General features: G+C 39.0%; 2 protein-coding genes, 2 long non-coding RNA genes, 1 other non-coding gene and 1 pseudogene across 8 annotated transcripts; 4 read left to right on the forward strand and 2 right to left on the reverse strand.

Annotated features, from left to right (window-relative positions):
- The first annotated feature begins 2,554 nt into the window (after positions 1-2,554).
- Positions 2,555-31,834, forward strand: LOC129049936 (uncharacterized). The gene is made up of 5 exons (XR_008513349.2): positions 2,555-2,731; positions 3,681-3,751; positions 10,333-10,400; positions 20,325-20,472; positions 31,531-31,834. It is a non-coding gene; the product is annotated as an uncharacterized LOC129049936 (long non-coding RNA).
- On the reverse strand, positions 20,688-93,336 carry AGL (amylo-alpha-1, 6-glucosidase, 4-alpha-glucanotransferase). 2 transcript variants are annotated; one of them, XM_024233359.3, is made up of 34 exons: positions 93,019-93,336; positions 92,310-92,459; positions 83,234-83,444; positions 82,526-82,692; positions 80,192-80,395; positions 74,187-74,368; positions 73,887-73,998; positions 69,914-70,037; positions 69,468-69,570; positions 69,269-69,366; positions 68,123-68,262; positions 66,893-67,080; positions 64,667-64,790; positions 63,918-64,081; positions 63,536-63,637; positions 63,266-63,421; positions 63,022-63,172; positions 60,471-60,595; positions 60,266-60,378; positions 60,014-60,148; positions 56,608-56,738; positions 53,355-53,491; positions 52,976-53,109; positions 52,104-52,279; positions 48,328-48,430; positions 43,874-44,099; positions 41,955-42,066; positions 33,932-34,067; positions 32,231-32,343; positions 31,006-31,217; positions 29,262-29,359; positions 28,246-28,333; positions 28,004-28,137; positions 20,688-23,192 (listed from the first exon to the last, which is right to left on the reverse strand). In XM_024233359.3, exons 2-34 carry the CDS (start codon positions 92,389-92,391, stop codon positions 23,075-23,077), a joined length of 4,599 nt encoding a protein of 1,532 aa, XP_024089127.2. In that variant the 5' UTR covers positions 92,392-92,459; positions 93,019-93,336; the 3' UTR covers positions 20,688-23,074. The 2 variants fall into 2 exon arrangements, with proteins under 2 accessions (XP_024089127.2, XP_054386701.1); XM_054530726.2 differs by lacking the exons at positions 20,688-23,192; positions 28,004-28,137; positions 28,246-28,333 and adding an exon at positions 28,770-29,171 and having other exon boundaries at positions 93,019-93,330.
- Positions 93,337-93,361: 25 nt separating this feature from the next.
- On the forward strand, positions 93,362-117,199 carry LOC129049938 (uncharacterized). 2 transcript variants are annotated; one of them, XR_010138069.1, is made up of 4 exons: positions 93,362-93,618; positions 107,232-107,290; positions 107,824-107,905; positions 115,013-117,199. It is a non-coding gene; the product is annotated as an uncharacterized LOC129049938 (long non-coding RNA). The 2 variants fall into 2 exon arrangements; XR_008513353.2 differs by lacking the exon at positions 115,013-117,199 and adding an exon at positions 108,219-108,754.
- Positions 100,944-101,129, reverse strand: LOC112129384 (large ribosomal subunit protein eL39-like; annotated as a pseudogene).
- A 44,676-nt stretch (positions 117,200-161,875) lies between the features above and the next one.
- On the forward strand, positions 161,876-162,021 carry LOC112130888 (U4 spliceosomal RNA). Its single transcript, XR_008517881.1, has one exon. It is a non-coding gene; the product is annotated as a U4 spliceosomal RNA (small nuclear RNA).
- Positions 162,022-179,929: 17,908 nt separating this feature from the next.
- Positions 179,930-240,672, forward strand: FRRS1 (ferric chelate reductase 1). Of its 2 annotated transcripts, XM_024256736.3 has the most exons (17): positions 179,936-180,098; positions 197,893-197,997; positions 198,131-198,326; positions 199,446-199,582; positions 204,604-204,698; positions 205,950-206,097; positions 209,580-209,759; positions 217,766-217,864; positions 218,876-219,023; positions 227,839-227,952; positions 229,974-230,089; positions 231,834-231,920; positions 235,549-235,646; positions 235,902-235,960; positions 237,114-237,257; positions 238,813-238,874; positions 238,956-240,672. In XM_024256736.3, the coding sequence occupies exons 3-17, from the start codon at positions 198,131-198,133 to the stop codon at positions 239,046-239,048; spliced, it is 1,776 nt and encodes a 591-aa protein (XP_024112504.2). In that variant the 5' UTR covers positions 179,936-180,098; positions 197,893-197,997; the 3' UTR covers positions 239,049-240,672. The 2 variants fall into 2 exon arrangements, with proteins under 2 accessions (XP_063584376.1, XP_024112504.2); XM_063728306.1 differs by lacking the exon at positions 197,893-197,997 and having other exon boundaries at positions 179,930-180,098.
- The last annotated feature ends 7,702 nt before the right edge of the window (positions 240,673-248,374 follow it).

Genomic DNA, 248,374 nt, shown 5'->3' on the forward strand with positions numbered 1-248,374 from the left:
CCAATATAAAGTCCTAAATGATATCTTTTGCACCTAAAACCAGTTTTCCAGAAGGACTCTGAAAAATCACAAGGAATTTGTTTTTCATCTTATAAAAAGGGAGGCGCTAGAAATAATTAGGTTTATTTAATTTGTTACTATTGATGAGTTCCTTGAGAAAAGTTGTCAAATCAGAAGAGGTGATAAATTTGTATGAGTAAAATGCTATTAATATAAATACTTCAGAAATTGTGTGCTATATAAGAAGTTCATAGAGATTTGCCAATGTCCTCACCATCCATGTTATATTTCCATTTATCAGAGTCTTGGTGCTGTTTTGCCCAGATGTTAGACAAAAAGGTACAACAACACTGGTCATATTTTGAGTTATTTTTTAAAATGTTGTTAGTTGCAACTTTAATTTGAATCTAGCATCCTCTTGTCCAGAGGTTTTCAACTGGGGATTCATATCATTAACCTACAAAGATTTATCAAATTCAGATGTTTAGGATCTACTCGAGATTTTCTGAGTCTCTTTCCTTGATAAACTTGATATATTCTCGGTGTAGTCTATATGTTTAGTATATCCATGGTGTATTGTGTCTCAGGATTATTATATGTTATATTTGAATATTTTCTCCTCTGTGAAGATTACATTCACTTATTTTCAAAATGTAGATGTATTATCTACTCTTCTTTGAAAATAGGATTAATCATTATGTTTATAGATATTTTATCTAAAACTTTTTTGGGTTGACATTTCATTTTGCATGCCATGGAAACATTTTTTGCCAGTTGCATTATTCTTGTAATAAACTCTCATCAGATCTTTTACTTTGGAAAGTTATTAGTAATAACTATTACTAGCCATTTAAAGCCTTTTGTCATCAGCCGGGCCCAGTGGCTCACGCATGTAATCCCAGCACTTTTGGAGGCCAAGGTGGGTGGATCGCTTGAGCCCAGGAGTTCAAGACCAGCCTGGGAAATATGGTGAGACCTCATCTCTACAAAAAACAGAAAAAATTAGGTGGGCCTGGTGGCGTGCACCAGTAGTCCCAGCTACGCAGGAGGCTGAGTTAGGAGGATGACTTGAGCCTAGGAGGTGGAGGTTGCAGTGAGCTGAGACTGTGCCACTGCACTCTGGCCTGGGTGACAGAATGAGACCCTGTTGAAGAAAGGAAAGGAAAGGGGAGGGGAGGGGAGGGGTAGAGGAAAGGCCTTTTGTCATCTATAGACAGTTTTTTGTTTTACTCTGATGCTTCTGTGAAGCACTTGCAATAGCTGTGGCCAGAGTGAATCAACAAAGATGGACTCTTTCAGAGCCCTGTGAAAAAGGAGCCCTGTGTCCAGGTACTCTTGGGCACAGGCTCTTCTGATGGCATTACATAAACAATTCTGAATTTATACCAGTGGACTGAGTCAGAATTTCCAGAACTGTGGTTCAGAAGCAGATAGATTTCTGAGACTGCTAACTCAAGACTGAGTGGAACAAGAATTACTTACATAGGACTGGATAAGCTGATGGATAATTGTGGCTTTCATTTGGAATATTGTTGATGTTTAATGTTATATTTTCTGAACATAAGGAACTCATTTCTCTCTCCTCTTAAGCTGTCACTCATAATTGATTAAATTACGCTTTTGTAAATGGCAATGAAATATTTATATTTTTCTCTTTGCCTGATTTCTCCAGAATTGGAAACTGTCAGTGATTATTATTATTATTATTATTATTATTATTATTATTTTCTCTTTTGGAGACAGGGTCTCACTCTCTCACCCAGGCTAGAGTGTGGTGGCACCATCTCAGTTCACTGCAACCTTCACCTCCCAGGTTCAAGTGATTCTCGTGCCTCAACCTCCTGAGTAGCTGGGATTACAGGTATGCACCACCATGCCTGGCTAATTTTTTATTTTTAGTAGAGATGGGGCTTCGCCATGTTGGCCAGGCTGGTCTTGAACTCCTGGTCTCAAGTGATCTGCCCACCTTGGCCTCCCAAAGTGCTGGGATTACAGGTGTGAGCCACCACATCTGGCCTTACTATTTTTATTTTCATTGCAATATAGTTATTTTTACAATTTCAATGAGTCCGTCTTCCTTGTTAACAGGATTTAATTGCAAACATTGGTTATACAACAAATGTCTTCCTTGAAATGTTACATTTGAGAATGATTACTTAATCAGATATGATCTGACACTTTTAAGGAACTATGGTTAACTTTATGGAGGTAAAGCTTACAAAGCATACCTAGGAAAACTGGACTCTTATCTGGTTTACAGAATGAGTAAAGATTGTCATTTCCTGGCAGGACTGTGAATATTACGCTATTTTATGGACTTTGAGAAGTGAGGAATTCACCCAAATTTTTAGGTATTATAGGTGAAATTTGATGGTGAGTTCTTGGCTTGGCTTCCTAGCTCAAAAAGTTTTTAAAAGTTTAATGTGACATTTCTTACTAAATTTTCAGCAAAGCACATTTAAGAAGGACTCTGGTACATTACAATTTTTGTAGCACCTATGTAAATAATCAGGTCAAATCTAATGAGACCATCTTTATTTTGTGTTCAAGGATAATCTTCAAGATCATCTTTGATTAAAAGGGGAGTGACTGGAGAGATATTTTCTGTTTCAATGGAAAACTATAGCACTATACCCCCTCTTTCCGACTATAGTCCTGAGTTGCAACAGTGTTACCAGACTCTAGCCCTGTTCATTGCCTTTGAGTTAGTTGCACTCCTTGTAAATTGCAGGTAATTGATGGATATGCAAACTCTGTTTTCTCTGGTACAGATTTAAGTTACTTTCTTCCCCCATACTTTATATACTTTTTGTGGAAAAAACCAGTTTGGGTACATGCCTGTAATTTGGACTGGATCCTGTTACCTTGCACAAATTATCAACAATTACCCAATGCTCAATTCTTCCAGTGTTCTTCAATATCTGGCTACAACCCTCTAAACAAAATTTTCCAAATTTTCTCCCTTCTGTGTGACTCAGCATCACCAAGAACTAAAACTTGACCAGTTAAATCCTTCTCAGGTGCTGCGCTGGGTCTTTTTCTTTGGAATTTTAAGAAGTTCTGTGAGCTAAAGACCAATGACTTCCTATAAATCTTGAAGAACTCCAGGACTCATCACCATAGCAGACCATGTACAGATTTCTTTTCTTTTCTTTTTTTTTTGAGAAGGAGTTTCTCTCTTGTTGCCTAGGCTGGAGTGCAATGGCACGATCTCGGCTCACCGCAACCTCCGCCTCCCAGGTTCAAGTGATTCTCCTGCCTCAGCCTCCCGAGTAGTTGGGATTACAGGCATGCGCCTAATTTTGTATTTTTTAGTAGAGATGGGGTTGGTCAGGCTGGTCTTGAACTCCCGACCTCAGGTGATCCACTCACCTCTGCCTCCCAAAGTGCTGGGATTACAGGTGTGAGCCACTGCACCTGGCCAGTATGAATTTCTTTCTGGACAAGTGACTGTCAAGGCCAGTAAAGAAGTTTGACAAAACACTGGTTATGCATGCCTTTACATGAAAGGTAGCTAAGACTGTGGACACCACCAAGAGCATCAACATTTTAGCCTCAAGAAACTCAATGAGTTTTACCAACTTCTTGGAATCCACTGGATTGGTTACCCTCAGATTTAACTTCTGAAGCTATTACTTTAATACAGCTTTTCATATTAATATTTCTCTTTTTCATTTTAGGCATCCTTTTTAAGATGCTTGATGTCCAGGACTTTGAAACAGCTGATTTTTTTTTAACCACGTCTCAATAGGTAATTCAATTGATTTTTACAGGAACAGCGCCAGCGAGGGTTCTCAAGAGACTGTTTCTTAGCCCTTGCTTGGTCCCACCCAGGTTTATTCTCACCTGAGTTGTTCAGTGTTGAACAAAAGGCTGACCGTGTTAAACTTTACCTGAGTCGTGTGCTCTTGGAGAACAGCAAGTTAAGAAATCCCTCCAACCTTTGCGTTCCAGGAAAGGACTTTCTGCAAATAACCACCTTTCTTCACATGACTTAGATAGGACTCACTTTCCACTCTTTCTCATGACCCCCATAACAGTTGAGGATAACTCCACCATTTACCTGTGTCAGGGACAAACAGAGAACTTTCCCCTCTTGCATGAATTTGCTGACAAGGCCAAACACAGAATCTCAACTTCTTGTTCCTTGGCTCATGATTACTGAAATTAGAATCGTTTGTCCCCTGGAAAAACTAGCTAATACAGAGAAAAACACTTTCTGTTCAGCCAACCAACTGATACTACCCCTGCTTGCAAAAACACTCTACTGTAAATCACTTCACCTGAAATTTGATTACCATTCTCTCTGAAACTCTAAGGCAAAATCACCTGCTGAGATACTCTGATCTTTGGATTGGGGATGCTCTACCATTGCAATAGCCTGAGTAAAGTTAAAATTAATATCCTTACTTGTCCAATTTTTGTTTTTCACAATAGCAAAAGGGATTTTGCAGATCTGTTTAAGGTCCTTTTTGGTTGACTTTAAGATAGTGAAGAGAAATCAGTAACACTGATTCCATCTTTTATATCCAGGCATGGTGGTGTACACCTGTCATCCCAGCTACTTGGGAGGCTGAGGCCTTTTGAGCCCTTGGAATGTGAGATCCATTCCAAGGATCCCTTGAGCCCAGGAATGTGAGAACAGCCTGGGCAATATAGCATTACCTTGTCTCAAAAAACAATGAACAAACAAACAAACAAACAAACCCAACAAAATAATAGGAAAATGTCCTTGCTGGGCCTAATCTAATCAGGTGAGTCCTTTAAAAGCAGAGACTTTTCCCTGGCTAGTCAAAGAGGAGATAAGAGAGACGTGCTCTGGGTGGCCTGAAAGAAAGCAAACATCCATGTTGTAAATTGTGTATGGCAGATCATATAGCAAGAAACCGCAGAAGGCCTAGGAGCTGAGAGAGGCCCTTGCTTGATTGCCAGCCAGGGACTGGGGGCCTTAGCCCTTTAGCTGCTAGGAATTGAATTTTGCTAACAATCTGAATGGGTTTGGAAAATTTCCTCAAGTCCTATTTGAGAACTATAGCCTGACCAACACCCTGCTTTCATCCTGTGAGACTATGAGTGCATTTGTGGATGCGGAGGCTTAAAACAACACCCTTCATTAACTCATGCATTGTGCGTTCTCACTGCTCTGTACTTTATCTCCTTTCTCAGTGGTTATTACCTCTTTATGGTATGATCTGTTACGGAGCAAATGGGCTCACTGCTTGATGCTCACAGAAGCTGATAACTATGGCACCAGCTGTTGAGAAAAGAAAGGCTTTATTATAGAACTGGCAGCAAAAAGGCAGGCTCAAATCTGTCCCCCACTTTGGAGTCTGGGGCAAGTTTTATGAGATCAGAGGGCAAGAGACAGGATTTGGGAATGTTGGCTTGGCAGGATTCGACTGGGGAGCTTCAGATTTGACCATTTACAGTAAAGCATGTTGAGGCAGATTTTAGCCCTAGGTCTTCCAGGTCAGGAGACCCCTCACTTCTGAAAATCCTTCGGATTGCAGGCATGTTTTGAGGGGAGGAATAGTTGGTTCCAGGTGTTGTTAGAGGTCAAAGCTTTTTCTGTTGTGTATGCCTGTTGGGGTGATCAGACCCAACACTAGGTCGTGGGGGTGATGAAGTCTGGCGGAGTCAAAGGAATGAGAAAAAGACAGTTTGAGAGAGGAAGTGGGTCCAGGGGATCATCGCGAGTGTGGAGGCTGCGAAGGCCCCTAGCTCTGGAAGCCTAGACTATTTATTGGTGATCAAACAAAGAAACAGGTGGTGAGAATGTGGGAGTCAAAAGGGAGTGTTGCATTAAAGCACATGATTTACAGCTGTGACGGTTTAGCATCTGCTCTGCTACTTGAGATAATAGAGAGCAGGTTCTTTTAAATCAAGATACAATTGATCCTGGGAGAGCAAGGAGCAAGGAGCCAGCAAGTCTAGACACATTCCAGAGTCACAAGCCCGGGGTTCTATCCAAGCCAAAAGGGGTTTTATGCCCTGGGCTTAGATTATGGTGCATCAGGGTAGCCTTCCACCCTTTAGCACAGAGCTTGTTGTTGCAAAGGCCACAAGGGGTTTTAGATCCTGGACCCTGGACATATTCCAAGACTCTTTTACATTATGTCAGACATGCAAGCCCTGCCTCAGCTTCTGCCAACACTCAGCTTTTCTCCCAACATATGCCTGGGCTGCATGACTTGCAATTTTTGGTTTTGTTATACCTAAAAGGCAACTTGACATTTGTTATCAGTTTGGCTGGTCCTGTGGTTATTATGCTACACCCTTCTACATCCTCATCCACAGGAATCTTACTCCATTGGTTGTTCATATTATTTATTCTTCCTCCTACCTCAGCCTCCCAAAGTGTTGGGATTACAGTGTGAGCCACTGAGCCTGGCCTGAGCTTATGTTTTCTATAGTAAATATTTAAAATTATAAAAATCATAAATTGAATCTAAGCACAAAAAGTACAAATAAAAATGTAGTACCTATTACTTCATGTATATCAAACATAGCATTAAAACAAAACCCCTTGTATTAACTTTTAGGTTTTTGCTTTTTTTTTTTTTTTTTTGAGACAGGGTTTCCCTCTGTCACCCATGCTGGAGTGCAGTGGTTCAATCTTGGCTTGCTGCAGGAGGAAAAGGCTGGGATTACAGGCATGCACCACCATGCCCGGCTAATTTTTGTATTTTTAGTAGAGATGGGGTTTCACCATGTTGGCCAGGCTTGTCTCTAACTCCTGACCTTGGGTGATCCGCCCCCCGGGCCTCACAAAGTGCTGGGATTAGAGGCGTGAGCCACCTCGCCCAGCCATTATCAAAGTAATTTTCTACGTTTCATGTTGTCTTTATCAAATCGTTGATTACTTAAGGAAACTGAGCATTCTCTATTAGGAGAGGTAAGGTTTTTCCTACAGCTACAGTTTTCTGTATTTTGCCTTTGAAGTCTTTCAGTTGCTACTTTGATTAAATGATAACTAAGTATTTTTTCACAGTGACCTGTGATTCTATTTTAAACAAGTCTTTAACCTTTTTGACATTTTTTACAACTTCCCAAAATCAAAATCTAAATTTTGACCTCAAACTAATTAATAACTGGGATTTTCAGGGCCCCGGGAAAATCTCAGAAAAATTTGTTCTTTTTTAAAAAAATCTTTTTTTCTTTATTATTATTATTTTTAAAATTTTCTGCAGAGACAAGGTCTCACTATGTGATAAGTCTGTCTATTTTTCCCATGTTTTGAATTTTGAATCATAATGACCTGAGATCCCCAATTAAGGAGAAATGGGAAACAAATATCTAGATGATAATCTATAACTGTTTTCTTTTATATACAAATCTCAATGTCATGAATATAAAAGTAATGCTTGATTTGGAGTTTCTTTACATTTATTATTCAAAAACACCCACATGGCTGGGCACAGTAGCTCATGCCTATCATCCCAGTGATTTGGGAAGCTGAAACAAGAGAAACGCTTGAGTCTAGGAGTTTGAGACCAGCCTGAGCAACAAAGCAAGACCCAATTTCTACAAAAAATTAAAAAATTAAAAAAAAATTAGCTGGAAATGATGGCATGTGCCTGTAGTCCTAGCTACTCAGGAGGCTGAGGCAGGAGGATTGCTTGAGCCCAGGAGTTTGAGGCTACACTGAGCTATGATTGCACCACTGTACTCCAGCCTGGGCAACAGAGCAAGACCCTGTCTCAAAAAAAAAAAAAGAAAAAAAAAAGAAATATGGTCAATATTGGTCCAAAAGGAAAGAAAAGTTTCATTTCTGAGAAAAAAAATATGTATGTATATATTTTTGAGATGGAGTTTCGCTCTTGTTGCCCAGGCTGGAGTGCAATGATGCGATCTTAGCTCACCACAACCTCTGCCTCCAGGGTAGGAAGGCAGTTATGACAACCAGCTGGTAAATGCATTTTCAAGTTAAATGTCAATAAAACGTAGCACCTATGAACAATTTTTGGAACTTTAAACATGTTAGATCAGGAAGCAGTCTTTAACACACAGCATGTAGCCTTTCCACCATCCTACTTACTTTTGTCAAGACAATAGATTATGTAGTAGTCTTGGGTTTGATGCTGTGGCTCTCACAGGCCTGTTGAGTGGTTTGATGGATTTGGCAGGAGTTTGACCTCCAGTGTTCCATGTAAAGTGTACTCCATTTCTAAGTGATGCAGGATTTTTCTCAGTCACTTTGCTGACTGAGGACATCCACAGCTGGCGCTGCCCCCCAACTGCCTGGGCCTTGCTTGGCCCTAGGCCTGCTGCTGGAGGCACCCTGCCCACTCGGCCTGCTTGTGTTATGACTCATACCCGCATTAGGCAGTTCCTGAGCTCTTCTCCTGCATCCAAGAAGAATAAGGATACACTGACAATTTGAAGGGTGAAGAGGGTGGAGAAGAATTTTATTGAGCGATGGAAAAGCTTTCAGTGGGGAGGAGACATGGGGGTGGTCCCCCACCCTTGCAGTCAGGTGGTTTCTCTCCCAGTGTGGCTGAGTCCAGGGCTTTTATGGACTCAAAATAAGGGAGTGCATGCTGATTGGTTTGTGAGTATGCAAAGAAAGGCACCACTCAAAGGTGGGCATGGCAGTGTAGAAAACCAATTAGGAAAGGGTAGGTATATGTAAAATAGGTGAAGCTTGGGGATCAGAGAAAAGCATGTCAAATGGGAAGACAGGTTCTCAATCTGGTCCATGGATTTGACTTGTAGCTTGGTTTTCAGGCTTTAAACTGTCTTCTGCTTGGAGGTAGGGTTTCACTGAGGACCTGTCCCTATCTGCTTAGGCATTTGTCTGCCTCCTGCCTCTATCATAAGGGCATTCTGAGTCATTTATGTCATGTCATTAGGTGGTGGATGAATGAGAGTGAGTACCTTAGTAATGCATCCAAGAATAGGATGAGTCTTAGGGCCCCATGTAAAGAAAAATATATTAGGTTTAGTAAATTCTAACCAGGAAACTTCTCAAAAAGAGTAGTGGCCCTTTTGATGCTTTAAACCAAGCTTAAACTCTCGCTGCTGCTTCAAAGCTATGTCTTTTGCTTTCAATATAACAAATTATTCAGCCAATTATTAATATGGTGAATATTCATTTTACTGATAGAGGTAATTTTGGAGATGATAAAGGTAATATTGAGATATAAAAGTCACTTATTTTGTGTTTTAAATATTAATGTATTCTAGTACAGGGTTTCTCAACCTCAATACTATTGGCATTTTGGGCTGCAATAATTTTTTATTGTGAGGGCCTGTCCTATGCTGTATAGGATGTTTAGCAACACACTAGAGGCAAGTAGCACTCTTCTGTTGTGACAATTAAAATTGTCTCCAGATATTGGTAAATCTCTCCAGAGAGGCAATTTATTAATTTTGTTTTATTAATAGAGATAGGGTCTTGCTCTGTCACCCAGGTTGGAGTACAGTGGTGTGATCATAGCTTACTGTAACCTTTAACTGCTGGGCTGAAGCAATCCTCTAGCCTCAGGCTTCTGAGTAGCTAGAACTACAGGCAAATGTCACCACACCTAGCTAATTAAAAAATTTTTTTTGAGACAGGGTCTAGTGATGTTGCTCAAGCTGGTCTTGAACTCCTAGCCTCAAGGGATTCTCAGCTTGGCCTCCCAAAGTCCTGGAATTACAGACATGAGCCACCACACCTGGCTGAGAATCACTGTTCTAATGGAATAATCATCTTATATGAATGCTATTTTTAAATTGGTATTTTTAGACAGATTGTTTCACTTAATTCTTAGATTCCTGTGACTATTCCTTTCCTGAGATATGACAGTATTCATTCTCATATCTCAAGATTCCTAAGGTATGATATTCATTTTATCTGTAAGTCATTTAATTCTTGTGAACCTCAGTTTTCATGTACATGAACACAGAGCTAGAAGTGTTACACCTGGAACTTTTCCCTTAGAACAAATTAATTCTCATATGATATGTAATGAAATAATTGTATACCTGTTGAAAATGAATATCTGGGTATGAAATGTATCTGTATATGATCACAGGTTTGTAAACGTTTTGTATAAAAGGCAAAAAAGGCAAGATGACAGAAAATATTTGATTTATCTTGGTAGTCAAATTTGTTGGCTTCAGAATTCTGATTTCCATTGATGCAGTGGTCTCAACCCTAACTGTTAATTAGACTCACCTAGGGGGCTTGAAAGTTATTAATGCTGGATTCCTATCTCTAAGGATTTGGATTTGAGGAAAGAAAAAGCAGAAAGGAAAACTGCTTAGTTAAAAAGGAGAATGTCTCACCAGGCACCAGTACACTGCCATTCATTGCCTTTTCTTTCTCTCATTCTCTTCTAAAATGAGGTAAAGAAGATAAAATTTGGAAGCTTAAAACTTGGCAAAGAAGGAAATCCTTTTGGCAATATCATAAAGTGAGTAACTGTTTTTCTACCTTGCAGAGGGGAACCTAAAACTCAGATTTTATCTCCTTTGTGGGTTCCTCTTCTTCACCTGCTCATGAAATGGAAGTTTCCTGAACTATGAACATCATTTCAGAAATGAGGACATTAGTAATTTTCTGTTACTGGATCTTTTTATTAAAAGCACCCTCGATGTACATAATTTAATACAAATATACATCTCTTTGGCTTCTTAAAAACAATCACCAGAGCCAGATGTCTTGAAGGCAGAAATGTCCCTGTATTTCCCTAATACGGACCAGTGTTTCTTTTTTCTTCTCTAGGTTCAATTTTTAATTTCATATAATTTTATTTTAAATTTTTATTTATTTATTTATTTGGAGGCAGAGTCTCGTTCTGTTGCCCAGGCTGAAGTGCGGTGGCATGATCTTGGCTCACTGCAAACTCTGCCTCCCGGGTTCAAGCGATTTTTGTGTTTCAGCCTCTCAAGTAGCTGGGATCACAAGCCTGTGCCACCAAGCCTGGCTAATTTTTGTATTTTTAGTAGAGATGGGGTTTCACCATGTTGCCTAGGCTGGTCTCAAACTCCTGACCTCAAGCAATCCACCTGCCTTTTGCCTCCCACAGTGTTGGGATTACAGGCGTGAGCCACTGCACCTGGCCTATTTTTTTAATTTTCATCAAAGCTTCCTTGCCCATAGTATTAAGAGATCTGTAAGTTTTGTTCCCCAAACACCAGTTCACCCAGTCAGCCCCATCTTCTACTGATCTTTCATGTTCTTCCAACCATTTCATATCTGAACTGATTGTTTTGGGTATTACCTGCATGTTGCTACGTAACATGTTTATATTGCTATTTCTTGTTTTTTGTTTGTTTGTTTGTTTTTCAATTTTAGGCATTACTTATTGACTTTTATGGAAGATGTCCATTTAATTATCTTTCATACACACCTTCCCATTCCTCCTAGCCTCTACCACAAACACATTTTCCATCCCCAGTCCAGTCAGTATAACTTCATCATAACTTTGCTATAATAAAAATTCACCATTTATGGTACTAATAACTCTTTTAAGTTTTATTAACAGCTGAGCCATATGGTATACTTTAATTACCTTTCCTTTTCTGCAAAACGTTGTTTTCTCTATTGTTAAATATCTATTTTTGTTATTGCTTGCTTAGTTTTCTAAGTACTTAGGAACAATCTAGCCTACATCTTTACCTAAGAATCCTCTTAAAAGTTCAAATGCACTAGGTATCCTATCAATTTTAATGACTTAGAGAACCCTCTTCCCTGGACAGCTCCAATCTGCACTGGTTGATCTGTAGGTCCACTCTACACCTGTCACCTTGAGATCTCCCTTCAACATCATCCTGGCTCCCCTGGGAAAGTTCTTGAACTTTATTGTATAATTCTTTGTTTCTGCTGGAGTTTTCAATATCTAAGAGCTCTTTTTATGTCCCCAGGTGTTCCTTTTTTAACAATAGCATCCTGTTCTTGTTTCCTGAATGCATTATCTCCTCCTATACCTTAGAGGATATTAATCAGTTTTTCTGAAATTTTCTTCTCTCTGCATCTAACTTTTAAAAAAAGCTTTATTGGGCCGGGAGCAGTGGCTCACCCCTGTAATCCCAGCACTTTGGGAGGCCAAGGTGGTGGATCACGAGGTCAGGAGATCAAGACCATCCTGGCTAACACGGTGAAACCCCATCTCTACTAAAAACACAAAAAATTAGCCGGGCATGGTGGCAGGTGCCTGTAGTCCCAGCTACTTGGGAGGCTGAGGCAGGAGAATGGCGTGAACCCGGGAGGTGGAGCTTGCAGTGAGCCAAGATCACAGCCTGGGCGACAGAGCCAGACTCCATCTCAAAAAAAAAAAAAGTGGCTGGGCGCGGTGGCTCACGCCCGTAATCCCAGGACTTTGGGAGGCCGAGGCGGGTGGATCACGAGGTCAGGAGATCGAGACCATCCTGGCTAACACAGTGAAACCCCATCTCTACTAAAAATACAAAAAATTAGCCGGGTGTGGTGGTGGGCGCCTGTAGTCCCAGCTGCTCGGGAGGCTGAGGCAGGAGAATGGCATGAACCTGGGTGGTGGAGGTTGCAGTGAGCCGAGATCGCACCACTGCACTCCAGCCTGGGCTACAGAGTGAGACACCATCTCAAAAAAAAAAAAAGTTTTATTGAAATATAATTTCCTTACCAAAAAGTTCACCCATTTAAAGTATATACATGAATGATTTTTAGTAAATTTTCAAAGTTATGTAACAAACACCAAAATCTAATGGTAGAATATTTCAATCATCCCCACAAAAAAGCTTATGTCCAACTGCAGTCACTCCCTCTTCCCTTCCCATTCTAATCCCCAGGCAACCATTAATCTGCTTTTTGTGTCTATGTATTTGCCTTTCTCAATGTTTCATATAAATCCAAAATGAAGAATATTCTTTTGGTAAGAGGTGGGGTAACTTTTTTTCTTCAAAAATGTCATAAATGACAAAGAAATATTGTGGAAATATTCCTGATTAAAGGGAACTAAGATGACAATTGCATGCCACACCTGATCTTAACTGGACCCTGTACTCGACGGAAAATAAGCTACGGAGGACATTATTCAGTGAACTGACAACCCTGAAATTAGGAGTTGTATTTGATGAAAGTTTCATCAATGTTAAATTTACTGGAGTTAACTGTACTGTGCATGTGTGTGAAGAGGAATAAAGAAAATAAGACAGATGGAGTAAAATGTGAGCAATAAATAGTTTTCAAAAACTCTCAGTCATTGTTATCATTTTCCTTGATTCTGAGACTTCAGTTACAAGTGTGTGAGACTGTTTGACACTGTCCCATGTGTCTCACAAACGGTGCTTGGTTCTTTCCATTATTTTTCTCTCTTTGCTTTAGTTTCGATATTTTTAATTGATTGGCCTTTGATTTCATTACTTGTAGCACTCAGTCTGCTGTTAAAACTACTCTATAAGTTCTCAATTTCAGATTAATATTTTTCAGTTCTAGAATGTCCGTTTGATACTTTTATATAGATTCCAATTCTCTTTTGGAATTCTCTGTGTTTTCCTTTATTTACTAATTTAGAGACAGGGTCTCCCTATGTTGCTCAGGCTGGTCTTGAACTCCTGGCTTCAAGCAATCCTTCTGCTTTTGCCTCCCAAAGTGTTGGGATTACAGGTGTAAGCCACCATTTCCTTCTCTTATTTTTTAACATGTCTATAATCTTATTTGAAAAGGCCTATCAGCTAACCTCTGCAAGTGCATCATTTTGATCTGCTTCTCTTGTCTGTTTTTTCTTTTGATTATTTATCACAGTTGCTTTTCTCTTCAAATGTTTCTTTATTTTGGGTAATATGCCACATATTGTGAACAAAAGAACTGTACAGCCTAAAGCTGGCCAGGCATGGTGGCTCATGTCTGTTATCCCAGCACTTTGGGAGGCCAAGGTTGAGGGGGAGGGGATCCCTTGAGGCCAGGAGTTCAAGACCAGCCTGGGTGACATAGTGAAACCCATCTCTATTAAGAAAAAAAAGGATGTTGGAAAATTTATTTTTAAATTAAAGAAAAGAGACTAAAGTTGGTGTTATTTTCTTATAAAGAATAATTTGAATGGATGTATAAATTGTGGTTTATTCAAACAATGGAATCGACTATGGCAGAGAAGAAAAATGAGCCACAAGCTGCACTCATCAATGGGAATAAATCTCAAGAACATAATATGTTACAAAAATTAAGTTAAAAAAGATTAGAAATAATAGAATTCCAAATATATAACAGTTAAAACGGCAAAACTAAATCGTATATTAAGATATACATCTATAACACTATAGAGATAATTAGGAAAATGACTAACATAAAATCAGGAGGGAGAATCCACCAGTGGCAGAGAGGAATCTAATTTGGAGGGGCAGGCAGTGCACTTTAGTGATACTGGTAAGGTTATCTTCTAAAGCTCTGTAAAAATCTCCCATAAAATACCTCCAGAAAAATCTGTTGGTCACATCTTACATATTGCTGCAAGGAAAAAATACCGTCTTAACAAAATCTTAATATTTTCTCAGAAGGGGTAAGTTAGGGAAAGGTATTTACAGAGTTTTGGAACATGGCCGGGTGATTTTTAAGGCAGGTATTGCAAGGTGGAGCTGGTTGGGATTAGGCAGAGTTTAAAAATAATAGCTTTGTACTGGTGGACAAAATGAGGCAAGTGTTTTAAAATAAATCTTGATGAGCAAGATAATTATCAGAAAAATACTGGTGAGCTAGCTGTTTTAGTTGGTTTACAGCCTCATCTTCCTAGACAGGAATTCCTGAAATAAACAGCTACTATCTTTGCTTGGCTGTAGTATTGTCTAAAATAGGGGCAGGATATTTGTTTTCGTTTTTAACTCTGTGGTGGGTTCACGCTGTTCACTTAATTGTTGTTCCTTAAAAATGCATATATTATGTTTCAAAACACAATTTCTTTTTCTCTAGGAAAGCAATTAAACATTCCATAAGAAATTTATATTCCATTCACTGAAAGAAAACAAACAAAACAACAAAAGAAATTTATAGGCTGAAAACTGATTAACTATCCCCTTAAGTCCAACATAACAATTTCCCCTTTCATTATAAGTAGTTTGTTCTCCCTTAGATTGGGCACAAGATACAGTAATTGATGTCTGTGTTGGGGGCAGCTTCCCAACCCATGTAGGACTCTATGATGAATGGGTTACAGGAGTGATGAAACAGTTTTCCCTAGCTCTTTAGGCAACGCGTTTCTGGCTGTTTGTCACCAGCCAGAAGTATCCACCTCTCTTTTACCACAGCATGCTAATTATCTTTTTGTTGTTGTTTTGAGACAGAGTCTCACTGTCACCCAGGCTGGAGTGCAATGGCAGGATCTCAACTCACTGTAAACTCCACCTCCTGGGTTCAAGCAATTCTCCTGCCTCAGCCTCCCAAGTATCTGGGACTACAGGTGTGCACCACCATGCCTAGCTAGTTTTTGTATTTTCAGTAGAGACAAGGTTTCACCACGTTGGCCAGGCTGGTCTCAAACTCGTGACCTTAAGTGATCCATCAGTCTCAGCCTCCCAAAGTACTAGGATTACAGGTGTGAGCCACTAAGCCCAGTCTTTTTCTTGTGTGTTTTTTTGAGACAGGGTCTCGCTCTGTCAGCCAGGCTGTAAGGTAGTGGCATGATCATAGCTCACTGCAGCCTTGACCTCCTGGACTCAAGTGATCCTCCCACCTCAGCCTCCTTAATAGCTGGGACCACAGGTGTGTGCCACCACACCAAACAAATTTTTAAATTTTTTAGTAGAGATGGGGTTTTATTGCCCAGGGTGGTTTTGAACTCCTGGGCTCAAGTGATCCTCCTGTCTCACTGTCTCAGCCTCCCAAGCTATATATATATATATATATATATATATATTTTTTTTTTTTTTTTTGAGATGGAGTCTTGCTCTGTCGCCCAGGCTGGAGTGCAGTGGTGGGATCTCGGCTCACTGCAAGCTCCGCCTCCCAGGTTCACGCCATTCTCCTGCCTCAGCCTCCCGAGTAGCAGGGACTACAGGCGCCCGCCACCGCGCCCAGCTAATTTTTTGTATTTTTAGTAGAGACGGGGTTTCACCGTGTTAGCCAGGATGGTCTCGATCTGCTGACCTCATGATCCGCCCGCCTCGGCCTCCCAAAGTCCTGGGATTACAGGCGTGAGCCACCTCGCCCGGCCTTTTTTTTTTTTTTTTTTTTAAAGACAGGGTCTGGCACTGTCTCCCAGGCTGGTGCAATCACAGCTCACTGAAGCCTTGACCTCCTGGGCTCCAGTGATCCTCCTGCCTTAGCCTCCCAAGTAGCTGGGACCACAGGTGTACACAACCATGCCTGCCTAATTTTCAAATTTTTCTGTAGAGATGGGGGTATCACTATATTGCACGGGCTGGTCTCAAACTCCTGGGCCCAAACAATCCTCCCACCTCAGCCTCCCAGAGTGCTGGGATTACAGGCGTGAGCCACCACACTCAGTCCAAGCTTATCTTTTTACATGTGTTCTATAACATGTAAAGGGTTGGAAGCACTGGTTTTAGGGAACTGTGTCTTACGGAAATGGCATATTTTTAAACACTAGACTCACAATTGGCTCAGTGGAACAATGACATTACGGGAAACACACAGAAATGAAGACCCCCGAGGCAAGCATATATTTGCTTATTTCTGAGTATGCAGAGCTGAATTCCAGTAAGTGAATCTCTAATAGAAATAGATCTCTACCTAGATGTGGGTTGCGTGCCTGTAATCCCAGCTACTCTGAAGGCTGAGGGAGACTGAGGCAGGAGGATTGCTTGAGCTCAGGCATTCAAGACCAGCCTAGGAAAAACAGTGAGACTCTAGCTCAAAAAAAAAAAAAAAAAAAAGGAAACAGATCTCTAGGTCTAAGAGTTAGTGCTTTGAAGTTGCTTAAAGAAAAAAATTAAAAAGCTTATCTTTTGTAGACATTCAGAAAGAACGGAAGTCTATCAAACAGTCACACTCTATTTATTGCAAGCTCGTTCATTTATTTGTCTGAAATACATTTCCCCACATTGTCCAATGATGAGACAGACCAAAGTAGAATTAAAATCAACCAAACCAAAACGAACAAAAATTCCTATAAAATTCTATCTTGCTTTATTAGTAAAGACTTCAGTAATAGCTCTTCTGCTTCTTTAAAGTATAAAATTACAGATTTTTTTTAGGTGAGAAAATTTGTTATTTTAGCCAAGCCTTAAAATTTGCCATCAGTTTAGATGATGTAAACTTTGAGTTGTTTCCCCTATTGTTAAAATAAATAGGCTGGGTGCAGCGGCTCATGCCTGTAATCCCAACACTTTGGGAGGCTGAGGCTAGAGGGTCGCTTGAGTTCAGGAGTTTGAGGCCAGGCTGGGCAACACAGTAAGGCCTTATATCTACAAAATATTAAAAATTAGCCAGGCTTGGTGGCACATGGTTGTAGTGCCAGCTCTCTGAGAGGCTGAGGCAGGAGGATCACTTGGGCCCAGGAGTTGGAGGCTGTAGTAAACTATGATCATACCACTGCATTCCAGTCTGGGTGACAGAGTGAGACTCTGACGCTAAAAACATTACAAAAAGTAAACAGATTATTGTCTACTCCTGCTTATAACATCTAAGAGACAATAAGCTCATATTAAAAGAAATATTTGAGAAGTTCTTGAATATTCTATGTCATTAAATGCTAGCTTTGGTTCTTGATGACAATGGAACCATCATATCAGCTCTGGGGTGCACACCCTCAACATCTATCTTATGTAGACCATTGTTATTTAGGTTCTATTATAGGCAGTGAAACTTAAATATACTGTGGGTTGCCCTCGTGAATTCTTACTACCCAGAGATGTTAGTCACTGTTTTTACAACTGAAGAAACAAAGGTTCAGGGAGGCAAGTAATCAGCTTTGGAAAGAGCAAGCAGACACTATGACAATAGGACTGGAAAGAGACTGAGGCCAAATCATAGCGAATCCTCAATGTCCTCTGACCAGTGATGGACAGCATCAGTGTTCAAGAAAGGTTTTCCTCATAGTTCCATGAGGGATAAATTGTGATCAATTTAAAGATTATCATGTTAATCTATGCACAAGATAAGAGTATGAGTAGAAATCTGCAGTCAGGTAAAAGTGAAAAGACTGTGATCCATTGAATGTGATGTGGGAGCCAAGATAAATCATTTTTGGAGTACTGCTCCTTTATGTGATAAAAAAAGATATCTAATAAGACTTAGTGCTCAGTTTTGTACTTTGAAAATATATCCATTACAATAAATATATTAACATTGAGCACTTGCAGAATTACGTGCCATATTTTTTAGTAAATTTCCATAGATTGTTTCCTTTGGTATTAAAAATGTATGGGCATGGGACCCGCTTTTTGGCCGAAATTCCTTTGGACCAACTTTAACCAGTTGGCCTTCTCTTAATTATTAACACTTCCTGTTGTCTCTGACTTTTCTGTTTCACCTTCCTTGATAAGATACTTACATTTGCAAATTTGTCCTACTTGTATAACCTAGCCCATGCTTGGCACCGAGTCTACACACTTAGCCAGGAACATATGGGTTATCTTATTAGTGCAGATGGCTGCAAATACAGAATTTTGGCCAGGTAATAATAAGGAAGTATACCTAGGCCCAAGGAGAACAGACCTAAATGCTTTCCATGGCAAACTGATAATAGCAACAGTGGGTCCTGTGGGTTGATGGTTGGAGGAAGCAGGAGGGCAAGCACAGAAGACAGCAATCTTGAGGGTTTGTGTAAGAGGATTTGTGGTAGGAAAATCAGAGTTTGAGTCTTGGGTCCAAGAATTTATGGTAAGATTATCAATGTTCTGATTTATAAAAGGGATATAATACCTCCAATGTAAAATTGCTTATATAGTAGGGGCTCCATAAATGTTTCTTGAATCTGAATTTTCGATTCTGACCAATTGACCACCAAATTGAACCAAAATGGACCACAGCAATCATAAACATAAAAATGAGGAAGAATTCCAACAAGCTAAAAATTTTTAAATAAATAGCTTATGTTTTAAGATTAAATAATGTCAACATGTCTGTTGTTATCAAATTAATAGTATGAGGGCATGTTTAGTAAAAATGCTGAGAATAGTTTTTGGATTTGGAAAAATACATACAAAGAAAAAATAGGTGGGAATAAATAAGATTCTGAAAAAGAAGACGAGGGAACTGATGAGAGAAAAAGGTGGTGACAAAATGCTCTAACAAATATTAAAACAAAAACTATAACAGTGAAATAGGTGAATGGGCACAGAAAACAGTATATTCTAGAAGTAGACCCTACTAGTAAAGAATAATTCAAGATTAAAAAAGGACTTCCCGTAAATCATATGCAACTTATAAGTTTGGGATTTAACAATTTGGAAAAAAAGGGTAAGTAGTGTCTCACCTCATACCACATGCACTTATACAAAAAAAAAAAAACTGGAAGGAAATAGAAACAATGGTTATTATTGAGACTGACGTAAATTTTGAAGAGACAGTAGAGATTACAAAGGTGGAGGCAAGTGCTGAAAGATCTGATTAAAGAAAAAAGCTGGCCAGAAATGGTCACGCCTATAATAGCACTTTGGGAGGCTGAGGTGGGATGAGGTGGGAGGATTGCTTGAGCCAGGAGGTTGAGATCAGCCTAGACAACACAATGTGGACCCACATCTCTACAAAAAAAGAAATGCAAAAGTTAGGTGGGTGCAGTAGTTGCATGCCTGTCATCCTAGCTACTTGGGATGCTGAGGTGGGAGGGTAGTTTGAGCCCAGGAGGTTGAGGCTGTAACGAGCTGTCTGTCATCAGGCTTGGGCAGCAAAGCAAGACTCTTTAGAAAAACAAAAACAAAAACAAAAACAAAACCCCTGCTCTAACCAAAATAACTACAGCCAGAATGACAAAGTATTAGCACTACTCTATAATTCAAGGCTCATACAAATTGGGGGGGTTGGGGGAGGGAACCAACAACTACTAAGCAAATTCCATGAGTTTATTATATTGGCACATTGAGGTTCTATGTAAGTAACTTTGGCAAGTTTGCTGTGGTAGTTACAGGTTTGGATTTTTAGGTTAATATCTTTTATCTGAAGATGAAGATATACATATCTGCAGCAAAAAGAAACCAACAGAAACTAAGGCAAAGACCAGATTCATCAACTTTGGTCATTAGATGCTTTTCTATAAATATGTATATTATTCAGTAATATGATGAAAAGTAAAAAAATTTTGGCTACTTTAGGAGGCCCGTATATATGTCTTCTGGCCTGTAGTGTTTACTGTAAGTTGATCAAAGGTAAATAAAAAATTCACACTTGAGTAAAAGGTTTCAAGAAGTACCAGGAAAGTGCGCAGCTTATTTTTATTTATTAAAAAAAATTATTTTTATTTTTCCAGGAGGCCCATTGTCACCAGAAAAGAAGTGTATAGTTTCTAACAGATTTATACATTGGAAGTTGATTTTGCTCCTAATTTCAACATGCCTAATGAAATAAATAATCAAAACAGTCTAAAATTCTTCCTCCTCTCTGCCTTCTGCAAAAAGGTAAGCACCTAAAGTAGGCAAGCACTGAATAAATGGCTCTGGTCAGCACTGACAAATTAATTGCCTCTAGGAGGCTGAGGCAGGAGGATCACTTGAGGCCAGGAGGCTGAGACCAACCTAGGGAACATAGTGTAGAATCCTGTCTCTACAAAATAAAAAGTAAGTAAAAAATAAAAAATTAGCTGGGCGCAATGACTACGAATGAAAGCAAAATATAGACCTTTAGAAAATATTTTTATTTTCTTAACACACAGAGGTAACAATGACATTTGCCCACTAGACAGAGTAGTTCAAGACATATCAGAAATGGATCACAATTCACATATGTTACAATATTCATAAATATGACCAGTCTGTTTTCCCAATTATCTTTGAAAACTTATTAAAATACAACAGCATACCAAACTGGTAAATTCATTTATCATGTTAAAGAGTAATTTTGATTGTGATTAGTGAAAAACCAAGGCATAGTCCATTGTTGAAATATAATATAATACTACCCTATCCAGCATCACCCAAGTATGAAGCATTCTACCTAAACATTCTTTAGTCAAATGACACCTGTTAAAAATCTAATCCTGTATTTTAACTACCATAGAGAAAATAATGTTTAACATGCCTTCTTAAACTTTAAAATATACCATGCAGAATATAACAATGTTCTTTCATTAATCTTCCTCATTAGAAATGTGAACCACTTAGTTTTCTAGTGCAACACAATATCCTAAAAATTTACCAACGTGGGTATCTGCCTTACTAGAGATAACCCCAAATGGCTACATTAAAAAAATTGTGAACTTTTAATTTTTTTGGTCACATTTAACTGTCAGCGATTACTTCTTGCTTTGATTAAATATGCTGGTTTTCTGTTACCTTTCTTACCTCCCTTAATATCAAAGTTAGGGTACAGCAACAAAACTACATAAACCTTTGATAAACTAATGGTTCTCTCAAGGACAGTCATTCCTTTTACCTGCACAGTTTAGAGAGGTTATATATTGAACAAGGAAGGAACTGAAGAAGAAAGGGAGATTTGGAAACCAATGTCCAATGTGTTTATAGATAGTGGTCAGATTACTGTCACAACTGTCCTTAAATTTGTAGGATTTAATCTGTTTTAGTTTTGGAAACCAGAAAACTAAGCTAGTTAAAACTATTTCTAAAGCAAGGTCAGCTTTGAAGAAGAGCAGGCAGATAATCTTAAAGTAAATTACACGAGCTTTCAAGCATGGGTATTTGACATCTGAAGCATTTATATATTTTTGCTGCCCAGAAGTTTTAGTTTGCTGGTTTTCTTCTTTAATTTCTTAGTCATAGTTAAGGTTTTGAGTATGTAACCTGTAAACTAACTAAAAAAATGCTACTTTAAAAGTAGCATTATTTTAAAATACCATTATTTTATTAGGTATAAATGAGCCACTGAATATTATATAGCAATGAAAGAATTCTTGCCACTACTTTCTTCCAACTGAATGCATAATGATTTAACTGTTTTCTTAAGAAAACAGTAAAAAACAGTAAAAAATTCTGTCTAGGTAATAAGTTCTATGAAAAAATGTTAACTCATATAAATGTTAAAAACCTTTTTCCTTTTGTGACTTTAAGATTTTTAAGGTATCTTAAAATAAGTTATCATGAAAAACTTCCAGTGATTTTATTGAATTTCAGATATCTACTGAATTCATATCCATATTTTTATTAAGATTCTTCTCAATGTTAAACCTGTCAATGTAGATTTTGAGTTAATAGAAAACCAGTGTCTACTATGATCTAGCAATAGATTTTTGAACATGACTAAAGATAGTTGAGTTTTAGAAAACTAATATAACACTCTTTTTTCTTTAAAGTTCTAGAAATATGACCAACAATTTCCATTTTGAAAATGTAAGCTATCTTATAATAGTAAACTAGAACTCAATACTAATTTTACAAAACTGTTTTTAGGAAATAAATTTCCTAATGCTTTGCATGTTTCCTCACATAAGTAAATCATATAAAATATACTGTTGGCATTCATTACACAAAAATTAATGTATCAGTGAAAAAATGAAAGCATAGTTTGAACATCTGTGCTCCATTTAGGAACATATATTGTAGATGGAAACTTCTATCATTCACCATTTATTAAATATTTATTAAATGCAGTGAGCATTGTATTAAGAATACTATAGTAAGTGGTGATAATATTAATGAACCACAGCGTATTCAGTATGTATTGTTACTGAAGATTATATATACCACAATTAAAAGCTATCTTTTCATTTCTTTCATTATTATATTTTCATATTTTATTTTCGTTTCTGTACAAATAGAAGATGACATGATTTTTCTTTTCCAAACTCTGGATTTCTAGGCATTTGAATAATTCTTACTGAACTCAAACACATTTCATTGGTAATGATATTTCTTTCTGATTCAAATTGAAATCTACCTCTGTACATTAAGAAAAAATCAATGCTTTTACAATCATACCTAATTAAGCATCAATATTATAATAAATGAGATTTTTAAAACAACTTGAGCCTGTGCATATAAGGCATTTACATATGATGACCTTGCATTCTATAATAGAAGTAATTGCATACTTAATATCTGTAATCAACTATAAATCATAAAGTGTCTCAAGAATAGTAGCAACTGACCAGGCTTGTGTTTCACAGCTGAAAGGACAGTACTGGGCATTCTCATTGGTCAGTTCTGGAAGTCCTTTCCAAGGGGATCTGAATGAAAGAAAAGACATTTTACAAAGACGTAATTTAATACATATTAACAAAATAGGCAAGACCTGGTGATTTTTGCCTTCTAGTGTACAAAATAATCACATGTAGTCATTTGCTACAAAATAAAACAATATCCTAAAGACATACAAATGAATTTAGACTGAAATTATTCTTTGACATTCCATCTTTGGAACTGGAGACTTTTAAATACAAGGAATCCCTTTATGTATTAAAAACATAGAAGAAACTACCATTACAAGCTACATATAAATATAGAGATAAATATTCTCTCAGGCATAATTTTGTTTATGAGACTCAAATTGTAATTATGCAGATGTGTTATGTATGATCTTGATAAACTGTAAAACTAAAAGTAATGAAGAAACACTAAGAACTATGATTGGGGGGAAAAATGGCATTCCAGAGTACTTTCTACTTAAAGAAAAAAATGCCACTTAATTTCTCTTGCTACTGAATAATAAACTTAGTATTTATTATGCATTTATGTTCTAATACTAACTGCTTTTATGTATATTATCTGATTTAATGTTCCTTATAGTTCCCTATAAGGAAGGTACCATAAGTATTCCTATCTACAGAGAGGTAAGAGAGATTTATAGAGGTTAAATAACTTGTTCCAGCCCTCATCAGAACACAGTGATGTTAGCACATCACATTTATTGTTAATTTCAATGTAATCTCTTAAAAATGAAACACAAATTTAAAAAAGTACAGATATCTGTAATGTTTCATTTTTAAGTTGGGTTGTGGGAACATATTTGTTTCATTACTATGGTTTGTAACTCAGGGCTATATTACATACACGCTTCAGTGGGCATCAAATATTTCATAGTAAAAATGGTAAAAAATAATCCCATTAGGTAAAACAGGGTATTTTGGATAATAACTAATATCAGCTAGGTACCATATTTAAAAAACTGTCATAGAAACATGGAAAATATAGAAAATGTATGTTTCCAAGTATTCAAGCTACATCAGAGTAAAATGCCAAATGACTGAATTTGGATACCTGGGCATCTGTAATATGTTGAATTATATCTCCACAGAATTTGTATGTTGAAGTCCTAGCCCCTAGTACCTCAGAATGTGAACCTGTTTGGAAATTGGGTCACTGCAGATGTAATTAGTTAAGATAATGCCACATGAAGATTGGAGTTTGCTGCCACAAGCCACAGGATTATCAGCAGCTAGGAGAGAGGGCTGGAAGAGAACTTTCCCTAATGCCTTCAGAGGGAGCATGGCTCTGCCCATGTCTTGATTTTTCAGATTTCTGGCCTCCAGAACTGTGAGACAATATTCTGCTGTTTAACAACTTCTATTATTTAAGTCACTCAGTTTGTAGTGCTCTGTTATTGCAGCTCTAGCAAACTAACAGATACCAAAATTAAAAAACAAAATGAGGTTACAAAACCATGAATATGCTGCCCATAATTAGACTTGGACACTAGGACATGGAATGTATCCATACAAATATAAGGAAGTCCCCTTTCCCTTGCTTTCCTGAAAAATTCATCCTGAAGTCATTAGGTGGGACAGAGCAAGGTAGGTGACCAGAAATGGAGGGGAAACGGTAATAGGTAGTATGGAGCAGGATGTTAGAGTCCAAGAGGTATGAAGAGGGAGTCCACCAAGGGCGAGAGTGGTCCAGAGTGGGTAGTTAGAACCGAAGTGGTGCCAGGAGGGCTCCACACATAGAGGTTGCTTAGTGTGGGGTATCAGGCCCAAGCTGGGTGAGCAGACTCTATGTGGTGGTGATAGCCCAATGTGGGAAGTAGGTTATTCATTGTTGGAAAAGGGAATTACAAATATAGAAAGGGAGAAAAATAGAATTAAACACTGAGCAATAGATTGAACTGGTATAAACTCAGGTTTTCAATACACATAGACAGGATACATTGAGATGAAGATAAGTGTGTATGTATTTACCTATGTTTATGTATTATTATATATTCCCTAGCCCTATCTGCTGGGGGTCATAGTAATAATCAATACACCATGTGCTCAGATCTGGCTTCTAAATAACATTTTTCACTATAAAGAACAAGGGCTGCTTAGAGAATTGCCCAATTCCAGGCTGGGGTAGTGAAAGCAAAAGATGAGTGTTGAAAACCTTGCTGGGCCAGAAAGCAAGGAAGGACTTCCATATGTGACAAACAGGAAGTAGTATGGACGGAATTTCCCTCCTGTCTGATACAACTAAAGAACTGGACATTAAGACATTAGACATTAGGCAACAAATAGTGATCCTTGAGGAATGAGAAACAAATGAAGCAAACCCTATGATTACCATACCTTACTGCCTTGAGAGTTTCCAGGATTTGGCACAGAGAGGGGGAACACAGGTGGAGCCTGGCAGACTTCCTTGAGTTGAACTGAGAATCCAGGAACACTACAAAGCAGCTACAATTTGCAGAATAGAGTACTACAGAGGAAGGAGCTGTACAAAGAGAGAACTCTGAAGATATGTAGAGGGTCCCACTCAAGTATCTGTAGTGTACCAACCAGCAAATTCACAAGAGGAAGCTACCAAAAGAACAAGGAAAGAACCATCCAAAAGGATGAGAAGCAGCAGTACGTGGCACACATACAGCGTCGGGAACACTTGCTTGTTCCCACCAGCCAGATTTGAAAACGTCATAATTTTTGAAATCAGGGTAGAGAACACAGATGGGTCTTGATTCACTAATGGAGAATAATTATTCCTAGACCAAATGCTATTCTGGTCAGGTCTAACAAGCTTAAAATCAAGACCAGAAAGGATCAAACTGTTTCCAAGTAATTTCACTGCATTCCAAAACAAAGGTCAAAAACATTTACAGAAACACCAAAAATCTAGCACCCAACAAGGTAAAATTCACATCTGGTATCTAATAAAAAATAACCAGGCAAATGGCTGGGTGTGGTGGCTCATGCCTGTAATCTCAGCACTTCAGGAGGCCGAGGTGGGAGGACTGCTTGAGCCTAGGAGTTCAAGACCAGCCTGGGCAAGATAGCAAGACCCCTGTCACTCCAAAAATCAAAAAACAAAAACTACCAAGCAAAGAAGCAGGGTGATATGACCCATAATAAAGAGAAAAATCACAAGCAAAAGCAACCCAGAAATGAATTAGCAGACAAGGATATTAAAAGAGTCACTGTAATCATATTCCACATGTTCAAAACATTAAGCGGAGACATGGAAGATATAAAAAGACCCAGATAAAACTTTGAGAAATGAAAACTACAATGTTGAAATGAAAAATACCAGCATGGATGTGATGGTAGGTTAGACATAAAAATGATAGCAGATTTCTTATCAAAACAATGTAACCACCTTAAAGTATGAAAGAGAAAAAAGCTTAACTTTGAATTCTATACATAGTGAAAATATCTTTAAAATAAAGGCAAAACACAGATGTTTTACACTTATAAGAATTGAAAAAATTCATCATGAGGAGGCAAACACTACAAGACATGATGGAGAAAGTCCTTTGGGTAGAAGGAAAATGATACAAGATGGAGATACAGAACATCACAAACATATGAAGAGCACTGAAAAAGGCAACTATAAGAGTAATTAGACTTTTTAATATATTATTTAAAGATCATTAAAACATAACTGACTGCCTAAACAAATGTAGTAACCATGTAGTGTCGGGGGTTATAACATAGGTAAAAGCAAAATGGATGATGATAATAGCACACAGGCCGGGAGGGGAAAAATAAAACTATACTATTTTAAGGTTCTTTATACCTTACTTGAAGTGGTATATCACTGGAAGGTAAACTATAAAGACATATACTATAAACCTAAAGCAACCATTTTAAATAAACAAGAATTACATCTAATTAGCCAACAAAGGAGATTAAAATTAAATAATAAATATTCAATGCAAAAGAAGCACAAAAAGAGGAAAAAGCTAACAAAGAACAGACAGGATAAACAGACAACAAACATTTAAATTTCACAATTTCAGTAATCACCCTAAGTGTAAATGGTCTAAATATTCCAAAAGCAGAAACTGTCGTGCTACACAAGAGCAAGGCCTGATTACATGCTACTATGTACAAGAAATCCACTTTAAATACAAAGACATAAATAGGTTAAAAGGATGGTAAAATCTGTACCATGGTGACAACCAAACAAAACAAACCAGGAGTGGCTCTATTAATATGAAACACGCAGAAGTCCCTTATGTGCTTGTAAGAAAGGAGATAAAATTTGTGCTGTTTATTCATAATCTGAGGAATAGAATATAGATATACTTAGGTATAATCTAAAATTTGAGAAATTAAGATACCCTCTGAATTTATACTCTTATAAAGATATGTAACTCTGACACTGTCTATTTGCTAATAATTAGGACAAGGAAGTGAAAAGTGTTTTTTGAAATAACAGGCAAAAGACCAACTCTGGTATTTTAACTATAATGAAAGCATTTCTGAAAACTACTTCTTGATACATCTTTAAATCAATTAACTCAAAAGGCCCAGGCTGAGTACCTTCAGTTTTTATATTTATCCTGTGCTAACCATATCCAAAAACATCAGGGAAATTTTAAAAATCAAAGACTATTCCACATGTATAAATCACACAATATCAAGACCTCAACTTAAAATAAGTAACAACCCAAAATAAGAGAAAGTGAAAATTATATAACAGAATTTGTCATGTTAAAGAATAAAGGCTTCACTTTTCATTGGGATACCTAGGGCATACAGAAATCAATTCTAAGAAACTGTAATTTACCTAATAGCTAATAAACTGACTAAACACTAGTTATGGAAATTACATGCTCCTGATGACTTACCTCTCAAGATGAACATAATGTCGGGAAAGAACATTTTTAACCAAAACTATAGTCTTTGCAGTAGTCTCCGGGCCCATCAATCTGGAAAAATATAATTTTGCACGAAGAAAATACCCAATAGGCCACAGCCACTCCTAAAAAAGATTATTTAAAAGTAAAGACAAAAAAAAAACCCATAAATATCTAAAAATTACTTGAAAAATAATTTAAACTGAAACTCAGAAGATAAATGAAATTCTTACAGGTCCTTGGTGATAATTGAAACCTTTAGCAAGATTGTAGTTGTCATTGTCTAATGCATTGTCATAAATTCCACAGTAAACCATATCACTGCAAAATGATTGAAACTTAAGTTAAATAAAAGATGATCAGATATTATGTAAAAAGCATTAGAAAAATTTCAATAACAAAGGTAAGAGAAATAATCAATTATTTTGTCTTCTAATCTACAGAATAAGCTTGGCATTAGTACATCATCCATCTAACCTTAAATTAGTACATACTGAGTTCACAGGACTTTAATTATGTGTTAAAAATGATTAACAAATACTGGTTAATATAAAAAATGTAAAATATTCTGGTATCTTGCCTTAAAGAAGTTAGCCTGGCACTAAATATGGTTTGGTTTAAAGTCAACTATTTCCTAGGCCTCTAATATATTGAAGCCTATCTAATAATTGAAATATACATAGAATAATTTGAATTAATAAAAATTAAAGACATGGTTTTATTAATTATAGATTGGAAAGTTGATTTTTAAGCTTCTCCAATTTTAAAATTAAAATTGGCCTATTATCAGATTATAAATAGCAACTGAATATACATATTGCTTTATTATAATACATGGAACTTATAACACAGTTATCTATACTCCATTTGTTACTTTTCTTTTTTTGGAGAGCTGGTCACAAGAGTAAGCTTTAATTGTGGGTTTTGGGGTGTGTGTGCGTGTGTGTGTGTGTGTGTTTTAATACAGTGTCTCATTCTGTCAAGCAGCCTGGAGTGCAGTGGTGCCATCATAGCTCACTACAGCCTTGATCTCCTGGGCTCAAGTGATACTCCTGCCTTAGCCTCCTGAGTAGCTAGGACTACAGGTGTACACAATGTCTCCCAGCTAATTTTTTTTTTAACTTTTATTTTTGTAGAGATGGCATTTCCTTTTGTTGCCCTGGCAAAAAAAAAAAAAAATTATGGTTGATGTCAATGTATTTGGATTAAATATAATAACAACATTCTTAATACTTATATTCCAACTTACTCTGGATCTAAAGTTTTCATGCCAAGGGGACCAAGCAATTTTTTTTCTGCAATCTCCAAAGCTTTCCATGCTTTTTCTGTAGTAAAGAGCTCAGGGGCCTAGTGAATGCCAAAAACAAATATACAAATTTTTAAGATCACAGAATTAGTTCCTACCCACAGAAACTATTCATAAACTTGAAAAAAATTACTTAAAATACCATGAGGGTCAGAATTTGAGCGTAGATGCCTAAACAGATCTAATCCTATGACGCTGACTTAGAAGGACTGTTTTTGGCCGTAGAAGTTAGGAAAGCCTTTAAAGGTGATTATTTCTCTGTGTCACCTCAAGAAAGTTACTCAGCTCCAAAAGGAAGTTGCCACAGCTACACTGAAGGCAGAACATACTTTTATTTTAACCCCTTTGGAGACAGGGTCTCGCTCAGTCACCAGGCTGGGGTGCAGTGGCGAGATCAGAGCTCAGTGCAGCCTCAATCTCCTGGGCTCAAGCGATCATCCTGCCTTAGCCTCTTGAGCAGCTGGGACTACAGGTGTGTACCACCACAGATGGCTAATATTTTTGTAAAATTTTTGTGGAGATGAAGTCTCACTATGTTGCCCAGGCTGATCTTGAACTCCTGAGCTCAAACAATCCTCCAACCTCAGCCTCCCAAAGTGTTGGAATTACAGGTGTGAGCCACTGAACCCAGACAGCACACACTTAAATTTATGTAATTCATTCTTCAGCAGATTTATAATAGCTTTCTTTAAGTACATCTGATATCCATTTTTTGCTTCTGGGGCCATAAATAAATACAGAACTTTTACTCCAATAGCATGAGTTAATTTATCTGAGATACAGAGAAAGAAGAGAAAAGCATTGTTGACGAAGAATATGCATTAATTTTAATGGTCCACACTGAACCAAAGCTACCTTTGTGTACTTTTACACTTTTCATTCTACTATAATTTATAGTAGTAGGTTTGGTACTCTTTTTGACAATGTGAAAACAGCTAGCCAGGCATAGAAGAACACATACCTTCTCTATTTTACTTCCTTGTAGTTTATTTTTAGACTAAAGTATAGATTTAAAAAAGCAGAGTCTAAAATTCTTTGCTGGACAAAACTAATTGCAGCAATGCAACAATGAAAACAGAATGTTAATTGAAGCTATCCACTTTAGTTCACTAGTTCAGGGCTTTCCAACTAGTGTGCTGAGGCACTGGTTATAGCACAGGTGTGTAGGATACAGAGACCCTCAGCTTTCAGGGTAGCTGGGTGGGGCCTGGGGCTAACTGAAGTAGTTGGATATAGCACAAGCAGCCTACTCCATGTAACCTATTGTGCTATACAAATATCATTTTCTTTTCTTTTTTTTAAAATATGGAGGTGGGTCTTCATTATGATATCCAGGCTGGTCTCAAACTTCTGGGCTGAAGTGATCCTCCTGCCTCAGTCCGCAAAGTGTGTGAGCCACTGCATCTGGCCACAAATAACATCTTCTATGTGTGCTCTGAATGTGAAAAACTCTAGGAAGCACTTCATTAGTCATCATCTATTATTTTCTGTTTTTGGATACTGAATGTTACAGGTTAAAAGTGATATGCATAATACTTGATTAATTAGGAAAGACTATTTAAAACTAGCTAGTAAGCAATATACTACTTTTTAGCAATGAAGTGAATTTGAAAACAAATGGGAATAAGGAACTAAGCAAACTCTAGCACATCATTTTTTGAAATGTTTTTACAAACGAATCACCTACCACAACCATTGCTATGGTAAAATTAGGCCTGAGCTGATAGTCACACCAAGGACTTGAAGCTCCATAACTATCTTTGTATATGCCACGTTTGTGAACCAGATTTGGATGCTTTTCATTTAAATCTGAAGGGTCTTCTGAAACATGAAACAGCTTTTCAAAGTTATCTTGTATTTTTCTGCTCCACTCATCATATGAGACCTTTATAGCCTTTCCTGAAAAATGACATAAGACACGGTAGTTTTAATCATTCAAAACAATTCACACATCTAGTTACAGACAAATAGTAATATTTAGTTTATTTTTATCTACTACAAGGCAATAAATTATCCACTTTTGGAAAATGTGGCCAGTCTGAATTGAGATGTGTTATAAATGTAAAATATAAGCTGTATTATGAAGATGTAGCTCCACCCAAAAAGAATGTAAAATAGCTCATGAATAATTTTACATTGATTACATGTTGAAACAATATCTTATATACATACACTGAGTTAAATAAAATGTCTTTTTTAATTTTTTTTTAAGACAGCATCTGGTATTGTCCACCCAAGCTGGAGTGCAGTAGTATGAACTTGGCTCACTGCAACCTCCGCTTCCTGGGCTCAAGCCATCCTCCCACCTCAGCCTCTCAAGTAGCTGGGACTACAGGCTCACATAACCATACCCTACTAATTTTTGTATTTCTTGTAGACATGAGGTTTCATGTTGCCCAGGATGGTCTCAAACTCCTGAGCTCAAGTGATCTGCCTGCCTTGGCCCCCCCAAAGTGTGGAGATTACAGGCATGAGCCACTGCACCTGGCTGATTTAATAAAATATCTTGTAATCAATTTCACCTGTTTCTTTTTACTTTTTAAAATGTGGGTACTATAAAATTTAAAATTATGTATGTGGTTCACATTATTTTGGACAGCACTATTCTAGAAAAAGACACGTAAAGATTGCAAAATTGCTCACAGAAATGCAACTTGCTCAGTCACACTGAGGAAAAAGACAAGCACAATAAAGGCAATAGCTATGCTGCTTTCTTATCTCAGTTCAAAGTTGCTAAAAATATGGTTCAACTAGAATTGTTACAATTTTCACACTAGTAAATTAATGAATTTTCTTTCTTCTTAATTTTAAGGGTTTTCTGATATTAGCTGATAGAATCAAATGATTACATACGTTGAGAATATATACATAGTACATTTGAAGGTTCTTTGTAAACAAAATAACCAGCTTACCATGTCTTTTTACTGTGACTTCATGATAAGGGAAAATATTTTTTTTGGATAATTCCAGCAACCAGCGAACAGCAGATTTACTCAGGCCCACAATTTCCACAGCAGACCCATCTCTAAAATTAAAAAACGTATTTTTATTCTCTAAGTTGGAGTCCTTTAAGTACTATTTAAAGGGCATTCAGTAAATAATTCATATTATAATTCATATAATATGAATCATATAACATATTATGAAAATTATTTAAAAATCCTTACTCTATAGGAATGTGTACTATATCATGTAAAGATTTTTTCCTCTCATGGTTTTGCCATTGTCTATCATCTTCACATATTTTTTAAAAATTCTATGATGTAGAATGGGAATTGTGAAATAAAAGAAGATGGCAGTTGGAAAAGGTAGGAGTAAGGAATCCGAATATTGGGATAAGGTACTAGAGAAAAGATAGCAAACATGAAAAACAGGGCTGGAGAAAGTGAGGGAAGGCAGACACATTAATTTGAAAGCTCATTTTTAAGAAAAATAAAAGGGAAGTACAAGGATCTAATGTACCAAATAGATTTTTAAAAATTGGTAAAGCATGTAAAGATGGCAACTTATTTATTAATTATTTTTTGTAGAGATGGGGCTTCACTATGTTGCCCAAGCTGGTTTCGAACTCCTGGGTTCAAGCTATCCTCCCACCTCAACCTCCAAACCTCCCAACCTCCCAAAGTGTTGAGATTACGGGCGTTAGCTACCACACTCAGTACACAACTATTAAATTTTTTGGACAATTCTTACTGAAGATAAAATTTAGAATAAGAGGCCGAGTGCGGTGGCTCATTTCTGTAATCCCAGCACTTTGGGAGGCTGAGGCAGGTGGATCATTTAAGGCCAAAAGTTTGAGATCAGCCTGGTCAACATGGTGAAACCTCGTCTCCACTAAAAATACAAAAATTAGCCTGTGTGGTAGTGTGCGCCTGTAGTCCCAGGTACTTGGGAGGCTGAGACAGGAGAATTGCTTGAACCTGGGAGACAGAGGCTGCAGTGAGCCATGATTGTGCTACTGCACTACAGCCTGGGCAACAGAGTGATGCTCTCTCAAAAAAAAAAAAAAAAATTAGAATAAGAAAATAACTTCTCAGCTTAATACAGTATCAGAAGCTATTTTAATAGACATTACTTAATGGGTACAAAGTACGTTATTTGAGTGATAGTAATATTAAAAGCGATTTTAATAGCTTATGATAATGTATTTAGCATTTGAAATGATAAAAACTTAAATGACAAACACTAGGAAAAAAGATTTAAAAAATTAGGAGGAAAAAAGGTTCAGAAAGTGAAAGAATTTCATAAAAGACAGAACAATTGGTTGTTTTCTATGTTTGCAAAAGATGGGCATAATGAAATGTTTACATCAATAAGCAGTTCAGGTTACGAAAATGTCTTAACCACTGGGATAATGAATCATAAATGTTTCCTTTGAGGTGTTTGTAGAGAATCAACCCACGAGCACTTACAGAAAAGAACAGATAGTGTTACTTGATAACTTATATCAACAGGACTGTGTGCATGTATAATGGGGAGATGAAGGGAGGAAGGCAGGGAAATTTTGATTGACTTAATGTAAAGAGTTCATAGTTAACAGAATAAAAGATTCCACAAGTATGTGCTTTTTAAAAGAAGGGTATAATTACACAGCACTATAAAATTTACACTACCTTGGTGTGGCTGGGATTCCTCTGTTTCTAGCTCTGTCACTTTCTCCCATTTTATCCATCCATGTGCCACAATTGAAACGATTTCCTCCATAAACAAATCCTGTTTCTTCATCAACTCCTGCAGTTATATTAAAACCTAAAAAACAAAATATGTATAAAATAAAATTTTATAAGTATTATATATAGTATATACAAATATTTTAAAACATTTACAAAATTTTAAATATAATAAACTAGGACAACCACTCTGAAGCTCAGTTTGGTGGTATCTTATTATTTTGTATCCAGAATATACAAGCACAAAGTTGGAGATGTGTATATTCTACCACATAGGAATTTCATCTCTATATATATTCCAGAGAAACCCTTACTCATGTGCACATGGAGACGTGTACGAGGATATTCACTGCCAAATTGCTTGAATTCACAACAAATAACTGCTCAATAGAGGAATGGATAAACACTGTAGTTTATTCATACAATGGGAAACCCTCTATACCATTTGAAATTAATGAACTGGATCTACATGTATCAAAATGGAGCTAAATAATGTATGCACATGGACAGAGTGTGGAATAATAGATACCAGACTCAGAAGGGTGAGATGAGAGGGACAGATGAGAAATTACTTAATGGGTACAATGTACATTATTTTGGTGATGGTTACACTAAAAGCCCAGACTTCACCCTTACCCAATATATCCATGCAACAAAACTGCCCTTGTACCCCTTAAATTTATATAAAAAAGATAAATCTCCAAAACAAAATGATTGAATAAAACAAGTTGCAAAAGGACATATATAGTAAGGTAACTTTTTTGCAAAAGTTTAATCATAGATAATACTGGTATATCTAATATCTATGTATAATCTCAAAACATAAATTATTGATTATAGTATATATTATAGTACACTGAATATACGCTATGTAATATATAGCATAAGTAATTTACACATACTCAAACACACATAAGTACAGAAAGTTCAAAAACTTCTGGTATGAAAAAGGGGAGAAGACTCATTTTTCCCTGATCTTCCTCTCAAGTACAATGAAAATCCCTGAGCGTAATACAGTGGACTATCATAGGAGGACTCTAAAAGTGTAAAGAGGAAGGCAGATTGGCTAGGAACCTCAAGACTTGAAGAATGTCATAGTGGTGAGTTCCCTGGTTTTTTTTTTCTTTTTTTTTTAAGTCTCCATATATACCAGTCTGGGTGAGATGTAAACTTGGAAAAGCAACCTGCAATCTCCAACAGGTAATGACAAAGAGTTCCAAGAAAAACCAATTGACTCTAGCCAAAGGAAAAGGAAAGAGGGACCCTAACCAGACAGAAACTTTTATGACAACATCCGCCCTATGCCAGCAAACACCATGGATGTCCTTTCTCCCTGGAATGTCAGTGGAGACTGAGTGGAAGCCTGGACTCCTATCCCCTACCTGGGGGTAGCAGATAGCTTAAGGCAGTGCTCCCCTTCCTCAGCAGCTTGGTACCCGCGGACACCACGAGGGGAATCTGGGGAGTCTGAACTTCCATGCCCAACCTGGCAGTAGTAGGTGGCCTTGGGGCGGCAGCAGGCAGCCCAGGGTGTTTCCCACCGCTGCTGCATGATGTTAGCACAAACTGGGTGGGGAGTATGGACTTCCACCCCCAGTGGAAGCAGGTCGTTAGGGACAGTGCTACCCTCTCCTGACAGCATGCTGTCAGCAGAGACTGAGTGGAGAGTCCGGATTTCCATGCCTTGCCCAGCAGTGATGGGGTGCCCCTCACACTCCCAACTAGAGATTTCAGGGAAGATCTGAAGAGGAGGAAGCTGCAAAAACGATGCTTTAAAGCTGTATAGGAAGTCCTGGGCAGGCTCTGACCAATCTACATGTGAAACAGATGAGCATTAACACACCCAAAGGTTTGAGAAGTAAATTACACAGTGTGGAATTCCACTCAGGTTTCCTGAGTGGCCTCCTGATAGCCCGTGAATGAAGTAGACCAGAATAACCTTGCTAAATATTAAATTGTTACTGAAACCACAGCCCACAAGACTAGGCCAGAAGTTGCATACTAAACTTAAATAACGGCTACTTGGTAAAATGAAAGATTTCATAGGATCCAGTGTCCTATAACATCCAAAGGTCTAGGAAAACACGAAAAACTACTTGTCAGGCCAAGAACCAGGAAAATCGCAACCTGAATGAGAAAAGGCAATTAACAGGTGACAACACTGAGGTGACTCAGATGTTGGAAATATCTGACAGAAAAGCTTAAGGGAGGTATCATAAAAATGCTCCAAAGAGAATGATGTTTTGTAGAAATAGAAAACTCCATCTTAAAATAAATATGGAATCTCCAGGGACCTTGAATAGCCAAAACAATCTAGAAAAAGAACAAAGTTAGAAGACTCATGCTTCCTCATTTCAAGACTTACTACAAAGCTACACTAACCAAAACAGTGTGGTTCTGTCATAAAGACAGACACAGAGGCCTATGAACAGAGAACCCAGAAATAAACCCTGTATATATAGTCAAATGTTTTTTTGACAAGGGTGCCAAGACCATTCATTGGGGAAGGGACAGTTTATTATTTTTTGGCAAATGGAGCTGAGTAAACTGGATATTCACATGCAAAAAAAATGGACTTGGACTTAATATCATATGCAAAAATTAACTCAATATGGATCAAAGACCTAAAACTATAAAATTCTTAGACAAAAATGTATGGCAAAAGCTTCATGACACTGAATTTGATGAGGCTTTTTTGCATAGGATACAATAGGCACAGGTACAAAAGTAGATAAACTGGACTTAATCAAAATCAGAAACTTTTGTTTATCAAAGGATACTTTTAAGATAGTGAATAGACAACCCACAATATGGGAGAAAATATTTGCAAATCATATCTAGTAAGTGTTTCGTATCCAGAATATATAAAGCACCCTGCACCTCAATAAGAAAAGAACTCAATTCATTCCCTAAATTCAAAGGATGTGAATAGACATTTCTCCAAAGAAGATATATGTATGCCTACAAGCACATGAAGAGATGCTCAACATCACTAAGAAATCATTAAGGAAATGCAAATCAAAACCATGAGATACCACCTCATAGCCATTAGGATGGCTACTAGCAAAAAAAACCACACACACAAAAAAACAAAAACAAACAAACAAAAAAACAAAAACAAAAACCAAAAAAACAAAAACAGAAAAAAACAAGTACTGGTGAGGATATAGATGAATGGAAGCCTGTTTACTATTAGTAAGAGTGTAAAATGGCACAGCCACTGTGGAAGACAGTATGGTAGTTCCTCGAAAAGGTCAACAAACAATTATCATATGATCCAGCAAGTTCTCTTCCAGGTAGATACCCAAAAGAATTGAAAGCAGGGACTCAAACTGATATTTGTACACCAATGTTCACAGCAGCATTATTCCCAATAGCCAAAAGGTGGGAATAACCCAAATGTCCATTGACAAATGAATGGAAACACAAAATGTGGTATATACATACAATGGAATATTATTCAGCCTTAAAAAGAAATGAAATTCTCATATGTATGATAAGGGGTTAATATCCAGAATATATAAGAAACTTCTACAAGTCAATAACCAAAAAACCAAAAACCAATTAAAAAATGGGCAAAGGGCTTCAATAGACAATTCTCCAAAGAAGACCCATAATTGGCAAACAAACATATAAAAAGATGGTGAACACTTCTAATCATTAGGGAAATGCAAATCAAAACCAGAATGAGATATCACCTCACACCCATTAGGATGGTAACTATCAAAAGAACAGAAAATACCAGGTGTTAGCAAGGATGCAGAGAAATTCGAATAGTTGTGGGAATGTAAATGTTGCAGCCATTATGGAGAATATTATAGAAGTTTCTCAAAAAATTAGAAATAGAATTAAAATACAATCTAGCATTTGACTTTGGGTATATATACATAAAAATGAAAGCAGGATCCTGAAGAGATATTTGCATACACATGTTAACTGCAGCATTATGCACAAGAGCCAAGAGATGGAAGCAATAAAATGCCCACTGGCAATGAATGAATAAAGAAAATGTATGCATACAATGGAATATTATGCAGCCTTGAAAAAGAAGGGAATCCTGTCACATGCTATGAGATGGATGAACCTTGGCATTATGATAAGTGGAAAAAATCAGTCACAAAAGAACAAATACTGCATGATTTCACTCATATGAAGTATGTAAAGTAGTCAAAATCACAGGGACAGAAAGTAGAAAGGTGGTTACTAAGGCCTGGGAAGAGTGGGGACAGAGGAGGAAGAACTAGTGTTTCACGAGTATAGAGTTTGTTTTGCAAGGTAAAAAAGTTCTAGAGATCTGTTCCACAACAATGTTAATATACTTAACACTACTGAACTGTACACTTGAAAATGGCTGAGGTAAATTTAATGTTACGTGCTTTTTATCACAAAAAAAAAACAAAAAAAGGAATAAAATTATGACACCTGCTACAACATGGCTGAACTTCAAAAGAATTATGCTAAGTATGTACAACTCTTATGTATTGATAAAAAATAATTATGCTAAGTGAAATAAGCCAGGTACAAAAGGGCAAAGACTGTATGATTCCGCTTATATGAGGTCCCTAGGATAACTGAATTTATAGACAGAAAGTAGGATAGTGGTTCCAGGGGCTGGGGAAGGAGATAATGAGGAGTTACTGCTTCAATTAAGAATGATGACAAAGTTCTGGAGATGGACAGTGATGATGGTTGCACAACAATGTGACTGTACTTAAAGCCACTGAATTGTACACTTAAAATGGCTAAAATTGTAACTTTTATGGTAAAATGGTAAATATACATTATGTCTATTTTACCACAATAAAAAAAAACCAATACTAAAAACAAAACAAAACAAAAAACAGCACTTCAATTATACAATTATAAAATGGACAAAAGAGATTGGGCTCAGTGGCTCATCCCTGTAATCCTGGCACTTTAGGAAGCCGAGGCTGGAGGACTGCTTGAGGTCAGGAATTCAAGACAAGCCTGGGGAACATAGGGAGACTCCCATCTCTACAAAAAAATTAAAAAAAGAAATTAGCCTGGTCCAGTGGTGCACACGTGTAGTTTCAGCTACTTGACAGTCTGAGGCAGGAGGACTGCTTAAACCCAGGAATTAGAGGTTGAGTGAGCTATGATGCACCACTGCCATCCAGTCTCGGTGACAAGAGTGGGACCCTGTCTCTAAAAAATAATAAAGAAAGAGACAATGTGCAAAATACATGAACTGACATTTCAGCAAAGAGGGAAGATGGATGGCAAATGAGCACATGAAAAGATATTCCACACCATTAGCCATTAAATGCAATTTAATGCAAATTAAAACCACAATGTCCAGCCTGGCCAAAACATGGTGAAGCCTCATCTCTACTAAAACAACAACAACAACAACAACAACAAAAATTACAAAAAATTAGCCAGGTGTGGTGGCATGCGCCTGTAGTCCAGCTACTTGGGAGGCTGAGGTACAAGAATCGTTTGAACCCAGGAGGCGGAGATTGCAGTGAGCTGAGATTGCGCCACTGCACTCCAGCTGGGGGGACAGAGCGAGACTCCATCTCAGACCCACCCCCGACCACACACAGTTTGTAGTGGTCTATGAAGCTATCTGAACAGCTTAAAAGAAAGGGGTACCACCAAATGCTGGCAAGATGTAGCAAAACTGGATCTCTCCAGTTTGCTGGCGGGAATTTATTAAAATGGTAAAACACTGTGGTAAATAGTTTGGCAGTTTCTTCTAAAACAAAACATATACTTACTATATGAACCAATCCCATTCTTGGACATTTATCCCAGAAAAAATGAAAACTTACGTGTCACGCAAAAACTTGTACATGAATGTTCATAGTAGCTTTATTCGTATTAGCCAAAACATGAAAACAACCCAAATGTCCTTCAATGGATGAATGGTTTGGATGAATGGTTAAATAAATACTGGTATATGCATAAAAGGGAATACTACTCAGCAATAAAAAGGAATAAACTATTGATAAATGCAACAACTTGGATGGATCTTAAGGGCGTTATGCACAGTGAAAAAATCAATCTCAAAAGGTTATATAGTATATGGTTTCATTCATAAAACATTCTCAAAATGACAAAACTATAGAGTTGCAGAACAGATTAGTAGCTGCCAGAGACCAAGGCTGGGGGTGGAGTGTTAGGTGTAACCCTAAAAGGGTACACAAAGATCTTTATGGTGATGGACCAGTTCTGTATCTTGATTATGGCAGTGGCTACATGAAGCTATACATGGGGTCAAATTGCACGGATCTACACATACACATACACACACACGTGAATGTAAAAACTGGTAAAAGTTGAAAACATACTAATGTTAATCTCCTGATTCTGATGCTGTACTGGGTGAAGAGTTCATGGCATACTATGTATCATTTTTTCAACTTCTTGTGAGTCTAATCTTTCAAAATTACAAAGTTTAAAAAACGCACATGGACATAAAACAATGCATGTTTTACAAAATAAATATACAATAAACACATTGGAATGACTAAGGGGAATGGGGAATAAAATGAAATAAATTACTACTAGCCTTGCATTGGCGGCAATGATAGTGTGCCATGAGATAAGGAATATGATGAACTCAAGAGAAGTTAGAAAAGCACATTTATTTTAATACCATATACAAATAAACCTTTCTACAAAAAGTATTTTGTAAGTGCCTAGGCTCTCGAGATAGATCATGAGTAAAGTCTACCTCTACCACTTAGTAGCTATGTGACTCTGGGCAAGCTACTCTGCTTCAGTTATCCAGAATCTACAAAAAACTCAAGCAAGTTTACAAGAAAAAAACAAACAACCCCATCAAAAAGTGGGCAAAGACATTTATGCAGCCAACAGACACATGAAAAAATGTTCATCATCACTGGCCATCAGAGAAATGCAAATCAAAACCACAATGAGATACCATCTCACACCAGTTAGAATGGCGATCATTAAAAAGTCAGGAAACAACAGGTGCTGGAGAGGATGTGGAGAAATAGGAACACTTTTACACTGTTGGTGGGACTGTAAGCTAGTTCAACCATTGTGGAAGACAGTGTGGCGATTCCTCAAGGATCTAGAACTAGAAATACCATTTGACCCAGCCATCCCATTACTGGGTATATACCCAAAGGATTATAAATCATGCTGCTATAAAGACACATGTACACGTATGTTCATTGCGGCAGTATTCACAATAGCAAAGACTTGGAACCAACCCAAATGTCCATCAATGATAGACTGGATTAAAAAAATGTGGCACATATACACCATGGAATACTATGCAGCCATAAAAAAAGGATGAGTTCATGTCCTTTGTAGTGACATGGATGAAGCTGGAAACCATCATTCTCAGCAAACTATCGCAGGGACAAAAAACCAGACACCACATGTTCTCACTCATAGATGGGAACTGAACAATGAGAACACTCAGGACACAGGAAGGGGAACATCACATACTGGGGCCTGTTGTGGAGTGGGGGGACGGGGGAGGGATAGCATTAGGAGATATACCTAATGTAAATGATGAGTTAACGGGTGCAGCACACCAACATGGCACACGTATACATATGTAACACACCTGCACATAGTGCACATGTACCCTAGAACTTAAAGTATAGTAATAAAAAAAATGGACACAATATCACTCATTCCCAATGTTTTGGGGAGTGTTAAATGGTAATAACATAGGTAAAGTGTTACCACAATGCCTAGCACATAGTAAGCATGCAGTTCATGGCGATTATTACAGTTATAAATGAAACCACCAAAATTATCTTTCAAACTGGCTGACAAAAGATAAAAAATTTTATTTTTCTGCTAGAAACTAAAAACTTGGTGAGATCAGGAACTATGTTAATCTTTTTCATCATTATATCGTGAGGTTTGGCACACAAATATTTACTAAGTAAGTGAACAATTGCAAGGTTTAATTTCATCACCTCGATGAATTTGTACTATTGCAGTTAAAGTTCTGTACCTTCGTCCTTCATGTTTCGATCTATCTGGGGACCAGCATTCCTTTCTCGGAACTGTATGCCCTGCATGTGTTTTTGCATTGCTTCCTGTATGACTTCAAACAATGGCTGATCCTGTTTGAGACATAATGGGTGTCACCTCTGTTAGAAATTACATTTTTCTTATTTTCCCCCAAATCCGACAACTGAAGTAATGTGAAAATATATACTTTCCTTTGGAGTGAGAAATAGGAATTGGGGTGAGGCCAGGGAAGAAGCAGCTCCTATATACCAAATAATACAGATGAGCATACAAATATTTAACATCAGTAGTTTTGACTATTCATGTCTGTGACATAAAATAATCTGCTGATACACAAAAATGAATCTAGTGAGCTTCTACAGTTTCTATTAGAGTGATCTCTTCAGCTAATAAACGAACCTAGCTTGTTATCCAGCATCTGAATTTTAAATTGGCATTGCTATTCTTACTCATCTGCATACACAGGTAATGGGGGCAAATTATGAGCTAAAGGGAAACTCTCAAATTTGAGGATCCATAATGACTTTAGAAAATACCCCAGTGAATGTAAAGAATTCATAAGTCATTTTCTTTACCCATATAAATAATAAATGTGATGCTCAGGATGACATTTGGGGAAATATATAATTATATTTTTAAAAATAAGGTGAAGAATGTTAAATAGAAGCAAAATGTTTAGAGTCCTTACATGTTTATTATATTTCATTTTAAAGACTCTGAATAAAACCAAAACTCTATAATATAAAAATTCTACTAGTAATTATTAAAATTATAATGCTGTGAATAAATATTTTTGGATAAACTGTGAGAAAACAAATAGTTATGTGTAAAATAATTACCTGCCTGATAGCATGAACCTATATTCATTGTAACAGAAATGTCAGTTGATAACAGAGGACAAATAAAAAAATTTTGGACAAATGTTGAGTACTTCATGATATAAATAAATATCATGAGGACACAAACATATGCTAGCCTTGAAGTAGCTTACACAGCTACTATCCCCTCCCCGTCCCCCCAGTCATATATACCAAACTATTAACATAAAGGCAGATCAGAAGTGGCAAAAGTATAGTATTATTGTCCATTCTTGATTAGGGGAAAAAAACACTCAAAAATGTCTATCCATTCTTCACTGTTCGTAAGATAACCTTTAAGCTCCCTGGAATGGTAGTCAAGGCTCTCCATAACCTGGCTCACCCTTTCCATAATCTCTTACTACTCTGCAGGTATCCTACACAAAAAGCCAAACCATATTGACTTTTTCACAAAACGTATTTTATAAGAGCCTAGGCTCTTACAAAAACACTATTAAGTACTATGTCCCCTAAACTGTGCTTCAATCTACTATGCAACCCTATTATTCCTTTCCTCTTTTTTTTTTTTTTTTAATAAAGAGACTGAGTTTTGCTATGTTACCTAGGCTGGACTCATACTCCTCGCCTCAAGTGATCCTTCTGTCTCAGTCCCCTGAGAAGCTGAGATTACAGGTGTGTGCCATACACCTGGATTCTTTTCAACTCTAATGTCTCCCAACAACTTTCTCCACCTCTCCTAAAGTCCTACTCACCTTTTATGGCTCATTTAGGTGAAACTTTAGCTACTTTCTAAAGTTCTCCCTGAGACCTACCTACTGGACCTTCTCTCTCTTTAAGAGACTACACAACACTTCCTCTACACTCTATTGCAATGGCCATATTTATGTACACATCATCATCTCTTCTACCACGTTGCAAAGTACTTCAGGCAAAGACCAATCACTTATAGTACCAGCAGGTGCCAAATCAATACTGATATTTGAATAATTCGTAAGATTTGGATTCTTAATTACCCTTATTTTTACATTAGAAACTAAAAGTCATTTTTCAGAAAAAAAAATATTTTAAGAAATATCTTTACCAGTGCGCCAGCAGGCAAAGGAGCAGAATCATCTGTAGGATACATTCTGGAAACTGGGCACTTGAGAATGTCTAGACCATTTGGAACCACTTTACAGTAATCCTGGATACACTGCAGCCACCACCACACAGCGTCCCGACAATTGTATCTGGCATAAGTTCCTTCACCCAGTAGATTAGGAATGAGACCATGCCTCAGGGTACCAGCAAATGCTAAAATAATATTCCTAAAACAACAGAATTAAGTGGGTCAGAAATGAAAACAAACACTTAAAAATTGAAGACAAAAACCAGTCACTTTTGGTGACTATATTTTGAATGCGTTTTCTCTCTTGCCCTATTTCTTTATATTTTCATGTAGAAAGTAGTCATAGTACGATACAGTAAGTACTGAATTAAAGTCAGGAACCTTGATTCTAGACTAGAATTTTATGCTAACAATCTGTGTGACTCCCTCTTTGATACAGTTTTTTCATTTGAGATTGGACTGGGTGATTTTTAAGGTCCCTCACAGCTCCAGATTCTACTTTTGAAGTCTACGGTATTTCAAAATCAAAGTAACTATTAAACCTGAACTTTATTATTTTAAATAGCAGAAACCAAGAGTAAAACATACATATAAGAAAACAAACTGGCCGGGCATGGTGGCTCACACCTGTAATCTCAGCACTTTGGGAGGCCGAGGCAGGCGGAACACCTGAGGTCAGGAGTTTGAGACCAGCCTGGTCAACATGGTGAAACCCTGTCTCTACTAAAAATACAAAAATTAGCCGGGAATGGTGGTGCGTGCCTGTAGTCCCAGCTACTGAGAAGGCGGAGGCAAGAGAATTGCCTGAACCCAGGAGGCAGAGGTTGCAGTGAGCTGAGAATGTGCCAGTGTACTCCAGTCTGGACAACAGAGCAAGACTCTATCAAAAAAAAAAAAAAAAAAAGAAGAAAGAAAAGAAAGAAGGCCGGGCGTGGTGGCTCACGACTGTAATCCTAGCACTTTGAGAGGCTGAGTCGGGTGGATCACGAGGTCAGGAGATCAAGACCATCCTGACTAACACAGTGAAACCCCGTCTCTACTAAAAATACAAAAAATTAGCCGGGCGTAGTGGCGGGCGCCTGTAATCCCAGCTACTCGGGAGGCTGAGGCAGGAGAACGGCGTGAACCAGGGAGGCGGAGCTTGCAGTGAGCAGAGATTGCGCCACAGCACTCCAGCCTGGATGACAGAGCGAGACTCCATCTCAAAAAAAAGAAAGAAAAGAAAGAAAGAAGGAAAGAAAGAAAGGAAGGAAGGAAGGAAGGAGAGAGGGAAGGAGAGAGGGAAGGAGAGAGGGAAGGAGAGAGGGAAGGAGAGATGGAGGGAGGGAGGGAAGGAGGGAAGGAGAGAGAGAAAGAGAGAGAGAGAGAGAAAGAAAACAAACTGGTGGAAGCTGACCTTGAAAAACATAATTCAACCAGTTTAAAAACTGGTAGAAGACAGTTTATTTTTTAAAGCGTTATTTTACTATTATATACCAAACGAAAATTTTGTTTGTAAGACAGCAATGGCACTCTAGAAACAGCATGAAATTAAGAAATAAGAAGGCTGAAGTCTAAATCCTAGCTTTGCCATCTGTGTGGCCTTGGAAATGTTATTTAAAATGTCTAGGCCTTACTGCTTTTTGGCTAAAACCACTCAAATTTTTATTAATTCTATGTCTAAGTTTAATGCCCATCTTTTCAACAGTAATGCAATGGGAAACTTTTTATTTATAAAGTATAAAAATGTTAGTATAGACAGTGACACTTTCAATTAAGAAAAGGTCAGAATACTAGCTCTCTCTCTATACATATATATTTGTTTTTTTAAGAGACCCTGTTGCCCAGGCTGGTCTTGAACTTGTGGCCTCAAGCAATCTGCCCGCCTCAGCCTCCCAAAGTGCTGATTACAGTTGTGAGCCACCACGCCTGGCCATAGTGCTAGCAATCTTAACCATCTGGAACAATCTTGTACATTTTAATAAAACGACCTCTGATTCATGATTACGTCTATAGAGGGAGGAAATAGAACCATCTGTGGTAGAGGTATGTGTCCACTAAAATGAATTTCCTACAATTCGCAACCAATCTTACAGTTGGTTGTGGCCAGAACTGACGCATGTTAAGTGTACGGAGAATAGGTGTGTTCCCCCAGCTCTCTTTCCCTCTCTGCTTGCCTCCTGGAGAGGCCCCAGAAGCCATGGAAACTGATAGATTCTCAAGCTGGAAGAAACCTGCTTCCCTGAATCAGTATGTGGAAGGCTGCTTACTGAGCATGCATCTACGACTACAAGCAAGAAATAAATTTTATTTGTGAAAAGCCATTAAGATTTTAAGTGTTTATAATATATGGTAGCTAGCACTACCCTAACAAATACCCTCTGGGATAATATATTATTCTCTGGGAATCACCTCTAGATCAGGGGTAGGCAAACCTTTTCTATAAAGGGCCATATAGTAATTATTTTAGGCTTTGTGGGACATATATGAATTCTATTGTACATGCTTTCTTCTTTTAAATGACCCTTTAAAAAGAAAAAGATAAAAGCTATTCTGGTCGGGCGCGGTGGCTCACGCCTGTAATCCCAGCACTTTGGGAGGATGAGGCAGACGGATCACAAGGTGAGGAGATCGAGACCATCCTGGCTAACATGGTGAAACTCGGTCTCTACTAAAAATACAAAAAATTAGCCGGGCGTGGTGGCGGGCACCTGTAGTCCCAGCTACTTGAGAGGCTGAGGCAGAAGAATGGCGTGAACCCAGGAGGTGGAGCTTGCAGTGAGCGGAGATCGCGCACTGCACTCCAGCCTGAGTGACAGAGCAAGACTCTGTCTCAAAAAAAAAAAAAAAAAAAAAAGGTAAAAGCTATTCTTTGCTCATAGGCCATACAAAACAGATGACAGGCCATAGTTTGCTAACCAATAATCTAGACAGTTCTATGTAAAATTAAGCAGCACAAATTTGTGATATTGCATAGAGGTGATAATTGGGAGCCTAAACATTAATAATGATAAAAACTAACATTTATGAACTGTTTAGCATGTGGCAGATATTACTCTAGACACCTTAACTGTATGTGTTCATTTGATCCTCCCAAGTACCCAGTAAGGTAATTTGTCAGTTGGTAGTTTGGAACCAGGATTAGAAGCTGGCAGTCTGATGTAATTTCCTTCTTCTAAATCAGTAATTCAGGGGCATTTAGGGAAGAAGCAAACAGCTTCCTAAATTTCTATAGCTCCATAATGATAACATGAAAAGGTCTTACTATATATCAAATTAGCAAAAATGCAATTCATTTCAGATGCCCACCTAAAAACTTCCATTTTAAAAGTATCAAAAATAAAATTCTGGCATGTAAAGATGCAAACTTCAGTTATTTTCCTGATGGCATCAAAACAAGGTATCGTATAAATGCCCTTTTGTTAAAAGTCTTAACTTTTAGAGCAGTGCTTTCAAACTTCAGCCTTAGATTGTTGATAATCATCCAGAGACCTTGTGAAAACACAGATTTCTGCCCACCAACCCTACTCTCTCTATGTCCAGGTTTGGATTTGGGAGGTTTGGCATAGGGTCCAAGAATCTGCATTTCTAACAAGCTCTCAGGTGAGGGTGACACTACTGATGTGTGGAATGCATTTTGAGTGGCACTGCTGTAGTGCTTTCCTTTCGACCTCCAATAAGTTCATTCATATTATTGTGACATTAAAAAAATACCATTTTACGGCTGGGCACGGTGGCTCACGCCTGTAATCCCAGCACTTCGGGAGGCCGAGGCAGGCGAATCACGAGGTCGGGAGTTCAAGACCAGCCTGACCAACAACGGTGAAACCCCGTCTCTACTAGAAATACAAAAATTAGCTGGGCGTGGTGGCGGGTGCCTGTAATCTCAGCTACTCAGGAGGCTGAGGCAGCAGAATGGCTTCAACCCGGGTGGTGGAGTCGGAGGTTGCAGTGAGCCGAGATTGTGCCGCTGCACTCCAGCCCAGACGACAGTGCGAGACTCTGTCTCAAAAACAAAAAACAAAAAACAAAAACAAAAAAACCATTTTAAGTCTAGAAAACATAAAACTGGAGGTTACAAGGCTTGACAACAAATACAGGAAAACACCAAGACTTCTACAAGACTCAGACAAAGAACTAGCAATGCCTTCACTATGGAAGGCATAAAAAGGTTATAACATTTTTAGTTTTGTTGAAATAAATTAGCTAATGCTAAAGATAACCTGACTTGTAATATGAAGGACTAGAACTTAGTGACTTCAAAGATTTTCACCCCTTTGAAATTTTATGATCCTATTAAGTGAACATACAAAAATAAAATAAAAACTACCTAAAGAAAATACAGCTCCCAAATGTTAAGAAAAGATGGACAAGAAGGAAAGTTTGAAGAGCATGTAAAAGACATTCAGACATAAACTCGCAGTACAACACTTTAGAAGATCTCCTACCTGGCTTCTACATAGCGTCCAGTAATCAGCAGCATACCTCTAAGTGCAATAAAAGTATCCCTTCCCCAGCAGCGGAAAATACCAGAAGAAAAATGAGGTAAGCCTAACAAAAAAACACAACAAAGTAATATGTTAATCATAATAATACACACAAACCTATGAACTCCATTACTATAGAACAGTTACTCTAAACCTGGGGTACAAGGCAGGCACCTGCAAATCCTCTAAAACCCTCTAAAATTATTTGCAAAATGTATGTCTATACTTATGTTAACTTTTGTCAAATGAGATTCCATCGTCTTGTCAGATTCCTAAAGGAACCTATGACCTAAAGAAGATTAAGAACCAGAGCTATAGAGGGATACTTATCTAAATTGAGGTATGAATACACAGATAAACTTTTCTTCTTTCTGAGAGAGGGTCTGGCTCTGTTGTCCAGGCTGGAGTGCAGTGGTGCAGTCTTGGGTCACTGTAACCTCCACCTCCCAGGCTCAAGCCATCCTCCCACCTCAGCCTCCCAAGTAGCTGAGACTACAGGTAGACACCACCTTGCCTGGCTAGTTTTTGTATTTTTTGTAGAGAATGAGGTTTTGCCAGGTTGCCTAGGCTGGTCTTGAACTCCTGAGCTCAAGTGATCTGCCCAACTTGCTTTCCCGAAGTGCTAGGATTACAGGCAGGAGCCACTGTACCTGGCCAAACTTTCTTTTATAAATTAAATTTAAAGAGTAAAATCAGAGATCAAATATTTAACACATAAACACTAAATATTAATTATATATTTAAAAAGACTCTACCTTGAACTTAAGGACAATAAATAAATCTAAACATGAAATTATTACCTTAATGATACCTAATTAAGTATATTTATTGATCTAGCACTTGAGTCAACATTATCAAATTTCCCACTAATTTAAAACAACTTAAAAGTGTTATATTCTGTACACAATATGTACAATTTTACTTGTCACTTCAAGTTATTTGGCACATTAAATCCTTCATTCTAGGTAACTGGAGGTTTTACATACAAGATAAAATAGTATGATTAATGGTGCAATCTAAAATTTTACTTAAAGATTGAGTTTGGTTTCTTATAAAACACTAAGGTCAGGAGTTCGAGACCATCCTGGCCAACATGGTGAAACCCCATCTCTACTAAAAATACAAAAAATTAGCCAGGCGTGGCAGTGGGTGCCTGTAGTCCCAGCTGCTTGGGTGGCTGAGGCAGGAGAATTGCTTGAACCCGGGAGGCGGAGGTTGCAGTGAGCAGAGATCACGCTATTGTACTCCAGCCTGGGCAAAAAGAGCGAAACTCTGTCTCAAAAGAAAAAAAAATTATGCTAAAGCATAAATATAACACATATTTTGGTTAGGGGAAACTGAGGACAAATAAAATATACACAGCATTCACTTATAACTATCTTAAAAGCACTTAACGCTATCTGAAAATTATCTTGTTTGCTATCTGTTGAATGAATATATCTTCCCAGTAGGAAATAAGAGCTATGAGTAGAAACCTCATCTACCTTGTTCACCAACAAGTATGTATTCATTGAAAATTATAACTGTATATAATATATCCCTATAAATATTTGACGACTGAATTAAAAAACAAATATTAAAATGTACATCGAAAAGTGAAAGAATTTGACTAAGATAAGAGAAAGTTTTGGCAATTCCTGAGTGTACTTCACAATTTAAGTTTCTGTTTATTGGGAATTAGATGTTAGTTTCTTCCATTAAGAAAGGTAAGAATTAGACCTTTTTCCTACCTATGTTGTCTCCAAAATGATGGTACAAAATTTCCCCAAATACACTGTGTATTATTTATTTATGATTAATATGGTTTATATATGGTTGATATATACATGATATTAATTTTGATGATAGCAATGACAGCAGCTAACATATATATAGCACTCTGTGCCATACACACTTCCTAGTACTCTGACCCATTTAATTCCTTGTATGAAACATGAATATAGGTAGATTCAAAGGTGAGTCTGAATCGGTATATCCAAAAATATATGCGGTCTGTCTTTGTGAAAAAGTCAAAACTATAAAATCTCTAGCACTATGTATGGAAATGTTTGTATTAACTTTTTGACCTCTGAGAGTACACAATTAATAGATTCCATATCTTCTAAGTGATTTCTAATTTGTCAATTATTAGAACAGGCTACAAATTTTTTTTTTTTTGAGACAGGGTCTCCTCTGTCACCCAGGCTGCAGTGCAGTGGTGTGATCATAGCTCACTGCAGCCTCAAACTCCTTGGCTCAAGGGATCCTCCTGCCCCAGCCTCCTGGAGCAGCTAGGACTACAGGTACATACCACCATGCCTGGCTAATTTTTAATTTTTTTTTTTGGTAAAGATGGGGTCTTGCTATGTTGTTCAGGCTGGTCTTGAACTCCCTGCCCCAAACGATCCTCCTGCCTTAGCCTTCCAAAGTGTTGGGATTATAGGTATGAGCCATTGTTTTTAATTGCTGTTGTTGCAATACTATAACCAAAGGAAGACATCCTCAATCAGTTTAAAATGAACCCCAAAAAACCTATCTGCAAATCTGAATACAGTCCTATTTTTTGCAAGTATGGAATAGGCAAAACACTCCTTTGGGATGCTAGGAGCAAATATCACACTTCTATTTGTACTTGTTTATCAACTTAATTTTTTAGTTTTTATTTGTTTTATATTGTACCTGAGAAGTATGTCAGATGTAACAGTTTATATCAGTATATCATTTAAAGTGTATATTTTGAAGATGTTTAACAACAGCAGTACACAATCAAAAAGGTTGAAATTATTGTTTTTTGTAATAGGCTTCTAAAAAGTAGGCTTTAAAACCAAGTTATTTACATCAATGTTTCCTTTGCCCCTATGGCTAAGGTCAGTTTCATGAGCATCTGCATGGATTCATGAGGGAACAACGGGTACCAGGAGGTCAAACAGTCTAGTGAAAATCTAAAAACACAATTATAGAACTTAAACATCGTTTTATGAATGTTTTATGAACATTTTTAATGGAAAGGTAATTTTCCTTTCAGTTGTTGGGTATCACTAAGTCTTTTTATCTGGTCTAAGTAGCTGCAAATTTAAGGGTAAAAGAGGGAATTACACAGATAATACTATTTCTTTCTTCCTGTAACTTGATATTTTTCAGTTTAGTTTGGAAAGTTCTAAACTTCAGTCGCCTCAAATACTAAGTACTTTCTACAAATATGCTTGAAATGTATTAAAAAGAAAACAAAAGCCTGTCCTTTAGCCTATTTTGCTTACTTGAATTTGTTACTTGATTCAGGTTTTAAATCTACTTGGAATAAAGAATATTTATTCAAATGTTGAAAGCATTTGATTGCAATTAGACACACGATAAAAATTAACATCTGTTTTGTTTTATAATTTATAGGGACCTTTACATGATCTCTTGATAATTACAAGGTTGGGTTTATTTTTTAAAATTGGGGGGAAATATAGAAAAGAGGATAGTAAAATAAATGATTTTAAAAAACACAGAATATCAAGAGTTGGAAAAAATAGAAACATGAAGAAAAGAATCAGCTAGCCATAAAAAACACACATAAATGCCTGGTGCACAGTTATAATTAAACAGTAAGCATGGTTATTATTTTTATAAGTGAATATCTATGAAATGTATTAAGTGGTAAAATAAAATCTTGAGTAACATTACAAGCTTTTAAAAAATAATCATTTTCCTATAACTTTTCTTCTGCGAATACTATTGATTTACATATTTTAACCTTGTACATAATTCCTTACCTGCAGCTAGAGAAACACAACATTGCTCCTTTTCTTTTGTGATCTCATTTAACCTATAAGGTACATCCATTAGGGCAGGTGAAAGAATTGGCAGGGAAGGGAATTTTCCTACTCCACACAGTTGAACTGAACCCAATGAAAGGTGTTTCACAAAGGTTGAACCATTCTGAACAAAGCTGTAACAAAAGTGATTGAATTTATTACTTGTAGAAATACAACAATTTTTAGCAGTTTTATTTTACTTGGTTTCCTTCCTTCAAATGATTTTTCTATACAAATCTGTAAAAATAGTAATATTACTTAAAATTTTTAAAAATTTGGTTAGATTTCAAAACTGCTTTCATTTCACCCATTATTTTAACTGACTTACAGTCCACAGATGGTTGTAAAACAAATGGTAGAAATGAAAGTTTGTTCTTCTGAAATTATGTCCTAATCAATTTGGTGGCTCTCACGAGCACACTTAAATTTGTGGTTTCATTTTAGGGAAATTCATCATTAAAGGCAAATTTCATTCATAACAATAGTGGAATTTTTTTCTCTTAATTGATGAAAAATTAGAAAAATTGTACATGTAGATTTCAGAAACTTTATCAATTAACTCAATAAGTCAGTGAATACATAGAAACAATATAAAACAATATTCTTATCAATATGTTTTATTAGCTTTTAGAACAGATTTTATAATATTCAAGTTTGTTTTTGTATGCTACACAGACTAAAGGATGCTAATAAATTTACTATCCACCTACAAGCCTTTTCAGCTCTATGACAATTCTTCATGGTTTGGTTTTTTAAGAACATGTATGAAGTGACTCTGTATATAGTTTCTACACAGATATGCCCATTTATTTAAGCTTTGTTGGATATACCTTGACATCTGCTTCCATGCTGTATCCAGAAGAGTGGTATATGCACCAATTAATATAGCATCAAAGTAACATGGGATAAGGTAACGTGGGATCTGCTTCAGGTAGAAGAACATAGCCTGCAACCATTTACCAACCTGTAATAAAAATAAATTTGAAAGTTAATTTGGTATGTGTACAGACTAGGTGTGTTTTTAGAGGTAAATCTAAATGTGCAACTTTAGTAATCTATAAACCCGATTTCCATTTATTACAACTGAAAGATGATGAAGAAAGGAGGAAAATGGTTCAGGTTAGAAAACAATGTAAATATTATATATAACATGGTAATATTTATTATTATGTCCTTGATTTTTTGGGACGATAACATAGCTCTACTTACTTCAGCAATAGTTCCTGATCGTGAAATAAGCCGGTTACTGACATAGTCAATCATCCAATCTCCAGATCTCAAATTATTACAAAAAGGATGCCCCAAGTCATTCTTTGGTCTTATTTCTGCCAATACAGACATTAAACCTGAAAATTCAGAGACATGTCATGCTGTATTATTGGTAGCATCAATTTGTTCCTATAACCTCTAGTCCCTATTCTGCTAGTCTCTATTCTAGTGATTTGGGGTGAATACGTATTAGAGGCACACACAAGGGCTGCCCAGTCCACAACAGCACTTAATACAGTTGGAGATAAGTGTGACAATACTGGCTTGAGCCAAGTTACAAAGGCATACTGAAGGGGACTACTGTCATAAGAGATATAAAGAGCTTTTCAGGATTCATAACTTCTGGGACTGGTCTTATTCTTTTGGATTTTAATGTTATAATATTCAAGGGTAACTGGCATGGCTTCCCTGCCCAAAAGCATCTCAAGAAAGAAAAGCAATAAGCCTGTATTTTTTCATGTTGAAAAGCAGTGGGTTCATCAATATTCAGGCTAGATTTAAGGAAATCATAGAACTGGTTTCAGAAAGAGCAAGAACACCTATGGAGATAATAAGAATAAAGCATGCTTTGGAAGGAATCGTTGAAATTTAACAGGAGGTACTTAGAACTAAGTGAAGTAACAAAATGAGGTATATATATATATTTTTTTTCTTAATCCTTCTAGTCTTCAATTAGAAGCATTAGAATTTCCCAGATTTTATTATTTCAATGATGCTACCTTAAAAATTATATTGGCATCACTGACTTCATTTAGACTAAATTTATCTATCTATTTAGAACTGCATGAATTTTACTAGGTATGTAGCATGTTTTGAGAAACTAAAAACTATATAAATTTAAGATAAAGTTCTTTCCCTCAAGGGGCTCACAATCTTCCTTGGGGAAGAAAGCTTAAAACATAAAGATGTTGGGAAACAAGACTATAATATAATATTCTACATATTCCCTAGCATTTTCATGGACAGCAGATAATGCTCGGTAATGCTGGTCTCACTGTTGAATAACGGAAGGACATAAGGAAAACAGTGTTTTAGAAACAGATCTGATGATGACCAATGGAATGGAATGATTTGTAGATGAGGTAACAAGATTTGGAAAATTGGTTAGTTGGTTTTGTATATAGGACTTAGTCCTAGAATAGAGTGAAAACTGTGGCAATAAAAAGGATATGGTGTACACAACAGAATATGGAAAAGAATCCACAAATCATAATGACTGATTGGATACTGAGGATGAAAGGAGCAGATCCAAAATGGACTCCTGGATTCCAACATGACTAGATATACCATATTATAAGGAGGGAAATACATTTTGTTTAGGGGAAAGACAGGTCAACAAAGTAGTTAAATCTGATTTAATCTGAGGCTCCTATTAGCAGCCTGCTGGATATATGTGGGCTGCTGAAAATATTAAACAATCAGAGGGAAAAGGGATTGGTATAAAGCAGCAAAAAATAAACAGGTAAAGGCAATTCTATTTAGAAAAGATAAGAAGAATCATTTCATTAGAAAGATAAGGAGAATTAGCAAAGAAGCAAACTTTAACTATAAGAAAGACAAAGGCTAGAAAAAGAGCACACACAAGTTTGGTCTTTGTAGTGAACTAGAAGTAGTTTAACAACTCAGAGTGGAAATGAAGTAGATAATTACTTAAATCTGATAACATATATACATCTTTTTAAAATTAATTAAATAAATAAATTTATTTATTTTTTGAGACACAGTCTCACTCTGTCACCCAGGCTGGAGGGCAGTGGCATGATCATAGTTCACTGCAGCCTCAAACCTCTCTTGGGCTCAAGTGATCCTCCTGCTCTGGCCTCCTAAAGCATGAGATTACAGGCGGAAGCCACCATGTCTGGCTCACATACACTTCTTTCTTACTCATAGCACAAAACATTTTGTGTTAAAAATGAGAATATTTTAGAAAAAAATATCATAAGTCCAAAAAGTCTCAAAAAAGTTTATTGAGAACTGCTTACGTGCTTGGTTTTGCAAAAGTATAAAAGCTAAAAAACAAGAAGCATAAAAAAGATAAAACTTAATTCTTCTTTCTGAAAGTGTGCAGCCTACTTAGTGTGGTTTTAAGGCTAACAATTTCCAATTACTTAGTATGAATTAGGTGTCGTCTAATGAGCTGTTCACATGTATTAATTCATTAATCCTAACCATAATCCTGTGGTAGGTACCATTTTGCAGATGAGAAAAGTAAGCCATAGAGCATTTACTTCAGGTTATAAAACTAGTCAATGTAACCCAGGAAATCTGGTTTTAAAGCCTGTTTCTTAATCACAATGATAAAGATTCACAAAAATCATTATACTAATTACCAAAATAAGGCAATATATTTCAAGGGCCAAGTAAGAGGTACAGAAAATAAATGCAATGGGTGTCTGGAGGACAAAGAAATTACTGTAAAAAGCAATAGTTAAAGAAGGTTTTATGAAAGATGCAAGAATTAAATTAGTCCTTAAAGACAGGTTAGATGGAGAAAGAAATAAAGAGTTGAACAAAAGGCATAAGTGGAAAACTATATGAACCAGGAATACAGGTGTGATAAAGCAAATTTCTTAGATAAACATCTAAGGAAATATTACCAACTAGATGAATAAAACTGATAAATATTTAATTCCTTTAACTCATCTTACAACTACTCTATGTTCTACTGTAAGTTCTCTTTACAGGATAAAACAAATATGCAATAAAATATATTTCCAATTAGATTTTAAAAAAGGTGAATGGATTATATTTACAACCTAATCCCACTTGGGGCCCAAACAAGAATATTCTGTTTATTATATAATAAACCAGGTCAAGAAACATTAATCAAGGTCCAAGTATACATAAAGAGCTATACAGACCTTAAGGAAAGAGATAGAACTAGTATTTCTAGGTAAGATTTACTGGGTAATTACTTTGTGTTACATCCTGTTTTCAATGTTTTATGTGAATGATCTCATTAATCCTCACAAAAACCTTCTAAATTAGATAATATTATTCCAATTTTATAGAGGCAGAAATTGGCACACAAAGAGGTTATATTACTTGCCAAAGGTCAATCAATGAGCAGAAGCAGAGCCATAATTGCAACCCAAGCAGGCATACTCTGAGCCTATATTCTATGTCTGTAAAGAAGACACCAGATGACCCTAAAAGAAAAACACAAAGCTCAGCTATCCTTCTATTTGCTTACCTTGAAGACCTGCATATTTAAGGGCTGACCAGTTTGGTATGTCATAGCACCCTCCACCATCTTCCTTTTCTTCTGATTCACATCGGTAAAGGATCTGATTTAGCTCAGCCAAAGTTAATTTGGAGGCAATACTAAGAATTGGAAAATAAAGATAACCATACATTGAAGTTTCGCTTGTCGTCAATAGAAACAAAAGAAGAAAATCTGAATTACAATCATAAAATGTCTTAGCAGTGTATGTTTTAGGAACTCAGCATTCAAATAAACATTATACTCACACATTATAAGTAATTATTAAAGGACAAATTATGCGAAAAAATTCTATTAGAAGCAACATTACTCCCAAACCAAGGAAATAATCAAGTACCAAATTGTATTGATTAGTATGCTGGGAAAATATTTTGACTTCTATATCCTTTATCTTATAAATCTGTTTTTTTAACCTTTCTAGTTTGGACTTAAGTGTTTTCCTTCCTTCCTTCATTTATTTATGTGTTCTCATCTGATTTCCCTCCTTTATATTCCCCTAAGTGAGACATCAAGAACTTTTTATGCTAGTTATTGTATATTAAAAATACTTATCAGAGGATCACTAAAGGAATAATAAAAAGTCAAAGTTAACTGCCTAGGAAATCACATGCTCTCTGCCTTCATACTTCTCTCCAAGTCCCTTCCTTTCTCTTCTCTAAGGTTGCACTGCCCCTCAGCTTGTTTATTCAAGAAACCAGGATTTTTCTCAGATTAAGATGCCTCCTGATAACTGTCAGAGGGAAGACTATCATGGCCTTGATTTCTCTTTGTTTGGTTAGCAGTAAGACTGTATAACTGACCACACCTGAATACAGCTGAAACTTTATTTTCTTGTGCTTCTATAATAGATGCTCAGGTAATTTCATTTGACATGACTGCCATTTTATGTGAACACACATCCTCTTGAATGTATATCTTTCTTTCTCATTTAGTTCTGGCTCAATTTAGAAAATCATTGTCATCTGTGCTTTGTTCTCTCCATATCAGCCTCCCTCCCCAGAGCTAGTTTGTGAGTCAAGCCTGAGTCAAATCACTCAGAAGCCTCAGTATCAACTCCATCCTAGGGCAATATTTTTCAATAGCCAGTGGACTCCTTGCCTAAAAATTACCTGGGGATCTTATAAAACTGCAAATTTCTTGGCCTTGCTCCAAAATAATCTGAGCAGGTCTGAGGAGGAACATGCATTTTACAAGCAATTCATCCAAACACAAAGCTGCTTCATCACAGATTTTTTGGTTAAGAATGCAACTACTTTATTAAGAATAGTTTGAATTAGGAGTTAATATCCTTAACAATAAAAAGTCTTACAAAACAACAAAGAAAGTTGAACACAACAGCAAAATGGGGTAATACATAAAACAACACTTCAACAAATAAATACAAATGGCCAATGAACAAAATAATTTAGCTTAACTAATATTTAAATTACATGAGATGTTATTTTTAACTATTTTATATTTGCCAGTTTGATTAGTAACAGCTAACACTTATCAATCACTATGTGTCAAAAACTATTGTTTTACTCAAGTAATCTGTAAGAAAGGTGCTATAATTATGTCTATTATAAATTCTCAAAGATCTCTTTTTTTTTCTAGAGACAGGGTCTTGCTCTGTTGCCCGGGCTGGAGAGCAGTGGCACAATCATGGCTCATTGCAGCCTAGACCTCCTGGGCTCAACTGATGCTGATGCTCCTACCTCAGCTTCCTGAACAGCTGTGACCACAGGTGCATGCCACAACTCCCAGCTAATTTTTTAAAAACGTTTTGTAGAGATAGGGTCTCACTATGTTGCCCAGGCTGGTCTTGGACTCCTGGGCTCAAGCAATCCTCCCACCGTGGCCTACCAAAGTGCTGAGATTATAGGAGTGAGCCACTGCACTCAGCCAGGTCTTACTTCTTATAGCTAATCAGAGTCTGCAATGGAATTCAAACCCAGTTAGTCTGGTTCTATACTCCATGCCCTTAAACACTACATTATAATAATATATACTCAGTATTGGTAATGATGGAAACTCTTGGATAGAGCTGAAAGTATTAATTATTATAATCTTTCTGGAGAAAATTTGGCAGTATGTATTAACAGCCTCAAATATATGGATATAGTCTAACCCAATGGTCCTTTTTGGCACCAAGGACTGGTTTCACAGAAGACACTTTTTCACAGACTGGGGGTGAGGGGTGTGGTTTTGGGATGATTCAAGTGCATTACATTTATTGTGTACTTTATTTCTACTATTATTACATTGTAATATATAGTGAAATAATTATACAACTCACCATAATGTGGAATCAGTGGGACCCCTAAGCTTGCTTTCCTGCAACTAGACAGTCCCATATGGGGGTGATGGCAAACAGTGACAGATCATCAGGCATTAGATTCTCATAGGCAGCATGCAATCTAAATCTCTCGCAGGGACAGTTCACAATAGGGTTCATGCCCCTATGAGAATCTAATGCAGCCACTGATCTGACAGGAGGCAGAGTTCAGGTGGTAATGCGAGTGATGGGGTGCAGCTGTAAATACAGATAAAGCTCACCTGCCACTCACCTCCTGCTGTGCAGCCTGGTTCCTAACAGGCCATGGACCAGTACCAGTCTGTGGCCCAGAGGTTGGGGACCCCTTGTCTAACCCAAAAATTCCATTTCTGAAAATTTATACTAGTACTAATGATGGCAAACTATGAGCATTTACTATGTGCCAGGCATTGTGTTAAGTGCTTTATAAGTGTTATCCTATTTAATTCTTACAAAATTTTCCAAATGGGAGACTGAGATGATGGAAGTTCTAAACAATAGATCCAAGATCATACTGACAGTAATGAAGCTAAACTTAAACCTAGGTCTAAACCTCAAAACCTATATTCTTCTGTAATATGCAGAAACATCTAGAAAGGGAATAACTAAGCATTCATGTAAAGATGAATGTACAAAGACATAAATAATAGGGAATAATTAGAAGCAATCTAGATGTCCAAAAATGGAAATTGCTTAAATAAATTATGGTAAAGCCATAAAGTAGAATAATATGTCGACATTTTTAAAAATGATGTCGTAAAGGGTATGAGGTATGCAACTTAGTCTCAAATACTTCGGAGAAATTGTATGTGTGTGTGTATAGACAGATGCATGCGTGTGTGTATGTATGCATGTAGGCATGTGTGTATCTATATCTATAGAGAGAATACACATGCAGGTACACACACAAATTATAAAACAATAGGGTAAAATGTTAACAACAGGTGATGCTGACACTGCTGGTCCTTGGACCGTACTTTGAGTAGCAAGGATATAGAGGACCCTTAAAACTGCTTAATTCAGTCTAGTGGTAACTTACTTATTAAGGTGGCAAATCTCTACCAAACAAGGCATACTTACGAAGCAAAAGGAATTTTTAATATAGGATCTGCATTGTCAACAGCTAGGCTGCCAGATTTAAAGTGAGGACTGAATTGTGTCAGATGATTTCGAAGAATTCCAACAGCGACTTGTGCATGTGGATCAAGACTAACTCTGAAAATGTTAATTAAAAAGTGGTTAATTTTTAGGAGTAATTTATTCAAATTTAACAGGATAGGCAAACTATTTTAAATATAAGTAAAGTCAACAGTTTGAGCTCAATTAACATACCTGAATATAATAACACTTCCTGGAGACAAGTTTTCAAATTCTATTTCTTGAATAAATTCATTGGGCCCTTTTGTGGCAACTCCAGCTTGTTTAACAATTTTACTTTCATTAAGCTTGAAAAAAAGTACATTAAAAAAATCCATTCAACAAATAGTTCTAATGTTCTTAAAATGCTAAACACAGTAGAGATGAGAGTCCCAAATACCTGAATATGTTCTCTAATTTCTACTGTGATATCTGGCGTTCCATTGATTGAATTCTCATCCTTCCTATAAGGTTTCGTGTTTCTCTCAATAGTTCTAGCTTCAAGAACTACTTCTTCAATTTTGCCTAGGAATACAGAAAAACATTTTAACAAAATTTCATATGGAATCATCCAAAATTAGGAAGGCTAAAGTGGTTTCAAATCATTTAACTTAAAGTTGAAAATAAATTATCAGTTAATTTTTTTTAGAAGTCTGAAAGTAGATGATTCTACCCAAGATGTATTTTCACATTTGTAAAAAAAATTACAGCTTAGTTAACAAAACTTTTTTTGAAGTAGAAATGTATCAAAATAATAGCTTAGCTCTAGGGAACAACTTCCTAATTTTGAACAGAGAAAAACAAATCACTTGAAAGGCTTACATTTTTTTAAAACTTGGAATATTTCAGATACAAAAAAAAAATTAAAAACCCAAGTTCTACTTCCTCACTTAAAGAAAATTTTACAAACACAATAAAGCCTCTGTGTACCCATTCTTCACTTTCAGAGGTAACCTCAATTCAGTCTGGTGCTCACTACCCCCGGCATTTTCACTACACACATATGTTTCCTTAAACAACATATACTATTTTCCCTATTTCCAAGTTTTATTAAAATGAATTGAAGTTATATACATTTGCAACTTGCTTTTTATTGGTCAACAATGTATTTTTTAGATTCAGTCACACTGCCGCATCAGCTGTAGCACATTTACTTCAAATGCCAAATAATATTCTACTGTATGAATATACCAAAATATATCTGTTCTATTAAGGTTGTCTCTAATTTTTCTCTATTATAAACAATGTTGCAATAAATATTCTTGTGCATATCTTCAAATGGAAATATATGAAAATTTCCCAGATATATACCTAGGGATAGAACTGCAGGGTCAATGGAGTATATAAAATTTCAACCTTACTTTAAATAACTTAAGCTTTAAGTCATTAATCTGGCAACAGGTAACAGAACCTTTTGATCTAGAAATTCTACCTCTGTAAATAATACACTAAGAAAATTGTTTAAAAGAAAAAACAATTATCCTTAGTGTATATTTAAAACTTAGTAACACTACTAAACATACTAAAGAATATTTAAAAGGGCAAAATAACATAACGTATGAACATTTAACAAAATAAATATCACAATTTTGTGGACTGAAGTGGAAATATTTTAAGAATGATCCGTGACCAAAACAAAACCTGAGATAATATTGTACACAGTGATTGTTGTCCTATAAAACTGAATACGTATATTAGCAAAGATCAGATAAGGATAGTGAATATACATTTGTGAACAATTAAATAAACTTTTAGGTATTCAGGTTGATAATTTTTAAAAACAGGAACTGCATATTCAGCAACTAGCAACCAATATAGAACATGATGATTTTTATAGGAATTTTCATTTGGTCAATCAACAAACTTTGCCAGCTGCTGCATGAACAGGAGCATGCTATGCTGTAATATGCCACATATAATAGTAAGAAAGACAATAAAATACACATATCCAGAAAAAAATCAAGTAACATTAAGGACATATCTCAGGGATGTATTTTATAATTTTTGACTCTCTATGACAGAGGAGTACATAGAGACTATAATTGCTACATGTTCAGAAGAATCACTGAACAAAGGAGGTGCAACTTCAGACCTTGAAAGATCCAGACAATTCACATAGTATTTGGGGAGAAGTAAAAATATCTATTTGGCTGAAATAGTAGACTGACATAGGGCTAGGATGGTGGATGAGAATGGATTATGAAAAGCCTTAAACATAAGGTTATATTATTTTCCATTTTAGTTTGTATGTTTGTATGTATGTTTGTGCATATACACACACAAAGACATATTTATACACGTATATACATATACACTAACACAAATATACATATTGTTCTGCTAGAAGAGAAATAAATGTTCATTTACACAAATTAGGAAATAAAATATAAACAAAAATATTTCACAACTCAAAAAATGTTAACATTTGAAAGTATTTCTGTCTAGGTTTTGTTCCATGCAGTAAAAATATAAGTTGCCAAAAATTTCTTTCTTTTTTTTTTTTTTTGAGATAGGGTCTCACTCTATCACCCAGTAGAGTGCAGTGGTGGGATCTGGACTCAGTGCAACCACTGCCTGCTGGGCTCAAGCAATCCTTCCACCTCAGCTTCAGGAGTAGCTAAGACTACAGGCATGTGCCACCATGCCCACCTAATTTTTTGTACTTTTTTTTTGATAGAGACAGGGTTTTACCATAATGCTGAGGCTGGTTTTGAACTCCTGAGCTCAAGTGATCTGCCTGCCTCAGCCTCCTGAGGTGTTGGGATTACAGGTGTGAGAAATCATGCCTGGCCAAGTTACCAAAAAGTTTAAATTCTTTTTCTCAAGTACGTCCACAGTAGCACTGTGTTATAATATATATGATATATACATGATATATAACCATAACATTACAGTATAATTTAATATAATGATATAATACAAATACAATAACAATTTTTAGATTGCATTACCAGGGATGCACATTTGAGGCACTTCCTTGCTGTAAAATGAAGTCTTGGGATTCCTGAAAGCAGTTCTAGATACAGCCACAACAGACTGATGGATGCTAGGTGAGTGTCTTGTTACTGCCACTATGTCTTCATCAACTTGATCCACATACACCTGAGAAGCAGAAAGAACAACTAGATTAGCTCTCAAACTGGAAAGACTTACTCTGAAATTGAACCTGAAGAAACAAATTGAATTATTTCTTGCCTGAATAAAACCCTTGGCTCCAAGCTCCTGATGAAGTTTATTGATAGCACACCTGGCTGCAATAATGCCGCTTTGGAAATTAACTTCACCTGTATTTGAAGGCAATGCTTCAGGATTCCACTTAGTGTAAAACCGTTCTTCAGAAACCACTGAAATCTGGACAAAGGTAAAATTTAGCATGGATACATCTTAATTACAATGAATTTTTTTTAATAAAAATGCCCAAAGTCGTTGGCCATGTAGGTTTTAAGAAACAACATATAAACAAACCTGATGAGGCACTAATTCATCATAGCCTCTTGTACTTCCACTAGCACAACACGCCATAGAAACAATTGTAGTACTTGGAAGAGCATCATACGCTGATCTATGCTAGAAGACAACAACAACAAAGCAAAAGTTTGCTTTCTTTCAAATGCAAAGTGCTATTCTATAGCATAATGAAGTAAAAGGATAATTACATAAATAAATTCATAAGGTAAATTAATTTGCTTTTAAACAAGTAAAACATTCTGAAAACTATGTATTATAAATCAGTTATAAATCTAAGACACTATTTTGAAGTATATGGATATGATTGTGACCAAGTGTCAGAGAGTTAAATATCAAAGCGTTTAACAAAATAAGTACATGAAAAAGATTAGGTGCTTACCACAATAGGACACTCATTATCATGTGTAATATCCATAAACAGGGCATGTGCAATAGCTGGCATTAAAGGCCTCAAACAGGGCTGAACAAAGGATCCAACAGGTTCTCCTCCATATCGGTAAACTAATCTGCCCTCTTCATGACTATCATATGCACTCATTGCCTCTGCAGAGCATTACAGAATATTTTAACAATCTTCATTATTTATGTCCAGGAAGAGGTTAGATTTCTTCTCATAAATGATTTTCAAAATAAAGACCACATCAATATTATAAAAAATAAAACTGCTTTAAGGATTTAAACAAATGTCTACTAGTTTAAGTGACAAAAAAGTTTTCCCCATAACTTAACTGGAGAAATGGCTCATGTAAGGAAAAGGGAACATATGTTGTTTACTGGGATGTAAGCTATACACAATTGATTATAAAACATCTAAACATTACATCATACCTCCCAGTAGAAGATGAAAAACAGGTTTGCATATTTTCAACAACAAAAAATGGTTTTGTTAGTGAGTCTTCAGTTCATCCTACTGGTCTTTCAATTTGAAATGAGGTGTCTTACCCCAAAGTAGAAATTTATACTGATAAAAATAGACTGAGTTATATTAGAATATGTCATATAAAGTATTTAGAAGAACATTAACTGTGTTAAAAAATTATTAAGCATTGCATATGAAGCTATTAAATCCTTTAATCTACTTAAACAAAAGCTAAAGTTTTAGAGGGAAATACACTCCAACAAGCCTACCTCTTATTAAGGAACTAATGCCCAGTCTAGTAACAAAGACATTGTCCAGATCTTCACTTCCTGTGAACAGTTCAGCTACTACATATAAATTGGGTTGCAAATTCCTAGCAGCATCCAACATGTACTGTAAAAAGCACAGTGACAAATGTAACAAATAAATGTAACAGAAAGAGAAAAGCAAGATAGGAGGAAGGAAGGAGACAAAAGGAGGCATGGATTTGACACAGAAAAATATGCAGCAAGATATCAAACATACCAAAACACATAGAAACAAGAGAATTTATCAAGAGAAGAAAACAGTTAAAAAGGAAGATTAGATTTTGCAAAGATATTGAGACATGAGAGAGGAAAAGAAGAAGAAAATGTTAGTTTCATATTACTAAATATAAGTCATAACACTACAATTCTGTTAGGTTTTCTCCCTGTTTTTTGTTTGCTTATTTATTTATTTATTTTTTGAGACCAAGTTTCGCTCTTGTTGCCCAGGCTGGAGTGCAATGACATGATGTGAGCTCACCACAACCTCCGCCTCCCGGGTTCAAGCAATTCTCCAGCCTCAACCTCCCGAGTAGCTGGGATTACAGGCATGCACCACCACACCCAGCTAATTTTGTATTTTTAGTAGAGACGGGGTTTCTCCATGTTGGTCAGGCTGGTTGCAAACTCCCAACCTCAGGTGATCTGCCTGCCTCGGCCTAAAAGTGTTGGGATTACAGGCGTGAGCCACCGTGCCTGGGCCTGCTTGCTTATTTTTAAAACTTTAATCAGACCTAATTTCCAGGTGGTTGACTAAATAATTATTCATAAATTCCCTGCTGGTGAATTACTTAGCTGTTGGAAAGATTAGATTTGTCTGACCAGACTGAAGCCAGTTTCTCCTACAGATGATGATAAATAACTCTTAAAAACTCTTACACCTTACAATTTCCACTTGTGTGATTTACGTTTAACACTGGTGCTATCTATCTAGCTGTTTATTATAAACACTGGTTTATAATAAAAAATCAGATTGGTTTCAAACTGTTAAACACAACATTTGCACAAAGATTAATAAAATACTTGAAACTCTATTAGCTAACAAGTAGAATCCTAGATTTTGTAATTTAAAATTAAGTAAATTAAGTTTGAACATTCTTTTCTGCCATGTAACAATCTTAGAAGCATATTTTTTTTTGCTGTTGCTAAAAGCACAATAAAATAAAGCCGTCATTTTTTGGAACTAAACAATGTTCTACCAGCTTAACTAATATTCACTAAATCCCTCCAAATCAAATCAATTTTTCATCATAGGACTTGAAACATATACATTATAATACTACTTTAATATTATAGAAATAGACATTTTTCAGGTAAGCACACATTTCCAAAGAACACCTTAGTAACACTGGTCACTAGGAAGGTATCAAAAATCTTATAAGCAGTGCCAGTGTAGGGTTTCTAAAAATAACAAATAAAAAAAATCTTATAAGCAGGATGAAAATTATGAGTTTAATTACAAAGTTGTATTAGATAGAAGGTAATACTATAAGTATTGGCATTGTTCAGAAGTTACTGTAAAGAGCTCAAAGAGGAATAGACAATGTTTATGTTTACACTTATATTTTTATAAATAATAAAAATTAAATCGATGAGGCTAGACTGGCTTCAATATGCTATAATGTTAATGTTAATGTTTATTTTTTATTTTATTTTGTTTATTTATTTATTTTTTAGACAGAGTCTCACTCTGTCGCCAGGCTGGAGTACAGCAGTGTGATCTCGGCTCACTGCAACCTCCGCCTCCCGGGTTCAAGTGATTCTCCTGCCTCAGCCGCCCGAGTAGCTGGGACTACAGGCACACACCACTATAATGTGTAATAAGCTATTCACCTTCACAGTCACTTCTAAAATATATTGAAAGCAACCTAAAAATAAGAAAAATTAACATTTTATGTATTCACAGTAGCCAATATGATTGCGCTCCATATTATCAGTAACGTGATCAACTTCCATGAATTAAAATTTTCAAATTAGCTAGTTAAATATTTTAAAGCCCAGTATTCCATAACAACTGCAAAAGATTGTTAGAATTATGCTAATTATGCAATAGTGATAAATACTACCACCAAATCAATGCTTGTGTCCAACTAGCAAAAGGAAACATTTACCTGCATAGTTTACTTAAGGAAAGCTAAGGAAGGAACACTGAATTTCATTTCTTAATGTAGATAAATTGTTTTCCTGTACCTCAGCTACGTGAAGAGGTGTTGAGTGGCAGTTATCAAGACGTACTCCCTGGAAATAAGTTGCAGTTATTTCAGTGTATTTTTTCATGTGTGCCCAGAGATAAGGACAGTCCTCTGGTTTATTCCCATAGCGTAATTTAACACTGTCTCCCCAGCAAATAAGTTCTCTCCTTAGGTAAACTTCTGAACCTGTTCAGAAAAGAGATTGCTTTCAATGGTTCAAGAAATAAAATGAAAACAATTACTTCTAGGAAACACTGGTTTTTAAATTGCTTTGATCATTTCTGCCACAAATGATATTGGTTAAATTATATCTAAAGTGGTATGAGATAATGTTTTAAAAAATTAATAATTATTTATTTCTCATAGCTATTCTGAAAAAACTCTAGCTTACACTCTCTTCTAAAAATTTGTCGTCAATTTCAAAAACCCAAGTCACGTCATAAGGGAAAACAGAAATGTTAATATCATAGGCCTTTTAAAACCATAGTTCTACCAAAAACATTTAAAACTCCATCTCCACCCTCCTACTTATTTTCGGCAACAGGTGGTATTAGATCCATGGCATACAGCAGAATGGCTTGATTTCGTTTAGAATGGCTAGAAAAAAGAGGGCAGAGATACTTACACCCAAATTTATACTCTTTAAAAAAAGCATTAAGATTTCTGAATAAATTTTAATGTCACTAATATAGACTCCTAGTTTTGAAATGTTAAAAAATAAATATATCAATGGGCTCCTGCAACATTCTTCCTAGTAATGAAATAGCTATAGAAACACAAGACACTAAGAGTGAGGGGGGACCTAAAACCATTAGGTTCTGGTTTAATTGCCACCGAAATTCTTAATACCTCTGGCCAATGAGTGAAAATATCTCTTATGGCAATGTAATTGTAATAGCAGTGGTTTCAAACTTGTTTGTAAAAACGCAATAATATTTTGTCCAAATAAAATCTTATGTAGACCCACAATATAGAAAAGAGATACATAAAAGTTATTCTGTTTGAGAAGATAAAAGGTAGGAAGGCAAAGGAGAGGACAGAAGATGAACTTCTTTTTTTGTTGGCTCCATGTTTTCTTTCTCAAATTGTATGTACCTCTAGTACCTTTATGGTGAAATATTTAAAAACCAATAGACTAAAGGGGAAGAAAATCAATAAAGCAGATTTTATTTTCACCTTGCCATGAACTATTCTTTCCCTATCCATAGAGAAGTTAAAAATTACATACCCGGTTCAGCAAAGTTTCGAAGAGGATCATCTCCCATTACCCATCCATTGTGTGCCATCAGTAAACAAGCTTTATTTGGGAGATGAATCATAGATTCTTCCATGGAGAAGTCCATCTCTTCAAATGGGAAAGTAAAATACCTATGAGAATATAATTAAATATTAAATCCATACAAAGAAACTCCTTGGAGAGAATATAAATTTGCAACATTAAAACTAAACTTCTTTTCTAATGAATAGAATAAATAAGTTTGATGCTATTTATAGGAAAAAAACTTCAATATAGGTCAAAAATCTTCATTAGGCTTTTTGAGTAAATCTAGCAGGATGTGAGAAATAGGGAGTTAACACGACAGCATATCTGGCTAACAGTTTAAATAATTTTTAAAACTTCACAAAATTATTTTTAAAAATCATTGAGGCGGCTGGGCATGGTGGCTCACGCCTGCAATCCTAGAACTTTGGGAGGCCGAGGCCGGGGATTACCTGAGATCAGGAGTTTGAGACCAGCCTGGCCAACATGGGGAAACCCCGTCTCTACTAAAACTACAAAAATTAGCTGGGCATGGTGGTGCACCTCTGTAGTCCCGGCTACTTGGGAGGCTGAGGCAGGAGAATTGCTTGAACCCTGGAGGCGGAGGTTGCAGTGAGCTGAGATCGTGCCACTGCACTCCAGCCTGGGTGACAGAACGAGACTCCATCTCAAAGAAAAAAAATACATACATAATTGAGGCATTGATGTTACTTTGCAAAGATATTTTTAAAAAAGACTCTAAGTAAAGATATGCAAAAGGCATTTACTGCACTCTAGTTGCCCAACCTATGCTTTATGTCACTTACAAAGTAAGGAGCCAGATGCTTGCTTAATTTGATTAATATTGAATTTATTACTAAGTATGCAGTCCTCCAGAAACATTAAAGTAAATAATAACTATAAATTGGTTCATACTGATGACAGTTTCTCTAACAAAATGTTTGCCTAACAAAATTAGTTAATATTAAGCCTATGTCCAAATCAAAACTTCTATTTCAATTTAAGAAATGTACTGAACTCACATGTTAAAGAAAACATTTAGGTTAATTTCAAAAGTTAAATACAATTTTCAATTTTCAACCATCAATAAGAAAAAAAACAAAAATGCAACACCTGGTAACTAAAGGATGCTTTCTAGTGACAGGTCCTAGTTTTGGACCATGGCCAGCCAGTCGTTCATAAAACACATTTCCCAAAAGGCAATTCACTGCCTGAAAAACATTAAATTGTGTTAGATCATCATCATCGTCAAGACAACAAAAAAATAGTAGTAAGATGCAAGGAAAAGCAGCAGTTCAAAAATAAGTAAAACCTGTTCCTGATGATAGTTAATGAGTTGATGCTTCTCTGAATTTAATTCCTCAATTCTCTTACGAAACCAGTTACAGCACTCTTCAATTGCTGCTGGCCCATTGCTAGAGCAGATGGAGAAATGCAGATACAGTATTTAATGGCTTTACAGATTCTACATTTAAAAACTTTCTAACAAAGGTCACAGAAACCTTAAATATATTCATCAGGATTTCAATTATGGCTGATGATGTTTTCCAATTGTAAAAATATTTATATACACATATAGAAACATGGCCCACACACAGAAAAAGTGGGAAAATGTCATGTGCTGAAATAGTAGAATTACAGTAAATTACTTTATTTCATTTTCTATTAAGCGTTTTTAATAAGTAGTATGAAAATCATACTAGCCATAAAGGTTTGTAAGTAATATTATTATTTCACAGAAAAAAACACATTACATACTCATGTGGTATGAAAGTCGTTAGTGCAATGTTCATATCTACAGTACAGCCAAACCGTCTGTATTCAGGATCCTGAATAATCGTAAGATGTTGGTTTGGATCAGACTTGGTTACTCGCCTATTTTCTAAAAGAAAGAAAAGATGATACCTTAAATGCAAATATCCACAAAGAGGTTATAACTGTCACTATTTTCTAATTTTTGGCCTATAATTTTTTCACTGAAAATAAAACAAATATTTATTTCACAAGTATCTTCCTACATCCTCCCCTTCTCATCTTGCTGTGTGCACATGTGCGCGCGCACGCGCGCACGCACGCACGCACACACACACACACACACATACGAGGGGTGTGGGGGAGAAAGAAACAGAGACAAAAATAACATAAAAGAAAGACACAAGGATTCCTATCAATTCAATCTCAGCTCCCGCTTTTCTGCCTACATCAGCATTCACTTATTCTGTTCTTTTTTTACTTTTTTTATATATATTTTTTATTATACTTTAAGTTCTAGGATACATGTGCACAACTTGCAGGTTTGTTACATATGTACACATGTACCATTTTTTTTTTTAACCACTTTAAGGACTTTAGTGGAACCCGTTTTCCTCCCAGGTGCTACCAAATAGTCTAACCTCAGGAGTTCTTTTTCAAGATTGCTTTCAAAGTTTGCTTCCTAAAGTCTTATTAACAACCTGACTTTCTTTGAATTCTCTAAAAGAAGCACACAGGTTTAATACTTTTTTTCCCTTTTCATCAATCATATTCCTTAGATAATAACTTAAAATTAAAAAGGAAATAAATGGTTTTTGGAGAAATTTTCACTCTTTTTCTGGAACTTGATTGTAATAAAATTAAGAACTGGTACAGGATTGCCTCCATTGAACTTGATTTTATATTAACTAATTAATTTGTGTCTGGCTTATTCTAAAGAGACTTTGAAATGGCTTATAAAAACACGAACAAAAAAACATAAAATAATGGGTTTCCATAGTGTAGCGGTTATTCACGTTAGCCTCACAAAACAGCATAAAATACAAATCGATTCTTAAAATCCAGTTTCTAAGGTTCATCTGGAAGAGTAAATATATGAAAACTGCCACCGGGCATGGGGGCTTACACCTGTATTCCCAGCATTTCGGGAGGCTGAGGCGGGCGGATCACCTAAGGTCAAGAGATTGAGACCAGCCTGACCAACATGGAGAAACCCCATCTCTACTAAAAATACAGAATTATCTGGGTGTGGTGGCACATGCCTGTAATCCCAGCTACTCGGGAGGCTGAGGCAGGAGAATCGCTTGAACCCAGGAAGCGGAGGTTGTGGTGGCTGGAGATCACGCCACTGCATTTCAGCCTAGGCAACAAGAGTGAAACTCTGTCTCAAAAAAAAAAAAAAAAAAAAGAACACTGCCAAGAAATGTTTGAAAAAGAGAAAAAGCTATGCCATCAGTATAAACGAATAATCTTTAGTACTGATAGCATAAAAGAGATGGATCAGTGGAAGAGCACAGATAACAGATGTATATTTTGTATATTACCATACACTATGAAGTATTATGGTAGTACTTCAAATCAGTATAAAAGGATGGATTTTCAACTCAATATAATTTTTAAAATACAAATCAAGTTAAATATCTTCTTTATATAATATACAAAAATAAATTTCAGGTATATTAAATATTCAAATGTAAAAATACAAATTAGAAGAAAAGAGAATGTTGATGGAAGGTCTTTTCTAAGCATGATATGAAATTGGAAGCCATCAGAGATTGAAAAGTTTGACTACATTGAAAAAAAAAGTCACCATAAACAAGAGTTAAAAGATCAAGAGCATACTAGGGGATATATTTGAGGCCTGTGTAATAATCAATAATGTCAATATAAAAAAAAGAGACAACTCAATAGAAAAATGAGAAGAAACATTAACAGGCAATTAATGGAAGAAATATAAATAGCTAATCAAGGTGTAAAAATATACTTCATTAATAAGTAAAGAAATGTAACTTAAAAGGCTGGGCGCGGGGGCTCACGCCTGTAATCCCAGCACTTTGGGAGGCCGAGGCAGGCGGATCATGAGGTCAAGAGATCGAGACCATCCTGGCCAACATGGTGAAACCCCGTCTCTACTAAAAATACAAAAATTAGCTGGGTGTGGTGGTGCATGCCTGTAGTTTCAGCTACTTGGGAGGCTGAGGCAGAAGAATCACTTTAACCTGGGAGGCGGAGGTTGCAGTGAGCCAAGATCACACCACTGCACTCTAGCCTGGTGACAGAGTGAGACTCAGTCTCAAAAAAAAAACAAAAAACAAAAAAAAAGAAATGTAAATTAAAATAAGGTATGTTTTGCCTAATTGACAAATATGATAAAGGTTAATGATATCTAATGTTAGTGATAATATTAAGTTGGTATAACTTGCTGTGAAAATAAATTTATTATATTTGAAATCTATACCCTTTGACTCAATAATTCCATGTTTAACAATTTATCCTTCAGACTGACTCACATAAGCAAGTAAACATAAGGTGTATGAGGCTGTATTTTCTGCAGTACAGCTTATGAGACTGGAAGTTTATCCAGGGAAAGGACTTTGTTCTGTTTACCAGTGAATCCTCATGTCTAGCACACAGTAGTAGGTGGTTCAATGAATATGCATTGAATGAATGAATGAAAAATGAAAAAACTGGAAACAACCTATCAAAAAGGCTAAATAAATTCAAGTACTTTAAAAATAGCATATTGCTATACAGAGGTTAAAAGAAATAATTAGCTATAATAAATTCATATTGTCAACTAAAAGAACAAGTTGTTGACAATTTATGTTCTTGTCTTATTTGCATGTGTAAAAAATAAAAATATAAAACGTACATACCACATATAGAATTATATAAAATTATATATAAAATTGAATTTTTTTTCAAAAAGAGTCTTAAATACAAGAAACAATATGTAGTAGCTGAGATGTGGGTTTTGGGAAAGAAGAGGTCATACATTCTATTTTCTTACACATTTAAACTATTGGGCTATTTCTCTTTACAATGAGCACATATTATTTCATGTAAATAATACAGCTTATTGGGGGAAGGGAAGATAGAGGGCCTTTAGTAAAATGAAACAGGGAGAAAAGTTAATATTAAAAATTCCTGTATTAAGGTGTTACACAATTGCAAAAGTTGATGCATGAAGCTGACTGAGCATCCTAGAGCTCAAGCCATATTGACTTCTACTTCAAAGGTACTATTTCTGAGTCCTACTCTAGTTCTGTTTTCTGCAAAAGAAAAAAAAGTCTTTATTTTAAGACTTTCCCCAAATCCTCACTGCTAGGTTGTCCTATATGAAATGCAGATAGACTCTTAATAATCCTTTCTAATTTGTCTCCTACAAACCCTACTTTCTCATTTCACCTATTTTTTCCTACCCTGTTTTGTTGGGGGGGCACATTAACTGCTTGATTAGTTATGTCCTTAACAGAAGACTCACTTCGTTACCTTTTGTTATCTCGCCAATATCTGGCTTCAGTATCACTAGTGGTTAAGTGGCCTTAATAGTGGGCAAAATCAGCTGGGAGCCCCTCTACGTCAGTTAAAATTCTTACTCTAGACAACAGGAGACTATCACATCTCTCAATTTCAAAACTTGTTTCAAGCCTTTCTCAGCTGAAATAACCTGTTCTACCCACTTCCCATTCATACATTTAACAACTATATACTGGGTTCCACAATATTCTGAGCATTCTATGGAACTAACAGTAAGATACAGTACCCAGGGGAAATAATTGTGTTATGTATTATTATGACGTGCCCTTTAGATGTTTCTGCTAACTCTCAGCTTACAGAATCAGTTTTATAATATCAACAATAACACAAATATCATACAATGACATATTTAATAATGACGTTACCCAAAAGAGAGTTTTCCGTTTATAATATTAAATTTCTTAAAATCAATAGGAACATTCTAGTATATATCCTTTACCTTGTGTAAGAAGTCTTCTAAATTGCTCAACCGCTTTGTTGACATCTACTTCGAAAAATTCCCAGAGTTTAAGCTTTGGAAAAATATCCTCCCAAATTATTTTTCGGATGGACTGAAAAATGTCAATAGTTAAAAAATACATATATACATATATTTGTTTAAAATCATTTAACCAAATACTGTTTATCATATTAAAATACAGGTTCTAAGTAATTTTTTTTTGTGTACTTTAATATATATTTAACGTGTACTTTAGAAATTTTTTCTGTTTTAGTGTGATACTCCTCTGTACATACTGACATTCATATGGTGATCATTTTCAATCAAAGCAGGTATTCCCTTTTCTTTGTATTTCCCTTCTGCAACATCACAGGAGAAACGCCAAAGTGCTCTGTCTAAGACCCAGGCAGGTTTTAAGTGTGGAGAATTCACAAGATTATAGGCACATTCTGGATGTTCCTGGATCCATTTACTATTAGCAGCTGAAGGAAAAAGGAGACACAAAGGAGTATCTCATAATTAAATTGAAACTGTATCTATGTTAAGTTCAGAGATGAAATAAAATATAAACATCTACCACTCATTTTTTTCTATATTGGACATTAATTTTACAACGATACTGTTATAGGAAAAATTTTTTCTTTGGTTATGGTATCCTATCATTCGCTTCACCATACTTTTTTTTTTTTCTAACTTTAATTCTGCTTAGAAAATCCGATGAAACAAAAAGCAACTCTCTCATAGGTAACACTTTTGTATGGCTAATCCTAAAGCGTTAATGAAATACGTTGTTTTGATAAGTTGGATAAAAGCGAGGTTGAGAAAGTGCTAAAAGAAATACACTCAAGGAATACGAACGTAGCTTATAGTTCAGAATCAGAATCAGGAGTTTGGCAAAGTATTCCAAATATTTGCAACATTGAAGATAATTTGTTTTGGCCAGGCACGGTGGCTCAACCCCAGCACTTTGTGGGAGTGGAGGTAGGATAGCCTGCAAGAGTTCAAGACCAGCTTGGGCAACACAGTGAAACCTTATATCTACTTATTTAAAAAAAAATAATTTGTTTTAATTTTAAAATAAACGAATGAAAGTTACATGGAATTTGTTTGATCTTTAAAATGGACTAATTATCCCTGAATTCATATTGAAGAGCATGAGTGATTAATGTATATAAAATAAAAAGTAGTAACAATTACTGAATATTTACCACATACCAGAAATTGTTCTAAGCAGTTAAATACGCTAATTTATTATTCCTCACTTCCTACCACACAAATTAGGACATACTGTTATGTTCCCTTAACAAAAGAGAAACTGAAGCACAGAAAGTTAAGTAACTCAGCCCAAGTCATACAGTCAGGAATTAACTTGGGCAAGTCCCTCTTCAGAATATGCAATCTTAACCACATTGCTCTGCTGCTGAAATGAATTGTTTGTGCTTCATTTACTCAGCTGAGCACCTTTATATAATTTTAGAATCATTATTATTTCCAGTTTTAGTCATTTATTAAGTCATTTATTTACTTAGTATTTATTCATACCCATAATAAACACTCAGATGAAGAAAGGCTATGTAAGGAGCAGAGAAGTTCTAATAAAAGTTAAATTGGTAATTCTCATAACTTGCATCAAGTAGTTCTTCCGAGATTCATCAACACAATCACTGAAATTCAAGGTATTTTTCAAAAAGACAAAAGGTAGTAATAACTTATGTCCAAATAGGATTTTCACTTATAAAGAATAAATATTGGGGCTAGGTGCAGTGGCTCACGCCTGTAATCCCAGCACTTTGGGAGGCCAAGGAGGGAGTATCACTTGAGCCCAGGAGCTAGAGACAGCCTGGGCAACATAGTGAGACCTTGTCTCTACAAAATTTTTTAAAAATTAGCTGAGCATGGTGGCATGTGCCTAAAGTCCCAGCTACTCAGGAGGCTAAGGTAGGAGGGCTGCTTGAGCCCAATAAGTGGAGGTTGCAGTGAACTGAGATTGTGCCACTGCACTACAGCCTGGGTGACAGAATGAGACCCTGTTTCAAAAAAAAAAAAAAGAATAAATACCAATGCTGCCCTCATTCATCCATTTATTTTTGAGACAGGGTCTTTCTCTGTCACCCAGGAGTGCAGGAGTGCAGGAGTGCAGTGGTGCAATCATAGCTCACTGCAGCCTTGAACTCTAGAGCTCAAGTGATCCTCCTGCCTCAGCCTCCCAAGTAGTCAGGACGACAAGTGTATGCCAACACACACAGCTAATTTAAATTTTTCTTTTTTTTTTGAGACAGAGTCTTGCTTTGTCACCCAGGCTGGAGTACAGTGGCACGGTCTCGGCTCACTGTAACCTCCACCTCCTGGGTTCAAGTGATTCTCCTGCCTCAGCCTCCGGAGTAGCTGGGATTACAGGCGCCCACCACCATGCCTGGCTAATTTTTGTATTTTTAGTAGAGATGGGGTTTCACCATGATGCCCAGGCTGGTCTCGAACTCCTGACCTCAGGTGACCCATCCGCCACGGCCTCCCAAAGTGCTGGGATTACAGGTGTGAGCCACTCCACCCATCACCAATTTTTAAAATAGCAAAATCCTAAAACTGTTTCTTTTTTCAATATTTTGAAACAAAAATCAACTGTAAAAATGAAAGAATTCTAAACAATAGGTAGTGAAAATATTTTTTTTCTAATTCTACATGAAAGAAGAGTCAAACTCCAAACTATGTTTTAACACACATCAACATTAAAAAATAAATATGGACTTCTGGAGTGATACAGTAAGAAATTCAACAAACACTGTCCCTAGCAAAACAATTTAACTGGTGAAAATAATTTTAAAAACAATCATTTAGTCCCTGGAAATTATCCTAGGGCATTCAGCATAAGGAGAAACATTTATTTAAAATAAGAACAGCAAGTCTTGGCATTTGAACCAAGACCTTTTCCAGGGCAATTGGGTTCCCAGTGTTCTTGCCCTGCTACTTGTGGGAAAGGATGTCAGCTCTGCAAGTAGGGGCTGGGTGGAGAAAGGGAGATTTTTCTCCACCTGCCTATTTGGAATAGAACTTCTGCAACACGGCCGGGCGCGGTGGCTCACTCTTTGGGAGGCCAAGGCTGGGTGGATCACCTGAGGTCAGGAGTTTGAGACAAACCTGGCCAATATGGCGGGACTCCATCTCTACTAAAAATATAAAAATTAGCCAGGAGTGGTGGCTCATACCTGTAATCCCAACTACTCGGGAGGCTGAGGCATAAGAATCGCTTGAACCCGGGAGGTGGAGGCTGCAGTGAGCCGAGACTGCGCCACTGCACTCTAGCCTGGGCGACAGAAGGAGACTCTGTCTCAAAAAAAAAAAGAGAAAAAAAAAATAATAAAAAAAGAACTTCTGAAAGACAGGGCCGGCAGGGAGAATTAAAAACACTCACAGACTGCGCCTCTTAGCATGAAACTATAACCCCAGGCTGGGAGTTGGGAGGAGAGAATGTCTCCCTCTTGGCCACAACTACCAGGAGTGGAGCACCTGTGATACAGCTTCCATAACAGAGGCATTTGTGTAAGATAATGGAGCAGGTCTTGGTTCAATCACCAAGGACTCTTGTTCTTACTAAGATGTAGTAGATTTTCATATGTTTCTCCATATGCTAAATATCCGTAGGACAATTTCCAGGGGATTTAAGTGATTGTCTTAAAATAATTTTCACCAGTTAGGGTTGTTTCACTGCGTAAAGAGTGTGTGAAGCCTTCACATAACCATTCTGGAGGTTGAATTCTGCTGGATAATACTTTTTTAAAAGAAAACTGTCCAGGCACGGTGGCTCACGCCTGTAATCCCAGCACTTTGGGAGGCCGAGACGGGCGGATCACTTGAGGTCGGGAGTTCAAGAACAGCCTGACCAACATGAAGAAACCCCGTCTCTACTAAAAACACAAAAATTAGCTGGGCGTGTGGGCGCATGCCTGTAATCCCAGCTACTTGGGAAGCTGAGGCAGGAGAATCACTTGAACATGGAAGGCGGAGGTTGCGGTGAGCCGAGATCGTGCCATTGCACTCCAGCCTGGGCAACAAGAGTGAAACTCCGTCTCAAAAAGAAAAATAAATAAATAAATAAAAGAAAACTTGTTTCACAGGAAGGATATTACGATTTGCAACACTTTTCAAGTAAGGCTGTGGCAAGGTTCACTTCTTTTACATTGCACAGAATCTCTCAAATGTCTCAGAAATATAGTCTGTGGTAGAGACTGCTGCTGTACTCAATTTTATCCTCCATTTCTTTCGTTAGTAATAAAATTCCCAAGGTTCAAATTTACACATAGCTGACAAACTCAAGACTACACTGCAGGTCTCCTTTAAGGTAGGTATGGCAAGAGACAAATTAATGTGATGCAATGTGAACACAGTAATATATATCATATCATACCCAAAAAGACATGCTTGCCCTTTCCTCATTTCCACTGGGGAGAACGTGGTAGCAGGAGCTGGAATAGCCATATCTGACTAAGAATTTGAAGGAAAGTGTTGGAGGCTGCAGAGCAACATGAGAGAAACTAGTTCCCTATCACCACTGAACTACCATTCTAGTCCAGGAACGCCTATCTAATCTTTTGTAAGAAATAAATGCAATTTTAGCCTTTAGTCCCTATGTTTTTCTGTTATAGCTGCTTAAGCCATATCCTAACTCACACAATTTATAACTCATAAAATGCCATTATGTGGTTTGATAAATTTGACTTCAATAATATTATAGATCTCAAAGTGATTATCAAGACTGTCAAATTTTCCTTTAAATATAATTTTTTTACATTATTTTGTAAGAGATGGGGTCTCATTATGTTGCCGAGGCTGGTTTCAAACTCCTGGCCTCAAGTCATCCTCCCACTTCAGCCTCTCAAACAGCTGGGATTACAGGTGCAAGCCACAGCACCTGGCTTAATAATGTCAAATTTTCAAATGAAGAATACTGAGTTCTTGGGTACTACGAAGTTTTCACTGTAGAACTGGAGGCTTGGTTTCTAGGTACATGCAGACACATCAAATTTTGGAATGTACCTATTTCTTTACCTAACTTTGCCATTATGATTTAGAGATTTTTATTTATATTGATGAACCAGATCTATGAGCTTTTAAATATCTTCATAGTTTCTATGGTTACTTGGAGAACTGTTTTATGAAACAGCAGATTATATCTTTTAAATGTTTATACCAACTAGAATTCTTGTTCTTTACATATGCAAATCAGTGGTTTCCAAACTTTTCTACATTGTAGCATACACAAGATAACATTTGTAAGGTAAACTGGGTTAAACCCAAAGCTGCTGATGGCCAGGCTTTGTCAGGCTAGGCCAGGCCAGGCTCAGCTCCTCTGACAGGTGCGGGGAGCAACCATTTCCTCAAGGATCGCTAGCTGGAAAAATCTGATATATTTTAATAGAATTATATATCACTAAGGAATCTTAGGAACCAAAACAGACTAACTTTAATAAGCTCTTTTAACATGTAGAAGACATAATTTCCAGATACAACTTCTGAGAGTTTACTAATAAGTTTCTCTCCAAATAATATAAGTCATTCAGTTTTTTCATATATGCTATAGTACTACAGTACCAGAGCTCCTGCTAATATAGGATCCATGTGTTACTTGGGAAAGTATTAATAGAGTAGTCCCCTCTTATCCTTAGGGATACCTTCCAAGGCCCCAAGTGGATGTGTAAAACTATAGATAGTATCAAACCCTATATATATATATTTTGATATTTTGGTTTTTTTATCTGATAACTGAGCAGGCTATTAAGTAACTAGCGGACAGGTAGTGTTTACAGCATGGATGCACTGGACAAAGCGATGAGTCACATTCCAGGTGGGATAGAGCAGGATGGCATGAGAGTTTGTCATGTTACTTAAAACAGCATGAAAATTAAAACTTATGAATTGCTGATTTCTGGAATTACTCAATATTTTTGAAATGTGATTGACTGCAGGTAACTGAAACCTCAGAAAGCAAAACTGCGAATAAGGGGGGACTACTGTACTGTAAGTTGAAATACGTGATCATTATGTTCCTTCTATGATCACTCTCCTGTATTTATAAGCATCAGATGCAAGATACTTATATATTGACTTAATCCTCAATTAAGAATGTTTTCTTTGAAAGGAAAAATATTAATTTTTTAAATGGAAGGACACCTAATCATCATTTGTGTTTTTAAAATTTATGTTAGCCCCTTTCCTTTGCCTTTCTTTCTTCCCTTCTCCTGTTTGTGTGTGTATGTGTGTGTGTATAAATTCTCATCAAAATTAATGAAGGTAGTCAATGAAGCTCATACCAGTATGATTGTAGACAACATCAGTAATACAAATAACATTCCATTCCTTTTTTAATTTTTCCACTAGCTGTCCAACATCATTCCAGGTATACTTTCTATTAGGTCTTGAAAAGTCAGGATTTAATTCTAACTGATTGGCAAGGGAGTAGCATGACCTAGATAGTCCAAGAGTCTGCAGTGGGGTAAAATGAATCATGTTGTAGCCTGCAAAGCAAATAAAGGAAAGACCACTGTAAAAACAAACAAAACCAGCCTAAAATGAAGAAAATATAAATTTAAACTTTCTTAAGTGATTATAAATAGCAAGGCAAGCATGCTACTGGAAAAGAGGTCAAACACTTGGGTTCAAATCCTAACTGTACCACAGAGACTTTAAGCAAGTTTATTTAAATCTTTCAAGATATGTGTCCTCATATACAAGACAGAGATAATGAGATAATATTTGAAAAAATTCACACACACTGCCTAATTATTAGAAAATTTCTATACTTATATGTAGTAAATTTATCCTCTACAAGTATATCAACACGTCTTTCTACTACTTTTAATGTTCCATAGTACTTGCATTCTGCTTTAGTTATGTCAGTGAACTTCTTATTCTTCATATATTATCCAACTTAAAAGCAGAAAATTAATATTGAGATCAGGTGCAGTGGTTTGCACCTGTAATCCCAGCACTTTGGGAGGCCAAGGCAAGAGGACTGCTTGATCCCAGGAGTTCAAGACTAGCCTGGGCAACAGAGTGAGACTTTTGTCTCTACAAAAAATAGATCAGGCCACTGCACTCCAGTCTGGGTGACAGAGTGAGACACTGTCTTAAAAAAAAAAATATATATATATATATATATACCATATCATATATATATATATATATATATATGCCATATCATATTTTATATATATATGGCTGGGCACAGTGGTTCATGCCTGTAATCCCAGCACTTTGGGAAGCTGAGTTGGGCATATCACTTAAGGTCAGGAGTTCGAGACCAGCCTGGGCAACATGGTGAAACCCCATCTCTACTAAAAATACAAAAATTAGCCAGGTGTGGTGGTGCATGCCTGTAATCCCAGCTACTAGGGAGGCTGCAACACAGGAATTGCTTGAACGCAGGAGGCTACAATGAGCTGAGATTGCACCACTGCACTCCAGCCTGGGTGACAGAGTGAGACCCTGTCTTTAAAAAAAAAAAAAAAAAAAAAGAAAAGAAAAGAAAAAATTAATATTGCCCTTTGTTTAAGAGTAAAATACAACTTAAGTTTCATCTTGCTCTTGGTATTTATGGTAGCACATGTCTTCTACACAAAAGATGGTTAACCAATGTTTGTTGAATTAAAATGATACATAATGATAATACATTTTCCTTCACTTTTCAATAGCTTATTTCTGATTTTTATATGGTAAAGTCTTAGAAATGATAATTGTTTCATTATGGAGTTCCTTCATTTCTTATGCTGAACCACAAAATTTGCCATTTTTATAGGTTAAAAATGGTTAAGTATCAAAAATGTAATATGGGCCAGGCGCAGAGGCTCACGCATATAATCCCAGTACTTTGGGAGGCCGAGGCGGGCGGATCATGAGGTCAGAAGTTTGAGACCAGCCTGGCCAACATGCTGAAACCCCGTCTCTACTAAAAATACAAAAATTAGCTAGGCATGGTGGCAGGTGCCTATAATCCCAGCTACTCAGGAGGCTGAGGCAGGAAAATTGTTTGAACCCGGGAGGTGGAGGTTGCAGTGAGCTGAGATCGCACCATTGCAGCCTAGGTGGATAAGGTGATACTCCGTCTCAAAAAAAAAAAATTTTTTTAATATGGTTCTATCTACTTATATTACTAAATATAATAAGAAACAAAATTAAACATAGAGGTAAAAAGATATGGTTTGGATTTGTGTCCCTGCACAAATCTCATTTCAAATTGTAATCCCCAATGTTGGAAGAGGGACCTGGTGAGAGATGATTGATCACGGAGGTGGATTTCCCCCTTGTTCTCATGATAGTGAGTGAGTTTTCACGAGATCTGGTTGTTTAAAAGCATGTAGCGCCTCCCACTTTGTTCTCTTCCTCCTTCTCTGGCCACGTAAAACAGGCCTGCTTCCCCTTTGCCTTCTGCCATGACTGTAAGTTTCTTGAGGCCTCCCCAACCATGCTTCCTGTACAGCCTGCGGAACTGTGAGTCAAACCTCTTTTCTTTATAAATTACCCAGTCTCAGGTAGTTATTTATTGCAATGAGAGAATGGACTCATATACAAAACTTTTGAAATCTATATCACAGAGCATAATTACATTTATTTTTTTAAATAAGAAAAAAAAAGCAAGCTGACATTACCTGATTCTTTTGCAACCCTAAGTCTGCTTTCCCATTCATCAAAAGGTCCCAAACACTTAGCTAAAAATGTCTGAAGAGTAACACAGTCCAAGGGTAGCACATGATTATCGGCACCAACACGTAAAATGGGGTCCACAACTATGTAACCTCCACCACTTTTCTCATTTCTAAGGGAAAAAACAAAACAAAAACTTTTCAGTCAGTGACAGGAAAAAAAAAATCCTCATATAATATAGTCTGACTCTAACTAAAAGGTTAATTGTCCCACATAAAATACATGTATTTCTAAGCACACAAAATCATTTTAAAAGTTGCAACAAAACTTAATGGAAAAGCTACTTTTACCCTTTCACAATCTACATAATTACATGTATAATACACAAAATATCCAAGAATGTTGGTTTAATGAAAAATAAGTATACTAAAACCTATCAGTAATAACAAGGGCATGCAAATAAACAGCAACCTATAATCAGGTTGCATGAAATTACTACATTTTAAGATGTTACTTAAAATATATTTACATGATACTTTAGCTCTGCAATGGGCCATACAATTACCTCCTAGAAATCCAAGAATATTCTATTTGCATCTCAAGGAAGCACTGTAAAAATTGCACTGCCATGGTTCATACAGTAACATTTACAAGTTAGGTGACTTCAAATTACAGATTAACTTTTTTTCTCACAAACAAAACACCTGACTTACCCTTGAAGGAAATAATACTGAAATGAACCAGATTGTTGCAGATTAAGTTTGCAGTATTTATCAGAATCATCTTCTCTTTCTGTTGGATTTTCCCAATCCAGAGAACGGAATTTTTCTCTATTAAATGTTTCTCCAGGAAATGGGTAATTTGTATACACGGTAACTGCTTTTCCCTGTAAAGTTGGGCCTAATCGGAACTGTAGTTCATACCCTAAATAAAAAGCACATTTTAATAAACTCATTGTAGGACTTAAATTACCACATTGAAAAATAGATGTTTTATTTAAAGTATTAAAAAACCTTGATTTTTCAATTATGTTTAAAATAACTCCACAAACCTAATGCTGTTTTGGCACTACTTTGTATTCCAACTTGGCTGAATTTCGTATTTTAGCAAGTATAGTAAACATCATAGAGCTGTCTGCTCTGTAATGTCTGTTTCTCCTTTCCCTGGAAACGCATTCCTATTCACATAGCAACTCTGGGATGTGCAAATTCTTATACAACCCCATTTACCATGATCCCCCATCCTCACCCCTGAATTAAGTACCCAATGGCGGGCATCTGAGGAGAGACCTTCTCTAGTATTTTTCTAACTGCAACAGAGAAAGCTAGTTTCTCTATGGTGACAGAAAGTATGTGACAGTCTGTAAAACTTGGGAGCTACCATGGGACTATTATCTCACCATACTGAGAAAGCTAGTCTTCACTGACAGAAGTCAACCTCTATAGAGGCAGAATTCAGGATTCTAACAGGGGTTCTGAAGGCAACTGAACCCGACTGATATCTGCTCAAGTCGAGTGATGTGCTAATAAAGATTTAACAACTGACTAGGGTGGTGGGAACCTCTGACTTGGAGTGTTTGCTGACTTTCTGGTGGAAATAATCCCGCCATGGACAATCTTAAGCTACCAACACAACAACATTGAATGTGGAAGTGGGAAAGGATGTGCACAATCAGCTCTTGTGAGCCAGCAAAAGCACCTCCAACACACTACTGCCTATATCCCTTTGCTTCATGGTTTAGTTACTAAAGCTGTCTTGTAATCCTGAGAGCCAATGCATTTCTACTTTTGCCCAAGTTAGGTTATTTTTAAAAAAACATACCTTAGACTTGTGCATTGTGTTACAAATATTTTGCCATAAGAGAAAACAAATAAGCACATTATAGTTAAAACTGTACTGTGAAAGAAACATTTTGGTTGGTTTAAAGTAGACTTTAAACCTTCTTTATAATTATTAGAATATGAAAATACTGACTATGGTCAAGTGTATTAGAAATATAATACATATAAATCTTAAACATGAATATAACTTTCAATTAATAATGGGCAATAATAACTGATGAGGCAGGAAAGTTTAGTTCCACTGAGTAAAATCTTTAATATCTAAGGAATTTCTTTGAAAGGAAAAAAACTAATATTTAACTATTTAAGATATATTATTTATAATTTATAATCCTTGATTTATTAGACATCCAACAAAGTAATAAAAGAGGATATACTAACAGGGATATTTTCTGTGAACAAAAGATTTCAGTAAAAGACACTAAGAGAATGCTGTATAGTGAAACTAAGAATTTCTTCTCTAAGCAACTAAATGTACTTTTTCTATAATACAATTTGGCATTAATATACTAAGAATGCTTATATTTTTTGATCTAGGAATTTTATATAGATTTTTTGAGAAAAGTGTCAGTGATGTAAACAGAGATTATGTATAAGGATATTTATCACAGCCTCATTTATTGAAATTAAATAAACTGACAACAACCTAAATATCTAATGATTGGCAATGATTAAATAAATTATGGTAAATCTACAAGCTGGCATATTATAAAGCCATTATAAATTATGTTATCAAAAGATATTTGGCGAGGCACAGTAGCTCACGCCTGTAATCCCAACACTCTGGGAGGCCGAGGCAGGAGGATCACCTGAGGTCAGAAGTTTGAGACCAGCCTGACCAACATGGTGAAACCCCATCTCTACTAAATGCAAAAAGAGCTTGGTGTGGTGGTATGCACCTGTAATCCCAACTACTCAGGAGGCTGGGGCAGTAGAATTGCTTCAACCCAGGAGGCAGAGGTTGCAGTGAGCTAGGATCGCACCACTGCACTCCAGCATGGGTGACAGAGCAAGACTCCGTTAAAAAAAAAAAATTTAATAACCACTTTTAATTTATTCTATTTTGTTACATTGTACACATTTATGTAGAGCTTTTAAAATATCTTCTGGAAAAAAGTATGGCTGAAACATGGCAGTAGGCAGAGAGGTAGAGTACATACACCATAATACTACTACAAATAGGGGAAAAAGGCAGGTTACAAAATTGTTCAGATAGTATAATCCTAATTTTTTAAAAAAAACACAGAAAAAAATGCTTTTTATACATTTGCACAATTTTATAATTAGGGAAATCATTTTAAAATTAGAGCTACAATTATGAAGGGATAGACTAAGAAATAATTACAGAAAGAATTAAAACATGAAGTAAAATATTTAGTGACTGAGAAGCATAAATATTTACATCTCACAAGAATGACTAAATTTATCATTAGGAGAAATAGTGTCATTTTGAACAAGTACAAATAGCAGAGATTAGCTGTCTGGGTATATGTGTACAACCTGTCCCTGGTTAAGTTTATACAAATACTGTTTTTGTAATTACACAAGGATTCAGAGAACTTGCAGAGCAAAGGTTAAAACTCATCTAAAATCTCCAAAACAGTATTTGGATCAGTGCTCTACCTTCAGGAAAAAACCCCAATAATTCCCAAACTAAGTCATTTATTTATATAATATATATCTATGATGTTCTAATAGATTATGTAAATTATAAAACACAAAAGTTAACTTAATGGGATAAGATATAAATGAAATAAATAATATTTAAATAATACATTTTATTTATTAGTGGGTAGAAAAAAACCTTTAGCTCTCACTAAAAATTAATATTGATAATATCTCTCAGTGAAAACAATGTAACTAAATAAATTTCATTATTTTAAAAAGTCTTGGTTTTAATATTTTGTAATAAAGTGATTCAAAGATTTCAAGTTCTATTTATTTTGGGTAAAATCATATAATGATGGAAGAAGCATTTCTAAAAATATATATTCAAAATGCTTTCACTATAGCAAGGGTTGGCAAAATATATCCAACCCAATCCCCATTTCTGTAAATGAAGTTTTACTGGAACACAGCCACATCCATTCATGTATGTTTGCCTATGGCTGCTTTCCTGCTACAATGGGAGTCGAGTCGCTGCAATAGGGAGTGCATTGCCTGAAAAGCTGCAAAGATTTGCAATCTGAACTTTTGCAGGAAAATATGTGCCAAACTCTGCTCCAAGCATCAATTTCCTTCAAAAAAGCACTTAACTTTCTCACTCATGTTTACATCAAAGAGTTAAGTTTTTATTTTTTCTGAAAATATTTTCTAAGTATCATACTATCTAACACTATTTGTTATTTCTGAAAAGGACGAATCTCAAACACTTTCTAACTCATCTTTTAAGTCTGATCACTTCTGTGAGGTAAAAGAACTATTCTTGGTTACTCTAACTCTCCTTACAAAGTAATATACAGACGCTGTTATTTAAGATAATATAACCTGTAAAGCTACTTAACCTAGCTTAAGTAAAAGTGCAATGCATGGCAACATACTGCAAACAAATGAGGGTGTGATTGTCAGCCCCTTCCAGACCTACAACCTCTACGTTTTCTTCTGAGTATGGCTTTTTTGTTTATAACTTACCTGACATACAAACTGAGAGCATAATTCATATATTAACATAATTCAATGTTGCTAACATATAACAGACTTAAAAAACTAAAATAGGTAGAGAGAAAAGAAAAGGAAGGGAAGAAGGAAGGAAAGAAGGAAGGAAGGAGGGAGGGAGGGAAGGAGGGAGGAAGGAAGGAAGGGATATTATATTTTCTTTCTGTAGCCCAATAGATATATCAGCGCATACCCCAAGGGATACATAGCCACTCTGTAGACCTCTAATGCAAATCACTGAAACTAAAATTTTTATATACAGTAAATGAAACATCAGAGAGCCTAGAGTAGGTCAGATTCCATGACTCAGTTTGCTAAAATTAGCTGAGGTCATAGCAGTACATGGTGTGGCTATCTTATTCCTCATACTAATGCTAGGATACTTAACTTGCATTAGCCATGTCTCTCTTGTAGGCAACTAGCATAATGAGTGATTAAACTATTATTGTAAATAAATATGTTCTATCTTTTCCCCTCCACTCAATTTATAGAAACTCAGTCTTCTAATCAAAGAACCTTTATGTCTAAATATTTTCTTTAAAAAATAGTAAAAATTGTAAATTTCATCAACCTATTTAAAAGATGGAAGAATTTCAGATTTGGGAAGTACTTATTTTGTTCATTATTCTTTTTTTTTTTCTGAGACCGAGTCTCACTCTGTTGCCCAGGCTGGAGTACAGTGGTGTGATCTTGGCTCACTGCAACCTCTGCCTCCTGAGTTCAAGCGATTCTCCTGCCTTAGCCTCCTGGATAGCTGGGACTACAGGTGCATGTCACTACATCCGGCTAATTTTTGTATTTTTGGTAGAGATGGGGTTTCATCATGTTGGCCAGACTGGTCTTGAACTCCTGATCTCAGGTCAACTACCTGCCTCGGCCTCCCAAAGTGCCAGGATTACAGAAGTAAGCCACCATGCTCGGCCTGATTTTATTCATTATTCTACCACTAAATGAGATAGGAAATAAGCGAAAAAGCTATGATTTGTCTAGAAAAGATCATTATTTAGTCTTGTACTTGTTGAACAGGAAGAATCTATAGAAATATCAGTCTTAAAAACGAGGAGGAGGAATTCCTTCTTGTAGAAAAGAGAGAAGGAAAGAAATATGAGGGCTTTGATGACCAATTAAATATGAAACAGCCAAAAACTGCCAGATTTGATTGGTTACCAAGTCCTCTGAACTTGAAAATCCTCTGAACTTGAAAATAACTCATACTTTGTCCTCTCTTTTTCTTTCTTTTTTTGAGTCAGAGTCTTGCTCTGTTGCCCAGGCTGGAGTGCAGTGGCACGATCTCGGCTTACTGAAACCTCCGCATCCTGGATTCAAGCAATTCTCCTGCCTCAGCCTCCCAAGTAGCTGGGATTACAGGCACCCGCCAGCACGCCTGGCTAATTTTTGTATTTTTAGGAGAGACAGGGTTTCACCATGTTGGCCAGGCAGGTCTCAAACTCCTGAACTCAGGTGATCCACCTGCCTTGGCCTCCCAAAGTGCCAAGATTACAGGTGTGAGCCACCGCGCCTGGCCTTGTCCTCTCTTTTTCAACTCAGGCTGTTCAATCCTTTTCTTTAATCAGATGTGTTTTTAAAATAGTCTTCTCAATGCTTCTTGTCTCCAATGTCCCTTGTCTTCCACTCATCTTTCACATTTCAAATTATCTTTTTTTTTTGAGACGGCGTCTTGCTCTGTCACCCAGGCTGGAGTGCAGTGGAGCCATCTCAGCTCACTGCAAGCGCCACCTCCCAGGTTGTTCACGCCATTCTCCTGCCTCAGCCTCCCGAGTAGCTGGGACTACAGGCGCCCGCCACCACGCCCGGCTAATTTTTTGTATTTTTAATAGAGACGGGGTTTCACTGTGTTAGCCAGGATGGTGTCGATCTCCTGACCTCGTGATCTGCCCGCCTCGGCCTCCCAAAGTGCTGGGATTACAGGCGTGAGCCACTGCGCCCGGCTTCAAATTATCTTCTAAAATAAAATGATCACACTATTACTGCAAAAAAAAGGTGGCATATTCTCATGTATAACATTTGGATATATTTACCGGTTTTAACCAGAGTTATAAAGTCAACCACATCATTCTTTTTTCATAAATCCTTCAATTTCCCTCTTCAAATGGGTTAGCTTTTACAATTTTTGCTAGTTTTAACTAGAGTTTTAGTAATCAATCAGCAGTACACTGCACTAGGTTTGTAAGGCTGTCCCTATCCTCACAGATTTTATTTTATTTTATTTATTTATTTTTTTTTTAAGAGTTTTGCTCTTGTTGCCCAGGCTGGAGTGCAATGGTGTGATCTCAGCTCACTGCAACCTCTGCGTCCCAGGTTCGAGCGATTCTCCTGCCTCAGCCTCCCAGGTAGCTGGGATTATAGGCATGTGCCACCATGCCCAGCTAATTTTTGTAATTTTAGTAGAGAAGGGGTTTCACCATGTTGATCAGCTGGATGATCTCGAAATCCTGACCTCGGGTGACCCACCTGCCTCGGCCTCCCAAAGTGCTGGGATTATAGGTGTGAGCCACTGCGCCCGGCCCTTTATTTTTGTTTTTTAAAGACAAGGTCTCACTCTGTCACCCAGGCTGGAGTGCAATGGTGGGATCATAGTTCACTACAGCGTTTAACTCCTGGGCTAAAGAGATCCTCCTGCCTCACCCTCCTAGGTAGCTGGGGACCACAGGCAAGCACCATCATGCCCAGCTAATTTTGTTTCTTTTTTGCAGAGATAAAGTCTTACTATGTTGTCCAGGCTGACCATGAACTCCTGGCCTCAAGTGGTCCTGCAGCCTCAGCCTCCCAAAGCACTGAGATTACAAGTGTGAGTCACCTGCCCTCATCAATTCTCACAGATTTTAAACCCTAGTCTGACACTGTAAGACTAACAAGCCTTTAGACACTGCTTCATTATTCAGCACTTAATAGTTCTGTGCTCATTGTGTAATTGGAAATCAAAGGAAGGAGACAGTGAAAAATTAGGGAACGACTTCACAAAGGAGGTGATATTCTAGCTGAAAGTTGAAACTTAGGCAACACATAGACTGGCAGTAAATGGCATTTAACAGATATAAAGGAATCTGATGGGAGTACGGGTATAAGGACAGGCATGAGAAAAACTGCTGAGAAGGGAATTAACAGGAATGACTTGGGTAACCGTAAAGATCTATGACATTAATGATGGAGAATAATGAGATACAATCTTGGCTAAGGAAAGTGTAGTCTCATTACAGAATGTCTTGGAAGTCAGACAGAGGTATTTAAATTTGATTTTATACATACCACTTAATAAAAAAGGGAAGAGACTGCATAAGATTATTCTGGCATCTATATTCAGCCATACAGAATAGACAGGCAATCAGAGATATTTGGAAAGAAACTGCAAGCTTAAAAACAGACTTCAGGAAAAGAGAAGAAATCATCATGCCACGAAATAAACAGGGAAGCTGAGAAATAAAGGATTGAGAATGGGCAGGGGATATTTTTGGACATGCTAGATTTAAGCATATCCAAGTTGAGCTATCCTAATACTATTCTATTGCATAATATCAGGTTGAAGCCAAGGTCCAGGGTGGGAATACATGGAGTGATTCATATCAATGCCTTATATTTATTTAGGGCTTTATGACTAAAAATTCATGTATTATTAATTTTGAGTCTCAAAACCTAGAAAGGTAGAAGAACAGAAATTACCACTTTCATCTCACCAATAAAGAAATTAATGCTCAGAATTGGGGCCATGCCCCGTGGCTTATGCTTGTAATCCCAGTACTTTGAGAGGCCAAAGAGGGAGGGTTGCTTGAGTCCAGGAGTTCAAAATCAACCTGGGCAACATAGTCAGACACAGTTTCTACAAAAAAAAAAAAAATTAGCGGGGCACAGTGATGCATGCCTGTAGTCCCAGCTACTCGGGAGGCTGAGGCAGGAGAATTGCTTGAGCCCAGGAAGTTGAGGCAGCACTGAGCCATGATCATGCCGCAGCACTGAGCCATGATCATGCCACAGCACTCAGCCTGGGCAACAGAGTAAGACCCTGGGCCCATCTCAGAAAAAGAGAAAAGGGAAGAAAAAAAAAAGAAAGAAATGAATGCTCAGAGTTAATGTAACTTGCCCCAAGTCAGCTTGTTAGCAGCAGAGTCAGGAGAATTCTGGCTCTACATCTACCCTTGTCATCAAACGCTGAAAGCTTCCAAGAAGAAGAAAGCTCAAGGCCTTTCCTCCAAAAGTAGTCATCAGCACAGAGGCAACAGTTGAGGCCATGAGACTGTGTAACTAATCCTTTGAAGGAGAACAGAAAAAGAAAGAATTCCTAGCAGATACCCATAATTAATTAAAAAGTGAAAGGAAGAGAGCCCAGTAAGAGACACCAAGTTGACAAGAATATGCAACAGGGGAGGGGGGAAAAAATCAAAACCAGAAAAGTGCAGAGTCAGGAAAGCCAAAAATGGAGTAGGTACTCAGTGATTTTAAATGCCAAAGTTGGAAAAAGACACGGATTTGGCATGAAGATAACACATTGTATGTGTGAAATTTTTTTTTCAAAAATTTAACTCTTAAAACATTAGGGAAATTTAAAAATTCCTTTGAAATGTTTATGACTATCAACATCCATTTGGTACATTAATAAGGGGGACTGCATTTTTCATATATTACACTTCTTCAATGTTGAAAAATTACAAAGGCTAAGAAAATAAAACATCTATTAACTAGCCTTGTAGAAAAGTAATTTGATCTTTTAAATACAGATGAACTATATTTCAACACAACCAGATGAGTTATTGCACTTTTTATTTGGTAAGAAAATATTTTCAGCTTTTACCTACTCCATATTTGAGAGGTTTTTGATGTACATAAACAATAGTTTACTATACTTTTTGCTGCGATCTATTTTGTCAATTCAAAGGTTCAACAAAGGAAAAGAGACAGTTACACAAAGGCAAAACTACATGCATACCCAAAGCAAAATTACATATGAAGTAATTTACCAAGTTTTAATAGTAAATGTTATGAGAAATAATATGGCCAATCTTCTGATCATATATTTAACTTCAATCTTAAGTGGGAATTAGTATGCAGAGAAAAGTGAACTATTTTATCCTTATCCTAACATGAGGGATATAAAATATTTTTAATTCAAATCAACATTAATTAGTGATATATGGAGAACACAGCACCATCTTTGCACAAATCAAGTTTTAGATCCTTGGAAATAATATTTATCTTAAAGCTTTAAAAAATTTAACAGGACTGCCAATGAATTAAAAGTTTAAAAGACGCAAATGAGCAAATCAAACAACTTGCTACTGACCTTGTTCAAGTCTGAAGAGGGTCTTTTCCAGCTTCTCCATTTCGTTCAGAAGTAAAATTCGAATCTGTTTACTGTGCCCCATTTTGGCTTCTAGAGGATCTGAAATCTTTCATAAGTACTAAAAGAACTCCACAGTCGAATGAGTTACCCCTATGAAACAAAAAGGAGTTAAAATGTCGAAAATAACTATTGCCTTAAACTCTCCAGAGCTGACAGCGGCACTTACATGTTCGAAGTGTGTTTTATGCCTAGCAGAGCAATGAAAGAGAATGAATCTTGTAACTATTAAGATTCGAGAAGACAAATTAATAGTTGTTTCCTGCCTTTGAGCACAACGAATAAGACCGAAATAAAAATGCTGTATTATAGATTCTTACAATTAAAAAATTAAAAACCTAGAGCATTCTCAGAGAAAAGCAATACACTTAGGAAAGCCTGAAGTCAGGGGGACATTCCCAGCCCCAAGCCACAGGGCTCTGGAGACTCCGAATGGCACTTCTGCTTTCAAGAGATTAGTCTGCTCAAAGATAACAGGTGGGCGATCTCCCCATTCCCAAATTCGGGTCGCCAGCCACCAATGGGGAGATGAGAACAGAGGAAAGCAGTTGTTGCCTCTGGAATAGCTGCCGTAGACAGAAGATGTACAGAGCGAGCTATAGATAGAAAGAATGCGTTTCCCCGCGAGGCCAGCGGCATTCCTAGCACTTACGCCGAGCGAGTTATACGTGCGGCTTCTGGGGCATTGCAGGACCCGCGACTCTGGTGCTACGGTCGGGGGGAGGGGACGGGGAGAAACAGAAGGGGAAAGGCTGGCTGCCCAGCCGCGCACAGAAGCCTCAGCCCAAGGAGGGCCGGGCGCCGTGAAGGGCAAAGGGAGGGGCGGCGGGCGACCGGAGCAGGGCCGAGGCAGCTGGGTGAGGAGCCGGCAGAGTCTCAGCGACTCCGCCTCGCGCAGGTTCCTGGGCGCACCCGGGACCCCACCTGGCCGTGCGCGCACTCGCCCCAGGTGGGAGCGGGCCGTACCACTGGCCAACTTCCGGGAGGCTCGACCCGCCCGCCCCGACCGCTAGTCTCGCGAGAGCGTGGGCACCGCACCGTCTCAGTCGGCTCCTGGCCGGGGGACCTGGAGCCTGCTGCGGCCGAGGCCGGGAGCCGCGCTTTCTCCTCGCTATGGGGAAGGTGCAGCGCCCAAGGCGTGGCCTTCCTTTAACAGCCTGCGAGCTCACGGTTGCACATTAAAATGCCGTGGTACCGGCTGCGAGCCAGGTTGAGCTGCACAGTAGGATCTTTTGCTGGGAAGGGCTGAATGGTGAGGGGCAAACGACCTAGCTTCTGGTGTCTTTTGTACCACTACGTGTTTTGTTTCTTTGTGTTGATAATTTTTACTTGGCCTAAATTCTCAGAGCCCTGATTTCTAAGTGTCTAAAATAAGGGGCCTGGCTACAGCCTTGACATTCCATCCAACACGTGTCCATCATTTCTAGTGCTGACAGGACACATGTTCCTGAATGCAGACCCAGTAGGTAAGGTGTGGCCAGTCTGCAAACCATCGAGAGTGCAAACACCACTGATACTTAACGGTGTCCAGGTGTACCTAATGTACACTAGATAGACCCGGAGATCGTCTGAGATTAAGCTGCACTTATGTTAGGCCAGTAACTAAGAACTTTTTGCAGATGCTTAAGGAGATTTAGTGCCTGAGGGTAAAGGAAAACCCATCTTCCAGGGCTTTTGGAGGGCTCCTAATGGTCATGAGAAAATGGACAGAAGATTTGGTTAACTAAGACTTGTGGCGTGTGGAGAAGATTCTTGCATTCTTTATTGTGGAATGACTGTAGGTCCGAAGAGGATATAGGTTAAAAAAAACCCATACTGAAGTATTTGTTTCTGTAGATTTCTGAGAATGGCTAGTTGCAAATGGTCTGTAACTGACTTTGGGAACCCACAGCTCATTTTCTGGCCCCTACTATTTGCTAGGTACACAAGGTGCTGGGAATGCACCAATAAAACAGTCACTGCCCTCAAGGAACTCCTACATTTTATTGGTGGGAGACAGATAAATTAAATAAATTATACAGGATACAATTCTATATATAATAGGAAGGGGGAAGTGTGGAAGAGTAAGCAGAGAGACGTTTGCATTTCTAAATATAACGTTCAGTAAAGTGATGCCAAACTGCGAGAAAGAAGAAGTCTAAGGTAGAGGGTTACATGTAGAGGTATAGGAAGTACAAAGGCCATGAGGCAGGAGCATACTTGGTGAACCGAAGAAGGTCACCATAGCTGAGTGAAGAAGAGAGTGGTAAGAGATTAGGACAGACAGATGGGGCAGGAGAAGGGGTCAGGAGCACAGACGGGTGACCAGATCTTTTAAGGCTTTGTAGGCCATTGCAAGGACTTGGGCTTTTAAACTTTGGAAAAAAAGCCATGGAGATTTTGAACAGAGGAGTGACATAATCTGATTGACCTTTTAAAAGGATCGCTCCGCAACTTTATGGGAAGTAGTTGAATCAACTGTAGAGTGTAGCAAGGAAGGAAGCAAGGAGACCAGTTAGAAAGCTATTTTAGTTATCCAAGCAAGAGAAAGTGACTTGTGTGTGTTTTGTGTGTGTCGGGGGGTTGGGGGTGATGGGGGAGAGGTGGTATAGCAGGTGGTGTAGTTGCTGAATTCTGGACTATTTTGAAGGTAGAACCTACAGGATTGGCTAGTGGAGAAAGGAGTCAAGGATGACTCCAAGGTTTTTGGCCTGAATGAGCACAAAGCACTGTCCAATAGAATTATTAAGTGGCACATAGGTCATTTAAAATTTTCAAGTAGCCACATTAAAAAAACTTTTTTAAATACAAAAATTAGCCAGGTGTGGTGGCACATGCCTGTAGTCCCAACTACTGTGGAGGCTGAGGCAGGAGAATCGCTTCAACCTGGGAGGTGGAAGTTGCAGTGAACCCAGATCATGTCACTGCACTTCAGCCTGGGTGACAGAGCGAGACTGTCTCAAAAAAAAAAAAAAAAAAGAAAAAAAAAGAAAGTTTTGAAAAAGGTAAAATTAATTTTAGCAATATAATTTACTTAACAATATTTCCAAGACATCATTTCAACATATAACCAATAGAAAAAGTTACTTTATTTTATTTTATTTTACTTTTTGAGACAGGGTCTCGTTGTCACCCAGGCTGAAGTGCAGTGGTGCAATCATGGCTCACTGCAGCCTCAACCTCCTCCCTCAGTCTTCCTCATCCATTCCCAGTAGCTGGGACTACCAAATGCATTACATTTGGTAAAAGTATTATTTCACAAAACTTCTATTTCTGTTACTTATGTTTTGGTGTACTGAGTCATGTATTCTTACTGGAAGGATTATTGTTAAAAACAAGATTGAAAGTGATTGTTCTAGATTGCATGCTGTGTAAAATGATAATTCATGATTATGAAGTGGTGCCTGGTGTTGAATCCCAGCTCTGCCACTAACTAGCTGTGAAGCTTTGGATGGTACTCAACCTCTTTGGGCCTTGGTTTTTCCAACTGTAAAATGGGGATGAAAGTCGTATCTACTGTTAAGTAAATGAGGGCTTAGAACTGTGCCTGATAGAGACTAAGTACTAGTGTACATACAAATGTTAGCAGAGTGAGGCCCTCACCATGTTGTGAAAACAGATCACATTTATGTTTGTCTTCAAGTTCTCCCTTTCCATGCCCCCTCCCACTTTCAGTCTGTCCTATGACTATCTCATTACACTGCCCTCCTGTTAATCACTGTTCTCCAGGGCTCCAAAATTAGCCTTTCTTGCTGTCCTTCCTCCAGTAAAACTCTCACTTTAGTGCCTAGTGTTGCAATTAGATATAAGGAGTAAAAGAGATTGATGACATTAATTCCTTTAGTAGTGATTTATTCTCATACAAATGCTTGAATTTTACAAGATTTGTAAATCCAAATCATCTTAATCTTGGAAATTTCATATTTTGAATGAAAATGAAGACTGTTAAGTAATGGAACCATGATTAATATGATGTGCCTCTAAGATTAATTTTACAAGCTACATAGTGTCCTTTTTAAAAAAGAAAAGTCACATTATTGTGCTATTTGTGAAGTTCTTGGAATGCCAATGAATTTGCAGTCTAGGGCTGCAGTGATGCCATGTGCAGCCTTCATTTTAACGCACATTTGTCATGTGCCTGTCCTGTGCATGACAGTGATCTATATATACACAATAATCTCATGCTGTAGTTGTCAGGAGAAGGCTCGCCTTGAGGAACATCTGAACCTCAACTATTTGGCGGTGACTCTGGTGCTTTCTAAAACATTGATGTTAATGCATTTGGGGAGTGGGAGGAGGACTATAGTTGGAAAAGACTTTCTCCAGGGTTGTGTGTATGTGTGTATGCTTTCTGAAAGGAAAAGAGTTATTTGGGTTATTATTTATAATTAGGTCCTAATCCTGTGCTTGTGGATCTGAAATGGATGGGGCTGCCTTATATTTGGTTTTTATATTCTTTGGCATTTTCTGTGCACTTTATTTCATAGTGCACCATTATTATCATGTCATAATTTTACTTTGTAAAATTTGGAGTTGTGTTTTCAGAATCCCTTCTAAATTGAACAACTTATTCTGTACTTTTGAAATATCCAGATACAGCCAGTGAGAAGCAAAAGGGAAGCTGGGAAAAGAAATAGAGTTGAAGTTGGAGAAGTGAAGACTTGAATGTAATGATACAGAGGTAGGGAAAATCGGAGAGAGATTTTTTTAAAATGAGATAGAAAGCAGATTTTAGAGGCAAACAAACCTTGGATTCATTTTAATCACTCTGAATCACAATTGATTCACCCATAAAATGGAGAGAACAAGACCTCACTTGCAAGTTTGGCATGAAGATTAGAAGAAAAAAAGAAAGCATTTGAAGCATCTATTCTAGCACTTAGCATATGGTAGACTTTTAATAATAGTTTTTTTAAAAAAGAAGGGGTTACATCTAGTTGTCCTTGCTGGATTCAAGATGGTAGTCAGACAAATCAGATGAAGAGGAGGTTCCCAGTGCATGGCAGAGGCCAAAGGTTCCAGAAAGTTTCTTACTTTGTGAAGAGGGGATATAAGAGTGAATTCAGAGAGCAAAATCAGAGCCTAATGTTTCAGCCCAAATTAGAAAACAAAGAAAAGGCAGAATCTAAGAATGAAATGAGGATTAGTCAGTATACAATAAATATTTATTAGGAAATGTATTGAGATGTACATAAATAGTGGTAAATATAGTTGTATTTCTATTCAAAACAAAACTTGAACTCTTAGAGTTTGCATGGGGAAAGTCCTTTAAAAATTCCTAATCATTGATATAATAAATTAGTCAAAAACAATGTATGGAATGCTTTGAATGCATGACAGGAGGACACGCAAGAGGCTTTTTTTGGTGGTGATCTTTCCTTTTTTCTTAGAGTAGATCTTTTAAAATGTTGTTTGGCCCCAATTTAAAAACGAAATCATTTACTCTTGCAAATAAATTTAGCTGCTTGTTGTTGGGAGCAAGCCTCCCAAAGTCTGGCCATAAACTGGCCCCAAAACTGGCCATAAATAAAATCTCTGCAGCAATGTAACATGTCCATAAAGGCCATAACGCCCAAGCTGGAAGGTTGTGGGTTTACGGGAATGAGGGCAAGGAATACCTGGCCCGCCCAGGGCGGAAAACTGCTTAAAGGCATTCTTAAGCCATAAACAAAAGCCTGAGCGATCTGTGTCTTAAGGGCGTGTTCCTGCTGCAGTTAACTAGCCCAACCTATTCAATTAATTCGGCCCATCTCTTCGTTTCCCTTAAGGGATACTTTAGTTAATTTAATATCTATAGAAACAATGCTAATGACTGATTTGCTGTTAATAAATATGTGGGTAAATCTCTGTTTGAGGCTCTCAGCTCTGAAGGCTGTGAGACCCCTGATTTCCCACTCCACACCTCTATATTTCTGTGTGTGTGTCTTTAATTCCTCTAGTACCGCTGGGTTAGGGTCTCCCCTACCGAGCTGGTCTCGGCAGCTTGTTAAAATTGTGAGCTCCAGAGTTTCCATAAATGAGGGCTTAGGGTTGGCAGTCTAGTTGAAGAGAAAGGACCAGGAAAGGGGGACTTCAAGCTGATTTGCTGTATTTGTTAGTATCACCTCAGCTGCAGATGGCAGGAACACACACACACACACACACACACACACACACACACACACACACGAAAAGTGGCTTAAACAAGAGCTACTCTCACATATTTTCTCTCACATAAAAGTGTAGAGGATGCTGGGCCCGGTGGCTCACGCCTGTAATCCCAGCACTTTGGAAGGCCCAGGCGGGAAAATCACTGGAGGTTAGGAATTTGAGACCAGCCTGGCCCACATGGCAAAACTTTGTCTGTACTAAAAATACAAAAATTAGCCGGGCCTGCTGGTGTGTGCCCCTGTAATCTCAGCTACTCGGGAGGCTGAGGCAGGAGAATTCCTTGAACCCAGGAGGCAGAGGCTGCAGTGAGCTGAGATCATGCTACTGCACTCCAGCCTGGGCGACAGGCAGGGCGAGACTCCGTCTTGAAAAAAAAAAAAAAGGCTAGAGGTAAGCTCTTCAAAGCTGGTGAGGCAGCTCTGTAAAGTCATCAGGAACCCAGGCTCCTTTCAGCCCATAGCTCCCTCCCTTTTGTGTTGTGGATCTCATCTTCATTGTACAATAAGGCTGCCAGAACTCCAGCTGTCATATCCAAATTCAGGCATCAGGATGTAAGAAGAGAAAAAGAAGGGCGAACCTTCTTCCTTTAAGGATAATTATTGAAAATACTGTACATTTCTGCTTGTCTCATGTTAATTAAAACTTAATCCCAATGTACATACAAATGTAATCTTTATGTAGGCAGCAGTGAGACTAGCTAAAACCCAGGTTTTGTTGTTCAGGAAAGAAAGAATAATTTTGGTAGACAACTAGTAGTCTCTGACACAGTTTGCGTGGTATTTTATTTTAAAATTTAATTGTTATCAAAGTGACACAGTTTGCAGCAGGAGAATGGAAGGCTCTTGGAGGAATGCCTCCAAGGGATGGGGGCGGGGGAAAGACTGATTATTTAATGAGCTTGACCACATTGGAAAAAAAAAAAAAGTCCTGTTGGAGAATGAAGCTTTAGATCTGTCAGACAAATGAGTTTGCTAAAACTAAACTCTAGAACTGGGCCAACTTCCTCCCAGTCACAGAAGGACTGGAAGAATCGTGCTTGGCCACTTCATGGTCACTCCTAAAAAGGAAGAGGGATAGAGATGAGCCAAGCTCACAGTTATTCTTCCCCAATTTCCCAACCAGAGAAATCACTTTTCCTCCTCAGGAATGGAGCAAGTTAAAGAGCAAAGAAAATCCAAGATATTGTTTTGGGACACTCTCTCTTCAAAGAAAACAGGAATTAGGGAAAAGTATTTTCATCAAACATAATATAAGTCATTTAACCTCTTTTAGGCACTAATTCCTCAGCTGTTATTTGTCTACCAAGGATCACAAAAATAAAATGTCTGAAATGTTTTGAAAATAATACATGCTCTATAAATGGTAACAACTAATATTAATGAGCTTTTGGCTGGGCGCGGTGGCTCACGCCTGTAATCCCAGCACTTTGGGAGGTCGGGGCAGGTGGATCACGAGGTCAGGAGATCGAGACCATCCTGGCTAACACGGTGAAACTCCGTCTCTACTAAAAATACAAAAAATTAGCCGGGCGCGGTGGCAGGCGCCTGTAGTCCCAGCTACTCGGGAGGCTGAGGCAAGAGAATGGCGTTAACCCGGGAGGTGGAGCTTGCAGTGAGCCAAGATTGCACCACTGCACTCCCGTCTGGGCGACAGAGCAAGACTCCGTCTCAAAAAAAAAAAAAAAAAAAAATTAATGAGCTTTTAAGAGGTGCCAGGTACTGTTCTAAGTTAACTCAATTTCCAGAACAACACTATTATTACCCCCACTATAAAGATAAGGAAACTGAGTCCCCAAAGTTAAGTAACTTGTTTAAGATCACGTAGTGAGCAAGTGAAGGAATGTGACTTCAATCGCATGCTCAGTGATTCTGTTCGGTAAACCCTACATCTGAGGCACTGATGCTACGTCCATGGCCTGGTAATCAGTAAGGTTTTATAAATTGAATTGGAATGTTGTTGACTTCATATATGGCTATGCCAACAGTGAGTCTGTTTTCTTGATTCTAGGATATTCTCGCTAATCTAAGACTCTATCATCTTAGATATCTCCTTCAGGAAGTCTCTGCCTGCCGTGCCCTCCCTCCCGTGGGTCTAGGTTAGGTGCTCCCTGGAGCTCCTTTGCTGTGGATATGTTGTGCCATGTTGTGTAATAACTCATTATCCCACTAGATTTCTTAACACAGGGCTGTGTTTTCTGTCTCTGGAAAACAGAATTATAAAATTATTTACACTACTTAGATATACTAAGAAACACGTATATTTTATTCTTTTTGTTTGTTTGAAATGAAAGGTCTCACATGTTTATTACTGAATCCGGCCTATCAGTGCACAAACAGCACATACACAGAGAAAAAAATATATATTCACAATAAAACATGTCCAACTGTCCAGATAGTGGTGACATTTTCAGCTTGATATGGTAAGATGGTTGTGACCTTGACACAGCATAAATATGTGTGCCATCTCATGTGTAATTCCTTACAGACCCAGCTTGATTCTTCTCCAATGTCTCCTTTTGGAGTTCTACCTGATTTTATTACCAGTTTTCATCTGGATCTACTGGAGGATGCGATGATTTTGCTTTTATTTCTCGACCAGGAAATGCTTAATCCTGAAAGTCTTGTGAGAAGACATGGCAAGAAGCAGAGTTAAGCACACGCCTCGATGGCAGAGAAAGGAGGAGAGTGTATTTTATTCTTAAAAGCTTCTCCAATTTCCTTTACCATTTCCTAACTGCTAGGCAGGTGTGGGAAAACAAAAATAATTTTAGTCTAATCTGGTTGGAGACTAATTCTGAGCCAATTATTTAAATAATCTCTTTAACCCAGTCTCTTTGAAATCATTGTTCTATTGTTTCGACACCCCTTTCTCTCTCTGCTTTGTTCTAAGAGATGTCTAGTACAAGGAGCAGGATCTCACATGAACTGGTTGCACTGGGGGAGTTGAACTCTGTGACCTTAAACTGGTCATTGTGCAGGGGCTGGCATCACCTAATGTATATCTGTCTAGTCTGTTCCTGGTTATCTTGTTGGCACAAACTATTGATGTCTGTAGCTGATAACTTCCTGGTCATTCTTTCTTGGCTTGGCCAGAGTCTAAAGGCATCCTCCTCCCCTACTGTCTCAGCCTTTCTTGATCCTACTTTCACTGCAGACCCCTCTCTGAGTACCTAAAATGTTCTCTGCCTGGTCCAAGGCCCAAAACATCCATTTGATAAGCCTTTGCTGGAATTACCTCAACTCTGTCATGGTGGATCTATAAAATGTGTACTGGAGCTGAAACCCAGGTCCTGTCTGTAACTGATCTCCTTGCTTTACCTTCTTAATCATTCTAGGATCCCTCTTTTTGGACTCCCCCACCGACTCCCGCACCCTTTTTGCCTAGTATAGCATTCTACAACCAGAGTTCAGAACAGGGAGCAAAACAAAAAGCCCTGTGTGTATTCAGTAAACACTGTGTTTGCTGTGTACTGAGCACTGTTCTATGCATTGGGGATACAGTAATGAACAAAACACACAAAAATCCTTGCCTGCATGGAATTTATAATCTAGTAATCCCCTCAACCTATCTGACTTGCTTCTATCATGACACATCAGACCGTTTCCTTCGGCTCCTGTTTTCTTTAGGTTTTCTCATCTTTACAATCTTTCAAGCCCTTTCTTAAGAGAATGGGTTTCCCTTAGAAATTTTTTTGTTTCTCAAAAACACCCATAGTCTTGCTGCAAAATCCTATTTTGAATGTCAGGTGTTAAACATTAACTCTCCTTCCTCTATGCATTTATTCTATAACAATCCAAATCTCCTACAGAGGCAGATGGGTGTCTTAGGCTGAATGGAGAAAGTCTTGCATATTGCAAAGGCAAATAAGAAAGTGCATTAATATCTTTAGAAATACTAACTTCATTATATCAGAAACAATAATGCAGCATTCCCCCCTTCCAAACTCCTGGCAACTACTCCTTTCTGTCTCTATGATGTTGATGACTCTAGGTACCTCATACAACAAAACCATACAGTAGTTTTTGTTACTGATTTATTTCACTTAGCAAAATATTGAGGTTCATCCATGTTGTAGCATGTGATAGTATTTCTTTTCTCTTTCTTTCTTTTTTTTTTTTTGACAGGATCTCACTCTGTTGCCTAGGGTAGAGTGCAGTGGCATGATCTTAACTCACTGAAGCCTCATCCTTCCAGGCTCCCACCTCAGCCTCCCGAACAGCTGGGACTATAGGCTCATGCCACCATGCCTAGCTAATTTTGTTTATTTTTATTTATTTATCTTGTTGAGATGAGTTCTTATAATGTTGCCCAGGACTGTCTCGAACTCCTGGACTCAAGCAATCCTCCCACCTACCTGGGCCTCTCAAAGTGCAGGGATTACAGGCATGAGCCACCATGCCTGGCCTAGGATTACTTTTTTAAGGCTGTCTAGTATTCCATTTTGTGTACACACCACATTTAGTCATCCGTTAATGGACATGTGGTTTGCTCTTGGCTCTTATGAATAATGCTATTAGGAACGTGAGTGTATTAGTTTGTTTTCACACTGCTGATAAAGACATACCCAAGACTGGGTAATTTATACAGGAAAGAGGTTTAATGGACCTGCAGTTCCATGTGGCTGGGGAGGTCTCACAATCATGGTGGAAGGCAAGGAGGAGCAAGTCACATCTTACATGGATGGCAGTAGGCAAAGAAAGAGCTTGTGCAGAGAGACTTCCCCTATAGAACCATCAGATCTCGTGAGACTTATTCACCAACATGCGAACAGCAGGGAAAGACCTGCCCCTGTGATTCAATTACTGCCCACCGGGTCTCTCTCACAACATGTGGAAATTCAAGATGAGATTTGGGTGGGGACACAGCCAAACCTTATCAGTGGGTATACAATGATCTCTTTGAGATCATACTTTCAATTCTTTTGAGTACATGCCCAGAAGTAGAATTGCTGGATCATATAGTAATTCTGTTTTTAACTTTTTGAGTAACCACCATAATGTGTTCAACAGTGGCTGTAACATTTCATCTTCCCATCAACAGTGCACAAAGATTTCAGTTTCTCCACATCCTTACCAACACTTACTTTCTATTTTTTGTTTTTTTTATAGTAGCCATCCTGGTAGTTGTGAGATGGTATCTTGTTGTGTTTTTGATTTTCATTTCCCTAATGGGTAGTGATGTTGAACTTTTTTTTATGTGCTTACTGGCCATTTGTAAATCTTTTGGAGACATGTCTATTTAAGTCCTCTGCCCACTTTTGAATTTTTGTTGTTGTTGTTGAGTTTTAGATTAGTTCATTACATATTCTAGATATTAATCCCTTATCAGATGTATGATTTTAAAATATTTTCTTCCATTCTGTAGGCTGTCTTTTCATGCTATTTATAGTGTCCTTTAAAGCACAAAAGTTTTACATTTTAATGAAATCCAATTAATCTATTTGCTTTTTGCCTGTGTCTTTGGTGTCATATTCATTGCCAAATTCAATATCATGAAGTTTTGTCCTATATTTTCTTCTAAGAATTATATAGTTTTAGCTCTTTTGTTAGGTCTATGATTCATTTTGAATTAATTTTTGTATATGGGGTTAGGTAATAGTCCATTTTCATTGTTTTGCATGTGGCTATTCAGTTTTCCCAGCACTATTTGTTGAAAAGACTGTCCTTTTCCCACTGAATGGTCTTGGTACTGTTGTTGGAAAACATTTGACTATATATACTGGGGTTTATTTCTGGGCTCTCTATTCTATTTCATTTGTCTATCTATATATCTGTCTTCATGCCAGTACCACACTGTTTCAATTACCAAAGTTTTGTAGTAAGTTTTAAAATCAGGAAATGTGAGTCCTCCAATTTTGTTCTTCTTTTTCAAGACTGTTTTGGCTATTCGGGGTCTGTTAAGATTCCCTTAAGAATATTAAAACTGATTTTTCTATTTCTGTTAAAAAAAAAAGTCAATCTGTAGATCACTTTGGGTAGTACTGACATTTTGAAAATATGAATCTTCTAATCCATGAACCATGGAATGGTTTTCCATTTATTTACGTCTTTCTTAATTTCTTTTAGCAATGTTTTATAGTTTTCAGTGTACAGGTCTCTTCTTGGTTTAGTTAATTCCTAAGTTTTTAAATGCTATTTTAAATAGAATTGTTTTCTTAATTTCCTTTCAGATTGTTCATTGTTAGTGTATCAAAATGCAACTGATTTTTGTGCATTGACTTTGTATCCTGCTGCTTTGCTGAATTCATTTATTCTAACTGTGTGTGTGTGTGTGGTATCTTTAGAGTTTCCTACATATCACATCTGTGAACAGAGATAATTTTACTTGTTCCCTTTCAATTTGGATGAACCTTTTATTTATTTGTCTTGATCAATTGGTCTGTCTAGGACTTTCAGTATGTTGAATAGAAGTGGTGGAAGTGGTTATCCTTGCTTTGTTCCTGACCTTAGAAGAAAAGTTTTCAGTCTTTTCACTATTGAGTATGATGTTTACTATAGATTTTTTTACATATGGCTTTTATTATGTTGAGGTAGTTTTCTTCTAGTTTGCTGAGTGTTTTTATCATGAAAGGATGTTGAATTTTGTCAAAAGCTTTTTCTGCATCAATTGAGATGATTCTTTGTTTTTTATGTTTAATTTTTTTTTTTTTTTGAGACAGAGTTCTCACTCTGTTGCCCAGGCTGGAGTGCAGTGGCATGATCTTGGCTCACTGCGACCTCTGCCTCCCGGGTTCAAGTGATTATCCTGCTTCAGCCTCCGAAGTAGCTGGGACTACAGGTGTGTGCCACTACGCCTGGCTAATTTTTGTATTTTTAGTAGAGACAGGGTTTCACCATGTTGGCCAGGTTGGTCTTGAACTTGTGACCTCAAATGATCCACCCGCCTCAGCCTCCCAAAGTGCTGGGAATACAGGTGTGAGCTACAGTGCCCGGCCTCTTTATTTTTTTAAAGAATACACATTTTCTTTTCCTTTTTAAAGTATCACAGGAAAGGCTAAAGGGCTTGATTTTGCTATATCTTATGGCAGCATGGTAAATTTATGGTTAGTGTAGTGCTAACCATGATGCATTTACTGTCTTTTCAAAAGCAGCCCTCTTCTCATTAACTTTGGTTAGGTTTTTTTTTTTTTCCTCAGTTTTGAATGGGAATTGATTTGACAGCTGATTTTGTGTGTCCTTTGCCCAGCTCAGAAGGATGGAAAACAAACCTGTCAGAACAAAGCTCTCAGAGTGGCAGAATTCCTAAGAATGCATCAGGTATCCTGACCTAACAATTAAATGTCTGTCCTACTAGAGGGTGAGCTTATTGAGAGGAGAAAATATCTTTTCTCCGGAATCCCCAGCACCTAAAACATTGCCTGTTGTACAGAAAACATTCAATAACATCTTGAGAAGAATCCAAGAACAGTGTATCTCTTGCCCTTTCTTCCCTCTCCTTTCCCCAAGACAGAGTACATCAAACTCAGTAACTTCCATATAGTTAATTTACTGTGAAGTATAAATATGAAAACATTCAAGTTCTACAAATAGTGCAAAAGTGAGCAGTTATGACATTTGACAAAGTATTGTTGAATTGAAAGGTTTAGAGTTTGGTATTAAGAAAGGACTGTACTCTCTCATGTACTCCATGTCATAATTGATTGCTTTCTTTTTCCAAAGCTATATAGACTCATGTATTATCTACTTCTTTTTTTTTTTTTTGAGATGGAGTTTCGCTCTTGTTGCCCAGGCTGGAGTGCAATGGCACGATCTCGGCTCACTGCAACTTCCGCCTCCCAGGTTCAAGCAATTCTCCTGCCTCAGCCTCCTGAGTAGCTGGGATTACAGGCATGCACCACCACGCCCGGCTAATTTTGTATTTTTAGTAGAGACGGGGTTTCTCCATGTTGAGGCTGGTCTCGAACTCCTGACCTCAGGTGATCCGCCCGCCTCGGCCTCCCAAAGTGCTGGAATTACAGGCGTGAGCCACTGCGCCCGGCCAATCCACTTCTTAAGAGTTAAGTTGATAGATTGTCCGAGGGTACATGGCTAACCAGTAATTAAAGGCTGAATTGGAAAATAAAAGTACTTTGCCCAACCTCTCAAAGCAGGGCATTATTTCATATAAGTCATCACACAGTACATTGTGTGAAAATAAAAATAGATGAAGTATAATCTATGAGTGATACCTGTATAGATTCTCAGTTTGATGACCAACGCAACCTAACTTTCCAGAGCACTTGAAAAAAGTATTCCACGGCTGATCAAGTAAACTTAGGGGAAAGGTCAGTGGTGTAACTACAAAGGCCAATCTATTTTAACTACCTAAGGTTTAAAAAAAGCTCTCTTCTCAATTTACAGTGACTGTGGGAGTCATTTTCCTGCTTACACAGTGGTAAAGGGTTTGTATATCTTAAATGCAACATAGTAAAAACTCAACAGAACATTAAATTAAATTAATCAGCACTTTGGAAAGCTTATTCCATGAACGTGGGGAAAAGAAAGAGAGATCAGACTGTTACTGTGTCTATGTAGAAAGAAGTAGACATGAGAGACTCCATTTTGTTCTGTACTAAGAAAAATTCTTCTGCCTTGAGATGCTGTTAATCTGTAACCCTACCCCCAACCCTGTGCTCGCAGAGACATGTGCTGTGTTGACTAAAGGTTTAATGGATGTAGGGCTATGCAGGATGTGCTTTGTTAAACAAGTGCTTGAAGGCAGTATGCTTGTTAAAAGTCATCACCACTCTAATCTCAGGTACCCAGGGACACAATACACTGCGGAAGGCCACAGGGACCTCTGCCTAGGAAAGCCAGGTATTGTCCAAGGTTTCTCCCCATGTGATAGTCTGAGATATGGCCTCGTGGGAAGGGAAAGACCTGACCATCCCCTAGCCCGACACCCGTAAAGGGTCTGTGCTGAGGAGGATTAGTAAAAGAGGAAGGCCTCTTTGCAGTTGAGATAGGAGGAAGGCATCTGTCTCCTGCTCCTCCCTGGGCAATGGAATGTACCTGATTGTGTGTTCCATCTACTGAGATAGGAGAAAACCGCCTTAAGGCTGGAGGTGAGACATGCTGGCAGCAATACTGCTCTTTAATATACCAGATATGTTTATGTATGTGCACATCAAAACACAGCACCTTTTCTAACCTTGTTTATGACACAGAGACATTTGTTCACATGTTTTCCTGCTGACCCTCTCCCCACTATTACCCTATTGTCTTGCCACATCCCCCTCTCCGAGATGGTAGAGATAATGATCAATAAATACTGAGGGAACTCAGAGAGCGCCTGTCTCCTGGGCCCACTTTTCTTTCTCTATACTTTGTCTCTGTGTCTCTTTTCTCAGTCTCTACCGGACGAGAAACACCCACAGGTGTGGAGGGGCAGACCACCCCTTCACATGAACATAGAATACATGTTGTGTCAAGGTAAATAATTACTTCATTGGTTACATGGAAAATACTAACATGTTTTTATTTTCTATTTTTAAAAAAACATTTTACTGGAAATAATTTATACACAGAATCAAACATAATAAGGTTACATATTAAAAAGATATGAGGCCTAAATTTGATAATAATGGTATTTTGAAGTACAAATGTATGAAATATACATTAAATTCGGAACCAGTTCAAAATTTAGCCTTTGAACTAATTTTGCAAATCATGCCATTTTTATTTAACCTATTCTGTAGGATACATCTTGACTTATCTCTTTCCTTTTTTTTTTTTTTTGAGACAGAATCTTGCTCTGTTGCCCAGGCTGGAGTACAGTGGTGTGACCTCGGCTAACTGCACCCTCCACCTCCCAGGTTCAACCAATTCTCTTGCCTCAGCTTCCTGTGTTGCTGGGATTACAGGCACCTGCCACTGCACCTGGCTAATTTTTGTATTTTTTAGGAGAGACGGGGTTTTGCCATGTTGGTCAGGCTGGTCTCGAACTCCTGACCTCAGGCGATCCGCCTGCCGGGTGAGCCACTGCATCTGGCCCTTGACTTATCTCTTTCGTTCTCAAGGCTTTTGATATTATAAAATATTTTTTTTATGTTGTAAACTAAAACTTAAAAAGTCATAAAAATTTGAGATACTTTGTAGTTCTCTCATGTTATATCTTAATAGTAAAACTAAAATCAAAATGTCAAGCAACATTCTTGTGTTCATAATTCTGTACTGTTTAGAAGGTATGGTGACATTGAAAGATCACTAGGGTGCGTATCAGGAAAGATGATTGTAGACCCTGCTGAGCCACCGACAAGCTGTGTAGGTCAGCCACTCTCAGAGCCTTACTTTTGTATCAATACGATTATCTCTAATAGAGAATGGATAAATAAGAGAAAATCTACATCATGAGTAGAATGTACACTGAGGTACTAGCCATACCTCAGAAATCAGAGGAATTTGTGCTAGACACAGTGCTGATGATACTGCATTTTAGGAAGACTTGAAGGGTTTTTGGGCAACCTAATCCATGAGATAGCTGCTTGCTGGGCAGAATATCAAGGAAGCACTGGAATACCCTCACTGACTTTCCCTCATTCAGTGATGTAAGTAGTCATGGGATGATAAAAGGCTTTGGGGATGTTGAGACTCCCAGCAGGTCTCCCTCTCCCATAGAAGTTATAGGAATCCTGTGGGACCCACATGGGAACCAAAAATGTAGGAGAGAGTTCTGATCTTTAGTCCATTATTGCATTGTACTTTCTTTTTATTTTATTTTATATTATTTTATTTTATTTCAATAGTTTGGGAGGAACAGGTTGTTTTGGTTACATGAATAAGTTCTTTAGTGATGATTTCTGAGATTTTGGTGAACCAGTCACCCAAGCAGTGTACACTGTACCCAGTGTGTAGTCTTTTACCCCTCACTGCCCTCCCAAACTTCCCCTCAAGTCCTCAAAGTCCACTGTATCATTCTTGCACCTTTGCATCCTCATAGCTTAGCTCCCACTTCTAAGTGAGAACATATAATGTTTGGTTTTCCTTTCCTGAGTTACTTCACTTAGAATAATGGTCTCCAATCCCATCCAGGTTGCTGTGAATGCCATTATTTTGTTCCTTTTTATGGTTGAGTAGTATTCCATGGTGTGCATGTGTGTGTGTGTATGTGTATATATATATATCACACTTCCTTTTTTTTTTTTTCTTTTTGAGATGAAGTTTCACTCTTGTTGCCCAAGCTGGAGTGCAATGGCACGATCTCGGCTCACTGCAACCTCTGCCTCCCCAGTTCAAGCAATTCTCCTGCCTAAGCCTCCCGAGTAGCTAGGATTACAGGCATGCACCACCACGCCCGGCTAATTTTGTATTTTTTGTAGAGATGGGGTTTCTCCGTGTTGGTCAGGCTGTTCTCAAACTCCCGACCTCAGGTGATCTGCCTGCCTTAGCCTCCCGAAGTGCTGGGATTACAGGCGTGAACCACTGCGCCCAGCCTACATCACACTTTCTTTTGTTTTTTGTTTTTTTGTTTGTTTGTTTTGTTTGTTTTGAGACAGTCTTGCTCTGTTGCCCAGGCCGAAGTGCAATGGCACGATCTTGGCTAACTGTAACCTCTGCCTCCCAGGTTCAAGTGATTCTCCTGCCTCAGCCTCCCGAGTAGCTGGGATTACAGGTGCCTGCCACCACGCCCAGCTAATTTTTGTATTTTTAGTAGAGGCGGGGTTTCACCATGTTGGCCAGGCTGGTCTCAAACTCCTGACCTCAGGTGATCTGCTTTCCCCGGCCTCCCAAAGTGCTGGGATTACAGGCATAAGCCACCATGCCTGGCCTACATCACACTTTCTTTATCCACTCATTGGTTGATGGGCATTTGGACTGGTTCCATATTTTTGCAATTGCAAATTGTGCTGCTATAAACCTGCATGTATCCTTTTAGTATAATGACTTCTTTTCCTCTGGGTAGATAACCAGTAGTGTGGGATTGCTGGGTCAAATGGTAGTTCTACATCTAGTGCTTTAAGGAATCTCCATACTGTTTTCCACAGTGGTTGTACTAGTTTATATTCCCACTAGCAGTGTGAAAGTGTTTATTTTTCACCACATCCACACCAACATCTATTATTTGTTTATTTTTTAATTATGGCCATCTTGCAGAAGTAAGATGGTATATCATTGTGGTTTTAATTTGCATTTCCCTAATAATTAGTGATGTTGAGCATTTTTGTATTTTTTTTGGCCATTTGTATATCTTCTTTTGAGAATTTTCTATTCTCATTCTTTGCCCACTTTTTGATGGGATTATTTGTTTTGTCTTGCTGAATGTTTGAGTTCCTTGTAGATTCTGGATATTAGTACTTTGTTGGATGCATAGTTTGTGAATATTTTCTCCCATTCTGTGGGTTGTATGTTTACTCTACTGATTGTTTCTTTTGCTGTGTAGAGCTTTTTAGTTTAATTAAGTTTGATCTGTTTATCTTTGTTTTTGCTGCATTTGCTTTTAGGTTCTTTCTCATGAAGTCTTTGCCTAAGCCAACGTCTAGAAGGGTTTTTCCAGTATTATCTTCTAGAATTTTATGGTTTCAAGTCTTAGATTTAAGCCTTGATCCACCTTGAGTTGATTTTTGTATAAGGTGAGAGATGAAGATCCAGTTTCATTCTACCTGTGGCTTGCCAATTATCCCAGCACCATTTGTTGAAAAGGATATCCTTTCCTCACTTTATATTATGCTTGCTTTGTCTAAGATCAGTTGGCTGTAAGTATTTGACTTTATTTCTGGGTTCTCTATTCTGTTGCATTGGTCTATGTGCCAATTTTTATACAATACCATGCTGTTTTGGTGACTATAGCCTTGTAGTATAGTTTGAAGTCAGGTAATGTGATGCCTCCAGATTTGTCCTTTTTGCTTAGTCTTGCTATGGCTATGTGGGCTCTTTTTTCGTTCCATATGAATTTAGGATTGTTTTTTCTAGTTCTGTGAAGAATGGTAATGGTATTTTGATGGGAATTGCATTAAATCTGTAGATTGCTTTTGGCAATATGGTCATCCTGATACATAAGCATGGAATATGTTTCCACTTGTTTGTGTCATCAATGGATTTCTTTCAGTAGTGTTTTGTAGTTTTCCTCATAGAGATCTTTCATCTCCTTGATTAGGTATATTCCTAAGTATTTTATTTTATTTTATTTTATTTTATTTATTTTATTTTATTTTATTATTTTATTTTATTTTATTTTGCAGCTGTTATAAAAGGGATTGGGTTCTTGATCTGATTCTCAGCTTGGTCGTTGTTGGCATATAGCAGTGCTACTGATTTGTGAACATTGATTTTATATATTGAAACTTTACCAAATCCATTTATCAGATCTAGGAGCTTTTTTTTAAAAAAAAAATTATGTATTTATTTATTTTTGAGATAGAGTCTTGCTCTGTTGCCCAGGCTGGAGTGCAGTGGTGTGATCTTGGCTCACTGCAACCTCCGCCCCCTGGGCTCAAGCGATTCTCCCACCTCAGTCTCCTGAGTAACTGGGACTACAGGCATGCACCACCATGCCCAGCGAATTTTTTTGTATTTTTGGTAGAGATGGGGTTTCACCATGTTGCCCAAGCTGGTCTCAAATTCCTGAGCTCAAGCAATCTGCCTGCCTCGGCTTCCTAAAGTGGTGATATTAGAGGCATGAACCACTGTGCCCGGCCTAGAAGCTTTTTGGATGACTCCTTAGGGTTTTGTAGGTATATGATCCTATAACCGTGACAGTTTGACTTCCTCCTTACAGATTTTGTTGCCCTTTATTTCCTTCTCTTGTCTAATTTCTCTGGCTAGGATGGGATGGCATTGTACTTTCTGCAACATAATACTCCTGTTATGCGCTGGTCCTCTATGTGGGTCAGGCAGTGCTTCTGGCAAGCTTAGGGATGCTCTTCACAGCTGTTCTGTCCGTTAATTGGAGGCTCAGCCACAGGGATTCTCATCACCACTCTCAAAGCAATAATGTTTAGTTCTAGCCACCCAGGTATCTTGTGTGCATTTCTTCATTTCAGGTACCATGAGCTTGGATCGAAAAATGGAGTATCTCAGCAATTCTGAGAAATATTTAGGAAAGTAATGGGATGTTTTGGTATATGAATATTGTGGGAACCAATTTATAATTTTTATATGTACAGGGTATTATGGGAATTACATAAAGATGAAGGGGACAGGTTAGGCAATATGACTGATTTTTGTAGAATAAAACAGCACCATTCCAGAGATGGCATGGATTGCATCCAAGGTGACATAAGTAGGCAGGATTTAATCTCATTGAGTGAGACATAGTAGTAGCCTTAAATGGCACCACTTTTAGTTGAATGGCAGCATATTTGTTCTTGGGGTTGGAGTTGGACCAAGGTCATAGATACAAAGAGATCCTACAGTGAGGAGGTTGGGAAGGGGCTACAAGGACCAGGCATAATATCAGGGTCCCAGAAGTCATATTGTCTAGGATTCTCTATCGTATTGTCCAGGACTTTCCACCAGGCTCTAACCTTAGTTGCAGAATTGGAACAAATATCAGGCCTGGAGTAGCTGGAGAAACAGTGGGAATTGGGTTTGGGGTTTAGGAAAGAGACTGCTGCTATTTAATAGGCTGGGGAATGTTACCCCAATGTGAAACACAGGGAAAACAGGCCAATTGTAGATTTTAAAATATATCCTAGACATGGTTCTTATTAGCAGAACTTCATCTGCTGATCACATATCTTTAATTCTCCCTGCTGGACAGAGTACAAGTGAGCATGGAGCAAGAAACTGCTCTGTTGGCACTTGAGCACGTGGTTTAACTTACAAGGCATGTACTTTACCTGAGACTTAAATGAGATATTCTGCTCAAGTAAGTCCACAGATTTGTAACTGTGAAGTTTCCACATGTTACCTATGTAAAATATGTGCTCCTGCATTTTACAATAATCTCCACATGTATTTTCATGATATGTTGCCAGGTGAACATGTACTGTTTTATCAGAGCTTCTAGGACTACCTGAAAAATAGCACAGGTATTCGCATGACAGTGTTATGTTAATAGGTTTGATTGGCATGAGCAAAAATTAATTCAATGACTCATAGGTAAAGGTAGCAAACTCTGTTTTCCCATGCCACCAGTATTCTAATCTTGTGTAGGTCTGTACATTTCTATGGCTGAACAAATATATGGAGACTTGCTACTTGGGTTCCATGGATGCTATGTTAAGTCAGGAGTCATCAGTACTTTGCTATTCAAAGTGTGACCCAAGGACCAGCAGCATTGGTGTCATCTGGGAACTTGTTAGAAATGTAGAATCTCAGGCCTAGTGCTAGACCTGCTGAATCAGAGTGTGCATTTTAACAAGATCTCTGGATGATTTGTAAGTACATTCACGTTTGAGAAGCACTTGTCATGCCATTGTGCCTCAAGTGCTTCCATTTTTGGGATTCTTTACTTCCTACTTTTCTCAGATCTGTGAGCCATTAGATAGCCAATTCACTTGAATACTTTAAACATTCTAAAACCTATAACTTTGTGTGGCCTAAGCTGTCTCTCTCCCTTATATGTCAGAGAAGGAGGGCTTCTTTTCTTTTGCATTCCCTGTATATTTTACCTCTTTCTCCTAGATGATTTTTATTTTTTTGGAGGCAAAGCATTACCTTTCGCTTCCAAGGGACACATTTGCTCTATTATCAACCTGATGACTTTTTTTTCCTCCCATGGCATCTCCCTTAAGAACATTGATATATTGAAGTTCGTTTATTGTTGAATTCTATCAGAAAAGGCAAGTTGCCCATTAATTTCAATATTGCATATTTTTAGGTAGCTTTAGAGTAACTTTTAAATAAAAAATGCCACCGACAAAGACTACTTGGTAGCTTTCTCTGTCAAGTCCAACTTTTTGTTTTGTTTGACTTTTCACAACATAATAGAAATGTTGGGACCTTAGAAATTTCATCTCTTCCAGCAGTAGCTATATTTTCTGTGTCTTAGCCATAGGTCTTCTGTTATTTTATTCTACAACTCTAAGCCAATTAAGGGGAAAAACTCTGTATTGGGCATTTTCTCCTTTCTGTTTTTTTAGCTTTGTTTTCTATTTTTCCCCCCATCTTTGTTATAAAAACAAAAAAAAACCCTCATGGAACATGTCACCATTTTGGAATGTAGGTATTTATATATACTATTTTTGCTTATGTATCAGAAATCACATTTAGAAATATTCTCTGTAAGTTAATCTTAAACCATTTTAGTTGGTAAGTGCCGACAACATTATGGTTTGTTTCATAAGAATCCTCTTCACTTTGAAGCCATATCCTTTGTTTCTTCATTTTCTCTAAAAACCACACAGGATGATGAAGAAATAAAATGAGAGAAGTCTGCTGAAATATATGCACAAGCTATTCTAAATGTCATTTATTGAATGATATATAGAATTTCATAACAAGGAGTGGCATTGTCTGAAAGTGTCTCCTGTAGCTCACTCTTGGTTACCTGTACCAATGGACTACTTAGAACCAGGAATTATTCTTCAACTAGTTGAAGAAGCTGTGCTTAAACTCAACTTCCTAGAAAACTGATGGCATTATTTCACCCTCTTGCAGGAGCTGCAACTTCCCATCGTCCCCACTGTTCTTGGGTGCTGGACAGCTAGCTTTCAGTCACCTCCTCCAACTAGCTAACTGCCAACCCAGACTGCCGAACATTCAACTTGTCTGATTACCTCTTCTGATAAAGTTACTTGCTCTGTGAGAAAGGAGAGCAGCAGTGGGGTGGCGCCCCTTCCCTGGAATACTACTAGACTGAGTCTCCTTCAGATGATCCTGGCCCCTGCATACGGCTTCATGGGAACAGTGGGAGAATCAAAGGACCTGTGAATTCTTTTGTTGCTGACCCCTTGAGTTCGTCTATTTCTTAAACTTTATAATGTGATATTGTAAAATTCATCTTGAGCTCTGGTGTACCTCAGGTGGCCATCACAAAGAGACCCATCTTGCACAACACTTTTACTGGTGATAATCAAAGCTTTGTCCTGCCTTGGACCTTGAGTACCCTGTTATTAATTAGTGCTGGGACAGTTCATTTAACTGCTCTGTATTTCAGTCTGCATACTTGTAACATGGATTGCAGTCACTAGGTGTATTCATATTTTGCCTTGGGGCCTAAAGTTATAGATTATCTTTAATCTCTATATTCAAACTCTCCCTCAATTGCCACTTTCAAAAACAGGCTCAATTTTTCTTCCAATTAAGAGAAAGAAAGAAAGAGAAAATTCTCACTTCATTCCCTCATTCCCTTCTAGCTAATGCCCGAGTTCTTCCTCTTTATAGGCAAACTTTTCAAAAGTTGTCTACACTTGCCGTTTCTGTTTCTGCCTCTACACACTTCTAAACTCTCTCTACTCTAATTTTTCCTATTTCACTCTATGTCAGGATTTCTCGACCTCAGCACTATTGACATTTTAGGCTGGGGAATTCTATTTTTGTGTGGGGTACCATCCTGTGCATTTTAGAGTGTTTAGCAGCACCCCTGGACTTTATCCACTCCATGCCAGTAGCAGTCCTCTCTCCCAATAGTGACAAACAATAATGTCTTCAGGCATTGCCAAATGACCCTTGCAGGGCAAAAATCACCCCTGGTGGAGAACCATTGCTCAGTCTTTTATAACAACTTCTGCTAAGGTTACTAATGACTTTCACATTGTTAAATCCCATTTCTCATCTTAATATCGCATTGGCATCTGACATTGCCTGCCTGCCTGCCTCCTGCCTCCTTCCTTCCTTCCTTCTCTCTCTCTCTCTCTTTCTTTCGACAAAGTGTGTATGCTGCCCAGGCTGGAGTTTAGTGGTACAATCTTAGCTCACTGCAACCTCCGCCTCCTGGATTCAAGTGATCCTCCTGCCTCAGCCTCCCAAGTAGCTGGGATTACAGGCACCTGCCACCACACCTGGCTAATTTTTGTATTTTTGGTAGAGACGGGGTTTCACCATGTAGGCCAGGATGATCTTGATCTCTTGACCTCATGACCCACCTGCTTTGGCCTCCCAAAGTGTTGGGATTACAGGTGTGAGCCACTGCATCTGGCCCCACAACCTCTTCTTTCTTGAAACATTTTCTCTTACCTCCAATGACAACATATTCTTAATTTTCCTCTTACCTCTTGGATTGTTCTCTCTCTCTCTCTTACAAAAATTTCATTTGTAGGTTTATCCACTCCCAACTGACATTTAAATGCTGGTATTCCCTTCTTCTGCTCTTTGAAAATAATTTAAAAAATGATTCTACTATACTATTTTTAGTTATATAACCTTGCTATAGTCACTAGTTTTTTTTCTTATATTTCATTTATTTCCAGGACAGACATTCTGAATGTAGATATAGTCACTATTTTTATTTGTACAGACTATGCTAGGAAATAGGAGATTTCCTAACTCTAGGAGAATTCAAACAATATTTTATGTTGGTTGAGTTAATTAAAAGAGAATGAGTGAAGTCAGAGTCTTTGAGTTAAACTATTACAAATTGGAAGAATATATTCAAATTTAAATTCCTGAATTAAATACATAAAAAGTAGACACAATTTTTTCATAACAGACAATAAAAACAAACATCTTCTTGGAAGTTCAGGATTATATACCAATGAATCATTTTAGTTTGAAAATATCATATGAGTATATACTTAAGGGGGAAATAAGCAAATAAAACAACATATTACAAAAGATCTTGTAAACTCTCAAGAACTCAATTTTATGATGACATGATACCAAATAAATATTAATCTGACAAGAAAACCTGACTCTGCAAATATGCACATAAGAATATGTTTCTGGCACTGAGGTTACTAGGTTCTTTGAATTGTTAAGAATTATTTTTGTATTTATTTATTTATTTATTTATTTATTTATTTATGAGATAGGGTCTTGGCCTGTCACCCAGGCTGGAGTGCAGTGGCATGATCATGGCTCACTGCAACCTTGACTTTTGGGGCTCCAGCAATCCTTCCACCTCAGCCGCCCTGAGTAGCTGGGACCACAGGCACACACCACCATGCTTAGCTAATTTTTGTATTTTTGGTAGAGATGGATTTTCACCATTTTCCCAGGCTGGTCTCAAACTCCTGAGCTCAAATGATCCACCTGCTTTGGCCTCCCAAAGTGTTGGGATTATAGGTGTGAGCCACTGCACCTGGCTGCAAGAATTTTTTGACATTAATAATTTGACAAATACCTTGCCAGATCTAAAGCCTTGAAGAAATATTGACAAAACAGTACTATATTACCATTTGTATTAGTCAGCTAAGGCTTCCATAACAAAGTACTACAGACTTTGTGGCTTAAACAATAAAAAATTATTTCTCATGGTTCTGGAGGCTGGGAAGTCCAAGATCAAGCTGCCAGCCCATTTGATTCCTAGTAAGGGCTGACTTCCTGGCTTGCAGATGGCTGCTTTCTCACTGTGTTATCACATGGCAGAGACAGATAAGTCTAGTGTTTCTTTCTTTTCTTATAAGGACACCAGACCTGTCTGATTAGAGACCCATCCTTATGACCTCATTTAACATTTATCACTTCCTCACAGGCCCTGTCTCCGAATACAGTCAACATAGCATTTTTGGAGAGGACACATTCAGCCCATAATACTATTCAAAAGAAGGAGAGAATATTTTAATTTGGGTGAAAATGCCAAAAGCTTTCAAAGGAGGAGACTTTTAAGACTAGCTCTGAAGGGTTTGGACATGTAGAGTGGGATGAAAAATTATACTAGGGTTTGGATATTACATGGGGACAGCAGAAGGAATGCAGATCCGTGTGGCGGTAGTGGGGATTTCAGTTTGATTGACCTCCTAGGATGTGAGAAGAAAGTGAGTGAAAGATAGGATGATTTCCAGTCTTTGAGGAAGTTGAATGATAAGCTGTGAAGTTTGTATTTTATTCTGTGAACAACAGGAACCTGCTATTTTTAAAAAGAGTGCTATGATCAGAATTACTTTCTAGGAAGATTTAATCTCACAGGGCCTTCAAGTGTGTGAATTTGGCAGCTTAGTACTGGTCTGGTTAGGGGGCTATATTAATAGTCAGGAGTTAATGAGAGCCTGATCTGCACTAGTAGTACTAAGGTATTCACCAGTGAGTCAAACATCAGCCCTTCCTCAATAAGCCTGCACGCTAATGGGTGAAACATACAAATAAACTAATAATTACAATGTAATGAGACAAGTACTATGATAAGATTCAATTCACCAGAAATATATAACAGTTCTAAACTTGATTACATAATAAAATATCCTGAATATTTGCAAACCAAAAATTATATAAATAGAACTGCAGAGAGAAATGGACAAATCCACAGTCACAGTGGAATAGTTCAAGGTAGGTTAAGCAGAGGAAATGTATGAAAGATATAGAAGATTTGAATAACACAAGTAGCTGTATTGATGTAGGCTCAGTACAGAGAAAAGTATTATTGGCTCAGAGAACAAGAGAACTAGAGAACACACATTAATGTTGTTTCTCCTCCTTTTCACAGTTACCATTCTCTTACTTATCAAATGAAAGGGATATCTCTTATCCATTTGAAATTTTCTTTGAGATGGAGTCTTGCTTTGTCGCCCAGGCTGTAGTGTGGTGGCATGATCTCTGTTCACTGCAAGCTCCACCTCCCGGTTTCAAGTGATTCTCCTGCCTCAGCCTCCCGAGTAGCTGAGACTACAGGCATGCACCATCACGCCTGGCTAATTTTTGTATTTTTAGTAGAGACAGGGCTTCACCATGTTTGCCAGGCTGGTCTCAAACTCCTGACCTCAAATGACCCTCTTGCCTTGGCCTCCCAAGGTGCTGGGATTACAGGAGTGAGCCACCGCACCCGGCCACCATTTGAAATTTTCTGTGATGCATTCTCCTGTAGAATTAAGAAACTTCAGAAGAAAAATTAAAATAGTGGTGTTGAAGAAGCCTCTTTTAATCATAGCACATATACCCTTCTAGGCCATTGTCTTTTCGTGACTGATATGAATGTCTGTTAAGGATGAGACATAATATTAGAAATGGGGTAATTTCATACTTTGCGGGATAACTGAATTCACTAGTATGATACAGTTGGAGTGATGATAGTTTTTGCCAGACCACCTCACCTGTCATACTCCCACTATTACCAAATCATGAGTTACACTTAAGAGAGTCTTATCAGAGCAACACTCACTTAGGTGGATGAGAAAGGGGGACAGGAAAGACTTGGCAGGGCTGGCCCAGGTACCGTAACAGTAGCCTTTTCAATCAATGGGCTGGAATCTCTGAGAGTTGCTCTGGCAAAGAGCACTTCCTGACTAGAAACCGGGAGGAAATGACAGATGTGGCTTAACCACTAGTTACCAATAATGATGAAACAGAAGCTTGTCTAAACTATCAATAATAAAATGAAAATATATCACCTATGCAGAAGAAAAGTCTCAATTAGCTTTCTATTTTTCTCAGAGAAAATGATGTAGAAAGTCATTACCATTTGAAGTGGTGATTAAAAGTATCCAGCCAAAAACTATAAAAGAAGTGTCATAGACATATTAATGAGCATCATTGTTATATCATTTTTCTGAGATATGTTTGTAGAATTGATCTTTTAAAATTCTGTAATTTGTTGAGATTTTGTTCTCCTATTAAATATTTACTTTCATACTTAATTTTTTCCTTTTTTCCCACTGGTTTCTCCTGAGAAAACGTACCTAATTTTTTATTCATAATGTTGTATTGTTTTTCTGTAAGAGGTCTGCACCTCAAATTATATAGGCTTCAAGCTGAAAAAACCCAAATCCATCCCTGGGTCTGATACCTTTTCTCTGTTGCTCTTTCTCTTTATCTGGGTTTGTTTTTCGTTTTTTTTTGTTTTTTGTTTTTTTCTTTCTTTCTTTCTTTCTTTCTTCCTTTCTGTCTTTCTTTTTCTTTCTTTCTTTCTTTCTTTCTTTCTTTCTTTCTTTCTTTCTCTTTCTTTCTTTCCTTCTTGTCTTTCTCTCTTTCTTTCTTCCTTTCTTCCTTTCTGTCTCACTCTGTCACTCAGGCTGGAGTGTGATGGCATCATCATCACCGCTCACTGCAGCCTCAACTTTCTGGGCCCAAGCCATCCTCCTGCCTTAGCCATGTAAGTAGCTGAGACTACAGGTGTGCACCACCACGCTTGGCTAATTTTTTTCTGTTTTTTATAGAGATGGGGATCTTACTATATTGCCTAGGCTGGTCTCAAACTCCTAGGCTCAAGCAATACACCTGCCTTGGCCTCCCAAAGTGCTGGGATTACAGGTGTGTGAGCCACTGAGTCTGGCCTGTTTCTCTTATCATTGCTTTTCATGATATCATGCTCTTAAAAACAGGATCTACACTAATATATATGAGATGTGGAATGAAACATCAAAAAAAAACCTATGATATGGTGCCCTAAACTTTAGAAAACCAGTCTTATTAAATTAATTCCCCACTCCCAGATATTAATATTAATTATCAGATGCAAAATATATGTAGTCTTTGTTCACACTCAATAGGAAAAATACAAAAATGTACAATTTTTTTTAAAATTAATTTTTATTTATTTATTTATTTTTGAGATAGGGTCTGGCTCTGTTGCCCAGGCTGGAGTGCAGTGGTGTGATCTTGGCTCACTGCAACCTCTGTCCCCTGGGCTCAAACCATTCTCCCACCTCAGCCTCCTGAGTAGCTGGAACTACAGGTGTGCACCACCATGACCAACTAATTTTTGTATTTTTGGTAGAGACAGGGTTTCACCATGTCTCCTAGGCTGGTTTTGAGCTCCCGAGCCCAAGCAATCCCCCCGCCTTGGCCACCCAAAGTGCTGGGATTACAGGTGTGAGCCACTCACTGTGCCTGACCAAAAATATACAATTTCTAATTCAAGATATTATACTTACACCAGTTTCATCTGATTTTAGTGCTATAACAAGGTGAAAGACAAACTAATAGTCATTTGGTAAGTCCTGATATAATCTTTCTCATATACTTCTTAGAAACTCTGAAAATGAATGATTCAAATGACAGAGTAATAAACACATTTCTAAGTCAGATGGTTTCTAATTCATTGCTTTTATCAAAGTTTAAGTTGGCCCTAAATAGATTGTCATCTAAATTGATCATTAAAAATAATCTTTGACGGTTGGGCGCAGTGGCTCATGCCTGTAATCCCAGCACTTTGGGAGGCCAAGGCGGGCGGATCACAAGGTAAGGAGATCGAGACCATCCTGGCTAACACGGTGAAACCCCATCTCTACTAAAAATACAAAAAATTAGCTGGGCGTGGTGGTGGGCACCTGTAGTCCCAGCTACTCAGGAGGCTGAGGCAGGAGAATGGCGTGAACCCTGGAGGCGGAGCTTGCAGTGAGCCGAGATTGTGCCAGTGCACTCCAGCCTGGATGACAGACGACAGAGCGAGACTCCGTCTCAAAAAAAAAAAAATAATAATCTTTGACAATTGATCACTATATGTTATTTGGCATTTAACTTGAAAGGTTTAAAGAATTGATTGACATTGCTAACAAAATTTCCAATCTCATTTACTTATGTATAAGAACAAGGTTTTTTAGTGCTATAGATATAAATGAAAAACAGGAATAGCTAAATCCTGACTGATTTTAGCCATAAGGTAATATTAACCCATGGACAAATAAACTTTTCAATTATCTAAACGTATTAAAAATATTACGTGGTCAACTTTTTTTGTTGAAGGATACATAATTTTTTCCAATGTCTTTTAAGGGAGCACAAGCAAAAATGTTTAGAGACAACTAATCTAGAAAAATGAATATGGAAAACTATATAAATCAATTACGCAACACCCTTAAAGGAGACTGGCCATCTATTTTTAACTGTCCTGTTGGCAGACTTGAACAGACAGCTGTATCAAATGATGGAGGCTGCCTGAGGGTGTGGAAGAACACTATGTTGGCTGAGTTATTTTTAGTTGTGAAACTCTCTTTTCAAACCCTAATATGTAAAACAAAATACTTGAGGTGAACACTTTTATAGTTTGAAGTGGAAATACTTCCACTTAGTGCTACAGGACACAGACCACTGGAATCTACAAGCCTACACTGGCAGCAGTTCTGATCTATTTCCCTCAATGCCCTCCTTTTGTTTTTCCAGGAATCCTGTGTACTTATTAACAGTACTTAGGAGCAAGTAAGAGTGATGGTGTGATTGATCTAGACTGCTTTGATTCTTTCTTGTTGAAGCGTCTACACTGGAGACTCCTTGTCCTCAGTTTGGAGTGTCTTTCCTGCATAACTGGGGTGAAATCCCCTGTCAAGGAGGCTGGAGCACCAACAGTAGGTGATTTTTAAGGATAGGCAACCATGTTTTCTTGGTGTTACTCTTAGTGAAAAAGGGTCTATCCAAACTGACCATAACTCGAGACTCATTGCTCTTTTTATTTCTTCCCCCAACCAGTTTTCCAGGATTTGAATCTATTCAAATCTATCCAGGAGAGCAGGTTCAGTTTGGATTCTGGAATTTATTACTTATGGACTTTCTGTTGCAGTAAGCCTGGGTCCCTACAGATTAGACTTCAGTAATCAAATCTTTGAAATAACATGCAGTGACTTCTCTTGAGTGCCTATTTACCCTCAGGTGGGCTGGATTAGGGTAGGTTCCACCACACACTGCCTCATGGACTCAAAAAATCATAGTTTTCTGCCCCTTGGCTCAGTTCTGGGGCTCAGCGCTGAGTATTGGTCCCCTGTTTATGCTGTCGTAATAACTTTACTTCAGAAAACCCATTGACTTTCACTGTGACCAGCCTAAATACACACAGCCCAAGCTCCCTAACTCCAAGTCTCAGAGAAAAGGGGGTAGGGTCTTGACTTCTTTCCTTGCAAAAGGTCTCAAGCTCCCTTGAGTAAAATTTTCCTTCCCACAGATGTACTAAGAGGAGTTGCTGACTTTGCTAAGATGAGAATGAATTCTTAGTTATGCGTCATTCTGTTTTAAATTGATTTGTATTATTTTGCATAGCAAAAAACAACAACAAAATGAACAACCCCCCCGCCCCACCCCACCCCCACACCAAAAAACTATTCCAAGGTTATCTTCTATTTCCTTTTATTCTGGGAGCACAGTGCAGCAAAAGGAATAATGCTAACAATGATAAAACCAAGTGATGGCAGGGTACTCCCTTATCTAGGTAAAAGTGGGACCACTCTGAAGGGGGAGTGAAAGGCATGAGTTCCACTGGTATATTGGGCCTCCCTTTACTTACCTTCTCCTAGATCATATCCAACTTATGGCAAATTTATTTTTGAAAAGTTTGTAGAGTTAGTTTTAAACACATAATTTATTTCCCAAATACACTGCATCATATTCGGTAAACTTATCTTTAAGTAATTCCAGTCCCTCCCCTGTCACCATTTTGTTCCTGGAGACCTCTCTCCTAGAATCCTCTTTCCTCTGCTCCACTCGGGACAGATCACTCTCTAGGCTGCCCCATAGCCGTCATGAGGGCCTTCACCTGGCTGGTCTCCTGGGTTAAACTCAGTGTAACAGGATCCAAGGTGTAACACGGTGGTTGCTGAGTGAGAGTTTTCCTCTTGTCCCAGAATAACAGATAAAGTACAGATGTGAGGCCCAGAGGCACTTAGTTCTCCACACTCTGAAGAGACCCACCAACTCAGCCTCATCAGTTGGTCTGTGGCCAAGGCGAAGTCCTGGACTCCTGCTCTTTATTGTGTTCCATGTTCCTTCCTCGGGAGCCTCAAGAACTGGGTCCTCTCCAGCTGGATATGATAAGGGCTTGTCCTTTTTTTCCTTTAGGGATTGGGGGCTTGAGGATACTGGAGGGGTGGGATTCTTCAGAGACAAAATTAGTGGGGAGTGAAAGCAGTCTTGGGAGGCAGAGTTGCTCTAATGTAAAGTATGCGCGTGCATGCGTGTGTGCATGTGCACACACACACACAGATAAAGGTGTGCTTGTTCTAAGAGTTAATATCGGTAAGCCTGCAAAAATTGGGAGGGAGCATCTTATTTCTTGGATGAATTCTTGCTGAGCTACAGAACCAGTAGGTCTGCCTTGGAGCTGGAAGTATGGTAATGAAATTTTGGGGAGAGCTTGGCTTTTGTGTCCCCTGGAGTTTGGGCAAATATGAATATAGAGACTGTGCCTATTTCTTAGTCTAGAGATTTCTGAGAGAGTCTCTCTTGGTTAGCCTGGGACTGTGGGGCTTGAGGTGACTGTGGCATAGTATATCTAAAGGAAGAAAGGACAATCTCTTAATGTATTCAGTTGGGGAGGATCCAGTTCTTGAGGCTTCTCTGGAAGAAGCATGGAAGACAGGTGAAGAGGAGGAGCTCAGAACTCTTCCGGTGGCCACTGAACCAACTGACGATATACCCAATCTGGAGGAGGTGTTGTGGTCCTCAACGTCTGACAGGCCAAAAGAAGACTGCCTTTATTTGAGTTGGTTCTCAATGACAGGTTGCTGGTAAGACTGTGCTAAGAAATATATGCTATCTAAGAAATCTATTCTATTCTATTTCTACCTGGAGACCAGTCATTGTAGTGGGAACTTAGTGGGCCAATTTTAATCTGGAGATTAATATACTTTGGTATTGAGAACTTTTCTTGTTAATATGGAGATTAATATATTTTGGTATTGAGAAATTTTCTTGTGTTATTATTTTGAGAATATCTTTCATCTACATTTTTCTCTCTCCTTCACCCAGCTCCTACTAATCAAGTATTTGATTCTCCATTTAAGTACTCTAAATCTCTTATTGCTTTTTCCATATATTCCATCTGCTTGTCTTTTTGTTTTGTTCATTTGAAGGTTTTTTTCTTTCTTTCAACTTTATGTTTCATAGTTTTTATTTAATTGTTTTCTTTTGACTCTTATATTTTTAATTTCAAGAATTTTAAAAAGTCCTTGCTGGCTGGGTGTGGTGGCTCACGCCTGTAATCCCCAGCACTTTGGAATGCCGAGAGGGACGGATCACGAGGTAAAGAGATTGAGATCATCCTGGCCAATATGTTGAAAACCCGTCTCTACTGAAAATACAAAAAATTAGCTGGGCGTGGTGGCATGCGCCTAGAGTCCCAGATACTTGGGAGGCTGAGGCAGGGGAATCGCTTGAACCTGGGAGGCAGAAGTTGCAGTGAGCGGAGATTGTGCCACTGCACTCCAGCCTGGCGACAGAGCGAGACTCCATCTTAAAAAAATAAAAAATAAAAAAAAGTCCTTGTTTATTCCTTATTCATATTAATCTATTCTTTTTTAGTGAATATTTTCTCCTATTTCTTTGATGAAAAAAAATTTCTTTCTGTTTCTTGCAATATTTCTGTGTCTTCTGAATTCCTTTTGTCTCCTCATAAGACATTAATATGCATAGGCAGGGCTTGTGAATTAGCGACCTCTAGATCACACCACCAGGGTTCAGATGAAAGCTATTTAACCTCTGTAGACCTCCATTTCTTCCTCTATAAAATGAGTATAATAAAATTACCTCTCTCATAGGCTTTTGAAAGATCTCAGGGAGGAGTGCACCAGGAAATGGAATTGGGCCAGTACAAAGTACTAAGGCAAGAGCATAACAAATGTGTCTGAGCAGCCACTGTTGCTGGAGAAGAATAAGAGAGAAGTAAGAGATGAAACAAGGGTCTGATTGTGTAGTGCTTTGTAGACAATTGGAAAGACTTTGGCTTTTACTAGGAGTGAAAGAGGGCACCATTAGGGCCTTTTGAACAGAGCAGTGACCTGATCTGATTTGCATTTTAACACTGTCATTGTGGCTACTTTGTTGACAGAAGTCCATAGGAGGAAAATACCTAAGCAGGGAGACTAGTTGGGGCCTGTTGCAAGAATCCAGGTGAGATCATGGTGCATTTGACTGGTATGGTAACGGCAGAGGTAGTGAAAAGGGGTCAAATTCTGGTTATATTTCAAAGGTAGAGCCAACGGGACTTCTTAGTGGATTGAAAGTGAGAAAGACAGAGGAGTCAAGCATGACTCCAAATTTTTAGCCCCAGAAATTGGATATATGGGATTGCCATTAAACGAGATGAGGAAAATTACAGATGGAGCAGATTTGGAGAAGAAGAACTGAAATCCGGACAGGTGAGGAAGAACCTGACAGGTTTCTACTAAGGCTACAGGTAAGACAACTCTTAAAAGGAGATTTGCTGTAAGTTAGAGCTGAGAAATGATCTGGCACCTGAAGCAGGAGAATGGGGTTAGGACCATCTTTGTTTTTAACATGGGAGAAATAACAGCACATCTATTTACTGATGGGAGTGACATCAGTAGAGCGGGAAAACTTACGATGTAGGAGAGGAAAGGGGAATGTATCAGTCTAGGTCCTGGCGAGAAGCAGATGGTGCATGCAAGTTGGGTAATTTAAGGAGAGTTTTTATTTTTGGATTTTTTATTTTATTTTATTTTTTTTTATTTATGAAGTATTTATTGATCATTCTTGGGTGTTTCTCGGAGAGGGGGATATGGCAGGGTCATAGGATAATAGTGGAGAGAAGGTCAGGAGATAAACACATGAACGAAGGTCTCTGGTTTTCCTAGGCAGAGATCCCTGCGGCCCTCTGCAGTGTTTGTGCCCCTGGGTACTTCAGATTAGGGATTGGTGATGACTCTTAAAGAGCATGCTGCCTTCAAGCATCTGTTTAACAAAGCACATCTTGCACCGCCCTTAATCCATTTAACCCTGAGTTGACACAGCACATGTTTCAGAGAGCACGGGGCTGGGGGAAAGGCCATAGATCAACAGCATCCCAAGGCAGAAGAATTTCTCCTAGTCAGAACAAAATGGAGTCTCCTATGCCCATCTCTTTCTACACAGACACAGCAACAATCTGATCTCTCCTTCCTTTCCCCACACTTCCGCCCCTTCTTTTCAACAAAACCGCCATCGTCCTCATGGCCCGCTTCCGATGGTCGCTGTCTCTTCGGAGCTGTTGGGTACACCTCCCAGACAGGGCAGCCGGGCAGAGGCGCTCCTCACCTTCCAGACTGGGCGGCCGGGCAGAGGTGCTCCTCACTTCCCAGACGGGGCGGCTGGGCAGAGATGCTCCTCACCTCCCATACTGGGCGGCTGGGCAGAGGCGCTCCTCACTTCCTCCCAGACGGGGTGGCAGCCAGGCAGAGGGGCTCCTCACCTCCCAGACGGGGCGGCCGGGCAGAGGCGCTCATCACCTCCCAGATGGGGCGGCCGGGCAGAGGCGCTCCTCACTTCCCAGACTGGGCGGCTGGGCAGAGGCGCTCCTCACCTCCCAGACGGGGTGGCCAGGCAGAGGCGCTCCTCACTTCCCAGACAGTGTGGCGGCTGGGCAGAGGCGCTCCTCACTTCCCAGATGGGGCAGACAGGCAGAGGCGCTCCCCACTTCCTCCCAGACGGGGTGGCGGCCAGGCAGAGGCGCTCCTCACCTCCCAGATGGGGCGGCCGGGCAGAGGTGCTCCTCATCTCTCAGACGGGGCAGCCAGGCAGAGGTGCTCCTCACTTCCTCCCAGACGGGGTGGCAGCCAGGCAGAGGCGATCCTCACCTCCCAGACGGGGCGGCCGGGCAGAGGCTCTCCTCACTTCCCATACAGGGTGGCGGCTGGGCAGAGGCGCTCCTTACTTCCCAGATGGGGCAGCCGGGCAGAGGCACTCCTCACATCCCAGACGGGGCGGCCGGGCAGAGGTGCTCCTCATCTCCCAGACGGGGCAGCCGGGCAGAGGCGCTCCTCACTTCCTCCCAGATGGGGTGGCGGCCGGGCAGAGGCGCTCCTCACTTCCCAGATAGGGCAGCCGGGCAGAGGCGCTCCTCACTTCCTCCCAGACGGGGTGGCGGCCAGACAGAGGTGCTCCTCACCTCCCAGACGGGGCGGCTGGGCAGAGGTGCTCCTCATCTCCCAGACGGGGCAGCCAGGCAGAGGTGCTCCTCACTTCCTCCCAGACGGGGTGGCGGCCGGGCAGAGGCGCTCCTCACTTCCCAGATGGGGCGGCCGGGCAGAGGCACTCCTCACATCCCAGATGGGGCGGCCGGGCAGAGGTGCTCCTCATCTCCCAGACGGGGCAGCCGGGCAGAGGTGCTCCTCACTTCCTCCCAGACGGGGTGCCGGCCAGGCAGAGGTGCTCCTCACTTCCCAGATGGGGCAGCCGGGGAAGCGCTCCTCACTTCCTCCCAGACGGGGTGGTGGCCAGACAGAGGCTCTCCTCACCTCCCAGACGGGGCGGCCGGGCAGAGGCGCTCCTCATCTCCCAGACGGGGCGGCCGGGCAGAGGCACTCCTCACATCCCAGACGGGGCGGCCGGGCAGAGGTGCTCCTCATCTCCCAGACTGGGCAGCCGGGCAGAGGTGCTCCTCACTTCCTCCCAGACGGGGTGGCAGCCAGGCAGAGGGGCTCCTCACCTCCCAGACGGGGCGGCCGGGCAGAGGCGCTCCTCACCTCCCAGATGGGGCGGCCGGGCAGAGGCGCTCCTCACTTCCCAGACTGGGCGGCCGGGCAGAGGCGCTCCTCACCTCCCAGACGGGGTGGCCAGGCAGAGGCGCTCCTCACTTCCCAGACGGTGTGGCGGCTGGGCAGAGGCGCTCCTCACTTCCCAGATGGGGCAGACAGGCAGAGGCGCTCCTCACTTCCTCCCAGACGGGGTGGCGGCCAGGCAGAGGCACTCCTCACTTCCCAGACGGGGTGGCCGGGCAGAGGCGCTCCTCACTTCCTCCCAGACGGGGTGGCGGCCAGGCAGAGGCACTCCTCACCTCCCAGACGGGGCGGCCGGGCAGAGGTGCTCCTCATCTCTCAGACGGGGCAGCCAGACAGAGGTGCTCCTCACTTCCTCCCAGACGGGGTGGCAGCCAGGCAGAGGCGATCCTCACCTCCCAGACGGGGCGGCCGGGCAGAGGCGCTCCTCACTTCCCAGTCGGGGAGGCCGGGCAGAGGTGCTCCTCATCTCCCAGACGGGGCAGCCGGGCAGAGGTGCTCCTCACTTCCTCCCAGACAGGGTGGCAGCCAGGCAGAGGGGCTCCTCACCTCCCAGACGGGGCGGCCGGGCAGAGGCGCTCCTCACCTCCCAGATGGGGCGGCCGGGCAGAGGTGCTCCTCACTTCCTCCCAGACGGGGTGGCGGCCGGGCAGAGGCGCTCCTCACTTCCCAGATAGGGCAGCCGGGCAGAGGCGCTCCTCACTTCCTCCCAGACGGGGTGGCGGCCAGACAGAGGCGCTCCTCACCTCCCAGACGGGGCGGCTGGGCAGAGGTGCTCCTCATCTCCCAGACGGGGCAGCCGGGCAGAGGTGTTCCTCACTTCCTCCCAGACGGGGCGGCGGCCGGGCAGAGGCGCTCCTCACTTCCCAGATGGGGCGGCCGGGCAGAGGCACTCCTCACATCCCAGACGGGGCGGCTGGGCAGAGGTGCTCCTCATCTCCCAGACGGGGTAGCCGGGCAGAGGTGCTCCTCACTTCCTCCCAGACGGGGTGCCGGCCAGGCAGAGGCGCTCCTCACTTCCCAGATGGGGCAGCCGGGGAAGCGCTCCTCACTTCCTCCCAGACGGGGTGGTGGCCAGACAGAGGCGCTCCTCACCTCCCAGACGGGGCGGCCGGGCAGAGGCACTCCTCACATCCCAGACGGGGCGGCCGGGCAGAGGTGCTCCTCATCTCCCAGACGGGGCAGCCGAGCAGAGGTGCTCCTCACTTCCTCCCAGACGGGGTGGCAGCCAGGCAGAGGGGCTCCTCACCTCCCAGACGGGGCGGCCGGGCAGAGGCGCTCCTCACCTCCCAGATGGGGCGGCGGGGCAGAGGCGCTCCTCACTTCCCAGACTAGGCGGCCGGGCAGAGGCGCTCCTCACATCCCAGACGATGGGCGGCCGGGCATAGACGTTCCTCACTTCCTATACGGGATGGCGGCCGGGCAGAGGCGCTCCTCACTTCCCAGATGGGGCGGCTGGGCAGAGGGGCTCCTCACATCCCAGAGGATGGGCGGCCAGGCAGAGACGCTCCTCACTTCCTAGAGGAGGTGGCGGCGGGGCAGAGGCTGTAATCTTAGCACTTTAAGAGGCCAAGGCAGGAGGCTGGTAGGTGGAGGTTGTAGCGAGCCGAGATCACGCCACTGCACTCCAGCCTGAGCACCTTTGAGCATTGAGTGAGCGAGACTCCGTCCGCAATCCCAGCACCTCGGGAGGCCGAGGCAGGCAGATCACTGGAGGCCAGGAGTTGGAGACCAGCCCGGTCAACACGGCGAAACCCCGTCTCCACCAAAAATACAAAAACCAGTCAGGCATGGCCGCGCGCGCCTGCAATCCCAGGCACTTGGCAGGCCGAGGCAGGAGAGTCACAGGAGCCCGAGGCAGGGAGGTTGCAGCCAGCCGAGATCACCGCGGCACAGTCCAGCTTCGGCAACAGAGGGAGACCGAAAAGAGGGGGAGGGGGAGGGGGAGGGGAGAGGGAGAGGGAGAGGGAGAGCTATTTTTGGATTTTTTTTAGACAGGGTTTGGCTCTGTCACCCAGGCTGAGTGCACAGACGTGATCTTGGCTCACTGCAACCTCAGCTTCCCAAGCTCAGGTGATTCTCTCACCTGTATTGTATTTTTTAGTAGAGACGGGGTTTCACCATGTTGCCCAGGCTGGTCTTGAACTCTTGAGCTCAAACTATCCACCCGGCTTGGCCTCCCAAAATGCAAGGATTACAGATGTGAGCCACCGCGCGTAGCCATTGAGGAGAGTTTTGAGATTTTTTTTTTTTTTTTTTTTGAGATGGAGTCTGGCTCCATCACCAGGCTGGAGTGCAGTGGCGTGATCTTGGCTCACTGTAACCTCTGCTTCCCCGGTTCAAGCAATTCTCCTGCCTCAGCCTCCTGAGTAGCTGGGATTACAGGCGCTTGCCACCACACCCAGCTAATTTTTGTATTTTTAGTAGAGACAGGGTTTCACCATGTTGGTCAGGCTGGTCTCGATCTCGTGACCTCGTGATCCGCCTGCCTCGGCCTCCCAAAGTGCTGGGATTACAGGGGTGAGCCACCATGCCCGGCAAGGAGAGTTTTAAGAAGGACTATTTATTATACAAAATTGTGGTCGTAGTGTAAGGAAATGATTAGTGCAGTGCCCTGGGGTTAGTTACAGTTTGGTATCAATACCACCTTTCAGCATGAAGGGACAAAGGAAAGGGAAAGGATTCCAGAACCTGGAATAAGACAGCTGTGTGGAGAGGGCTGCTTGTACCATTTGGTGGATGAACTCAGCCAGCCCACAGGGAGGGAGCTGGAAAAATGAACTCTCCAACTTCACTTCGCTTTTTCCCCACACATCCCCAGCCCTTTCCTGGGATTCCCCAGTCCTTCTCATTGACCAAAACAGTCTGGAAGCCAGAGACCAAGGGAGCATGTTGATTCAGGCATACATCAGGGTAGAAAATGGATCTGGAGGGGCAAATACAAGAAATCCACACAGGGAGAATTGCTGGGGCAATGCCCTTGAGTAGGTGAGATTGAAGGAACTTGGTGTACAAGTACAGGGATTAGCCTTAGATAAGACCCCTACCGTTCATGCTGAGGACAGGAGAGAAGGCCGAATGCCAGAGTGCAAATGCTGGTAGGTGCAAATGCTGGTAGTTTGGGGGATAAGGTTGTTTTTCTCTTCGAATTCCTTCGAGTTTCTCAGTGAGGTAAAAAGCAAGGTCATCAGCTTGAGCATGAGTTTTTTTTTTTTTTTTTTTTTTTGAGACGGAGTCTCATCTCTGTCGCCCAGGCTGGAGTGCAGTGGCGCAATCTCAGCTTACTGCAAGCTCTGCCTCCCGGGTTCATGCCATTCTCCTGCCTCAGCCTCCCGAGTAGCTGGGACTACAGGCACCCGCCACCACGCCCGGCTAATTTTTTGTATTTTTAGCAGAGACGGGGTTTCACCATGTTAGCCAGGATGGTCTGGATCTCCTGACCTTGTGATCCACCCGCCTTGGCCTCCCAAAGTGCTGGGATTACAGGCGTGAGCCACCACGCCTGGCCGAGCATGAGATATTTGTATGTGTGCATGATATTAAAGAAGCTGGGAGTACATTTATAATTGTGAGCTGTTTGCCAGTTGGGGATTGCCTATACTTTTGTACTTCTGCCATTTATCTTTACTGCTCTGTGTCCTCAAAAACATAACTCCTTTTTCTAGTCAGAACCATCTCCTCACAACTCCAGTACCTTCCAAGTTAATGTTTTTGCATGCTTTTGTCTAAAATAAACTACCTATCCCTTTGTCTATCCATTTGCAATGTCGAATTCAAGGCATACTTCCTTCATGAAGCCCTTATTAAATTCTCCATCTCATGCTATCTATCATTTCCCTTCTAGGTACTTTAACTTGTAGTGAATGCCACAAATTTCCAGCTTTGTTTTCTAATTGTTTCCTGCTATTCTTGGTCTCTGAACTTGACTGTAAGATCATCTAGCAGAAACCATTTTTTCTTTTGGTCATCCTCTCATTATGATGAGTCAGAGGCTTGAAATAATTGCTCATTGTTATTATTCAATAGTTATTGCTCGATAGTTATTACTATTATCCACTCAGAGCCACAACAATTCTGAAGTAACTATGATGGCAGTGATTTTAATAGTTTTGTTTTTTAGCTACATAATCCAAAGGACATGGTGACTATCAATTGAAAGGCGAAAAATGTCCTCTCCAATGACTATTTTTGATTTCGTTAAATAAGAAGTTATAGCTAAATATGAACCAGATGCATTTACTCAACATACTACAATTATTGTAGGAAAATATTCTGAGTTCGTCATAGTCTGGAGATTTTCAATCCTAGTTGTATTGGTTATATGCCTGGAAGAAACCTGAAGGTATTAGGAATGGTTCATCTAAGAGACAAACATAGCAAGCTCAAGAGACTTCTTCTCCTTGCTAACTCCAATCTAGCTAGTCACCAAGTTCTGCTGATTCTAGGTCTGAAAAGACTCTCAACTCCCTGGGTATCTTAAGTTTGACTTGTCTGAAGCCACATCTTGATATGCTCCCTGACATGTTCCACTCCTTCCCCATCTCCCTTATCTCAGTCCATTTGGGCTGCTAGAACAAAATGCCAAAAAGTGGGTGGCTTATAAACAACAGAAATTTATTTCTCACAGTTCTGGAGGCTGGGAAGTCTAAGATCAAGGCCCCAGCAGATTCTGTATCTGATGAGGGCACATTTCCTGGTTCATAAATGGCACCTTCTTCCTGTGTCCTCACACGGTAGAAAGGGCAAGGCAGCCTGTTTTACAAGGACACTAATTCCATTTGGCAAGTGGCACAAATGGGATTAATCGCTTATCCTGAAGGACCTAATCACCCCCCAAAATTCTCACCTCCCAATACTATCACATTGGGAGTTGAATTAAGTTTCAATATGTGAATTGGCAGGTGGTGAGGGCACACAAATATTCAGACCATAGCAATTCTAAACCTTGAAGTAATTCTTGATATTCCCTTCTCCTATTTTCACATTCAATTCATCCAATTCTGTCAGTTCTTCCTACAAATGTATTGTAATTCAGACCTCTTCACTTGTCCAAGTAAGTATGTATCATAGTAAGTAAGTATGAATCATAGATACCACATACATTTTATGTAAGACTTGGAATATGTCAGGGGCACACTTTGTTCTCTTGCTGAGGCATGCCCCTGCACCCTTTTGCAGTGTTCTTCCTTTCTAATAAATTTTCCTTTATCAAACCTAAAAAAAAAAAAAAAAAAAAAGAATATGTCTTTTATTGTTACCTCTTAAAACCACGAATTGTGCTCAGAAAACTCCACTGATTTTCATCACACCCAGAATAAAATCCAGAGCCCTTGGTGTGGTTTGCAAGGCTCTACACAATCTGGTTATACTTCTCCCTCTGACCTCATCACCCACCACTCTTGCTTTTTCTTTTTTAAATTTTTATTTCTTATTTTTAAAATTTTCTCTGTGAGTCTAGCAAATGATCCCATTCTCACTGTACTCCAAGCAGGTTGGCTATGTTGCTATTCCTTGAATGTAACAAACATGCTCTTGCTGTTTTCTCATTCTGGAATAATCTTTTCCCCGTATTTCTACATAGCTCACCTTTTCAATTGATTCAGATCTTTGCTCATATCAACTCCTCAGGTGATTACATATTATTGTGATTTGTATGGGTATATTGTTGGCAAAAGATAATGTTAAAAATTTACCAATGCTTGGGCAGAAATGGTGGCTCACACCTGTAATCCCAGCGCTTTGGGGAGCTGAGCTGGGCAGAATGCCTGAGCTTAGGAGTTGGAGACCAGCCTGGACAACATGATGGAACTTGGTCTCTACAAAAATACAAAAATTAGCTGGGTTTGGTGGCACATGCCTGTAGTCCCAGCTACTTGGGGGGCTGAGGTGGGAGGATTGCACCTGTGGTCCCAGCTACTTGTGGGGCTGAGGTGGGAGAATCACTTGAGCTTGGGAGATAGAGGCTACAGAGAGCTGTGTTCATGCCACTGCACTCCATCCTGTGTGACAGAGTGAGACCCTATCTCAGAAAAAAAAAAAAAAGAAAGAAATTTACCAACCCTCCGAGACTAGCCAACTATTGGACCATTGTCATTTACATAAAGCAAACACAACCATTTTAGATTTGATGAGGCACTTTCAAACTCTTTGGCCCATCTATTAGCAAAAGGGAATGTTATATTACCTAGAAAAAGAACCTAGCTGGGCACAGAGGGTCATGCCTGTATCCCAGCACTTTGGGAGGTTGAGGTGGGAGGATAGCTTGAGTCCAGGAGTTTGAGACCAACCTGGGCAACATAGTGAGACCTTGTCTATGAAAAAAAGAAAACCTAAACATATAAGGAACTTTCACTTTTGTAAAACCAAACTGCCTTTGTAGAAAATCTCAGGATTAAACAAATTCGAACAGTGCCAGTTATTAACCCCTTTGGATATGGACTAATTAAGAAGATATGAGAGAATCAGAAAATGTCTTATTAAGATTTCTCGGTTTATACATAAACTCAGATAATAAAACCTCTCTAGTAATAAAACTTCTTTGGAGCACTCAATTCTGTTGAGTTACCTCCTCTTTTATTAATGCCAGATCTAGTGACTCTGACTGGGTAATGCTAACTATGGAATTCTGTACAGTGTATGTGTGAATATATGCATTGTATATATATATATGTGAAGCATGCCTATATGGTGTTAAGCCTTTATCCTTAATGTCTCTCATTTGTAGAAATAATATTCCTTCTTTTATCTGGCACTTCTTTTCCCCTGGGATTTCCCCAGTGGTATCAACTCTGAACTAGACAGGCTTCACAGCAGACCAAGTATGACATTGTTTTAATTAATGTCACTCTGAAATATTTGGCTGTGAGTACTTGGTAAGGGAAGTCTTCATAAGTATTTCAGGAGGTTTCATTCTCCCGCCTTAAGACCCTTACTACTCTTCTAGGAATTGGGAGAGGAATACAATGAACTGTCTATGTCCTCACTCTTCAGTGGTAATACTTTATGGGTAGTGCTTCAGGGATGAGCGTGTGGAAAGATTCTAGTTACCTCCCCCTTTCCTTCCAGCAGTCAGACAGAAAGGAAAACGTGGGTTGCCATATAGGGAGATAAACTTGCTCTTCCGTGCCCTCAGTTACACGTAACACTTAGAATTTCTTGGCATCTACTGCCACCGTGTGGTTATTTACGTTTATTGACTTTAATCTTGTGTTTCCCTTTTAAGGCTGGTCCGAAGCAAAAATACAAGGAATTCTAGTTTGTTTTAGTATCCTTCAGCCTCAGATTGTTCCCAAGTCCCTCAAGGTTCTCTGTGTTCTTACATTGATAACAAGATTCCACTACTAAATACTTCCTTCTTCTCTTATGTTACGCTCTACTAAAGCATGCTGCTGATACTCCAGTGACTTTCAGAGTTTTTGGTGAACCAGTTTGAGGCAGAAAGATTCTAAAATGGGCTCCATATGTCTCTGTCCCTGATATTATGGCTTATGTAATCCCTTCACTGGAGTGTGGAAGAGACCTGTGACTAGCTTTTAACCAACAGAATATGGCTGAGGTGATGGGATGTTGCACCGTAATTACACTGGACAGTATTGTAACTTCTGTATTGCTAACAGACTCTCTTTTTTAGTTTTATTTTTTAATTTTTGTGAGTATAGTAGGTGTATATATTTATGGGGTACATGAGATGTTTTGATTACAGGCATGCAATGTGATATAACCACATCATGGAGAATAGGGTATCCATCCCCTCAAGCATTTTTTCTTTGAGTAACAAACGATCCATTTACACTCTTTAAGATGTGCAATTAAGTTATTATTAACTATAGTTACTCTGTTGTGCTATCAAATAGGTCTTATTCATTCTTTCTATTTTCTTGTACCCATTAACCATGCCCACCTTCTCTCTGCCCCCCACATTATCCTTCCCAACCTCTGGTAACTGTCCTTTTACTTTCTATGTCCATGAGTTCAACTGTTTTAATTTTCATATCACACAAATAAGTGAGAACATGCAGTGTTTGTCTTTGTGTGCCTGGCTTATTTCACTTAGTAAAATGATCTCCAGTTCCATCCACGTTGTGGTAAGTGATGGGATCTCATTCTTTTTATGGCTGAATAGTACTCCATTGTGTATATGTATAACATATACTTTATCCATTCATCTGTTGGTGGACACTTAGGTTGTCCAAATCTTAGCTATTGTAAACAGTGCTGCAACAAACATAGGGGTGCAGATATCTCTTCAATATACTGACTTCATTTCTTTTGGGTATACCCAGCAATGGGATTGCTGGATCATATGGTAACTCAATTTTTAGTTTTTTGAGGAACCACCAAACTGTTCTCCATAGTGGTTGCACTAATTTACATGCTAGCAGACTCTCTTGATCACCTTCCGGGTTTGCATGCTTGAAGCAAGCAGCCATGCTAGGGAGACTCAGTGAAAAGAAACTGAGGGTGGCTGCTGGCTGTCAGCTGCAAGAAATTGAGGCTCTCAGTCCAACAAAACATAGGGAATTGTACGTTGCTAACAACCACATGAACTTGGAAGCAGATCATCCTCTTCGGTTGAGCTTTCAGATGAGATCACAGCCCTGGCCAACACCTTGATTGCAGCCTGATGAGAGACCTTGAAGGAGAGGACCCAGTTAAGCTATGCCCAGATTCTGTGAGCTTATACAGACAGTCCTTGACTTACTATGGTTCAACTTATGATTTTTGTGACTTCATGATGGGACAAAGGACGTAAGTATTCAGTAGAAACTGTATTTTGAATTTCGATATTTTCACAGGCTAGTGATATATAGTATGATATTCTCTCTCCATGCTGGGCAGTGGCAACAAGCCACAGCTCCCAGTCAGCCACACATTCAGAAGGGTAAACAACTGGTACTCTACAGTGTACTGTGTTTCCAGATGATTTGGCCTGATAGTGGGCTAATGTAAGTGTTCCAAGCATGTTTAAGGTAGGCTAGGCTAAACTATGATGTTCGGTAAGTTAGATATATTTAATGCATTTTTGACTTACAATATTTTCAACTTATGGTGGGCTTATTGAGATGTAACCCCATTGTAAGTTGAGGAGCATCTGTAAATGTGTACTGTTTTCAGCCATTAAATGTGTGGTAATTTGTTACACAGCAATAATTAATACACAGTTCTTTGGTTTTACTTACATCATTCCCCTCTTCCTAGGACTGCAATATAAGTCCTTGGAGACTGTTTTTAGCAATAAATATAATTGTCAAACACCATTCTGTGTTCAGAATTGTCCCTTCTCTCCCACCAAGGCTCTGTTACTGAATCAGCTTGTGCCTGATTTCTTTAAAATAAGTTCTCTTTCAGGAGCTATCTTAACTCCTCATACAAAGAAAGTTTTGTGGGGCCTGCGTATATAATTTGCATTCTTAATTTTAAAAAATGTTTCATTTGCATGGAACACCTGTCTAAGAGCATCACAGTGGTGCCAAAAAGCAGGGGTGGAGACAGGGATTTACTCTTCTCATCACAGATATTCAACTTGATCCCAAAATAAAACCAGGAGTTTTTAAAAGACATAAAACTCAATAAATGATATTGGATGGACAGTTGTGCTATGTCAATGGCATGCTTCTGAGAAACCAGTTTTAATAAGGAGGTTAATATAAAAGAGGTTAACCTAGAGTGATTATTTATGGACCAAGCTGCTCCTAGTAATTACCATTTGTTTTTCTCATGAAACATTATTTAATTTATTCATTTTAGAGTTTGAGCTTGCTATTAAGCTCTGTTGTTTGTAGAATTTTTTTGAAAATTTTTTGAAAACTGGAACAGCATTTATTCAGCTCTGGCTTATAGACTTAAATATATTTAATCCTGAGAAATTCTCACATGTTATCCTTTTAGCATAATTGAAGCAAGTTTGGTTGTGAAGCATGTTCAATTTCGACAAAAAGACAGTGGGTAAGGGGAGGAGGATAGTTGATATGCTTTGTCTGTGTCCTGACCCAAAATCTCATCTTGATTTGTAGTCCCCATAATCCCCATAATCCCCATGTGTCAAAGGTGGGACCGGGGGACGTAATTGGATCATGAGGGCAGTTTCACCCATACTGTTCTCATGATAGTGAGTAAGTATCAACAGATACAATGGTTTTATAAGCATTTGGCATTTTGCTTGCTTGCACTCACTCTGTCCTGCCACCCTTTGAAGAAGGTGCCTGCTTCTCCTTTGCCTTCTGCCAGGATTGTAAGTTTCCTGAGGCTTCCCCAGCCATGTGGAACTGTGAGTCAATTAAAAGTCTCTCCTTTATAAATTACCCAGTCTCGGGTATTTCTTCATAGCAGTGTGAGAATGAACTAATACAGTAGTTCTGTGCAGTTCTGTGCAGAATCGATCAATTTATAGAAATAGCTCTTGATGGGTAACTTGCTGTCCAAAGTAAAGTATGCTCCAGTGTTTGACCCTAAACCAGACTATTCCTCAGTATGAACTTGCCCATGCCGCCATCTTCTGATACTTCAGTCTTTATTCCCCACCTCTCCCCCACCTCTGGTTTGGCATCTCAGCACAAAGAAACCTCCTTTGTTCAATGAGGTGTAGAAGACTTTAGACCAGAGGCAATATTTGAATTCAGATGAGGTGTCATGGTGGTTTCAAAAAATCCTTTTGGTCATGAGAACTCCAGCCAATGACTGAGGTGTGAGAAAGAGGATCTCATATCCCAGAGAAAAAGCTTAGAACAGGCTACAAAAGTTATCATGGTAGGTCTCTAATGTTTCTGTAGTATAGTAGGAAGGGAGGCCGAGGCTAAAGCCCAGGTGCACAAACGGGGTTAACAAAGCAGGGACAGAGGCTGGCACAGCCAGATTACTTATGGAAACACATATGCCCAGGGCACTTTGGATATTAAACCTAGATTTAGATCCTACTCACTGGAAAGGCTGAGTTCCCGATATATTCCTGCATCTTTTATTAGCCTCATAGAAAGATGGGACTCAGGTAAATCCTTAGAGCACTAAGACAGACACGCAAAAGGCAAAATTGGGGGGTGGAAGGAGGGGCAAAGACTGACGTATCAGAAGACCCAGCATGTGCTAATTTATGTGGAGCAGTAGTTGGATTTAAGGTTGGAGATTCAAAGATGTGAACAGATTATTAATTAATTAACCCAACAACTTTTTTGTTTGCTAAACAGAGGAGTCATAAAGTCTAGTAAGACATAGATCCTATAGTCTCAAGTGGAAAGCAGATAAGCCTAATTCATCAACTGATGAGATAATAATGGAGCTGTGTTTTGAAGGAAAGGAAGGAATTGGCTAGATGAAGATGATGGAGAACCCAGAGGAAACATTAGGTGGGACAGTCTGGAGACATGAAGCTGCCTGAAACATCTGGGGCACTGCAAAAAATTTTGAATGATGGGAGCAAATGTGTGTATGCAAGTGGCAGATGATGCCAGAGAGGTAAGCAGGGTTCATATTCCACGGTGTTTTGAGTGATGTGTTATAGAGCTTGGACTTGATCATGAAAACAGAAGATTTAAAATATGAATGCTATTTTAAGCAGGCAAATATTTTAATGAGAGAAATTATATGATGATTTGTATTTTAGAAAGATACAGCCATTGTTGTGTTGTGGATGGGTCAGAGAGGGTTAAGATTAGAGACAGGGAGACAAGTCAGGAGGTAAGAAGCATTGAGGACCTAAATTAAGATAGTGGTAGTGGGAATAGAAAATCATGAAAGAATATGAATAATTATGGAGGTATTTTTGATTAGAATTGATCAATAAAACATGGAGGCTAAGTGAAAAGAGAAGACTATGAATAATATCAGGTTTGTAGCTTGGAGAATGGGTGGTTGGAGAAATAGAGTTGAGAGTGGAAGTCTGAGAAATATTAATGTTTAAAGCCTAAAATTTAAGAGTATAAGAAGAAGTCCATGTGGGAGCCTGAGTACAGGATGTCAGAGCCATTGGAAGAAAGCTAGGAGAAAGTGAATACACCAAACCTGAGAAAGTAAGTGTCAAGAAACCTGGAGTGAGCAATAGTATCCAATGCCACAAAGAAATCAAGTAAGATGAAAGGAAGTTACAACTTGAGTTGAAGAAGGCTGTGAGTGGAGCAGATTTGGAAGTAGGAGCAATTAAGAGGTCAATTTTGGACATTCTGAGGTTGAGAGGTCTATTAGAGGCAATAGAATAAAGGAGTGGAGAGCTGAGCAGAGAAATTGGGGCTAAAGATATCTTTAAGAGTTGTGGACATACACATTTGTTTACAGTCAAGAGATTGAATATAATTTTCAACAGAAAAAGTATAAGAAGATGAGATATTCAAGAACTAAAATTATCCCAATATTAAGAGGTCATGGAAAAATTGAAGAGCCAGCAAAGGATAAAAAAGATGAACCAGTGTGGTTTCAGGTTCACACTGAAAGTGTGGTGTCCTGAGAGTCAAACGAAATATGTCAAGGAAGAGGAGACAATTGATGATGTCAGATCCTCCTAATTTGTCAAGTAAGATAAGCAATTTTAATTTAACGAAGCGGAGGGCATTGTTAGATCAAAGTTCTAGATCAAAGTTCAAGACTCCTTCAACTAAAGTAGTTTCCATGAAGTAGTGAGGATAGACATATATTTGGGTGGATTTAACTGAGTATAGGAAGAGAAGAATTGGAGTCAGGGGATGTGATGATTAATTTTATGTGTCAACTTGAATGGACCATAGGAGCCACGGTTGTTGTTGTTGTTGTTGTTTTTGGCAAAAGGGTCTCACTCTCATTTTTCAGGCTAGACTGCAGTGGCACATGATCTCAGCTCACTACAGCCTCGCCTTCCAGGGCTCAGGTGATCCTCCCACCTCATCCTCCCTAGTAGCTGGGACTCCAGGCATATGCCATGACACCCAACTAATTTTTTTGTATTTTTTAGTAGAGACAAGGTTTTGCCATATTGCCCAGGCTGGTCTTGAACTCCTGGCCTCTACACACCTCAATCCCAAAGTGCTGGGATTACAGGCAGGAGCCACCGCACCTGGCCAAGATTAACATTTGAATTGGTAGACTGAGTAAAGCAGATTGTCCTCCCCAATGTGGGTGGGTCTCATGGAAATCCACTGAAGGCCTGAAAGGAACACAGGGCTGAGTAAGGCAGGATTCTCTCCCTGCCTAATGATTGTCAAGCTAGGATGTCAGACTTTGTACTGATACTCAGACTGGTACTCATACCATTGGCTCTCCTTTGTGCTGACTATAGATCTTGGGATATCTGTCTTCATAATCACATGATCCAATTTCTTTTTCTTTTTTTGAGTCTTACTCTGTTGCCTAGGCTGGAGTGCAGTGGCACGATCTTGGCTCACTGCAACCTCTGCCTCCCAGGTTCAAGCGATTCTCCTGCCTCAGCCTCCTGAGTAGCTGGGACCAGAGATGAATGCCACAGCTAATTTTTGTATTTTTAGTAGAGATGGGGTTTCACCATGTTGACCAGGCTAGTCTTGAACTCCTGACCTCAAGTGATCCGCCCACCTCGACCTCTCAAAGTGCTGGGATTACAGGTGTGAGCCACTTCACCTGGCCCAATTTCTTATAAGCTTCTTTATATCTATCTATTTATATCTCTTAGCAGTTCTGTTTCTATGGATAACCCAGACTAATACAGATTTTGGTACTGGGAAGTGAGGTGCTGCTGTAACAAATCCTCAAACATGTGGAAGTTGCTTTGGAACTGGGTAATGGGTAGAGGCTGGAAGAGTTTTAAGGTGCATACTATAAATATAGATATTAAGGGTGATTCTTGTGAAGTCTCAGATGGTAACAAAGATCATGTAGGAACCTGAAGGAGAGGCAATCCTTGTTATAAAGAGGGAAATAACCTGACTGAATTGTGTTTGTGTTCTAGTGTTTTTTTAGAAAGTAGAACTGGTGGGCAATGAAACTGGATATTTCCCTGAGAATATTTCTAAGCAAAGTGTTGAAGGAGTATCTTAGTTCCTCCTGACTGTTTATAGTAATATGTGAGAGGACAGAGATGAACTGAAGAAAGGATTTTTAAGCAACAAGGAACTAGATCTTAAATATTTGGAAAATTCAGCCTATCGATATTGCAAAAAATGCAAAAGCATGTTCTGAAAGGAACTGCTTTTGTGTGTGGCTGGACTTTCACTCAACAAAGAGTTTATGAGATTATAGGAGCAGAAGCACTGTCAGCTTGAACTGAGGGATGGAGGTTGGACAAAATGAAGAAAGGATATTTGACAGGACGATAGAGCTATCTGAGTATAAACATGCACTGTTCAAAGACAGAGAAAAATTGCCCTGATGGCAATTCAGAGATTATCACAGTCACCATTTCAGTTTTAAAAGGCCAGGTGGCCTCTGACCAAAGCTTGGGAGCCAGGACCTCTCTGCAGAGCTGTGGGGCCAAGACCATCATGTACAGCCTTAGGGGGATGACCCCCTCACCCCCACACCACCAGGCCTAGAAGGCAGAGCGTTGAAGAGGATTATTCTCAGGGCTTAAGATCTCATGGAATACCTTGTTGGGTTTTGAACTGGCTTGAAACCAACTACCTTTCCTTCTTTCCTACTTCTTCTTTTGGAATGGGAATGTTTATTCTATGTCTGTCCCACTATTGTATTTTGGAATCAAATAACTTATTTGGTTTCAAAGGTTCATAGCTAGAGAAAAATTTTGCCTCATAATGAATTACATCTCAAGTCTCAGCCATATCCACTTTAGATGATTTTTAGAGAGACTTTAATAACAAACCTGCACATGTACCTCTGAACTTAAAACAAAAGTTAAAGAAAACCTTATTAAGTTAAGAAAAAAGATTAGACTTTAAATGTTAGACTTTAGAGTTGAAACTGGAATGCGTTAAGACTTTAGGGGCGCTGGTCAGTTCCAAGATGGCCAAATAGGAACAGCTCCAGTCTATAGCTCCCAGCAAGATTGACAGAGAAGATGGGTGATTTCTGCATTTCCAACTGAGGTATCTGATTCATCTCACTGGGACTGGTTGGACAGTGGGTGTAGCCTACGGAAGGCAAGCTGAAGCAGGGCAGGGCATTGCCTCACCGGGGAAGTGCAAGGGGTTGGGGGATTTCCCATTCCTAGCCAAGGGAAGCCGTGAGTGACTGTACCTGGAGGAGTGGCACACTTCTGCCCAAATACTGCACTTTTCCCATGGTCTTCACAACCTGTAGACCAGGAGATCCCCTCCTGTGCCTGGCTCAGCGGGTCCTATGCTCACAGAGCCTTGCTTGCTGCTAGCGCAGCAGTCTGAGATCAACCTGGGACGCTGGAGCTTGGTGGGGTGAGGGTTGACCACCATTGCTGAGGCTTGAGTAGGTGGTTCTATGTTCACAGTGTAAACAAAGCGGCAGGGAATCTTGAACTGGGTGGAGCCCACTGGAGCTCAGCAAGGCCTACTGCCTCTCTAGATTCCACCTATGAGGGCAGGGCATATCTGAACAAAAGGCAGCAGACAGCTTCTCCATACTTAAACATCCCTGACTGTTCTGAAGAGAGCAGTTGTTCTCTCAGCACGGTGTTCGAGCTCCAATAACAGACAGACTGCCTCCTCAAGTGGGTCCCTAACCCCTGTGTAGCCTGACTGGGAGACACCTCCCAGTAGGGTCTGACAGACACCTCATAAATGTGGGTACCCCTCTGGGATGAAGCTTCCAGAGGAAGGATCAGGCAGCAATATTTGCTATTCTGCAGCCTCTGCTGGTGATACCCAGGCAAACAAGGTCTGGAGTGGACCTCCAGCAAACTCCAACAGATCTGCAACTGAGAGGCTTGTCTGTTAGAAGGAAAACTAACAAACAGAAAGGAATAGCATCAACATCAACAAAAAGGACATCTACACCAAAACCTTATCTGTAGGTCACCAACATCAAAGACCAAAGGCAGATAAAACCACAAAGATGGGGAGAAACCAGAGCAGAAAGGCTGAAAATTCCAAAAACTAGAACATCTCTTCTCCTTCAAAGGAACACAACTTCTCACCAACAAGAGAACAAAACTGGATGGAGAATGAGTTTGATGAGTTGACAGAAGCAGGCTTCAGAAGGTTGGTTATAACAAACTTCTCCGAGCTAAAGGATCATGTTCTAACTCATTGCAAGGAAGCTAAAAACCTGGAAAAAAGGTTAGACAAATGGCTAACTAGAATAACTAGTGTAGAGAAGACCTTAAATGACCTGATGGAACTGAAAACCACAGTATGAGAACTTCGTGAAGCATACACAAGCTTCAATAGCCGATTCAAACAAGTGGAAGAAAGGATATCAGTGATTGAAGATCAAATTAATGAAATAAAGCAAGAAGATAAGATTAGAGAAAAAAAGAGTGGAAAGAAATGAACAAAACCTCCAAGAAATATGGGACTATGTAAAAAGACCAAATCTATGTTTGCTTGGTGTTCCTGAAAGTGATGGGGGAATGGAACCAAGTTAGAAAACACTTTTCAGGATATTATCTGGGACAACTTCCCCAACCTAGCAAGGCAGGCCAACATTCAAATTCAGGAAATACAGAGAACAACACAAAGATACTCCTTGAGAAGAGCAACCCCAAGACACACAATTGTCAGATTCACCAAGGTTGAAATGAAGGAAAAAATGTTAAGGGCAGCCAGAGAGAAAGGTTGGGTTACCCACAAAGGGAAGGCCACCAGACTAACAGCGGATCTCTCTGCAGAAACCCTACAAGCCAGAAGAGAGTGGGGACCAATATTCAACATTCTTAAAGAAAAGAATTTTCAACCCATAATTTCATATTCGGCCAAACAAAGCTTCATAAATGAAGGAGAAATAAAATCCTTTACAGACAAGCAAATACTGAGAGATTTTGTCACCACCAGGCCTGCCTTACAAGAGCTCCTGAAGGAAGCACAAAACATGGAAAGGGGCCAGGTGCGGTGGCTCACACCTGTAATCCCAGCACTTTGGGAGGCTGAGGTGGGAAGATCATAAGGTCAGATCGAGACCATCCTGGCTAACATGGTGAAACCTTGTCTCTACTAAAAATTATAAAAAATTAGCCAGGCATGATGGTGGCTGAGGCGGGAGAATGGCGTGAACCCGGGAGGCAGAGCTTGCAGTGAGCCAAGATTGCACCACTGCACTCCAGCCTGGGTGACAGAGCGAGACTCCATCTTAAAAAAAAACCATGGAAAGGAATAACTGGTACCAGCCACTGCGAAAACATGCCAAAATTTTTTTTTAAAGTATTTATTGATCATTCTTGGGTGTTTCTCGGAGAGGGGGATATGGCAGGGTCATAGGATAATAGTGGAGAGAAGGTCAGCAGATAAACACATGAACAAAGGTCTCTGGTTTTCCTAGGTAGAGATCCCTGTGGCCTTCTGCAGTGTTTGTGTCCCTGGGTACTTGAGATTAGGGAGTGGTGATGACTCTTAAAGAGCATGCTGCCTTCAAGCATCTGTTTAACAAAGCACATCTTGCACCGCCCTTAATCCATTTAACCCTGAGTTGTCACAGCACATGTTTCAGAGAGCACGGGGCCGGGGGCAAGGCCATAGATCAATACCATCCCAAGGCAGAAGAATTTCTCCTAGTACAGAACAAAATGGAGTCTCCTATGCCTACCTCTTTCTACACAGACACAGTAACAATCTGATCTCTCTTTCTTTTCCCCACATTTCCCCCTTTTCTTTTCAACAAAACCGCCATCGTCATCATGGCCCGTTCTCGATGGTTGCTGTCTCTTCGGAGCTGTTGGGTACACCTCCCAGACGGGGTGGCCGGGCAGAGGTGCTCCTCACTTCCCAGATGATGGGCAGCCGGGCAGAGGCGCTCCTCACCTCCCAGATGGGGTGGCCGGGCAGAGGTGCTCCTCACTTCCCAGACGGGGTGGCCAGGCAGAGGCGCTCCTCACCTCCCAGATGATGGGCGGCCGGGCAGAGGCACTCCTCACCTCCCAGAAGGGGGCAGACGGGCAGAGGCGCTCCTCACCTCCCAGATGGGGCGACCGGGCAGAGGCGCTCCTCACTTCCTCCCAGACGGGGTGGCAGCCAGGCAGAGGCGCTCCTCATCTCCCAGACAGGGTGGCCAGGCAGGGGCGCTCCTCACTTCCCAGATGGGGTGGCCGGGCAGAGGCGCTCCTCACCTCCCAGACGATGGGCGGCCGGGCAGAGGTGCTCCTCACCTCCCAGATGATGGGCGGCCGGGCAGAGGCGCTCCTCACCTCCCAGACAGGGCGGCCAGGCAGAGGCGCTCCTCACTTCCTCCCAGACGGGGTGGCAGCCAGGCAGAGGCGCTCCTCATCTCCCAGACAGGGCGGCCTGGCAGAGGCGCTCCTCACTTCCCAGACGGGGTGGCCGGGCAGAGGCGCTCCTCACCTCCCAGACAGGGTGGCCGGGCAGAGGTGCTCCTCACCTCCCAGATGATGGGCGGCCGGGGAGAGGCGCTCCTCACCTCCCAGACGGGGGCGGCCGGGCAGAGGCGCTCCTCACCTCCCAGATGGGGCGGCCGGGCAGAGGTGCTCCTCACTTCTTCCCAGACGGGATGGCGGCTGGGCAGAGGCGCTCCTCACCTCCCAGACGGAGTGGCTGGGCAGAGACGCTCCTCACTTCCCAGACGGGGTGGCCGGGCAGAGGCGCTCCTCACTTCCTCCCAGATGGGGTGGCGGCTGGGCAGAGGCGCTCCTCACCTCCCAGATGATGGGCGGCCAGGCAGAGATGCTCCTCACTTCCTAGATGGGGTGGCGGCCGGGCCGAGGCTGTAATCTTAGCACTTTGGGAGGCCAAGGCAGGCAGCTGGGAGGTGGAGGTTGTAGGGAGCCGAGATCACGCCACTGCACTCCAGCCTGGGCAACATTGAGCATTGAGTGAGCGAGACTCCATCTGCAATCCCAGCACCTCGGGAGGCCAGGGCGGGCAGATCACTCGGGGCCAGGAGCTGGAGACCAGCCGGTCAACAAGGCGAAACCCCGTCTTCACCAAAAATACAAAAACCAGTCAGGCATGGCGGCGCACGCCTGCAATCCTAGGCACTGGGCAGGCCGAGGCAGGAGAATCACAGCAGCCCGAGGCAGGGAGGTTGCAGCAAGCTGAGATCATGAAACATGCCAAATTGTAAAGGCCATCGATGCTATGAAGAAACTGCATCAATTAGTGGGCAAAATAACCAGCTAGCATCATAACGACAGGATCAAATTCACACATAACAATATTAACCTTAAATGTAAATGGACTAAATGCCCCCATTAAAAAACACAGACTGGCAAATTGGATAAAAGTCAAGACCCATCAGTGTGCTGTATTCAGGAGACCCATATCATGTGAAAAGACACACATAGGCTCAAAATAAAGGGATGGAGGAAGATCTACCAAGTAAATGGAAAGCAAAAACAGGGGTTGCAATCCTGGTCTCTGGTAAAGCAGACTTTAAACCAACAAAGATGAAAAGAGACAAAGAAGGCCATTATATAATGGTAAAGCGATCTATTGAACAAGAAGAGCTAACTATCCTAAATATATATGCACCCAATACAGGAGCACCCAGATTCACAAAGCAAGTTCTTAGAGACCTACAAAGAGACTTAGACTCCCACACAATAATAATGGGAGACTTTAACACCCCACTATCAATATTAGACAGATCAACGAGACAGAAAATTAACAAGGATATTCAGAACTTGAACTCAGCTCTAGACCAAGTGGACCTAATAGACATCTACAGAAATCTCCACCCCAAATCAACAGAATATACATTCTTCTCAGCACCACATCACACTTACTCTAAAATTGACCACATAATTGGAGGTAAAACACTCCTCAGCAAATGCAAAAGAAGAGAAATCACAACAAACTGTCTCTCAGACCACAGTGCAATCAAATTAGAGCTCAGGATTAATAATCTCACTCAAAACTGCACAACTACATGGAAACTGAACAACCTGCTCCTGAATGACTACTGGGTAAATAACAAAATGAAGGCAGATATAAAGATGTTCTTTGAAACCAGTGAGAACAAAGACACAACATACCAGCATATCTGGGACACATTTAAAGCAGTGTGTAGAGGGAAATGTATAGCACTAAATGCCCACAAGAGAAAGCAGGAGAGATCTAAAATCAACACCTTAACATCACAATTAAGAGAACTAGAGAGACAAAAGCAAACAAATTCAAAAGCTAGTAGAAGACAAGAACTAAGATCAGAGCAGAACTGAAGGAGATAGAGACACAAAAAACCCTTCAAAAAATCAATGAATCCAGGAGCTGGTTTTTTGAAAACATCAACAAAATAGACCACTAGCAAGACTAATAAAGAAGAAAAGACAGAAGAATCAAATAGACGCAATAAAAAATGATAAAGGGGATATCACCACCAATCCCACAGAAATACAAATTACCATCAGAGAATGCTATAAATACCTCTATGCAAATAAACTAGAAAATCTAGAAGAAATGGATAAATTCCTGGATACATACACCCTCCCAAGACTAAACAAGGAAGAAGTTGAATCTCTGAATAGACCAATAACAGGTTCTGAAATTGAGGCAATAATTAATAGCCTACCAACCAAAAAAAGTTCAGGACCAGATAGATTCACAGCCATTCTACCAGAGGCACAAAGAGGAGCTGGTACCATTCCTTCTGAAACTACTGAGATCAAAGAAAAAGAGGGAATCATCCCTAACACATTTTATGAAGCCAGCATTATCCTGATACCAAAGCCTGGCAGAGACACAACAAAAAAAGAGAATTTCAGGCTAACATCCCTGATGAACATTGATGCGAAAATCCTCAATAAAATACTGGCAAACCGAATCCAGCAGCACATCCAAAAGCTTATCCACCACAATCAATTCAGCTTCATCCCTGGGATAGAAGGCTGGTTCAACACACGTAAATCAATAAATGTAATCCATCACATAAACAGAACCAATGACAAAAAACACATGATTATCTCAATCGATGCAGAAAAGGCCTTTGACAAAATTCAACAGCCTTTCATGCTAAAAAGTCTCAATGAACTAGGTACTGATGGAACATATCTCAAAATAATTAGAGCTATTTATGACAAACCCACAGCCAATATCATACTGAATGGGCAAAAACTGGAAGTTTTTCAAAGGGCAAAGCATTCCCTTTGAAAACTGGCACAAGACAAGGATGCCCTCTCTCACCACTCCTATTCGACATAGTATTGGAAGTTCTGGCCAGGGCAATCAGGCAAGAGAAAGCAATAAAGAGTATTTGAATAGAAAGAGAGGAAGTCAAATTGTTTCTGTTTGCAGATGACATGATTATATATTTAGAAAACCCAATCGTTTCAGCCCCAAATCTTAAGCTGATAAGCAACTTCAGCAAAGTCTCAGGATACAAAATCAATGTGCAAAAATCACAAGCATTCCTATACACCAATAACAGACAAATAGAGCCAAATCATGAGTGAACTCCCATTCACAGTTGCTGCTAAGATAATAAAATACCTAGGAATCCAACTTACAAGGGATGTGAAGGACCTCTTCAAGAAGAACTACAAACCACTGCTCAAGGAAATAAGAGGGGACACAAACAAATGGAAAAACATTTCATGCTCATGGATAGGAAGAATCAATATAGTGAAAATGTCCATACTGCCCAAAATAATTCATAGATTCAATGCTATCCCCATCAAGCTACCACTGACTTTCTTCACAGAATTGGAAAAAACTACTTTAAACTTCATATGGAACCAAAAAAAACCCTGGGCAAAAAGAACAAAGCTGGAGGTATCACACTACCTAACTTCAAACTTTACTACAAGGCTACAGTAACCAAAACAGCATGGTACTGGTACTAAAACAGACATATATATATATAGACGAATAGAACAGAACGGAGGCCTCAGAAATAACACCACACATCTACCACCATCTGATATTTGACAAACCTAACATACACAAGCAATGGGGAAAAGATTCCCTATTTAATAAATGACGTTGGGAAAACTGGCTAGCCATATGCAAAAAATTGAAACTGGACCCCTTCCTTATACCTTGTACGAAAATCAACTCACGATGGATCAAAAACTTAAATGTAAGACCTAGGACCATAAAAATCCTAGAAGAAATCCTGGGCACTACCATTCAGGACATAGGCATGGGCAAAGACTTCATGTCTAAAACACCAAAAGGAACGGCAACAAAAACTAAAATTGACAAGTGGGATCTAATTAAACTAAAGAGCTTCTGCACAACAAAAGAAACTCTCATCAGAGTGAACAAGCAACCTACAGAATGGGAGAAAATTTTTGCAATCTATCCTTTTGACAAAGGGCTAATATCCAGAATCTACAAAGAACTTAAATTTACAAGAAAAAAGCAAACAGCCCCATCAAAGAATGGGCAAAGGATATGAACAGACACTTCTCAAAAGAAGACATTTATACAGCCAACAGACATGAAAAAATGCTTATCATCACTGGTCATTAGAGAAATGCAAATCAAAACCACAATGAGATACCATCTCATGACAGTTAGAATGGTGATCATAAAAAGTCAGGAAACAGCAGATGCTGGAGAGGTTGTGGAGAAATAGGAACGCTTTTACACTGTTGGTGGGAGTGTAAATTAGTTCAACCATTATGGAAGACAGCGTGGCAATTCCTCAGGGACCTAGAACTAGAAATACCAGTTGACTCAGTTATCTCATTACTGGGCATATACCCAAAGTATTATAAATCATTCTATGATAAAGACACATGCACATGTGTGTTTATTGTGGCACTATTCACAATAGCAAAGACTTGGAACCAACCCAAATGTCCATCAATGATAGACTGGATTAAGAAAATGTGGCACATATACACCATGGAATACTATGCAGCCATAAAAAAGGATGAGTTCATGTCCTTTGTAGGGACATGGATGAACTGGAAACCATCATTCTCAGCAAACTATCACAAGATCAGAAAACCAAACACTGCATGTTCTTACTCATAAGTGGGAGTTGAACAATGAGAACACATGGACACAGGGAGGGGAACATCACACACCAGGGCCTGTGGGGGTTGTGGGGGCTAGGGGAGGGATAACATTAGGAGAAATACCTAATGTAGGTGATGGGTTGATGGGTGCAGCAAGCCACCATGGTGCATGTATACCTATGTAACAAAACTGCACATTCTGCACATGTAATCCAGAACTTAAAGTATAATAATAATAATAAAAATACTTTAGGGGCTATCAGAATGACTTATTTTGCATACAATAAGTGTAGGGAGAAGAGAGATCAGACTGTTACTGTGTCTACGTAGAAAAGAAAGACATAAGAAACTCCATTTTGATCTGTACCCTGAACAATTGTTTTGCCTTGAGATGCTGTTAATCTGTAACTTTAGCCCCAACCTTGTGTTCACAGAAACATGTGTTGTATGGAATCAAGGTTTAAGGGATCTAGGGCTGTGCAGGATGTGCCTTGTTAACAATATGTTTACAGGCAGTATGCTTGGTAAAAGTCATCGCCATTCTCCATTCTCGATTAACCAGGGGCACAATGCACTGCGGAAAGCCGCAGGGACCTCTGCCCAAGAAAGCCTGGGTTGTCCAAGGTTTCTCCCCACTGAGACCGCCTGAGATATGGCCTCGTGGGAAGGGAAAGACCTGACCATCCCCCAGCCCGACACCCGTAAAGGGTCTGTGCTGAGGAGGATTAGTAAAAGAGGAAGGCATCTTGCGGTTGATATAAGAGGAAGGCCTCTGTCTCCTGCATGCCCCTGGGAACATAACATCTTGGTATAAAACCCGATCGTACGTTCGTTCTATTCTAAGGTAGGAGAAAACTGCCCTGTGGCTGGAGGCAAGATATGCTGGTGGCAATGCCGCTCTGTTACTCTTTACTGCACTGAGATGTTTGGGTGGAGAGAAGCATAAATCTGGCCTACCTGCACATCCAGGCATAGTACCTTCTCTTGAACTTACTTGTGACACAGATTCCTTTGCTCACATGTTTTCTTGCTGACCTTCTCCCCACTATCACCCCGTTCTCCTGCCGCATTCCCCTTGCTGAGATAGTGGAAATAGCAATCAATAAATACTGAGGGAACTCAGAGAGCGGTGCCAGTGCAGGTCCTCCGTATGCTGAGCGCTGGTCTCCTGGGCCCACTGTTCTTTCTCTATACTTTGTCTCTGTGTCTTATTTCTTTTCTGTCTCTCGTCCCACCTGACGAGAAATACCCACAGGTGTGGAGGGGCAGGCCACCCCTTCAAATAAGGACATGCATTTTGGGGGGCCAGTGGTGGAATGTTATAGGCTGAATGTTTGTGTCTCCCCCACTTTCATATGTTGAAGCCCTAACCTTCTCTGTGATGTTATTTGGAAATGGGGACTTTGGGAGGCAATTAGAGTTAGATTTGGCCATAAGTGTGGGTCCTCATGATGGGATTAGCGGCCTTTTAAGAACAGAAAGAGAGAAAGATCTCTCCTAGGGCACACACTGAGGAAAGGCCATATGAAGACACAGCAAGAAGGTGGCCATCTGCAAGCCAGGAGAGAGAAACCTCACCAGAAACCAAATTAACACCTTCATCTTGGACTTCTCAGACTTCAGTATTGTGAGAAACAAATTCCTGTTGTTTTAGCCACCCAGTCTATAGTATTTTTGTTATGGCAGCTAGAGCAGACTAATACAAGGAATATAAGCAATTCTTTGCCTTTTTTTCTTTCTTTTTTTTTTTTAATTTGAGATGGAGTCTCTCTGTGTCACCCAGGCTGGAGTGCAATGGTGCGATCTCGGCTCACTGCAACTTCCGCCTCCTCGGTTCAAGCAATTCTCTTGCCTCAGCCTCACAAGTAGCTGGGATTATAGGCATGCGCCACCATGCCCAGCTAGTGTTTGTATTTTTAGTAGAGACAGGGTTTCACCATGTTGGACAGGCTAGTTTTGAACTCCTGACCTCAAGTGATCCACCTGCCTCAGCCTCCCAAAGTGCTGGGATTATAGGCGTAAGCCACTGCGCCTGGCCAGGAATATAAGCAATTTTTATATTTTGCCACAACAAAGAGGAAAAAAAAGTCATGGTGGTGGGGCAGTTGCAGGTACAGGAAATAGAATCAAGGAAAATTTTGTGGAGATAAACAGCAGTTTGTATGCCAATAGAAATGAGCCAGAGAAAGTGAAGGAAGCACTTCTCTTAGTGGATCACTATTCTGGGCACAGTGAAAACAAGACTAACAAGGCCTCTGCTCTTCTGAAGCTCACATTTAAATAGAGGCATGGTGCATAGTGTGTAAGGGAGACCGAGTCAAAGAACAAATAAACATAAAAAAAATGAAATGAGTTTAAATCCAAGTAATTTTAATGAACCACACCATTTGTTCTGTACAGCTTTCGAAGGCCTTGCTCTCTACCTTTAAGGACATATTTTTGAAAGTCTTTTTAGGGCACCTCTGTTTGAATCTATCATTTGACACCGTCTCCGTTGAGAGCTGCTTTATAAACTGAGGAAGACCAAGGCTTCAGGTGAAGGACATCAGTGGCTAGAAGAAACTGGGACCAGGGATACAGAGGTTGCTCCTCACCCTCTTTCTTGTTCCTTTATTCTCTCCTGATCATGTTTGTTTTAATCTCTTCACTTTCAAAATCATTCTGTTCAAGAGAGAAGAAAACAGGTGTTGAGAAGTTCTATTTTCCACTGCCATCTTTTAATTTACCACCTGCCTCTTTTAAGCAGATATCTTCCTTATTTTTGTACTTCAAACATTCCTTAACAGGCAAGCCTTTAGTAGTCTTCTTAGCAGTCTTCACTGAACAATATTAAAATAGTCAATAATCATAATATAAATCCTGTTTGTAGTTTCAACTTTGAAATCAATTTATAGGCAAAACATAGATGATATAGTTATGGTTACAGAATAGAATATAAATGTTATCCACCTGGACCATGTGGGAGTTATTGACAGAAGATAAAAAGGGAATGTAAATGGAATGTTGGAGGTCCTATTATCCTAATCTTTTTATTTATTTTAAACTTTATTTTATTATTTTTTTCATTATTTTTTAAAGGCTACTCAAGTGAGCCAGTGGGAGTGGAGAAGGGACAAAGAAATCTGTGATTAATTAATTGTAAACATCACTGCACTTGGACCAGTCTTATTATCCTAATCTTGTATAGGAAAAATTCAAAGGATAACATATATATTTGAGACAATTATTAATAGAAAGAAGTTTGGAGCTGGGCATGGTGGCTCATGCCTGTAGTCCCAGCACTCTAGGAGGCCGAGGCCAGCAGATTGCTTGAGCTAAGGAGTTTGAGACCAACCTGGGCAATATGGCGAATCCAAATTCTACAAAAAATACAAAAATTAGCTGGGTGTGGTGGTGCACGCCTGTAGTCCCAGCTACTCAGGAGGCATAGGTGGGAGTCCAGGAGGTGAAGGCTGTAGTGAGCTGTGATCGTGCCACTACACTCCAGCCTGGGCAACAGAAGAGGACTCTGTTTCAAGAAAGAAAGAAAGAAAGAAAGAAAGAAAGACAGAAAGAAAGAAGTGTGAGTATTATATTAAGTTAAAAAAGTAGCCAATTCAGGAACTAAAAATAGTGACATGAACATACAAAGAGTGGAGATGAGCAGGGGAGAATAGCAGGAAATTAATAAAAAATACCTGAAGATATTATACAAAAAAGTAGTAGGAAGGGTATATTATTAAAAGAAATGGAAGTAGCCACCAGAAGAACTAAAACAGACATATGTAAAAGATTCGCCTCCAGGTTCACGGACTGGTGGTAGAGGACAGAGGAACACAGAACAATTACTTTTTATTACATATCCTTTTTTATTATTTGATTTTAAAAACAACTTGTTTCAGTTAGAAGAGTCTCTGTCTTTCTCTTAGAATAGTGTATTTACCAAGAGCTTTTCTTGGGAGGTAGCATAGGCAGATAAGCTCTTTGTTAAAGAGATAAGCTCTTTGTTAAAACCATACCTCCTGCCTCCATTGTTTCTGCAGTACGGAAGTAATATCCTTAAGTTATTGAATGATGTCATAAAGTGTAATTTTCATAACTATTTAAGTCCTCACACATTGCTGGTTGGAATGAGCAATGATGCACTTTGGAAAATAATTTGGTAGTTTGTTAAAATTTTAAATATAACTTATAATCACATTCCTAGGTATTTACTTAAAAAGAATGAAAACATATGTGCACACAAAACCAGTATGTGAAGTTTATAGTGGCTTTATTCATAACTGCTCTAAACTGGAAACAACCCAAATGTCCTTCAGCTGGTGAATGGGTAAACAAACTACAATACCTACAATGGAATATTACTCAGCAATAACAAGGAATGAACTTCTGACACAGGCATCTTGGATGAATCTCTTAGGCATTATGCAAAGTGAAAGAAGATAGATGCAAAAGGCCACATAAATGATTCAGTTCATGGGATAGTCTGGAAAGGATACATCTACATGGAGAAAAACAGATCAGTGGTGTTATGGATTAAATTGTGTTGCTCTAAAATTCATATGTTGAAGTCCTAACTCAACATATGGTACCTCAGAATGTGACCTTATTTGGGTATAGGGTCTTTACAGAGCTAATCAGGTTAACATGAGTTCACTAGGGTGGGCCGTAATTCATCATGATTGATGTCCTTATAAAAGAGGAAAATTTGGACAGAGATATGCGTAGAGGGAAGATGGTGCAAAGAGACATAGGAAGAAGACAGCCATCTGCAAGGCAAGGGGAGAGGCCTGGAAAAGATCTTTCCCTCATACTCCTCAGAGTATGTAACCAGGAACCAACCCTGCCAAGACCTTGATTTTGGACTTCTAGACATCAGAATTGTGAGGCAATAAATTTCTGTCAGGTAAACCACTCAGTCTGTGTTATTTGGTTATGGCAGTTCTAGCCAACTAAATACAAGTGGTTTCTAGAGACGCGGTGAAGCAAGGGTTGACTACAAAGGGGCACGAAGGAAATATTTAGGGAGGTGGAAATGCTCTTTGTCTTGATCATGGTGGTTACAGGTCTGCATGTGCTCTCAGAATTCATAGAGCTGTACATTAAAAAGGGCACATTTTACTCAACATAGAATTATATCTCTATAAGCCTGACATCAAAATCTAACAGAAAAACTAGATTGGAAAAATTAAAATTACTTTTAAAAGTTAAAAATTGGAAAAGTGACCCGAGATACATGTGTGTGTATGCGTGAAGATCTTCATATTAACGTTGGTCATAATAATAAAACAGCAGAAGTAAATGCTATGTCCAAAAGTAGATTATCAGAACAAATATTAGTTAAATCAATCAAAAGACAAAATTCTTTTCCTGGTGAATCTTACATTATAGTAGGTGAGGTAGATAATACATAAATAAAGAAATAAACATATAAAAATGATGTCAGGAAGTGATAAATTCTGTGAAGAAAATAAAGCAAGGTAAGGAGCTCTTTTTTAAATATAATACTGTGATGGTCAGTTGTATCTGTCAACTTCTCTGGGCTATAGTCCTGTTATTCAATCAGACACTAATCTAGGTGTTGCTATGAAGCTATTTTGTTGAGGTAATCAAAGACCATAATCAGGTGGCACCAAGAAAGGGAAATCATCCTAGGTAATCTGTGGGCCTGATTCAATCAGTTAAGAGCAAAGCTGAGGCTTCCCTGAAGAACAGGAAATTCCAGCTCTGGACAGCAGCTTCAGCCTGCACATAAGAGTTTCAGCCTATGCTTCTTAACAGCCTACCCTGTGGATTTCAGACTCGCCCAGCTAGCCCCCACAATCATGTAAGCCAATTCCTTGCAATCAATTTCTTAATATGTATCTCCTACTGGTTCTGTTTCTCTAGTTGAACTCTTGCTGATCCAAGTAGTCAGGGAGGGTCTCCTGGATATGATACTTGAGTAGAAACAGAATGAGGAGGGTACAAATATCTGGTGTAGGGGCAAGGGTGGTAACGGTAGATTCTAGGAAGAAGAAGCATCTAGTGCAAAGACCCTGTCGTGGAAATGTCTTTGGCTTGATAGAGGAAGAGCAAGGAGGGCAGAAAGGTTGGAAAACAGAGTGAGGCAGAGCATGGTCGTGCTGAGTTTGGGAATGGGGCAGGAGCTGGATCAAGCATAGGTCATGATAAGGACTTCGGATTATATTCAAGTGAGCTGGGAAGCTAGTAGAGGGTGTTGAGCAGAGCAGCGACATGCTGTAAATTTAGAAGGGGCACCTAACCTGTCATGCAAGAGAAGATCAGGGAGACCAATTACAGGGCTATCACAGTTGTCTAGGGAGGAAATACTGGTGGCTTGGAATAGAGTGGTGATGGTGAAGAAGGTTAGAAATAGATAGATTTAGGACATATTTTTGTTTTTGTTTTTGAGATGGGGTCTCACTCTGTTGCCCAGGAGTACAGTGGCACAAACTCAGCTCACTGCAACCTCCACCTCCTGGGCTCAAGCAATCCTCTGACTTCAGGCTCCCGAGTAGCTAGGACTATAGGCAGGTGCTGCCATGCCTGGGTAGTTTTTTATTTTGTTATTTTTTGGTAGAGATGGAGTTTCACCATATTGCCCAGGTTGGTCTCAAAGTCCCGGACTCAAGCAATCCGCCAGCCTTGGCCTCCCCAAATGCTGGGATTACAGGCATGAGCCACTGCACCTGGCCTGATTTAGGACATATTTTAAAGGGAGAGAGAGAGCTGGAAAGATTTGCTAAAGGGTTGAATTTGGAGTGATAATATAAAAGTGGAATATAAAAAGAATGATTTCTAGGGTTCTAGCCTGAGAAGCTAGAAGAAACTGAATATGGTGGTAGCATCTGTGAGGATAGGAAAATTAGTGAGAGGGAGGGGTAGAGCAGCTCTGAAAGGTGGAAAGCAAGAATTCAGCGTTGGACATGTTAAATTTTAGATGTCATTAAAATATCTAAGTGGAGGTATCTGTTTGATACATATTTCTGGAGATATATTAAATACGTTTGTGTCATTGGCACTTAGGAAGTGAGCATGGGCCAGGCGCAGTGGCTCACGCCTGTAATCTCAGCACTTTGGGACACCAAGTTGGGTGGACTGCTTGAGCCTAGGAATTGGAGACCAGCCTGGGCAACATACCCAAACCCCATTTCTACAAAAATACAAAAATTAGCCTGGCATGGTGGTGCACACCTGTAGTCCCAGCTACTTGGGAGGCTGAGGTGGTGGGAGGATGGCTTGAGTCAGGGAGGCAAAGGTTACAGTGAGGCAAGATCACACCACTTCACTCCAGCCTGAGTGACAGAGCCAGACTCTGTCTCAGAAAAGAAAAGGAAAAAAAAAAAAAAGAAAAGAAAAGAAAAAAAGGAAGTGAGCATGGATGGAAAAGAGACTAGGTATGAAGAGTGTGCCTTGGACACACTAGTATTTGCAGGTTGGGAAGAACAGGTGAATTCAGTAAAGGAAACTGAGATTAAGTGGTCTGTAAGGCAGGCATAATACCTAGAGAGACTAGTGAGCAGAAGGTGCTTCCAGGAGGCAGGTGTGGTCAATTGTGTCAGATGACTGTATTAGGGACTAAGAGCTAAACAATAAGTATGGCTTCTCAGAGTCATCTGTGGACCACCTGCATCAGAATTACCCAGCTCGTTTCTTAAAATGAGATTTCTGGACCCACTTCAGGCCTACTGAATCAGATTCTCTTGGGGAGAAGCCCAGGAACCTGCATTTAAACAAGCACAAGATTAGGATTATTGGAAAACAAAACCGAAACAAAAGCATCAGGTGGTTCTTGTGAACCTGGAAGCTGCTGCCTGAGAGTCTTTGCTCATGGAAGCATATCAATCTTTTCTCTGGACTAGTGGTTGTCAGACTTTAACTTATCTCAGGATCCCCGATGAGCTCCTTAAAAGGATTACTAGGTCCCACCCCAGAGTTCCTGAGTCAGGAAGACTGAGGTGAGCCTCAAAAACGACATGTCTAACAAATTCCCTAGAAATGCTGATGTTACTGGTTGGTGGACTACACTTTGACAACCATTGGGCCAAACATTTTTAAATACGCCCTTTAAAAGTAGAATAAAAATATAATTAAGAAATGTGGGCTGGGCGCGGTGGCTCACGCCTGTAATCCCAGCACTTTGGGAGGCCGAGGTGGGCGGATCACAAGGTCAGGAAATCGAGACCATCCTGGCTAACACGGTGAAACCCCGTCTCCACTAAAAATACAAAAAATTAGCCGGGCGCCATGGCGGGCGCCTATAGTCCCAGCTACTTGGGAGGCTGAGGCGGGAGAATGGCGTGAACCCGGGAGGCGGAGATTGCAGTGAGCCAAGATAGCGCCACTGCACTCCAGCCTGGGAGAAAGAGCGAGACTTTGTCTCAAAAAAAAAAAAAAAAAGTAGTCTCTACTGCAAGTCATAGACGTGTGTGGGATATCAACCCATTTCCCTCATCTCCATTTTCAGTTTCTTCCCAGCAAATTTTTTTTTTTTTTTTGGATTCTCACTCTGTCGCCCAGGCTGGAGTGCAGTGGCGTAATCTCAGCTCACTGCAACCTCCGCCTCCTGGGTTCAAGCGATTCTCGTGCCTCAGCCTCCCGCGTAGCCGGTATTACAGGTGTCCACCACGACCGGTTAATTTTTGTTATTTTTAGTAGAGACCGTGTTTCACCATTTTGGCCAGGCTGGTCTTGAACTCCTGACCTCAGGTGATCTGCTTGCCTCGGCTTCCCAAAGTGCTGAGGTTACAGGCGTGAGCCACGGCACTCAGCCCCCACAAAATTTTGAATTAAAGCTTTTATGATGTTGGCCAATCACAGAACTGCTTTAGCAGAGGTTAATTTCACCCTATGACAAAATTTAGAGATATCAAAAAGCCTCTTAGAAATTTTAAGTTTGAAAGACTTTTCAGGATGTCCCATTTTTTAGGTGGGGGTGGCAGGGGTTTATTTTTTTTGACAGATGAAAGGCATTTAAGTAAAATAAAAATGAAAAAGGTCTTCTGACATTGTGTAGTTGATGGTTCTAACTCTGCCTATAACAAATCTCATTTTTGTTACCATAAACTGAGTGAAAGAAGTAAATCCGCCCCAGTTCTATGTAATTAATTCCATCTGTTTGTCATTTCTGACTGGAAAACTTCTTACTTCCATACCTTGTTTGATATGGAGAACAAATAATTGGATTGTCTGATAAGTCTGCCAAGAAACTATCCAGAAACATCAAGTGAAATAGTCCCCACTATATGAATTTTATGGTTTGTCTAAACACTAACATTTTCCCCTTCTGTAGTTGTATGAAAAAACAAATATTGTTAGCATAGTAGACATTGTAATAAAATACCAGGAAGAAAAACAAATCAGTATCTTTTAGCTGAGAAGAACCAATACCCTGATAAATGACTGTACAGGGATTTCATTTGCATGTTAGTCCACAGAGTAGCCCAGAACCCTAAATTTATTCATAAAAGAAGACATTGATTAATTATTGGTCATTCCTCATAAATGTAGCTTTTGACGTGTATGTCTAATTATTTGCTTTTTGAATTTTACTAAACTGGCTGGGCACAGTGGCTCAGGCCAGTAATCCCAGTACTTTAGGGGGCTGAGGCAGGAGGATTGCTTGAGTGTGGGAATTCAAGACCAGCCTGGGTAAAATGGTGATAACCTGTCTCCACAAAAAATTTAAAAGTTAGTTGGGGATGATGGTGTGTGCCTGTGATCTAGCTACTTGGGAGGCTGAGGTGGGAGAATTGCTTGAGCCTGGGAGGTGGAGGCTGCAGTGAGCTCTGATTGTGCCACTGCACTCTAGCCTGGGTGACAGAGCAAAACCCTGTCTCCAAAAAAAAAAAAAAATTATCTCCTAAAATTTTGTAAAATTACTTTTTTTCCCCAGGGGAGAAGAAAACATCAACATCAAGGAAACAAAAACAGAAATATCAAAATCATTCTTTCGGTTCTTTTGTGGTTTTCAACCACTTTTGGGTTTTCCCCTTGCAGAAACCACAGAAATATTCTCTTAGAATAAAATGGTTTATCTGTTTAAAAAAAGAAAGAAAGAAAGAAAAGAAAAGAAAAATAAATGTAATAAATGTGATCTCTAGTTTTGTGCAGGGGCAGTATCATAGTATCATAGCCAGTGAGATTTATCAAAAGTGTGATTATTGCTAATTGAAAACTTTTCCCAATATCCCTCCATGACGACTAAAAATAGAGTCGGCATTGGCAATTTTCAAATTTGACAGTCTATCGAGACTGAACAAACAAACAAAAGAAGAAATGTGGCCTCTTCCTTGGCTAAAAATTTTAACATAACGTGGTCTTGAGAAAAACATGGTCTATTTTTCTCAAGTTTTCTGTCTCTATATTCACCAAATTGCATGTTGATCAGGGTTAAAAGAAATAGCACTGGTTGTTGCTTCCCTTGCAATCGGTGGAGTAAAATTATCAGTAATTCAGATCAAGAATTTATCCAATGCTCTGTTTTTAGAGAATTATTGCCAGCATCTTAAAATACCTTGTTATAGGCCAGAGAAGAGCAAACTTGGCCCTTTGGGGACAGCAAAAAACAGTCTGTTAGCTGTTTAGACCTAGAGAAGGCAGCTGAAAGTGTTTGGTTACCAAACAGCTTTCCTAAGCACCTAGATAACTGGTGTGATCAGTACTCAACCCTGCTGTTGGCTGATGACAGGGAAGAGACTGGAGTGAGAGTGTCAGGTGAGTGGTGAAAGAAGGAGAAACAAAACCAGGCCAGGATTGGAATATGAAAAAAACTCTGATTTTTAGTATGCTAGAAGCCAAACTAGATTTAGGCTGAATGCAGTGGCTCACACCTATAATCCTAGCACTTTGGGAGGCTGAGGCAGGTGGATTGCTTGAGCCCAGGAGTTCAGGACCAGCCTGGGCAACATAGCAAGACCTCATTTCTACAAATAATAATAATAAAAAATTAGTCGGGCATGGTGGTGTGCGCCTAAGTCCCAGCTACTTGGGTGGCTGAGGTGGGAGGATCGCTTAAGCCTAGGAGATCGAGGCTGCAAGTGAGCTGTGATTGCACCACTGCACTCCAGCCTGGAAACAGAGTGAGACCCTGTCTCAAAAAAAAAAAAAAAAAAAAAAAAAAAGCCAAACTAGATTTGCCAAGAAATAGAAAAATCAGATCATTAGATCTTGATTGTTTTTCAAGGTAAAACAAGGCAAAGTAAAATAGCAAGTCTGAATTTTTAGTCTCCTGAGGAAGCATTTCATCCCCATCTTATATGAGTCATATGTGTGGATGTGGCCAGGCACAATGTCATAGTCTTATGCCGCTTTTGTTACTTTTATTAGGAACATGTCATTCATGTCACCTGTGTGACTGGCTTGTCTAATTCCCACAATATCAGTTTCTTTTATTTCTACTTCTTTTTATCCCTCAACTGCTTTTTTCGAGATAGGATCTCGCTCTGTCAACCAGGCTGGAGTATAGTGGCGATTGTAGCTCACTGCAACCTCAAACTTTTGGTTTCAATTGATCCCTCTCCCATGTTAGGACTACAGGCATGCACCACCACGCTGGCTAATTTGTTTTATTTTTTTTGTAGAGACAAAGTCAGGGTCTTGCTATGTTGTCTAGGCTGATCTCAAATCTCTGACCTCAAGGGGTTCCCCTCCTCAGTCTCCCAAAGTGCTGAGATTACAGGCATGAGCCACTGGGCCCCACCTCAAGTGCTGCTTATTATGCTCCCAAACCTTGGGACTGGAGGGATGGTTGTGGAAAATGTAAAGTTCATACAGGTCAAGTGCTATTCTTCTATCTCTTTTTAAAAATCATATATGTATTGTTTTGGTAAAGGATATTCTTCTGTGTTATCATTCATTGATGCAACAGGCATTTAAATGCCTACTATGTGCTAGACACTGCTATCAATACAAAAGCAAATAAAGGCAATATAAAAACGTTCTGCATTTTAAAAAATAATGGGGCTGGTCATGGTGGCTCACATCTGTAATACTAGCACTTTGGGAGGCCAAGATGGGAGGATCACTTGAGTCAGGAGTTCGAGACCAGCCTGGGCAACATAGTGAGACCCTGTCTCTATTAATTTTTTAAAAAAATTAAAAAATATGAAGAACAATGGGAGGAGACATGTAAAACACTAAGTGCAGGAAAAAGTCATAGATGACAGGATGGAGAGTACACAGAATGTGGTGGGAAACAAGGGAGGAATGGCTGATCCTACTGCAAGTTTCATGGAAGATTTTATAGAGAAGATGATTTTTGAATTGGATCCTGACTCATGGGTTCAGCAGCATTCAATATGGGGGTTTGGAGAGTGTCATTGAAGGAAGGGGAGTGGTGTGAACAAAGGTGCCAATGCATGATACAGCTTGCACATTTGGGGAATTGAAAGCAGTTTAGTTTGATTGGTGCTGAGGTTCCCCAAGGATAGATAGAAGAGGTAGATGGAACAACTATGTCATCATAGCAAGAAAATAGATGCAAAATTTGGTCTCAAACTGCAGTGGGGACATCTTTTTCTTACAAACTAGATGTAGATATAAATAACTTGTAGCGGTGGAGGTAGATAGTTGAAGGAGTGGACCCCTGCCTAACATTAATTTCATCTAATTTGCTGAGAGAAGGTGGAGCGTGTATATGTGTTGAGGTGGTTAGGTAGATGGAGTAAGCTATAGGGATTCATAAAATCTTCTTGGCTGGGTGCGGTGGCTCAACGCCTGTAATCCCAGTGCTTTGAGAGGCTGAGGCAGGAGAATTACTTGAGGCCAGGAGTTCCAGACCAGCCTGGGAAACATAGCAGGACCCTGTCTCTAAAAAAATAAAAATAAATCAATTGGGCATGGGGGTGAGGCAGGAGAATAGGGAATTAGGGTAACCAAGGGTTAAGGCAGAAGCAAAGGAACAGCAGGTGCAGAGAGTTCTAGGCAAGATTACGCAGCATACAGGCAACATCAGCACTCCTGTGATAACAGGACAGAAGTTTCCACTTGAGCTTCTGATTGACTGCAGGCCAAGTCTCCACTTCAGCCTCTGGTTGGTCACAGGCCAGTCCTTCATGGAGTGTATCTAATGGGAGGCTTCTAAAGGGCAGCAAGGGCTTTATAAAAACCCTGGGGACCATTGCAACCGGAGGTGGGGGTGCTCTTGAGCTGCTTGCTCGAGACTGCTCCCACTCTGTGAATTGTACTGTTGCTTCTTCGATAAATCTGTGCCATTGTTACTCCATTCTTTTGTTATTTTGTTCATCTTCATTGCTTCTTTTGTTGCTGTGTGCACTTTATTCAATTCTTTGTTCAACACGCCAAGAACCTGGACAAGACAACTCACAGGCAAGACCTTCCATCTGTTAACAGTGGCACATGCCTGCATGCCTGTAGTCCCAGCTACTCAGGAGGCTGAAGTGGCAGGATCCCTCGAGCTCAGGAGTTTGAGGCTGTAGTGAGCTATGATCATGCTGTACACTCCAGCCTGGGTGACAGAGTGAGACCCTGTCTCTTAAAGCAAAACAAAACTTCTCCATACTTTCCTCCACTGGGCCATGTTTTTCCATCTTTTGTCAATGAGTTTGATGACCTCCAACCTCCGAATCTTTTTATGACCTTTTGAAGGATGACAAAGGATTTGACAAAAGGGAAAGAGGAGTTCATTTCTAGTGCCAAAAGTGCAAGAGAGATGGAATAAATGAGGAATGAATAGATGAAGAAAAATGGTAAGCATGAGCTGGAAAGCCTGGCTAACTATTCTTTTTTATGTGAAAATGGGTAGAACAAAATCCTATAGCATCTCAAAGGCAGAAGTTAGGAAGTAAAGGGCAGGAGGTGGGTGGAAATGATCCACACACATCTTGGTTATACAAGGAGATACTATAGGTAAAATTGTAGGTTAAGGACACAAGAATGTAGTTGGCTTTGCTGCTGCAGTGGCAAGTGAGCACTTGGATGCATTGAATCTATGTGACAAAAGGCATGTAATCCTCTGAATGCCCTGAGATGTCTGGAACGGTTGCAGCTGTCATTGTTAAAAAGAAAACAATACTAGCTAGTGTTGAGGCACACTCATGTAGCCCAGAGAATGTTGGAAAACATTATTTATTTCCTCTCAGGTTGCCTCCCAGTCCACGCAGGGCTAGCATCAGATGGGCATTTTGGAGTTCTCACTCGTTTCTAGTCTGTCTTCCTGATTTTTTCCTACCTCTCTCTACTGCCTACCTCAGTCCCATCTTCTTGCATGCACCCTGGGCAGTGAATCCATCCTGGTGATGCTCTGCAAGATCAAGTTTGAGAACATTGTCTATGACACTGAGTCCTTCAAGTTCTCCTAGACATGGGCTGAGAGCTTTTAGATTATTCCAATATTTTCAATATTTAGAGGCTCTTATAGAATTTTTTTTTGCCTTTTTTTTTTGGAGAAAGATTTCCTTCAGGAAAAAAGAACTGAAGGAACAGAAGGAGTGAGTGATCAGAAAACCCTGTACAACCATACCAATTTCTGGAAAGAGCTTAGTAATTGTGACTATTTTAACAGTTGATTTGGGCTCTTTCACTGCCAGGGAAGAATGGGTGAGAGTCTGAATTCCAGGCAAAGGGGATGGTATTAGGAGAGGAATTGGCTTAAAAAATAGCGCAAGATGTGCCATGAATTATAAGCAGTTGAGTGTTACTGGAGCATAAAATATGAGGCAGGGACTGGGGAAAGATGAGATTGGAGACCCAGTTCTTTGAAGGCTTTGCCATTTTAACAAGGTTTTAATTTGTTCATTAGGCCCCTGGGATCTATTAAAGATTTTAAGCTGACGAGTGGTACAGTCTTATTTCAATTTCTAGGTGAGTAGATCTGACAGCTGGATAGAGGATGGATTTGGAGGGGAAAAAATCGAGAAGCAGGAAAACTAATTAGGACACTATTATAATTCTTTAGGCAAGTAATGACGAAAACCTAACTAGGAGAGGAAAGATTAGAGAAACATTTAGGAGAATAGGTGTGAAGATATTTTAGCTAATGGGGCTGTCTCCATCAGTTTAGGCTGCTGTAACAATACCATAGGCTAAATGGCTTAAATAAGAAACATTTATTGGTCACAGTCCTGGAATCTGGGAAGTCCAAGATCAAGGTGCTATCAGATTCAGTGTCTAGTGAGGGAGTGCTTCCTGGCTTGTAGACAGCCACCTTCTCATATCATCACATGGCCAAGATAGAACAGCTCTCGTCTCTGTCTCTTCTTGTAAGGGCACTAATCCCATCTTGGGGACTCTACCCTCAAGACCTCATCTAAACCTAATTACCTCACAGAGCTTCTACCTCATAATACCATCCCACTGGGAATTAGGTTTTCAACATATGAATTTTGGCAGATCACAAATATATAGTCCCTAATGGGCAGCCTAGAAGGAGGAATCAAAGAGAACCCAAGGTTCCTGACCTTGGTGGCGCTGAGTATTAGGGCAGATGAAGAAATTGGGATGCAGGAAATGGTGCAGAAGTAGTTCTCGGAGAGAGGGTGGGGGTGGGGAGACAACAGACAGACACAGTAGACATCACAGAGAAACAGCTGCTCCTGTAAGTTTCTCAAGGACTCTCAAGGTTTTTGGGAGAATCCATAAACTACTGAAATTATTTTCTCCATTTTCCCCAGCCAGCCTATTCAATGGCAGACTGTCCAGAGTGGTCTTTTAGCTAGTTGCTGGTGAAAGAGCTTACACCAAAAATGGAGAAAAGGGTGCACTATTCCCAGACTGCCTACAGGTTTATTTGCTTTCCCATTTTTCTTATAAGTCCTGTTTTTTGCCTTTGTCCCTTGACAGTCTAATGTCTATCTTCCTCATGTAAGAAATAAAAAGCATGCAAAATAATTAAAGGTCTCTGAGTTATTCTTTGACAATATATCACTACATGAAAAAAATATGAAAAGAGTAACATGCAGAGAATGATGCTACTTATGTTACAAAACCAAAGCCATATGTTTTTGCAAGTATATAAAACACAAATGCTTAGGAGGTAGGACACTAATAACAATAATTGTTTTTTTGGAAAAATTTGGTATTGGGTGGTATCAAATTACATTTAAAATTTACTCTGTTTCAATTTTTACAATAAAATTGTGTAGATATAGTACCTGTCTAATTAAAAAATAATTTAAAGGCCAGGCATTGCGGCTCATGCCTGTAATCCCAGCACTTTGGGAGGCTGAGCGGTTGGATCACTTGAACCCAGAAATTTGAGACCAGCCTTGCCAACATGGCAAAACCCCATCTCTATTGAAAATACAGAAATTAACTGGGTGTGGTGGCACATGTCTGTAGTCCCAGCTACTCAGGAGACTGAGGCAGGAGGATGGCTTGAGTCTGGGAAGCAGAGGTTGCAGTGAGCTGTGATAGCACCACTGCACTCCAGCCTGGGTGACAGAGTGAGACCCTGTCTTAAAAAAAAAAAAAAAAAAAAAAGGCAGAAGACAAAAAAAATTGCACTGAATATTTTAGGAGAATCTGAGAATTTTGCAAAGTGGGTGGTGTTCATTCCATTTTATCTTCAAAAAATTATTTTCTAATTTAAAAAATTTTTTATTTATTGTTCATTCTATTTTATCTTATTAGGAGGTTTTGATTGGTCTATGGCCAGCCCACTGTTGCATAAAAAGTCACTGAAGACTTGTGTGTGCCATTCCAGAATGCATCTGGACCACCACTTCTATCCTGTTCCATCATTGCTTTCTCCTGCTATTCTTGGTTGTCAGGATTCCTTATCTTGGCCACTTATTTCCACGCATGTTTTCCCAATGGTTGCTTTGATTAATGACCAAATTTAAGATTTGCTCTTTTTGTTTTGATATTGCTGCCTTGTCGGGATATTACGTTTGGTATCTGCTCTCAGTTTTCATGGAACTTTTAAAGGCTTTTACTCCTACATTCAACTTTGGGACACTATAGGGTAGACAAACTTCTGCTTCCTCTGGTGTGCTGAAGGGTAGGACTCATGTTACCTATGATTCACTCATCTTCTAGGATTATTTCCCATTCCCAAAATGCATGATGCTGCTTATACCTCTGTGAAATAACTGGTATTTGTTGTCTCATTTTTCCTGTCTAGGATGCCCTTGTCCTGGTAGTCTGCTTGGAGACACCCATCTTGTGTTTTCTTCTCTGTGTAGACTCATGCAAGCAGATGGGAGTTGCTTTCTCAGCTTCCACACGTTCCTATACAATCTTCCACAGCAAGTGGCATGCCATTTACACTGATTATTTAATTAGATTTCTGTCTGTCCTGCTAAACTAGGAGCTCCTGAAAGTTGGACCTTGTCTTACTTATCTTTATGCTTTATATTTGTTAAATTTTAAATCCTACAACTTTGAAAGTTTACCCAATGGAGAAAAAGGATTGTTGCAAAAATGGTTAGATAAGCTACCAGCTTTCATGATAAATGTTACCCTGACTATATAATATTTTGTGCATAGTAAACTGACTTTTGGCTGGGCACAGTGGCTCACACCTGTAATCCCAGCACTTTGGGAGGCCGAGGCGGGTGGATTACCTGAGGTCAGGAGTTTGAGACCAGCCTGGCCAATATGGTGAAACCCTGTATCTACTAAAAATAACAAAAATTAGCTAGGCGTGGTAGCGGGTGCGTGTAATCCCAGTGATTTGGGAGCCTGAGGCAGGAGAATTGTTCGAACCTAAAAGGCGGAGGTTGCAGTGAGCTGAGATCGTGCCATTGCACTCCAGCCTGGGCAACAAGAGTGAAACTCCATTTCAAAATAAATAAATAAATAAATAAAATAAAACAAAACAAAATAAAATAAACTGACTTTTTACTCAATCATTAAATTGATTCTCAATCTGCTTGTGGAGAGTACTGTTTCTTTCAGTATTGAGACTACTTTTGTATATATTAAAGGTTGTCACTTAACGGATTGGGACCTGAGCCACCTTGTAAATAAATGACATTTTTAATAAGTCACGTAGCTCAAGAGCTGCTAAAACAAAAATTCTATAGTAAATGGTACCTTTTTATTGTCAAAATTTGGTAAATAAAAAATTAGGTTATTACTGAATAGATCTAAGTGCTATTTTACTCTTTTCCTTGAATTTTTATTTCTTATTTGCTTTACTAGTTTCATAGATTTAATAAGAGAAATGATAGGAATTTGAATATAGTATAACCCTAACTGATAGGAAATAGTAAAGGCCACTGATCATTATCACAACTTTTGATTTTATGTTATGTCTATAGGTAATTGACAGAGATTTTATTATTCAGCAGAGCTGAGTCAACCTTTCAATATTTTTACTTTGATCAGTGTTACCATCTCTGTGGCACATAATCACCAAGCATTAATATTGTCTTGTACTTAATTAAAATGCCACAAAAGAAAATTACATAATTAGAGAGGATAAAAAATGTCTGCCATCCTTTCATTATAGTCAATAAATCTGGCCGTAAAATGAACTGACATTCAAATAGAATTTGAAGAGAGGTAAAAAACAAAAGAAGGAGCTTTCTATGTTTCTGCCACTTAAGTTAAGGCCGTCTATTTAACATCTATTTTTTCAATTTCTAAAAAGGGAAGTTGAAAGTAATGACAGAGTGGCTGCCCCAGTGATTGCTTAGAGTGACTGAATTTTCATCCATTGTTATTGACTGCTTGGTATAATGGATTGAGAAGAGTTCTGACACCATATCTGGGGTCAGTAGTAAAGAGTATTGCAAGTAATTAATGATGGCTGCTCAAGGGTGGGAATGGCAGCTTATGTAATGTGTATTTTCTCACTTTGATGTAAGACATTAAAGATTGTGTTTAAGACATTCAAGACTGTGTTATAAGCAAGTCTTCAAGATCACTCCAGTGCTAGTGTGATGAAATATTCTGTCATGAGATAATCACAACAACCCCACTTATGTATCATCTTTTTTATACAAGTGAATAAAGTAAAATTAGGAGGTTAAGAAACTTGCCTGAAGTCAACCAGCTATTAATGAGCAGAGCTGGGATTTCAACCTGAGTGAATTTGATTTCAGAAAGCATGATCTTTTTACCTGATCATGAAGTCATTTTTTAGATGGCAGAACTAATATTAGTTCAAATTGCCAGAAAAGTTCCATAGATAAATTGCGACTTTTTGCTAAATCTTGAAGAATGTCTGGTATTAAATAGGTGGAAAGAAAGGAGATTTTCAACAATGTCTGGATAGTTGAAAAAAAGAAAAGAAAGGAGACGAGGGAACAGCATGAACAAAGGTAAAAAGATGGGAATGAGTGTTTAATAGACTGAGTTAGCTGTACCAGCTGGAAAAGCAATAAGAATGCTCAAAGTGTGACCGTGGAGAGCTTTGAATATCAGAAAGAGTACAGATATCACTGTATAAACCATGGTAAATCACAGTACATTATTGATAAAAAGAATCTTTTAGGATGATTAAACTGAGGTTGGGCCATTGTGGACAGGATTGATGGGAGCAATGAGAGATGAAGTTAGATTAGTTAGAAAGTTACTGCTATAGTCTAAAGATTTAGAGCATAGATAATTATAGTGCATACCTTTTCTCAATTTTTATCTTCAGGCATTGGACTAAGCACTTTACATTTATTATCTCAATTAATCCTCAGAGCAGCATTATGAGGAGAATAATATGATATTCATTTTACTATGAGGAAGCGGGTTCAGAGACCCCCAGATCACAAAGTTAGGGATGGAGTTTATCTTCAAATCCTCGGTCATCTGATTCCACAGCACCACATTGCCCTGCTTAGAATAAATAAGTGGGGAAAACACCTGTGTGTCAGTATTGAGAAAGAAGAAACTGATTGATAATTGACTTGATGAGATATTAAAAGCAGTTTGTTTCAAGATTTTGGACTGTCACCCAGTTTATTTCATAAACTAGGACATATCTACTCACAGATACAATTAGAAAAAGTTTACAAAACAACATTTATTTATCCTCATCATATATAATGTACACTGACATTTTCTTTTCTATTTTACTAAAATGTTTTTGGTGATGATTCACTAAAGATTTTTTTTAAATTGTGGTAAAATCCACATAACATAACATTTATCATCCTAACCATTTTTTGAGTGTATAGTTCAGTGATGTTCAATACATTCATGATATTGTGTAACCATCACCACCATCCATTTCTAGAACTCTTTCCATCTTGTAAAACTGAAACTACCCGTTAAACAATAATTTCCTATTTCTCTGTACCCCCAGCCTCAGGAAACCACTGTTCTACTTTATGATTTTGACTCCTCTAACAACCTTATATAAGTGGAGTCATACAGTATTTGTCTTTCTGTGACTATCTTTAAAGCTCATTCATGTCGTAGCATATATCAGAATTTCTTTTTTAAGGCTAATGTTTCATTGTATATATTTACTGTATTTTACTTATTTATCTATTAGACGCTTGGGTTGCCTTCATGTTTTAGCTATTGTGAATAATGCTGCTATGAACATGGGTGTACAAATCTTTCTTTGAGACTCTGCTCTCAATTCCTTTGGGTATACCCATTAAAGATTTTACAATCCACTGATAAATGGGCTGTGGCTCCTGGCTGAAAAACTCAGAGCTATAAGCTATGAAAAGGATAAAAAATTGAAAATTATTTCTAGTTTTAGTTTGAGTGTTGAAGAGAATGGGTACCACTGATTGATAAACAAGGAGAAATTGTTTCCTGAGGCTGCTGCAACAAATTGGTATAAACTTGGCGGCTAATACAACAGAAATTAAGTTCTCACATTTCTGGAGGCCAGAAGTCCAGAGACAGTATCACTGGGCCACAGTTAAGGTGTCAGTGAAAACATATTCCTCCAGAGACTCTAGGGCAGAATTTACAGAATTTTTTCTTGCCTCTTCCAGGTTTTTTTTTTTTTTTTTTTTTGAGACATAGTCTCGCTCTTGTTGCCCAGGCTGGAGTGCAATGGTGCCATCTAGGCTCACCGCAACCTCTGCCTCCCGGCTTTCAGTGATTCTCCTGCCTCAGCCTCCCGGGTAGCTGGGATTATAGGCGCCCGCCACCATGCATGGCTAATTTTGTATTTTTAATAGAGATGGAGTTTTTCCATATTGGTCAGGCTGATCTCGAACTCCCAACCTCAGGTGAATCTCCCTCCTGGGCCTCCCAAAGTGCTGGGATAACAGGCATGAGCCACCGTGCCCGGCCGCCTATTCTTAATAATTATTATCATAAACTGCAACCATGTGTAATCTCCCTCTGCCTTTCTTTCTTAAGGGCACTTGTGATTGCATTTAGGGCCCACCTGGATAATTAATCCAGAATAATTTTTTCATCTCAAGATCCTAATTTAAGAACATCTGCAAAGTCCTTTTTTGCTGTTAGGTAACTTTCATAGTTTCCAGAGATTTAGAAGTGGATATCTTTCTGGGGGCCATCATTCAATCTACCACAAATGTTGAGAGAAGAGAAAATATAGTGAATTCAGTTTTTGAATGGAAAGATGTTCAATTGCCTTGAAAACAGTTAGGAAAACAGTACTTGCATTTACTAATATATAAAAGGTGAGTGTTGTGATTATATATTGGGTGTTTATTAATATCGACATGATAATTAAAGCTGTGAGAGTATGTGTGCTTATGCAAGTACAAACAACTCACCTTCATAAAACCTACACTCTTTTGAGTATTGGACAAAGAGTATGCTCAGGTCAGATATCTGGAAAGCAATGAGAACTGTGTGTCTATCAGGTTATTTATCTATTAGGTAATTATCAGTCTATCAATCATCTATTCATGTATTACCCACCTAGGAAATCACAGTATATTAGAGTAAATGTGGAGCTACTTTATACAAGTAGGGCCCAGCACAGGATCTGCCATATAGTAGGTACTTGACAAAATATTTATTGAATGTAGTGCCTCTCAATCTTTTTTTTTTTTTTTTGACAGAGTCTTGCTGCATCACTCAGGTTGGAGTGCAGTGGTGCAATCTTCTGGGCTCAAGTGATTCCTCTGCCTCAGCCCCTTGGAATAGCTGGGACCACAGGTACGTGTCACCATGCCCGCCCAGAAAGTCTGGCTTGTTTTCTGTCTCTTCTTATCCATCAGAAACCTGCATTTAGAATTTGGATGGGAACTCAGAGAATATACAGTTCTGCTTGTAACTCCTTATCTTTACTGTTCTGGTAACAAAAATAGAGAGGATAAGTGATTTATCCAGGATGATCTAATGCTCTTTTCACTACATACCTCTGCCTTTTTAGACTTATTTTAAGTTAAGCTTCTTTTGAATTTTTGTGTCAACTTGAAGAAGCTGCACTATTCTTCACTAGGAAGAGGTAGTATTCTAGTTCTTTTCTATCTTGGCATTTATTTTCTTCGAAAGCAAAATGCTTTGTTCCATTAGGACCCAGAGTCATCCATCTAATCGAAGCCTTACAGAGTGGATTGAGGCATTATTCTTGCTTCTGGCCACAACTTTGGAAATGTGTTGCTGCCCTTTTATTTTTTTATTATCACTATGGGGAAGAAGAGGGCTTTTGGGATTTCATAGCTAGGATTAGGGATGCTTATATATTCTGCAATGCCAAGGACAGTCTCTTACAACAAAGACATATCTCTCTCTCTTTTTTTTTTTTTTTTTTTTTGAGTTAAAGTCTCCCTCTGTCGCCCAGGCTGGAGTGCAGTGGCTCAATCTCGGCTCACTGCAACCTCCACCTCCTGGGTTCAAGCGATTCTCCTGCCTCAGCTTCTGAGTAGCTGGGATTACAGGCACCCCCAACCATGCCCGGCTGATTTTTGTATTTTTAGTAGAGACAGGATTTCACCACGTTGGCCAGGCTTGTCTTGAACTCCTGACCTCAAGTGACCCGCTTGCCTCTGCGTCCCAAAGTGCTGGGATTACAGGCATGAACCACCATGCCAGGCCAGAAATATCTCACTTGAAAATAATTAATAGAAGGCCACATCCTATCCCACCAAAGAGCTATCTTCTATGTATTTGAATTGGAGTAGACTTTTATGACTTCAGATAACCTCCAACTGGCTTTATAATGAAAAAAAAAATGGTGAAAATTGTGAAAGTTGCAGATACCAGGGTGAAATCACTTTTGTCATACTCAGACAAAATAGGACCAGGAAGGCCCTCCCAAAAAAGGAGGTTCATGCTTACATGTCTGAGATAAGAACTGTTTCCAAGAACTTTCTAAAAACACTTTCTGTCCTTCATACATCTCCTACTTTGATAGTTTATCATTAGGCATTCTTTAGGCCTGCAGGAATTCAGATAAGATGATCTTGGAAGAACACTTGCCCAGTAATGTCATCTCTACCAAAGAAATGACAGTAACTCTGCCTTTGGAAATAAGGAACTGTTTCTAAGCAGTTTATGTAAATCTTTTTTGCTAATAATAGCTTCCCTTACCCTACCCAAGCCAAAGGCACTGATGGCTTACCATTTCATACATTCCAGATTATAATCCTTATTTCTATTTTTGAGTGAACCCAACACAGTTAGAGACAATTTTCTTTTGTGTCTTTTTTTTAGGTGGACAAAATATTTTGAAGAGTTTAATTTTATCTAGATTATTAAAAACTAGTTTTCAGTAATAAGGTTAGCTCTTTCTGGAAGACACAGACAGCTCTAGCTAGGGGTGAGGATGAAGGGGTGGATATTCATCAGGATCTGTTATCATAGGGAGGTCACATTATTTTGAATAAGGATTGGGTTGTGTTTAGAGGAGCATAATGTGAGGTGACCTTGAACTGGTGGGTAAGAAAAATATGAAGATGAATGTTACTACCACTAATTAAATGCTGAGAATGGCTTTATGTTGTCAGAAAGTAAAACATGGATTTACTGACCAGAGTTTGGTCAGAAGTCCATGGATAATTTTGGAACAAAGTATTATTTATAGCACTGCGAAGAAGGGACATTTCATTTAAAAAGCCACTATCAAAACTTTTTTGCTATTGACTTCTATTTATTAAATACTTATTTTTGTGCCAAGCACTGTGGTTTACAGAAATTATTTCATTTGACCCTCTGTTATTTGGTAAATGCAACTGATAGCAGTAAGTTAAGCATACCCTGGGGTTATCCTTTCCAGCCTACCGCCACTGAATTCTCCCCTGTGTGTAAGCCTCCAGTAAAACCCCATATCTCATTTGCTAGCTCTGGGTCTCTTTGTCAGCCTCTTGAACCTGCTGCCATCCCCACTGGAATTGATAGAGGTTTGGCACAACATCTGTCTGAGGAATCTGGACATTCATTCATGCAGTTATAAGTATAAGGAGGTAAGTAAAGACTTTTTTGAACATAGGAGTTACAAGATGTGAGTTATACTTGAGAAAGAGTAGCTCTCCCAGGCTGGGCACAGTGGCTCATGCCTGTAATCCCAGAACTTTGGGAGGCTGACGTGGGCAGATCACCTGAGGTCAGGAGTTTGAGACCAGCCTGGCCAACATGGTGAAACCCTGTCTCTACTAAAAATACAAAAATTAGTTGGGTGGGGTGGTGCACACCTGTAATCTCAGCTATTTGGGAGGCTGAGCAGGAGAATCTCTTGAGCCGAGGAGGCAGAGGTTGCAGTGAGCCGAAATTGTGCCATTGCACTCTAGCTTGGGTGACAGGGAGAGAGTGTGTCTCAAAAAAAAAAAAAAAAAAAAGATTAGCTATCCCATATTACGTGGGATAGCTAATTAGGTTGATGAGAAACTGGAAGCACTTAGTAGATAATGACTGTAGCTCAGTTGAGACAACAGTCCAGGACATAAACCAGAACAGTGGCAGTGGAGATGGAGAAGAGGGGGTGAATTTGGCTGTTTGGGTGAGATGAAAGAATAAGTTTATTTTAGATGGTGGGTTTTGGATGTACTGAGTTGAGACTGTGTCTAATCAACTGGAGGTGTTCTCTTTGAATGTAAATTTGTTTGAAGTGCTGAGTTTAATAGGGCAGGGAAGTTCCTAAATTTGGTCCATCAGAACTCATTCAGACTTGGCGGTGGCGCTCAGTGGAGACAGTGGTTCTGGCTTAGGATCCTGTCTACCACTTCTCTGTCTAATCTTCAGCAATTTACTTAGCCATGCAGGTCCTTAACATTCTCAGCTGTAGGATGTTCATAATGGATAGGATAATATATGTGCCTTGGTTAAAATGAGTGTTTAATAAATGATAATTATTGTTCTTGCTATACTTTATTTGCCTTCTTCATTCTCATTTTCTCATGAATATACAGTGGAGTTTTCCAGTGGCTACATGAGGTGTTACATGATATCACAAAAGATTGAATGCAGAAGCAGATATGAGAATCCTACTGTCTTCTATTAAGCCAGACATTAAAGAGATTTGCAACAATTTAAACAATGATACTTTTTCTTTTTTTTAGACTAGTCAAATGCTATACTTTTTCATTAAATTTTTTATTGTTGAAAAACAATAATACAAGCAACAGAAAAGATACTGTGTTAACATGTAACTATTACTGTCACTTAAAAACAAATTTATGACTATTTAACTTTTTCTGTTAATTTTTAATAAAAAAATATTAATAGATATCACCCACATAAAGAAACATCTCTGATGGACATAATAATCTTTCAAAGTTGTGAAGGGACCTTGAATTAAAAAAAGTTTGAGAACTGCTGATATAGAGGCATGAGAATGGTAACCAGTAGGGTAGCTTTAACTTCTTAGGATCTAAGCTCCACTAAACTAATTTTAATAAAATTGGTCTCCTTTGTGACAACTGATGAGTTGATGAATAGTCTGGTAGAGGTGATCTGGAAGGGAATGATACGGTGGAATTATAGCTGGAGACATGGAGAGAAATGATAGGCTCAGAAAGGGTGGTGTTTTATTTATTTATTTATTTATTGAGATGGAGTCTTGCTCTATTGGCCAGGCTGGAGTGCAGTGGTGTGATCTCTGCTCACTGCAACCTCTGCCACCCGAGTTCAAGCAATTCTCCTGCCTCAGCCTCCTGAGTAGCTGGGATTACAGGCGTGTGCTACCATATCTGGCGAATTTTTGTGTTTTTAGTAGATACAGGGTTTCATCATCTTGGCCAGGCTGGTCTTGAACTCCTGATATCGTGATCCATCCCCCTCGGCCTCCGAAAGTGTTGGGATCACAGATGTGAGCCACTGAGCCTGGTGAAAGGGTTGTTTTAGACAAAGCTAGCCTCTCCATTCAGTTCTTCCCACTGTGTCGTACCACTTCCTAAGAGTGCTTTAGGATGTAGGATTCTGATAATATAGTCGAAGAGTTGAAGAGTTTTTGTTTTATAGACATATCATACTTTTGGCATGCAATGGGGACAGTTCCTGGAAAGGGTCTGTTATCTGCAGAAGGCTATTTCACCACTTGAGGCTTTGAAGAACTGAAGATCAGCTGACTTAGTTTAAAACTATTCATGTTCCCAGCAGCTTTAGGATAGCAAACCAACTCTGGGTCATCTTTATTTAAAGCCTCTCTTTAATATCCTGTAGAGAGGGGCTTTTGTTAATTGTGACTAGTTCTTTAAGAGAAAGAGTAACGTGATGGTGTTCCTTTCTCTGTTCTCTCTTTAAAAATGGTTTAAAGAATTTACTGGGGTTGATTGATAACCAGCATTCACAGGTCAAGGCACGGGTCATAATCTATTTTCCAGTCTGCAAATGTTGAAAGCGCCTTTGCAAAAAGTTTATAACTGAGGAAATTATGACAGTGAATGAGAACAGACCTAACTGGCTCCATCTTGCTTCTAATCTTTAAGCTGTCCTTGTTCATTCCTGGGCATATGCCAAACTAACTTTGGGAAGGAATCCAGTTCATGTTTTGACTCTGAAACAAAATTGGTAATAGCTCTTTCCTGAATAGACCCCCTTCTTTCCTGGGGACCAGTCTGCCTTTGCAGGACCAACAAATTAGCTACAAGATTAGAAATTATGGTTTAGGGGTCATGCAGCCTCTGGCTCCAAGAGTCTGAACCTCCCCAAATTGCTCCTGGGGATAACATCACTATTGTAAAACGTAAGATCAGTGCTTGAGATATTTTGCAGACCCTGGACTTGATGGATCAGCTGATACCACACAGACCGGTAATCGGGCTCATCCAGTTCTGCCATCCCACCCAGGAACAGAAGACAGCAAGAAAACCTCACTTCGACCTCCCATGATTCCATCTCCAGTCTGACCAATTAGCACTCCCACTTCCCAAGCCCCTACCCGCCAAATTATCTTTAAAAATTCTGATCTCCGAATCCTGGGGAGACTGTGTTGAGTAATAATAAAACTCGAGGCTGGGCGCTGTGGCTTATGCCTGTAATCCCAGCACTTTGGGAGGCTGAGGCAGGTGGAATCACTCGAGGTCAGGCGTTCCAAACTAGCCTGGCCAACGTGGTGAAACCCCGTCTCTGCTAAAATACAAAAATTAGCCGGGCGTGGTGGTGGGCGCCTGTAGTCCCAGCTACTCGGGAGGCTGAGGCAGGAGAATTGCTTGAACCTAGGACGGGGAGGCTGCAGTGAGCTGAGATCATGCCACCGCACTCCAGCCTGGGCCACAGACAGAGACTCCGTCTCAAACAAAACAAAACAAAACAAACAAACAAACAAAATGAAAAACTCCGGTCTCCTGCACAGCCAGCTCTGCGTGAATTACTCTTTCTCCATTGCGATTCCCCTATCTTGATAAATCGGCTCTGTCTAGACAGCAGGCAAGGTGAACCCACTGGGCAATTACAATGTCGCTCAAGGTCTGAAACGGAATGTTTAATATTTTCAATTACATTAAAGAGAAGAAAAAAGTAAAAAACAGGAAAACAAAAAACAAAATAAAAAAATAAAAAAGATTCTTAAAAATTCAATTACATTGTCTTTTCCTAGCCCTAAAATTTTTCTTTTGCAAAAGAGTCTTGTGAAACAGATTAAAGGCTTAAAAAGAAACAAAACAAAACAAAACTCCTGAATTTCAGGGTGTAATTTGCAAAATAAGAGATTTCTTTTGCATTATATCATTCACACTGCAGAAAGGTTTCAGTTCTATGCAATCTGATCTTTTTCCACTTTTTAAAAGTTAATTTGCTTTTACTTAGCACTATTATAGAACAGATAGGTATTTTCAAATAGTTTTGCAATTAAACACAAAAATTATAATTTTTGTGGCCAAGTAGGTACTAGTTGGCAAATAGTGTTCCTTTGTGTAAAACAGAATTCTAAATTTTCAGAAATGGAGTCCTAAAACTAGCACTGGTCTTGCAAATCAAGTTCTGCAGCTTAGTTTGGGAAAGGTTCCCTTTTGGCTCAAGGCTTAACTGGCTCCACCCAGCTGCTGAAATGTGATACAAGTTGTAACAAAACCGGAAGTTGGTTAGGCTGCCTTCGCTTCTCAAGGTAAGTGTCACGTCTTTTTCCTTAATGTCAAAGCTGCTTTGTAAAGCGTTAAAAATCAAATCCAGCTTAGCGACTGACTGGAGAGCCAGCGCCTGTGCTGACCAGGGCAGTCGGCCAGGCAGAACGGGTGCTGTATTCCCAAACTATGTTCTGGAGCTTGAATTGAGCTAATGAGTGTTCACTAACGAGTTAGGTTAATATGTCCCGTGACTTTGACTAACAAGCTTTAATTCCAAGAAATGGGTGGTTATATAAGTAGAGACGTGTTTGGGATCCTGAAAATCATCGACTTTATTCTTGCAGGAGTTTTTTTTGTTTTTAATTTTAAATTTAAAACTATGGGAACTCTTTTTTTATATTTAAAGCTAATGGCATGGTTACCTATATCAGGGTTACTTAGAGCCTTATTTGGTTTTGAAAGTGTCTTTTTATCTAGAACTTTTAGTCCCCTTACCCCCCCCCACTGCCTAGCCCTTGTGTGTCATTAAAATTTCAGAAAGACTCCAGGGTGGCAAGGTGTTATCACTGCACTTATTTTTGTGTGCTTGTCATACTGCCCTAAAGGGTAAAGAGGATTTTTCAAATTGTAAATGTGTTATTAGGAATATTTCTTAACATAGCTAAACTTTTCAGTTCAGATATTTTCATTTGCTTCTGTATTTTTATTTTTTATTTTTATTTATTTATTTATTTATTTATTTATTTATTTTTGAGACGGAGTTTCGCTCTGTCCGCCAGGCTGGAGTGCAGTGGCGCGATCTCGGCTACTGCAAGCTCCGCCTCCCGGGTTCAAGCGATTCTCCTGCCTCAGCCTCCTGAGTAGCTGGGATTACAGGCGCCCGCCACTACACCTGGCTAATTTTTTGTATTTTTAGTAGAGACGGGGTTTCACTGTGTTAGCAAGGATGGTCTCTATCTCCTGACCTCGTGATCCGCCCGCCTCGGCCTCCCAAAGTGCTGCGATTACAGGCTTGAGCCACCGCGCCTGGCCTATTTATTTACTATTTTTGAGACGGAGTGTTGCTCTTGTTGCCCAGGCTGGAGTGCAACGGCGGGATTTCGGCTCACTGCAACCTCTGCCTCCCGGGTTCAAGCAATTCTCCTGCCTCAGCCTCCTGAGTAGCTGGGATTACAGGCAGGCACCACCACACCCGGCTAATTTTGTATTTTTAGTAGAAACGGGGTTTCTCCATGTTGGTCAGTCTGGTTTCGAACTCCCAACGTCAGGTCATCTGCCTGCCTCGGCCTCCCAAAGTGCTGGGATTACAGGCGTGAGCCACTGCACCCAGCCACTTCTGTATTTTTAAAAAAGTGGTAAGATTTGAGTATTATACTGGGATAGAACTGAAGTTGGGGGCTTAATTTGATCTATCAGCTTATTGAAAACAAAGACCTTTTAAAACATGGTTTTGTTAGGTTGGAGAAGTGAGTTTTAATTCATCATTTAGTTAGCCAGTATGTTGATTTTTTTGGTGAACTGTACTCTCTGTTTCACACCTGTCTGCTTTTTTAATGTTGGATTTTCTCAAAATTCACATAACAATCACACTGTATGAGTACTGTTTTGAAGGTTGTCTGCTACTCAGAATGAATGGAGATCAATGTGTAGGACACCTTTACTGATATCCAGAGGTTTACCATAAGACAAGTCACCAAATGTGGCAGAAAAACGTGATAAAATTTATTAGGAAAAACTAAAGCTTATGGAGTGAACAGTTATTTCAGGTTGGTGGAATTAGATAAGAATCCAAGAAAGGAAGACAGTTTTATATGGGAGACTTTGTTAATGGTGGTCATTGTGCTAGATATTTTGGAGACAGTATTTTATTTAATCCTCATGCAAGCCATTGATATTGGTGGCATTGTCTCTAACAAGTGAGAAAACTAAGACTCAGTAAGGTTAAATAATTTGTCCAGGGTCACTATGGTGGTGCCTGCTGGATTACATTAGTGGACAGATTCAAACTTAGGTCTGTGATATTTCAAAGTCCATACACTTCATTGTATCATAGGACAGTAGTTGATGGCATTTTAAATGGATTTTGAAAGAGGGGTAAAGGTCTTCTTTATCAAAACAAACAAAAATAGTAAAAGTAACATAGAATGTTTGAAAATAGAAAAAAGAAAAAAATCTAACCAACTTCAAATCAGTTTCTGTACAGTCTTACATGTACATACTTTGTAGTGTTTTTTAAAATTATAAAACACTACATGCTTTCAAAAAATGCACATTATAAAGGGCATTAAAGAAAGGAAGCCCACTCCTCTTCCCATCATGAAAACACATACCTTCCTAAGTGGTAAACACTGTTGAGAACAATTGGAAGCATGTATAAAGGTTTTTTTTTCTTTTCCTTTTAAGTTATGTATATTTTGGTACATTCCATATCATTTTGCAGTTTTCTTGTTTTGATTCCTCAGTGGAGCATGAGCATGTATTTTCTTAAGAACATGCAGATTCATGTCTTGGGATTTTTGTGAAATGAGTTCATACTTGCAAAGTACTTAAAACAATGCCTACCTCCTAGAATGCACTCAATAATTATTAGCTGATGTATTTGTTATCTGTTTACTCTACTTCATTTTTGTTAACGTTTAGCAAGTATTATATAGTTTGGGTATAGCGTAGTTTATTTTTGTGACCACTTAAATTATCCAACATTTTTGCTACTGGAAATAATCCTTGCATAACTGTATGGGTTTTTCTGTAAGATATATTTCTTTTCTTTTCATTCTTTTTTTTTTTTTTTTGAGACAGAGTTACACTCTTGTTGCCCAGGCTGGAGTGCAATGGTGCCATCTCGGCTCACCTCAACCTCCGCCTCCAGGGTTCAAGCAATTTTCCTGCCTCAGCCTCCCGAGTAGCTGGGATTACAGGCATGCACCCCCAAGCCCGGCTACTTTTGTATTTTTAGTAGAGACGGGATTTCTCCATGTTGGTCAGGCTGGTCTCGAACTTCCAACCTTAGGTGATCTGCCCGCCTGGGCCTCCCAAAGTGCTGGGATTACAGGTGTCAGCCACTGCGCCGCATCTGTAAGATACATTTCTAGAAATGAAATTTCCAGGTCAGAGGATAAACATTTTTAATTTACTAAGATATTGTTAACATCTAAAAATGTGACAGTTTACCATTGTCCCTGTGTATGAGAGCGCTTGTTTCTTCACATTCTTGCTTATATCAGATATTATTACTCTTTTGCATATTACATGAAATAATGGGGAATACACAATTCTACCTAGTTTGAGCATAGTGTACAGAGATTATTGTATCTTATTTTTCAGTGTAACATTTATTTTTATATGGACAGGAATTTAACCAAATTTAGTTAAATTCCTGTCCATAAAAAAATAGGGGGTCCCATGTAGGTTTTAGGGGTCCCATTTAGAAGGCAAAACTTCAGGAGAAAAAAGAGAAGCTTATTCTTGGAATAGCAGATGGCACATTGTTATTACAGTATAGGGAAAAAAAATCCTTGAAATTTGGGTTGTGTAGAAAAGTATAAAATATTAAATGTCGAGCGCCTTTGCTTCTTAATCTAATAATTCTTGGGAAGCTGCTGAGTGTTTTGCGGGGAGAGGAGAGGTATAATGAGAATTGTACCTTAGGAAAATAGTCCTGTGTTGAGGAGATACAGAAACAGGGAGACCAATTGAAAGTGTTTTATTAATCTGGGTGAAGGTAATGAAGTCTTCATGCTTGGAGGTGGTGGCAGAAAGGAAAACAGTAGACAAATGTAATAGAATGGAAAGTAGAAGAGAGTTGCAAGAGGGATAGGTAGAGTGCAGAATTGGTGGAGGTAGAATCTGCAGGGCTTGTGTGGAAGTTGGGGACCAAAAGAGTGTTTGGAATCCAATCTTGAGAGTTCGGGGTTTGAAATCCTGCTGATGAGAAATGTGTTGACAGACCACCATCAGATTAGGAAAGTGAGGTTCAAAAACTAGTCTGGAGGAAAATATGAATTTCACTTCAGACAAATTGAGTTTTTTGTTATCTAAACAGAAGTCCATACCCAGTTGGAAATCTGTGTCACAGCATTGTAGAGCTGTGGGGTGGAGCAATTGAAAGATTTAAGAAATATTATCCTAGAGGTTATAATTGAGGCTGTGGAAGTGATGATCCTACAGAGAAATAGGGCAAAAAAGAGAGAAAAAAAAAAAAAAAAAGAAAAAAAGAAAGAAAGAAAAGCCAAGAGAAAAAGTCTTGGAGAAGGATATCTTCATGAAAGAGACATAAAAGAGGAACCAGACTTAATTAAAATATTTTTAGAATGTCTATTTCTGACATTTGATTTTGATTCTAGTTAGACTTCCTTACTGCCTCTAAAAAATGTGGCGGAAAAACATGATAAACTTTATTAGGAAAAACTAACGCTTATGGAGTTTCTGCGGAGAGAGCAGTCCCCCCAAAAGTCCATTCTCACTTTTTTATTTCTACCTTTGATTCTTCCATTGCTCCAATTCAAATCATGCTCATTCAGCATCCCTCTTTCTCCATAATGCCTTATTTACTTACCATGTCAGCCTTAAGGGTCTGATTTGAAGCTATGGATAGTTTGGTGATCAAAACCTCACAAAGTAGGCCAGAGACCATGCTTTTCACCTCTCATTTTCTGTAGCTTTGGCAAGTGTCTTAATCAGTGCCCTATTTTACATATGGGGACAACAATACCTCCCATAGTTCCCTAGGTTGTTGTGAGGAATGCATACTAAGTCCTTGACATGATGTGTTGTAAGCCCTTAGTAATTGTTAACTCTTCTACTATTATTTCTTCCATACCTCTACGTTACTATAACAAAATGCAGTTTTAAAATTTCTGTCCCTGTGTGATCTTAGGCACTATTTTTTTTTGTAAGCTCTGTGAGCTTCAGTTTCCATACCTGTAAAAAACAACAACAACAACAACAAAAACCCCTGTATGTTTCTTCCAAGGATTAGCATTCATACATGCAAAGCAGGACTGTGATGACTGGAATAGAGCAGGCACTTAATAAATAGTAACATTATTAAATTATAGGTTAATAGTATTTGCTATTGTTTTATCTATTAGTTTTGGGTCTTTAGTGAAGGGGCCATTCCACTTAGCACTGAATTTTGTTTTAAGGAAAGAATTATTGTGAGGGCTACATGGAGTGATCCAAATGAAACCTGTGTATCATGTAATAAGATATTTGTTTCCAATCATTTTTCCAGAAAATGAATAAAGAAAATGGAAAAATTGGTCAGGTGATGTAGCTCACGTCTGTAATCCTAAGACTTTGGGAGGCCAAGCGGGAGGATTGCTTGAGCTCAGGAGATCAAGACCAGCCTGGGTAGCATAGTGAGACCCTGTCTCTACAAAAAAATTAAAAAATTAGCTGGCCATGGTGGTATGCACCTGTGGTCCCAGCTACTTGGGAGGGTGAGGTGGGAGGATTGCTTGAGTCTGATACGTGGAGGTTGTAGTGAGCTGAGATCGCACCACTGCTCTCCATCCTGGGCGCCAGAGTGAGATGAGACCCTCCCCCCACCCCCCCAAAACAAAATTAAAAAGAAAATTGAAAGATTACTTGCTGATGGTGCTGTTATTAGAGAAACTAGGATTAGATTGTAGAGTTTCAAATTACTTTTTTTCCCAGTATTTTTTTCTTCCTTTCCCCTTACTTTGTCTTACTTTCACTCAAACTCTAAAATCTTTTTCAGAAGTCTTTCCTACTGGCCAGGTGCGTTGGCTCATGCCTATAATCCCAACACTTTGGGAGGCTGGGGCAGGTGTATCACCTGAGGTCGGGAGTTCAAGACCAGCCTGGCCAACATGGTGAAACCCCCATCTCTACTAAAAATACAAAAATTAGCTGGGCATGGTGGCAGGCACCTGTAATCCCAGCTACTTGGGAGGCTGAGGCAGGAGAATCGCTTGAACCCAGGAGGTGGAGGTTGCAGTGAGCTGAGATCACACGATGGTACTCTAGCCTGGGTGACAGAATGAGACTCCATCTCAAAAAAAAAAAAAAAAAAAAAAAAAGAAGCAGCAGCTTTTCCTACCGTCTTAAGTTGTCAGGTCTGACAAATCTTAAATTGGTATTGAATGTGCCACTTTTATGCTCTTTGTTTTTTAGAACCTTCTCTGAAAATGTCATAACTGTGATTGGTAATTTAAAAAAATCATTTTTTTCTTCACTTCCTTCTGTGAAAATGGAGTCTGAAACATTTTTATCTGGGGAAGTGGAAATACTTGACCTATTTTTCAGTTTCCTTATAATTTGAGATTCAGTTATCAAAGTCAACTTAGTTTTTGGTGTAGAAGTTTTCAATGAAGGTAAAATTAAATTACTAGAAAGAAAAGGAGCACATTTTCTGAAATATTTTACGTTTGAACAAATTAAATACAGATGCAAGAAATATGCAAAAATCTCAGTTTATCTAAGCCCAGTAGTGTTCAGAAGAAATGAGCACATATTGAGGAGATGGAAAGTTAATAGTGATATTATAAATAGTGGCAATTACCACTTATTGACAACTTACTGTTTTCAGGCATCTGTGGATTTTTACATTCATTCTTTCTGGAGTTTTAGTTCTATGAAATAAATCTCTACATTGCTATTCAGTCTCTTATAAAGCAGATTTAACATTCTGAATTAGGTAGGTGAACTTAGATTTCAACCTTTGTCCCAATAGCTCCCCACTCACATTGTTTGTCCCTGTGAAACGTGGATCCTTGCTGGACCTGTTTACTTTTCACCTTCTCTCTAAACAGAGAACAGTGACGAACAGTGAAAACAACATGGCTATTGCAGTTAGATTTTGGTTCAAATCCTAAAAGTATGCGTGATTTAGGGTATATTTCTTAACCTCAGTTTCCTCATCTCTAATATGAAGATAAATCTGCTGCTTATAAGGATTCCATCAGACATGGTCTCTAACTGCCAGGTCATCACCGAGTGTTCATTTCTTTTCCTCTTTCTCTATGTCTCCTTTCCTTTGACTTTACAGTAAAACTACAATCCTTTTCTTTCCCTTTGTCCCCAAAATTTTATTGCTGTCTGTATATATCTTGTGCTTAGTCTTGACTTGCTGGCTCTATCAATCTCCTTATCTTCTGTGGTTTTACCTATTTTTCTAAAAGTCTTCCTACCTAACTCTGCTACTCAACAGGTGAACACCTATTTCCACCTCTATCCCCAGTCTAGGTTTTTGGTGACAATGCTAAGCCCACCAGGTTTGCCCCAAATCTTAGATGAAATGCTGAGCTAACAAATGTACACTGTCCCCAGATTACTGGGGGAACCCACCCCCAATATTTCAACATAGGTTCTTTCTATTTTCCATAAGTGTCGGCCAGCTGAGAAATAAAGAGAGACAGTATAAAGAGAGGAATTTTACAGCTGGGCCACTGGGGGTGACATCACATATCCGTAGGACCATGATGTCCCCTAAGCCTCAAAACCAGCAAGTTTTTATTAAGGGTGTCAAAAGGGGAGGGGGTGTAAGAACAGGGAGTAGGTACAAAGATCACATGCTTCAAAGGGCAAAAAGCAGAACTACAAATAAGGGTCTAACAAAGATCACATGCTTCTGAGGGAACAGGACAAAGGGCAAAAGCAGAACTACTGATAACAGTCTATGTTCAGCAGTACACGTATTGTCTTGATAAACATCTTAAACAACAGAAAACAGGGTTTGAGAGCAGAGAACCGGTCTGACCACAAATTTACCAGGGCGGAGTTTTTCCCCACCCTAGTAAGCCTGAGGGTACCACAGGAGAACAGGGCGTATCTCAGTCCTTATCTCAACCTCATAAGACAGACATTCCCAGAGCAGCTGTTTGTAGACCTCCCCCCAGGAATGCATTCTTTTCCCAGGGTATTAATATTAATATTCCTTGATAGGAAAAGAATTTAGCGATATCTTCCCTACTTGCATGTCTGTTTATAGGCTCTCTGCAAGAAGAGAAATATGGCTTTTTTTGCCTGATCCCACAGGCAGTCAGACCTTAGGGTTGTCTTCCCTTGTTCCCTAAAAATCACTGTTATTCTGTTCTTTTTCAAGGTGCACTCATTTCATATTGTTCAAACACACATGTTTCACAATCCATTTTTATAGTTAACACAATTATCATAGTGGTCCTGAGGTGACGTACATCTTCAGCTTACGAAGATCAGGATTAAGAGATTAAAATAAAGACAGGTGTAAGAAATTATAAAAGTATTATTTGGGAACTGATAAATGTCCATATTAAAATGAAATCTTCACAATTTATGTTCCTCTGCCACGGCTCCAGCCGGTCCCTCCGTTCGGGGTCCCTGACTTCCCGCAAAAGCAGATTAGTTTCTAACTCAGTTTGGAATTTCAATTTCATTTTCTAATAGAAGCAATATGTGAAAGAAAAACAGAAACTTGACCTCAATTCATTATGCCAGGAGGAAAAAATTAAACTGAAAGCTGAGTCATGCAAGCAACTGCATTTCCTTTTGTTTCAAAGCAGAGAGCTACAGATAAAAGGTTAGATATCTCCACAGGTAGCTACTGTATGTTCACCTTATCTTATGTAAAGTGCCAGCTTACTGAGCATAAGCCAATACATACTTGACTATTCCTCTACCTGCACATTTTGTCTTGGAACATGTGAATGACATGATCCTCTTTCCCCTCCAGCCCACTTTTCCCCTTTAGATATTGGAGCCCTCAAAGACATCTTGAGAGAAAGGCACAGATGATAGACTCTTTCTGTGATTCTGTTTTTTTTTTTTTTTCTCCCAGGCATTGTCCTTAGCCTGGCAAAATAAATTTCTAAGTTGATTAAAACCTGTCATAGATTACTTTTTGGTTTCCAAATATTATAAATGGTGGTTCTGTTTTCAGGCCAAAAGCCTAGAAATAAAAGCATGTTTAAGACATAAATTAATTAAAATGTATTGCACTTGTGCCAAAATAAAAGAAAATAATGCCATTGTAATTCTCATAGTAAAATAAAATGAAAACAATATTTAGTAGGAAGTGGCTATTTACCTTAAACATTGTAGAATGTACTTGATGGAAGAAAAAAACAAGAATGCAACTAATGGAAATTCTGAAAGGCGCTTCCAAGTGACTTAAAGATTTTATTGACATAAAAAAAAAAGGACGTTTTTATATTATGGGTAGTTAAACAACAACCTTTCTCATACAGAAGATTACTGTGAGAATGCTAACTTATTAGCCATATTTATACTTTTTGTTCAGGCTCACAAATAGAATGAAGTGAGAATAAGTCATTTTTCTTTGGATAACTCCAGCTCCTATCTCCAAAAGTTTTCCCTGTTGCTTAGCCGTTTGTTCCTTTGATTCTGAGAATTTTTCTTTTTTACTGAAATTCTTGATACTCCTAATTTAGAACTTGATTAAAGGCTGAAACTTAATGGTCTATACATGCCATAAAGTAATGTTCATCAGACTGCAGGTTAAGATTCATTGGTAGATCGTGAAATAATGCAGTAGAGTGTAACCAGCATAAAACAAAAAAAGGAAATAGGAAACATACACATCTATAACATGTAGTAAAGGTAAATAATGTTTCATGAAATGTTTGTTGAGTTGTAATGTAAAAATATTTCTTATTTTGGATGTAGTAAACAAAAATTAAAACCACTATATATTGCAAAAAAAAGAGACCCTTTTCCAAATTATGTAGATATTTTATAGTGAACTATTTTGGCTAAGTTTTTGCTTTTTTGCATCTCATTCTTCATAATTAAGAATTCCTTGTTGCCTCATACCTATGCATTAATTAAGACTCTCAGTACATGCTTCACTCATATCTTAGGTAATGTAGAGTAGATGTAACTGGGCTGAGTTCCCACAATTTTTTTGTGTGCATGTCAACTTTTGAGCTCCTTTGATGCTTTAATTTAAAATAAATGACTAACAAGAGCTAGAACTTGAATGCAATATAACTAGACATGATTCACTATTTGCCAGCTTAATCATCTGACATGGTTTTAAAAGATTGTTTTCCTCCGTTTTTCTTATTCTCACATGTTCTTAGAGTTGCACAATACTAAGACGTTTGATGACCGATTTATTTTTAAAAGTCTTTTGTTAACACATTCTCCTTTTTCCAATGACTTTCTTACATCTAAATATTTTTGATTGAATTCTAGTTTTGTCTGAATTTTTACTTTGTAATAAATATATTCTCTTGATTAACATCACTTGCTTCTGTGGCCCACAATCAAATAATAATTACATTTTCATCTAAGTACAAGAATTTTGTATTTACATAATAAAGAATATACTTGCTTTGAGGTTTTATCTTTATGTGAGATATATGTAGAACATGGTGTAAGCAGTCATCATACCCTTTTACTAAGCACTTGTCTTTCAGGTAAGAAAGAAAACTGTACAAATCTCATCAGGTTTGGAATATTTTAGTTAGAGAATCAGGATAACTGCTCTTTTAGTTTTTTAAAATAATAAATTGCTCCGTCTTGGGTGGACAAAATAAATCTTTTTTGTTTTATCTTCTATTTTTTATAGACAATAGAATGTGAATATTAATTTAAGAAAATCATACATAATTGGTAGGAGTCCTTTCTGTGCTTAAAGGATGATTTCATAATATAATAGCTTATTGTTGACAGTCTATAATTTTAACTTAAATGTTTCCATGACTAACTCCTATTCTGTCATAATTATGTGATCTGTTAATATAGGTTGGCTAATGATTTTATATATTAGTTTGAAAAAAAGTTGTACCTTAAAACATTAACTAGAAAACCATAATTAGCTATTATAATGAAAATAGAACTTTACCTTGAACAGTCAGCATTTGACAGAGGACAAAGAAGTTGCCATTGTACAGGTTCCTCTCTGACCTTGTTATATTTTCCTAATTGATGATGGGTGGTGGTGTCTTAGTCACTTCCCTTTCTTGTCTTATACTTCTTGCTCAAATAATTCCCAATAAGCTTTTCCACTTTGCTTTTCTAAAATCATAAAATTTTAGCATTGAAGGTGGCCTTGAATGTCTTCTGGTTCACCTGGTGTATTTTGCAACTGATGAAACAGATTTAGTGACTTGGTTGATGCTGTTCAGCTGTTTAGTGCACAGCAGAGACTGGATATTAAGTTTTGTTTCCATTTTCACTGACAGAAAGTTAGTGCCAAATAAATATTTGTTAAACTGAAGTAACTATTTTCACTATACCATTCTTTAGGTAAGTGGCACATGACTACATTTAATCTTCTTAATAATGGCGGAGTCGATTAAATAGTGATCTTCCTTCCCTTCCTTCCCTCTCTCCCTCTGTCCCTTCTCCCTTTCTCTCTCTCTCCCTCCAACCCCAGGCTGGAGTGCAGTGTCACAATCATAGCTCACTGCAGCTTTGACCTCTTGGGTTCAAGGAACCCACCTTCCAACTCAGCCTCTTGAGTAGCTGAGACTACAGGCATGCCACTGTGCCTGGCTAATTTTTTTTTTTTTTTTAAATTTTTGGAGAGACGGGGGTCTCACTTGTTACCCAGGCTGGTCTTGAACTCCTGGCTTCAAGCAATTCTCCTCCTTTAGTCTCCCAAAGTGTTGGGATTATAGGTGTGTACTACTGCACTTGGCTGCAGTTATTTCCTTAAATATTCTGTTTCCTATAATAATCAACCATTATTATTATTATTATTATTTTTTTCTCCACGGAGAAATCTTAAGCTCCTTTTATGTTGTAGATGTTTTTCAGAAGCTCTTGGTTGGTTCATTTGTTTCTTTCACTCCTCCTTAAATGTTTCATTTCTTTCTTTCACTCCTCCTTAAATGTTTCATTTGTTTCTTTCACTCCTCCTTAAATGAAAAGAATTCTCAGCAGCTTTCATGTTTGATAAATAGTGGGGTATATGGTACTGTTGGACCCTATGCTGTTTACTTAGTAGCTCCTGGCATTAGGTGCAGGGCTGGTTAAAGTGTATATCTCCCAGCACAATATCTGGCGTTTAACAGGAATTCCTGTAGTTTAATTTAGTGAGGGATTTGTTTATGTAACTATATATGTTTAATGCTGTAAATTTCCCCTTAAGCACTGCTTTTGCGGCATCCCACAAATTTATTCTCTTAAATTTATTAAGTTGTATCTTATGGCCCAGAATGTAGTCTATCTTGGTGAACATTCCATGTGAACTTGAGAAGAACGTGTATTCTGTTGTTGGATGAAATAGTCTATGGATATCCATTATATCCAGTTGACGGATGTTGTTGAATTCACCCTTGTCCTTAATGATTTTCTGCCTTATGGATCTGTGCATTTCTCTCTCTCTCTCTCTTTCTCTCTCTCTCTCTTTGAGACAAGGTCTCACTCTCTGTTGCTCAGGCAGGAGTGCAGGGGTGTGGTGTGACCATAGCTAACTGCAACCTTGAACTCCTGTGTTCAAGTCATCCTCCCTCCTAAGCCTCTTGAGTAGCTGAGACTACTTGTGTAGTCCACTGCACCCAACTGTTTATTTACTCACTTATTTGTTTGTTCGTTTTTACAGACAGTCTCATTATGTTGCCTAGGCTGGTCTCGAATTCCTGGTCTCATGTGATCTTCCCGCCTTGGCCTAACAAAGTGCTGGGATTATAGGCATGAGCCATGGTACCCAGCCTGGATCTGTCCATTTCTGATAGTGGATTCATCTATTTCTCCATATAGTTCTATTAGTTTTTGCCTCACTTATTTTGATGCTCTATTGCATTGTTATGTCTTCTTGGAGAATTGACCCTTTTATTATTAGGTAAAGCTCTCTTTATCTCTGATAACTTTCCTTGGTTTGAAGTCTACTGTCTGAAATTAATGTAGCTACTCCTGCTTTCTTTAAGTTAGTGTTAACGTAGTATATCTTTCTCTATGCATTTACTTTTAATCTATATGTGTCTTTATATTTAAAGTGGGTGTCCTGTAGAAAACACATAATAGGGTCTGTTTCCTGATCCACTTTGACAATCTGTCTTTTAATTGCTACATTTAGACAATTGACATTTAAAGTGATTAGTGATATAGAGGGACAGCTTGTTTTTTTTTTTTGGAGTCTTGCTCTGTCGCCCAGGCTGGAGTGCAGTGGTGTGATCACGGCTCACTGCAAGCTCTGCCTCCTGGGTTCACGCCATTCTCTTGGCTCAGCCTCCTGAGTAGCTGGAACTACAGGTGCCCGCCCGCAATGCCCGGCTAATTTTTTTTGTATTTTTTTAGTAGAGACGGGGTTTCACCATGTTAGCCAGGATGGTCTTGATCTCTTGACCTCGTGATCCACCCGCCTCAGCCTCCCGAAGTGTTGGGATTATAGGTGTGAGCCACCGCGCCTGGCCAGGGATAGCTTGTTTTATGGCACTTCACTTTATTGTGCTTTGCAGATAGTGTGTTTTTTACAAATTGAAGGTTTGTCTTTTTTAAAAAAAATCAAATTATAAAAAAATTTATAAAATTATTAAAAAAAGAAAAAGGGTCTTGTTATGTTGCCCAGGCTGGTTTTGAACTCCTGGGCTCAAGCAATCTTCCTGCCCTTCCCTCCCAAAGTGCTGGGATTACAGGCATGAGCCACCGCACCCAGCCTTTTTTTTTTTTTTTTAATTGAGACAGAGGTCTTGCTTTATTACCCAGGCTTGAGTGCAGTGGTGTGATTGTAGCTCACTGCCACCTTGAATTCCTGGGCTCAATGGATCCTCCTGCCTCAGCCTCTTAAGTAGCTGGAGTCATAGGCACGAGCCGCCACAGCCAGCTAATTTTTTCATTTTTTGTAGACACGAGGTCTCATCATGTTGCCCAGGCTGGTCTTGAACTCCTGAACTCAAGGGATCCTTCATCCCCAGCCTCTCAAAGTGTTGGGATAATAGGGTTGAGGTTCCCTTGAGCCCAGGGTTTGGAGACCAGCCCCCTTGTCCCGTGCCTGGCTACAAATTGAAGGCTTGTGGCAACTCCTCATTGAGCAAGTCTGTTGGCACCATTTTTCCAACAGCATGTGCTCACTTTGTGTCTCTATGTCACATTTTGGTAAATTTCTATTTTATTATTTATTATTTGTTATTTTTATTTTTAATTAAAAAATAGAGATGGGGGTCTCATTATATTGCCCAGGCTGGTCTTGAACTACTGGGCTCAAGTGATCCTCCCAACTTGGCCTCCCAAAATGCGGGGATTACAGGTGTGAGCCACCATGCTTGGTCATACTTTTGCAAGTTTCTAAACTTTTTCATTATATCTGTTATGATGATCTGTGATCAGTGATCTTTGATGTTTCTATTTTTGATGTTCTATTTTGATCTTTGATGTTTTGGAGAGACACAAACTGCACCCGTATAAGATGGCAAACTTAATTGATAACTGTGTATGTTCTGACTGCTCTACCAACTGGCTATTCTCCAATCTCTCTCCTTCTCCTCAGGCCTCCCTATTCCCTGAGGCACAACAATATTGAAATTGGGCCATTTAAGAACCCTATAATGGCCTGTAAGTGTTCAAGTGAAAGGAAGAGTCGTATATCTTTCACTTTCAATCAAAAGCTAGAAATGATTAAGCTTAGTGAGGAAGGCATGCCAAAAACCAAGAGTGGCTGAAAGTCAGGCCTCTTGTTCCAGTCAGCCAAGTTGTAAATGCAAAGAGAAAGTTCTTGAAGAAAATGGTTACTCCAGTGAACATATGAATGATAAGAAGGCAAAACAGCCTTATTGTTGATATGGAGAAAGTTTTAGTGGTCTGGATAGAAGATCAAACCAACCACAACATTTCCTTAAGCCGAAGTCTAATCCAGAGCAAGGTCCTACCTTTCTTTAATTCTATGAAGGCTGAGAGAGGTAGGTCCCTAAGAGAGAGGTCCCTGCTCTATCTCACCATCCCTTATATCTTGTCATTTATTTTGCTGATATAGAAGCATACGAAAGTAAGCATACATAAACATATACAAATAATTATATGTATTATTATTTTGAACGAACTTTCGTGTTAGACTAAGTGGAAGAAAAACGTTTTTACTTTACCTTCACTTATTTCTTCTCCAGTCCTCTCCTTTCTTTATGTAGATCTGAATTTCTGACCTTTATTGTTTTCCTTTTCTCTTAGGAATTTCTTTTCACTTTTCTTGCAAGATAGGTGTTACCATCAACACATTCCCTCAATTTTTGTTTGTCTGAGAAAGTCTTCCTATTTCTTCCTCACTTTTGAGAGATAATTTTTTGGGGTATAGAATTCTATGGTGCCACTTTTTTCTCTCAACACTTTAAATATTTCACCCTACTCTCTTCTTGCTCATGTGGTTTCTGAGCAAAAGTCAGATATAGTTCTCATCTTTGTTCCTGTCTTTTTCCTCTGGCTTCTTTCAGGATTTAAAAAAGCATTTAGATTTCTGTAGTTTGAAAATGATATGCCATGTTAATCAAGGTTTTCCAAAGTTACAGATTAAAATAAGATTTTATTTATATTTATTATAGATATTTATTATGGAAATTGACATGTGATTCTGAAAGCCCACAAGTCTCAAAATCTGTTGTCTACAAGCTGGAGAACCAGGAAAGCTGCTGGAGTAGTTCAGTGTAAGCCTAAAGGCCTAAGAACCAGGGGAACCCATAGCGCATCTCCTGGTCAGGTCTGAGGGCCTTGGGTTGGGGAAAGGATTGCTGGTGTAAGTCCTGTGGTTTTAAGGCCCCAGGACCAGGAACCTTGATGTCTGAGGGCAAGAGAAGAGGGATGTCTCAGATCAAGAAGAGAGAGTAATTCCCTCTTCCTCTGCTTTTTTATTCTATTTAGGCCCTCAGAGGATTAGATAATACCTACCCACTTTGGTGAGGTGATCTTTGTTACTCAGTTGCCTGACTGAGATGCTAACCTCTTTTAGAAATACATTCATAGACACTTCCAGAAATAATATTTTATCAGCTATCAGAACATCCCTCAGCCCAGTCAAGGTGACATACAAATTAACCATCATATATACCTAGATGTAGTTTTTTATTTATTATTTATTTATTTATCCTACTTGGTATTGTGTGTCTGATAATAGTTTGGGGGAAATTCTCAGTCATAATTGTTTCAAATAATTCTTCAGTTTCCTTCCCTCTTCTCCTTCTGGAATTCCGATTCCACGTTTGTTGTACCTTTTGTAATTCCACAGTTCTTGGATCTGTTCTCTTTTTTTCAGTCTTTTTTTTTCTTTTCAGTTTGATATTTTTCTATTGAGATATCTTCAAGCTAAGAGATTCTTAGATATGTCCAGTCTACCCATAAGCCCATACTTCACTTCTTTTAAAGTGTTTTTGATCTCTAGCATTTCTTTTTGGTTCTGAGAATTTCCATCTCTGTGCATTTGTTCTTGCATGCCATCTACTTTATCCATTGGAGCATTTAGCATCTTAATCATAATGTTTTAAATTCCTGGTCTAATAATTCCAACATCTCCATCATATCTAAGTCTGGTTCTGAGGCTTGCTCTGTTTCTTCAAATTGTGTTCTCTGCCTTTCAGTATGCCTTGTAATTTGTTCTTAATAACTGGACATGATGCAGTGGGTAAAAGGAACTGCTGTAAATAGGCCTTTAATACTGTGGTGGTAAGGAGTGGGAGGAGGAGAACTGTTCTGTAGTCCTGTGAGTAGACCTCAGTCTTTTAGTGAGCTTATGCCCCTGGAGTGTGAACCTCACAACTGCTTCAAGGTTCTTCCCCCACTTAAGTGAAACAGGATGGCTAATGTGGGCAGGAGTTGGGTATTTCCCCTCCTCCAGGTCATGTAGGCTCTGATAAAACCCCAGCAGGTTAGGCTGCAGTTAGATAGTTGCCCCTGATTGACATAACTAAAAAACAATAATTTTTTCTAGTGATTCTAAGGCTGCTATTGTTTTTGTCTATGACCAGATATATGATATACAAAACTCCTTTTCTATAAATAATAAACTGCCTCTTAGGCGTTTCCCATCTGCAACCCGTCCATGGTGTTAACTTTATTTACTGCCATGTATCATGTCACTGCTTATCACCTCCAGCCTTGTTGAGTCCTGTGATTTGCAGGTTTTGAATATATGCATCAAACAAAGTGGTTGATCTGGGCTACAAGAGGGTGGGACTGAGGTAAAGTAGCTGGTTTTCTATTATCCAGATGCTAAGAGGAAGAGTGGAGACATGGGAGGGAAGAAGATTGTGTGGGCTGACAATTGTGTTTCTTAATTCAGACGTATCTGGGCTACAGGCAGTAGAATTTTTATCTCTACCAGTTGGTTCTCTGTTATCCCCAGTTTTCGGTATTGCAAATTAAATAATCCACCCAGTCATCATGATCAGTTTAATAGCAAGTTGGGAAAAGTCTTATCGTAGATTTATTCAGGTAGTGATATTTAAATCCAGAAGAAACATTTCTTCTTTGTTCTTTAAGCTTTCTAGGATCACGTGGAGTAAAACCTTTTGCTTTTATTGACTAGTTTATTATTCCCAATTAATAATAAAGAAAGCTATTATTTATTATCTTCCTTGTCAGATTTTGAGCTATATTTTCATTTTTATTTAAACAACATTGGGCCAGGCACAGTGGCTCATGCCTGTAATCCCAGAACTTTGGGAGGCCAAGGTGGGCGGATCCCTAAGGTCAGGAGTTCGAAACCAGCCTGGTGTAACTCTGTCTCTACCAAAATACAAAAATTAGTGAGGTGTGGTGGCGCATGCCTGTATTCCCAGCTACTGGGGAAGCTGAGGCAGGAGAATCACTTGAACTTGGGAGGCAGAGGTTGCAGTGAGCCGAGATCCTGCCACTGCACTCCATCTTGGGCAACAGAGCGAGATCTCTGTCTCGAGAAAAAAAAAACAACATTGAAAAGAGGGTCTTTGTTCCCTTATTTTTCAGGTAAGGAAGTGGAGGATTAAATGATTTGCCCAAAGTCTCACAGTAATTTGTAGAGCTGAGATTGAAATTCAGGTGAAACTTCACATATCACATTCTTTTTATCAGGTATGTTGAGAATATGGTTTGCTGAACACAGAAAGCAAGTAGTTATCTAGAATTATAGTCCTGTTGTGTAAAAGCTTTTATATTTTACTTTAATTATATGTGACAATAATGGGCTTTTACTCTTCTTTTTGAGATGGCAGTTTCTGGATTTACTTTTGGTACCTGCATACTTCTGTTGCACATTAGTTATGTGGCTAATTATCCCAATGGAAAAGTAACACAGTCATGCCATGGAATGATTCCTGAACATGGTCATAGTCCACAGTCTGTTCCTGTTCATGACATTTATGTGAGTCAGATGACATTCAGGCCAGGAGATCAGATTGAAGGTACCGTGCTGGGATTAACTGTTTACATTTTGGATTTCGCTCTTTTACTGTTTATTGAATCTTTATTATTATTTGATTTAGACGATTTCATTTAAATCTGTTTTCTTTTGTAAGATACTATCATACTTCTTATTTTTGGTTCCAGATGACTATATTACTTAAGTAGTCTGTGTATTCCCTATCCAGAACAGGCTTTAAAATAAGTTTTTATCGTTATTTACTATTTTTATTAATTGTGCTATCACTTCAAGAGAAAAATAAAGTTTATTTTATCTTGTTGAAAATATAATAAACCCTTGTCTTTCTTGACATCATATAATTTCAAGAACAATTCTCTAATTTCTCTGGTAAAATGTAGGCTGATTATTAAAGATAAATCTGTAACAGCATTTTGCAAACTTTATTTTTTGCAACTCTAGAAGTGCAAAATGTTAACAGGTACTCTGTTACATAGAGAGTATATAGAAAAATAAGTTTGGAATATTCTGTGTGATATATAATATACCTTAGAGTTCACACTGTACAGTAGGATATTAAATACCCTCAGAAATTTGCAGTAAAGAAACAAGTATTTACTTTCATCTAGTGTTTTTCTTTTTTTTAATTCAATAAGAATTTATTGAGTGTCACTATGAGCCAGACACTGTGTTAAATACTGGAATTCAAAAGAAAACACCTCATGTTTTTTCCTCTAATGAGGTTAAGTAAATATTTTTTTTTTAAACTTTTATTTTGGGTTCGGGGTACATGTGCAGGTTTGTTTATAGGTAAATTCCATGTTACGAGGGTTTGGTGTACAGATTATTTCATCACTCAGGTGATAAGCATAGTACCCAATTGGTATCATCTAGCATTTTTTAAACTAACTTAGCCTTATGGACTGCCCCTGGACCATCACCTATTTTTCTTTTCTCTTTGTGGAATGGCTATTAATGTCTCACAGAGTGAATATCTTATAGAACACAGTTTAGAGCTTCTTTGCCTATAGGATGACTCTTTTCTCTCCAGGAGTACTTTTGCATATGTAGACCTCATTGTAATTGTAACATACGACCTGTAAACATTTTTTTTTTTTGATATTACTAAGATTTTTAACCAACCCTTTTGTCTTTTTCTCAGTTACTTTGTCAGGGCATCCATTTAAAGGCTTTCTCCTAGAAGCGCGTAATGCTGAGGATCTGAATGGCCCTCCTATTGGCTCCTTCACATTGATTGACAGTGAAGTGTCACAACTTTTGACCTGTGAAGATATACAGGTTTGTGTTTAGAGTTGATCCTTGAACAATGTGGAGGTTACAGGTGCTGACCCCACTCCTGGGGAAATTGGAAATTTGTGTATAACTTTTGACTCCTCCCAGACTTAACTACAAATAGCCTATTGTTGACCAGAAGCCTTACTGATAACAAATAGTTGATTAACACATATTTTGTATTTATATGTGTTATACACTGTATTCTTACAATAAAGTAAGCTAGACAAGAGAAAAATCTTATTAAGAAAATAAGAGAAAATATATTTACTATTCATTAAATAGAAGTGGATTATCATAAAGGTCTTTATTCTCATTGCCTTCATGTTGAATGGGCTGAAGAGGAGAAGGAAGAGGAGTGGCTGGTCTTGCTGTCTTGGGGTGGGTGGAGGAGGTGGAAGGGGAGACAGGAGAGGCACCACACTGGTGTAACTTTATAGAAATACATTGTAATTTCTGTCTGACTTTTTGTTTTTTCGTTTTCTTAAAAATGTTTCTATATGGTACCAGTTCTTCCCTGCTTTGCTTTAGTTTCAGTGCTATATCATAGGAGGGTCCATGTCGTACAAGAAGGCAAAAGCAGCGTTGAATAATTGGAACCCTTCTGCCAGGTTGTCTAATGTCAGTTTGTTTTCTGGGACTGCTTCTTCTCCATAGTCCTCATCGTCATCTGGCACTGGTTTGGAACACTCACCATCAAGTCGTCTTCTGTTAATTCTTCTGTTGTGGTGTCTATTAGCTCTTGAATTTCTTGAAGATTCATATCTTGAAACCCTTTGTCCCCCACCTTTTTTTTGCCATATCCACAGTCTCTTTTATGATTCCTTGATTGGCTCTGTAAATCTTTAAAAGTCATGCACAACATCTAGATACAGTGTTTCTTCAGCAGGAATTTATTGTTTTGTGCTTGATGGCTGTCTTGACTTTTTCTATAACAACGATACTATCTTCAATGGTGTAATCCTTCCAGACTTTCATGATGTTCTATCAGAGTTCTCTTCCATAGCGTTGACAATCCTTTCCATCGAGTACTGTGTGTAAAGAGCCTTACATGTCCTTAAGACTTCCTGAGCTAGAGACTGAGTTAGAGACATTGTATTTGGAGGCAAGGAGGCTACTTTAGTGGCTTTGGTGTTGAGCTCATGGGGTTCTGGGTAGCAGGAGCATTGTCTAATATTGTATTAGGCTGTTCCTGTGTTGCTAAAAGAAGTGCCTAAGACTAGGTAATTTAATAAGGAAAGAGGCTTAATTGGCTCACTGTTCTGCAGGCTGTACAAGCATGGCACTGGCATCTGCTCAGCTTCTGGGGAGGCCTTAGGGAGGCCTCATGGCCTTTTACTCATGGCAGAAGCTGAAGTAGGAGCAGGCACTTCACATGGTGAAAGCAACAGCAAGAGAGAGAGAGTTGGTGGTGGGGGAGGTGCCACATTTTACAACAACCAGATCTTGCTCGCTATCTCGAGGAACAGCACCAAGCCATGAGGAATCTGCTCTCCTGACCCAAACACCTCCCACCAGTTCCCACCTCCAACACTGGGGATTGCAATTTAACTTGAGAGTTGGGTGGGGACAAATATCCAAACTATATCAAATATCAATAGAACATTTATTTATTTAGAGACAGAGTCTCTCTCTGTCATCCAGGCTGGAGTGTAGTGGTGCGATCTCAGCTCACTGCAGCCTTTGCCTCCTGGGTTCAAGTGATTCTCCTGCCTCAGCCTCCTGAGTAGCTGGGATTATAGGCGCCCACCACCATGCATGGCTAATTTTTGTATTTTTACTAGAAATGGGGTTTCATCATGTTGGCCAGGCTGGTCTCGAACTCCTGACCTCAAGTGATCTGCCCGCCTCGGCCTCCCAAAGCACTGGGATTACATGCATGACCCACCGTGCCTTTAAAAGAACCTTTAAAAGGCAGTCTTTTACAGGCAAGGTGCTTCTTGTCTTCAGAGGTAAAACGTCTATGGAGCTAATCCAGACAAAGGTTTCTTATTGTCCAGGACTTCTTGTAGTTACAACCAAAACACTGGCAGCTGATGTTTATCTTTTCCCTTCAAGGCTCGGGAATTAGCAGCTAGCAGCTTTATAGGTAAGAGCAGTCCTGATCATAAACTGACTGCATTTGCACAAAACAGTAGAGATAGCCTGCTCTTTCTTGCCTTAAATCCTGGTGCTTGCTGCTCTTCTTTACTAATAAGTGACTTTGTGGCATTTATTTCCAAAATCGGGCACTTTTGTCTGCATTAAAAACCTGTTTAGGCAGATACACTTTCTCCTCAATGATTTTCTTTTCTTTCTTTTTTCTTTTTTTTTTTTTGAGACGGAGTCACCCTCTGTCGCCCTGGCTGGAGTGCAGTGGAGTGATCTCGGCTCACTGCAAGCTCCGCCTCCCAGGTTCACGCCATTCTCCTGCTTCAGGCTTCCGAGTAGCTGGGACTACAGGCGCCCGCCACAACGCCCGGCTACTTTTTTGTATTATTATTATTATTATTATTATTATTATTTTTGGACGGAGTTTCACTCTTGTTGCCCAGGCTGGAGTGCAATGGCGGGATCTTAGCTCACCGCAACCTTCGCCTACTGGGTTCAAGCGATTATCCTGTCTCAGCCTCCTGAGTAGCTGGGATTACAGGCGTGTGCCACCACGCCTGGCTAATTTTGTATTTTTAGTAGAGATGGGGTTTCTCCATGTTGTTCAGGCTGGACTTGAACTCCCGACCTCAGGTGATCCACCTGCCTCGGCCTCCCAAAGTGCTGGGATTACAGGCATGAGCCACTGCGCCTGGCCTTTTGTATTTTTAGGAGAGATGGGGTTTCGCCGTGTTAGTCAGGATGGTCTCGTCAATGATTTTCTTAATGACGCCTGGGAACTTGCCTGCTGCCTCTTGGTCAATAGAAGCTGCTTCTCTTGTTATCTTGACATTTTAAAAGCCAAACTTTTTTTCTGAAATTATCAAACTATCCTTTGCTGGCATTAAATTCTCCAGCTTTAGACCCTTCACCTTCCATTTGCTTTAAGTTGTCATATAATGACTTTGCTTTTTCTCGAATAATGTTAGTCTATAAGTATCTCTTTCTTATAGCAATTCTTACACCTGCCTAAAAGCTGCATTTCCGATATGAGATGAAAAGGTCTTTCACAAAAAGTGTGAGGTTTTTGCATCTGTTGGCATAGCTGCAGTGACAGCTTCACGAATTTTCTTTTCTTTTTTCTTTCTTTCTTCTTTTTTTTTTTTTTTTTTTTTTTTTACAGTGGTTCTTATACTGGATTCATTTATCTTGATATGGTGTGCAACTGCAGCAGCAGACCTTAATCTACAGTACATATCAAGCAATTCAACTTTTTCTTGTAATGTCGTGAGTTTTCTCTGCTTCTTGGGAACACTTACCGCATCACTAGTGGCACTTCGTATGGGCCCCATGGTGTTATTCAAGGTTTACAGTAGTGCACAAAACACGATAAAAGCTGGGTGCAGTGGCTCATCCCTCTAATCCCAGTACTTTGGGAGGCTGAGGCTGGTGGATTGCTTGAGCTCAGGAGTTTGAGACCAGACTGGGAAACATGGCGAAACCCCGTCTCTACAAAAAAATACAAAAATTAGCTGGGCATGGTGGCATGTGCTTGTAGTCCCAACTACAGTTAATTTTGTGCAGTTATGATTTAATACTGCATTTTTACATTTGTTTATATGTCTCTGTGAATGGCACATGTGCGGTCTGTTTGTGTATGTATGTTTTGATAAATTTTAACTTTTTGTAATAGGTGTGTGCATATGTTATGGTAGTAAACGATAAAATAGACTAATACCTACATATTTTGTGCATTTAAGACATACCTAACTTTTTAATTTTTTCAATATTTCTAGCCTATGCAGTTTGTCTGAGTTTTTTCAAATTGTTGAAAACCTCCAAACGCTTTTCTACTGTATTTATTGAAAAAAATCTGCATATGAGTGGACCTATGCACTTCAAACCTGTGTTGTTCAAGGGTCAACTGTAGTTTGAAATTGCTCTCTGTCAGTTTTTTTTGGGATCTTTTCACTATAAGGTGGTGGTTGCAAGATAAGTGATGACATTAACCGTGTATTGTAAACATCTAAATGGATTCACAACAATCAGACTTTTTCCTTAATTTTACTTGCAATATGTTTTTACACATCAGCACCCTATAAAAGATGGAGTAGTTTGAAGAATTTATAGCTTGTGATGTTTTATATGAATATTGGCTCTTATTATATTAATTTTTGAAGGGTTTTAATATTGAAGACAGAGATCTAGAGTATGACAGGAGTCTAATTTTTTTTTCATTTATTTATTCATTCATCCACTTATTTTTACACCAAAAATGGTCCTGAATGGGAGAGATAGGTGATGGACAAGACTTACTCTTGCTGCTTGAAGAACTCCTTACTTTACATATAAGCACATCTATGAACACATAAGTAGAACAGTGTGATAACTTTGGTTAGAAGCATACACAGTGAGTGGGAAGCATAGCAGAGGGAGCCACACACAGCCTGGAAGGAACTGAGAGAGCTTCTTGGAGGAGGTGATCTTCAAGTAAGGCCTCAAAGAATGAGTAGGAGTTGGCCAGGTGCATGAAAGTGGGAAACAAGATTATTCTAGAGAAAGGAATTACTGAAATATCATGCTACGTATTTGAAGGCAGGAAGTTTTTCTCTTTCAAAGAATCTTCTGCATTCTATTTGTATCTATTAATGGAAGAGATATAAATTTATAATACACATGAAACAATGAGCAAGTTCTATCTAGTGTTAATGTACCCAGTGTTCACAGCTCTCTTCAGTTCTTAGATTTCTGTAGACTCTCATTTATTCACAGAGCCAGCTGCTAATATGTTCTCAACCAATCAACATTTCATTTATGGAGTGCCTGAGTCCTTCTTCTAAATAAAATAGTCTTCACCAGAATGCTAATGTCATGCAATGATAAATTACTTTGCAAAATGATAGAAGTTCCAGCCATGCTGAGCGACTGAATGGTAGCTCTTTTCCCTTTTATTTCAGGGATCAGCGGTGAGTCACAGAAGTGCATCTAAAAAAACAATAATTAAAGTCTACTGGAATGCTCCAAGCAGTGCTCCAAATCACACACAGTTTCTGTGAGTATAAGAGTTTATAATTCTGGGCCAGCCATGGTGGCTCATGCCTGTAGTCCCAGCACTTTGAGAGGTCAAGGTGGTGGATCACTTGAGCCCAGGATTTTGAGACTGGCCTGGGCAACATGGTGAAACCCCATCTCTGAAAAAAAAAAAAAAAAAGGAAAAAAAGTTTACAACTCTGTAACTACTAGTATAATTGAAACCATAATTAGTCTGTATCATTTTCTGTACCTATTGGACATTCATGCATGTAGGAGAGCTTTGGTGTAGTAATAACACCACCTTCCTGATGTAGGAGTTTGTTTTGCTTTTTACCAGTGTATACCTATCACCTAGCGCAGGACCTGCCACCAAATAGGAACGTAATAGACATTTGCTGAGTGAATGAAGTCTTGTACTGCCTTAATCCTAATAAGAGCTATCAATTAATACTTGAGTCTTTATGTTATATAATACTACTTTTAGACTTGCTCCTGTATTAGCATGAGAATACAAATGAAAGTCTTGAGATTTGGATGACTCTTACTCTTTTGCAGTGTTACAACTTGCAGATTAGACTCTCAGAAAAGACTGCATGCCTCTCAAATTATGAAACTCAGTAGAATTAAAACAGAACTTCTTCCTTATCCTACATACAAGGGGAAGTGGAATGTTATAATGCCATCTAATGATTCCTGAGGGGTGATATGGACATATATTTTAAGGGAAGGATTGCTATCCTGACATGACTGTTTTCTTCACTTTGTGCGTGGGTCCCCAACACACAGTAACACAACTCTGCACTGGTATGTTAGATAGAATGTGAAAGAGGGGGTGTGACCCCAGTGAAAGCTGATGGTTACTGATGCAGCCTCTATTATAGCTTCTTGCTGTAGTTGCTTGCTACACATGCCCTTTGGAAGAATTGAATATTGCACTCTGAAATGACTAGTAGTATGTTCTTCATATGCCAGGCAGTAGAAATCTGTGCAGTTTTGTCCCTGGGTCTGACATCATGGCTATTGTGAATATGCCCCCAAAACAGACAAATAAGAAAAGAGGGACAGAGGGAGAGAAAGCAATAAAAATTCGTCAAGTGATGGGGTGGGAGAGAGTGGTTAGAGATTTGCCTCAGACAAAATTAATAGTCCTGTTAGGTAGTAATTCATGTTTTTCTAGTTTAGTCTCTCTCTTTTTTTTTTCCTTTAACGTTTTGATCTGATTGTGACAGGACACAGTTAGGGTTCTAATCTCACTGGTATTGCATTTCAGAGTCACAGTTGTTGAGAAGTACAAAATCTACTGGGTGAAGATTCCTGGTCCTATAATTTCACAACCAAATGCATTTCCTTTTACAACACCTAAAGCTACAATAATACCTTTGCCAACGTTACCACCAGTTTCCCACTTAACCAAACCAGTAAGTAACAATTTTATTTTCTCTGTAGAGATGGGGTTTCACCATGTTGCCCAGGCCGGTCTCGAACTCCTGAGCTCAAGTGATCCTCCTGCCTTGGAGTCACAAAGTGCTTGGAATTACAGGTGTGAGCCACTGTGCCCAGCTTAAGCAACATTTTTATAGCTTCATTAAATGTAATCTAAATAATATGTGGCCAAATATAATGTCCATATATTATAAAATACAAAAGAGAAGGTAAACAAAATAAGACATTACATAGCAGTAAAGTGCTGTGCTTAGTTTTCTCTATGTGAGCAAAGAGGTAAATTTGTGGTTGGAAATTGTGGTTCTGTGTACTTTGTGTGGCAAAGTGCATAGAGAAGTAGCTGTGCTGGGTACTGGTAGCACGTTTTGGGGTCCTCTGTAGGAATCTGAAGGAAGCCTTCATTGCAACCTTTTGACTTATAGGTTAGAATGAAGGGAATGCAAGACCCTGAATGTTCAAGGTGTGGTCATGGCATTCACCTGTAGTCTCTTCTGGTAGTGGATATGTTTTTATTTGAAAATAAATCTGATGAAGCAATAGTTTTTTTCTTTCTTTTAAACACAGCCAGATATCAAATGAAGCTCTTAAGTTAAATTTAGACAAGATTTGGAGGAGATTTTTTTTTTTTTTAATTAAGTATTTATTGATCATTCTTGGGTGTTTCTCGGAGAGGGGGTTATGGCAGGGTCATAGGATAATAGTGGAGAGAAGGTCAGCAGGTAAACACATGAACAAAGGTCTCTGGTTTTCCTAGGCAGAGGTCCCTGTGGCCTTCTGCAGTGTTTGTGTCCCTGGGTACTTGAGATTAGGGAGTGGTGATGACTCTTAAAGAGCATGCTGCCTTCAAGCATCTGTTTAACAAAGCACATTTTTGCACCGCCCTTAATCCACTTAACCCTGAGTTGACACAGCACATGTTTCAGAGAGCAGGGGGCTGGGGGCAAGGCCATAGATCAACACCATCCCAAGGCAGAAGAATTTCTCCTAGTACAGAACAAAATGGAGTCTCCTATGCCTACTTCTTTCTACACAGACACAGTAACAATCTGATCTCTCTTTCTTTTCCCCACATTTCCCCCTTTTCTTTTCAACAAAACCGCCATCGTCATCATGGCCCGTTCTCGATGGTTGCTGTCTCTTCGGAGCTGTTGGGTACACCTCCCAGATGGGACGGCCGGGCAGAGGTGCTCCTCACTTCCCAGATGATGGGCGGCCGGCCGAGGCGCTCCTCACTTCCCAGATGGGGCGGCTGGGCAGAGGCGGTCCTCACTTCCCAGACGGGGCGGCTGGGTAGAGGCGCTCCTCACTTCCCAGACGGGGCGGCCGGGCAGAGGCGCTTCTCACTTCCTCCCAGAGGGGGTGGCAGCCAGGCAGAGGCGCTCCTCACCTTCCAGACAGGGTGGCCGGGCAGAGGCGCTCCTCACCTCCCAGACGGGGCGACCGGGCAGAGGCGCTCCTCATCTCCCAGACGGGGCGTCCGGGCAGAGGCGCTCCTCACTTTCCAGACGGGGCGGCCGGGCAGAGGCGCTCCTCACTTCCCAGACGGGGCCGCCGGGCAGAGGCGCTCTGGAGGAGATTCTTGAAGTGGTGATATAACTCTTAGATCTCATTTCATTAAGGTCAAAGAGTCCTAGGGAATTGTATATGCTGAACAACGGAAAATCTCTTGTAAATTCATCAGTTAGAATTTCATCTAGACCCTCTGATTCAAAAGATTTATAATTGACAAGGCACATCTTGGAAAGTGTTATGCATATTAGAAACATTAGGAAGAAGGGTTTTACTGCAGGAAATTCTGATAAGTTAGACTTCTTAATTCAGAAGTGGATACAATAAAAAAAAAAAGGTGTTGAGAAAGGTGGTTTCAGTTGAAAGAACAAACGTGGGCCTAAATACTGACTTGCCTAATTTTCGTGTGTCTTTGGGCAAATTACTTAATTTTCAGTCTCAGTTTCCTCACCTATAGAAAGAGATGTAATAATATTTAGCTGTTAGTATCACTGTAAGAATTAAAATAATGAATGTAAGTTTTCTATTACTGTGTCTTGCATTTAATAGATATTCAGTAAACATTAGTTCCTTTTCTTTTTCCTTCTTTTTATTATCCTTTTGTACCTTTTTATTCACATAGAGAAGACAAAGTAATGCGCTTTGCTCCTTATTTTGTTTTGCTTCTCTTCAACATCTTATAGCATATGGGCACTATATTTGATTACATTATTATGATTGTTGCACTTTTGTTTGACCATACAATTAGATCTGTTATTTGTACTAGCTCTCAGTTTAGGCTTAATCCTTATTTAATTAAAAGCTGCTTTAGGGAAATACACAGTCAATTTGGACCTGAGCTTCCCAGTAGGAATCTGTTGACAATATTGTTGTCTTTCCATATATTCAATCAAAGGCTCTTGTTGGAACTTTTATTGTGTCTTTGTGCCATGTTTATAATCTCTAATTATAGGGAGGTTCATTCAGAGTCAAAGGTTTATAGCGTTTTTAGAGCTCGAAGATACCTCAGGGTCTATTTCTTATAGTTTTCTTGTTGTGTAGTTGAAGGTTCAGGGATCCTGAGAGAACAAGTCCTTTGGCAAACATGATGTAGGGAAGGGGAGAGCAGAGACCAAAGTCCAAGTTTCTTAGTTCCCCAGTGGCCTGTTCTCTTCACCCTAGTGTGACCTGTCTTTACATTTCCATGAACTCTAGTTACATAATGTTTAGCTCTCTTCTGAAATTTACTGTCACAGCATTCGAACAAACTCTGCTCATTTATCAGATTATAACAGCTGATTTTTTTTTTCTAAGACTCTTCGTCTTATATTCCTTATCAAGAAGCTCTGGAGTAAGTCATCTGATTGTTGTATTTCTCCCCCCAATAAATTACTACGGTTATTTGGAATACTGGTAAATTGGGGCAACCATTTTTTTCTTATATCATTTTAGTATGAAATTTGAATCTGAATTCTAGAAGCAGAATCCACAACCTAAATATAATAGCTTGCTAAGAATTTATTTGTTTGCTTTTTAAAACTTCATCTCTGAGAACTAGAGGATACCGTTTAGGCAGGAATGTTAGTGTCATTTAAGTCTTAGGGACTGAAATATTACCTGAAAAATTTCTTAAAACTTATCAGAAACTTTGCTCCAAAACATACTTAATGTGAAATGTTTTGTGTATTACAGGAGCTTTAATACTCTTGCACAATTACAGCCCAACAAGTGTATGTTTTCCAAATTTTAATTAAAATTAATTAAGTTTAAAAGTTCATAACCTAACTACTGCTCCGATCATTTTTAATTTGGGATGTGTCTTTTGTTTCCTTATTTGAATGCTTATTATGGAAAGGTATTCTCATTAATTTGGGAGCTACCCGTACTTGAAGGTAGTTATTCTTCTGTCATTGCCAATGAACTGCTTGTTTGATAATTAATATTTTTTTTTCCTCTGTCGTTTTTCTAGTTCAGTGCCTCAGATTGTGGGAACAAGAAGTTCTGTATTAGGAGTCCTTTGAACTGTGACCCAGAGGAGGTTTCCTGTGTCTTCTTGTCCTTCACAAGAGATGACCAATCGGTGATGGTTGAAATGAGCGGCCCCAGTAAAGGCTATTTATCCTTTGCATTGTCTCATGACCAATGGATGGTTGGTACCTCTCACTTACATAAGTGGTAACAAAAGGAGAATCACGGCTGGTTATCGTGGCTCATGCCTGTAATCCCAGCACTTTGGGAGGCCGAGGCAGGTGGGTCACGAGGTCGGGAGTTCAAGACCAGCCTGGCCGAGATGGTGAAACCCCACTTCTACTAAAGATACAAAAATTAGCCTAGGGTTGTGGTGGGCACCTGTAATCCCAGCTGCACGGGAGGCTGAGGCAGGAGAATCACTTGAACCTGGGAGGCGGAGATTGTAGTGAGCCAAGATTGTGCCACTGCACTCCAGCCTGGGCGACAGAGTGAGACTCCATCTAAAAAAACCCCCAAAAAACAAATAAACAAAAAACCAAAAGGAGAATCACTGAAACTGTTTGTTCCAGGGTCAAATGATCATACAGGAGAAACTAAGTTAGAACAGATTCTAAGTTAAACGGCTTTGAGTACTGTATGATTTTAACAGTTGGGCAATTACTTCCAAGAACAGGCTGTCCTGAGGAAAGTTAGGAAGATCATTTTTTTTCCAGTGTATTTGCCATTTTATGTCTGTCTATCTCTTTGTGATAAAGCAGGAAATACAGTTAAGAAAAGTTGTTCTGCATAAAATGTCATGTTTTTTGTAATGCTTTTCAAACCAGAATTGTTTATTCAAGTGGCCAGAACTAAAGCATGTGTTCCTGCTCTTTTGTCCTATTTTAGTAGTCATCAGTGCATTTCCTAAACAGAGTATTAAACTTGTATATCCAGGCAGCATGTATTACAGTAGGCTCCTTTGTCAAATCAGCAGAAGGCAGCATTTATTTTAAGCCGATTCTCACTCACCCTAGGTAGTGCTGAAATGGATTAAATGATTCTGTAGATGGCAGCCTTGTGCTGTGGTGTGGAAGAGCAGAGGCCTGCATAAGCACACCACAGAGCAGGAAGAGTATTGTGGCCAGGACGTGTATAAGTCCTGTTCAAGCAGAGTGGGCCTTGGGGCATAGGGATGACCAGAAATGGAGAAAGTCCCTTAATAGCACAGGCAAGGGGTCTTGTCTTGAGAGTTTTCTTCTTATCAGGATTTAAACTTAACGCCACTTCTTTAGGGAATCATATTTCAGAAAAAGAAAAGGAACTCTGACATGGCTGTAATAGAAAAACTAATGCTCGTCCTGAAAGTGCACTTGATTACGTTGGTCCTGGAGCAGTGTTTGCAAATATTGTAAGATGCTGGATGTAACTAACTTTCTTTAGTAGGATACCATTTCAGTATGTATATATGACCTACATATTTCACTAGACACCTCTAGAATGCACTTCTATCTTCTTTCATTAAACAAAAGATATACCTTAAGTCTATGAGATACAAAAGATACCATGTACTTAAAAAAAAATATGAGAAATAATGAATCCTTCCCCTTCCAAGTTGCTTGTATAGGAAATTTTATACTTGCTCAACTGATGCACTGATTGTTCAAAACATTTTCCCCACTTCCTTTTATGATTGCCATCAGACCTGTAGCATGTTCTTTTGGATATTCTTAGTGTTGGCAAAAATGAACTACGTTTAGTGTATAAGGTGAATGAGGTTGAGTTGAAAATAAAATGTGACTATAAAGCAATAATGATAGGTGGTGGTAGTGCTGCTGTCATGTGAATGTGATAAAACTGGCTAGAAAGGAAATTCTGAAAATGAATCCAAAAAGGATTAACCTGTTGAATGAATGTATAGTTTCATTAAGGTTCATCTCTGAGTTACAGCACTCATTTAGATATATGCTCTAGTCACTTAAAAAAAAAAACACCCAACTTATTCCAGTCACTTTATAGCCAAGATTCATGCTATAGTATATGGATACATTTCCTTTTACTGGTTACATAAAACCTGTAAGCAAGAGGGAAAGACTATTACTGCATTCAGTATGGTAATGAGTAGCCCACAGGTAGGTCAGTTATTCTGTTCTAAATTGTAGGCACTGATGGCACAAAAGCATTTATCTCTAATTCAAGATATATTTATCTTACTTAGAAATCTTATCTGTTTCCAGTATAGTACTCATCAAAAATGTTTACAAAAAAGACTTAATTACGCAGGTGCAGTTGATTTACAGAGCAATCCTGTTTAATGATTAAAATAATCTGTACACCTGTTTGCCTAACTTGGGGGAAATGAATCATCCTCAAAATATATTTTTAAGTGGTTATTTCTATTTTTGGTTATTACTTTTAAAACTTTCAGGTATTTTTGTGACCTGCTATTTCTTTGGAGTATATAATGTAAATTTAAATACTGAAGGTATCTGATGTCACAAATACTCATTCGATAACCTAAATTATACCCCTTTTTCAATTTGGCTTGTAAATTAATGTTAGCAATTATTTTGGTATGTTAGACTTCATCACTAAAATCAAAATGTGTAATTTACCCTATTTCTGATAATAATGACTTGCTAATTTGTGAATTTTAACTTAATTTCCAAGTACAATAAGTCCTCACTTCATGTCGTCAATAGGTTCTTGGAGCCTCTGACTTTAAGTGAGGCTACATACAGCAGTTCCTTGAATAATATCATTTCCTTCAATATCATTTTGTTATGACATTGATGAGGAAAAAATATTGGCCATGTTGTATGTTGTTTTGCTTAAAGTCACAGTTTTCAAGAACTTACCTATGAGTTTAAGTGAAGATGTACTGTACATACCTCTTTCCTATTTGAGGTATTTTGTTAAATAATGTGAAGTCTATCAAGTATGCGCATTATTAGCTTCCTTCCTTCTCCTTCCACTGCGCTGTATCATCTTACTCCATACATGATCTCTCCATGCCCCAATTCCAGGATGTCCCCAATCCTGAACTCCCTTGGACTCCAGACTGTGATTTCCGGCTGCAGGCTGGTCTCGTCCAGATGTGTGTTCCTGGACAGCACAAAGCAACATCTAAAAGACTGAACTTTTTATTATGCCTCCTGATGTCTCCTTGTCTTCCCCATTCTTGGTGATTAGCAATGTTAGGAAAGCAGCCACCGTTGTTGATGGCTTGTTTCTTGTTGGGTACTGTCCTAGGCAATTTATAAACACATCATTTATTGCTGCCAGCATCTTCTTTGGTATTCAGAGAAATGTTGGTTTTGACTTGGATTCCTTCCTTTCATCCATCTTTCAGGTCCTTCCTTCTGCCATTTCCAATTTTTTGTTTTGAAAAGTTTTAAACCTCAATAAAAGTTAAAAAGATAGTACAGTGAACACCCATAAGCCCTTCACCTAGATTTACCACTTTATCTTTCTATTTCTATCTACCTCAGTTGGTTTATGTGGTGTATATAAATACATATTTTTTCTTGAATTATTTGAAAGTAAATTATAGATAATGATGACATTTCATCTCTAAGGTTTTCAACGTGTGTCTTCTAAGAACATGGACATTCTCCTACAATTACCACAATATTTTTATCACATTAAGAAAATTTAACATTAATTTTATGTAACAGACAATCTGTATTCCAGTTTTCCCAGTTGTTCTAATAAAGTTCTTTGTTTTTTAAAAATATTTCTTATTCAGGATCCAATCAGTTATTACTCAGGGCATTTAGTTGTTATATCTCTTGGATCTCCTTTACTTTAGAACAGTTACTTAATCCTTTTTCTTTTTTATAAATTAAATTCAGGCCAGTTATTTGTAGAATATTCTACAATTTATATAATAGATTTATGTTAAGACTTTTTGGCACAAATGCTACGTAAGGGATATTATTTCCACATCAGTGCATTATTTCAAAAGTTTCATAATGTCCAATGTTCTATTATTGATGATACTATGTTTGATCACTGGTGTCTGTCAGATTTCTGTATCATGAAGTCTATTTTCTTTTTGTAATAAGTAATACATGGGATGATACTTTGAGTCTGTATGAATAATCTGTTCCCCAATAGCTTGTAACTAGGTTTTTGCATTTATTGATGTTTCTCCTGTGAATCAATTGTTACATTTGTGGTTGCAAAATGGTGATCTGCTAACTTACTTATTAGCTGACATTCTTATGAAAATAAGAGTTTTCTTTTCTCTGCACTTGCCCTTCCCTTTTATAGTAACACGATGGACTAATGGGTTTCTTTTGTCCATTGTGTTGTAGTTTATTACCACCATTCATTCTTTTAGAGGGTCATATTGACCCAAATGCGGCCAATGGGAGCCCTTTCAAGCAGGCTTCTGTGCCCTTTTGATGTGTCTCCACCACTTTTGAGCATGTCTTTGTTTCTGGTGTAACAAGATGTTCTCCATTCATACTTTCATGCATTTCATCATTTCTCAAAAGAGCTTTATTTCCTTTTAGTAGGAATAGATCTAGAAATCAAGATTTGGGTGCTAATATGTTCACTGCTACTGATATCCAGGTACTTCTGATTCTATCTTTGACATACCTTTTTCATTCTCTTTATTGCATTGTCACTATCTCTGACTTGGCTTGTAGTTTTACTGTCTGCTTCCTGGGCTGCTGTAGTAACCCCTCATTAGTCCTCTTGCTTCCATGATTTCCTCTTCCATTTCATCCTTCACACAGCCATTGGAATTTTCTCCCCAAGCCACATTTAAGATCGTCTTGGCTGGGCGCAGTGGCTCATGCCTATAATCCCAGCACTTTGGGAGTCTGTGGTGGGAGGATTGCTTGAGCCCAGGAATTCAAGATGAGCCTGGGCACACATGGTGAGACCCTCATCTCTACAAAAAATCCATCAAAAATTAGCTGGGCATAGTGGCATGCAGCTGTGGTTCCAGATACTTGGGAGGCTGAGGTAGGAGGATCACTTGATCCCAGGAGGTCAAAGCTGCAGTGAGCTGTATTTGCACCACTGCATTCCAGTCTAGGTGACAGAAAAAGATCCTGTCTCAAAAAAAAAAAAAAAAAAAAAAAATTGTGTCAAAAATATCCCTCCAAACCTTTGGCAAAACTTTAGTAATTATAGTAATTATAGAATTATATAGTAATTACAGAAAAACTGTTCTTTTCTTAAAGCATGGTGCTCACTACTTTGGGAATACTTCTGGAATTTTCAGCCTTAGAGCTCTCTTTTTATCGTTTATATATTTTAGCTAGCAGAACTACCTGTTTCTTAAAATTTTCATATTTCTATATCATTGGTCCTAGAAGTTCTTCAACTTGGAAAACCCTTCCTTTAATCTCATCTTTACCTTGTCCTCCTATAAATATGTTTTATCTTCTAAGGTCTGCTTAATTACTGTCTTTTCTGATAAGCCATTTTCAATTCTCTGGCCATACATAATTTGTCTTTTCATGTCACTTTACCAATCTGTCTGCCTCAATAAAATATAGCTTTAGGTTATAAGAGCCGTATTCTTATAATAAAGTCATCTTTGTTTCTCCCACAGTGTCTAGCATAATGTTTTCTCATAGGATGCTCTCTAAATGCTTGACCTGAGAGGGGCAAACTGGGGAAAGAGTTTCAGTACAACCCAGGGATTTGGTGGAAGTTCTTATATGGTGTATTTTTATGCTTTCAAACTTGAGGTTTCTAGAACTGCCTGGAGCCTGAGGTTGGAGTAGCACCTTCACTTACTCTTCATTTGGAATAGTGAGAACTGAGAGTTACCTGCTGTCTATCCCCATCATCTTCTCTAATATTTGGGAGGTCTACTTTTATTGATTTTATTTGACTTCTTGTCCTCAGTTTGCCTCAAATCAACCATTATTTGTATTAAAGTTTTTTATGTAACAAAAGAATTTCTATGTCTCATTCATGATGGATATTCTAGAAAACATGCTTTATTTAAATCAGGGTTCAGGCCCAGCATGGTGGCTTACACCTGTAATCTCATCACTTTGGGAGGCTGAGGCAGGAGGATTGCTTAAGCCCAAGATTTCAAGACCAGCCTGGGCAATAGGGCGAGAATCCATCTCTACTTTTTTAAAAAATAAAAAATAAATCGGGGTTCAGAAAACATTTTCTGTAAGGACCAGATAGTAACTATTTTAGAGTTTGTGGGCAATAAGGTCTCTGTTGTAGCTACTAAACTCTGTTGCAGCATAAAAGCAGCCATAGATGATATGTACATGAATAAATGTGACTGTGTTCCAATGAAACATGGACATTGAATTTCAGGTTGATTTATTTTCATTTGTCATGAAACATTCTTTTTACCACTTAAGTATGTAGAAGTCATTCTTAAACTGTGAGCTATATAGAAACAAGCTTTAGGTTGAATTTGATTTGCCGGCCATAGTTTGTTGACTCCTGGTTTAAGTCATAATTGCTCCAAATTTCTTATCTTGAATTGGGCTAATTCTGATTTTACTGTAATATGTGTAACAGTACATAATTACTTTGCTAAGAGTACATCCTTGAGAGTTTTTAAAAGTGGAACATTTAAAAATAAAGTTGAATCTGAAACTATAGAAATATGTTAGAATCTAATATTGGAATTTATAGCAAGATTTGTTATAACCGGATAGTCTTGGACCTTGTTTAAGGAATTGGGTGACTAAAGCACATAAAGAACCTTGTTTGATAGTTTATGGAGAAACCAAGTGAAAGACCAAACCATGGATAATAACTTAAAATCAAGATTATTCCTGTGTGCCATTGTTTAAATGTACTTTGAAGTTACAGTCTGCTTCTTTTTTTGTATTCTTTTTCATTCTTTTTTCCCCTATTAATTGACAGTCTGCTTTTTGATTATCACTTTATTTTATTCTATTTTATTTCTATTTTTTGGAGGCAAGGTCTCCCTCAGTTGCCCAGGCTGGTGTGCAGTGGCATGATCATGCTACACTGCAGACTTGACCTCCTGGGCTCAAGTGATTCTCCTGCCTTAGCCTTCTGAGTAGCTGGGACCACAGGCATGCATCACCATGCTTGGCTGATTTTTTTTTTTTTTTTTTTTTTTGAGACTGAGTCTCGCTCTGTTGCCCAGGCTAGAGTGCAGTGGCGTGATCTCTGCTCACTGCCAGCTCTGCCTCCCAGGTTCACGCCATTCTCCTGCCTCAGCCTCCTGAGTAGCTGGGACTACAGGCACCTGCTACCACGCCCGGCTAATTTTTTGTATTTTTGGTAGAGACGGGGTTTCACCATGTTAGCCAGGATGGTCTTGATCTCCTGACCTCGTAATCTGCCCGCCTCGGCCTCCCAAAGTGCTGGGACTACAGGTGTGAGCCACCGCGCCCGGCTTGCTTGGCTGATTTTTAAAAAAGTTTTCTTAGGATGAAGTCTCACCATATTGCCCAGGCTGATCTCAAACTCCTGGCTTCAAGCAATCCTCCTGCCTTGGCCTCCCAAAGTGCTAGAATTATGGGTGTGAGTCACTGTGCCTGGCTTGATTATCACTTTAAAGAATAAGATCTAACTTTCAGAGTTAAGGATCCTTGGAGACTAAAGGATAGATAAGAGGTAGACTGTTTGACTAATTCCTCCTTGAGTGCAGGTATTTTTGCCTCAGTTATATAACATTAAATCTATTGAATATGTACATTATGTAGCAATATTTCTTTACAGTGTCTTCCATCTTAGAAGTTACCAAAAAATATCCAGTACAATGCAGTGTATTTGGTCATTAAAATATGTAGGATATAGATATTTATTAATAAATAAATATCTGGGATATTGTTTATGGTAAGTTAATTGAAAAAAGGTAACAGAACTCTATATTTTCCCATTTGGGAAGGAAAAAATAGGTATAAGACAAATAGGTTTGGATGAATATACATGAAAATATTAAAGTGGTGTTCGATTAGTGATGGGTTTATGAACATATAAACATGTTATATATCTATCTTAATCTATTATTTTACACTGAAATTCTAGTGCTTTTGTATTATAACAAAATTATTTGCAACTCGCAAATTAGATAGCCAGTTCTCTAGAATTCATAGCATCATTCACGATTCAGTAAATTATGTTTTCAAAGCATCACATAATATTTGGTTTCCTGAGGTACTTTTTTAAAAAGAGAAAATAAAATGCTGAAGTTCCTTTGAGCTTTTTTTCTCATTTGCAATTGTTTTTCAGGGTGATGATGATGCTTATCTGTGTATTCATGAAGATCAGATTGTGTACATCCAGCCTTCCCATTTAACGGGGCGAAGTCACCCTGTAATGGACTCCAGGGTAGGTGTGAAAATTCTGGGAACCTCCACCTGGAGACCCGCTTTCCGGCTGTGTGGCTGTCACTGGTGTGGCTGTGCTGCTAGATCGCCTCCAACCCCCACAGTTACACCTAGCTTGAGCAGGGGCCTGCCAGCAGGGCTCCTCTCGTAATGATTTCTGAGAAACTTTTCTACACTTCAGAAGTTTCTCTTGTAGGAAAAGATGAATTCTTGCTTGTGTCACTTACATCCTTTTGGTTGTATCTTACAAAAAAGTACTTTATGGTTTATTAAGATGGTCAGGGCATCAGCTTCCTTTCAAAAGCTTACAGACAGGTTTCTAAGAAGAGTATGACATTAGTGACAAAATTTCTTGACTAGTGAGAACGAGGAGCACATTTGATGAAGGCTGGAGATGCCTTGGACAGTTGTCTTAAGTGCCCTTTGTTGGCATGTGTGTCAAAGGTGGGCTATTTCTGGTAGAGAAGTGTCTTTTTGCAGGACAATTGACAAGCAAATGAGCTCTGAAAGAGCAGTAGCTATCACTTAATGACATAGCAAATGAGCTCTGACTGAGCAGTAGCTATCACTTAATGACATAACTGTGCACAGCCTTCCCATGGGGTTGACTCCCACGGCTGGCTTGGAACTTCTCCCCAGTTGCATGTTGCATTTTGGCCACTAGGGTAGTACTTGTTAATTGCTTTTTTCAGTGTTTTTGATTGTATACTCGTGGCCAGATGGAGTTGGTACATCTGTTAAAATTTCTAACCTAGGTAGAGGAATTGTGGGGTTCTGGCTCAAAGTAAAAATAATATTTTTTCTTTTTGCCAAATGGGATAAAGACAAATAAACTGGGAGAAAATGTTTCTTGTTCTCTTCAAAGAGGAAGTGGAAAAACAATGACACTGCAGACAAAGCATGCACATACGATCTTAGAGAAAGGAAACTGAACAGGGCAGGATTTTGATCATATCTTATTTTTAGCAAATCTTTGGAAAGTGCTGAGAAGACCCATTGTGTGTGTTTGTAGGATACCCTTGAGGATATGGCTTGGAGGTTGGCGGATGGTGTTATGCAGTGTTCTTTCAGAAGAAACATTACCCTTCCTGGAGTTAAGAATAGATTTGATCTAAACACAAGCTATTACATATTTCTAGCAGATGGTGCAGCTAATGATGGTAAGTATATTGTTAAGCTGTCTTTTCAAGTGTCTTTTTCTCTCTTCTTCCCTCTCCCCCATTTTTGGAAAAACTACTGTAATTGCCCATTTTTAAGGCACATGCTTTCCTATAAATGTCAAACTTTGCCAGAAACTGGATAAAGGTAGAAAAATTTTGCTGGAAACTAGATAGAGGTAGAGTGTCCATTGTGTTATAAGGCAACACTGCTCAAGATCAAGATGGCTTCTGATTAGTAAAATGCATGTGACCAGAAGAACTATAAATACCTAATAAGAAGCCATATATTTGGGTTTCCCTGAGTGTAGTGATAGTAGATTAACATTGCAGGGGACCTAGAAGCGGTGCCTTTGAGGTTGTTGCAAGAGATATTGGCTCCTGTGGGGAAACTTGCCCAGTATGAATCTTGTCTCCTTAGACCTGAGCTTTCTCTAGGAAGATGGGGAGGGGAAAAAGAGAATAGCTTCTGGACAGCTGAGTAAGCTGCTGTAATACCTTCCATTGAGGGGAGAATGCCTCACACTGCCCTGCTGGTGTGGTATGTTTCATGTCTCGCATGTTTCTATGTGACCGATGCCAAGTACAGCCTAACATAGTTTTATGAGTCTGAATCTTTATTCTCAAGAAGACTACACTGGTGGATATTGCAACACATATTAATAGGAATAATTTGATTTTGTTTGAGGTCTTGGCTAATGGTTTTTGAGGAACTGCAGGAAACACCAATGTAATATTTAATGACTCATCTCTTAGAAGATAACATTGCTCCAAAACTTTGAGAATATAGCCCCCTTTTAAAATGGTGAGAAGGTAGATGTCTAGAGTGGAGAGACAGAGATGGGGTAAAGGAAAGGAAGAGCAGGAAATGTGATACAGACAAATTGTGAAAAGCCTACAATTCTATCATGTGTTTTAGATTTTCTACTCTTGGTAAAGCAGACTCCCAAAAAGTTTTGAAGCAGAATAAAATATCTGCTCAATGTTAAAATTTAGGAACATTTAAATTAATTAACTTGCTTATTTTTATTAATTTATTTTTTTAGCTGAAGGAAGAATGCTAAAGGAACATTTTTAGATTTAGATATAGGTGATACATGTAGTTATCTTAGTCAAATCATTTACTCTTGTTTGCACCAGCAGCAGCAAATATGGCTTGAAAATAATTTCTTAATATGGCTTGATAATGAGTAAAAATTTCCTAATATGAGTAATAATTTCTTAATATGGCTTGATAATAATGAGTAAAAATTACTCAGTGCTTATTGAGTGCCAGTCAGTGGCTAAGCATTTTAGATAGATTCTTCATTTTTATCTTCATAAAATACAAGCTAGAGATGTACTATTATTATCCTTTTTATCTAGGAGGAAATTCATACTTAGAAAGGTGAAGTAATTTGCCCAGACAAGTAAACGGTGCAGTTGGAATTTGGCCTTTAGAGCCTATGTATTCAGTACTTTTAGAACATGGGAAATGGACTGGGTGCAGTGGCTCACGCCTATAATCCCAGCACTTTGAAAGGTCGAGACAGGTGGATTGCTTGGGCCCAGGAGTTCCAGACCAGCCTTGGCAAAACCAAGTCTCTATTCAAAAAAAAAAAAAAAAAGAAATTAGCTGGGTGTGGTAGTGTGCACCTGTGTTCCCAGCTGGTCTGGAGGCCGAGGTGGAAGGATTGCCCGAGCCCAGGAGGTTGAGGCTGCAGTGAGCTATGATTGCACCACTGCATTCCAGCCTGGGCAACTAAGGGAGACCCTGCCTCAAAAAGAAAAGGAACATGGGAAATGTAGGGAATTAATTTTTAATGAGGAAAAGGTCAAGTATTTGTGTTTTTAAACAACTACTACTAAAGTGCACATCATTGTGTTGTTATGATTGCGGATATCACTTGTTGCATATTACATGTATCTCATTTATTTCTCACAGAGGCTTTGCATGTAGGTATTTTTGTTGCTTTTTTTAGAGATAAGGAAACTGGGACCTAGTAGGGTCAAGCATCTTGTTCAAAATCAAACAAGTAGCAGAGTCAGGAATTAAACCCAGGTTGCTTCCAATTACAAAAGTTGTATCCTTTCTATAATATCAGACTGCTTCTTTTGGTGTCTGTGTTAGTCTGTTCTCACACTGCTGTAAAGAACTACCTGAGACTGGGTAATTTATGAAGAAAATAGATTTAATTGATTCACAGTTCCACAGCCTATACAGGAAGCATGGCTCGGGAGGCCTCAGGAAACTTACAATCATGGCAGAAGGCAAAGGGGAAGTAGCCACATCTTACATGGTGACAGGAGAGAGAGAGAGAGTGAAGGTGGAAGTGCCACACATTTTTAAACAACGAGATCTCCTTAGAACTCATTCACTATCATGAGAACAGCAAGGGGGAAGTGTTCCCCCATGATTCAATCACCTCCCACCAGGCCCTTCCTCCAACACATGGAGATTACAATTCAAAGTGAGATTTGGGTGGGAGCACAGACCCAAACCATATCAGTGCCCAAGGTGTTACAGATGCTTCATAAATGATTATTGATTCAAATGGATTTCTTAAATTGCTAGGGGATTTAATGGTTTATACTTTTTAAAGTTTTATACTTAAAATTATACTTTAGAGGAAAACTATTTCATTTAAATGGAGGAATTCTGTTGTATAATGAATTTTATATGTGTGGGTATACAGCAGGTGAAATGTTTCTTTATAGGTTAGCAATGTAGAAATCAGAACATGTTTTCTTTTAAATGATAGTTCTAACAGTCCCTCAGAAACACCTAGTTGATGGATGATCCATGTGAAAACAGAGAATTGTTCCCCCTCCCTTGCTGGCTGATGTTGCTGTGCTGATGGCATGGGAGGGAAAATCTCTGTCTTGGCTCCTCTGTGGTGTTTCTCCAAGTGTGGCACTTAATGTGCTTCAGAACTGGAGTGACTGCTAGCAATGCAGATTCCTGAACTCCATCTCAGACCCACTGAGTCTCTTTTGTTGGTGCATGGAACCTGCATTTATAGGCATCCCAGGTGGTTTTATGTGTGCTGTAGTTTGATAACTTACTGCTCTAGGATGGGGTTTTCCCAAGTAAGCTATGCACATTGCAAGGCAGTCTAGGGGCTACAGGGAACAATACTAGAACCTTGTTTAGATTTACTTTTATGTCATTGAAATTTTAAATATTTTAATATATTTTATAGTGTACATCAGGGATCCCCAACCGACGGGCCATGGACTGGTACTGGTCTGTGACCTGTTAGGAACTGGGCCGCACAGCAGGAGGTGAGCAGTGGACAAGCGAGCATTACTGTCCTGTCAGATCAGCGGTGGCATTAGATTCTCATAGGAGCACAGACCCCATTGTCAGCTGCGCATGTGAGGGATCTAGGTTGTGTGCTCCTTATAAGAATCTAATGCATTTTGATCTAAGGAGGAACAGTTTCATCCCAAAACCATCCCTCCCTTTCTTCCATGGAGAAATTGTGTTCCATGGAACTGGTCCCTGGTGCCAAAAAGGTTGGGGACTGCTGGTGTACATAAGGTATTAATACATATTAATATCTTCATAAGTATTAGATATAATAGATATTAATACAATATGAATTAGGTGTAATAGATATTAATACAATATAATACAATAAACATGAATCTGTTTATTAACAAAAATATACATATATTTGGAGCACAAGCTAATTTTTTTTTTTTAACTGGTAGAGTGCAAAGCACACAAAACAAAACACTCCAATAAACAAACCTGGAGATTGCTATTCCTGGGAATGAGTTTTCCAATCTTTTTGTACTGGGGAACAAAGGACAGTTATCACATAAATCATTGCCTCTTCTATTACTTAGCTTTATGTATGTGGACCATTTATAAATTGAATTCTGCTTAAAAGCAGTAAGACTTTGTAAGGTTTAAGCCAATTTTCAAAGCAATCATATAATTTCTGTAACCCATATACATGTAAAATGTATCCAATTTCAATAAAGTCTCCTAACAATCTAACCATTTAAAACCTTTTTCTAACTGCTATTTTCTTCATGTTGCTGACATTGTCCTGTCTTGGGATAAGCAGTCACGTGAAATACTGAGTGTTTAAACTGAAAGATAGAAATCACTTGGGTAATTAAGTAATTCACAATGAGGAAATCTACCAATTTTAATCATTAATGAAGTAGAGACACAGCTATCACATGACCTGTTATTTAAAGAATTTAGGAATACTGTAGGTAACCTATTACTGCCGGTTCTTGCACTAAGCATGAACTCCCTTTGAGCAAGACTGCCAAATTATAATGGAGCCCCACAATGGAACTCTGAAATCATAATGGACTTCTGCTTTCATGAAGGTTAAGTTCATGCTTAGTTCATGGCTCTATAGTGATTCAGAGTTTAAACACATTTTCTTCCAACTTGTCTCTCAGGCTTGTTGGGCTTGGAGTCTCTTTTTCATCACTACCACTCAATGAATGCAGGATTTTTAGCTTCCCCAGTGCCTTTCTTGTCATGTTTGATAGTTTTCTTGATCATTTTCTTTTTGACACTTTTGTAGCTCCTGACAGTTATTGTCTTTTTCTTCTTGACATTCTCTTCTCTAGGCATTCATTACATAAAACTCTTCTTTCTCATTTTCTGCTTTATAACAAGCCATGGTAAAATAGTATTCACTGGATGAGTAACCAGGTGTCCTAACACCATTTTTTGAATAGTCCATATTTTCTCACTGCTTTAAAAGCCTCTTTATCATATACTAAAAATCTATCAATAAATTGAATTATTTCTAGTGTATCTGTTCCTTTATTGATATATTTGTCTATTCCTGCATTAGTTAGAATTGCTATTGCTTTATAATAGGTTTGTGAGTTTTGATAGAACATGATTCCCCTTCTGGCCTTCTTTTTCAAGAATTTTTGCCACTTCATATGTATCTGTTCTTCTAGATAAACTTTAGACATAATTTGTCAAATTCTTCTTTTTTTTTTGAGATAGGGTCTCACTCTGTTGCCCAGGCTGGAGTGCAGTGGTGCGATCACTGCTCACTGAAGCTCGACCTCCTGGGCTCAAGCCATCCTCCCACCTCTGCCTCCCTAGTAGCTGGGACTACAGCCATGTGCCACCATTCTCAGCTAATTTTTTGTATTTTTTGTAGAGGTGGGGTCTCGTCAAGTTGCCCAGGCTGTTCTCCAACTCCCCAGCTCAAGCTGATTTGTCAAATTCTATTAAAAATCCTGTTGGGGTTGTGATTGAAATTGTAATGCAATTTTAGAGCAAGTTAGAGAATAATAACTCTGTGCAATAGTGAGTCTGTCTATGCAGGAACACATCGGGATATTCTATTTATTCCGATCCTGCATATGTGTCTTTCAATGAAATTTTATGGTTTTCTACATGTCTTCATATAGGGCTTTAATATATATATATATTTGGTTACTTTGTTCCTATGTATTTTATAGTTCTCTAAAGCAAATTATTATGAATGGAATTGTTTTTCATATGTTTTCTAAATATATTGTCATATAGGAAAGTTATTCATTATTGAATATTTATCTAAATTTTAAGCCTCCTAATTTCCAGTTGATTATCTTGGATTTTTCTAGATAAATGTCATATCCTGTGCAAATAATGACAGGTTAATAGCTGTCATTTTCTTTCTTGTCTCATTGCATTGTTTAGTTCTTGCTGAATAATGTAGAATGGTAAATGAGGTGGCAAGAATTTTTGTGGTTATTTTTTATTTTGATGAAAATGCGTCTGATATTCAGTGTTAAATGTCTTGTTTGTTGTATTTTTCTGGTGGATATCCTTTATGGTGTTGAGGAAATATTCTTTTGTTTCTAACTTTAATAAGAATTCATATGAATGTGTGCTGAATTTCATCAAATGTCTTTTGGGCAGTGATTGAGATGATATTTTATCATTACTTTAATAGATTTCTGGACGGTGAATGATCCTCACATTCCTGGAATAAACCTTACTTGGTCATGTTTTATTATTCTCTTCATATATAACTGATTTGATTTACTAATATTTTCTTTAAGCTTTTTAAATCTATATTCATAAGTGATTTTGGTTTATGTTGTGACTGTGTGCGAATGTGTGGGGTGCTTGTGTGAATGTACACATGCGTAGTTTTGATTTCAGGGTTATACTAAACTCATAGAGTAAACTCTAGAAGAGTTTAAATAAAAAAGAATTTTTAACAGGTGAGGCACAGTGGCTTATGCTGTAATCCAAGCACTTTGAGAGACCGAGGCGGGCAGATCACTTGAGCCCAGGAGTTTGAGACCAGCCTGGGCAACATGATGAAACCCATCTCCACAAAAAATACAAAAATTAGCTGGGCGTGGTGATGTGCGTCTGTGGTCCCAGCTACTTGGGAGGCTGAGGTGGGAGGATCTCTGGAGTCTGGGAGGTCAAGGCTGCAATGAGTTGTAATTATACCACTGCACTCCAGCCTGGACAACAGAGTGAGACCCTGTCTCAAAAATAATAATAATAATAAAATAAAATAAATAAACAATTAAGGAAAAATTTTAATGGTATGGTAGAACTCACCCGTATAACGGTCTGGATGTTGGATGGAAATATTTGACTAATTAAAAAGAATTTTTCGGCCGGGCGTGGTGGCTCACGCCTGTTATCCCAGCACTTTGGGAGGCCGAGGCAGGTGGATCATGAGGTCAGGAGTTCAAGACCAGCCTGGTCAAAATGGTGAAACCCCGTCTCTACTAAAAATACAAAAATTAGCTGGGTGCAGTGGCAGGCTCCTGTAATCCCAGCTACTTGGAAGTCTGAGGCAGGAGAATGGCTTGAACCTGGGTGGCAGAGGTTGCAGTGAGCCAAGATCGTGCCACTGCACTCCAGCCTGGGCGACAGAATGAGAATCCATCTCAAAAAAAAAAAAAAAAAAAAAAATTTTCTATTGTTATTACTCTCCACGGTTACTACTACTTTGGTCAATTTTTGTAATTCTATATTTCTCCCCCCAAATTCACCTATTTTGTTTAGATTTTGAGACTTTTGGGGGCTGATTTAAAGTTGTATACAGTGTTTTTATATAAAATTGTCTTCGATATTAGCAGCTATGTCACCCTTTAAATTTCCTTTTTTTTTTTTTTTTAATTGAGACGGAGTCTTGCTCTGTCTCCCAGGCTAGAGTGCAGTGGTGGGATCTCCGCTCACTGCAACCTCTGCCTCCTGGGTTCAAGCGAGTCTCCTGCCTCAGCCTCCTGAGTAGCTGGGATTACAGGTGCCCGCCAGTGCACCCGGCTAATTTTTGTAGTTTTAGCAGAGACAGGGTTTCACCATCTTGGCCAGGCTGGTCTCGAACTCTTGACCTTGTGATCCACTTGCCTCGGCCTCCCAAAGTGCTGGAATCATAGGTGTGAACCACCATACCCAGCCATCCTTTAAATTTCTAACATTTTGATGTTTCTTTTCATTGTGTGATCAGAGTTGCCAAAAACTCAATCGATATTAATTATCCTTTTAGAAGATTGACTTTTCTGATTTTTAGGGTTACTAGCTTAAGTTCTACCTTTATTTTTAATCGATCTTTTTTTTCTGGTTTCCCAGATTATATTTTGTTACTTTAAATGCACCTTGAATGAAATGATTTCTGTGTGTGTGTGTGTGTGTGTGTGTGTGTGTGTGTGTTAGGAAATGCTTTTAAGATGATAACAACTTTTTTTGAATAGTACCTTGATTGCATCACACTTTTTGTTATGAAGTGTCTTTATTGTTATACATCTTGATGAAGACATGTGATTTTAGTTTTAATTTCTTATTTAATCCAAAGGTTATTAAAAAGAGTAGTTTTATAAATATCTAGGTGGACAATTTTCCCCTAGCTTTTCAGTGTTAATTTTTAGTGTTGTTGCATTTTGGGCAGATAATATAACCTGTATCCTTTTATTTCCTTTTGGAAATTATTGAGATGTAGTTTGTGGTCTAATATTTATCATTTGTTTTAGACAAAGGTTCATATATATATTTGTTATATTAAATGTCTCATTTTTGATGCAGCACAGTATTCTAAAAATATGTATGTTCCAGAATTCATTTACTCATTCCTCTAATGATGGGTATTTAGTTTGTTTGCTTTTTTTTTTTTTGCCAGCATAGAAACATTGCTATAAACATTCCTTTACCTATATCTTTGGTAAGATAGATTCCTAGAAAGAACACACACAGATCCACACACATTTGGAATAATTCTATACATTCACTGATTTAATTTTGTACACAATAAATGGTAATAATAAAATAATTTATCCTCAATTTGCTTATGTCACTACTACTATTTGGAATTTTGTTTTGTCAGTTCGAATTGACCATGTGTGAAATAATATATCATAAAATGCTTTTCTTTGTCTTCCAACCAACCTCTTTCCCCCAGCCCAATTTCAGTTAGTTTATTCTAGGATTTTATATGCAGGTGGTGGTCAATGGCTTGTAGATTTTTAAAAAATATGTATTCTCTTTCAATTTTTTTTAACATTTTCAGTGATTTGTGACCATATTAACAGTGTTTATTTTATTATTTAACTTGTCTCTTTATACCACCAGTTCTTTTACTATACATTCTCCATTCCTAGTTCTCATTTTAATTCATCTCTTGGTTGGCTACATTCTTTAATTTTTTTCAGGAAGTCTGTGTGCCCTTGCATATATCTTTATGTTGCTTTTGCATATGAATGACATCTCTGTTGATATTTAATTATTTTTTATTACCTTAAGAAATTTTGTTGCTATGCCCTGCCCATATCTCAATTCCTTTTTTATTTGAGAAAGTAATTATTCTTTGTCATGTTTAATTTTGTTTTTAATTTGTAGGTCGAATTTACAAGCACTCTCGGCAACCTTTGATTACCTATGAAAAATATGATGTGACAGACTCTCCAAAGAACATAGGAGGATCCCATTCTGTACTCCTTCTGAAGGTTCATGGTAGGTTACATGTGTAACTACTTTGTGGAATCAACTTACCTGCTAACTCAGTGCTGGCTGGATTAGGAATGGCTGTGGGCATAATGTAGCTAATTTTTATAAAGCTTTTTTTTTTTTTTTTTCTTTTGAGATGGAGTGTCGCTCTGTCACTAGGCTGGAGTGCAGTGGCACGATCTCGGCTAACTGCAAGCTCCACCTCCCGTGTTCACACCATTCTCCTGCCTTAGCCTCCCGAGTAGCTGGGACTACAGGCGCCTGCCATGACGCCCAGCTAATTTGTGTACTTTTAGTAGAGACAGGGTTTCACCATGTTGGCCAGGATGGTCTCGATCTCCTGACCTCGTGATCTGCCTGCCTAGGCCTCCCAAAGTGCTGGGATTACAGGTGTGAGCCACTGCGCCTAGCCTATAAAGCTTTTATGTTTAAGCACTAACACTTGCAGGCAGCATCAGCTTTTTTTTTTTTTTTTGACACAGCTGTTGGTAAGCATCATCTATCTTAATGTTTGCTAATTTTCATTAAAAATGGAGACTAGGGCTAATTCAGTGGTTTTAACCTTGGCTACACACTAAAATCACCAGTGGAGCTTTTAAGACATCTATAATTTTGAAAAACTATCCTAGTTGTTTCTAACTGCAGCCAGGGTCAAGTGTTACTGGGTTAATTTAACTTTTATGAGACCTTAATTTTTACCATTTATTAAAATAAATGCTAATAAAAGAGTGGCCTGTGATTTTGATTGTTTAATTATAACAGTAGTTTTGTTTCAGAGGTACAATTTTGTTGTTGCATTGATCAATGTACAAGTGTTTGAGAGCATACAAAGTATGTAGTGCTATACTTAGGCATCATATATAATACCTAAATGAGGAATAGAATGAAGTTGGCAGAACAGTAGCCTAAAAACAAGGCTCTAGGCCATGCGCGGTGGCTCATGCCTATAATCCCAGCACTGTGGGAGGGTCTGGTGGGCGGATCACTTGAGGTCAGGAGTTTGAGACCAGCCTGGCCAACATGGCAAAACCCTGTTTCTACTAAAAATGCAAAAATTAGCCAGGCATGGCGGTGCAAGCCTGTAGTCCCAGCTACTTGGGAGGCTGAGGCAGGAGAATTTCTTGAACCCAGAAGTTCAAGGTTGCAGAGAGCTGTGATCGCATCACTGCACTCCAGCCTGGGCAACAGACTGAGACTCCATCCCCCAAAAAACAAAAAACAAAACACCCAAGACTCTTAATATACTCTGGTTCTACAGATGAAAGTTGATTTCATTTGAAAACTAGCCTGGCTTATTGTTAAAAAGGTGGGATTTAAAAGTATGGGAATAGTGTAGTGTATACTAAACTACTGTAAACTCTTAGTGTTTTGGGGAAAACTTTCCTTATTTGGGATATTCCCTTTATATTTTCCAGAGTTATCCATTATGGTATAGTTTTTGATAAATGCCATCACAGTTAAGCTTGAAAGTAACTTTATTGTTGTTGATTTGCTTCTACTCATGTTGTAGCTCCAGTTTGGTAGTAATTGGATTCAGAAATAATGTGCCTATTTGTTTTTCACTGCCTTTTGGAGTGAGATGTGAGAAGATTTTGAAGTAACTACAGACAGGCAGGTATTAGTATAGTGGTTAAGAGCACAGTTGCTGAAACCAGATAGGGTTTGTATTCCAACTTTGTAACCTCAGAAGAGCTACTTAATTCTCTATGGCTTTGTTTCCCCATTCAGCAAAACTGGAAGAATAGTTTTGCTGTTCATACATCATAGGATTGTTGTAAAGATCAACTAAGTTATTATATGTAAAGCATTTAGAATGCCTAGCACATAATGGGAGCTATGGAAGTGTTTGCTGTTCAAAAGAGTAATGGTAGTAAAACTATGACGTATAGCATGTTTTTTAGGTTGTACTTATGTCAGCTGAATGTATTTTGCTGGCTATTTATATTTTGTGAGCATTTGGCTTGGTCATTTAAGCAATGGCTTGATTAGTTTGTGATTGTCTACTATTGCATTTATCTCACTTGTAGGTGCCTTAATGTTTGTGGCATGGATGACTACTGTTAGCATAGGTGTACTGGTTGCCCGGTTCTTCAAACCAGTTTGGTCAAAAGCTTTCTTCCTTGGTGAAGCAGCTTGGTTTCAGGTAGGTGAGGGAAAAAAGTTCAATGCAATTTTCATAATATTTGAACATTGCAACATGAACACGTATGAAGTATGTGTGTATGTGTATGCGTTTTGTGGTTGCAGTTGTAGGTTTGGGATCCTCCTTTTTCCCTTTGATTTCCTGATCAATTGAGAGTGGACACGATGTGCTTGATAGAGATAAGAATACAGACAGTTTTAGGAAGAGGCAGGCTGGACTGGAGAATGTGTCAGGGCCATGTGAGTCCCTTTGTAATATAGACTTTGGGACCCAAATGACCTTTACTTATACCTCTGTTTGTAGAGGGAGATGTGGGAAGAGAATTCACCCACTGCACTGTACTGAGTAAAGTCAGGCCAAGGACTGCAGAGGAGCTGAAGAAAGAAATAGTGGGGGCTTACTGTGTTTCAAAGCAAGGGTCACTCCTCTGGTTGTGGGCCATTGAATGTTAGATTAACTCATCAATTGGGATCATCTCTCTCCTGTATGGGTGGGAAGAGAAACTGAATGTGTTCTTTTTCATGCCCTTCCTTCCCTTGAGATGGGGAGGCAGTCTACTAAAAGGAACATAGCAAGAGCCAATGAATATCCTTCAAAACAAAGCAAAACAAACCTTATCTTTCATGGGTCATGGAGTATAGATATTTACATATGTAGTGGAAAATCACTGAGTTCATGTTGACTTAGAATGTACATGCCTGTAGAAAAAAATACTGCTTGTTCGAACAGTTTTGACTTTGTAAGAGGGTATCCTTGACACTTAATATTCATATAAATTTGTAGATTGTAAGGTTTACCGTATCCAGCCTCATTTCTCACTATTGCCTGGGAGGGCCAGTCTGTTTGATTTGTTCTCGGTGCTGCTACCTGGCTCACCTTGCTCCTTTCTTTCTCTGCCTGTGGTTTGCTGCTAGGTGACTACTTTCTTGCTTGCACTTGTGTGCCTTTGCTCTTGTGCTCTCTCTCTCTCTCATCTGCTCATGTGGATATTCCCAGCTCAAAGACTCTGTGTATTCTCTTTATCAACTCAAATCCTCCACTGCCTTTAAATTTATGATGCTGATGATGTGTGTATATACACGTCATAGTTTTATCTCTATCTCTATCTCCATCCATCCATCCATCCACCCATCTATCCATCCAGCCATCCATCCATACACACACACATACACAGGGTACTTCCTACTTTCCCCAAGATAGTTTTGGTCTGCACCAGTTATCCTGGCATAATCAATAAACAGTGGCTATTTTCACACTTATTCTCCTAATTTGTATCATGAATTATATAGTTCACATATTTTTCTTGTATTGATTCAATTATATCTGAAGCTCCTCAGGATACAGTATTTTTTGTTTGTTTGTTTCCTTACTATCTCATTGCACCTGTTATAGCACTGTGCTCGATGGTGGAGCTTAATAAATATCTTTGGAAGGAAATGAAGGACTTGGCAAGTAAATATGCTCTGTGTGTGAAATATCCATTCCTGCTGCTCTGTGCAGGTGAAGTCTTTGCAAACACTTTTGAATGACGAGAATGGCAGCTTAGGGTTTTCTTTAAAGTTTAACTGTATACCAAGTTTTTTTTTTTTTTTTTTAACCCGGCTACAAACTGTGATTAGATATCAGTTGAATGCATGCCTTCAGTGAATCTTACCCCATAGTCTTTTCCCCATTTTCCCCATTATAACACCACCTTTCTTTTACATGGATAAGTGTCTTCTCAATTTGTCATTTTACCTTGCAGGTGCATCGGATGCTCATGTTCACCACAACTGTCCTCACCTGCATTGCTTTTGTTATGCCGTTTATATACAGGGGAGGCTGGAGTAGGGTAAGTATATCTTAAATAGGATTTTTAAAATAAATCCATTTTATGTCAAAACAGATTGCTGTTTTATTTTCAAATGATGGGTAAAAAGATATTTCAGCATCAATCCCTCTTTCTTTCCCATTTGAATCATTGGATGGCTCTTTAACATGGCTGGAGGTTGGGGTATAGTGAGGATGTCAGTACAGATTACTTAGTAATGAAATGTATTTTTAGGGTGCATCATGAGTTATATACATGCTATAGCCTTAGTGAATTTTTCTCACTATAGAGTGGTGACAATTCAATGTGTGATATCTAAGGAACATGAACAATGTGAGTGGTTTCCTCTAACTAGTGCTGTGATGACCACTAAGCTAACATAATTTGGATTTCTACTCTGTACCCAGCGGTGCTAAGTGCTTTATATGTGTTATCTAATTTAAATCTCAGGCTGGGTGTGGTGGTTCATACTTGTCATCCCAGCACTTTGGGAGGCTGAGGCGGGAGGATTGCTTGAGCTCAGGAGTTCGAGACCAGCCTAGGCAACATAGTGAGGCCTCATCTCTATGTATTTTTATTAAAAAATCTTTTAAATCTCAGATATAGTAGGTATTAATAATAATCCCATGTCACAAATGAAGAAACTGATGCTTATTCCCAAATCTTTTTCTCCAGTCCAGACTTCTCCCGTGGCTTGAGACTCACACATCTAGCTCACATTGCATGCAGGACCTTGACTTCCATGTCTAAGACATCAGACTTAACATGCCAAAATGGGACTCCTGATCATCTTTTCTCCCAGGCCTGTTCTACCCACTGCCACCTCCATGGTAGCTACTGGGATTCCATTGTTAGATCAAAGCCTTGGAATTATCATTAACTGTGCTCTCTTGCACATCCCATGTCAAATCCACTGGGAAGTTCCGCTGGCTCTACGTGTAAAGTATATCCACAGTCCAACACTTGTCACTGTCATCAGATACTACTGTAGGAGTGGGAGCCTCCATCATCTTTTGCTTGGCCATTGCAGTAGCCGCTTAACTGGTCTCTCCACTTCAACCCTTGCCCATGCACCATCTATTTTCTACAAAGACAGTTATTTTTTTAAAAATGTAAACCAGGCCGGGCATGGTGGCTCACACCTGTAATCCCAGCACTTTGGGAGGCCAAGGCAGGCAGATCACGAGGTCAGGAGTTCGAGACCAGCCTGACCGATATTGTGAAACCCCGTCTCTACCAAAAACACAAAAATTAGCCAGGCGTGGTGGTGCACACCTGTCATCCCAGCTACTCAGGAGGCTGAGGAAGGAGAATCACTTGAACCCGGGAGGCGGAGGTTGCAGTGAGCTGAGATTGCACCACTGCACTCCAGCTTGGGCAACAGAATGAGACTCCATCTCAAAAAAAAAAAAAAAAAAGTAAACCAGACCATGCCATTCTTGTACCCCAAACTAGTTTCTCTAATGTCTCTCAATTTTATTAAGAGTAAAAGTCAGAGTTCTTCCAGGGACCTTCATGACTGGCTCCCAGTTATTCTCTGAACTGACCTCCTTGTCCTCTCCATCTAGTCCATCTCCTTCCATACCAGCCTCCTGGCTGGTATGCAGACATGCCAGGCATGCTCCTGCTTTATAGTCTTTGCCATGATTCTTCTTTCTGCCTGGCACACGCTTCCATTATTCCCTCACCTTCCTCAAGTTTTTGCTCAAATCGAAGCCTCTCAGAGAGCCCAGCCCTGCTCTATTTTTTCCCATAGCACTCTTTATGCCATTTCATATAATTTACTTACTTGTCATATTTTTTCTTAATCTCCCTTCCAACACTACTATGTCAGCTCAGTCAGAGCTGGGATATCCACTGGTATGTTCAGATCAGATTTAAGTATATAGCAGGTACTCAGTAAACATTTAGTGAATGAATGAGTAAGTCTTATTGAGAATAAGTGACGTATGTTAAGTTCAGAGCCTGTGCTTTTATTATGCTTTTCCAGTTTTATAGCCAATGAGAATTTGATATCAAAATTTCATATTTCAGAGCTTGGGCTGGTGCCACAGGGATAAGATTGATGAATCCTGGGTCACAGATATTACTAGGAAATCTCCCTCCTGCTTTTTAGGTAGTTTATGGGTCAGTCAACCTATCTTTTTAAGGAAGTTATGAAGATTTTGTGATATGAATTGAGACATGAGAACTTTATTTTATTTAGACATTTGGGACAAGGGTAACACTTATTTTGTAATTGTCTAGTTTATAGCCTTTGCAATTTATGAATATGATAGAACAAAGGTTAAGAGCACCATTCTAAAGCTGGATTCCTTGGATTCAAATCCTGGCACCATGACTTATTACCTGGGGCACTTTGAGCAAGTTATTTAACTATGACCCTCAGTTTACTCACCTGTAAAATGGGGGTGGTATAGTATCTATTTTATAGGCTTTCTGTGAGGATTGGGGTTAAAATAACTGAAAGTACTTAGGACAGTTCCTAGCACATTCTAAAAACATGCAAGAATCTTGTTGCTGCTGCTGTTTTATTTTTTATTAGATAGAGACCGTTTATATCTCTAAAGTCATGGTTATAATTTTACCCATGCATAACTGAGTCCATGGTTTGAGAATGTTTTCATATTATTCTTTTGTTAGCCTTTAGTTCCTATTTACAAGGACTTCCTATCATGGCTTAGAAACCACTATGTCCCTGTTTCTAGGTCACAGATAGAAATCTGTGCTACCGAGCATGGGCATCACTGAAAACAGACAGTAGTATCCCTCCATCCAAATGTGTCACAGGTTAGAGCATCTTCTTAGCCTTTCTCTTAAGTGTTTAAATGAAAAATCATTGTACAAAGTGGTCTAATCCAAATATCTGCTGCTCTGAGCAGGCACATGACATCACTAAGGGAGGAATGCAGCAGAAACTATTGTGATACTCTCAATACTTTTTCTTGGGTTAGATCTTCATTCTGAACAGAAGTGATAAGCTTTTAATATAGTGGCTATATAGGTTATTCACTGAATCAACTAACATTTATTGAGTGACAAAGACTCTGTTAAGCTCTAGGGTTACAGGGAGTCATATAGAACCTGCAGTTCAGGGAAACATAGAGGGCTAAACCAATTATTAGCACACATTGGGGTGATTGCGCTTGACATGGGGACACTAACTAGTCCCAGCTGGGCTGCAGATGGCTGTTCTGATGTTGGTGGCCATCTATTAGGTTGGTGCAAAAGTAATTGTGGATTAAAATACTTGAAAAAAACTGCAAAAACTGCAACTACTTTTGTACTAACCTACAACATCCTGATGGGGAAAGGCAGCATTCTGTACGTGGATTCCACCACAACCATGTACATACTCTGTGACCTTGGACATAGTTCTTGATGTCTCTGAGCCTCAGTTTCCCCATTTGTAAAATTGGGATATTGATAACCAGTTGTCAAACATTGTAGTGAGAATTAGTGTGTATAAAGTGTGTGCCTGGTACCACGTGTATACTCAGTGAATGTTGCCTATTATTATTATCATCATTAGTGAATCTTTAAAGCCATGGAAAAATGCTAAGAATACATCTGTGTGTATTATTTTTAACTTGAGGATTTAAATTGATGAGAGAGATTGAGGCCATTAAACTGACGTAACTTTGTTTAGCATGCAGGTTACCACCCATACCTCGGCTGTATAGTGATGACTTTGACAGTTCTTCAGCCTCTTCTGGCAGTCTTCAGGCCACCTTTACATGACCCAAGGTACTTAGAGCCTTTCTATATAAATGCTCTCTTAATGTAGAGATCATTAGTTGGCAAACTAATCTGTTTTCAAATGGAAAAATTTTGCATTTTATAAAATTCAGTGATAAATTATAGTTACTTTGAAATGCTTTAAAATGCATTTCAGATATCTAATTCCCAGACAACAAGGGAAATTACATGCTTTTTATTCTATTGGGAATTAATTATAGTTCCATTGCTTTTAAGAATACTGACTGGTTCTTATTTTGGTAGAAGGCAAATGTTTAACTGGACTCATTGGAGTATGGGAACAGCTGCTAGAATAATAGCAGGTAAGAGATTGTGATGCCACTTATTCATATATAATTGCTAGCTGCTTATATTGCAAGTTGTAATTTGGCTTAAATGATTTTTAGATGCATTAGTAATTGGAGTAATTGGTTGTTGAGGAGAAATCCGCCTTAAACGTTGAAATCCAGAAAGTAATTTCTAGAGGTAATGATTTAAATCATTATTTCAGTTTTAAGTTTAAGGTCTTTACAATAACTTTAAAATTCTCATTTAAAGACTTATTTTAGCATTTGCCTTTGCCAGCGAAGTAAGCTATGCTGATGGGCAAACATTTGAGTAGCTCAAATTGAGGGTCATTTGTGAATTGGGTTGAGGTGGGTTGCTGGGTTCAAGCTTTCCATCTCCAGGTCCTTTCCATGGGGCTTGTATCTTCCAGAGTAGGGTGGTTTTCAAAAGTCAGGAATAATTGTGCAGTGTATTTTGATACCTTGTATAATAAACACCTAAGTAGGCACCTTCTGCCTTAACACTGCTATAGTCTATGGGATTCTTTGTCAGAGGGGGAGTCCAATCAACCATGGTTTCTATACTTTTCTCCTTTCATATATTGCAGACTTAAAACAATCTGGAAAATGTGGGTGCATCTCTTTTAAGGATTGGTAGATTATGCAGCCATAAAAAAGAATGAAGTCATGTCTTTTATAGCAACATGGATGCTGCTGGACGTGATTATCCTACGTGAATTAATGCAGAAACAGAAAATCACATACCACATGTTCTCACTTATAAATGTGAGCTAAACAATGAGTACACACGGACATAAAGATAGAAACAATAGACCCTGGGGACTCCAAAAGAGGAGAGGGAGGAATGGGGGAAAGAGTTGAAACACTACCCTTTGGGTACTATGTTCACCACTTGGGTGATGGATTCACTAGAAGGCCAAACTCCAGCATTATTATGCAATATGCCCTAAACCGCCCCCAACAATTAGTAATTCATAATCAATTGCCCATCTTGCCTTATCTAGCTTTATAATTTTAAAAGTCTAAATTAACTATTTGGTCTTAGATATTAATCTTCTTTTATCTCAAACTCTTTTAGTATGTTTTACTTGATAATACACATACACAAACACACAATTGTCTCTTGGTGGGTCTACATTTGAATATAACTTTTTTCTTTTGTATGTAGTGGCAGCGATGTTCCTGGGAATGGATTTACCAGGACTGAATCTTCCTGATTCACGGAAAACCTATGCAATGATTGGATTTGTAGCCTGGCATGTTGGGACTGAGATTGTTCTGGAGGTACATGCTTATCGGCTCTCTCGCAAAGGTAACCTGCTAAAAAAGCCACGTTATGTAGAATCACTTTTATACAAACCATTGGAAAAGAATGAGTTTCCTGATAGTAATGGCTGACTGTTACATTGTTAGCTCACTAAAAATTTGTGATCACTCAGCCAGTGGTAGAAATTGTGATTTCCTGCCTTTGTTTTTTTACATTTGTTACTATTAGAAGTTGTGAATAAGATATAAAGGAAAGGTTTTAGGTTTTAGGGAGGGAGTCTTCCTTGTAAGTACTTTTACTTTGCTGGTCTGACTTAGAGCCAGTATGGACTGGAAACTCTGAACGCCTAGAGCTGAGGGAACCCTGAGATGGAGAAAGAAGAGACTCAAAGTCAACACTGGTTGGAGCTGCAGACAACTTTGACCTATTTGAGATTTACTGGGTGCTATCATTTAGGTTGTCACGTGCATAATTATGTAGCTAGGAGCAAGCCAGCTAGATAGGAAGGACTGATTTTGTTTTTGCTCTTTAGTGACAAGGTTTGTTTTGGTGCCAGGCAGGGTCAGGATACCTATAGCCACCATTAGGAGTGGAGAAATTAGTAGGGAATGGGTATCATTTTAAACTACCCTGGATTCTAGGCTAAATGTCCTTTGTGTCCTGCCTGGTTTTCATCCACCAAAATAAGTGAAGGTGGCCTTCTAAAAACAAAAATTCTTTGTTGTCTAGTGTATATGTTGTAAACTTTGGAGAGCCTGGGGTGGCTTTAGGAGCTGAGTAGTACATATCTGTCCTGCTACTTTTGATCCTTGATAGGCTTATATTCGTGGGGCTTTTGATGACCACTGAATTATGGCTTACTGTTTTTTTTGTTTGTTTGTTTGTTTTGAGACAGAGTCTCACTCTGTCATTCAGGCTGGAGTGCAGTGGTGTGATCATAGCTGACTGCAGCCTTGAACTCCAGAGCTTAAGCCATCCACCTGATTCAGACTCCCATCTAGCTGGGATCACAGGGATGTGCTACCATACCCGGCTAAGTTTTTAAATTTTTTTAGAGACAGAGTCTCACTTTGTTGCCCAGGCTGATCTCAAACTCCTGGGCTCAAGTGATCTACCCGCCTCTTCCTTCCAAAGTGCTGGGATTGCAGGTGTGAGCCACCATGCTTGGCTGATGGCTTACTGTCTAAAATACATATATACTTAAAACCTGGATAGTTATCGTATGTTAATTAGTTTGATTTAGCTATTTTATAATGTATGCATATATCAAAACATCATGTCATACACCATGAATATATACAATATTTTGTCAATCAAAAATAAAGAAAACCAAAGAGCTTAGATCGTTATGACTTTGAGGTGGTGTTTATTGACTAGAAGAAGGCATATTTTAAGTTATTTAACAAATGTATGCTCTTGCCAGATTGTCCACATTTGTGAGAGGCTTAATTGTTCAGGAAGTTTGCAATAATTAGTAGCTTGGAATGGGAGAATTTCTACCCTGGAAATTAGGGTGAACAGTACAAATCAGGTTTTTTAAAAAAATTTAATTTACCTGCATAACGCTGCCCTTAAAAACATATGTTATTATTCTTGACAGTTGAAATATTGGATAATGACAGAATTCAGATCCTTCAGTCATTTACTGCAGTGGAAACAGAGGTAAGTCCTTTTCTTGTTCATTGACACAAACCTTAATGGTAATACTTTTTTTTTTTTTTCATATCTCAATTTTTCTTTCAGGGTCATGCTTTTAAAAAGGCAGTGTTGGCAATTTATGTCTGTGGGAATGTTACTTTTCTCATCATATTTTTGTCTGCAATCAACCATCTATGAGCAAGCAAAGACCTTGGCTTTTGCAGGCCAAGTGATAATTATCATCAAACCAAAGAAACTTGAAGCCTGTCCTGACTGCCTGGAGCATATTTGTGAATTCTCACTTGGAAGACTGGGGTCATGTCTGTAGAGGAATTCTGAAGTCCAGCCTTTAGAGACCAACATTCAAGAGAGTCATATAGACTATAAATTAATGTCATGCCCTATATGTAATTCTGGGTCTTAAAGGAAAGATTGTACTTCAGGAGAAGTAACTCTCAAATATTTCATGCCAAGATTTTAAGAATGTTGGTATTTAAGAAAATAAATAGTGATTTGGAAAAACACAACAGATGTCACTAGGATAAAAAAGAGATATATTACGGTATATATATATATATATATATTTTTTGTTGTTGTTGTTGTTGTTGTTGTTTTTGTTTTTTTTTGTTTTGAGACAGAGTCTCGCTCTGTCGCCCAGGCTGGAGTGCAGTGGTGCAATCTCAGCTCACTGCAAACTCCGCCTCCTGGGTTCACGCCATTCCACCGCCTCAGCCTCCTGAGTAGCTGGGACCACAGGCGCCCGCCACCATGCCCGGCTAATTTTTTAAATATTTTTAGTAGAGACGGAGTTTCACCATTCACAGGATGGTCTCGATCTCCTGACCTTGTGATCTGCCCGCCTCAGCCTTCCAAAGTGCTGGGATTGCAGGCATGAGCCACCGCGCCCAGCCTACGGTAAATATATTTTGAACTACAAAGGTGCTGTGGTACTTTAAAGAAAAACTATTTTTACTAGTTTATCTGAATGGTCTGTGGACTTTATTTAGAAACTGTTTTTCAGTTTAGTTTTTTGGACATACACTTTGCTCAGTGTATTTCATTACTTCTCTAGTAAAGGTAGAAGTGAGGCAAATGCCATTGTAGGTTTTGCCAGCATTTAAATATATTATGAATTGCTTAGCAATGAAATGCAAGTATGCATCTTTTACTTAAAGATACTATTTATGTATTCAGCTACAGAGATGAAATAGCATTTTATGTGTTAATTGTTTTGGCTATAAAATTTAAGTCCTTATAGCATTTGGAGATTATACACTTGGATTTCAAAATTGATAAAACTCACCCTTGTGAACATATCTAATAGATATTCTGTTTACTTGTAGAAATAATATAATGTGTCTGGTTCTTTTTGTTAGACATTTTTTATGCTCTACTGAATCAGAATAGTCAGTGTTATCTTCCTTATTTCAAGAATTCATCTATTTATGGCTACATCTCATATGTGCTATGAGGACTTCTAGCCAGTGGGTGGCGCCGTAATACCGAAGTACTGTACTGCTTTGTTCCTGTTTCCTTGTGCTGATTCCTTTCTAGTATTTAGGTAACATTATGGGATGGCATTTCCCTTAAATTCCACCAGCTTTTAATCTTTATTTTAAAAATGTCTACTTTTTTTTGGGTGGTTGGGGTAATGGGTTAAAACCTTAAATTAGTAACCACTGTTTATTTTCCAGTTTGTTTTCTGTGATTATTTATAATAATTGTTTGATATTTGTTTTTACAGTCCCCTGATCCTGTAATAATGAATGCAGCTATCTTAGGCAAAGCAAATAAATAAACTGGGCATTTTTAAAGTAAAAAATGTAGGAAGTCATACTTTATTTCTTTAGGTATTCTTTCTGATTATGTTATAGTTTGTGCTTTGCCCGAGAACCTAATTTCTATATGGTGTGAATAATAGCCTCAGCAATGTAGCCTACATCTTTATTTTATTAATATTTTTCAAAAGTTTTCTCATTGTTTCTTTTTTTATATTTTTGTTTTTTGAATTTACTCAACCAACTGTCTACTAATAGCCTACATCTTTTACTGGGTAACATAATGTGGAAGTTTAGTTTTTGTTCCTTTTATAGGTGTTTATCATAAGTGGCTTAGGGCTTAGATATGAACTTTCTGTGTTCATATTCTATATGTGCCATGCTACTTATAATCTAAATTTTCCTTTTGAATGTCTTTATTAAAAAAATTTAGTATAGCAAATTAAATGTGTACCAAAGTTATTTTCCTCCAGTTTTCTATACTAAGGAGCTTAAATGTTAATAAATTTCTCTTAAGTTATATTCTACATCTGACAAAGAAAAATTCTCTCTTTTTTTTTTTTTTTGAGACAAAGTCTTACTCTGTTGCCCAGGCTGGAGGGCAGTGGTGCAATCTTGGCTCACTGCAGCCTCCGCCTCCTGGGTTCAAGTGAGTCTTGTCTCAGTCTCCTGAGTAGCTGGGACTACAGGTGTGCACCACCAGTCTTGGCTAATTTTTATATTTTTAGTAGAGACGGGGGTTTCACATGTTGGCCAGGCTGGTCCCAAACTCCTGGTCTAAAGTAATCCACCCACCTCAGCCTCCCAAAGTGCTGGGATTACAGGCACGAGCCACTGTGCCCAGCTGAAAATTCTTTTAAGGGAAAGATGAGTCTTGATGTGTTTGGTCTTCGAATATGTGGGCTTGCTATATTTCCAGCGTTGAGGCTAAGATATTTTAACTTTTTCTTTTTCAGTGCTTCATATGTTGGCACTATTTTGGTCTTTGCCAACTTACATACAGAGTTGCCCAAAGAAGCCTTTGCCATTTAATCTTTTTTTTTTTTTTTTTTGAGACAGGGTCTTACTCTGTTGCCCAGGCTGGAGTGCAGTGGTGCGATCTTAGCCCACTGCAGCCTTGACCTCTTGGGCTTTAGTGATCCTCCCACCACAGCCTCCAGAGTAGCTAGAACTACAGGCACCAACTCCGTGCACCACCACAGCCAGCTAATTAAAAAAAATTTTTTTTTTTTTTTGTAGAGAAGGGATCTCCCTTTGTTGCCCAGGCTGATCTCGAACTCCTGGGCTCAAGCAATCCCCTTGCCTCAGATTCCCAAAGTGTTGGGATTATAGGCATGAGCCATTGCACCTGGCCCCAAATAGACCAAATCTTTTGATTAGAACCAAATTATTATTCTTCTGCTTATGGGTGGTTGGTATCCACAAATTGCAAATGCCTAGTCTTCATTCCTCTCAGTTTTTCTTTTTGTTTCTGTAATAAACACTCTGGGCAGTTTTTCGAAAGTTATTTCTTTTGATAGTAATTATTATTAAATTAAATGCTTTTATATCTTTAGCAATGTTGCCAAAAACAATGAGCAAAATCATGTTTTCTTCTAAAGAAGCGATGCAATATAAAATAAAGATGTGTGTGCTTTTCAGAAAGAAATGAAAGAAATTCTAGAAAATTGTGGTTGGGCTGGCATTAATAGCTGAGGCAATAAAAAAATTCTCTGGTCTGCAGAAATCAGTCTTAAGGGCAAAGGTAGTCTATAGTATGGGTTATCAAGTAAATGAATCAAATTCACTTTAGTACTTTATTTTTGTCAAGGATTTTGTCTCTAATGTGTGTTAAGCAATACCTCATCCCTTCCACATCCTGCACCAGTCCAGGCTGCAGTGGGAAAAGACAAATGCAGCAGATGCCAATCAGGAAGCTCTCAGGGCACATGTAGTGTTTGGCTGAAATTCTGTTTATCTGTATATTCTCATGAGGCAGGGAAAAAAAGAACAAAGGTCCTTGTTTAAGATAATCCATTATAGGTTGGAATGAAAGGAAAGATTCTTCTAAGAGCCCTTTTAAAATCAGATTAGGATATTCACAGTTCCTATCCACATCCTGCTTCTTTCTTCCTTGTGCAGCCCCTATCAAGCTCATCTCTGCACCCAGGTCACAGATGGTTACCAGCCTGGAATGCCCTTCTCAGTGAAACGGGAAATGTTCTCTTGTCCCCCTTGCAGGGTGTGGAATGGGGATGTGGCTGGCTTCTTCAGTGCCCCACTGCTCAAATCTAGGGGAGCATACAGATGGGCAGGCTGTGGGGCTCCGACCCCACAGCAATGTCTAGGGGTGAATGTTTGCAGCTGAAGCCCCAGTGGGCATGTGTTACCATGTGCTCTTTTAGTTTAGCCGTCCATAGTTAGCTTGTGTTAGCTCAATTAGACCCCTGCCTTATTGCAAGGCCAGAGGGCTTTCTGTATCCCTGGGTTCTTGCCTTGGTGTATCAGGAGAATCGGATCACACCTGGGCTTGGAGAATGAGTGCAAGGTTTTACTGAGTAGAAGTAGCTCTCAGCAGATGGGGGAGCCAGAAGGGAGATGGTTTTCCCCTGGAGTTGGGCCGCTAGACTGCCTGGGCTCTCCTCTGATTGCCCCGGCCAAACTCCGCCAACTGTTCCTCCTTCCACCAGTAGTGGCCTGTCGGCATGCCGGCATCTGTCGTGTGCTCTTCCTCTGGCGTGCTCCCATCCACATCCTCTCGCTGTCCAGCTGCTTGTGTCTTCTGCGATGTGTTCCTCTCCACGTCCAGCTGCTTGTGTGTCTGCCTGCTAGAATCTTGAAGGTTTTTATAGGCACAGGATGGAGGCGTGGTGAGCCAGGGTGGTCTTGGGAAATGCAACATTTGGGCGCTGAAGGCAGGGGTGCCGGTCCTTAGGCCCTTGGGCACGGGTTTGGGGGTGGAGCCCTCGCCAGGGACCACGCCCTCCTCTACCCAGCACCTCCCTTCCCTTTCCTATTATTTAAAGGGACCACGCCTTTTCCAGCACTTCCCTCCCGTATCACTTACAAAAGCTAGTTTATCAAGTTCTAGCTCCTTCCCTGACTTGCTGTCCAACATTGGTATCTTTTTGTTTTGACCATCCTTATAAATGGGATGGGAGGCAGCTGATCCTGTAAATTAAAAAGGACTGGAAATTAGAAGACCTGAATGTGCATGTTTGCTTGTTGGTTTACAAGCTGCATGTTCTTGGGTAAGTCACTTATCTTCTCTGGGCTCTATTCTTTCATCTGTAAAGCCCATCTCACAGAGCAGCTGTGAGGATCCAATGAAGTGATGCCAGCAAAAGGTGCTTGCTTCGTACATGTTTTTGATGATGTCTTTGCCATTTGATTGCAGTGTTAAACTTAATAAATTTTGCATGTAAAATGTGTACTTTTTATAAAAAATATTTGATGTTCATCTTGAAAACATTATGCTGAATAAAATAAACCAGATACAGGACGACTATTGTATTAATATGATTCCACTTATATGAGGTACCTAAAGTAGTCAGATTTACAGAGACAGAAAGTACAATGGCGGGTACCAGGAGCTGGTGGGAGAAAGGAAATGGGAGGTTAGCATTTTGTTTTTTTTTCTTTTTTTCCTTTTTTGAGATGGAGTCTCGCTCTGTCGCCCAGGCTGGAGTGCAGTGGCATGACTGGATTCTAGGCTAAGTGGAGCTGCAGACAACTTTGACCTGTTTGACAAACTTACTGTGGGCTCAGCTCACTGCAACTTATGCCTCCTGGGTTCAAGTGATCCTCCTGCCTCTTCCTCCCGAGTAGCTGGGATTACAGGCATGTGCCACCACTCCTGGCTAAGTTTTGTATTTTTAGTAAAGACGGGGTTTCACCATGTTGGCCAGGCTGGCCTCGAACTCCTGACCTCAAGCAATCCGCCCGCCTCAGCCTCCCAAAGTGCTGGATTACAGGCACGAACCACCACGCCTGGCCAAGGTTAGGGTTTAATGGGCACAAAGTTTGTTAAGGAAGATAAAAAGTTTCAGAGATGGATAGTAGTGATGGTTGTACAACACTGTAAATATGCGTAATGTACTGAACTATACTTTAATAGAATTTATCATTATTATGTATTTTTTGCCACAATAAAAAAAGTGGAAAAAAGCTAATGTTCATAGCAGTGCTATTCACAGTAACCAAATGATGGAAACAGCCCACATGTCCATCAACTGATGAACAGATAAATTGTGGTATGTAAATACAATGGAGTATTATTCAGCTATAAAAAGGAATAGAGTGCTGATACATGCTATAATGTGGATGAACCTCCAAAACATTATGTTAAGTAAAAGAAGTCAGACACAAAATTTACATTTTATGATTACATTTGTATAAAATATCCAGAATAGGTAAGTCAATAGAGGGAAGAGAGATTGATGGTTACCAGGGGCTGGGTGTGGGGCAAGAAGGGAATAGAAAGTAATTGCTTAATGAGTATAAGGTTTTATTTTGGGATGGTGAAATGTCTTGGGACTAAATAGAGGTGGTAGTTGACAACATTGTGAATATAAGAAATGTCACTGAGTGTCCACTTTAAAATAGTTTCACGTTATGTGAATTTCATCTCAGTGAAAAGATTATCTTGTTACTGCTCTTGGATTATCCCTTTGGGTAGAAAAAAACTGGGGGTTTTGCTGGCTATAAATTTGGTATCCATCTAATTTATTATTTTGTTGTGAAAGAAGTTAATGTAATTGTATATTATGCCTGGTCTTATACCTCTGTTTTAGGGGAGAGGAAGTTCCTAGAGCACGTGCTAAAGAGTATATCTTTTTCATGTGATATCTTATTCACAAGTAAAAGTAATTGTACTGTGCTCTGGGTTTTCTATGAAGACCTAAACACACTTTTGGATTTTTCAATTAGACATTGATGTATGGTAGTCAAACTCTTGGGATAAGAATTTCCTGAAATCACACATTCTAAATATCTGACTTGCACGGCATGTAATGTCTGAGTAAGAGCCTACCAAATCAACCCTTCTCCAGAAAACCAGTGTAAACTTCAGAAAGCAGCTGCCTGAAGACCTCAGAGAGTGAACACAGGACTAAATCTTTGTGACCTTGGGTTAAGCATTGATTTCTTAGATATAATACAAAAAGTACAGGAATAAAATAAAAAAACAGTTATATTGGACTATGCTATAAATAAATACTTATGTGCTTCAAATGACAGCGTCAAGAATATGAAGAAAGCCCACAGACTGGGAGAATGTATTTGTATTTGCAAATCACATAAGAGACTAGTATCGAATATAGAAAGAATTTTAACAACTCTAGGAAGATTCCTGGAGAGGAGTCCACATGCAGAGGAGGAAAACTATTTGGAATGAGCTCTGTTTCTACATTTTAGCATCAGGGCAGTTGTAGTCAGTAGAGTGCTGGGTGGCAGAGGATCCAGTGGAAAAGCTGCAATTTCTCTAGCATAGGAAATTAGAGGACTGATGGCCGGGGCAACTGAAGCTGCTGGAGTCAGTGGGTGATCCTTAAAAGGAAAATGCTAGAGAGGGGATCCCCAATACTGTTTGCCCACATCTCTCTCTGGTTGACCCTTGAACACATGTGAAGCCTGATAAAAAGCATCTAAGGAAAACCTACAACTGATATCACTTAATGGTGAATGACTGAACACTTTGCCCCTATGATCAGGAACAGGACAAGTGTATGTCTGTTCTCGTCACTTTGCATCAATGTTGTATTGGAATGGCTGTAATAAAAAAAGGTAATAAGTGTTGAGAAGGATGCAGAGAATTTGCATAAATACACACCACCTTTACCTCTAAGGTATGAATCATCTTATATAATATAGTCATTTAAAGATTTCTATGCTGGAAGAATTAACACAGGAAGAGTATATATTTTTAGTGAGGAATATCTGCATTTTTATCAAAAAATACAATTTTCTATATCTATACCCTTTGTTATTTTTGAATTACATATATATTACAAAGCTACAATAATCAAAATAGTGTGGTACTGGCATAAAAACAGACATATAGATCAGCAAATGGAACAGACAGCCCTGAAATAAGCCCTCTTGTCTATGGTCAAATGATCCTTGATGAGGGTGCCAGGATCACTCAGTGGGGAATGGGCAGTCTCTTCAACAAATGGTGTTGGGCAAACTGAATATCCATATACAAAAGAATGAAGTGAGCCCTTTACGTTACATTATATACAAAAATTAATTCAAAATTGATGAAAAGCCTAAGCTGAAGACCTAAAACTGTATTCCTAGAAGAAAAAATGGGGAAAAAGCTCATGACATTGGATTTAGTCATAAAATTTCTTGGATATGACAACAAAAGGCATAGGCAACAAAGCAAAAATAGACAAATGGGACTACATCAAACCCCAAAACTCCTGTATATCAAAAGAAATAGAGTGAAAAGCAACCCACAGAATGGGAGAGAATAATTGCAAATCTTATATCTGATAAGGTGTTAATATGCAGAATATATAAGGAATTCCTGCAACTCAACAACAAAAAACCAAGTAACCAAATTTAAAAATGGGCAAGGGACTTGAATAGATATTTCTCCAAAGAAGATACACATATGGCTGACGAGTGTATGAAAAGATGTTTAAAATTGTTAATAATTGAGAAATGCAAATCAAAACCACAATGAGATATCACCTCATATCCACGAAAATGGCTACGATAAAAAAACCCAGAAAATAACAAGTGCTGGTGAGGATGTGGAGAAATTGCAACCCTTGTGCATTGTTGGTTGGAATGTATAATGGAACAACAGTTACAGAAAAGAGTATGGATGTTCCTCAAAAAACTTAAAAATAGAGTTATCCAGCAATTCCACTTCTGGATATATACCCAAAAGTATTGAAAGTGAGATCTCTATGAGATATTTGCACATCATGTTCATTGTAGCATTATTCACAATAGCCAAGAGGCAGAAGCAACTCAAATGCCCATGTATGGATGAAGAAAATGTGGTATAAATACATCATAGAATATTATTCAGCCTTAAAAAATAAGGAAATCCTGTCACATGCAACGACATGAGTGAACCTGGACAGCGTGATGCTAAGTGAAATAAGCCATCACAAAAAGAAAAATACTGTATGGTTCCGCTTAGATGAGGAATTGAAAGTAGTCAAATTCATAGAAACAGAAAGTAGAATGGTGGTTGCCAGGGGTGGGAAAGGAGAAATGGGGAGATGATGTTCAGTGAGTACAGCGTATCAGTGTTGCAAGAGGAAAAAGTTCTAGGGCTCTGTTGCACAACAGTGTGAATTTGCTTAACACTACTGAATTGTACACTTAAAAATGGTTAGGATGGTAAATTTTATCTTAAGGTATTTTTACCACAATTAAAAATAAAAATTAAAAAATTGTATTTGTAACTAAAAAACCTTCCCAGAAAGAAAACTCCAGGTCCAAATGGCTTCACTGATGAATTCCAGCAAACATTTGAGGAAGAACTAATATTGAGAGTACATACACTTTTTTGGAAAATAGAGCAGTAGGGAACATTACCCAACCAATTTTATAAGGCTTGCATTACCCTGATACTAAAACCAGACAAAAGCATCACATGAAAAGGAAACTACAGACTATATTCCCCGTGACCATAAACTGAAAATCCATAATTTAAAAAAGTACTTAATGAAATATTAGCAAATTAAATTCTGCAACTTACACAAAGAGTAATACATCAAGGCCAAATGAGGTTTATGCAAAGAA

Source organism: Pongo abelii, chromosome 1 (assembly GCF_028885655.2).
Source record: "Pongo abelii isolate AG06213 chromosome 1, NHGRI_mPonAbe1-v2.0_pri, whole genome shotgun sequence".
Classification (NCBI taxonomy): Eukaryota; Metazoa; Chordata; class Mammalia; order Primates; family Hominidae; genus Pongo; species Pongo abelii.

Excerpts from the sequence above, each read along its gene's own strand:
- FRRS1 (XM_063728306.1), top strand. The coding sequence starts at position 198,131 with ATGGCAGTTTCTGGATTTACTTTTGGTACCTGCATACTTCTGTTGCAC. Across the intron at positions 206,098-209,579 it reads TTTCCCACTTAACCAAACCA|TTCAGTGCCTCAGATTGTGG; the intron begins GTAAGTAACAAT and ends TCGTTTTTCTAG. Across the intron at positions 238,875-238,955 it reads TTACTGCAGTGGAAACAGAG|GGTCATGCTTTTAAAAAGGC; the intron begins GTAAGTCCTTTT and ends TTTTTCTTTCAG.
- AGL (XM_024233359.3), bottom strand. The coding sequence starts at position 92,391 with ATGGGGCACAGTAAACAGATTCGAATTTTACTTCTGAACGAAATGGAG. Across the intron at positions 56,739-60,013 it reads TTAAAAATTCCTTTTGCTTC|TATTGCCTCCAAATTAACTT; the intron begins GTAAGTATGCCT and ends TCCAATTCTTAG. Across the intron at positions 34,068-41,954 it reads TCGAAACATGAAGGACGAAG|GTTTTAATATAACTGCAGGA; the intron begins GTACAGAACTTT and ends TTTGTTTTTTAG.